General features: G+C 50.2%; 3 protein-coding genes across 15 annotated transcripts; all 3 read left to right on the plus strand.

Moving 5' to 3' along the window:
* The first annotated feature begins 12,453 nt into the window (after nt 1-12,453).
* On the plus strand, nt 12,454-78,211 carry RALGAPB (Ral GTPase activating protein non-catalytic subunit beta). Of its 8 annotated transcripts, none has more exons than XM_075166190.1 (30): nt 12,455-12,640; nt 19,032-19,244; nt 20,498-20,700; nt 24,880-25,043; nt 25,691-25,877; nt 29,054-29,185; nt 30,341-30,519; nt 33,766-33,914; nt 34,025-34,241; nt 41,193-41,394; nt 42,778-42,945; nt 44,051-44,165; nt 44,416-44,563; nt 47,231-47,295; nt 47,494-47,626; nt 49,037-49,170; nt 51,652-51,834; nt 53,911-54,062; nt 55,744-55,931; nt 57,380-57,486; nt 59,093-59,245; nt 59,879-60,088; nt 61,065-61,223; nt 64,083-64,248; nt 67,395-67,517; nt 68,247-68,383; nt 69,149-69,257; nt 71,500-71,578; nt 72,138-72,286; nt 74,028-78,211. In XM_075166190.1, the coding sequence occupies exons 2-30, from the start codon at nt 19,062-19,064 to the stop codon at nt 74,219-74,221; spliced, it is 4,488 nt and encodes a 1,495-aa protein (XP_075022291.1). In that variant the 5' UTR covers nt 12,455-12,640; nt 19,032-19,061; the 3' UTR covers nt 74,222-78,211. The 8 variants fall into 8 exon arrangements, with proteins under 8 accessions (XP_075022298.1, XP_075022291.1, XP_075022295.1 ...); XM_075166194.1 differs by having other exon boundaries at nt 49,049-49,170; XM_075166195.1 differs by having other exon boundaries at nt 29,054-29,143.
* A 25,112-nt stretch (nt 78,212-103,323) lies between these two features.
* Nucleotides 103,324-199,761, plus strand: CHD6 (chromodomain helicase DNA binding protein 6). Its single transcript, XM_075166199.1, has 40 exons — nt 103,324-103,435; nt 111,571-111,728; nt 135,629-135,684; nt 136,060-136,349; nt 149,601-150,100; nt 154,292-154,430; nt 155,015-155,164; nt 158,066-158,131; nt 159,366-159,424; nt 159,783-159,900; nt 161,332-161,418; nt 161,704-161,853; nt 162,150-162,271; nt 162,884-163,127; nt 163,577-163,753; nt 165,446-165,589; nt 166,378-166,633; nt 167,118-167,328; nt 167,822-168,017; nt 168,552-168,716; nt 169,119-169,298; nt 170,576-170,686; nt 174,102-174,304; nt 174,691-174,890; nt 178,247-178,406; nt 178,827-178,916; nt 179,911-180,014; nt 180,688-180,817; nt 181,098-181,158; nt 181,872-181,929; nt 182,625-182,844; nt 184,962-185,170; nt 186,331-187,893; nt 188,491-188,639; nt 188,926-189,132; nt 189,825-190,271; nt 190,954-191,145; nt 192,949-193,068; nt 194,111-194,215; nt 196,244-199,761. The coding sequence occupies exons 4-40, from the start codon at nt 136,308-136,310 to the stop codon at nt 197,132-197,134; spliced, it is 8,226 nt and encodes a 2,741-aa protein (XP_075022300.1). The 5' UTR covers nt 103,324-103,435; nt 111,571-111,728; nt 135,629-135,684; nt 136,060-136,307; the 3' UTR covers nt 197,135-199,761.
* Nucleotides 199,762-203,713: 3,952 nt separating this feature from the next.
* Nucleotides 203,714-230,169, plus strand: RBL1 (RB transcriptional corepressor like 1). 6 transcript variants are annotated; one of them, XM_075166200.1, is made up of 22 exons: nt 203,714-203,916; nt 204,203-204,336; nt 205,297-205,497; nt 206,967-207,031; nt 207,124-207,252; nt 207,372-207,532; nt 208,284-208,333; nt 210,113-210,299; nt 211,779-211,945; nt 214,960-215,072; nt 215,634-215,737; nt 216,297-216,434; nt 218,134-218,298; nt 218,471-218,606; nt 220,242-220,508; nt 221,458-221,636; nt 223,260-223,436; nt 224,911-224,982; nt 225,171-225,255; nt 226,906-227,072; nt 227,508-227,672; nt 227,928-230,169. In XM_075166200.1, exons 1-22 carry the CDS (start codon nt 203,779-203,781, stop codon nt 228,096-228,098), a joined length of 3,171 nt encoding a protein of 1,056 aa, XP_075022301.1. In that variant the 5' UTR covers nt 203,714-203,778; the 3' UTR covers nt 228,099-230,169. The 6 variants fall into 6 exon arrangements, with proteins under 6 accessions (XP_075022301.1, XP_075022302.1, XP_075022304.1 ...); XM_075166201.1 differs by lacking the exons at nt 225,171-225,255; nt 226,906-227,072; XM_075166203.1 differs by lacking the exons at nt 226,906-227,072; nt 227,928-230,169 and having other exon boundaries at nt 227,508-227,649.
* Nucleotides 230,170-236,102: the final 5,933 nt, after the last annotated feature.

Consider the following 236,102-nt stretch of genomic DNA (forward strand, 5'->3'; position numbering starts at 1 on the left):
TTTTTTTCCCCTCTGGAAAAGCTCTAAGTGGGACCATAACACTAAGATTACAATAAAGGATGGAAGAAAATCTTCACAAGACACCTGGGGTATTGTCTTGATGCAGAAGAGCAGGCTGAGGAAGTAGCCAAAATATCCAGATTAAAGCTATACATATATATGTGTATATATATAAATGAATGGTTATGGTTATAGGTGTGTGATATATGATATATATTAATGATATATTACTTAGATACATTATATATACGATATATAGTGATGTAATACGGATATAGCATTAACAGAATGCATGGTCCCGGAGACTGAGTAGTTTGGGCTGGAGCTTTGGACTGGAAATACGCTCAATGTGTGTAAGATAATTAGCGAGTTAAAACATGAATGATAGAAGACAGCCTGTAAGAAAATCCATGGTGCAGTGTAATAAAGAACTGATGAAATGCTTGTAAAACAGAGCTTTAGCTTATATTTGAGCTCCTGAAGCTCAGACATCAGTGTGCTGCTCAGTCACTTGCTTGTCTACAGGACACCTGCGTGACGAATCTAGTGTCTAATCAAGCTGGGCAGAAGCAGTCCTGTTCCTCACAGGGTTCGGAGCTGACTGAAGCAGGCAGTTATGGGCAGCGGTTGCTTTCTGGGCATGCAGGGTGGGATGATGCTCCCAGCATTTCTGCCCAGCTGGGTGCCAGGGTGGGCAGGGGGAGAGGCAGACCCTGGGAGGACACCTGGACACAGGTGTGATGATAAACTTCTCCCTGAGGCCCAAGGTCAAGATGACCCCCATCTCTGTCTGTTCGCTATCCAAATGCACGGAGGTTCATGCTGAGAGAAAATTTGAAAGGTTTTCCAAAAGCCAGCTGAAGCCTCCGCATTGCTGTTTACTACAGAACAGCTTCAGGCTATTCCCTGGATGAGATTTTTCTTTATGGGGAATGAGTCAGCCAGAAAATCTGTTTCAAACTGAAGTAGGTAGAAATCTTAAGACAAATTGCTCATAAGAAGAAATTGCTAGCACTAGATCATACTCACTCCTGTGTTGTAGACTAAACAAGAAATTAGTCATCTACCTGCTTATGTAACCATAAAGCGAAATGCCCTTGATATGAGAGGAATGGGACAGGGCAAACGCGATTCCGCTTTTTAAAAGAGATTTGGGGAACTACAGACCATTGAGTTTAGTGTCTCTATCAGGCAAACGTATGGAAGCTATACCAAAGAATGTAATTGATAGAAATATGGAAAAAATACAGTAAAATAGTGATGAGTCATGATGATTTTATAGAGGGGAAAGTGCTTCACTGGTGAAGCAGAGAGGCTGGAGGTGCCCAAGAAGTGAGGGCAAGGGTCCATCTGGGTCCCAAGAGACAGAGCAGAGCGCCTGGCTGGGGAGCGGCGAGGCCAGGGCTGAGCCCCATCCCCTCTTCCCGGCTGGGCTGCTGCTCCCTGGCAGCCGTGCTCACCGCCTGCTTCGCAGGGGCGATGGGTGGTAGCACCCGCGGTGCCCTGGCCGTGCTGCTGGGGCGAAGCACGAGGGGGCTGGGACAGAGCGCAAGGGGCGAGGCCCCCCTGCCTGCAGCTCTCAGTCTTCATCCCCACTGGATGGGGAGAAACCAGTGACTCCAGACCAAACGGTCTCAGATGAGATTTGAAAATGAGCCATGAATTTTGAAAGGAGCTTTTCAGAGAAAGAGTTGAAAACTGCATTTTTACTTCCCCATTCTCAGTTGAGTTTAAGTAATATCTTGTCCCAGTTACTGCTGCGTGCAATGTAAACCACAACAGGGCTTCTCAGAGAATGTAACTAGTAGACCAGAGTTAATAGCCCAATTAGTGGACGGATGGCATTCTCTAGCATGCAAAATTTAAACCAAGCCTTTTCTTTTTGTTCTTTGAATGCCAATGGCCTTTCTCTGACGTTGTCCATTCTTTGAGAGCTGTGGTTCGAAACGTGAATGAAGACTATTTGCTGAACGCTGCTGTCTTCTACCTGGTCAGACAGGCTTGGGTTTTGAAAGTACACCATAAAATCCTCATTGGCCAAAGGATAAGAAAACAGAGCTTGCAAGAGCTGGTACTCCAAAACAGTGATTACAAGCGATTTTAAGCTCAACTGACAGCTGTGGGCAAAGGGAACCCACACCTGATACCAACTCCAGTTTTCTGTTTCTAATCCCCTGGCCCAGCCCTCTTTTCTCCCAGCACATGTGGTCTTTTCCCGGAATCCCTTTGGGGTTATTGTCCCCACACACATACTCCTGGGAATTTGGCCTTTAGTTCTGACTTTCCATTTCTGTGGGCAGCATGCCTGTGTTTTGCACAGCACAAATGCCAAAGGCTGCCCCAGTAACAGCGGCTGGTCACCCCGCTGGCTTGGAGCCATGTGTGGGAGCCTCCTGGCCAGACACAGGCTTGGTCTCTCCTTTGCACGGCTGGGGTTGGGTGGCCGCCTCTCGGTCAGCCCACAGGCCTGGCCCCGCGCCCTGGCTGTGTGCGGGTTGTTTGCACCCCACGGGGCTGGGACTGCCCAGCAGACCTGTAAACCACGATCCCTGAGCTTGCCTTTTCTTCTTGTTTCATTTTCTTTCTGTTTGCATTTAAACTTTGATTATTAGGTTCACCTCTTATTGAACAATCTTTTCATGCATACACTTTTATATGTATTTACGTTCTGCAAATAAAAAAATATAAAAGTGCATCTGTATCTGTATGATATATTTATACATATTTGTACAGCTTTGCATATGTATTTGTATATGTAAATATCTCTCTATATAGCAGGTCCTGTAACTGCCATGATGGAGCCTGCATGGCTGTTGTCCTCTACCACCCGCCCCGGGCTTGCGCTTGCTGCCCCCGTGCAGGTGCTTGGTACAGCCCCCGGAAAAAAGGTGCTCCGGCTCTGTGAGGAATCGATTAAAATACCCTTTACTGGAGGGAACACGAGAAGGAAAAAGAGGATAGCAGAGACAGCCTTATGCCCCTGCCATTGTGGTCTTCAGGGTCTTAGAGGGTTTTCCCCGAAGAAAACAACATCATTTCTGCAGTTGAGCAAAAGGCTGTTTAATGAAAACACACCGCTTCACTTGAAGATAAAGACAAGAAGACAAGGACAGGCCGGTGGCATCATCACCAGGTGCCGAGCGGGAGCTGCCTAAAGCCTTCTCTGGTGCAATTAGCTGATGAAGCCCATCCTGCGGCCAGGGGGTACGTGCAGCCTGGCGCAGGTCTGCTCCTATGCAGGTCAGCTGTTAGGTGGATCACTGACTCCTTGATGTACAATGGTCTGCTGGTTAGGACCACTACACTCCACCCCCTGATCCACACTTGGCTGACCTTTCCTAAGGATACTGTAATTTGCAGTTTACATCAGTAGGCTTTTTGGCCACTAGAAAGATCCTTGTTACACAGTCATTACTACAATTAGCAATACAAGAGTAGCAACAAGTGAAAAAATTATTGGGTGTGAGAACAGGTGTAGAACAGCAGTGGCGCTGGAGGTAAACCCACAGAAGGTGTCCCACCATCGGGCAGCAGCAGCACCAGCTACTCGCCTTGCAGCGTGGATGAGGTCTTGATTCTGACGTAACACCTGTACTTCTACAACATCACGTTGTAGGCATCTACGTCAACAACAGAATGTTGCTGTTCTACAACATCACGTTGCTGTTCAGTTTCTATCAATGACTGTATGTTATTGTCTAAATTTCTTGTGGACTGCAGAGTGCTGTTAAGGAAACCACCTGCTCTTAGTCGAAGGTCGGCCCGTGTTAGAGGCCCCACGGAAGGACTGCACGACATACGCTGGGTCAAGTGTGATATGCACAATTACCAGCTGCTCTCACACTAACATTATCATGACACTCATGAACTGGAGGTGTACTACAAAAACCAGCGTGGTCTATAGGAACAACACAAAGTCAACCATCCCAGCTAGTGATAACTGTGACCTTATCTTATAAAGCTGTTGAGGTACCTGTGATGGAAGGGTTAACTGCTGAGCCTAGATTGCCAGATAAAAATCATGAGAAGGGACATGAGCAGCGTTATTAAAGTCAGCTAATCCAGTACAGAGAGAAATGAAGGGAGGCAAACCTCCCTCCTTAAAACGATACTCATTATCTCAGGAAGCACGGGAAGGTATAAAAGCGATAATTGAAGATTTTCTGCAAAAAGGGATTTTAATTCCTTGTGAGTATCCCTGTGATACTCCTATCTTGCCGGTTAAAAAACCTAAACTAGGCCTGGATGAAAAACCAGTTTATAGATTTGTCCAAGTTGGTAACTGTACCACATCCAGTAGTTCCTGATCTTTCAACAATTATAACCATGATGCCGGTTAATGCCAAGTGTTTTACAGCAATTGATTTCTGTGCAGCTTTTGTCATACTCTGGCGCATCTGGAATCTCTGTGTATTTTTGCCTTCACCTGGGAAGGGAAAGAGTTAACATGGACTAGATTCCAATGTACCTGGTGGCTGTGTTATAAAATGTGTGGTCCACACAAAAGAAATTTAGAGCTATCATTACAGAGGTTCAGCTGTGCCTAATGAACACTTGTGCTTGATTATCATCCTACGTCAAAGATTTTTTTCTATGCACAGACCAATCACCAATTACCCCCTTTCCCGCTTGGTGCAGCCTGAGATTATTGCCCTGCGCCCTTGCAAGCCATCGAGCTCTGCTCCTAGTCGCGTGCCCCACAACTCGGTGATGGTGCAAACTCTACCAAGCAGTCCTCTGTGGTCCAGCAGCCAAGGAGAAGCTTTGGAGTGGCTGGAGGGCAGGGGCATCCAGCACTTTGCATTTGCTGATACGCAGCACACAGTGAACGAAAGCCATCTGTGAAACCTGGGAGAGGCTCCACACAGCGGTTCTGCATGAGATAAAACAAAGAAATTATTTTACATACCGCATACGTTGAGGGACTTGGAATGCCTTACAGGTCAACCAACATCCCATGAGGAGGGAGACGCAACTGCCGGTCTTCATTGTAAATAAGACAAAGATGGATCTGAACTCCTCTTCCCCTAGAATCTCTAACGACGGGATAGATGGGGACTCCTGCTGCCTTCCTCTCCCACTTTATAACCAGCACTTCAGTCTCCCTGATAATCAGGCTCTAACTTGATTATTTGACTTGGTGAGGGGCGTCTGCTTGTTCTTCCAAGATGAAGTTCGTCGCTCCTGGCCTTTGTGCCGCAATTTCTGCAGGGTTTTCCCCACCAAGGGCCAGGAGACTGGGGATGGGCAGGCGGTTGGGAGAAGACACAGCCGGGACAGCTGACCCAAACTGACCAAAGGGATATTCCCTACTATATGACATCATGCTCAGCAATAAAAGCTGAAGGAAAAGAACAGGGGGAGCCCAACAGTTGTCTCTATTGGAGGCTGAAGAGAACTTAACAGGGGACAAGTGGCAAAAGCAACCTACGGTGATAGGTTTGGTGGCCTTCTGCAACAGGGTTACAGCATTGGTGGGTAAGGGAAGAGCAACCGTCGTCATCTACCTGAGCTTGTGCAAAGCATTTGACACTGTCCCTCACGACATCCTTGTCTCTAAATTGGAGAGACATGGATTTGATGGGTGGAACACTCAGTGGATAAGGAATTGGCTGGATGGTTGCACTCAAAGAGTTGCAGTCAACAGCTCTATGTCCAAGTGGAGACCAGTGACGAGTGACATTCCTCAGGCGTCGATATTGGGACCGGCATTGTTTAACATCTTTGTCGGCGACATGGACAGTGGGATCAAGCGCACCCTCAGCAAATTTGCCGACAACACCAAGCTGTGTGGTGTGGTCGACACGCTGGAGAGAAGGGATGCCATCCAGAGGGACCTTGACAGGCTTGAGAGGTGGGCCCGTGCAAACCTCATGAAGTTCAACAAGGCCAAATGCAAGGTCCTGCACATGGGTCGGGGCAATCCCAAGCACAAATACAGGCTGGGCGGAGAATGGATTGAGAGCAGCCCTGAGGAGAAGGACTTGGGGGTGTTGGTTGATGAGAAGCTCAACATGACCCAGCAATGTGTGCTTGCAGCCCAGAAAGCTAACCATATCCTCGGCTGCATCAAAAGAAGCGTGACCAGCAGGTCAAGGGAGGTGATTGTCCCCTTCTACTCCTCTCTGGTGATACCCCACCTGGAGTACTGCGTTCAGCTCTGGGGCCCCAACATAAGGAAGACATAGACCTGTTGGAGCAAGTCCAGAGGAGGACCATGAAGATGATCAGAGGGCTGGAGCACCTCTCCTATGGAGACAGGCTGAGAGAGTTGGGGTTGTTCAGCCTGGAGAAGAGAAGGCTCCGAGGAGACCTTATAGCAGCCTTCCAGTACCTGAAGGGGGCCTACAAGAAAGTTGGAGAGGGACTTTTTACAAGGGCATGTAGGGATAGGACAAGGGGTCATGGCTTTAAACTGAAAGAGGGTAGATTGAGATTAGATATAAGGAAGAAATTCTTCACTGAGGGTGATGAGGCACTGGAACAGGTTGCCCAGAGAAGTTGTGGGTGCCCCACTCCTGGAAGTGTTCAAGGCCAGGTTGGACGGGGCTTTGAGCAACCTGGTCTAGTGGAAGGTGCCCCTGCCTGTGGCAAGGGGTTTGGAACTAGATGATCTTTAAGGCCCCTTCCAACCCCAACCGTTCTAAGATTCTATGATGCTATGGTGACCAGCCCAGAGGCCTCATGTATCCTTGATATAGACTACCTCAGGGGAGGGTACTTCAAGGACCCAAAAGAGTACTGGTGGGCCTTTGGTGTAGCTGCCGTGGATACAGAGAAGATTAAACAGCTGTCTACCTTGCCTGGCCTCATGGAGGTTGCCTCCGTTGTGGGATTGCTGCAGGTTGAAGAACAGCAGGTGTCAGTTGCTACCATGATGGTGGACTGGTGGCAATATCGCACCAGCTGAGACTCCCTTGTTCCCATCCATGAGCTGATTCATCAATTGGAAAGCTAAGGAGTGATCAGTAAGATTTGCTCACCCTTTAATAGTCCCATATGGCCAGTGTGAAAGCCTGACCGAGGGTAGAGGCTAGCAGTGGACTATTGTGACCTGAACGAAGTCACGCCACCACCGAGTGTTGCCATTCCAGACGTGCTAGAGCTCCAGTATGAACTGGAGTCCAAGGCAGCCAGATGGTATGCTACAACTGATATTGCCAATGCATTTTTCTCAGTTGCTGTGGCAGCAGAGTGCAGGCCACAGTTTGCTTTCATGTGGAGGGGTGTCCAATACACCTGGAATCGACTGTCCCAGGGGTGGAAGCACAGTCCTACCATTTGTCATGGACTTATCCAGACTGCACTGGGACAGGGTGATGCCCCTGAACATCTGCAGTACATCGATAACATCATGGTTATGGATGCAGAAGAAGGGTTGAGACCACCTCTCCTCCAGATCTTGGGGAAGGGACTTCTGGTCTAAAACCACAGGAGTCCAACAGTGAATACACCAGCCAGGAGCAGAGGGTCCCTGACTCCGGCTGGGCGGGTGAAAGGGGCGACTGGATTTACTGCACCGTGGGGATTCAATGGCCCGGCACATCGCACCCATGGAGTACAGGGCTGTGGGGCGCACAGGTGCAGAGCGCACCCTAATGCCATCAGGGTACAGGGGGACATGCGTGGTTACGGCGTTCATCCTCCCAAGGACTCGTTACGCGTGCTGGTCCCTGCTTTCCAGGAAGCAGCTGCACGTCTGCTGGCTGATGGGAAGTAGTGAAAAAATCCCTTCTTTGCTTTGTTTGCATGCGCAGCTTTTGCTTCACCTATTAAACTGTCTTCATCTCAATCCATGAGTCTTCTCTCTTTCCTTCTATTTTCTCTCCATCCAAGGTCATCCCACCACAGCCTGTGACTCCCTAGCATCAGGGATGCTGAAGGAGGCATTTGCCAAATCGGCAGCACCAAGCCGGGTGCTGGCCCTGCCAGGGTGACGCTACCCCAGCAGCCACAGCCCCAGGTGGTGCTCACAGGCGCTGGCCGACGGTCCCGCACCGGGATCCAGGCGGGGCTGTGAGGAGTCGAGTGTGCTGCTCCGAGGCTTCAGGCTTGGCGGGGAGTGAACCTCCGTGCCACGAGTGCCCGGGCCCAGACTGATCAGACCCCAAAGGGACATTTTCCCCCAGCAGTACTAAAAGTCTGTGCTACTAAGAAATCATCACCTGCGATATATTCAGGAATCTGGTAATCCATGCTTGAGCAGTAAATGGTAGAGTTTTCTAGTTGTAACGGTTAGAAAACTTTCTTGAGGTGGTTCCCTCCCCCTACCCTGGCTCCCTGGAGTATTAATATTCACCAGTTTATTCTTGAGGTAACAACATGGATTTCTGTGAATTAGGGTTACCTTGGCCCTGGCATCTATAAGATCCATACCCAGCACTCATTCTGCCAGCCCCTGGGGTTACAGGCAGAGCAGAGGGGTGATGGCCCCCAGCCCCGGGGCTGCCCATTCCCTATTCTTGCTTCCAGTGGGAGGGGGACACGCACACACACCAGTCAGACCCATGCCCCAGCACCCCTCCTTTGCCCCTTCCCCTTTGCTTGTTTATACAAGCCCCACAGCTAAGGCATTGGTTTGCCACCCACCCGCTGCCTGTGCATCCCTGCCTGCACCCATGCCAGGAGTGTCTCCTCCCGAGGCACCGTCCTTTGCTGCTCTTCCACCTGGAACGCCCTTGGGTGCCTTCCCTTCCCCTCAGCCGGGCAGCTGCCACGCTGCTGCAGCGATAAGAGAACGACCCCCACCGCCTTCTGCAGCGCGGGGGCTAGCAGTGCCCTCAAAGCGAACAGGGCAGCCCCTCGCACCCTTTTTTTCATGCCGAGGGGAAAAGGTTCCCCAAGGGGGCTTACGAGCCACGTGGATATCCGCCTTGCTGTGCGGCGAGTTCCCCTACATCCCGGCAAGCCTCATCTGTATTTTTCCAAAGCCCTACTTTGTCACCCTGATCCCAGGGCGAGGGTCCCCACAGTCGCCGGGCAAGCGGCAGGTTTGGAGAGGTGGCTCCTGAGCACGGCAAGCGTTGAGGGTTTGAATGGACGCTGCCGGCCCTGAGGTCCCAGCCTTTCTCCCGGCATCTCTGTCAAATTTTGCAGCTCAATCTGTCCGAAAACAGGGGTGTGCTGGGCTGCCCTGGGGAACCCTTTGCTTTGTTAATCACTGATGGCTGGGCTGCTGCCGCACTCATCCTCCAAGCCCTCTGCCCACTCCTCAGCACCCAAGCCCCAGAGGCACTCATCCCACCACTCCCTCCTGTGGTGAATGGCTCGGGCCTCAGCAGCTCCGCTCGCGGGGGGCTCCGTGCACCCCCCGGCCCCGCTGCCCGCTGCCGTGGGGCCCCCCTGCACCGCTGCACCTGCACTTGCCTTCACGAGATGGAAACGGTCCCACGTCCGCTGCAAGCATGCCCGTAACCACCGCACACAATGGGACTCCGGCTGAGCCTTTCCTTTCCCTCCCCCTTCTTTTTGGAGACAAGGGAATATTTTGGTAGCGGTAGGATACACAGATAACTCCTTCTCACTGCTCCCCGGGGGGGTCAGCTGGGGCCAAAAACGGTGCGATCGTTGCCCACGTCTGCGTGTGGGGCCAGCCGGGCTCACCAGCGCTCTTTTCCCCACTGCCCTTTTTCCAGAAAGGCATTCCTGGCCAGGATCCTGCCACCAACACCAAATATAAAGTGCAGGAGCTGCTGCTCATTAGGGAAGAAAGGTGCAAGAAAGGTGCTCAGACTCTGTAAGGTATTGGTTAAAATACCTTTAAATTAAAAGACCTGGATATAACAGGAGAAAAAAAAAAAAAGTATAATCTTACGTCCCTTTGGATGCTGGGAACCCTGAGTCGTGCAGCATCGCATGGACCTCCAGCCAGGGCTTGGCACAGGGCGCAGGGGGGATGTTCACCGGCATCATGGTCTTTAGGGTTTTTCCCAAAGTAAACAACTCCGTTCGTCATTTCTGCAGTTGAGCAAAAGGCTGTTTAATGAAAACACGCTGCTTCACTTGAAGATAAAGACAAGGACGGGCCGGTAGCGTCACCACCAGGTCCCGAGTGGGAGCTGCCTACAGGCTTCTCCGGTGCCATTAGCTGGCGAAGCCCATCCTGCGGCCAGCGGGTACGTGCAGCCCGGCGCAGGCCTGAAGACCGAGCTCCCCCTGCGGCACGCACTGCCTGGCCAGGCCTGCACCCCTCGGGTCACTGACCCCTCGATGCCCAGCAGTCTGCCGTCAGGATCAATGCAGGCACCAGGGATGGGGATCTTCCAGCGTGCTCCAGGAGCAGACCCGCTGTGGCTTGGCTTTGGAGAGGGAACCCTGCGTGGAGAGGGAAGAAAGAGGCAGTGACCTTAACTTCTGTATACATAAATACAGGTAACATGACAATGGTAAGGTCCATGAACCCTGTGATAAGACAACGAGAATCCAAGCAGGGCAAACTGCGCTGAGCTGGGGAGGCAGTGCACAGGCAGCAGTAGGCAGCCGTCAGGCCATTCTCAGTGGTTTTGAAAACCACACATAGTGAGCACAGAGGAAAAGAGCAGAAAGGCGGCTCATCATGGGCTGCTGCAGATAAACTCCGAGTTCCCTTCCTCTGCCACTGTCAGGCTTAATGTAGGAGACTGGAAGAAATGTTTGCATCTCTGATACAGCAGGCAAGGGGCCGAGGGGACGATGGGCTCAGCAAGCAGACTGTGGCTTGGGGGTCGGGGTATCCTTGAGCCAGCTCTGCATGGTTTTACTTGTATCATGTCTCTGCATGCCTGGTTGTTGGCTCTCTGAGCCTCTGCTTGTACACCGAATTCCCTTTCCCCGAACAGCCTTCTCAGTCCCTGCTGCATGTACCACCCCAGCAGCCTCACTAACACCTCACCAGAACACTTCTTTTTTTTATTAGGCACCAGAGATTCAAGGTACTATGAAGGGTTGCGTCCCGCAAGGGTCCCCCTCTTCCCTCAGGGGCAGAACAAACAGGAAGAACAGATTTACAGTAAAAGCACCAAGCAAATCTTTACCGTAAAACTCTCGCCCCTTGCCATCAGCAGCCTCCTGTGTACAGGGCACGAAGAAGAACAGAGGTCTTGCTGCAGGGGTACAATTTGCACTGTGATACATGATGTTCCTTCAATGGATGGCAATAGAAGGGGTTAAAAATCTCTTTGCGGGCTGCTGTTTGTTTGGGCTGACATTTTCTGCTGCACTGAACAAGGAGCAGCACAGGTGAATGCTACAGAAGGGATCTGGAGACCTGGCCCCTGCAAAGCAGCTGGTAAGGGATCTGTAAGACTGGGCCAACCACCCCAGCAACGCACCCGCCCCAGCAGTGTGCAGAGAACAGAGAACATTGCAGGTGAGGTGAACGCAACGTGCCCCCCGTGGGGGATACGCAGCTAGCTGCACGGTGCCGCTCACCAGCCGCTGCAGGGAGTGACGCCAAGACGGCCACGCCGCTGCCCTCCGGCCCATTGCCAGGCACTGGCAGGGCCCTGTGCCCTCGCACCCTCCCTCAACGCGCTTGGTTGCCACCTCATGCAAAACGACGCCTGGCGCGGGCGCTGCTCCCTGCAGAGTGCCCCGTGCTGCCCTTTCTGCCGGCCGTGTTTGAACCCGGTAACTCGTAACGCTGTGACTTAGTACTTTCAGAGCCTGCAGAGAAATTTAATCAACACCAAGGGACAGGGGAGACAGCGAACGAGAGCAGGATGGGAATAAAGCAAGCTGGGAGGGGGAGACACGGCCCAGGCCCACAGAAAGGGGAGGCACAGCTGGGCCGCTCCTTGTTGCCTCCCCCAGTACGGCTGGCCTCGGCTGCAGCTGCTGGGGGTGTCAGCCAGCAGCCGTGCCCCAGGACGGGGCGAGGGCCAGCCCGGAGACCAGCAGACCACAGAGGCCCCCTCGGCCTCCATGGAGCCCTCAGCAGGGGCAGCTGGAAGAGGTGCCAGCTGCCGGGGTGGCAGGAGGGGCGCACTGCCCGCTCTCGGCCCCCGGCCCGTGAGGCCTCCGGCTCAGGCTCGTGGGGATGCAGCAGCCCCCAACGCCCCGGGGGCGGACGGGCCCTGCTGCTATGCCCAGGCTGCTGCCCCAGGCCCTGTGTGGGGTCACGGTGAGCCCTCTCGGGGCCCTGCCCTGAGCCCAGGGGGAGCGGCGCTCAGAGAAGAGGCCGGAGAAGGCGAAGGCCTCCTGGGCCGAGGACAGCGAGGAGCCGCGGGGCGGCCCAGGGTGCCGGGGGCTGCGGCCCACGAGCGGGGCTGGGCGGGGCGGGCGAGGCGCGCGCGGCCCCTTTAAGAGGAAGAGCGCGGAGGCGGCGACAGGCGCGGCCGCGGCCGACCCGCGCATGCGCGTAGCCCTCCCCCGCGACTTATTTGGCACCGCCGCCGGAGGAGGCCGCGTACCTGAGTGCAGAGCCATGCTGCAGGGCGGCCGCGCGCATGCGCAGGGCGCCGCGGGGCCCGGCCCCCCGCCCGCCGTGCGCTTTGTGGCGCTGCCGGAAGCGGCCGTGGAGAGCGGGGCCGAGCGAAGCGGGGCAGCGCGGAGCGGCGTCTCCCCTGTGTCGCCTCGGCCGCCGCGGGCACCATGGAGCCGGCGGCCTGAGGGCGGAGCGGCCGGCCCTGCCCCGACATGCCCGCCGGGCCCTTCGGCGCAGGTAAGGCGGCCCGGGCCCTCCCGCGGCGGCGCCGCCCGCGCCCGGCCCGCTCCTGCCGCCGGTGGGGCCTGTGGCGGCGGGGCGCCGCCCGGGAGCCTCCGCCGCGCTGACCTCTGCGCTGCCCGCCGCGGAGCTGGGCCTGCGGGCTCGGCGGGGCCGGGCCGGAGCGGGCGGGGGGCGCGCTTGCCCCCCGAGGTTCCCGCGGTAGCCTCGGGCAGCTGCTGGGGGCCCGGCCGGTGCCGCGGAGCTGCCGCAGGGCGGACGGGAGCGGGCCTCGGGGGATCCCCTCGCACCGGCCCGCGGCCCTGGGGCCCTTCTCGGCCTGTGCCCTGTCCCCGGCCCCGGGGACCGGTTTTGAGCCGCGTTTCGGGTCCCCGGAACGAGCGTGAGGTGCCACCCGCGGTCGGTGAGCTCCCTTCCCGCTGCGCGCCGGCTCCCGCGGGCAGGAGTGCGGTCGTGAGGGGGAGAAAAGTTTTTGTCGCTGTTTCCCTGCAGACTTTCTTACAAATAACCTGGTGGTGCCTTGTGTGCAGGCCTCCTGGGCTTTGCCGTGTTTCTGCTTTCCCTTGCTTGTTTTTCGTCTCATTTGATCTTCAGGGCCTGCAGGCAGTAGATCAGATTGCCTCTGGAAAGCGGTGAACAGCAGCAAAACCCCAGCAAGGCTTGCTCCCCGGGTTAAGGGGACTATCGGCTCCGGGAGATCCCTTCCTGGTTGTGAAGTTTGTAGAGTTGCACAAGGAACTGGACTGAGGAAGAAGTGCGAATGTAAAATAAACCATTGAGTAAAAATTGTCAGCCTGGGTCAAGGAAATGCGGTGGAGTTCATTATGTGGTTTTTGGCACAAGTGAGGGATGTGAAAGCTGCTTAAATTCTCAGATAATCTGCCTGGAAGATAATCTTCTCAACCCTGCTTTTAAAGATGAGAATGATAGTGAGAAGCAAAGTAGTACTGATGTTTGAGTAATGAAGCTTGAAAGCAAAGTAATAGCCAAAACATACAAAATTGACGGATGTTTTTACTTTCTTATGGCTCTGTTAATCTCCAGATGTTACAGTATGCAATTTTTAGGCAGCTTTTTTCTCCGTGGCAGGTGCCCTGCTTCCTGCTTTGGGAAGGCTGGTGTCCAGTGGTGCTCTTGGGAACCAGAATGGCAATGGAGTCTCTGAAGTCAGTGAGTAGGGAGCGCTGGGGAGAGCGAGACCCAAGCTGTGTGGCTTAAATGGCACCTTATGTTTGAGACCCAGCCCTCCCTGTGTCGGATTAATGTATTGACTTCTGGTACAGTTAGGTGATAAAATCAGATAAATTCTTCTTTCCTGGGCAAGGGGAGCTGTGATTCTCTCTTTTCTACTCAGTAGCACTGTGGCTGAGTGGCCTGGGAAAGGATGACATGAGTTCCTGTTTTTTCTGTGTCAGATCTCTTCCTGCCTTGAACCTAGACTTTTTTTCATTTAATGGTAATCCTGACATGCATCTCCATTTATTCTTTAACAAAATACTAACTTTCTGCTAATGTTTCTCTCAGGTGGGTCTTCTGTTTGGCTTTTTCCTTTTTTATTTTTTGCCTGCTATCTGCTCTGCCTGTTGTCCTTTACACATGGTGCGTGCCTAGGGCAGAGCCCTAAGGTGAGCTGCCTTGAGGGATCTGCACTTCTTCAGTCCTGATGGGCTTAATATGGGAGGTGCTGAGTTAGGCTTGGCAAGATGTAAGTTGCTCTCTCCAGCAGAAACTTGGAGGGCAGAGGGGCAGCAGCGTCAGCGTGGGGCAGGTGGGCACGTGGCAGCTGTTCATGCTCAGGACGTCGTAGGTCTCAGCTGGCTTGAAAAATTGCTCATAAACTTCTTTGGTACATGATCCAGGGAAGACGGCTTATAAGATGGCTTTTTGACAGTAATTGTTGCCTCTAGAGAGCAGATGTCAATACTATTGGTGTAGTAGGGGTCATGTTAGAGAGAGGGATTACTTGTTTTCTGTGAAATACTTACAAAGTGTATCTAATATCCCACAACTTCATGGTGTAGGCCCTTTCTGTAGATGCTTCTCTGGTTTAGGCTCTATTAGGTCTTCAGTCTTCCTTGGGCATCTCTCTGCTGATGATCTTTGCATCTACTATATTAATAACAATTGCCTCCGTTGAATTTTCAGCTCAGGCTCTGCTTTTTTGGTTCTGATAAAACCCAAGAAGCATTCATTTTTGGGATAGCTTGTCTTTGTGCTTGAAATCCTTTTGCATTGTAGGCAAACATTTCATTTTACATATGAAGCTGCTGAGCACGAAGGGCTAAATGTTCGTGTTTGCCCCCAACACTCCCCTCATTCAGCACATGCTTTCTGAGGAACTGCTTTGTATACCAGTATTGGTTCCCTGACCTCTCCCCTGCACACAGTCCAAAACCTCCACCGCTGCTTTAGGCTCTAAGCTCCTGCATATGCCTTCAAAGCAATTGCAGAATGTGGGACTATTTAGTTAGGTAATTCTCACTGTCTAACTTTACTGATCCAGGAGTTTAAATATGTTGGCTGCGGCTCTTCATATTAAGTCTTTGGGGACTGGAAATAGAACTTAAATATCTTTATTTTTGGAATTTTATGGGCTTATTAGTAAGTTCTTTCATGCTTATCAACTTCTACAGTGTTTATGAACTGAGGATCTTTGGTCTTAAATGCTGAAACATCCATTTTCAGTGGTTTATATGGTGATAGCTACTAAAATTCCTAAGCTGAAATGGATCTGGAGGGAATATATTGAAACCCAGATTATTTATTACACTAAGGAATATTAGAATTATGCTCAGTTTTTGTAGTAGATGGTAAATATTTTAACTTCACATTTTTCAATTGTTCTGCCAGTGTTAATGCTGACAATTTCTTTCCAGATCTGTCTGTCTGTGAGAATCTGGAGATGTTTTATTTAGTGCAGCCTTCAGGAACATAAACACGACCCCTTTCCAAACCGGAGAGTATGTAAAATTGCTTGGTAAACTTCAGGGTTTTATTTATTCTTCTTCCCACTCCTCCTCTTAATTAGGTTGCCTGTCATTCTGAGAGTCCTTAGTGATTTGAATCTCAATAAGACATACAATGGTGTGAAATATGGATATTCAGCTGCATGAAACTTAGGAGATGTTATTTGGGCCAGTGAGAGTGCTTTTTTGAAGCTGAAATGCAGGAGCATTGCAAAAACAGAAGTAAAAATCAGGGTATGCTGTTTGTGTGGTGTGACAGTTGCTTTTTTTTTTTCAATTTGCTGTTGCTGTTTAAGTAACTTGTGATAAATACAGCCTCTTCTGAGGGAGTGAATTCTGCTTCTATGAAGCATTAGGTGCCTTTTGTTTAAAGCAAGTTATAGAACTGTCAGTATGTTGAATCTGTCAAAACAGAACATCGTAACAGATACAATTGTGTGGGGAGACGTACCAGCCTTTTTTAACTTATGTCCAGTTATAAGAAGCTCCATAGTAGATGGGTTTAGCTTTACCCCAATCCTAACAGATGGCAGCAATTTCCAATTCAAATGGCAGTTGAAGTGGAGTCCTAAATGAAAAGTAACTTCTAGTCCTTGCAAATAAAAACTTCTTATTGCCAAATTTTAGGGGGTGAATAAATCAATATCCTAGGAAATCCCACCTCTGAAGGATTTTACATCTGAAGCAATTACCTGTTTCAGTGTTCCTTGTATATTGATAAGACTAACAGAAGATTTCTTTTATGGCAAGACCAAAGGACCTCTTGAATATTAATAAGATACAGATTTGATCATTAAATTTATGTATGAAGGTCAGGCAGCAGGCTGAGTGTATGTGGCATCAGAGGTTTTGGTTACCTCGTCCTGCTGCTAAACCTCTCTTAAACATGGCATATTATATTTATCCTGTATCTGTTACAAATGCTGCTCCTCTCAGAAGTGTGGAAAGGTCAACCAAAAGAGCTTTGCATCTTTGCTACAGCATGGCAGGGAGCTGCAGGAAGGCAGGTGGTTGTGTCCTCCCATTGCCTTGCCCTAGTGCAAGGAGGGTTTTCCAAAATGCAGAAGGATTTGGAATCCTTGTCCTCTCTGACTTTTGTCTTCTAGACAAGAAGGCTCCTACATAGGCACTGCCTACAATTTGCTTGTGCTGTGCAACACTTCCATGCTTCTGAGAACCCTGTTCGGTATAAGGGTGGCCACAGTAAGTGTGCTTGCAGTTATCAGCATGCTGATAAGTTCCTGCTGTGAGCTGGTAACTGCCAGTTCTTCAGCTGGAGTGTGGCGATGGAAAGTACATGCTGCTTTATCAGTTGAAATCAGTTTATTTAAACCAACACTCCTCAAATGGTGTTATGTGCTTCTGTAATGAACTCGAGTGTCAAATGGGAGGGATGGAGAATGCCTTCACACTTCCCTTGTGGTGAGCAGCAAAGCAGGGGGAAGGCGCACACTGCTCTGGGGGGGGAAATACAGCAGTAGGGAAACCTGTATAATAAGTTGAGCAGTGACTGAAGCCATCGCTAAGGATTGTGGGTCATGTTCATTTTGGGTTTTTTGTTTGGTGGGTTATTTGTTTCTTTTTTTTATTGTGACTTCTCTGTGTCCCAAGAGCTAGTGTCTTGGAATTGTTTTCCTCTAAGCCTAAGGGTTTTGACCGCAGTGGCATGCGTGTTCCCCCTGCCACGGCCCCCAGAGGAGAGAAAATGCCTGAAGGATGGAGAGGATATGCTTCCTGCAGGCTGTGGCTACTCTGATTAATTTGCTATCAGATGAGCACATGTGATTGCCGCCTCAAACCAGGAAGGACATAGTTTGGAAAACCAAGATCTTGCTGCCTCGCCTTCCCTCCTCTGTTGAAGGGAATCATCAGGCTTTTTACGTAGGTTTTGGATGTAAATAAACACTTGAAGTCAGCTAAATAGGCAGACCTGTTTAAGTGGTGGCTTGTCCTTAGGAAGGTGTATTTCCAGGCCTAGCTTCTTGTTTTGGTTTTGGGCCAAGGAATGTCTGAGGGAGGCATTCAAAACATTCCCTGTATAACTAACTGGCTTCCAGAATGTGCCAGCTAAGTGTAGTTGGCAAATGGTCCTCACGGTGCCGTTCGTGACAGCTTGAGCTGATCTAAGCTGTGGCTGTTGAACACTCCTTGCTTTTTCTCCTGTGCCAATCCTGTTTTCCTTGTTTCATTGTTCACGTGGTCAGCTGGCTCAGATAACTGATAAAGGACTGCTGGTGTTGGTAGAAGAGGAGGAAGGAGGGAGATAACGCAGTCCCAATTCTGATGGCTTAGGCTGCCGTGGTACCACCTGCTTAAGCAGCAGTTTTAAGGTTGCTGTGAGTGGGTACAAAAGCCTGCTCCTGCCAGAGGGATGCTCCTGCCACCCCTCCCGGCCACGTGTCCTCACTGCTCCTTTGTGTTGGCACAGATGTTCATCTCACCTGAGTTAGATCAGATCTTGATCCAGCTAAAAACTGCCTCAGCAGACAAAAGGCTTGTGCTGGCTTAGCTTTCCGAATGTTTTGATGTGTAGATCATCTGCGCATGGCAGATCTCCTTGAGCTGCCCAGTGCTGCCCGGTGAGGCTGGACGGCAGTCCCGTGACTAGCTGCTGGCCTTGTCACGCTGTGCCTCCCTGCTGCCTGGGGCTGCGTGCTCTGGCCAGGCTCCCAAGCTTGTTTCTGTACAGCAGGTAGGTGTTGTGTGTGTGCTGATGGTGCAGCACGATCCACTGCTCTCGGGGCAGAACGGCATACCCTGCCGTGCTTCTGGGCGAATGCTGGCTGAGAGTGACTGCGGAACATAGCTTAACTTTTGCTGCTTCTAATCGGCCTCTCTTGGTTGTGGTTTCAGAACAATGCCAAAAAAACCCTCAAAAACCCACCACTAAAAAAACCTAGTTAGTTCACTGTCAGCTTGGATCCCTGAGGTGGCGCAATCTGCAATAAGGGAAAATGCACAACTGCAGTTGTGCTGGGAGCGTTGTTGAAAGGAGAGCTCTCTGCTTCTCCTGTCTAGTTCTGAGCGTGCTATCTGGGAAACTTTCTAGTGTCTTTTCTATCCTGAATCTTTGGGACAAATCTAGATTAGGGGGTGACTGTGTGTGTGTATTGACTTTGCAAGGATTTGAAATGCATTAGGGCATAACTAATTAAGTGTAAGTGTCTCAAATGGGCTGCTAGTCCCTAACTGAAATTTACTGTAATCTTTTTTAAAAAAAACAAGCTCACAGCTATATTAAAAAAAACATATTAAGGTTGGGAAAAAAGCTGTTGAAATCTCTTCTAGATCTTCAAATGTATGATACAGATATGTGCATCTTGAATTTCCAAGGGTCTGTATCATGGCAAACAGCCTCAGTTTTGGTAACTCACGACAGACGTTTCTACTAATTACGTCTTTTTTTCTTCCTTGCCCTCCAGGTGTTATTTGGATTGTAGCATAGAGGCACTATGTACTCAGAGTGGAGATCCTTGCATCTTGTCATTCAAAATGATCAGGGTAATACCAGCGTACTTCACAGCTATCCTGAAAACGTGGGGAGAGAAGTGGCGAATGCAGTGGTGCGTCCTCTTGGGCAAGCTTTAATTACATCATCCATTGGAAGTGAGAGTTTACTAAAAACAGACAAAGAAGTAAGTGCATTTCCTTAGAGATCATAGTTTTCTTCATGCTAGAGTGGCAACTTAATGATTTTTCTGTAGCCTTTTATTTTTCTCTGTTTAATAGTCCAAGTTTTATGAAATGTGCTATATTTTTAGGTTAGTAATCTACATAAGACTTCTATTAACAGCTAGTTCATAGCAACAGTGTACTTCATGACCTAGTAGTAAGTGTTTATCTGAGCTACTGTACCAGGAAGTTCAGGCTGAAGCAAAAAAAAAACTCAAACAAAAAAAACCCAAAACACCACCAAGGAATTTAGCAGTTAACACATAAAGCCTTTCTAATTACCTTCATTGTTAAAGCAACAGTAAGTGACTTTTTTAAAAAGTCTTTATATACTACAAATATTTATTAGAATTTGAAAATCTTCCATTACATCAGTGTTGTGGTTTAACCTGGCAGCAGCCAAATACCACGCAGCCGCTCGCTCACCCCCCCTGCCGGGTGGGATGGGGGAGAGAATCAGAAGGGTAAAAGTGAGAAAAACTCGTGGGCTGAGATAAAGACAGTTTAATAGGGAAAGCAAAAGCCGCGCATGCAAGCAAAGCAAAACAAGGAATTCATTCACCACTTCCCATCGGCAGGCAGGTGTTCAGCCATCTCCAGGAAAGCAGGGCTCCATCACGCGTAACGGTGACTTGGGAAGACACACGCCATCACTCCGAATGCCCCCCCCTCCTTCTTCTTCACCCAGCCTTATATGCTGAGCGTGACGTCATATGGTATGGAATAGCCTATTGGCCAGCTGGGCCAGCCGCCCTGGCCACACTCCCTCCCAGCCCCCTGCACATCTGGCAGGGCATGGGAAGATGAAAAGTCCTTGACTAGCGTAAACAATTCCTAGCAACAACCAAAACATCAGCGTGTCATCAACATTATTCTCACACTACATCCAAAACACAGCACTATACCAGTTAATAGGAAGAAAATCAACTCCATCCCAGCCAAAACCAGGACAATCAGCTTGTGTGTGTTCTGAAGAGTTCTCTCTACAGGTGAGACTAAAGAGATTCAGGATTTAGAGTGATTGCCGTTCATTCATAATCTTCATGATGTCATGATATACAAATTTGTGACTTGGTGTTTTCATGTAGTATATGTTAAATAGTGTTGCCCATACCACATAACTCCTGTTATTTTGTTGAGTTAGAACCCATGAGCACTGACCATTGTTTACTTGCTACTATTTATTTTTAATAACTTTTGCTTTGTGTTTGGTTAGGTAAAATGGACCATGGAGGTGGTTTGTTATGGACTGACCCTCCCTCTGGATGGCGATACTGTGAAATACTGTGTCGATGTATATACAGATTGGATTATGGCTCTTGTATTACCTAAGGACTCCATTCCTTTACCAGTTATTAAGGAACCAAACCTTTATGTTCAAAGCATTCTCAAACATCTCCAAAATCTCTTTGTACCGAGGTGAGTGTTAGGGCTGGGACACTTAGGAGGCTCAGGAATTTGAAGCTGTAGTCAGCAGGTAACCTGTCAAAGAGGCCTGATGAGGCATGGAGGCTCTTGGTTAAAATAAGACTGCTGTCGTTGCAAAGTTAAGAGGAAGGTGTCCCTCCAAACCTGTTTTGTAATTTTCAGTAGCAAACTGAGTTGTTGCTGCTGTGTTTAGGTAATTAGAATTACAGATTGTTCATAGATTTGAATGTTTACTGTTCAAGAACCATCTCTATTAGGTGACTGGAGGGCAGGGTGGGGAAAGGTTAAATAGCATCACTGTATGACCACGTGCTTGGTATTGTGTAAAACTGAGATAACTAAGAGCACATCATGGCAATCCCATGCTTTGTTTACTCAAAACTTGACCACGTTTCTGATGTGCTGGAGGATCTTGCAGTAAGTGCCTGCTTTGTGCCTGTTAAATGGGCATAATTCTGCTGACAGTCTTTCGCGGGTAGTTTCGAAAGAATCCTGCGGAGGAGTGCTTGCTATCTGGTGTTAACACGAGACATCCTTGGATGATAATGTTGAGATACGCATATTTCTAGGTCTTAGACAAAGTTATGTTGTCAGAGTGCTCAAACATCATACTTGGTTTATGGTTTATGACAAGTTTACCTGCTGCTGTTGAACACACATGTTGGATAAGTCCGAGGAGATTATTTAATGGTGCCCTGTGAAAAAGTACTTAAATATCAGCTGAAAAGACTTCAGATCAATGTTTAGTATATGTCTAAGTACCAGATTATCTGCTTTTATCAGTATTAACAATGTATCACTGCAAGTAGCCTTCAAAGTGCTCTGCTGCTCTTGGATCACTTAACTTTACCTGAAGGCTTTGTTAATAAAGGGCTTTGAATAATAACTCATACAAATTCAGATGAGGAGTTCATTGCTATTTATTGATTGCTTCAGAGTCTACCACCTAACCTTAGTTGTCATTGCTCTTAACTTGTAGTGAGAAAGGCATTTTAATTCCCATTAAAGGATGGTCAGCACAAATCTGAGGAAAGCATGCTTCTGGATTAGACTTCTGCAGAAGGTTGTCTCTAAGCTTTAATACATGCAGAATAGTCTACTGTTTGGGAACCTTTATTCCCTTGGCCCAGCAGAGAATGAATTCTTCACTAGTCCATCACATAGTTCTTGCTGTGATCCCTTGACTGCTTTCATACCAGGGGTCCTGGTGGCAGGCAGTTCAGTAGTCCTGTTTCTTGCATACTGTTGGCACAAGCTGCCATTCCACCTTTCTGTCCCAGCTTCGTTGACAGAGCTTGATGCAGGGTGGTAGACTGCACGCGATGGCTGTCGAACATCCAGAGACAGGGAGGGCTGGAAAATCATTATTTTAAACACTTCTGCCCCTCCCTGCCCCCCTGCTGTATAATGATTCTATTGTTTTTCTTTCAAAAGCCTCTGAGATGTATCTGAAACACTGTTTTTCATGGCTCTTGCTGTCAACGCTTGATGTTCAAATCCCTACTCTGTTTGCAAGAAAAAGAAATTAAAGTTAGGTTTTGTCCTCCAGGGAGCTGTGTTCAGAATTCACTCCAGCAACAGGAAGACATTCTGTAATGGAAATTAAATGCAGAACTGAGTTGCGCACACCTTGCTGGAGTGAAAGCAAAGGCTCATATTCTTATGTGCCTGTGGAGAGGAAGAGGAGAATAGTTTCTGGTTTTAACCAATTGATGCAGGTTGCTGGTGCTGATGGGCTCCTGTAGGATACTTACCCAGGAGCTCTTGTAGCAACATGCATTGAACTGTTCTTGTGTTGAAAATACTAAGCCTTTATTATAAGCCGATGCCCTATGGAGGGTTGTGATTAAAATAGCTTCCTTCCTCATCCTGGTTTCCTGGAAACGATGTAGCTGTTGGTTTGGCTGCCTTAAAAGTGGTGGCCCAGAGTTGTGGTGAGGGTTTCAGACCCTGAGGAGGATGTATAGTTGAGGTGTGAAATGCAGCAGCCTTAAGTGAGCAGTTCAACTTAAATAGCATCTCAGGAACACATATACACCAAATACAGAGCAGGTGTGTATAAATCATTACTTGAATGCTCAGCCGAATCAAATGTTTACATGCACATGTAGTGTGGTGCTGAAAAATAAGAACTGTGAAAGATGGATGAGTCAGGTTGCCTTTCCTCTGTCTGCTGGACTGACTAGAGAGGGGGTGCTTGCATCCTTCCCTTCAGCACTGACGTTCTGTCCACCCCGATGATATTCAGGAAGCCTTGCAGATTACTTAAGCAGCAGTGGTAGTTACTGCTGTCGGATGAAGTTTCAGTGCCACAAACTCTGTTGGAAGCACAGAAAGAAAATGTGAGAACTCTCTCCCCCTACCCGCTCTCCCCAGGAGATTGAGATGTAGATAGCAGGGTCTTCTGTGCAACTAAAATGTCTGGAATTGCTTGAGAGACCATGGAACATGTGACTGTCCAAGTGTAATAGACACTTTTTTGTAATAACTTCTGCTTCTCATGAAATAATGAGAACAATTCTTGTTGCAAAGGAGTGTGGGAATGAAAAGGCCAGGTTCTGTAGAAATCTAGACATGAGTCTGCAAAATGCTGCAACCGAAGTTTGCCATTCAGTTGACTTTGTGGACAGAGGAACTGATAGATGGACAGGGGACTTTAGAATTGCCTTTACCAGATTAGCTCAGAAGTATCCCATTAGTCATCTTGCATATAGAGTCCCTACATGTAAGCCCCCTTCATATGGATTCCCCAAATCATTAGGGAAACAAGTCTTGAAACAGGCTTTGAAACTTCAAGCCTATCAAGATTAAGGATATCTTTTGATTAATTATCTGCTCTGTTGTTGCTCAGGGAAAAAATAGTGCTATAACCAAGGCAGGGCTTACTTGTCCCAAGCTTTGTTCTACAGAGACTATCTGTTAGGATCTAGCACTAGCATCAAGCAACTCGCTGAAGTCCTGAACTGCGACTTGTAGTCTGCAATTTTGCATTAGATACTATCTTGTCTCTTTTGTAATCTTGTTTTGAGTATTGTAATACAACATTTATTCTATCAAGATAAGAGTTGATAGTATTTTTAAAGCATGTCTGTCAATAAGTGATCTCAATGCAAGCTACTATTCTCTAAGAAAAGCAGATCTCTATCTAGTGGATCAGCATGTTCATAAGATGCTTACCATGCAACATGACTTGTGGGTTATACCACATTGAAAGTGTTTGGTAGGAATCTGGTAATGCTACTTAGTAGTCCTGTGGAAGGTAATATTTTTATGATTTTTTTTTGGTCATCCTTTCAGTAAGTGGTAGGAAGGATGAGGAAATGGCTTACAAGTTGAGATATAGCTTGCATATATTGCACGCTCTAATTTGTAATCTCCTCTTTCGCCCTTTAAACTTTTAGACTTCCTCAGCTTTATTTACCAGGGTCTTCAGATACTGTCCAGAACGTTTCATGTTACTGTTTTGTACCCGTTCTGCCTTGTCCAAACTAACTGATGGGAAGAGAGCATGCTGCTTTGTGCTGCTTCTGCAACACTTCATGTTGAGTGACTCAGCAGTGACAGTGTGGAACTGTTGTTACTATAAGGAAAACCTTGATAATATCAACTTGTTCCCTGTCTTCCTTACTTATCCCCTCTTCTTTTAGTCTGATTTTTCCGATTTAATGACCCTCTTCTAGATTTTTTTTTTTTTTTTCCCTAAATCCAAGGAATTGGTGGTAAGAGTTGGATCTACATCTGGAAACAAGCCGAGAACTAGGAAGAATTTAAATTAGTTTGCTAACAATATTTTCTCCTAATTTTGCCATTTTCCTTCTGAATTATGTATGTAACAATTAGTGATGTCTCAACTACATTCTCGTTGTTCGGTGTAAGATAAATTCCTTTGGGATAATGGGTTGTGCTTGCTCCAGTTAGTGTTCACTCTGTGGCAGTAAGTTCTGTGTCATGTAGAGAAGAATGTTACGGTACATCTTGTACTCATTAAGGCAGAGTTAGGATGCTTAGAGACAGAGTTAGAGTGCATAGAAGCATATTAGCTCATGTTCTTGGCTCTTGTTCAATAATACCGATGTTTTCTCTTGTCATTGCTCAAAGTTCAGATTATTATACGCATCACTCTATATAGTTCTTGTTTAGAGACTCAAGTCTTGTTTTCTTCTTTTGCAGGCCAGAACCAGGATCTAGTCAGATTAGATTGTGCTTGCAGGTTTTGAAAGCTGTCCAGAAACTGGCTCGCGAATCGACAATTATGGCAAGAGAAACCTGGGAGGTTTTGTTATTATTTCTCCTTCAGATCAATGACACTCTTCTAGCAGCTCCAACTGTGCAAGGTTTGTGTTCAACTTCCATTTAGTTCAATTACTGGAAAAACCTTTGGCTCTGCTTGACGTTGAGCTGCAGGGGGATGGGGGGAAACCTGTTAAAAGCTCTTAGTAGCCACCAAAGAGCAATAGCTCACTCCTAATTCTGCTATACTACTCTGAAATAAAGCATTGTCAGAAAAGCCTGAATGATTTGGAGCGGAGTTCTCCTAAATGTATTTTTGCAGAACAGTGACTCTGTACAGGAACAGTTCATGGTAAAGGGTTTCAGATAATACTGTTCCCTATTTGTTTCACTGAAACCTCTGTCTTGCTGTTCGGCCTGCCTACTGGAAAATAATATTGTCGGTTTATACCTATTTTTTAAAAAAAAGGCATCAATATAGATAGAGTGCAACAGAAGACAGCCTAAGATCAGTGAGTTTCCAGTGTCCCTTAGTGACACACGTATGTGGCTGGGCTTTGTATATTATGTTTGGTCTTGTAAAAAGGCTAATTGGCTGTAGGAAGCAACCAGGAATCACTCTTAAATGAAAAATGATGAAAAAAATGAACTTAAGAATCTTTATGCACTTAAACTGAAATCTCCTTTGGGAGATGCTTGAAGTTATTTAGATTGAATACTCACTAAAGGCATGCTTTGTTTCTGTTACAAGGTGGCATTGCTGAGAATCTGGCCGAAAAATTAATTGGTGTGCTGTTTGAGGTGTGGCTACTAGCTTGTACACGGTGCTTTCCAACACCACCATACTGGAAAACTGCTAAAGAGATGGTGGCCAACTGGCGACATCACCCTGCAGTAGTTGAGCAGTGGAGCAAGGTCATCTGTGCCCTTACTTCCAGGTAGGAGAAATCCCATGGAAATAAACACACGTGTGTGAGGATGATCATGTTTATACATGTTTTTCTCTGGAGTTGCTTCTTTGTGTAAAGCACAGCAATCCAAAAGTGGATGACCAAAACAAAGTGAGAGATCTTGCTAGTATCCTTGGCTTTTTCTGTTTGTGTGTACGTCTTCGTTCTGCAAGTGAAGATCTGAATTGGATTGCCTCTGTTATTGTGTAATCTCAGCATCTCTCTGATATTTAGCACTTTACAGTGTGTGTATATTAGTCTCCATCACTGTGACTCTTCATCATGTCCGTGAAGAATGAATCATGAGTATTAGTGTAGCATTATAGTCTGTATGTTTAATGGCAGTCACCACCAAAATTATTAGGTGGTGCTGCTGCATGTTGCTGTGTTTGAGGTGACTCTTGGACTGCCTCTCCTGCCCTGCGGAGCTGAAGCCGTGCTACAGCTGCCTGGTGCTTGTGCCCTGGCAGTAGGGATGCCGTGGGCCAGAGGCAGGCTGCAGGCTCTCCTCTGAGCAGCGGCACTCTCCTCCAGAGAGTACTGGAGGAGAGCTGTACCAAGCCTTGCTGGGCATGGGAGCAGTGAGGATCTGTGGGCTGCGGAAGAGGTTATGCCATAGCAGAAGGCCCTGACTGGTGAGGGGAGTCTCCGTACCCTTAATACTGGGATCTTTGTGGTATGAAGTCTTTGCGGGACAAATCTCAACCTCTTGGAGGAAAGAACTAGATTAATTGGTGAGGAGCGGAGGTCTGAGTCTCCTCCTCCCAACTCTCCTGAGACGTTGATAACCGTTTCTATGAAAGTTCAAAGATGTATTAAAGTTGCTGCACTGTGAAAAATTCAATAGTATGCTTTTCTGCAAGGGTTTATTTTAACTCTGAAAACTTTTGCTTTTGAACTACCTGTCAAAATTCCAAGTGTGGATAGATTTTTTTCCAGGTTATGCAGCTACTTGTTAAATCTGTGGGAAATAAAGCTGCAATACAAGTTCTGCGTATTTCCCATGCTATTTCTTTAGCTATTTTTAGCTCATTAGATGTGGCATTGCATAACAGAAAATATTTTATGATTCACTGATCTGAAAAGAACAGCTCTGTCTCAAAACACGCGTTGGTGTTCTGCGCCATGCACTATGCCCACACTTTAATCTTCTACTGTTGACTAACAGTCTTAGTTCTGTTAATGCATAGTAATCTACAGGTTTTCTGTAATGTTTTAGTCTGCTGTTCAGTAATGTTGGTTTACGCCTAATACATAGAAAGCTGAACTCCTCTGAGGCCAACTTTAAGTTCAGTGGTATTTTAAGCTGCACTTTTAATACTTCAATGAAGCTACAGCTTCAAACAGTTAAAGTGTTGTTTTAGTAAACAGTTTTCTGAAATGGGTTATTAGCTATAAGCTGAGAGTAAACGTCTCAACTTAAAATCATATGGAAAATTATATTTGGAAATCTGTACAAATATGCAGTGTTAATCTGTATCCATGGCTATGACTTCATAGCAGGATGAAATTAGGGTCTTACTTGTGTTGCCATACCAATAGATACTTCTTTTACCCATCTAGGGTGCTTTAAGTCTATGTTAACTGTCTTGGATGTGTGGGTTGCAATTTATTTCTCTTTTCAGTCATTCTTGAAAATGTCCCAATTTTTGGTTAAGATTTGGCCATGCTTCTTGAAAAAATGATTTCTTGCAGCTTGTAAGGGGAGAATTGTGAAGTAGTGCAGTCTGCTGCAGAACAGAGGTGTGGGGCTTGACTTTGCATGGGTTGTGCCCAGACTTTTCTGGGTTTGTCAGAGCTAGGTAATTCCTCAGCAAAAACCTACTATGGGGTGATGCCTCTGGAGCACTAAATGTAAATGGGTGCTGGGGCATCAGTGTGGCATGCTGGAAAGCAGTTGCTGCCTGGTGCAGGTGTGTGTATTTCTGGTTTGGACTTGGAGAAGGCCTCGTGTCCTAAAGCTCACTTGCTTTTCTATCCAAGCTAGTTACTGTGATAGCCTTGATTCCAAACACACTTTGAGTGTATTCTGCATTAGTTGGCTGCAGGTAGTGCCCAGTGCTGGGGGAAGTGGAAGATGAGAATTCTGCCTATTTAACTCTTGGTTTAGGACTCAGCCGTGGACTTTTGCTCTCCTCCCATTTCTCCTAGTTGTAATGACTTTATCTCTGTAAAACTGTATGTCTCTATAAGTGGGCAGTGATGAATGGGACATTACAAGCAACTCTTAGCTTAGAAATAAGGTGCGATAACTAAAGCAAGAAATGGTGCTAAAAGTGAGTTTAGCTTAGGGAAAGACAAAAACTGATTTCTGGGAATGCTAGGATATTGAGAAGGTGCAACTCAGATCTCTTCCATTCTTTTAGAAAACACCAATATTATATTGATCAGGGAAACTGATCTATAAGCTTGCAAAGCTGGGGATGAAGCAGGGGTCAAATCAGACAGCAGTGGCTCAGTGAAGCTTATTGGTGACTCGTCAGGTAGTTATAGCACTTCTAGAGAAAGATCTCCATTTATTTAAGCCATTATCCTCATGATGCTGCGTGGCTGTGAAGCCCTCTGTGGGTTTGCTCTTCACTGTTCTGCAACTCCCAGCTTCTGCAAAACATAGTGCATCTTTTCTGAAGAGCTTGCTACTCAGTGGAGTGCAAATCCTGTGCTGCTTGTCGGATGGCATCGAGTGTTGCTCAGTGTACTGCTGTAAATTGTAAGTCATCAGTAACTTGGAATTTAGACCTGTAACCTAATGTGACTTGCTGGTGTCATTGAACACTGTAGCTAAAGAGCCTTGAGGATAAGGGGTTAAATTCCTCCCTTTTCTTCCCCCCCCTCTGCCCCCTTCTTATGTAACATCTTGTCAGTTATGTGTGTGCCTGTGTTAATTGGTAACTCCTGGGGCTAAACAGATGGAAGAGCTGCTATGGGGTGTTACGCCTTAACAGCTCTTTGATTTGGTTGGACCTTTGGGCAGGCTCCAAGGCGTGTACCCTGCAAAGCTTTAAGATGGCTAAATGATTGTATAAAATAGGGATCTCTCGGAAAACTTGATGTGTTGTTGCTTAGGGGCTCACCTGTGGACTGATACTGTTGAGGCTGAAATGCACTGTTAAATTTTTGAGGAGTATTAACTGAATAACAGGTCTGTCTGACTTGCTTTCTAGATTGCTGCGTTTTACATACGGACCTTCATTTCCTCCATTTAAAATTCCCGATGAAGATGCTGGTCTGATTCCTCCTGAAATGGATAATGAGTGCGTTGCACAAACTTGGTTTCGCTTTTTACATATGCTGAGGTATTGTAATTACAGCTATCCGTTGTTCATATTCTTGCATCGTTTCTATAAATTTGCATGACAAGTGAAAAATTTCTCTGGAGATTGCTAAGATTAAGCACCTAAATAGAATAAAGTGAGAGAGACTTGTTGTACCAGTGCCCTGCAGCAGCCCAGGGCAAGGTTGTGAGTGCGTTGTTCAACTTTGAACTCTTCGACACTTTCAGAATGTAAACTGGTTCATTTAATGAAAAAGTTCTTAGCTATTTTGACGTTTTGGAGGATCTGAAAAACAAGACTTCAGTACAATTTTGTTTCTCTGAGATAGCAAACAGGAAAAGCAGAACAATAGCTCTGAGAGATTGTATACTGCTTCCATTTATTCTCCAGGGTGTTAAATTTAACTACAAAAGATTATTTTTAAAATGGGTGTATCTCTTTGTTTCTATGAAGAAAGCTATACAGTTAATTTTAACATCCATGTTACTTTTCCTTAAATACACAGCAGAACCAAGCGGCACGCTTGGTTTTAAAGATTATTGGGAATGGCATGGCATTAATGTTCTGAATGGCCAGAATAATAAACTTTTTGTATAAACATTATGTCCTAATTAAAGCTAGATAAATGTTAGACTGTTCAAAATCTACTACTTAACTAACTAAAAAAAAATCTGTTCTTTTTCTTCATTCTTCAGTGTCACAAGTACTGTACTCTTCAAATCTGGAATTGCTGTTACAGGATTTGTATCAGTCAGGAAAAATTGCTCAAACTTTTACAATCCACTCCCTTTCTTATCACTGGTTGCTGGCAATATTTAACTCATTGCTTGCCTTTTGAGAATAATTTTAACAATGTAAGGATCTCTTAAACTGAGTTCAAAAGACCTCATAAGTAATTAATATTACTGTAATGGTGGGATTATTTGATCAAGTATGTGCTCTGGTTCACTGCGTCTTAATAAAATTATTCAGTGTATTTGGGTAATGTTTGAAATGAAGACAACTAGGAAGTTAAAATTGACTTCCTGTGATGGAGTAACAGCTAAAAAGATATTGGATGTTGTTTTGTGGTTTTGCTATTTAAATGCCTTAAACTATTGCATCTTCAAGTATTTTTAAAATCCAAACAGCTGTTCTTAAACTGACTAAAATACATATTACTCTGTTTGTGTGCAGTAATCCTGTGGATTTGAGTAACCCAGCCATTATTAGCTCTACCCCCAAATTTCAGGAGCAGTTTCTGAATGTGAGTGGGATGACTCAAGAACTGAATCAGTACCCCTGCCTTAAACACCTGCCTCAAATATTCTTTCGTGCCATGCGTGGGATCAGCTGTTTAGTGGATGCATTCCTAGGTAATGCTTTTGTCTTACCTGCAGATAGCTGTCTTCTCCATAAATACAGCCATAACAACTTATCATTTGCAAGTATATGCTGGAATTGATAGGGAAGGGACCTGAGGTCGCCTTTAAATGACCATCTGTACACACAATAGTATTTGAATGCATGAAGTTGTAGATGGCCTTAGTTTCAAATGCAAAACAAATAAATAAATCTGAAGTCTAAAATAAAACCAGCCATCTCTTTCTCCAAACAAGGCTTCTTTCTCTTTTTGTCTAATCAACAATGCGAGTGTTATGCTCTTAGCATGTTGTGAGCACTGACCACTTTGTTTATAAACTTTGTGGTAACAGATGTGTGCAGTGCCTGTTTTTATAAGGTACTGAATTTTGATTGTCATCTTCAGATCTTTATACTACAAGTGCCAGTTCACTTAGTTTACGATTAGTGGGTGACTAGTACTGCTGAGAAGAAAAGCTGTGTTTCTTTGCGTGTCTGGTAACGGAGTAGCTCAAATTTGACTGAAAGGTAAAGTAGATGTAAGCACTGGCTGGTAAGTTTTAAGTAACACTATATAGCACCTGAAATCTAAGGCATTATTCTTAATATGCTTCAGGCTTATTAAAAATTCTTCAGAGATAATATGCTATTGTAAACTCTGAAGAGCTGCCTGTCTCCTATTGCTTTCTTTCTTAAATGTATGCAAACAAATGTTGTCATCTGCCAGAAGTGTGAGCTGATGTGAGACTGCAGAAGACTTGAGCAGATATGTAAACTGTGTTGAGAAAAAAAATTGGCTGTGGAATTAGACTGTCAGCTTTTACATGTTGTTTGTCTTTTGGAAAAACCTCAATGCTTTAGTCCTTTTGAACAAAACACCTCAAGATCCTCCTGCCTCTCTGAATTATAAGATCCTTTTAACTAGAAATACATTCTGTGTTTCTGTAAAAATATTGCAAGGAAAAGGTTTATCAGTACTGTATTCCCCACTGCAAACAAGTTTTTGTCACTATAGATTTAACTTTTTAAATGAAGCTATTTATACAAATGTGAAGTGATGTGAAAGAGCAAATGGTCATTTTTCTTAAGCTGTGATATTGAATCTTGAAACCTGTTGTGTCCACTGTTCTTCCAGATGTCTTGCCACCGATTTTAAGGAATTTTAATGATTGCTTTTTACTAATACCAGATTTAAAATATTTGTAGTCTGTCAAATAATATCATAGTTTGTTAAAGGAGGATTGTGTATAGGCAATATATGGCCTAAAATTACGAAAACAGCCACCTTGTTACTCTGTCAAACTCTATCTTCCTACCTATGATAATAGGATTTGGCAGTCTGCACTGAAACAATAATTTTAAAAAAAAAAAGTCAAACTGAGCATTGATAGAAGATGTTCCTCTGAATTGTCTTTTACTGGCTGTGTAAGCTGAATTAAAATTTTTTTGAAAAAGCTGTTAAATATAGTATGTACTGAGGAAAATACTATACCCAAGGTTTTTGTGAAAGTGTAATTAAATTTCCATGAATAAAACAGTTTGTAATGTAAGACTCGTGACGGGGGCATCTTGCAGCGGAGGCAGAGGAAGAAGCTGAGCAGCTGTTAGCTTTGCACAGTGCATGCATCTCTGCTGGGATAGCTGTTGTAGTGAGTTCCTCTTGGACCTTGAAAGTAGCCTGGGGTTCTTACCTGAGGCTTTTAACCCACTAATGGTGTGGCAGTCCTTTTGTGTTCTGCATCTGCCTGCCTGAGACTCCATTCCCACTGGGGCGACAGCGATCACATACACAACTCCTTGTCTGGATGCAGTGGTGGGGGTGTGTGACGGTATCTGGGGTTGAGGTCTTCCACACTGGCCAGCTGTGGAGCACTTCTGTGGGCCCCTGGCAGCCCAGACTCTCCTGTAAGCATGCCAGGAGCTTTGCTGTCTACATGAGCTTTTGATAGGATGTTGAATCGGAGACTTCAGACTTCTGAAGATCTCATGTAACAAGATGAAACACCTAGGGTGATGATAGCCCACCTGGAGTTCAGAGATGATGACTGCAGACTATGATGCACTCAGGCACAGGAAGAGCTCTTGATGAAATTAAATTCAAGCTGTAGGTGTGGATGTGAGAGTGCGCTCAGGTAGACTTTAGAGCTGCAGTGTGGACCCCTTCAGCTAAGGGAAGTGGGAGATCTCATTGCCTTCTACCCCAAGTGCCAAAGCATTCGGGGGTGCTTTTTATCTTGCCCTCCCTGATGTGTACTTACATCATGTGTGCGTTTGGCAAAATACTGTGTCCTCTCTTCCAAAAAAGTGTACCAAAACAGTACATTTCATAGTGCATACTCTGCCCTTTGCATGGGGTGTAACGCTAATGGTTTATCAGGAGTTAGTTGTTCTGTAATGTGTTATGAAAAGTACTTGTGTAATTAATTACTTAATTACCATGGTCAAAAAAAATCTGTGTCAAATCTTCAAGCACACTGCAATTCCATACTTAATTTTTCAAATGGGGTGTGAGGGTGGTGGTATTCATTAAAATGGGAAGAAGCGGTGTTTGTCACTTCAGGTTTTGCAGAGGGCTAGTGGCTTCTGATTCTGACTGGGAAGAGTAGCTGTATATACCACGAGTATTTCCCTGAAGCTGTATGAAGACTGGTCTAATGTCCTGCTGCTGCCAGAAAAATTATAGCTTGCTCTGCTTTCTTACCCCATCTCTTGTACTGCCTTACTATTTGACTGTTCAGCAACCTGGTTCAGCTCACAAAACCAGCAGAAAACTGCATGGTGTATAGGTTTCATCTTAATTTAGTGAGCTAAGTTGGCTTTCAAGGGTCAGACATCTTAGAGCTGTCTCAGAACAGGGTATGGGAGGTATGGTTGGGAAAGAAAGGCAAAGGTGAGATGCATCTGAATTTTTGCAGGAGTGAACTGTTAAATTGGCTTTGGCAAATGAACCTTGCCCCTTTCCCTCTTCCCGCTCTTAGAATTGGTCTTCCGGTGTGCCATTTTCCACGTTCTTAAGGTGTGGGGTTCTTTGATGTTTTTTAATCACTTGCTTATCTAATGCAAGCAGGGTTTTCTTTTGCTTGTGCATTTTTTTCTGCAAATAGTGAAGGGGGAAAGATGTTTTTCTTACTACTGCTGTTTTGGGGGGCAGGGGAGAAAGCTAATCTATTTACAGAAGGCCCAAATGCTTACTAACTGCGCTGCTGTGTAGGAGCCTATGGAATTCTTGCTGAAAGCTTGCTTTATTTCTTCATCTACAGGCATTTCACGACCCCGGTCAGATAGCGCACCACCCACGCCAGTAAATAGGCTGAGCATGCCCCAGAACACTGCTATCAACACCACTCCACCACATAACCGAAGGCATCGGGCAGTGACTGTGAATAAAGCAACGATGAAAACCAGCACTGTAAGATTTCATACTCTGTATTTAGGTAGCTGACCCTTTTGATAGTTTCCTCGGTTGGAGGAAGTGACTTCCTTGCTTCTAGGAGCTGATCTGTTCTTCTTGTCAAATAGGCAACTACTGCTCATACTTCAAAAGTGCAGCACCAACCCTCCTCTACTTCTCCACTCTCTAGCCCAAACCAGACAAGTTCTGAGCCACGGCCACTACCAGCTCCTCGCAGGCCAAAGGTTAACAGCATCTTGAACCTCTTTGGATCGTGGTTATTTGATGCAGCATTTGTTCACTGTAAACTTCATAATGGAATAAACAGAGACAGCAGCATGACTGGTAAATATTACTGAAAAATATACGTACACTTTTTTGCGTGTTTTATTGACATTTCCTACCTGCAAGATTAACATATGCATTATGGAAAAAAAAAAAAAATCTGAAGTGCTGTATTGTGGTTAACCCCTCCCAGCTGAGCCAGCACCTGTGATTAGCTGAGCAGGTGTTTGGGGGCTTTAAAATTTTTTAAAAATCACTTTTTGCTATTAAACACTCCCTTGCTCTAACAAGCATGGCAGTTCCAATTACGCTAGTGGGGAAAATTTTATTAAGTGACGGAAATAATGTGGTAAGAGTCCACTTCTTAATTTGAAATCTGCTTGAGTATCTCTCTGAGTCATAGCAACTTTTTATAGTGATTCTTGAACGTTTGAAAAATTGTCAAACATCACTCCAGATACTGCACAAAGTGGTACTTCTCCTTGTTTTTGGAGAGTGTTATGAAAACGGAAGTCCTTGAGATAGTAAGTGAAGTTGCTGCCTTTCAGTGGTGGTTGCTACATGTTTCTATATATGGCTTGATACCTTTGTTGTCTTCAGTCCTTAATTGGTAGATTTATTTTGTCTCCTATGTTTTGCTGAGCTTTAAAGGTTAGATGTTTTGAGACATGATAACAGAATTAGTTCTCTGCTCAGAGAGGCTTTTTAGCACTCTTCTTCCTTTTGGTGATAATATTCAGAAAATAATAAACTTTCTCATTCCTTGCATTTTTCCTGTTCTTCATGTAGTATTTTGCATGTCTGCTAAACTCTTCCAAGAGATCTCTCTATCAGCAGCTCACTGGCCTAAGTAAGAAAAATAGGAGGAAGAGGTTTGTTGCACAAGTTGGTTTTATAGTGGCACTTGACAGCAGCAGATAAACTGATGATCCTCCTTGTTTGTTATGTCACAAATCCCTGTGTGGAGGCGATGGGTTTAGGATTTGGGATCTGTTAAGGGTATTTTTAGGTATGCAGCACATGGTTTTTGAAAGCGTTCGGTCGCGGGTGGTAGGAGGTTGAAGTCCCTCTCTAAAAGGCCCGTGACACATTGCTAGAGAAATAGCCGAGCTTAGGAAGGAGTAAGGCATAATTTGAGGGTGTGTTCAGTTGCATATGCAGCTAATGTATTTCTGTATTTAATGCTTTTCAGATTGATTGGATCACTTTAATTTTGACATAACCTGTATCGTGAGCAATTTTAATGAAGTGCTTAACCTGAAAAGGGTGTCAGCTGAGATGCTGCTTATGCAACAGTGGCAGCTGTAAACAGAAGTGTTGTGATTCTAGCAGAAGTATGCAGTCATCCAAAATCAAAATGGTTGACTTCCTTGAAGGGGTTCCAGGGCCTTCTGTTCATATATGCAATGTCCTAAGTCGCCTAACAGCAATCAGAAGGTTGTCATATTGCTAGCCTTACAGAGGGACTTACTACCTTCCTGAAAATTAGAAACAACTATTTGGAAATTGCTTGATGCTGTTCTTCCTCCATGCTCTTCAGAGCTGTCCATAGTGAGACCAGTCTTTGCATGTCACGTGTTCTGCCATTTATTAGCAGCAGGGGATCTGAGAGAATTATGTTGGTGGAGACCCAGAAAACTGGTTGTGTTATGTCCTGCTTTTCTAGCGATTTGGAAGACAGAAATAACCTTACAGAATTTAGTCAAGTGTTTGCTGCCCTTCCAGGATGCCATGAGTGTTGTTACCACTCTGTAAAGTACTGGTCACAGCAATGCCACACCAGACTGTTGGACAGAGCGAACTGAAGATGGACCCATACTGCTGAAACTTTGTAGAGAACCACCAAAGCGGGATTGCCTGACTTATCCTTTTGCTCAGCCTCTGCTTTAGGTGGGAAAATGTAGCAAATGTAAAGGACTAGGCTCCTGCAGCTTCTGTTGACTTGAAGATCAGTGTCTTTTAAATCAGGTTTAAGTCCAAATTGAAAAGCTGCTGTTCTGGGAGTCGAATCTGTGAAGCCTGGTGCCTCCAGGTGAAGTCTTTTCCTCCTTGAACAGTGTAAGGCAGGGGGTGCTGTGCTGGACTGGTGAGGTGGGCCAGGAGGGTTGTGTACTGTGGTCCCCTTCCGTCACGCAAATGGGACCCATCAGTAATAATCAGATCTGCATGTTGTGCCCATCCACCTGCCTCTGCCCGTGCTACCCCATAGAGATGTGGCTTGAAGAAAGAGGGCAGCAGAGAAGGGACAGTTAGCTGCCACAATCACTACTTTAGGAAAGAGGACAAAAATAAATCTGCTTGTTATAAGACTTCTTTTTGGCTGCAGGTTGGCCAAAATACTTGTATTTATTATTGATACCTGTATATCATGGTCCATCTGCTATCCTCAGTAGGCTGGTACAGTAACGCTTCTGACACTAGCTTGAATATTCTTGCCACGTTTGACACTGCTGTTGATAATCTTTGCATTAGCTTCAGGAAGCACCATTGTTTTTATGGATGCTTTAAATATTTTATGATTAGGAAGTGTCTGCACTTAAAATCAGCTTTGCTATGTAGTATTGTCTTCCACTGGCCCACACGCACTATTTTTCTTTTAGGTCTGGGACTGCAGCTGTATAAGCTCTCAACAGCTTTAAACCCTTCTAATGTTCAGCTTGTTTCAATGCCAGTGCAGTTAAGAATTTCTTCTCTCGTAGCTCTCTGATATGATTTCTCTGTTTCATTGCTGGCTGGAGGACTGAGGACCATTTTGAAAAAGAAAGAGGTGAATTATCTTCATACAGGTTGCTCCTTGGTCCTGCAGAGTTCCCCTGCCCTGGGACACCTTTCTGGAACACTGCATTTTCTAGCGTGTGTTTCTTATTCCTCTCCTGTCATGTGACATATTCTCAATGAGAACGCATATGATATGATTTCTGAAGAGTTATTGTGGCTAAATGCGAGTGCCTAACAAGTAACCCTGCGGATGAGCTGCGGTCTCAAGTTCTAGTTCAGAATTTAGTTCAGTTCTTTTAAACGAACCCTGCTGATTCACACAGACTAGCACATTGTCCTTCTCCTGTGTTACAGCACAAGTCTTTTTGAGCTTTTGGAAGTAAAGAGCAGTTGATCAAGGCCAAATGTGAATGAGTACCTATCTACCCTTGCTTTTCTCCTTGTCCTGGAGCCTCACATATCTTACTTCGTGAATTCTTTAATTTCCAGAAAGGAAGTCAAGAAAAATGACTGTGATGGAAAAAATGTGCAGCTTCTTCTAGGTTCTGAACTGAAAAAATATCTGGATGGGTGGAGGGGTAACTGAGCTTGCTCTACTTGCCCCTTCTTGGAGGGGGAGTGCTGACTATATCATCTCCAGAGGTCCCCTCCAGCCTCAACTCTTCTTTGGTTCTGTGAATAAAACTGCTGCCCCACTGTTGTTCAGTTTTCTGTCATCTTCATTGGTAAACTTCTTGTACCAACCCTTGCACGATTCAGGATAACTATGTATTTCATGTTTGTGGTTGCTGTGGTTTTGTCTGTCTCTTTGCGAAGAGAGAGTATTTTTCCCTCCCACAAGATTAGCTGGAAGTCACCTGTATACGGCTGCGTACTGGTGGAGTTTATCACCTGGAAACAGTCTTCCTGTTTGCTCTTTGAGCCCCGTATTCAAGATAGTCTTGTGTCGTTTGGATTCTGAAGCAAAACAGCAATCTTGCCATCATTGGTGGAATGCTTTTGTGCCACGAGAGTCTTGTATCAGATTTTAGTTTCTGCACTCAGACCTTGATGGTGAAGCTTTATGGCTTTATAGCAGGCAGCTAATGAACATTACTCTGTATTATGGCGAGGGAGGAAAAACAATCTGTTCGAAAATGTATAGTTGGTTTGAAAGGAGCTGGATCCTGGTGGCATAGTCTTTAGAATTAGATGGCTGCATGGTATTTATTTAGCTGTTACTGTGGCATAAATAGCTCTCTATGGTTGGTACTTGAGAAAACTCCTTCATAAGAAATTCGCTGTGAAGCCTTTATGAAGTTAACCCTGAATATGACAGCTCTGGGGTGTGTGTACATGTGCCGAGTGTAATTTCGTTGGCAGAATGTGTTTCCGCTAGACAAGCTTGGCCATACGGTGCATGCTGCTGCTAGTTGTTGTCTTCAGCAACTTGTGAGAATTGGGCGAAACTCATGAATACCTTGTGCCAGCTTCTCAGTAACTGAATCTTCCAATCTGATGGGCTCATTCTTACTCCTTGTACCTAAAGAAGTCAGTCACAAGCCTGTAGCTGTGTGTTTTATAGCAGCTGACGGAGTCTTGCCTAGGAGGTTGTTGGTATCACGCAGGTGCTGTTGGCAGCGGGGGAGTCTTGGGGTATATTTTTACCCTCATCTCTTCTGGCCCTACTGTCATTAATATTAATGTCCCAAAGAATGTTTCTGGGGGTTTAGGAGCAAACTGTAAGAAGCCCTGATTAGGGACCTCCTGAGTGTTGCTGAGAGGCTTGGTCACAAGTCTTGATCTGACCCTGCACGTTCAAAGAAGCAGCTCGTACGAGGTGGTGGTGTTCTCTCCTGGTACCTGGCCACTTTCTTTCCTCTCTTCTTTCTCTGGAGATTGTTTTTGAGATGTTGATATTTCCGGTAGCGTTCTGCCTTTTATTTCTGCTTTGGAAGATTGTTGATTGAGCTGGTGGTCAGGGGAGGCATGCCTGGGTCTACTGCCTGCTGTTAAGGGTTGTTAGCAACTTGGGTTAGGGAAGACAGAGCTGTAAAACTGTCAGGAACTCATGGTTTTGAAGCAGGAGTATGGCTGTGAGGAGACTCTGCAGGTAAGTAACCTTCCCCCTACAAGACATACCCTGAGTCACAGAAGCCTTAGGACAGCCTGGTGTATACTCCCTATACAGTGCAACATAGGGAAATGTACTTGAGCTGGGAAGGGTTAATACATCCATTTAAAGAACTGATGTACATAGATATGAACAGCTCTAAATCTTATTAGTATTTTGTAACTTTTTGTTCATTGTTTTGCATGGTACTTTCAAAACCATAATTTTGGACCTGAATGCCAATTTCCTATGTGTTTAACGAGCTTGCTATATCATAAAGCTTTTAATCTATTTTTTGAAAAAGCTAAAAGCTTCTTAACTTATATTACGATTTCACCATCTTAAAAGTATTTTATAACTACTGCTGTCCTTTGATTTGTTTCCATTTTATTTCTATTATCTTGCAGCATCTTTTATCCAAATTCTTCTTTCTTATAAATCTTGTAAGTAGGAACCAGTAGCTTTTCCTTAATTGCGGTCATGCTTTTCTTTTTCCATAATCCCATATTTTATTTGTAAATTCATTCTCATTGTCTCTTGTAGCTTTTGCACTTTTACTTGAAAAAGATGAGTAATTTTTTGTGTGTGTTTTTGAATGGGGAGGATTGTTGGCAAAAGCAAATTAATCTGCCTGAATCAGTCCCATCCTTTCTGTACTTTAGTCTGTGATCATGTCATGAGTTCCAGGACTTTGCACTAACCATGTTTTTTTTACTTAAAGCTTATTTTACAGACCTAGTGTTTGATTTGTATGCATTGTGCATGTAGTGTTTTTTTCCAACTACAATATATTGCTGGATAGCTTATTTAGGACAAAAAAAATGGCTCATGGGAAGATGCATAAAGATTTGTGACTATTTGCCACTTATGTCATGAAAATTTGTAAGGTAACAGTACATTAAACCACAAATTTAAAGACAAAAAATTAAGAGTAGACACTTGTCATTAGGACGTTTCCTTAACAAACAAAACAAACAAAAAAAACCCTATCCGTAAATTAACAAGTGTTCCAACTGTCAAAGTGTTAGTGGGCCTTTGTTTGCAAGACTGAGTGTGAACCTGATGTTCCCCTAAGCTTGAGATAGAGGAGGTTCTCCGGTACTGATGGAACTGCATTGGCGTGATTCTGATAGCAGCACACATTATCTGTTGTTTGGTTTTGTAGCTTATAAGAGTTTTGAAAATCAATGTAGTCTTAGCTAAAAATAAGAAGGAATGTGGTCTTTCTGCCGTTAGTAATCCAAAAGTGAAGTTGTCTAAAGTAAAAAATGAAAAAAAGAAGGGAAGAAAAAAAAAAACACACAGAGAGCAATATATCTTTTTTGATTGCCATCCTGGAAGAAAAGGTGAAGCCAGCAAAGTGAGTAGCCTCCTGCATCGTACGCACATGATACTGATGTGTGAAAGGGGGACCAGAAACCTCTCTAGAAAGACATGAATTCAACTGGCTTGGACTGGCAGAGCCGTCCTGCAGGGAGGGAGCACAGAGCTCGGAGAACCGTGTCCCGTATAGGTAACGGCGGGCTCCCGGGAGGAGCGTGTGGAGCGTGTTGTGGGATGGGGAGTAGCCAGCCTCCCTGGTAGCTGCTGTCTGGAGGCTGTCTAACCTCAAATTTATTTAGCAATTTCAGTAGTCATGTGAGGAGGGAGGGACCAATTCAGGAAATTTCTCTTTCTGATATGGGTCCTTAACATTTTTGGACTATGTTTTTTAGTAAGTATGTTTATACAACAAAATTGGATCAAAGCAGCTTTGTGTTCAGGGCAGCATAAGAGGTTAGCTGGCCAGTTGAAAATTAAGCATTTGCCTGGAGGTCACAGTAATGGCACTGTCTAAGTGTTTGTTGGTATTTTAAGGCAGCAAGGCAAGGTGGTACACCATTTTTCTGAGAAGGGAGCTAGGTGAGGGAAGATCCTTGTCCTCCAGAGAGGGTAGGAAGCTAATATTGGATATAAGCATATTCTTCCCAGCAGAAAGTTGGGACAGGCTCTAGAACATGAAGATCAGTTGTTGTCATCCTTATAAAGAAAAAGTTAGTTACACCCACAAATACTTTCGAAACAGAGGCACTGACTCAAATACAGTGAACTAACAGCTTCATGATAACTTCTAAATTTGACTTGATCTTTGTGTCCAGGATCCCATGAGCCTATTATATATATTAACAAAAGCAATGAAACACTCTTTTCTCTCTTCCCAGCTATAGCAACTCAAGCTAGCGTGGAGTTCCGCCGGAAAGGATCGCAAATGTCCACGGACACAATGGCTTCCAACCCCATGTTTGATGCGGCTGACTTCCCAGACAACTATGAAGCGGGAAGGGCAGAGGCCTGCGGGACACTGTGTAGGATATTTTGTAGCAAGAAGACTGGGGAGGAAATTTTACCAGCTTACCTATCCCGGTACTAACCTACCTTCCAGTTGCTTTATTGGTGTAACGTTATGGTGCAACTTAATTCACAGTGAATAGCATTCAGTTACTGTCTGAATCCTGTCTTGCCAATTCAAAAAGCCTGGTTAGCCTTCAGATGCTGTAGGTGGGGATCCCCGAGTAGCGATTTCCTTTTGTCTTCTCACGATGCTGGTTTTCATTGGGTTTTTTTCAAGTTCCAGTTGAAGGGAAGTCCCTTGAAGTGCCTCCCAGCTGGAAGGAACATTGTCTTTTTGATACTTTCTTGCCTTTTGTATTCTTGTTTTTTTTAACTTGTCACTGAATATTGTTCCGATGGAAAAATAAGTGTGCAGACATGAGACTTCGTACACTTTAGACCGTGAAGGGTCTTACGTTGTCAAACACCACAACACTGAAAGGGAATGTGTTTGTGGGTTGTTTTTTTTTTTTCTTTAAATATAGAAATGCGCTAATATTCTATTACTTAAAACAGTGTGTTCTGATCTACCTCTGTTTACAATTTTGTTTCTAATAAAATAAGGCAGTCTTGCCTATCGTAGTGTACCTTTTTTCTGAATTTTTGTTAAAAAGTGAAATAGCAAAGGCTAGAGGCAGAGAATCAACTATAAATCATGACTCTCTCAAACTGTTCAGGTACGTTTGTCCCAGATGGCACCAAAACTTCCTGGAAGACTGAACTATTTTATTTCTTGCATATTGTAGTGTTTTGTGGATAGATAGTTTGTGTTTCTCTTACCCAGTCAGTGAGATTCTTTTAAAAAAATAAAATAAAGGGCATATAAGTATTCTCTAACAAGAAACTGTGAAAGTAACTAACTGCTTTAGGATGATGGCCAGCTAGGTTCCTGCCCCCCTGCTTTTTCATTTGAACTGGTTACGATGGATATGTTTGGTCTTATTTTCCAAATCGCTGATCAGCGTGTCCTATCTTGTTCCCCCCTGCCCCAAAAGATTTAGCAGTATTTTTCTTGTGCTGGGGAGTTAAAATCAAGGTCTTAACTCCCATCCTTACACGTGGGAGGAAGTAGTGAGAGAGCACATGATCCCAGCACTGTTAGTAAACATCTGGGCTGTATTTACACAGCTCCCAGTCCATGTATTACAACAAATCAGAGGCTTCAATAAAACTGTGCTGCCCTGGCTTTTCACATGAAATACATGTGATTTGTGAGGATTTTTTTAAGCTGGTTAGGTGCGTTTGCCTGTGCTAAAGTAACTTGGGGGAATGCTCATATAAAGGTTTCCTAGCTCTGATTTTGAAACTTAGCCTATCTTATATAGAAAAGATCAAATAGTGGCTGCACATTCTTGTTCATGTGGGATGCTGATGCTTTTTATGTGCAAATAATTCAATCTTATCTTTCTTTGTCAGATTTTACATGCTTTTAATTCAGGGTTTGCAGATAGCAGATTTCGTTTGCCACCCCGTTCTTGCCAGTGTTATTTTAAACTCCCCTCCTTTGTTCTGCTGTGACCTGAAAGGGATTGATGTCGTGGTTCCTTATTTCATTTCGGCTCTTGAAACTATTTTACCTGACAGGTAAATTGCTATTTCCATGTAAATATCATCAGAAATGTGGGGAGGTGTTTATCTTCTGGGGTTTCTGTCATTCCTGAGTAGTTTTCACTGAAGGAATTCTGTAATGTGGGCCCCATACTGTGTATATATTTGATAGTGATAATAGCAGCACTTCATAAGCTCTAATTTTTAATTTTATTCAATACAATTTTCTTTAAAGCAATAGTAGTGTTTATTTTAAATGAAATATGAGAGTTGTTACCTACATATTCACTGAGGGAAAGGAGTATCTGTAAGAACAGGGAAAAGGAGTGATTTAGTTCAAATATATTGAAAGCCTACTGATTTTTAAGTAAAATTTCACAGGATATTCTTTAGTGGCTGTTGCTGCATTGAATTCATTGAGAGAGTAATCTTACACAACATTAAATAGAAAAATTGATAGTTTAGACAGGCTGGTGAAATTGTAGTAGGTTCTTAAACCAGCAGATATAACCTCACTTGTCAGAGCTTTATGGATTTCTGGACATTTTGCTAAGTAATTTAAGGCACTTAATACTACTCTGTGCATGCCTTCAACATATGTTTTATGTCTTGGTACTGCATTTAATTTTGAAGTTATGCATAAAATATTATTTATCTTCTGGGCTTAAGTCTGAGCCACTGCTTCTTTTGGATAGGTCTTCTAAGTAGAAGAATTTGCTGGTGGCTACTGACAAAAGTTGATCTATTCGCTAAGCAGCTTGTGTTTCATGCAATGTGCGCATGAGCTTATTCTGTGGCTCTCCGATAATCCTGGGTGGGTTTGAGTTGTAGTAGGCCAGTAGAGGCTCATGACCGAAACATCCTGCTTTGAAGATGCAGTATATGAATAATACTTTCATCAACTTTTATATGGGGTACAGAATCCTTAGCAAGTGATGGTTCCTGCATGAATTCATTGTGTTATTGCTGCTATTTAAAAAAAAAAAAAAGAAGAAAATGAGCCTAGAAAGGAACAGCTACATTGTATACTGCAAATTATTTTTTAAGACCACTGGGGCTGTATATTTAATTCTAACTTAATTAAATTTGGCTCCAGATTCCTGTGAAAAGTTGATTAACTGTATGATGCTTTGATTTGCAGAGAACTCTCAAAGTTTAAAATCTATGTAAACCCCACAGAGCTAAGAAGAGCTTCAATTAACATCTTGCTGTCTCTGTTGCCTCTCCCTCATCACTTTGGAACCATAAAGTCTGAGGTAGTAACCTTACTACTTTGTTTTGCATACCATTTTTCTTTCCCTGGTTGTTTTGGAGTGGGATTTGGATGACTTGTGGGTTTTATTTGGTGTTCTATTTGGCACTGAAACTCTTATAGAAAGTGTGTAACAGTAAGACTGTATTAAAAGTTGTCAGTAGCAATGTGTGTTGTGGATATTGACTTTTGAAACCAATACCATGCTGGTGTGATCTCTAATTGATACTGAAATAAATGTATTTTTCCTTCAGGTTGTCCTGGAAGGGAAGTTCAGCAATGATGACAGCTCAACATATGATAAGCCAGTAACCTTCCTTTCCTTGAAGCTGAGGCTTGTGAATATACTTATAGGAGCTTTGCAAACGGAAACAGATCCCAACAACACTCAAATGATACTAGGTTATTTAAACTTTTTTATTCATTAATTGTGTTGTAGAAGTGTCTGTCTTAATCTGTCCTGGAATAATGTGGTTTATTAGTCATGTGTTGCTTTGCAAGAAAAAAGATGAAATTCCTGGCAGATTGTCATCTGTATAATCTCCCTCGTACTATGAAAACATCTTGAAAAGCCTCACATTTTGGTTAAAATAATCTCTCTCTTTTTACGAATGTGGAATAGTACCTGAAAAGTAGAGGTGGAAGTAAAAGCACATTCTACCAGGAAAAGTCAGTCATAATTAGGAATGGAAAAAGGAAAAAATGTTGTTTTAATATTGGGAAGGATTCTTGACTAATGGGTTACAGGGAACACTTTAGTTTTTGGCATGATTAAGCCTGGAAACACATTGAAATACTGGGTGACCGGTGGTCCAGCACTGGCAGAATACAGATGACGTTTGTTTAGCACTGTGTAAATCTTCAGACAAAAGCTTTGGAATAGAGTCTGGAGATGCATTGTAGTTTGGCAACAAACTGTTCTTTGAGGTAATGAGTGTATTAACATTATTCTGAATACTCAGAAGTAGAAGCTGAAAACTTGAATAGTGCATAATGTGTGCATAATAGCCAGTAAAAAATGTACTTGCCTCTTATTCTTCCCCCCCCGCCCTTATTTTTCTCTATTTAGAAGTGCCTTTTTCCACATCATGGTGTTCTTGTCCTTCAATAATTAGAATACCACTTTCCTTTTGTCTGTTTAAAAAGGAAACAGACTTGTACTGTGGTGGGAGGTGTCTGCCTTGTTCTGGAAGACAGACAGCCTACCTGATTAATAGGGGAGGGAAGGAAAATTGCATGAGCAGTGAAGTGAAGGGAAACAAATCCAGTCTGCAAAGACTATCGGAAAGTTTCCTTGCAGTGGTTGAGATAGTTCCTCCACTAGTGGAAGACTAGGGGAGAATGATTTGAAAGAATGATTTGCAACCACTGCTGGTGAAGGCACGAGGATATTTATGGTTTCAAAGCAATCCTCCAAGCGAAACCCACAGAGTATTGGTGCACAGGGGGTTGCACCACATCGGGAACCGCTGGGTGATGCTTTGTTAAATCCTACCTATGTGTTCCTGTACGCCTCCACTGCAAGTTGGTGTTTGCATCCAGCTGCGTAGATGCTCTGCCTTGAATGGTTTTTACCATTACTATTTCCATGATAGTCCATCTCCCCTGTATTCCTGTTGTTAAACTCCTGTTTCTGTATGTGAAGTTATTTCCTGCTGGTTTTGGTTGGAAAGGATTCATGAATCTCCAGTTTAGCCAGAGATTCTTACACGTGCCACCAGCTTCTCAACAAAATCAGTGTTTGCTTCCAGCTGCTCATTAAATTTTTGACAGTGAGTGCATTTCCCTTCATATAACAAGTAGTGTTTTCCTTAACACTCATTGCTGGGGGGGGGGGGGGGACAGAAAATTAAAATTGATGCCACTGAGTGTGTCAGTGTCAGCCTGTTACAGGTCTGTGTCCTTACTGCTTCGTTCCTCGTTGCCTGGGGGTGATGCTGCCAAGCAGATATAGGCTCTTCATGCCAGCTGACCTAAGGCACCCTGAATGCATCGGCAATTTTAATTTGTGTTGCACTTGGGTGTAGTTAATCTCTCCCAAGATGGAAGAGATAACTACCTGCTGGCTAGTTTGGATGCAGTAGGGTTGGCTTACCCCTGCACTTAGAGCTTCAGCTTTTTCAATACGGTGTTTTGGGCACTGATGGAAAACAAAGCACAGAAAGTGAGAGGCTGGGGATGACTTCCAGGTGGAGAGAATTTCAGTGTATCCCACCTCAGATTATGCACTGGCCTCCTGATTTAGGAAATTGGGTTTATATTTTAGCCAAATCGAAATGCAAGCAATTTTTAATTTGCTCTACAAACCTACAAATTATCAATGATGCAAATATTAGCCTTGATTTTTTTTTTTGTGGGGCGGGGGCAGAAATGTCTTTATGAAAATAAAAGTCCTTGTGTTATGGTGGTTTGGGGGTTCATTTCGCTCATCACAGATCATTATGAGAACAAGCATGGTCACTTGCACTGATGTCTTAAGGGTTGCTGAATAGAACAGACATTATTCACTTTCTCTTCCAGCAGGTTGCTGTCTGTACTGCTAGTTCATTAAGACTTGAAAACATGTTTTTGTTTGCCAGCTGCCTTTTGGCTCCTAACGGCCAAACCGGGGAAGGGAGCCTCTTTGTGCCAGGCAAGAACGTAGCCAAGGCCAGCACTGTATAACCCTTGAGGTGGCGCTGGACTACACACCTCATTTTAGCGCTCTCAGTTATCTAACAAATACTGTTATTTTATTCACAGAATCAGTAGATATCCTTAAATGTAACCTGAGTTTTTAAATGAGCACAATCTGATGGGAGACAAGGAATGATTTCAGCCCTTTTGTGAAACCAAAATCCTTCTAAACTGAGGAATTTGAAAAACCTATGTTCAAAGCATTTTTAAAACAGCTGAAAGCACTCTATCTCAGTTCTCATCTGCTTCGAACTGCTAAGTCTGAAGCAAATCCTGTGTTTCCTAAAACAGGATGGAGATCCTGTATGTTAGATCTTCAGTGCTTCTTTGTAAATTTGAGCAGTGAACATTCTACTGCCGTCTTTAGTTACCTTCTTATATCTGATTCTTCAGGTGCAATGTTAAATATTGTTCAAGATTCAGCGCTGTTAGAAGCCATTGGCTGTCAGATGGAAACGGTAAGTATTTTTTGTTTATGAAGTTACCACTTCAAAAAGAATGCATTACTCATTGTATCTGCTGTTGTAAGCTGCTCAGTTAGCATCTTGAGGTTTGATCATCTTTTTTTCTCCATTGTATCTGAGAGCATCCTCTGGTATAGGGAACTCTACTCAGAAAAATCTTCTCATCGCTCAAAACTGACTTTCAATTTGCAGAACGGTGGTGAAAATCACCTCTTCAAAAGCCACAGTCGTACCAACAGTGGCATTAGCACTGCAAGTGGGGGCAGTACGGAGCCCACAACACCAGATAGCGAGAGACCAGCACAAGCCCTTCTGAGGGATTATGGTAAGGATAGCTCTTTTGAAAAAGAACTCTGTTATATGCCAGGGTGATGTTTTTTGTGGTTGGGTTCCCCCCCCCCCCCCGCTCCTAATCCTGGCTAATACTTCAATGTGCATGGGTGTTTTGAACTCAGAGTGGATAGCCCTTTTGTTTATGGCCAGTTTGTGCTCATATGTGCTGTTTAGTTGGTGGTTGTTTAATCCTACTAAGGGACTCTGTGAACACTTAAAAAATAAGAATGTAAAAGCTTATGAAAAAGGAGGTGTTCGCAAACTGTTTTACTTCAGGATATGTTTTCGAGACACTTAGTTTTCATGAACAATAATGGGATAAATGTACACCAAGTGTAAATTAATTGCTTCATTCATTTTGGTAGCATTCCAAATGCTTACCTGACTTTTTGCATATTTGCATATTTAAAGAGCATTTGGGGGACTCCTGGTTTTATAGAGCAAGTAAACAGAATGCTTGTGATGTGTCATTTATTATAACAAGAGAATTTCTTAATTAACGTTTGTTTGCTATGTCTTGTACCATGCATTTTTGAATCTTTGTAATAAAATTTATGTTCTACTAAATCTGTGTGTGGTAAACTGGCCGAATGTCGAGATCCTGGAATTTAACTTGCTCCTTTGGTCGTCTTCAGTTTAACTGATGTCGACCCAGTAAATGTGAGAACAGATCACCTTTATTATATTGTAGCCTAGATTGACAACTCTGTTCTCGCCAACCAAAAACATTTTTTTCCTCTAGTTCTATAACTGAGGAGAGGAGGGAGATTAGCCAGAAAGACTTTAGTATATTCGAGGGATTAATACAAACATGTTGGTGCTTTCCCTACAGGATTTGTGTGTTTGAAATTATTAAAGTGCTAGTTTTCAGCACATCATTTGAATTGTGTGTTTAATTCGTATGGGTTTTCATTGACAAGTTCTTGTAAAAATATCCCTTTATAAGGTTAAAAAAAATCGTAAATATTTGACTTACTGAGTCTTTAAACCGTGACATAACTTAAAGATATTTTTGTGATATATTCATTTTATTGGAATTTTTTTTATGCACAAAAGGTAAGGGTTTATGAAATTTATGAAAAGAATTTGAAGCTGGAGGTTTCAAACAAGAGAGAACTGAAAACAAGATGGTCTGTTTTTACTGGGATTATCCAAACGTCTTTTTTAAAAAAAAAAATGAGATAAGTTAGTCTGAATGTATTTGTATAATGTCTGGTGGTGTATATAAGGGAGTTAGCCTGTGCAAAAGTGACCAACCCAATTTCTAGATTCTGGGTTGTGTATAATCTTATTTTATGTGTGTATTGTGGCTGCTTTGGCTTGTGCCTGTGCTTTGCTTATCGTCACTAATGCTTAGTTATTTTCCCTCCTTGTGGTATGTGGTATTGGGGTTATATCCTAGCTCTTAATACAGATACAGCTGCTGGACTACTGATACGCAGTATTCACTTGGTAACCCAAAGACTCAACTCACAGTGGAGGCAGGACATGAGTATCTCTCTGGCTGCACTGGAGCTTCTCTCTGGACTGGCAAAGGTGAGAGGTGAAGTTTTGTGTGCTCTGGCCTCTTCTCAAAGGGTGATTATAGTCCTGTTTAGGAGAAAGTCATGCCACCAAACAGATATCTGTGTCTGAGTTTGTCAGCAAATGTTCTGTTTGGACACAAGAAAAAACAGTACTCCTTTCGTACTTCATCTTCTCCTAGCATAAAGCTCTGTGGCTCAGATGATGTGTGCCCTGTAAACGCCTGCTGGCTGAAAGTGAAGCTCAGGGTGGCTTTTCAGATACACGTGGCTCTACTTGAGCTCATGTCGAGCTAGCTGGCTCTTGTTGAGCTAGCTGGATGGCTCCTAACCTTTCTCATGGATTCCCATGTGTGTCTGGTTTTGGCTTTTGTTTTGTTTTTTACACTTCAGGGGATGCATCTGCCATATTAGGTTGCACAGTTGAGGAAAAACTTGTCACTAAGCTTCCAGTGGCAGTGTAGGGGCTTGGGCCGTTAGTTTTCAACCCCACTGTGAACCATTTATCACAGCTTTGCTTGGCTGGGTGGCTGGTCTCTGTTCACTATGTAACCAGACTTAGAAACAAGAGGTTTTGTTGCTCTTAGTTGGCAGATTGCAAATATGCCAGGGTATTAAACAACTTATTGCCCTTTTTGTAAGTGTAGTACTTGCTTTTCCCCTTCCATCTCATCCTGGAAATAGTTTTCTGAGCTTAGAAAATGATAGTGTGTTTCTACTATGAAGGTGTCACCTTCTTCAGAGCTGTATCTGCACACAGTTCCTTGATTTAACAGCAAATAACTGAACTAAAGCTACTAGGTGGGGGGGGAGCTTTTTTGTTGAGAGGTAAAATGCCCTTTTCTGCTTGAGGGCTTTTGTCCCCAAGCTGGACTTCATGATGTTTGTTAAGCAGCGTATTTACAGCAGCCACGATGACATGGCGTGACAGTTCAGCATTTCCTGTCATATTCCCCTGGGAACTTGACAGATCTCTTTGAAATATGCATGTCTCAGGCATTTTTTAGAGCGTGGAGTCAGCAATGAGCCATGTTGGACTGGGTGCTTATTTTATTACTGCAGCAGCATGAGCTGAAGGATGCATTTGAAAGTGTTCTGCGATTAATTAATGTATGGTTACTGGGTCTTATAGAGCATCATATGGAACTAGGGGTTCCTGCAGCTTGTGTGGTTAAACCAGTTTTTTTTTTCCTTGGCTTGCAATGAGATGGGAATGTGAAAATATATTATCTTTCAAATGCCTACCCAGGTTAATATTAAATTTTGTAAACTTTGTGTAATTCTTATGCAACTGAAGTAATTCTTCCCCTGGGGTATCTTGGCTATCTTTCCACTTCGTAACAAAGAGGGTAGAAAGAGATCACCTCCTAATGCAGAAGTGCAGAGTGGAGAACCAGTTCTGCTTGTCCCTTTGGAGGTGACAATTCCCAAAGCCCTTCTCAGGTTAGAGGCTGCCCTGTGTCTGTTCAGCACCAGGTTATTAGTGGGACTTGGTAAATTCAAAAATCCTGTTTCCTGCAAGTGTGCTAGCTCACCAACCTGCTTTTGGTTGAGATAAACTCATCTTGAGGGGACTCTATTCGCTGTAGATCTTGCGCTTCTGAAGGAAATGCTGCCTTCATCCTAGGGCTCTGAATTCTTACCCCCCTGCTGTGTGGAGTTCAGCTGCCTGGCTCCGGTCTTGTCACCAGCAAGACCATCCACCTTCCTGCTTGGAAAAGGGTGCACCTTAAGGAGTAAAGCTTTATATGGCATGGTCAAATGCTACAGAGTAGAAAAATCCAGCTTTGACTGACTGTTCCAGTGCCAAGTCACAGGTTGGGAAGAAAAGAGAAATTCAGTTCTTTAGTTTTATAATGTAAATCTTCGTGCCTCAGTGTACTCAGCATACGTGCCTCTTCACTAACCCTCTGGTCTGGAGCCTTGCTCCCTGAAGCCCTCAGCTGGGAGAGAAGCTGCGAGGTTTTTGCAATGAGTTTTGGGAGAGGGGTTATGGGTCTGTTGCCAATCTGCTTGTCTGAGGGTGGTTTTCTTGTCCCTTTTTCACTGGTGAAAGTTACCGTGCTGACAAAATATGCCTAGTGGAAAGTTATGTGAGCAGAATGAAGCCCCGTGGAAGGGAGATTTGGGTTCTCAGAGGTACAAAATGGGTTGCTATAGCTGAAGGAGAGAGGTATTTGCTGAAAATAAGTTTCAAATGCTAATTTATTCAACTTGCAATTAGTTTCTTATCAAATCATATTGGTACCACTCTTGCTCTTGGAAACCAAGCCATGCAATCTGGTGGCATCTCAATGCAGCATTTCTTTCCTTTAAATTTCAATATCCATCACTGTTAAATATTTTTACCCACAGCTTTTAAGCTGTAATCATGAGAGCTCAACCGTTTGTTCTCATTTCTTAAAACTGCATTTAAAAATGCTTTTAAAAACTATTTCTTCTCCGAGAGATTTTTGTGGAGGAGTTCTCATCCTGTCCTGCCTCCTTTACCCAGGTGAAAGTGGTGGTTGATTCCTCTGATCGGAAGAGAGCTATTAGTTCAGTGTGCAGCTACATAGTGTACCAGTGCAGCCGCCCAGCCCCGCTCCACTCCCGCGACCTTCACTCCATGATAGTTGCAGCTTTCCAGTGCCTCTGTGTCTGGCTCACTGAGCACCCTGACATGCTGGATGAGAAGGTAAGAGTCGCTGGTGTATCTATTTTGAGCGCTCCAAATTGTAATGCCTTTCATGCTCGACCTGACTTTTCTTAGTTTTCAAAAGTATACTAGGAATTTCAAAACTAATTTTCGTGCAAAATAGTTTTGAATTTTAATTTCTGCTCTTTATTCACCAAGAATGTTTTTGGCTTTAAAATTACCTGTCATATTTCTAAGAATGTCTTGATCTTTCTTCTTGCTTTGTGAAACTAGAAAAAGAGAGAAGAAAAGAAAACCTGAAAAAAAGAGAAACTGAAAAGAGAAATATGGGAATTAATGGTGTATATATAGCATAGCTGCCTGCTACAGATAAACTTCACTAAAAGCCATGTCTCTTCTCATTGCTCACCTGACTAAAGCATCTTCTAGACTTAATGAAATTCCTTTGATTCTAATATTTTGATAATCATAGTTTGTTTCACCAAGAAACCAGTTTTCTAGAAACTGAGCAAGGCTCAATCCAAGATGGAATTTGCTTGGGAAGCCTGAGAAGAGCAGGAATTGAAAGATGCATGTTTCCAACAGTCTTCTGTCCTGCTGTTCAAAAAGAAAAGGGGAAAAAAAAAAAAAATCTGGGTGCATATTTTCATTGTTGGTCTCCTTGCAGAGACAGTTTGGTGGTCGTCCTATATTTTTATATGTAATGTATATTAATATGTATTATATAATATTTTAATGTATTATATAGAACATATATTTTATATAACTTTATATTTTGTTTATATATTCTATAGAATATATACAAATATGTATATTTAAAAAAATGAAAATTTAAAACCTACAAGCAGGACTTTAAATAAAGATGCTTTCTGCATGTGCTTTGGGATACTGGCATGGCAGTATGTGACTAGGAGAGGATGGTTTCCCTGATTTCCTGGCACAACATGGGTTTATTCAGTTGCATAATGCTTTATTTCCTTTCATTAGGTTCTTTTTTTATTTTAATTATCACTGCATATTGAGATAGTGTTACATACTGTGTATAGTATATACTGGACACTTAATAGCTCGTTTCTGAATCATGATAGTCAGATGGGAACCTTTCATTGCATTTGCAAGTATTAGAATTGCAATTTTCCAGGTGCCTCACCTTATATTTGCTTTGAATCTCACCTGCTATTTTACTAGCTAACTCTTTATACTCCTTCTGTAATTCTTCACAGCCAGTCTTTGCATCTCAGCGCTGATTAATTTTGCTTTGTCAGAAAACTTTAATCTTCCTCTTCACCTCTTTTTCTACATCCATTATGAATGTAAGGAAGGACACAGGCCAAGGCATAGAACCCTGCCTGGTCTCTGGTGGTAAAAACTGACCACTTACTTGCGTTCAGATTTTAGCCAGTTATTTATTCATGAGAACACTTTCCTTGTTATTCTATGCTCAAGCCATGAGATTCCAACCTTTGTTGTAGCAATCCAAATATTTTCAGCAAACGATTTTGTAATGAGCAACACTTGTGAGTCATACCTGCAGTTCTACTGAGTGTTGGCCTCTCCTATAATAGATTTGTTGAAGCTTTGCTGTGTACTTTTAGAATATTGTTGTTGTTCTCTTGATGAATTAGATACCATGATATATTTTACTTGTGAAAGCTGTTGGTAATTGAAAGATTTGGAAAAGGATTTCTTGCAATTTTCCGGATGAGATCATTCTTAATGTGCTTAGAACTTAATTAAAAGTTCTGCAGAGAGTCTCAGAAATGCATTTGTTATCTCTTTAAGTATGTTTACATTTTTCAATTGCACTCTTAGTAGTCCTCTTGGCAATTTTGTAGATATATAATGGAATATATTGTGTGTATACATTCATTCAGAGCACTTTTTACCATTAGAATACAAACATAAGTAGACATCTATAGGTGGAGAAAATATCATTCCTATATCAAATATGATCTTATGCCAAGACTGTCTGTTAGAATAATCTTTTGCCTTTATTTCTGTGCTCATATTACAGCAGCATTTTATTTTAATTGATGGTATATCACTGTTTCACTGAGGTCTTGGAGTCATTTAGCAGAGTGCTTCTGCTTTAAAGTGGCTCCTCTTCTGTTTTAGGATTGTTTAAAAGAGGTACTGGAGATTGTGGAGCTGGGCATTTCAGGAAGTAAATCCAAAAACAGTGAACAAGAGGTCAAGTACAAAGGAGATAAGGAGCCAAACCCCGCATCAATGAGAGTGAAGGATGCTGCTGAAGCTACACTAACGTGGTATGTAATTTGTCAGAGCATGTTTACTGTTTAGCATTGCCTTGTTTGAGAGTGTTTTTAATTGGGAGTTCCCAGCTGGTGAGATCTCTGTGATGTAGCAAGAGCATCTGAAAAGTCAGCCAGAAGCTCCCTCTGTTTTGCCCTTTGGGCAGGGTTGTCCTGTGCTCTACTTAGCTGTCTTCCCCCTCCCATTACAGGTGTTCCACAGAAAAAGAATCCCTGTGATTGCTGTCTTCCCCTCCTACCTGTTCTCCTCCTTGAGAGCAAAACCCAAGCCCTCCTGCAGCCCCTGGTATTCTGTTCTTGGCCAGTCCTCTCTGCAGACAGCAGTTCCCTCTATCTCCCACTTGACCTAGTGATCCTGTCTTTCCATTCCCCCTTCTCCTTCTCCTCAGCCTGACAAGATATGCCACCCCCACGCTGATTGGGAAACTGATAGACGCTGTCTCGTGTAACGCAGCAGGGAATGGCACGTGCAGCAGATGTAAGCTGGTGCAGGATGGGATGTCATTCTGCCCACAGCATTGGGCTTGCTTAATATGTTTGAGAGGTTCTGCTGGAAATGCAGTAACAGATAATATGTGGGTGGGGGAGGGGAAGCACAGAGAGGAAAATTGAGATTTGCGCCAGAGAAGTTGAAAAGCACTGTTTTACTGGATGAACAGCGTGATGGTAGACAGGACAGATTGAGGATGGTTAGGATAAATATGTTCTGCAAAAGGCAACAGCTGCTTTCTTTTTTGCTCTGCTTTGCGATAAAATTGTTATAAACTTTACTGTTAGTAAAAACAAATGTGTAATTTCCAAGGTACAAACAACTACTCATTGGAACTTGTGGACAAACCTTCATTGTTGCCTAAAAGTGTCTCTTTTCATTTAGAGAGATGAAACTATCTGTTCTCAGAGTAAAGTGGAAAAGTGTGTGGGGAGGACTTCAATAAACTTACTTTTGGTCTGGGTGGTGGTGTTAAGAGTTAAGTCATGAGTTAGATCATATGATCTTCAGTCTGACGCTGGACAACTCTCATTATTGGTTCCTGCCATAGAAATTTTCAATTTCTAATAGTATTAGGTAGATCCCGTACAACTTCAGATGATTTAAATCGGTACTTCTAGGAGCCTCCCAAGGCTGTGGCTCCAAGGAGGTTGGCACTGTTGGACCACACCTGGAGGCTTTCTCCCATCTGTGGTAGCCATGCTTGTGTGATCCTGGGTCGTTCCTAAAGGGTTTTAAGTTAATGTAATCTGTACTTGCAGAAAGCAAAGACAATCATAACTAGTGCATCTACCACATCTGCCTTGCTTGTTGATACAAGAGTGGACTAAAGTATGGATGATTATCTCCAATCGTCCATAATCTTCTTATAAGAATGAACATAAAAAAAGCTGTGGAAGGGTACAGATTTTCGTGCTTTAAAGCATATCTTAGTATCCTTATAACCTAGGTTATAAAGAAACTCATTCTGCAGGCAGAGTACCCTTCTTTGTATGTTTTCATGCATGTTTTTCTGAAGTTACTGGTTCTGTTTTAAAACAAGCTGATGGGAGAGGGAGGGCTTGCCCTGATACGGTAACTGCTATGTCAAGATACAAATGAAGAATATGAGTTGAGGTCTGTGCTTGGGTGGAACAGTTCGTTGTCTTAATCTGTCATAACTCTTAACTTTTTTCTCATTTGCAGTATTATGCAGTTACTTGGAGCATTTCCTTCTCCCAGTGGCCCTGCTTCTCCTTGCAGCTTGGTGAACGAAACCACATTAATTAAATATTCTCGCCTACCTACCATAAACAAGCATAGCTTCCGTTACTTCGTTTTGGATAATAGTGTCATCCTGGCGATGTTGGAGCAGCCTCTAGGGAATGAACAGAGTAAGTTCATATTTCCCATTCCCTTCTTCCTCTGGTTAAAACTCTCTGTATAGAGCTGCTAAACAAAGGTGCTTCATCAAGTCTCTCTCACATTTCAGGGGCTTACCTGTTCTGTGGGTGTGCGATTGAGCAGAGTGTTGTTCTGGGAGGATGAAGTGGTGGGAACAACTTTAATGCCACTGACAGTCAAACATGTAAAAGCCCATCCAAATTGTTCCTGCAGTTGTCTCTGTATCTTTCACCCAGTTAGATCAGATACTTGCAGCTGACTGCCATCTAAATTATTGCTGATGGAAAAAAGCAATATCATTACATTTTGAAAACATCCTTGTTCATAAAAGAATGAAAACATAAAGCGTATAGGAGGCTTGATAAGGATAAGTGCTCAACAAATAGTTGATGTGACAACTTTATGCTTGCACAGTTGCTTTTGCTTTTTGCTTGTTTTAGGTCTCCTGTTACTAAATGTTTCTGTGGGTGCTTTCAGCTCAAGTGATTTTGGTTGCTTAGGAGCTGTTATAACTTTCCTGTGTACCATCCTGTTCTATCAATGACACCTACTGTAAAGGAGATCTATCACAGGGCATTGGCTTTCGCAGCTGAATCTAACTCGTTTCAGCCTCATATGCTTTGACCAACAAGAATTTATATTAAAAAATATCTTGGTATTAAATTACATGATGCTTTGAACTGAGTAACTGATCCCCCTGTAAGTTCACATATCATGGCGTTACCTAACAGAATAGATGAAAATTCTCTTATATGCTACTTCAGTTTAAGACTAATGTATGTTAGATCTGCTGATCTGCCACAGATATATTTTCTCATCTATGGACAGGATGGAGTCTAGATACTAGTCTTGAAAACAGAGATTGCACAGACCTTCATGAACTGTTATCGTTCATGAAGTTGTTATTTTGAGTTGTGGTCCAGAGTGCCCCAACCTCATTGAGAATCACTAAATAGATCTTGCAGAAAGTGCTGATGCTGGGAGCTCTTGCTGCACGTCCACTCACAGTCTGTGTCTGAGCAAGCATGTTTCTGACTAGTATGGGTTAGAGCACGCTAGAATAGCTGAGCAATTCTCAATCCTTGCTTTGCCTCTGCTAAATGCATTACTGAGGAATCCTGTAAAGCTATTAGAATCTCAAATTAGATTATCTTTTCTTGCTATGCATAACTTCCTTACAAATCCCCTTTGAATTACGAGATTAATTGCAGTAATGCACAAGAACGTCAAATCACTTTTGAGGCAAATCACTGAAGTGGATGATTGTGGGGAGCTGGCTTGCTCCTCACCAGGAATTGTCTTCAGGGTTAGGGTGGAGTTAACCTTGAAAACAAAACATCTGTCATCATGCCTCTGTTTCTTTCTGGTTAAATTATGGCACAGTGAACTGTTTGCAATTTATGACGATGTATTATTCTTTAACCCATGTACTTTGCAGATGACTCTTTTCCCTCTGTCACGGTTTTGATCCGTGGGACATCTGGAAGATTTGCATGGGCCCAGCAACTCTGTCTTTTACCAAGAGGAGCTAAAGCAAATCAAAAGGTCTCTATCAAAGCCCATAAAGAAATCTTTAACTTAGAGATGTTCAGCAGAAATTCCACTAATGTGAGACAGCCCCACAGAGCTGGTGATTATACATTAAGGCTGAGCCACGGGGCCTTTAGCTGTAGGTAATGTGATACATCTCTGGTGACTCTTTACGACTTGTGATTAATGTTAAGTACAGGCTGTGAAAGTGCTGTTGCCTTCTAGACTTGTTTAAGGGGAAGGGACATTATCCTTTTGTTCTGAAAGCATCTTCTGAGGTGATGGGGCAATGGACAGTGTGTAAGTGAGTGTTGGTGCTGATTTTAGGATGTCAGGCACTTGGAGCAGAGGGAGCAAAGTCTGGAGGTGTAGAATGAGATGCTGCAAGAGAGAACAGCTGTTCAAACGACAAAGCCCAATGTTGCAAAGATGGCTGTAAATCTGCTGTGAAAAAAACTTGGCCAGATGAACTCTGGAACAGCTCTGGAGGGGAATAGTGGAGGAGAAATACCCCAATCTCATTTTACAGTAAAATCTATTGCAGTTGCTTGGTGGAGCACGTCCTTCTGTTACCAAAATTTCTGTCTGTTTGTGAACTTCTCCAAATCTTCACATGCCCCTCAGTAAAGTAAATAATAATAATAATGTAGCTGAAATAAGGGCCTGTCAGTCTCAGCTGTCATGTTCACATTTAGATGAATCTGGTCTCTGCAAAGCAGCCTTCGGGAAGACCCTCCGCCTGATGCATTTGGAGCTGTGCTGTCACTGAAGCTGGGCCATTTCGCTAAATATTGTCAGTCCAAGTGTGCTACCTCCCACACCAAAGGAGAAGTCATGTCCTGGCTGCTGACCACCTTATGAGTTTTAAGGGATCCTTTCCAACTTAAAGGCATTCTGAAACTTTAATGTTAATGTTTTGCCTTTTTGAAGTGTAATTGGTAGTAAATAAAATTATAAAGCAGCACTCAAGATATAATTAAAGGTCTTGCTTGCTTGGACCTTGTGCACCTGCAAAACTGCACCTAGATCTTTTGTTGCTTTCATTGGTAACTTCAAGTTTTGAATTAATATTAACAGTTTAGAACATAATGCAATTTTGATGTTGTTACTACATTACAATACATTATGCAAGCCCTTTTGATATTCTAGCAGTGCATTTCACCCCTGACGCACAGCATTGCTGCTGTTCTGTTCTAGGACTTCTCAGCTTGACTTGTGATCATCGTAGTCAGCAGGGTTAAAATGCAGGCTTCTCAAACAGTTGGTAGCTTTTGCTCAGTACAGTTAGAATGGGCTGAAAATAAGATGTTGCCGTGTAAGCTTGCCATTTTTATTGGGATTTGCAACTGCTTAGAGGTTAGATGGTAAGCAGGGTTCATAGGTTCCAGGAGTGCAGCCACCAAAACAGGCAGAACTGTGTCTCTTAAAATTTACAGCCACATTTTTAATATAAGTCTTTAGTTTAAAGTACTTACTGAATGTTTTTTAATGATACCTCTCACTAATGGATTAGTGTACTTCTGGTGGTGAGTGGGGAGGGAATGTTTTCCATCTATTATAATAAAGTATTGTCTAGCGTTACGATGCCTTGAATGTAAAAACTATCCCCCTTTTTTGTCAGACTTTTGTACCAGAACCTCGACCAGCTCCTAAAAATGATGTTGGATTGAAATACAGTGTGAAGCACCGCCCTTTTCCTGAAGAAGTGGACAAGATCCCATTTGTGAAAGCTGACTTGAGCATTCCTGACTTACATGAAATTGTGACTGAGGAAGTAAGTAACTCTTAGTCTCTGACTTAATTTTGTTCTTGGGCTTTTTGTCTATTCATGAATAATACACTAATGTCTTACTGTAAATAGTTTTACTCTTTAGCTTGACTAATTTCATATTAATGGAATAATAACCTCTGCAAACTAATGAAGTCTCTGCACTTCTCCAGGAAGATGACAATGCCTTGGATGCATCTTTTGGGAGGCACTGCTCAACATGTTTTATTACAGATCCTAATATCCTGATATTGTTAGGAAGCAGTGACTTGCATTTTGTTGCTTCTTCTGGGGAAATGGAAGGGGCTTTTCTGAGACCTCCAGGGAGAGGAGGGGGGTGCGTGTCTCAAATATTTTAAAATTTCTGAGTGCTAAATGTGTGTTAGTTTCTGTTCACTTAAAAGGGAGAAGCTGTAGCTGGTACTGGATACATAAATTTGCAACAGCTCTCCCATCCAAACAGGGTGTTCAGACATGCGCTTTGTAACATTGCAAGGTCTTGTTGATAGTGCTTTAGTAAACGTCCTGGTGGTGGAGTTGCAGCTGTGGCTGTATCTGTGACTTACAGCTTTCCTAAATGATGGAGCTGTTTTCTTAGTGGATCTTGGGGGAATTGGCATTTCACGCAATGTTTTTCAGCTTGAAGAGCGACATGAGAAGCTGAGGAATGGCATGGCCCAGCAGATTATTTTTGAGACTTCCATAGATCAGAAAAGTGAAGAGGAGTGGCGGAAGAAGAGCTTTCCCGATCCAGTCACGGAGTGTAAGCCCCCACCACCGGCACAGGAGTTCCAGACAGCACGCCTGTTCCTCTCTCACTTCGGGTTTCTCTCACTAGAGGCATTGAAGGTGACCTGATACTTCTTAGCATTGTGCAAATCCCTCAGTACCCATATGGTCTGGGTTGGCAAAATAAGAAAACTAAGTTTTATTAGTGGAACATCTTCTGTGTAATTTCAACTACCGTTAAGCTGTAGTCTAATTAAATAAAGTGATGGATACCATCTTCCAGGATTGAGAGCAGGGTTGTGAAAGGCCATGAATGTTGAACATGCTCTGAATAGGTGGCTGTATCTTTATTTTTGCAGTGGGTACATAAGCTATCACATTCATGTGTTCATACTTGAAATCATTCCCTCAGCTTGAATAAGGTTTTGGGGCAGTACTTTAAGAGTTTCTGAAATATAGACTGCCTTAGAAGTTCTTCTCCAGAGATGATTGTGCTGAAGTGGTTTAATCATATATAAACACTTGGGAATAATATAGGTTGTAGACCTTTCTTTTTAAAGTTAAAGTAACAACAGTTTATAGAGATGATCCATATTCTTGATTTGAAATTCTGCCTCTTATCTGTGGATTCACCCTTCTACTTGTTGCATTTCCTTCCAAAAAACTGTCAACAAAAGTAGACAATGGAGCTTTTGCAAAAACGATGTCTAAAAATGCTTAGTATTTTACATATTGGTTAATAAATATGAAACTACATATGTAACTGTGAATAGTTGTGGTATTTTGAAAGTATCTGCTGCTTTTGTTGTGGTAGCTAGCACTCTGTTTGAGCAAAATGTTATGTCCGTTTTGCTGGCAAAACACTGTTTTTATTTAATGAGGAGAGTAGAATGCAACAAACTGTAAAACTGTTATGCTTGCTGTTACTCTTACAGTAATAGGATTATACTTCATCAGAAATTTGCGTATGATTTTGCTCTTAGGAGAAAAGGGAAATTGTCTTTTTTATATTTTAATGGATTATTATTAAGCCATAAAGACCTTTTCAGTTAGGAAAGATGGGTTTTTTTAAGCTGTTGAACTTTGTATTGGATAGGAACCTGCTAACAGTCGTCTACCTCCTCACCTGATTGCACTTGACTCTGCTCTTCCCGGGTTTTTTGATGACCTTGGCTACTTGGATTTACTACCATGTCGTCCTTTTGATACTGTTTTCATTTTCTACATGAAGGCAGGCCAGAAAACAAGCCAGGAGGTAAGTGAAAGTGTAGAATACCAACCAGCCTATATTGTCTTGTTTCTAGTAATCCTCATTACTGCTAATGACTAGAGTGGAGTATCGGAACCGGAGGTTCTGGGCTTTGTGTTTATTTACAGTCTGAGCTATAACAAGTCACTCCATACTCTTTTCATCTGTAGGTTGAAGTACATTACCCACATTTAGGATTGTTGTAACAACTTTTAAAAATATATATATAATGTATTTAATATATATAATATATTTAATATATTATATAATATATTTAATATATATTAAAAATATTAATAGTATTTTCGTCATCTGTTCTGTCCTTATTCTCCTTATTTGTAGAGTTCAAGGTTTCATATCAGAAATTTCATATCTGCATTTCAGATTTGTTGGCTCAGCTTGCAGGGAAGGTTGCTGTTTGTTCCAGCAATGTGCAATGTCCAGGTAGTTTGGTTTGATTCTGATGTTAAACATATGTTAAAGGAATGAAAAACTTTCTGCAAGTAAGAAAGTATTATTGTTTTGTAAGTCTTTACATTAACCTAATTGCATTTGAATGTAAACAGTATAATCAGGTTAATTTGTGCAAATCTAAATCGTGACTTCTTTAGACTGGGACGTAGAAACTCACTAAGACGGCTTATGGGTTCATTAGAAAAGGTTGTTTCTGTAGTACCTTCTCCTCATTCCATTCATAATTCTCATAGTAAAGAGTAGAAGCGTAGCTTCCGTAATAAATTATTGTGCCATCTCCTCGTGTTACTGTGAATGTACGGTTGACAGAACACTGTAGCACCTTCTACTTCTGTGTGGAATACACTAATTCTTGCAACCAGGATCGTGCTGTTTGTGAGTTTTCAAGTTGAAGTTCAGAGTAGCCAGTACACAGTCTTTCTATCTCCAAAGTCAGCTATGAAACAAGATATACAAGGTTTGCCTTCCAGCTGAAATGTGCTCTTGCTGAGCTAGCAGAATGCTTTTTTCCCATCTGATGCTTATGTGCTTTTATGGATTTAGACAGATGAGATTTCTTAGTCCTGCAGGACTTGCTGGCCTTTGGAAACCCAATTAGCATGCATTTTGCCATGTAGATTTAAGAAAATTTTGTATTTGAGAGATTCTGGACATATTTAGACACAGTATAAAGATGCCACTCCTGCTTCAAGATTCCCGGACATCTTGCTGTGATTCCTAAGCCTTTCAGGTTGTGCAAAGTCGCAGTGGCAGTCAAGTTAATAACATACTTGTCTCTATGGACCTGAGCCGAGTGAGATACTGATACTGCTCTCATCTTTGAAAAGACCTGTGACTTATTTCTGTCCTGTTTTGTTTTCAATGTCAACAATCAGGAGAGGAGGAGATCAAAGCCAAGTCGTGACACGGTTTCTGTTTAGAGCGGGGCTGGCTGCCTGGCCCATCTCTGTGTGTGTGAGTTCGGGCCACTTCAGCTCAGGACCTCATTCCGTTCTGAGAGGTGACCCACTGTCCTTTCACAAGGAGTGGTGTCAGCTATGTTTTATCTGATCCTGCACAGCCCAGAATAGTGGCATCTAGCCTGCTGGTTATTGCATTAGGCACAAATATTTTTCTGTGGTGGTAGGCTTTTACAGCTGAGAAACGTCTCATGGCATTTATTTATACAGGGTAATGAAACTGCCCGCACACTTTTTACATCATTATACTTGACATCATTAAGTGTCCTTTGAAAATACCTGCTTGTCCTTGCTTTACTGTAAAGTCTTTTTTTGAATGGGCTCAGATATAAAACCATATAGTTGTATAAAGCCTGAGCTTGCCTATTTTCTGAAATTGTCTTCTAAATTGCACTTATCTTGATTCATTCTGAAGCACAGCTATGACTTCAATGTGCTCAGTAATGAGAATAATAGTAATATTTCAATGCAGTGTGTCTAGTCACTGAATATTGCATGAGGCATTAGGATGGGGTGCCAGGACCACGTGGATACGAGGAGCCTCCTGCCTGGAAGCTTTCTTCCAACTCCTGTCCCTGCAGTTTCTGCTCTGCTGGAGCCTGTGTCCCAGTGTGCTGCCCCTGCGCTAACCAAATCAAAGACCCTCCTGCCACAAAACAAGTTCTCACGTGGCCCAGAAAGGATGGATGTGTTGCACAGTGTTGTCTGTTCCACAAATCCCAACGATTCTGGTAGACAAATCATAAATCATCTGTGTCTCCCTGCGTGCTATTTGGTGAAGGTCTCAACTTTCACTTGCTCACAATGGGATAAAAACTGCCTTTGGATGTGGAAGCATCCCAGATCTTTAAGAAGTAGGATTAAGGTTTAAAGTGACCTGTACAGTGTGACATTTGATTAAAGTGCATGCTCAATCCTGCTGAAAATTGTTTTGCAAAATCTGTTTCATAAATTAATGTGCGGTGAGGCCTGCCTTCTAAATTACTGTATGTCATGTACAGGTGAGTAGTGATAAAATACCTTTCTCCTAAAATTTCACCTCAGTTTAGTAGTAAAAATTGTCCAGAAAATTCTCATCTTACATTTGGTGCTAATGCAGATTCTGTGTTGAACAGTTCTGTGGTTTATCCCTGATGAGTGGATAAATCCCAAAATTGCCATTTCTAGCAGTTTGATTAACTATTTTACAGGCTTTGGCAATGATGGCAGAAAGACAAGTTGATCAAACAGGACATTGCCAAACAGGATGGGAGGATGCTGGGCAGCAGGGAGTAGCGTCCGTGTAGAGAGCCTGGGGTTCCAGGCTTGCTGAATAGCTATATTTGGGCAAAACCATGTTGGTGACGCAAAATTTTAATTAAAAAAGTGGGGAGGAAGAGAGCTGCTTCCTGGAGTCTCCTGTACTTAACCATGGTGCTGCTGGTTGTTTCAGATCCTGAAGAACATGGAGTCTTCCAGAATTGTTCAGCCACACTTCCTGGAGTTCTTGCTGTCTCTTGGCTGGTCCGTTGATGTTGGGAAGCACCCTGGGTGGACTGGCCATGTCTCAACAAGCTGGTCAATCAATAGCTGCAGTGATGAAGAGGGACCTGAACAAGGTAAGACGTAGTAAATGGTGTAATATTAAATTAAAATGTTTAGGCTCCTTTGGGAGACAATTAATTTAAAATTTCTTGTTCCTGGATACCTATCTGAGCACTTGCATATTTTTTTTCAGATAGATGCCGATGTTTACTAGAAAGGAATGTGTAAATACTAGATCAAGCTTCAAGTCAAAATGAGCAAAACTAATGTCTGTATGTTGGTGGGAGGAAGTAGCCTCAGCAAGAAATACCTCTGTGCTATATTTTTAGCAGACTTAATGAGTCTTTAATATATTATCCAAAACCAGTATTCAGGTGAAATTGGATACAAATTGTGCTGCATATTGGCAAATAGGCTTGAAATACTGTGCGATTTTGTTGTGTTCTGTAAGTAGATTAAAATGAGATGTTGACTAATGAGTTAGCCTTGTAATCATGCTTGGTGGGAAGTAATGAAAACAAGCTGCTGTTTGTAGGTCACAGTGGTTGGAGCCCACCCACAGCTCTTCTGTCCTGCTTAATTTACTCCGCTTTTTTCCACTAGAGCGACTCCTCCTCTGGGCTTGTCATATACCACCCTCTCCCCTTTCTGTCAACCAAAATGATCCTCAGGGTAGTGAATTGCTATCCCGGGGTGGTGAACTGGAGGTTGGGTTAATTTCTGCCTTGAACAACTTAATCAGGTTACCTGGGATTCTGATGGTGTCTGGGGTGGTTTCAGTGTGGTTCATGGTAACTACTCCAAGGGCCAGCCCTTCTCCTGGTGGTCAGAGCCTCAGCCTTCTGCTGTGGGCCAAAGGCATTGAACGGGCTGGTCCAGCTTGTTCCATGTCCCTGGTCTGGCATTTGCATCAGGTGCAACACCATTACTGCTGCAGTTGCTCAAGCAGTGCTTTCCCTTCACTGTGCCTTAGAAAGGCTCTTCGCCTGTAACTGCGGCCAACTAAAGGCTTCTCTATTCGTCTGTAGAATAACAGTACAAATGATAGACGGCTGGAAATGTTGGGGAAAGGTTAAAAGAACAGAGGCATAGCTTCCTCTGAACAAGACGGGAGAGGTTACAAAATGGCCAGGTCTTGATTTAATTTTCCTTTGAGGACAGGGTCAGAGTGTGCTTCACTCAGAGGCAGAGCCCTCTCCCTTCCCTTTGTGGTCGGCTTTGAGTACGGCTGTGTGGAAGGCAGTGCCCTGAATTAGTGAGGTAACCTGTTTCAATGTGGGTTTTTTAAATTGGATTTTTTTCAGCCATTTAGATTAAATCACAGACCACCAAATAGCTGAATTAATTCAATAAATTGGGGGAAGAAGGAACAGAAAAAGTATTCAGGGATGGGAGGGAGGGAGGGCGGGCTACTTCTAATCTGGTTCTGTTGTTGGAAAAATCCAGGAGTGGAGTTGTACCTTTAGCAAGCAATGGCTAAAAAACTGAAATAGTGGATTTAAAGTAGACTTGGAAAAACTTGTGAAGATTGCTTGCTTTGTTTTCTCCTCCAATCTTTGCTGTCACTATTTGCTATATAATAAAGCTATATTTGCTATATAATAAAGCTATTTATTTTGTTAAATGTATTTTCTCTTTGTGGATGGCTCTGATGATTAAAAACCCATCCAGGAGTCTAGCATCCTGGTCTGTACCAGAACTAGTGTGGCCCGCAGGAGCAGGGAGGTGATCGTGCCCCTGTACGGGGCACTGGTGAGGCCGCACCTCGAATACTGCGTTCAGTTTTGGGCCCCTCACTACAAGAAGGACATGGAGGTGCTGGAGCGTGTCCAGAGAAGGGCAACGAAGCTGGTGAAGGGCCTGGAGCACAAGTCTGATGGGGAGCGGCTGAGGGAACTGGGGGTGTTTAGCCTGGAGAAGAGGAGGCTGAGGGGAGACCTCATCGCGCTCTACAACTACCTGAAGGGAGGTTGTAGCGAGGTGGGGGTTGGTCTCTTCTCCCAAGTAACAAGTGATAGAGAAGAATAAATGGCCTCAGGTTATGCCAGGGAAGGTTTAGATTGGACATTAGGAAAAATTTCTTCACCAAAAGGGTTGTCAAGCCTTGGAACAGGCTGCCCAGGGAAGTGGTGGAGTCACCATCCCTGGAGGTATTTAAAAGGCGTATAGATGTCGTGCTTAGGGACATGGTTCAGTAGTGGACTTGGCAGCGTTAAAGTAACAGTCAGACTTGGTGATCTTAAAGGTCTTTTCCAACCTAAATGATTCTATGATTCTAGAATACCTTCCAGTGAGACGTGATTAAAATAAATTTACAGGCATATGCTTTGATTTTGTTCCCTGCACACCCCCAGAAGCAAAGAAGTTCTTAAACAGTTGGGTTTGGGTTGCGGTGCTGCTCCCTGAGAGCTATGGTGGTGAAGCATGGCTCAGAGGCTCCTGTGTGCCTCTGGCCACCAGTCTGTCAGCATGCTGGATTTCACTGCTCCATTGGTTTTGCTGAGACAGCTATTCCAGGAACCCTTCTGTAAATTGGATCAGAGAAATAATTCAGCTTAAAGTCCTTGCTAGTCTTTCTGGAGGCAGTATGGGGAAGGAAAAAGGGTGTTGTAATTTACTTACAGCACGGCTCCACCACAGAATTGTTTTCTCTCTGTACTGTGAAGGCCTGATGTACTGGCCAACGCGATGAAGGAATAAATGGGGGCTGAGAAGGAGGAGCTTTCTTGCATTGGATTTGATTCAAGAGAGCCTTTTTCTAACTCTCCTTGGCAGAAGAAAAGACATAAAGGAGCGTCTGTAGAAACTGGCTTGAATTCCTGAGCAGTATCAGGCTGAAGTTATAAATGCTAGAATCCTTTGGAAATTTTATGACTAACTGAATGAGGGAATGGTTAGAAATAGCTACTAGATGAATTCTTGTGGCAGATGTGCTTACTAGACTGCTCAATCCAAGGGAAATAGGATATGCAGTACAATGGAAATATGTTCAAAATAAATCCTCTCCCAACCCAAAATGCTTTTTCCTTCAAGACAACAAAAAAGTTTATCTGAGAATTGTTGTTAGCCATGAGATTTGACTGTGGAATCTTCTCATTTTAAAATGAGATTTGTGTGATTTCTTATTGATTGCACCTTGTATTTGAAGGTCTTCTCCTGAGGCAATGTATAAAGAGGTTGAGCTTCCTTTTGACTAAACTTTCCTTTATGTCCATTTCAGATGATCTAATTATTTCAGAAGATGTTGGGGCAAGTATCTTCAATGGGCAGAAGAAGGTGCTGTATTATGCGGATGCCCTGACAGAAATAGCTTTTGTTGTCCCATCACCAGTGGAGTCCCTAAGTAAGATCACTTTGTACATGCTGTTTATAAAAACTAAAACATTTTTTTTGTTAGAGAGCTTTTTCAGGAGCAGAACCTAAATAAGCTAACTAGTAGTATGTCTAGCAAGATCCTTGTCAGAAAGCTACTGATGTTTAAATTATAACGTCCTAATCCTTAGACTCCTTCCAAAGGTGGTATCTTTTCTGCGCCCCTTTTTCTGAGTCTAAGCCTCAATATATGTCCAGGCTTGCACAGCAGTATTGCTGTTACCCTGGGTGCATTAGGTTGGATGTATGGTTCACTATCAATTGGTGATGTGTTTTTTTTTTTTCTGTCCTGTCTCGATGACATGCTCCTGCAGCGCATGGAGGAGCATGCGCACAACTGCTATGTAGGTGAGCAACAGCTCTCACAACATCTTTTGCACAGTAAAACCAGTGTGCAAAAGTTCCCTGGAATAAAAGGGCTGTGAAGAAATGATAGGCATAGGAAGGAGGAGAGTGTATTCTATAGGAAATGGATGGGACACTTCTAAATCCATAGGGAGTGTTTTAATGGAATAACTGGCAGTTGTCCACTGCTGAATCCTCTTCTTGCTTTTGAGTGCTATATTGACTTGACCGTAAATCTATATATGTTTAGTTTCAAGAACCTTACAATCTTTTTTAGTTTCAAAACCTTACGTATGATGACAGCTTAAGTTTTTTGGCAGAAGACAAAACCCGCCTTTCTTCTTCTGGCTTACAGCTGATTCACTGGAAAGCAATGTCTCTGACCAAGAAAGCGACTCCAACATGGATCTGCTGCCAGGAATATTGAAGCAGCAGTCTCTGACACTTGAACTCTTCCCCAATCATACAGACAATCTTAATCCCTCCCAGCGGGTAAGGCAAAACTTGCATTGAAAAATTGCATTCTTTTTTTTTTTCCTTTTTTTTCCAAGAAGCACACTGGCAATGCTACAGCATTTTTTGGTAGTATATGATTGGTTTCCTAGCATTTGGAGCTACTTGTCCCTAGTCATTAATCTTTAACATCTGCTTTGGTCCTGCCAGAATTTGTACCTGCAGTAGGAGATTGCAAGATTACATTAATGAAATGTAAAACTTAAACATGCTAAGTAGTAATACTCTGCATACTGAAATCTTGAAATGCAGTATTTACAAAGTAATTCAGACTTGAATCCATGCTTGGAAATTTAGGATGGATAGACATTAACACTTTTCATACCTATTTCATGCCCAGTATATGTCAGTTATGTCTGAAGTATCAGATGTGAAGTTGCTTTTGTATGGTGGGAAAGCAGAAAACCATGAACTGCTGTAACAGTTAGCAAAGGATTTACAACTGCTTATTTCTTGTATAGAATTCACTTCCAAATGTGTATTTAGTTACTGATTTAAGATCTTTGAGAACATTAAGAAAAACTTGAACCAGTTTAAGATTGAATTTATTGATTTGTTTTGAATATAAATATTGTGGAGACCCAGATTACTGTTTCTCAGTGGGTAGTTCCACTGTAGCTGCCCCATCTCAATAGTTGGCAGAGGTTTACCTGTCTGAGATCTGAAAGACTAAGGAGCAACTGTGGAAATGCTTGTGGACTCATGATGTTTGCAAATGCTACTCTTCCCTTGTGTTCAAAACAGCTCAGTCCTACTTCCAGATCCAAGAGGATGCCTCAGGGCCGGACCATTCCACCGATGGGACCTGAAACCAAAGTGTATGTGGTCTGGGTAGAACGTTATGATGACATAGGTGCGTAGAAGTTTGTGTTGTTCGCTAAAGTAACAACAGGGCAGAAACGAGAGGAAAAACTCTGTTCCATTCCTCTGTAAAATGCTAAATCCTTATTAATGTCTGTAACCCACACTTTTAAGATTCTAAAACAGTTCTTTGATATTTGAGTGGTGGTCTATGGGGTGTACATCAACCAGTGGCATGTAGGTCTGGAGATTATTTTAGCTCTGGCAGTACAAGTGAAATGCCATCAGGCACCTTCTTAAGCTTAACACACAAGGCAAGTGTGCACCCCTGGTTTTGAGTTCCCCTCAGCTGCTGTCTCTTCAGAGCGAATCTGTTGTTCTTCCTTTAAAAAAAATTACTTCTGACACCTGCTGCTTCTGTGCTGAAGCATCCGTCTTGGTTTGATGGTACCTTTGAAACTTTCTGTTGTGTTCTCGCTAGTGGGAGGGCTCATTTATTCTGTGCTCGGGGTGCCCGTTTCATGCTACGCAGTCCAGCTTCCTTTCTGCACCTTTGTTCAGGCAGGGTCCTGCTCCTCATGCAACTTAATGTTTCTTAGTTTGATGTTTCTTCTCTGACTCTGGGTACTGGCTGACCTGGGAGAGACCCAGCTTTGCTCATCCTGTTGCAGGCATGGCATGGACAATGGTGGGCAGCTGGCTACTAGGCTTGAGAAGTCCTTTGTCCCCAAGAGCTTTCTGTGAGCTGGTTCTAAGCCATGGCCTGGCTTTAGCCTAGCCCAGCAGAGTCTGAAACACTGGCCAGTAACTGATACTTTTTTCTATCTTTGATTTCTAATCCTGGTTCCCAGTCTGGCAGCAAGGGTGGACCTTAATCAAGCCCTTAGCTCCTCCCAGAGGAAAGCAACCGAGAGAATGTGAGTGATCAAGAGGAAGCTTCCTGTAAAGTGTTAGGTGTAAATTCTCAAGAAGACCACCTTGTCCACAGCACATCCCTCAGAGCTTTACTGGCATCAGGAGGCGGACAGCAAGTTCTGCAGCATCATTTCCTTATCGAGACATTGGCCCAGAGGGTGTTTCCTAGGCTCCAGGAGTCCCTCAGGCGCTTCAGTTCCCGAACTGGTGTCCCTGACCCACTTCTTTCTTGAGTGGCAGCTAAGGCCAGCTCACTGCAGAGGCAGCAACTGTGCTACACGTGCATGTTTCTGCTTGGTTGCTGCTTTCAGTAGCCATAGGAATCTCCCAAAGCTGTGGGCCTGAAGCTGAAGAAATGAGTTTCTGAGCCTCAGTAACGTGGCCGTTGGGTTTGGGAGGGGGTTGGGAGGGGCTCTTGAAAGTGGCTCCTAGCACAGAAGCTTTGCCTTATGCTCCTTGTGTTCTTGGCTTTTGCCTTATGCTTCTGGTACATCTTTGAATCTGGACAGCGGAAAAGCTGTCACTTTGTAGTCTAGGCTATCGCCTAGGCTAGTGCCAACTGCCTGCCCTCCCTCTTGCTCCACCTCATGGCCTTCCATGCTCTCCCTCTGCTAGCTCCAGCTTTTGTGTACTCTTAGCATCCCAGCTCTGATGGCAAAAGGTGTTTTCAGGCATTATACTCTTTCTGCTGGAAGAGGCGTCGTCACTGTCCTGCTGTCTGAACTGTACTTTTGCGAATGATTCACATCTCTCTGTTCCTGCCCCTAAACAAGGTAGTGGCAAGTGCCACATCCCCTTCCAGGGATCCGAGTTGTTACTTCCTCCTCCTGCACCTTCATTATCCAGTTACATGTCACCAAGCACATGGCAGCAGAGTTGTAGGTTATGGTGAGGATCTACAGAGCTTGGATGTTTGTTGGAGCAGGGCTCAAGGGAACTGTAAATGTGAGCGGTGGCATAGTTTGAAATTTCTGGCACTCTTCTTGAGGCTGATTACTTGTGGATCGGTGAAGATACTGTTGAATAATAATTTGAAGGCTCTTTGTGATTGAAGTACTTCACCTCCTTCCTGCTTTCACTGTTCCTCTAGAGATTTTGACCTTTGGGATTGGGAGAGTTGAGGGTATGGGACGTGTGTTACCTGATCTGTTGAGCGCAGGATGTCTGAGGTGTGTCCGTACGCTCCGTGAATGCTTAAGCTTAACAAAAAGACAGACTTTGCATCACTAGCAGTGCAAGGACATCCATAGTATAAATGTTTGAGGACTGCATGGTTTTGATTGATGATAAATAATCTTTCTTTGTTCAAAAAACAAAACAAAAAAAACACCAAAAACTTGGGGTAGATAAACTTTATTTAGTGCATCCTCTTCTTATAGAAAACTTCCCCCTCCCTGATCTGGTGTCTGAGACTAGCACTGGTGTGGAAACTACAGCCAATAGTAGCACTTCCCTAAGGTAAGACTGCTCTTATTTTCATTATTTTTCTTGATTCTTGTGGACAACAATTTAGGATGCACTTCAGAAGAAGTCATGACTGAGATTATTTGCATTCTTCAGCTTTCACAGGTAACCCTGAGAACTCTAGGCAGACACGTTAGAAAAGATAGATGAGTTTCCTCAGTGGATTTTTTTGTTGAAAAAATGAAAGAGCTTTTCATATCCCTGCAGTTTAAACAGAAATTAAGGAACAGAAAATGTGTAGTTTTTATCTTGAGTCTGTGATTAGCCTCCCTCCTGATTTACTCCCTTGTGAGGCAGTTAATGCTGCATACATGTTGTGAGGCTTAAAGCCCTGTCTGCAGGACTCTCAAATTCTGTGGTAACAGCAGATCATAAAACAGTACAGTTGATGTAACCCTTCTAAAGTCCTGAGGATGCACACAGGAGTCCTGCTGGTTTAGCCACAAGACATTTGTTAACATTCTTTTAACACTTAAAGTGGTCGCTTTTCATTTATAGATTAATTGAAACAGTGCTATAAAACTGATTTAACAGTTGTGGTTTTTCCCTTAAGATCTACCATTCCTGAGAAGGAAGTTCCTGTGATCTTCATCCATCCTTTAAACACCGGCTTATTCAGGATAAAACTACAAGGAGCAACTGGGAAATTCAATATGGTTATCCCATTGGTGGATGGAATGATAGTCAGTAGGAGAGCTCTTGGTAAGCTAAAGATTTTTAGGAACACTCATGTTTTGATTTTTTTTTTTAAAGTAATAATAATATATCATGGTCTGGAATCTTTCATTGGAAGAAGTATTGGGCATGGCAGAACAAAATAAAAACATGCTTTTTGCAGCAACAGTGGTAGCAGGAACAGTAGAGGGAGCAGGTGGTCAGCACTTAGCTGACAGCGCAGCAGGGCTCCACTGCAGTTGTGGTGGGAGAGAAGTGAAGGCTTGGAACTAATCGTGGTGGAAGGAAAAGGTAAATGCTTGTTATCTAGATAAGAGATCAGAAATGTAGCCCTAATGTTTAGCATTGAGAGCCAAGGTGCTGGTGCTAGTGGACTGCCAGAGGGTACTGCTGAATTGTTTGATGGTGCTGGCATGCTGTGTTTGTTCCTTCTGTTTTAGAAGCCAGACAGTGATTAAAAGCTGCAGCAATTGAGGATTTTCTAATGTGTTCAATAAAAATACTTAACCTACTGTGCAGGCATGTGTTAACAGGGGTCCGTGTGTGCTATCTGCCTTTTCCTGTGTTCCTGGATGGATTAATGGATCTGTCTTGGTACCGGTGCTACTGTAGCTTCAGTGACTGGAAATCTCACTCCAGTGAGAGCAATTCACAAGACAGAGTGAAATGAATAAACGAACGTTGGGATACTTGTACATAATCATAAAACTAATGTTGTAGGGGTCTGTTGGGGGTTACTTTCGGGTTCTGTTTTTTGCGTGCTTAATTCAGCGATGGCAAAATTGAAGCCAGACTGGGCCTTTAAATAACATTTGTGAATTCAGCTGATGACAATGGCTTGTACTGAAAAGGAATCAGGTGTGTTTTCCTAGAGTTGGACTGTTTTTTCAGCTGCATCAGGACTATTAATACAACGAAATTTGTCTCATCTCTAAGTTCAGCAGATGTGGTTTGTGTGCAGTCAGGAATCAACTCCTCTGTATAAGGAAGACACTTTCTGCCTGTAAGAAAGTACTTGTGAAACAGCAAAGGGATTAATGGACACTTCCTTCTTTAAAGGCATATGAATTTAATTTCAGAATAAAGTGGGATAAAGTCCACCACCAGCTTTGGCCAAAGGTTACTGCTTTGGTTCCCAACCATCTCCTCCCTGCCATATAAAGCAGTATGCCTTATAGAGAGGTAACAACAGTGGCAAAGCAGTGAGGGGAAGAGAAACCTGTTTCCAGCCACAACCCATCAAGTCTTTCCTCATCCCCTGTTCCAAGGGGAAGGCTCTGGAACTCCTACCAGTACCGATGGGTACTTTTTTCATCCTGAAGGCTTCCCTGGCATTACCGGAGCGACCTCAGGGCCCACCTGAGCTCTGCATGTCCTTGTGCAGCACGGCCAGGGGCTGTAGCACTACGATTCTTGTGTGAGCTGCCCTGGATTCTTTCCCCTCTTTGTCCTGAGCGTGCTGTTGCGGGCAGTTGCTTGGCACTGGCAAAGCAGAGGAATCTTCCTGCTCTTCCAGGCAGTTTAGGGTAGCACTGACTTAGTCCCTTTCTTACTCATTTTTCACACTAAAATGTCCTTACAGGCCTAGGGACCATAGCTATCTGTTATCAACTACTCATTGAGAAAAGTTCTTGACCTGGTGGTGCTGAGCATCTCCCCTGTGTTTCTAGATGGGACAGAACCCAAAATTGTCTTCAGCTGTGAAGCCAGCAAAGGGGTGCAGACTTGAATTTGTTTAAACTTGATTCAAATGTTGTTTCTTTTTCAGGTTTTTTAGTGAGGCAGACGGTAATAAATATTTGTCGGAGAAAGAGGCTGGAAAGTGATTCATACAACCCCCCACATGTCCGCCGAAAACAGAAAATAGCAGACATTGTCAATAAATACCGGAACAGGCAGCTGGAGCCAGAATTTTATACCTCGCTTTTCCAGGAGGTTGGGCTCAAGAACTGCAACCCCTAGGTCATTATCCTTCCAGGACAATTAGATCAGAGCTTGGTGGCTACAGTAATGAAAACAGTTAAATAACAACAAATTTCCTCAGCCCTCTGGAATTCAGGAAATCATATTCTAGCACAAGTCAGCAGATACCATGTGGGAGGAATGAGAAATGAATCCAAAACATTGCAGTTGGGATATTGACTTAATTCACCTACCCTCAAAAGATTACTTAATTCCAGTCTTCCTGGATGCTAACAACATAATCTCTTCACCCAATCATCTATTCCAGACTAATTAGGAACTGAAATTTCTCATTCTGTGAGAGGAAAACAATCAAAACAAAGCCATCTCTGCATGTAAGGATGGAAAACAAAATACAAACAAACCTGCCTTCAGACATCTCGCTACACCCACGTGTTAAAGGAGAAGGGAACAGGATCTCTCCTTTGAGAAGAGAGTCTGTTTCAGAGCGTTAACTATCCCTGCAAGAACTTACAAGACATTTTCAGCCCCCCTTCAGAGCTCAGCAGAAGGCCCTCCACTGCTTGTAACCAATTTGTGTACCAAAAGCAAGAGGAGGAAAATTGCTTGGAAACATCAGGTGATGAAATTCAGAGCCAAGATGCTGTATTTTACAGTACCCTCTGTGGTTGGGAGTAAGTCCATCTACATAGGAGATTTCTGTCATGCTGACAACAAATGACACCTGAAATTACCTGACTTTCCAATGTAAGTTGTTATTAGATAAGAGCTCTTGGTTATATAAAAACAAGGTTATGACTTTCAGATCTGTTGCAAAATGTCACATTTAATTTTAGTAGCTTGATTTTTTAAAATTTATTTTTAAACAACTACTTAATTTATTTTAAAGTGTCTGTATCACCTACTCACTGTTTCCATAAAAAGCGTAAACATCACTTGCTTTCCTTCCATTGGGTTGAAATTTGAGATTCTGGGGCTGCCTCCTGCCTGATATTTATAGCATAAACAGTTTTCGCAGCTTCTACAACACTTTTCAGAAGCTCCTGTTAAACAGACTAAAACAACTCGAAAAGAAAATTCAAGAATTCTTCTTTTTCCCCCATTAACTTGCCATTCCATGAAAGCCCCTTTGGAGTTGTAACTTAAAATGGTTTTGAATCTACTGTGCTTACTCATGCTCAGCAGCGGTGGTTCCCTTTCACCTAGGTCAGAAGTTTTCATCTTCAGACTGTGGATTTCACGTGTTCAGGATTTGAAGGATGTGCTGGGAAAAGGTGTTTACAACTACAAATTTAATATTGGGAATATAAAAGCTGCAGTGGGCACTGTCGGCCTTGGGAGCGCTTTCAGGCTCCCAGTGCAATCTTAAATTGTGTTGCAGTAATGAATCATCGCTGGCGCTCCCGGGTGGATGCAGTTTGTGATCACTGGCAGCAGCACATGTCCTCTCCCTTCCAGTAAGCAGTATGAGTGTGAGCAGGAATTTGGGGAGCTCCTCATGTTATTCCAAAAGTGTTTTTATTAGCTTTTTAATATGCGTTGCAGTAATACCTGTCAGCTATTTAATTTTGATATTTCAGAGTTACTTTTTGCAACAGTTCTGACCTGAAACAGTCTTAACTGTTTCATTACAACTTAACCTGCCAAGGACATACCCTGCTCCTGTCTTTTCATGTGGTTTTTCACAAAGAGTTAATGGAAACACAGGCCCCTAAAAATACATGTGAAAGGACTTTCAGGATGTCAACCGAAGGGGTTTTAGGTGACATGTGCTTGTTGCAGGGGACAAGCACACTAGCCTCTCAACTCAGGAGCTCTGGATTTTGATCCAGATGAATCACAAGTGGAAAAATGAAACCACATAAGTAGAAGTAAGCATGATGGCTGGCCCACGCTTGCGTGATGCCCAGATTGCAGATGGCAGGAGGAGCGTTTGGGTCTATTGGCACAGCTGTGAAGGGAAACTTGGACAGCTTTATTCCTCCGCCAGGCTCTTGCCACTATCAATTTAATGCACGGACACTAAATTTACCCACATTTTGTATGTACCTATTGGATCTAATTAATGGCCAAACACAGTTTAGCCCACTGATTTAAAAGGCATGACCAATGCATGTGTAACAAATAAACATACTGAGCAATCAAATGTCTGCACATCTTCAGTAACGTAAAACAAAACCCACATACCATAGCTAAGTGTATGTTATATGCAAAGTCATTGGTTTATATAGTAATGAGCTGCAAAAGATACTTCTTTCAGGCATTTGGGTACAGTCAGTAACGTAAAGACGTGTGCATTTGGGGAAACCGTGGATATTTTCTGCAAAGTCCAAGATAGCCAAACAGACTGCCTAAAATTTACTTTTTAAAAAGGCCTGTGCTTGGCTGGAGAATAGTCTTGGGTCTGTTTCCATGTTCATCTAAAACATGGGTATGGCACCCCCTGGAGCAGTAACAACTGTGAAAGCAATGCAACTTTTCAGAAGTCTTGAAAGAAGATAACTTTTGCACACACTGTTGCTGCCTACTCCCCCGACAGCGGGATCAGCATTTATAACGTGCTCAATTTGATTTGTAAAACCAGCCAGTTAACACGTTACACACTAGTGGAGTGACCTGGTGATAAGTCATTGGTTTTTTATATCTGGAAAGGTGAACCTTCAAGAAAGTCAGAGTTTAGTATAAAAATGTTGCGTTTACAGAAATGTGTTGCCATCCCACTTGGTTTGGATGCTGGTCGCAGCGCCTGGCAGACCTGTGCCGGCGGAAGGTGTCTGCAAGGAGTGTCCCTCCTTCCCCTGTGCGCAGAGAGGTCTTCGACTTCATAATATAATGTAAAACACCAATTTGGGAATGAAATCCTTGTCCTGTCGAAGTCAGTGGCCAAACTCCAATGGCTTCAGCTAGTCCCGGGTACAGCCTTGACCGTTTTTCCCCAAAAGGGTTAGAGCAAATGAGATTTATTTCAGTTGTGATTGGAAGAACATGTTAGTCGAGAATCCAGACTCTTTTTTTCATCACAAACTGCTGTACTGAGTTTTCAACTTGACAGCTTGTGTGGCGTGGGTTTGCATTCCTATTTGTTGGAGGCGACGAGTATTGACCACTTGCTTTATGCGTAGCGTGGTGTTAGCCTAGACTCCGCAGGTAACGTAGTGCTGCACAGGCTGAGTTGCGAATGTTGCATAATAACTAAACTGAGGCTTTCTCTTTTCATAAGACCTTTCTGTTTGGGTTCATAATTCTGCTTTAAATGGTGGCATCCTTTCAACGGTGCAGAAAGAGGGGGGACCATTGTCACCTTGTTAAACAGAGTGTTGAAATTACAGAATTTTTAGTACCTTAATAAAGACTCTCTTTCCAAGAAAAGCATTTTTCTTAAAGGTACTTTTAAAAAAGGCATTACAACCTTACAGCAAACAGGAGATGGGAAGGACGGTGCCTGTGGAAATTAGGGTGTCTATGTGGATAGCGACGTGTGCATGAGGCCATAGGGAAGAGCAGCCCCTCGCTGCTCCGCTGGCTATACGTGCTGGGTTCTCTGTAGGTGACTGTACTTCTTTCCTGTGAGGTTCTGCATGCCCAGAAAGACGAGAGAACTAAATTTTAATATAACAGACAAATTTGCTGTGATTTAATGATTGCGTCATTGAGTGATGTCTTTGAAGGCAAACACAGACCTTTTCCACATGGATTTTAGCAGGAGCAATTAGAAATGAGAATGCCAGATATCATGTGCTTCAAATCATATACGATTTGTATAAATTTCTGTATGTTGCCAAGACATGATCTTTTTGTTCTTACTGTATTTTTCTGTAAATATTCCTGGCGCTAAGTTGTAAAGCAAAGCAAAATGTAAATATGAAGATGTGAACTATGTTCCCTTGTCTCTAGTACTTTATCTCTTATTTGTTTAGGGAAGGCACACAAAGGCTTGTTTGTATTTATGCCAATTCTTTGTCCAGGAGAAACACATCAAATATTGAATGTAACACAATTAGTCCAATAAATTTTAAAGATTCTTATCTAGTAACTTTGCAGTTGTCAATTTTTAATATTTTCCAACGCCTTTGGCTGAAATTGTCAGCCAGTAGAGATGTTTCCCAGGGAAATAGCAGACGGATGTAGTAAAATTGCACACCCCCTGCTACACAGCAGCTATGGTAACAGTGCACCAGCTTATATTTAAGGAAATCACGTTGCATCTCGACGGCGTGGGGAATGAAAACATGGAAACACAGCTTTTAAAGGGAGACCCAATGCTCCTGCAATGCAAATGTTCTCCGGTTGCTCAATGCGCTGCTTCCTATCTCAGGCGTAGGTGCCCCGCTGTGCAGCCGGCTCTGCTGACGCCCTGCGAGCGGGACTGGGGAAGTTGCTGTGATAAAGCCGCGCGCTTAAAATACAGCGCAGAGTCCCCTGCGTGTTAGAGACGGCTCTTATTTCTGTGCAGATGGAGGATAAAGAATTTGACTCCTCAGTTGTTTGGATTAGGAGAAGAGCTGGGCAGCAGTGCCCGAGTCCTGTGTCCTGTGAAGGCGATGCACCCAGCGAGCTCTGGGGAATTGGGAAAGCTTCAGGAAGCCTGTGGTGGCGGGTAGGGTTCGTCAGTGCCCCTCCAGCGGCGGATCAGTGACCAACTACCCGCTGACCATCGCTAAGCTCCCCAGGGAGGTGACAAGCTCTCGCTGACTCTCACTGTGGCTTCCCTGGGTCAGGGCTGCGGTGTTCGGTCTGGCAGGACCCTGCCTGTGTGTCTCGGTGCTTTCCTGCTGAGGCACCAGGTGGTGATGGCCTGGTGGTCACCCTGCCTTGCCTGCGGCACTTCACCTTCACGGCAGCTCTTAACAGGAGACGCTGCCTCGCGACACGAGCCTTTCGTGAGCTGTCCGCACTTCGACTTACCTGAGGGCTGGAACAGAAACACTGAACTGACCATTCCAGAAACCTCAAACAGGGCAGCGTGAATGTTGGTTTTCCCACCAGCTCCCTCTATGATAACTTTAGCAGGTGCCCCCTGCCCAAGCTCCTTGCCACGTTGCTTCCAGGGAAGGTTAGGGCAGGTCCCACACTGATCTCTGAAGAATGACAGAAAAGACCGATAGGTAGTTAAACATCTTTCTCTGCAGTCCCAAGGCGTAGGGCCAGGAGCGGAGAGGGCTTTTGGGTTGGTTTTGGAGGCCTGATACTTTCTCCTTCCCTACAAAGGAAGCAAAAGGCACTGAGCAGACGGTCCATCCCTCGCCCAGGGGGCTGGGAAACCTTGGCTGTCCTTGCCACGCATCCTGCCCACTGCTGTGGGCTTCTCGCTCACTACAGACTTCTTCCCATTGCTTTCCCGATGGCTTTTCCCCAATTTTCACTTTGCAGAGCGCAGTTTCTGGCCATGCTTCAGCCACGCAGGGAGCTGCTCTTCAGCCGACATCTGCTCCTCCTCAAAAATCCTTTCCTTTGCTGTGGTTCTCATAACACAGGTTTTCAGCCCAAAGTGGACAAGCTCTTTGCTCCTGAATAAAAGAACTTGCGCTTGGCTGCGCTGAAGTGCAGGTAGTCTGGTGAGAGTTCACCCAACGGCCCAAATCCCTCCTGCCACGTGCTGCCACGGACTCAGCCTGCACCAGCGCTTGTCACCCCAAGCTACTGCCAGCCCCCCTCTTTTTTCCCCAGTTTTATTGATAAATCTGCTGATAGCCTTGGGCTGGGTGTTAGATGCATCTCCCCACACTGAGCTGTGCCAGTGAGCACGGGGACGCCCATGGCTTTGGAGCCTGACCCTGAGTTACAGCGGCCGCCGAACCCTCCTGCTGGGAGCTGCCGGCAGGTCTGCCCACACGCTGGCCCCGGCGCTGCTGGCGGGAGCGGGATCCCCCGGGTGCTCGGCCCCATCCTGCACGGCAGCCCTGCGGAATGGCGCGGGGTGCCCAGGGGGAGCTCCCAGCCGGAATTGGAGCTGGTCAGGGGGCTGAGGGCACCCTCCCAGCCCAGGGCCCTTTGGAGGAGGGGTGTTGGGGAGGGATCAGCCGCTGCTGAGCTGTTTCGGGAGGCTGGAAAGCTGATTTAAGGGCCTCAGGTTGACGGTGCCTTTTCATCAGCAGAGCCCTTGGAAATGGGAGGTGTTTTGTGTGCAGGGGGGCTGTGTGGGTGTGCGGTGGTGACCAGACTTCAGGTTCAAGCAAGCCCAGGAGCTCAAGGGCAACTCAAGTGGCTCCTCCGCTGCCCGGCTTCCTCGGGGCACAAGAGCCTGGCTGGGAGCAGCACCAAGCAGATCTTTGGATGGCCATTTTTTTATTAAAGCTCCTCCCGTGCACCAAAGGTATTTGATGCCGAGGCAGTAAACAGAGTCGTGAAACTGCTGTAGTGCACCAGGGCATCGTTTTGGAGGCACCACACAGGCGACTGCTGTAAAAACAGGAGTAACAAATCCAGGGATGGAGGCAGGAGTGGCCGCAGTGCGGAGCAGTCCAGGGACAATCAGTCTCACCCTCTGCCACAGCCAGAAATTAGAATTAATTTCCAATTCGCTGTTAATGGAGGGGATCTGCACCCTGCAGCCGTCCTGCACCCGTGCCCTGCCCAGCCTCGGCAAGCAGAGGGGCCCAGGAGCTTTGCCATGGGGGACGCAGAAGAGACGTCTCATCCCCAGCACCCTCCGCCATCCTCTTCGTCAGCTCAATTCCTATAAACTTGCCGAGCGGAAGCAGAAGAAACACAGCATGCTGACGCCCAATACACCCGTTTTTCTCGCCGCAGCATGGCTAATTCTGACCACAAATGGAGCCAAATTGCATTACAAATAATTTTCCAGGGTGAAATGTAGTTTAGTTACTGTTTTAAGCCGCAAAAATAATATTTGGCTGCTGGCAGTGAACATGCGTCTGTCAGGAGGAGGGGTAAGAGGCTGAAGGTGGAGCTGGGCTCAGCCATGGCTGCGGACATCCTACAGCGCACCCGCTTTGGTGGTGGGTGCTGACGGGGTGTCCTGCAGGCAGTGCAAGTGCCGTGGGTGTCCCTGGGCTGTGGGTGCCAATGGGGTGTCCCCAGCCCAGCCAGATGCTGATGGGTTGTCCCTGGGCCATGCTGCTGCTGCCAGAGCATCCCTGGACCATGCCGGTGCCACCGGAGTGCCCCTGGGCCGCATCAGTGCTGCTGGGATGTGCCTGGGCTGTGCCAGTGACACTGGGGTGTCCACAGGCCACATTGGCAGGGCATCCCAGGGCTCTGGGGCCACTGGGGCATCCCAGGGCTGTGGGTTGGGTCATCGCCATGACAACGGGCCCCATCACGGAGGAGGGCAGCATGTTGCCACGGCAACCAGGAGCACCCCGGGGGGCTCAGCTCCGGCTTTCGGCTGGGGTGACAGCATGGCTTTGCATGCTGCTTTGGGGGAAACCCCTCATCCCCAGAGCTGCTCCAGAAGCTGCGGGCAGCACCCCGGGGCATGGCGGCGGCCGAGGGGAGCTGGGGGGAGGCTCACCCGGGCGCATGTGAGGTTTAAACCTGCTTTCTGCTTCCTGCGAGAGCAGTGATATTTTCTGCTTTATTATATGCGCTGTGTCAAAAACACCTGCGCCGCACGCAGGGGCCCAGCTCTGCCTTTAACCCAGACGGGGGTGCGATGGGAAGGGGCGATGCACCACACCTCTGGGGCTCACGCCAGGTTTTCTTACAAGGGTTTTACTGGGAAAGGCGGAGGTGGGTCAGTCCGTCCCGGCGGCAGAGGGAAAGGCTCGCTGGGAGGCCCCCGGCGCCGTTGGGGTGGGAGGAGCCGCGGTGCATCAGCACCACCACCCGCGCTGCCTCGGGGGGAACAGGCTGCTTTTGGGTGGTAAAACCGCTCCCCCCTGCAGGGCAGAGCCCCAGCAGCAGCAGGGACCTCGCAGAGGGGCGGGGGTACGGGCCGGCCCATGGGTCTGACGGGGACCGGCCCGGGGGTCCTGTGCTCCCTCCCCGGCTTGGCCCCAGCCCCATACTGGGCTTTGACTCCTCGAGCACAGGCACCCGTGCCACCGTGCCCACCTCCAGCATCCCCAGCAGCATCCTCCCCCCTCATGCGGGGGCGTCCCACAGCCCCACCGCCCCGGCCCCCCACCTGCAGGCTGCGGCCAGCCCTGGGGGTGCTCCGCCAGCAGCAAGGCAGAGGGCCCAGGGCAGCCCCCCACGTACCCGGCGGGAGGGTGGTCCGTGCGACACCCCTGTCCAGCCACCCTCCTGCCCGGGCCCTGCAGCACTGCCGGCAGGGGCTGGGGGAGGCCGGGGGCCCGGAGCAGCCCCTCCGCGGCGCTCCAGCCCCCGCAGCCCGCCTGAGGCTTCCCCGAGCCGGCGCTGGCACACGTGGCCTTTCAGGCAGGGGCAAGGGCCGCGCCCCCCCACGCCCCCCCAGCAGCCCGTGATGGAAGCACCTTTGGTGACATTATTAAATGATTCAGTGCATTTTCTGCCTCTTAAAGGACTTAATATACGTGCCCGTGTGATTCATTATTATTATTATCTAATAAAAGATTATCTGACTCACTTTCATGTTTCTTCCAATTACAAATTGAAATTGTTCCCACTATGACCTTGCAGCTGCTAAATTTTCTAAAATTAGCCATAATGATGCATTTTACTAAGATAATTAATTAGCTAAACTGAGAAAATTGAGTAGAACTGCTTCACATGCTGCTAATTATCTTTTATTATGTCATCTTTACATGCAAATAAAGAAATATTGTGATTATTTTAAATACTGTTTTCATTAGCTAATATACTTGTTAGCATAGTGATGGCTCGATTCTTCCTCGGCAGCAAGAGCCCTTGGGGACTCTGCTGCTTATTGACTGCAGGACTCTTCCTTTCAAATCAAGAAAATATAGTTACGGTCCAAATTAGGTTTATTTTGTCGATTTATTTTAATGGCGGTGACGGCCAGCAGGCGGGAGGGTGTCAGAGATGGCAGAGCTGGGAGCACTGAGCTGGGGCTCCTGCTGAAGGTTGGGGGGCTCCTGGGCGGGGGGGGAGGGTGGGGCAGGGGTGCTGCCCCCCAAGACTCCTCTTCCCCAGGGGCTCTCCTTGCTCAGGATGTGCCCCGGGACCCCGAGCTCCGGTCTGGCCATCCTGGAGCGCCTGGAGCAGCTCCTGGCACCTTGCGGGAGTCTGGGAGCGGTTGGGTGGGCGCATGGCAGGCGCCGTGCACGGTGCTGTGCAGAAACCCGTCCTACCAGACACTGTCCACTGCTTCAGGACAGCAGCGTCCGTGCGGCAGGGAGCCTCGCGTCCCCCTGCTTCCATCAGAGGTTTCCTGCTCTGAGAGCGATCTGGTCCACAGGAGCCGGCATGGGATGCTGGGACCGCCACCCCCACCCCCTCCCGGTTGCTCCCCAGCACCCCTGTGCGGCATCTGCTGGGTTTTCTGCCCCCGGTTCTATTTTGCCCCATCCCCTCTGTCACTGGCGTCCGGCTGGGGTCCCCTCCCCGTGGGCCTGGGGCTGGGTCCTCCGGCCGATAGTTGGGAAAATGCCATCTGCCTTTGAGAAGCAGCTTTTGGCAAAGCCACCGCTCACCCTGGGGCTGGCAGAGTCCTGCCCGCGATGCTGCCTGCTGCCTGCTGCTGGCTGCCGGCCTTGCCTGCAGCAGGTCGGGCTGCGGCGCTGCAGGTTGTGCCGAGCCGGGTGTTGGCAGCGGGTAGGAGCCACTGCGTTTGGGGAGCCCGGGACGCACTTGCACGCCCGCCGACAGCTCCTGGAGCTCCTTTCCACCCCACCGCTGGCTTGCGGGCGGCAGCTGTTGGGGGGTTTGATGCTCCTGGCCTTGGCATTGGCACCTGGGTCCCTCCCCTGGCACAGGCAGGATGGGGCAGGGGATGCATTTCGCTCCCTCCAGCCTTTTGCTCGTAAGTAACAGCTATAATTTATACCAGCGGGGAATTTAGGGTGGGGGAAACAGCTCTCTGGGTAGGTGGCTTTTCACGGCCTTGTAACAACCCAGAGGGATGAACAGGATTTGAGGACTGGTCATAGGGATGCTTCCTTCTGGCTTACTGGTCCAAATGGGGTCCGTCCTGGAGACGCGGTGAAGGCAGCACTGCAGGGTGCCACGAGTGTCACCGGGCGGAGGGGGCCACAGCGCCCCGGCCCCCGGCCGCTGCAGGCACAGCCCAGGCTGTCGGCAGCTCTAACACCGCGCCTCGCTGGTGGGTCATGCACCAGCACTGAGTCATGGCCAGCGGCAGGGCTACGCGCAGAGAAAATAAACCCTGCCCAGGGGCAATAGACCTGCCCAGGGCCGCAAGGTTTAAGTGGCAAGGAGACTGTTCTGAAGGAGGAGCTGGTGGCGGTGCCAGCTGCGGGAAGGGGACGGGTTAAGCTTGGACAGGGCATTCAGGGCCCGGGGGGTGGCTGCACGGAGGAGCAGGGCTGGGGCGCAGCGGGGTTGGCCGCCAGGCACGGCCCCAAAATGGTTTTGGTTGGAGCTCCCAGGGAGCGCGGGCACAGCCCTGGGCTTGCCTGGCAGGACGGGGCGGCAGCGTGTGCCGGGGGAGCGGGGAGCTGCCCGGCCTCGGCCCGGCTGCCTGCTCGGTGCACAGGAACCTTGGGTTTCTGCCTGAAAGTGCAGGCAGGCAGGCAGGGCCTGCTGCCCATGTGGCCTGTGCCAAGCCCAGTGAGCCCTGTGATCCCGGGCAGAGCTACTCCAAAAGCTCCAGTCCGAACATTTGTCCCCTTGAGGACACTCCCACAGTGGCACGGGCTCCGTCCTGGGAGACTGCAGCCCGCCCCGACCCCATGGGTGACCTCGCGTTGGGCACGAGCTGGGACTAAGCATCTCCTGAGGCTCCGTCCAGCCCAAAGGACCTCATCACCCCATAAGCCTGAGCCCCTGAGGCCCTCAGAGCCCCATGCCATCGCGGCATGGCACCTGCCCTGGAGCCCCAGCATCTGCCTGGAGCCAGCGCCGGTGCCGGTGCTGTGGTCGGCGTGACAGTGGGAGGGGCTGGTGGGGACAGGGAGCCCCCGGCAGCCGCTCAACCCCCTGTCTGGGCATTCCTGGGGACAGATGCACCCAAGCAAGCGGGAGCAGATGTTGGCTGTGCCAGCCACCAGCCGCCCCCCTGGGAACACCCCTGCAGTGCAGCCGGCGAGTGCTGAGCCCGGTGGGCACAAGGGCACCACAGCCCCTGCTGCCGCCACTGCAGCCTCCGGCCTCTGCTGTCAGCCACAGCTACCTTCATTTCTATGCACAGCTTGAAAACTGTCTTGTTTGAAGCTCCCGTGTGCTTCAGGAGCACCGTTTTGGGCAGAGCCCCGTGTGAGCTCTATCTCCTGCCTCTCGCAGTGGGCAGACCCCTGCTCCTGCTGCCTGTGTCCACTGGCATTGCCTGGGACAGCCAAAATGATGTGTCTAGGTCCCTGTTCACCATGGTCATGGTTAATAAACCCCAGATAGCTCCACACCGAGGAAAGCTCCTTATTTTCTGGTGGTAGCAGCTGGGCAAGGAGAAGGAAGGTGACTGGGATGGGCACCGGGTATTTCTCCAGCTCCTGGCCCACCCCAGACCCAGAGTTTCCACGCTGGGGCTGAGCACGTCCGAGCGGGGTCAGCCCTGCCCTGTAGCCTCACATGTGTCCCTCCAGCTTCGCAGAGTCCCCCCAAGTCCTGGGTTGCCCATGTGGAGATGGACCCTGCCTGGTCCCACTGCCATGGGACACCTCCCTGGGACAGAGAGCAAAAAGAATGAGCTGGAATAGTGACAAGGGAGGTTTAACCAAAAAAACGCAGAAGGCTGAGCACCTTGCTGGGAGGGAGAAATCAGAGACAGGGAGCAGAATTTTCTCACCATGGTTTGAAAGTGGCCATCAGGAGTGCAGGACTACAGGTCCTGGTCAGGACGGGCTGGGTTTCATCCCTTGGCTTCGCTCTCCATGAGGGACATGGACGACGCAGCCCGCCCCGCAGAGCCCCTGCTCCATCCCTGCGTACTGATGGTGCTTATAGAATCATAGAACGACAGAATGGTTTGGGTTGGAAGGGACCTTTAAAGCTCATCCAGTCCAACCCCCCTGCAGTGAGCAGGGACATCTTCAACCAGATCAGGTCGCTCAGAGCCCCGTCCAACCTGACCTTGAACGATCCCAGGGATGGGGCATCCACAATCTCTCTGGGCAACCTGTGCCAGGGTTTCACCACTCTCATTGGAAAAAATGTCTTCCTTAGATCTAGTCTGAATCTCCCCTCTTTTAGTTTAAAACCATTCCCCCTCGTCCTGTCGCAACAGGCCCTGCTAAAAAGTTTGCTGCTGTCTTTCTTACAAGCCCCCTTTAAGTACTGAAAGGCCGCAATAAGGTCTCCCCGGAGCCCTCTCTTCTCCAGGCTGAACAACCCCAACTCTCTCAGCCTTTCCTCACAGCAGAGCTGTTCCACCCCCCTGATCATTTTGGTGGCCTCCTCTGGCCCCGCTCCAACAGGTCCCTGTCTGTCCTGTGCTGAGGACCCCCGAGCTGGACGCAGCACTGCAGGGGGGTCTCACCAGAGCAGAGCAGAGGGGCAGAATCCCCTCCCTCGACCTGCCGGCCATGCTGCTGGTGATGCAGCCCAGGGTACGGTTGGCTTCTGGGCTGCGAGCGCACGTTGCCAGCAGCCTTTTTCCTTTGGGAATACTAGAGTTTTTCTGCCTTAAATTTCACATCCACCATGGTGATAGCTGGTGCTGCTGTTTCTGAAACACCAACAATAATTACAGGCTGGTTTGCCCTGGGGATGGGATTAGTTATTTGGTCCAGAACCATCATGCACATCCATCCCCTGCGTGTTCCTGGCGAGGCTGGGGACACCGGGGACATGGGGACACCCTGGCGTGGCCGTTTGCAACCCACAGCCCCCTCTTTATTCTGCAGAAGCTTGTTGCAGCACAACTGTGCTGAACTGTGTCCTGGTGCCGGCACGAACCCCGGCACAGCAGCAGCTCCCTTTCCCAGGGAGTAATGTCACGTTGTTAGGAATTCACATCAGACCAGACCCGCCATCACTCCGAAAATAAGTTTCTCCATAATTTTGTGTAATTAAGTAGTAATTCACTTCCTAAGCAGTTGCTTAGCTGTTCAGATGCTAAGCAATATTGATGGCCGTTGATTGCCGTGAGAGGGGAGGCCGGAGTGGAGCGTTGCCGTGCTGCCACGCTCGGGGTTCTCCCGCGGTGGGGACGGCGGCGGGGGACCAGAGGGGACGTGGGGGGCGGCTGGCGCCAGGTTGCCCCAGGACCCTGGGAATGATAACTGGTGGGTGCTGGGTCTCCCGGGAAGCTGCTCTGTGCTGACACCCCCCTCGCCGCACGGCGGGCAGGGACGCCCCGACTGCCTCTGCAGACGGGGTTTGATGAAGCTGCACATCCCCCGCCCAGCTCTGCGACGGGCAGCCAGTGCCCAGGCCAAGGCCACGGCCACGGGCAGCATCCGCTGCCCACAGCGGGAAGGAAGGGGAGCCCCAGCCCCGCTGGCAGGCAGGCAGGGGAAGGACTCGCCGGGTTTTTATTTGACTTTAACTGTGACCTTTCAGCTGGAGCAAAACCTCCCCTGGAAACGTGGGGGGTCAGGCACAGGCTGGCAGCAGGATGGGCAGCGGGGCAGGCAGTCCGGGCAGCTCAGCACCGGGAGCTGTGCCACGCTGGGCACCACCGGCAGCACCACCATCCCATCCTCCTCCTCGCCAGCAGAATGCCTGGGATGGAGGAGTGAAATGGGGAGGCAAGATGAGAGGCCATGAGCTGCCTGTGCTGCCTGCACTGCCTGCGAGCAGCAGCCCCGGCTCCAGTCTCCCACAGCACGGGGCAGAGAGGAGCACCCTAATTACTGCCTCTAATTAAGAGAGTGAGCGACTCGGCGAGGGCTGTGCAGCCATTTCCGCCCCGTGCCACCCCCAGCCGGGCCAGCGAGGCCGTGGGACGCCCCGGCACGGCCCCGCCGCAGGATGAGGCCCCGCGCTGGCAGACACGCTGCTGCTGTGGGACACAGATTCGCTTTCACTAAGCATTTTTAGGATGTTTGGCTTCAAGATTTCCAGCTATGAACCCCACACTGCAGTTTTATGAATGTGGGGAGGCAGCATCGACCCGAGCGGTGTTTCGTGGCAGTAGGAATGAGGGCACCACGCCGGTGTCGGAGCAGAGGACATCTCAGAGGGGTTGGTCCAGGCTGAACCTTGGGCAGCCTAAAGGTCTCCCTGGGGGGCAGGGTGCAAGGACAGGTGCAGAAAGTCACCCCAGGCTTAGCAAAGCTGGGCTTGCTGCCCGATGCAGACATCTCTGCTCTCGATTCGGGTCTTTCTCTATGAGTATCTCCCCTCCAGGGAGACAGACATCATGGATGGCGATGAGACTGTCGTGCTGATGGCCCAGCCCGGCCCTTTTTGTTGCAAACCAAGGGCTTCCCGGAGCCCCGGAGCAGGAGAGCAGAGGTGCTGCCAGTTCAACCAGGCACCTCATCCTGCATGGAGCTCCTCGTGGCAGCTCAGATGGCAATAAAACTGCCATGGCACGTGGCCACCTCTGAGCTGCCATCGACCATGACCGCACAAGGATGGTGCACGCAGGGGACGGTGCTCATGGGGATGGTGCTGACACGGACGGTGCAGGGGGAGCAGTGGCTGCAAGCTGCTGAGATGCACCAGCATGACTGCTTTCATGGCAGCACGAGCCCCAGCCCGCAGCCCGACGCTGGCTATAAAAGCCATCAGTGTTGGGGGGGAGCAACAGCTGACAAGCTAATTTTGGCTCACCGGGTGCCACACGCCAGCCCCCTCCTGAACAGCTGCAGGAGCCAGGGTCACCCAGGATTGGGGGAACAGGGAACATGGGGTCACCTTTGGCAAGCAGTGGGACAGGGCGATGGCTGGGGACACTGCGGAGACACAGGGGAATGCGGCCACCTCCCTGCATGGTGTCGCACGGTGTTCTTCTTCGTCTGCTGCAACCTTGGGCTGAGGTTTGGATCCTCCTTCAGGGTCCCTCAGCCTGAAAGGGCACCAGGGGCCCCCCAAAGCACACTCACACCCCCAGACAGCTCCACCACCACCCCCCCACCCCCGCTCCCCTGGAGTTTGCCCTTGCTGGAGGTGGCTGCTCCTCATGCCCCTATTCCTTCCCACCTGCCAGACTGGTCCTGCTGGAAACCCACACTTTTGCCCCCAAAATATGTGTCTGAAGTTTTTCTTCTTTGCTTTTGCCTTACCCCGTCCCTGTTTTCCTCCTCCCCTGCAACTTATCTGCTTTGGGCCCTAATAAATCCTGCCCTCCCACCCTCCATCCTCTGGGACGGTGCTGCCAGTAACAGCACCACCTCACCGTCCCCCTGTGAGAAGTCCCCCCGACAGGGACAAAACAGGGGGAGTGAGGCCCTTCCTTCATGCCAGCACCAGGCTCAGTAATGAACCAGTGCTAACTGACACCCTCGTGGCTCTGGGTTTTGTTCTGCAGCGGCTGGTGCTTAACGAGCCCTCGGCATGGCCGTGCCCTCAGCGTGCCCGTGCCCGTCTGCTCCCAGCACAGAGCACAGGGATGCGGCTGGGTGGCTCGTTTTTCCAAGCCTCCCACTGTAGACCCCTGTCTGGCAGGGGGAGGGAGATGCTGCCAGCAGCCTTGGCCCCTTGACAGGCGTTGGGCAGGAGGTACGGCCCGGCCACTCCCTGACTCGGTTTCCCCACCAGTAACACACAGCTGATGCCCCACTGGGGCTGCACGGTGCCGGAGAGTCGTGGGGTGCCAGAGGGGTCTTGGGGTGCCGTTCCAGGGCGCTGCCTGCAGCGGGACCTGTGGGCATCGGTGACCGCAGGCGCCAAACTGGCCCCTCGCCCAGCAGTGGGACAGGCAGCTGCTTGAAAGGCAGCATTTAGGGAGACAAGGGGTGCACAGCGGCAGATTTACAGCTCAACACTCTGCCCACGTGGAGAACTGGAAATTCAGTGCCATTAATTTCCACTAAATAATTGTGCTGGTTCGCCAGGGTTTGTAACAAAATGATAAGGAATCAAATTGCTTTAATTCCCTAAGAATTGCTATGACGTCTCCAAAAGGAGTAAGTTATTTCTTTGTGTCAAGGAAAGTGAAAATGAGTTTTGCTTTCAGAGAGGAAACTTCCCCATCACACGGCATTCGGCTCCAGCACAGCATTACTGCCCTAAAATATGAGACCTTAAAACATTCCCGTATTATTTTCTTCCCTGTCCATCTTCAGCAGAGACCCCGGCTCAGAGGATCACGGGGTGACTCACAGGACCTCTGCAGGTCTCCAGCCCTGGCCTGAGCCTCTCTTGTCCCGGTGTCCGCCCGTTGTCCCTTGTCCCCCCACTGCACAGCAAAGAGCCCGGCTCTGGCTCCGCTCCTGCCGCCCTGGATGCTGTTAGTCCCCGGCGGCCAGGCCCCCCCACTGGCTCACACCCGGGTCGTGCTCCCTGGGACTACGGGGGAAAAAACTCCCCAGAAAGTTGTGGAAACAGCCTGGCCCAGGTTGTGCTCGGGGGAGCGGGCTCCTCTCCCTGCGGCCCAGCGTATCCCAGCGTTGCTTCTCTGCAAGGTGCTGCGACAAAAGGGAGGTGTTGGCAGCGGGGGGGGGCTCCCCGCGGTGGGAAGGCGCTGCCCGCGCCAGAGGGGCTGGCAGGGCTGGTTGGCACATCCCGCTCCTGCTGCCCGGCCCCGCTACGCACACAGCCGAGCTCGTCCCTCGCCCTCGGCTGCTCCAGATGAGCGGCTCCCGAAAGCTGGTCCGCTCAACCAGCGCCAGCCTGGGGCTGTCCAGCGCCTGCATGGGTGCTGGGCACACGGGGGAGCCAGCAAACGTGTCCCCAGCTGCTGCCTGCCCGGCAGCTGGGTTTGTCTCTGGCCAGATTCAGCCAACAATGGTACAGATGCAGCGGGAGGATATGAGTGCTCCTTGCATCTGTGTTGATGGCTGTTTAATGAGCTAATTTTCCTTCACACTATTGATTTCCCTGGGCTCTGCTGCGACATGGCTTGCCTCTGGGTAATGAAGACTCGGCCACTCTGAGCGGGGTCCTGCCTTAAATCCACAGGACATGCTGGTGTGGCGCGGGCAGGGAGCATCCCACTGCTTGGGGCTGCTCCGGGCAGGGCTGGGGGGCTCGTTTTTCCAAGCCGGTGTTGACGACAAAGCACGAAGCTCTGGGAGAGGGCTCACGCCCCAGGGAAGCATGTCCAGAGCTTGGATTTACACCAGATACTTAAAATGCCCAAGTATTGCCTTGCAGCTGGAATAACCCAACCTGGCTTTTCCCGGCTCCGATGCGGTGCTGGGAGTCTGCTGCAGACCGAGATGGATGCTCCTGTCACGCACACATATATGCAGATGCACACACAGACCGAGCCCTTTCCTGCACCATTACTGACTCTGCAGCCAGCACAAAGGGCCCTGGGGTGTCCCTTGCTGTGACGCCTGCGTCCCCAGGCAGCATCACCCCTGCCTGACAGCTGCCTCCAGCAGCGTTGGGGGCTGCTTCACAGAGCCAGATGATGTTCAGAGCCCAGCTTGGGTACTCGGTGCTCACCCTCCTTCTGCTTTCCTCTCTGGCCACCCTCACTCCACCTCCTGGCACCAGTGATGGAAGGAGAAGGGGTGCTGGCCTCGCCAGCCCCAGCGCTGCCCGTCCCCCGAGACCGTCCCGGCACCGGCTCTGGCGCACGGCTGGGTTTGCAGCCCCACATCCGCAGCTCGAAGGAGCCGCCGGTGACCCGGGAGGTGGCATTTCCAGCACAGCCCTTGGGCACAGAGGAGGACAGGGGGTCAGCCCGCTGCATGCCTGCCCAGGGAGGGATAAACAAAAGGAGCTGGAAGTCTTAATGCGTGATCAAGATTATGATTTAATTGGCATAACAAAGGCTTGGTGGGCTCAGCCACATGACTGGAATATTAATATGGAAGGATGCAGCTTGTTCCGGAAAGACAGGCAGGGGATTAAGGAGGAATATGTTGCTTTGTATATTAAGGCTGGATATATTCGGTTTGCAATTCGGGGAGAACCTGGCTGCCATCCTGCCGCAGTGGCTGCGCTGCACGCCGAGGGGCTTTTGGTGGGCGATTGTCAGGCTCACCCAAAGCCCGGGACATCGTGATGATGGAGAATGTCCCTACCTGAGTGGCCGGTGTAGAACCAGGACAGCAGGGACAGACTGTCCAGCAAACACTCCCAAGGCATTTAAAGTGATTTTTTCGGGAAGAGGCAAGTAGAAGATAAAGGCTCTGGCTTTGCTTCCAACCTCCAGGGCGTGGATGCAGAAGGCAGGGGGAAATAAGTGGGATGAATGCAGCCAAGACATGAAGGAGCTCCTTGTCTTGCGGAGGGGAAGAGCCAGAGCTTGGGACCGAGAAAAGGGACCTCCAGGGATGCCTGATCCAACACGCTGCTCTGAGCAGGGCCAGTTAGACCAGGGTTCTCAGGGCTTTGTTCAGGTACAGTTCAAATACGTTCACAAACGGAGAGCCCAAACCTCTATGAGCCCTGGGCCAGGGGCTAACCACCCTCACGGGGACAGTCTTGTCCTTATATCAAGTTCCGTGCTCCAGCCCTCTCCTAGCCCTCGTTATCGGCCATTTCTGTCGTCCGCATCTCACCAGCCTGCAAGGAGGCTGTGGGACACCATGCCAAAGGCCACGCCAAAGGCTATGGCAAGATGGAGAGCATCCCGTGCTCTCTTCAAACTACAAGCCTTGGACTAGGTGGCTGGGGAGCGGCCAGGAAGCAGGCGGGCAGGTTTGAATGTAAATGCATCAGCTTGGAATATAAAATCAAGAAGGCCAAAGGGAAAAGAAGAAGGATTCAGTGAGCAAGGCAATGAGAGCGCGTGGGGAGGAAGGGGATAGGCAAAGCCGGGGCTGATGCTGCAGGGTGGGAAGGGGGAAGCCCTTGATGGGGATACTGCGGTGCCAGGGGCATTCACTGCCTCACTGCATCAGCGTGGATCAGCCGGCGTGTGCAATTAGCATCAGTGAAAGGGCAACGGCTCTGCCGGGAACAGGGCTGGGAGAGACCGAGCAGTGCAGGCAGGCCAGGCCTGGCAGCCCTCTCTATGGATGCAGGCAGTGCTGGCAGCAGCAGAGCCCAAAGCAGGAGGGATGTAGCCAAAATCGGCGGGGCTGGGGCAGCAGAAGGGCAATGCTGTGCAGCTCCTTAAAAAGAAGAGAAAACCACAGAGTGCTCAGCGCAGCTTCGGTCCCCTGGGAAACACCAGGACAAGCAGAGAAGCAGCCCCAGGACCCCACAGGACAGCACACGGAGGAGCAGCCGCTGTCACCGCCTTCTCATGGGCAAACCGTGGCAAACGCAATCTGATTTTCTCCTTTGACAGGAGAACGGGAAACACAGTGTGTATATCTTGATGTTTGTAAGGCTTTTGACACAGGTTCATAAAAGAAGCTCAGAAGCAAGTTGCAGATCATATTCAGCCTAACCCTGCTATAAAATGAGTGCTGGTCCCAGTTCGGATAACCTCCTCCAGGCTGCAGCTGCCAGCAGGTGAGATAACAGGATACGGGACTGGAGGACCAAATAGAAAGATAGGAAGAGCGGGAATTATGTTGGAAGGCAGTTTCCTAACCCCAAACTCTCCCTCCACACCACCCTGACTGACAAATTAGATAAACAGGCTTGGGGAGCAGGACACCACGCAGCGCAGCCCAACGCCGGCAGCATCGCAGCACAACCAGGCCATCATATAAACAAGAAATGGAGAACAAGAAGCAAGTGAGTAATTTTGGGGGGAAGGACCTGACATTTTAATAAAACACAGCAGAGCAGGGGGCTAACAGCAAAAAAGGAGCAAATATGATGCCAGGATGCGTAATTGGGAGGGTTTCAGAGATGCTGGAGACGGCTCTGCCTTTCTCCACGGCACTGGGAAGCGGCAGCTGGAGAAGGCAGCTATGTCTGGACATTGCCCTTTGGGCCGGTTGGAGACAATCCAGGGAAGGATGTCAGAGACCTGGAAAACATGACTGGCAAGAAAAACCAGCAAGACGTGCGACTGCTTAATTGGTAGGAGAGAGCAGAGGGGGCTGTGGCAGCAGTCTGCAGGAATGTAAATTATTCCTGCAACAAGGAAAGGATTAATCTGCCCATTAATCTGCCGGATAACGCAAGGAGAAGCAGGCTTAAATTATCACAGGGAAATTCAAGGTAGGCACTGGGAAAAATCTTCCCAGTCATGAGGGGGAGGGGTTGGAGTCTCCATTGCCGAGGTTTCTGGGAGAGCCAGGTCCCAGGCAGCATGGCATTACCTGGCATTAGCACTAGCTGGTCCCAAAGGTTCCCTCGTTTCTAGGATTTTACCGTTTCTGGGTACAAGCGTATGGAAAACCCTTAAAGCACAGGCTTGGCTAGCTTCATGGCCCGCAAAGAAGGAAAGGTAGAACAACTGGGCAAGCCCTGAGAATAACCCCTAGAGACTCAAAGGGATGAAAGGGTCTGTAGGGACCACGGGGGCAACACCAGCATCATCCCACAGAGCTGCACAGGGAGGTGCTGGGGATCGGGTATGACACCAGCTTCCCCTGGGAACTGACAGTGAAGCCAGGGCTGGAGAAGTCACAGGAATGAACTTTTGGGGTAAAGCAAAGCAGGTGAAGCTCATGTGGGCAGCAGACCCCACATCATGCTGGATGCTCAACAGGAGCCTGGGGAAAGAGAGCCTAGCGAGGAAACCTGCCTGGAAGCAAAATCAATTGGAGTCAGAGAGCAGAAAATGTGCCAGGAGAGAAACAGTGTTTAACGAGCTGAGGGCTGTGTAATTTGAATTTGTGAAATTGTTTCTGTTGTCTCCATCCAGGGGTGGTCACGGCCAGTGGCTCTGCTTTGGTTGCACGCATAGGATGAGCAGAATTCATGCAAGAGGCGGGTGATGGATGTTCAGGACCTGGCTGATGATGAGCAGCATGTTAAGCACCTTTCACTCTTGTTAATTGGAGGAGTGATTAGAAGCACCTGTGAGCTGGCAGCTCTGAAGCAACAGGAGTCACAAAACTTGAGCAGAAAGTAAGTCCCAGGGATTTCACTGAGAACACTGGCAAACTGCTGTTGGCAAATCTTTCTCCTCCCAGCTAAAGCTGCTGCCCACGGGGTGGCCCTGGGGTTAGGTTTGACCAGATGAAGACGACAGCTCCTGCCACCATCGCTTGCCGTGGCAGTGCCGCGTGGGGTTCGCACAGCAAGGGTCGTGGGTGCTGATGCAGGTGTGGGACACAAGGATGCAGCACATCACAGCTGCCTGCTCAGTGCTTTTCTTCCCAGCCTGGGACTGCAGCCACAGAAGAGCAGCAGTGAAAGAAGATTAAGGCTAAGTTCTCCATAGTCATGAAGTTCCGTGTGTAACTCATGCCCCGTACATGTCTGTGGGATAAGGTGGGCTGTGATACTGTGTGGCGGGGACAGCCTTCTGCCTCGTTGTACACCCTCCCTCACGGCATGTGGGGCCCTGTGGGGAAGGAGGCTCCGAGGTCCTCACTGCGTGATCCATCACAAACCTACACCTGCACCATGGGCAGGGTGTAGTGTTGGACAGTCCCCAGGTTTACAGCAACAACAAAGCAGAGGGCTCACTGCAGGGCGAGGGCGAGCGACAGCCCCATGCACAACAGCCCAGCGCCAGGGAACTGCAATGGTGGGGGGGACTGGCCAGGAAAGTCCCAAGTCCTGGGAGCACCCCATCTCCTCTGCCATCAATCAACTGCGGCAGCAAAGCCCAGGAAACCACTTAATAATCCCAAATAATCCCACAGGAAAATTTACAACAGCAATCATGTAATTTATCTGATAGAAGCTCCTGAGGGCAGGGGAATTTCCTCAAATAACCACATCCAAGGAAACCTCCGTCCTTGAACGGGGCATTTCCAGACGAAGCCTGCCTTAGAGACTCCCTAGACCAAGGCTGAGGAAACACCAGTCCGTGGGATTCCTGGGGTCCCCTGCATAGGCTGGAGGTCAACTGCTCCTGCTGCAGCCTGGCAGCAGGGAGCGCGGGCAGGATAACCCTGCAGGCAGCAAGCAAAGCCAGGGCCGAGAGGCATCTGGGCTGGGGTGTCTCTGCATCCCACGCACGTTTTGGCCACTGCTTCAGCTGCCCACGGAGGAGCCCGCCACCTCCTTGCTGTCAGCTGCAGCAAAGGGTGCCTGAAGTACAGGAGTTTCAACAAGGGTCCTGGAGTCAGGGGGTCCTGCGGTGCCCTCAGGCCTGAGCAGAGGCATCCAAGCATCTCACCTGGGTTCAGAGCCGCTCTTCAGACCTTGCACTGGAAAGTCAGCCTGCTTTAACCCAACCTGCCACACCAGTCCTTAAGATGCTGAATTCTGCCTTGATGCTAACACTGGTTAATTACTCATGCATGCTTACAGGCTGCACAGGGTCTTTAAAAGTCTGTTCCTTCCCCCTCCAGCTGCCTGCAGGCTCTGTATTTCACAGGGGCATAGGTGTGCTTCAACAGCCGGGGAGGGAAGGACGTGTACTGCTGCATCAGAGTAACTCCCTCTCCTTCCTGCTGTGCCGGATCCGGCTGGGACCTGACCACGGCTGCAGCCGGCAGGAAGGGGGTTCCCTGCCCGCTTGCCCTGCACGCAGCTGGCAGCTTGCCGGGGCAGCTCCAGCCCCTTTCTGGTTTGCTGCCTCACCAGAGGCACTCAGCTGTTGAGCTCTGCTTCTCACCCGCTTTGCAGCATGGCAGGGGTGGGCTGACACCCCCATCCACAGCAGGACCTGGTGGCTGGACCTCCATGTCCCCCTTGCTCAGGTTGCTTGGGTGTCACTGCCCACCATCAAGTACTCCCAAGCAAAATCCTCCCAAAAGACCTTTGTAAACATAACCGATGCTTTTACTCCCAGTGTGACTCTACCGCCTCCATCTCCGCTTCTTGGCTCCTGTCTCTGACATGGCCCGCTCCCCAGCTGCTGAAAAGGACCAGTGGCTGCAGCCGATGGACTTGTCCACAGGGAGGGCCACCAGCACAAGCAGCAAGTACGCATCTGCTCTGGGGATGTAACAGCATCGGCAATGAGGGCTGGTCAATCTTCCTGCGGCCTGTCTGCAGAGCCCTGGTCAAGCCTCGCTGGGTGGTGGGTCCTGGGCAGTTCTCCCTGCGCCTTGCACTGGGCCATGGTCCCGTGTCACCCCCTGCCTCTGGTGCCAGAGCACAACTTTGGAGCACCCTTCCCACAGCTCCAGCCTTTGGATGCTCAGCGTTAGAGAATATCCCCTTCTAGGGCGTGAGATGGTTGATGCAGGCAGACACAGGTTTAGCCAAAGCATTTCCCAAAGCAATTGATCTTTGCTTCAGGCAGCACAAATCTTTGCAAAATCAAAATCACTTTTATGACATTCCTGAATCAGCTTAAGGGGGTTTGTTCTAGGGGAGAGACAGATACCTTAAGTTTTGCTCTAAAAGATGTGATTTTATATGACCTCTGGCAATTGCTCCTCAAACCCTGCTCCGAACCCCAGGCCAGAGACCAAGTGGGTCTCCAGCCCCCTCGAGATGGTTCTGCACGGTATCTGGTTCACAGACACAGGGCTCACGTACTGGAGTACATGTACAAACCCCATGGCTCGCTTTAAGCTTTCCATCAATGTCTGAACCGTTGGAGGTAGAAGAAGAGCAGAGGCTGAGCAGCCCAACAGCCCCGTCACATCAAACTCCAGACTGAAGTGACAGATTGGCAGTCTCTGGTCGCACTTGTGGCGTGTACGGGGAGAGGATGCTTGAGGATGCTCAAGCTGTCCTGACTGCCAGGTGCAGCACACCAGGGCTGGCCATGACCCCTCACTATGGCCAGGACATGGTCCGTTCACACCAATGACTCCAGTGCAATAACCCCGGTGGTTTTGCCCAGGTGTGTATCAGCATGAGCAATCTGTCTTGAAATTTGCTTCTAGAGAAAAAGGATGCAGTAAAACCAGAACTGTACACTGATGTGCATCTGACAGGGGTTTACGTATCTCAGAGTCTAAGGTCCAGACTTGGAAACAATCACCTTGTGCATCCACTATAAAAACTGCAGGACAGCTTCTGGTCATCTTCTAGACAAAGGTCTGCTTTGCTTTACGAATGGATCATCAAAGAGGGATGGGAGAACTGAGGCTCCTGGTCCTCAGTTCCTGCTGACCTCCATCCGGAGAGCCTGGATGGAGGTTGGACAGAGCAACTTGGTGGTGATGAAAGCCGAGCTTCCCCTCCAGCTTGGACCTGGTGCTGTGTGGCCAAGCCCTTGGCATGGGACGATGCACAGTAGAAAGGAGCGAAGAGATCCTTCACTCACCTTATGCTTGGACGAATGTCCACGACAGCCTGGGAAGACTAGTCTGTGCCTAAAAGCTCCAGAGCCCCAGCAAAGCCACAGATAACCATCAGAGACACACCAACCTCCCCAGAACCAGGCAAGTGAAGGACCCCTCTGAGATGTGCAAATGTACAGATGGCCACAACAAGCAAAGGGCTGCTACAGAAGCAGTTGAGACTAATTTACTGAGGTGGAGGAATCCTTGCGTCCCTGTACCCAAAAAAACCCCATGGCTAACAGCAGTTAATTGCTCCTTTAACGATTTCTTCAGACTGCTTGCAAAACCTGTGGAGTGGCTGCTCTGTTCCTGGGTGAGGGTTGCCACCACGGAGAAAAGTCTTTATCTCCCTGGGCTTGTGTTGCAGGATGGCACATCAGCTAGAGGGAAACCACACTCACTCTGCCTGCCCCTGCCCGTGAGATGGGCAGAAACCCCAGCACCCTGGGCTCAGCAGCACCCAGGCAGGCACATTTCTTGCAGGCAGCACCAGAGCATCCCTCTCTGCAAGAGGACAAGTTTAGCCTGGAAACACTTGGCACTTCTTCAGCCTCAGCAGACTCCTTCCTTCCCGCTGCCGAAGCGGTCCCTGCGGCAGCCAGTGCCTGTTCCTGTGGCGGCAACACGCCCAGCGCGGTGCGCATGGCTGCCCGAGGGCTGCACAAACCTGCGGTGTGCTGGCCCGGGCACACACACCGGCCCAGCGAACGCGCTGCGGCACGGAGTTGTGCCCAGGTAATCTGTACTGCCACTGAATATTAAGCAGGTATTGGAAATCACTGGAGCTCCTGTCCGGGAGAAGCAGCACAGTTGGTACTAGACTGCAGGCATGGCCCGCCACTGCGCTGCTGCTCAGCCCGGGCACTCCTGGGTGGGGAGGCTGCACCTTCTGCTGCAAAATCTGCATCTTGGATAAACGAGTGACATTTGCAAGAGTGGCATGCGATGTTGGAGGTCTCTGTCCCTGTGGCAAGCTCAGACCTCGCTGCTCTTCACACACAGGCGCAGAGCTGCACGCAGTGGCCTGCAGGTGGTCATGCGGCCGTGGGTGCTGGTGTGCAGCAGCTGCTAGAGCAAAGTCACTGCCCCAGTTGCACAGGGGACATGATTCAGGTCACAACCACCAACCTTGGGACACAGTCCAGGAGCCTGTGCCCCACTCCCTGCAGACCTCGGGAGTCCTCAGGACCTCTCTGTAAGCACTAGCACAACCTGGGTAGCACCAGGCCCCAAACGATGCTTCTTCTCCCACTTCAGGGACGCTGGCCAGGAGAAAGGCACAGGCACCGAAAGAGCCGATGTCCCGGCAGGAGCGTCGGCTGCAGATCAGCCTCTGCCTTTCCCACTGATGTTCTGTGAAAGCCAACGAAGCGTATTATTTCTTTAATTTTCTCATGGCTTTCTTTTGCATTTCTCTCTGTTGCCTAGCTGAGATGCTGTCAGTAACCACCTTCATTTGCATTTTGCTTTTCCTGATTCCAGTTAACCTTGGTTTCAAGCTAAGTACATAACAGTAACACGTTTCTCCTTCAGGGTGGGGCACACCTGTAAATCAGGGCCACGGTGGATGTTCATGCATGTGATGGAGAGCACAGTAGCCTCCACCCAGCACATCGTAGGTGACGATGCAGGTAATGATGGCCCCTCCATGCAGCCTGGTGCAGAGCTGGCCATGCTCTTCAGGAGGAAGCAGGTCCCCGGGGGCAGTGAGGTATGGGGCTGTCCTGAGCCCAGAGGAGTTTTCCCAGGGAGACTGTCACAATCCCCCTTTATAGAGGCCAAAACTTTACTATTATTGTTGTTGTTGTTGTTGTTGTTATTTCAAATCAGATCAGAAGGCGGTGATCCCAAAGACTGTGCACAACGATGGCTGCTGGCAGCAAGATTGTGCTCCAGGTGATGCCTGACCCCAGCTCTGTTCAGCTGAGCATCCTGCACCCAGGAGGATTTGGGAATAGCCGCGCTCAGGACTTAATCCTGCTCTCCAGAGAGGCTGAGGGGAATTCCAGTGCTGGTGTCAAAGGGTGCTGGGGCCACTCAACAATAAAACTCACGCTGGCCTTGTGAGGGGACCAGGTGGGAATGGTCCCAGTTTGGGTGCACCACTCAGTCTTGTTTGGGTGTTGCTAGCACAGTGAAATACCGACACTGGGACACTTCTATATATCACCTTGTTCAAAACACAGCAGTCCCACTCTGTAAATAATAAAACAGACATAGCCTGGATTAAGACTGGATTGGTAGATGAGTTTCCATTACAAAATCATACATTCTGTCTTCACTGTGTCCAGTTTTGGGGCCCACAAAATTGAGAAGGCAGAGAGCCATCAGCAACGGATGATCAGGATGGGCACAGGGCCCTTGAATACAGGTGGAGGAGCTGGGCCAGTTCTTTCTGGTGAAGGGATACCTAGGAGCTGATCTAATAGCAGTCTACAAGTACTGGAAGGGCAGTTACAAGGATGATGGAGTCAAATCCTTCTTGGCAGTGCCTGGTGATGCACTCAGGAGCAATAACCACAAAGTCAGTCCTGAAAGGTTCAGGTGGGATGTTAGGAAAACCCTTTCCTCGGGAGGATGGCGCAGCCTTGGCACAGGTCACCAGAAAGGTGGGGGAATCTCTGGCCATGGAAGGTGTTAAGGCTCAGGTAGGCAGAGCCATGGCTGATCTCATCTCGTGTTGGTCACCAATGTGGTGCTGGGAAGGGACCTCTGGAAATCTCTAACACAACCTCCTGCGGCCCCTTCCCACCAACACTTCTGCAAGTCTATAATGAAGGTGTTAAAGTATCTTCCCAAATGATATTTGCCAGATGAATTCTTATCCGGGAAGGGATTTATGTGTGTCTTGCTTTACCATTTCCTAACAACTGGCCCGCCTATTTTGCATGTACAGCAATGAGTCACTTAACCACCCTTAGGCGTTCTTTTGAGACCAACTGATCAAAAAGTGGTTAATCTGAAAATAAGCTGCTTTGGTTTTCTGATCATAAAGTGCCAACTAATTCCACCTTTACAGGCATTTTTCATACAGAGGCCAAGGTGCTGCTCTGGAGACAGAGGAAGGATGGTGTTGGTTGGCCAAAGGTTGACCAGTGCAGGATGAAAACGAAAAGATCAGGTACAGGCATGCCTGGTGGCTAGAGAACGAGTTGGCAGGACTAGGAAAAGGGGAAGGCACTGGAGAGGAATACTTCACATGTGTTGACCTTCTATAAGGAGAAAAAGAATCTGAACCTGGACAGGAGGGACAGGAGAGACAAAACATACATGCGAGATTTCAGCAGTGTCCACCAGTGCCAGCCATGGGCAAGGAGCCAGGCTGAGTGAGGAAAAAGAGCAAAGGGTGAAGATGTGCGTTGGAGAAGTGAGAAAGGATAAAGGGGAATGCTGCAGAGAAGTCAGTCCTGTCTCACTGGGAGGAGCACAGTGGTATACTGGTCTGTGCAGGGGACCTGGAGGAGGCATGGAACAGAGTGGGTGCAGCTCCACGATAGATCTGTGTCCCTTGTGTTTGTTGAAGATGCGTCCTCTGTGTTTGTGTCACTACACACGTGCAGTGACAGGTACCTCCAGAGCACACCAGCACTGCCCAGTGGTGCTGCCTGCTCTGTGCCCAGCAGCCCTCCAGGACCAGCAGAAGAGCTGCATAGCCAAGAGGACAGCATCTGGGGAAAGCCGGGAGGTGTAAAGGGAATGTGCCCGCCAGACAGCACAGGACATCAGCGCCAGCTGGTGCTGAACAAGCCAGGACTTCAGAGGGTGCAGTGCGGGGTTGTGACATGATCCTCCCAGGGCCCAGCAAGCAGGACAGCTGCACGACTGCACTGCACACCGTTAATCAGCCCTGAGTCTCAGCAGAGTTAATTAGCTCTAGCAGAGTTTCCTTTTGGTGCCGGAGCTAACTTGCTCAGAGCATCTCTGCATCAGCTGGGAGGATGGAGTGACTCCACACTGCCAGCCCTGGTCCCCTTCCCAGGCAGGCAAGCAGCTCTCGCCTTCTCAGGCAGAAAAGGCCAGCGCTGCTGGCCGCCAAGGCAAGGGTGCTGCTGGGCTGGCTGCCGGGGTGCTGAGCTGGAGTAGGGACCGTGGATGCTGCGTGAAGCCCCCAGGCGCTGTGTGACCAGGAACAGGCACCCCGAGGAGATGTGGTTGTGAGGAATTCCCACAGAAAACCCACCTCGGCAGGCTCGTCTCCTCCTTAGCCGGTGCCGGACCCGGGCCTTGCCGGGTTGCTCCCTGCCGAGGTTCGCCCCGGACAGGCGGCTTACACAGCCCATGTCCCCAGCCCGTCCCCAGTGGGTCTCCTGGAGCACCCCTCCGGGGAGCGGCATTCCCTCTCCGCAGGCCGGCGGCCTCCCGAAGCTGCCCCCACGCTTTCCCGGCTCTTTCTAAGCGGGGCCGCCCCCGGGCGCCTTCGCACCTCTCGAGGCCCCAGGCGGCCCTGGGCGCCAGCGCCTAAGCGGAGCGGGGCGCAGGGCCGGGGACACGCACAGCCCCTCCAGCCGGCCCCGCTCAGCCCCGCGCAGGGCGGCGGGGCGGGCGGCGACCGCTGCAGCCCCAGCTGGGCCGGGGCTCGGGGCGGGCCCGGCGGGCCGGGTCACATCCGGGGAACGAGCGGCGGGCGCGGACGTGGAGGGCGCGGGCGGGGCGGCGGCGGCGGCGGGGGGCGGGGGGCGGCGCGCGGGGGCGGCGGCGCGGCCAATCGCCGCCGCGCTCTCATCGGTGCAAACAGGAGCACAATGGAGCGAGCGGCGGGCGCGCTGCAGCCAAGCTTGGCGCGGGCGCCGCGCGGCTGACGGGCCGGCCTGCCAATGGGCGCCGGCGCGCGGCGGCGGGGAGCCAATGGGCGCGGGGCGGGGGCGTGCCCGGGCGAGGTTAGGGTGTCCTTGCAGGGTGCTGGGCTAAACTTCACCAAATAATAGCTGTTTGTATTTGGGCGGCCGAGGAGCCATTTTAGGTAAGTTCTGCCCCGAACTTTTGGGTTCGCCCGCCCGGCGCGGCGGGGGGCGGCGGCGGGGCGGGGGGCGGCGGCGGGGCCGCGCCGGGGCGGCGCTATGAATGAACTCGGCGGCGGCGGCGCGGGCCGCGGGGCGGGCGGGCGGCGGGGCCGGGGCGGCCGCCGGCCCTGTCATGGCTCCGGCCGCGGGGACGGGCCGGCCGCGGGGGAGGGGCGGCGGCGCCCCCGCGCGTTCCTCCTCGCGGCCCTCCCCCGCCCTCTGGGGCGCGGGGGGCCGCGGCCCCTCTCGCCGGCCCTACTTGCCGCTCGCCCCCGGCCCGCCGGGCGCGGGGGAGGCCGGGCCTAGCTTGCGCCGGGCCGGCAGCTCGGGGCCCGGCGCCCCCCGCAGCCGCCGCGGCCCCGGGGCGTGCGGGGGGCCGGGGGCGGAGGCGGGGCGGGCTCCCCCCGGCGCTGCGCGGAGGCTCCTCCCGGCTGGGAAGGGGGGAGCGAGGCCCCGGGCCCCGCACACAGCTGCGCGACCGCAGCGGCGGGTGGAATGCGGGGTGCCGGGAGCCTGCCCGCGGGGCGCAGCTTTCCGCCGTCATTCCGGCCGCAGTGCTCCAGAAAATCGATAATTAAGTCTTTAAACTTCGCGGGCGGGGGAGAAGCGGGTCCCTTTGCAGGCTGGAGGCCCCGGGGCACGGGTTTCCTGCTGCCCGGCCCCAGCCGAGCAAGGGCACCCGGGGCGATGAGAAGGAGGGATTCGGTTAAAGGGCCGTTCCCGCCGCTCCGGGCGACGGCTCGTCCCTGTCGTCGGCGGATCCGGCCCGCTGTGCGCGGAGCAGACGCGGATCTGTTGTGACATTGCAGCCATGTCACAACAGAGAGGCATCACAGTCACGTTGGAGTCGCGTCTCGTTTGCGCTGCAGTCATCTCGCCGTAGTCGCCCCGCGCAGCCTTGCGTCCGTTGTGTTTTGGTGGCTGCATTGTGGGATTCTCCCTGTTCCCACCAGTGACTTTTACTGGCGATTGAGGTGGATTTTAGTCTTGATCAATGAGGTTTGTAGGGTAAACGCTGTGAGAGAAACGCATGCAAACAGAATACGGAAAGATGAAGAGAAATCATCTAGTATTACTGCCTAGCGTGCACACCCGTCTTGGAGCAGCTAACGTTTTCTCTGTTTATTGATTTGCCTTCCTGACAACTACGCTAAACTTGCAGTGAAGTCAGGGACCGTGGAGGCCCGGCAGACTGCCTCAGCACACAGAGAGCTGGTTCTTCTTGCTCTGCTGCTGGCCATTGATGTGGTAGAGCTTTTCAGTAATTTTGCTGTGAAAAGTGCTTGGTTTATTTCTTCAGTGAGTTGGGATACTTTTAGCCAAAACCTCAGGCTTTTTCGTTGTTTACCTCCTGCTTGGGAAATGCAGCAAATGCTTATGGGGTTGGAGAATGAGGGGAGAGGGGTGGAGACGGTTCGCTGTGGTTGTGCGAAGTGTCCTGTAGGTCTGTGCAGGTCTCCAGCACCCCTCTGCAGTCACTGGCCTCCCTGGCAGAGGGCTCCTCGTGGGCAGACAGATGTGGTCGTAGTTGTTAGACCCCTTCACTTGCAGGGCTACAGATGTTTGGCAGCTGCTGCCGCCTGTATCTTTTTAACTGGTGTGGGGTCAGTTGGATTAGGGTGTTGCCAGAGGAGAGGGAACACTGAGCTCTGCGAGTATTTTCCCCTCCGTGAAGTGTTGCTGTTGCTTTTGGCCCTGTTCAGGTGATGGCACAGGAATAGGTGCCACCTTACCTCTCTTCGCCCTTTGCTTACCTCATTCACACGGGAGCTCTGCTGTGCTGCTTTGCAGAGAAATTGTTGTTTTGGTACAGCTGTTGAAGTATGAAGCAATAACAGCATATTTTTGCTCTCGGAGTAAATTCTTCCTGGAGTAAATAGGTTGTTTCTCTCGAGGCTTCTGGCCTCCAACTGGGTTGGTTTTGTTCAGGGCTGCCACTGAGTTCCTTTCCCACTTGTTTAGTGGAAAATTGATTCCTCTTCCACCACAAAGCTTAATGTTGTTGTCTGTTTGCTTTTGGAAAGCTAATTCTGCCCATCATCTCCAAATTGGTACAGCTGCCTAAACTTGCAGGTCCTTCAGGAGCATTGGACATACTGCTGAGTTTCCTTCGCTGCAAAGATGTGAAGTGCGCAGCAGTGGTGGGGTGAAGCTGATTGAATGTTGCCCCTTGGGTGCTTCAAGCTGTAAAGCATGATAACTAGTAGAGTTGTATCCTATCAAAATGTCTGCATGTACCTTGTGCAGCAGAACTAGAAGTATGTATTATTATTCTTCAAATAAAAGCCAAAGTCAACGAGAGGACTTGGGGAAAGACAGATTTTGGTTCGTTTTCACTTTCGTGAAGTTTGAGGCCCATTCCGCAGCCGTGGCTGTTTATTTCTGCCTATTGTCTTATTCCTCCAAGCAGAAACGTTGGTTGCCCTGTTGCTGAGAAGGCAGTTGTAGCCCCTTGCTGCGGGCTAGTATGGATGTGCTAAAAACTGGCATGTGTGAATCTGTGAAACTAAGGCAGCTCTTGTGCTGTTTCTCAATGCTTGCAGCGTGTGAATAATGTGTATCTCTTGCGGAAAGTCCTGTCAGGTCCTTCATTACCTTGTTCTGAGCGCTGCTGTCTGGTTTGGTAGCGTACGCCTTTTCAATGGCTTGAGTTTACCTCTTCTTCCATTGTCCTGTGTGTTGGTGTTAGGGGAGAGTGGCTCTGTCTAAGCTGCTGGTCTTCAAGCAGCTGGCCTTGGATATGCCAGTGTTAGCCCCAATGGTCAGTGCTGTCAGTATTTTCAGGGTTTGTTGATTTCTAGTAGCTTGGTGGAGGAGGCTCTCAAGGGAATGTCTCATTTTCCTGACTGCTTTTTACCATATTTCTTTAACAGGAAGCAAATCTCTGCCTTCCCCCCACCCCCCAGAAGTGTAATCTCAGTAATTTTTAAGATTTAGTCTTCCTTGAGAGATCTTTAATATTTTCTCAAGAGTTTCTCCAAAGACATAAACTTTTACAGGTGGATAATATAAAGTGTTTCGCTTTAATGGTTTGTGTTATTTCAAGAGGGGTTTGCACAAGCAAGTGAACTTGTTTTTGCGAGATGGCAGGACTGAGAGCTCGGCCGCCAGAGCAAGCCTTTGTTTTTTGCATGAAGCTGCGGTGTCCTGGCCTGTCTCAGGTTTTCAGAGATAAGAGTTAATATCATGCACATCAACGTGCAGGAGAAGCTTGCCCTTGTGAAGGAGGGGAGAGGGTTGATCAGCCTTGCGCTGCGAGTAAGCCCTTGGTGCAGGAATGTGGGCTCGGTGTGTTGGGTCTGGAAAGCAGGCATGCGTAGGGAGGCTTCTCTGAAATTGTCTTAAAGAGACACTGGCAAGCACGGTGGTTGCATGTCTTACTGGTCTTCAGGGGAGCCGAGAGGGCTTGTTTTCATTGCTCCTGTAAGTAACAGTGAAAGCATTTCTCCTCTCTCATCCCCAGTTTCCTGCTTGGGACAGTGGAGTCAACCTCTGGTGTTGGTGACTTTGCCTTAGTCTGTGAAAGCAGAGGCAGAGCTGTTGTTGGGGGCCAACAAGCTGCGTAAAGGGGAGAGAAGATGGTCATGGTGAATGGTCTATATGTAGTCGAGTAGCAATGTTTGCTGTGGGCAGAGTGTTGGTGACAGCACGCAGGGTTTGTATGGTGGGTTCTCAGCACCCTAAAAACCCATGAAAACAGAGTTACACTTCACCCTGGGAATGGTGGCAATGTCAGTGCCTGCATTGCCAGCATGGTGGTGGTGGGACCAAAGTCCTCTAAGAAGGTGCAGGGCCCCTGTGTAGCAGCGTGCTGCAAGCGCTGTGCTGGGCAGTGCCTGTCCCAGCCAGCTTCCAGTGATCCTCAGGCACGAGCCCCTGGTGGAAGTAGCAGAGCTGGGGAAAGCTGACCAAACTGTCAGCAAAAGGGGGAAAAGCATGGTGCTGTGGGTGTCAGCTTGTGACATGAGGAGGCTCTGATTTTGCTTTCTAATATCTCAGGCTGGTGCAATATGTTTTCCGTGTGATAGGACAATGCCTTCAACTTTCCCTTATATGGGAAAATCTGGTATGCAGCCTAGCAATCTGCCAATATGTGGCTATTAATTTTTAGCATTGTTATGTTGGATGTGTCCAGTCAGCCTAAGAAGTAGGAAATACCTGGGACGCTGTGGCCGGGCTTTAGTGCTTGAGGCAAGTCCCTGACAGATACCTGGGGAAAGGTGGCTGTGCTCTGGGGAATGCCTGAGCACACTCGACTCCTCGGGAAGTCAGCAAAAAGCTGGGAGAGTTTGGTGCCTGGGTGTAGGGCTTCTGCCCGACACTGCCCTTGGGCCCAGTGCTCAGAGAGGAGCTGGGGGCCTTGGTCGTGTTGCCACCGAGGAGGTCAGTGGAGCACTTGACCCGTCCTTTGTGCAAGGACCTTCCCCCTGCAGAGGAAATGCTGCCTTGAGGTTAAGGGGTGCACGCTGTTTCCGTACTGCAGCCTGTTGCCTCTAGGGGATTCCCAGCCTGTAGTGAGTATAAATCCTGCTCTAACAGGAGCAAAACACTCTTTTCAGTCCAGAAAAGAAAGTGAGAAGTGTGGGAACGGAGTCCCCGTCCCTCTTTGTTTTTTATGTGGGCGCTGGAAATGTGCTTGCAGAGTGCGGGTGTTATCATGACGATGAGATGTTGGCTTGGCCGTGGGGTGCACATCACATTTTCCAGCTCTGGTTTCCCTGTGAGGGATGCTGCTCAGTAGCAGTTTGATGGTGATATTAACACCTACCCTAGGAGGTACAGCATGTCTTCTGCAGTCCTGCCTTTGCTCTAACTTTATGCAGCCCTAATGTTGCACTAGTGTAGGTAGTGTTATCTGGTTGGTTGTTTTGGGGTGTGGATTTTTTGTTTTTGTTTTTTTAATTGTGTTTTAACTGGTGAGATTAAGTTTAGATCTCTTCTGGTGAAGCTTTCTGATCCTTGTCTGGCTCTTCCTGCCGTTTGGGCAGTTGTTACGGGAAGTCTGGGTTGAAATGCAGGTAACTCATTGCTTCCTTTTGGGGTGACTGTGCCGAAAGCAGGGGAAAGTTACGCTTGTCAGTGTCAATTTGCAGAGTATTTGTGTTTCCTAAATGTTTCCATAAAAGTGTGGGATCTATGGAGCCCTGCTTTGCATTAGAGTAAAAGGCAATATCTGGGGTCAGGCTGGTGGTTAACCCAGCCCTGTGAACTGGCTGCATGGCCCTGCTAACGTGCATGTTATTGCAAGGGAGGGACAGGTAGGCAGTGGAGGGCAAGGTTCTTTCGTTCAGCATCTTATGTGGTCCTAAAGCACGTGTTTAAATTGCAGCCTGGGAGCTCTTGCACAGGAACGTAGGTGGGAAGGGCGTGAGTGTGCTGTGAGGGACCCCAGGCCAAAAGCTTGTGCAAACGCCCCGTGGGGGAAGCGCAGCTGGATGTCCCTGTGGCTGATCTGCTGACAGTGTGCCTGGGGGGATAGGAACTGCAGTACTTACTGCCCTGAGGATTGCTAAAACTCTCTAGGATGTAAGACCACCACCCCTTCCCCCAGAAGGTATCTCATCTGCATTTCTTTGAAGGCAGAAGCAGACTTCAGCTAATTGAAGGACTTCAGCTACCAGGCCCTCCACGTTAGCAGCCACTGCTGAGAATTTTGGTCCCTCTGTATTGCACTAGAAATAGACATTTGTTATGTGGACGTTGTTGAGTTGCCTTCAAAAAACTTAAAGTTAAACCTCTCTTCATAGTCATGAAAGTAATTAGATAACTAAGTTGTTTTATGTGCTTTCTGGTTTTCGTTTTGTGCTTTAACTTATGCTCAATGGCTACCTTTGAAGGTGAATTCCAGCATTAGCAATGTGCTAGGGTGCTACCTGCAGGAACAAGGGTGATGCAAAGTTATGGGGGACTTTCACTTTTTTGATGTATAGGTAGGTGAAGTGTTGGTTCTTTAAGAAACATTATATATGTGCATCGAGGCAGAATTAAAGTTAGTCCTAGATACAAGAATAAACATTAGTGCTTTGCTAAAGATGTGGTGTGAAAGCTGCTATTTTTGTGTGAGCCGCTGCCTTGAGTTCTCTAGGTCTTGTGCAGAGAGCACCTTTAACCCTAAATGTTTCATCTGCTTTGGTTGAACTTAAAACATACTTAAGATAAAATGAAGCTTAAGTGTTAGGTGGCTGTTAATTGAGGATCAGAGAAGAGAGAGACATTCTCTCTTGATGACTTCTATATATGTGCATAGTGCATCCTTGCTGTACCCTGTGCTGGCTTAGCCTGGGGAGGAGAGCAGTGGGGTGTGGGAATGCACAGCGTATTGCTCGTATTGTTGCTTTAGGGCAAGCAAAGCCCTGTTTCTCAGTGATCTTTCTCAGTCCCCGTAGGGTGCCCCTCACCAGGGTATCTGAACTTTTCCCGGCATGCACTTCTGTGCATACATAAAGGCAGGTTTCTCTCCTCCACCACAGACAGCAGAGACTGTGCTCTGTTTGTTCGCTGTGTGGTGATGTTTTGGGAGGCTGACTGAAGCAAGACTTGCGCTTACTGTGAAGGTGCTGAGGTTTGTGGTTACTCTGATTTCTTCAGAGAAGTGGTTACGGATTTGTGGGCCAGTCACAGTGACTGCTCCACCTCCTTGCTCCGGAGGGTGAGAATTTCTGTCTGATAATAACATCACTGTTTTGGAGTTGGGCCACTCCCACATTGTGCTTTGAGAGTGAGGACCAGGGTCCTGAATCCGAAAGGCAAAGGAAGGAGTAGGTCACTATGGGCACAGGCTCTTTGAAGCTTTAGTAGTTGTAACTTCAAAGAGAGTGGCCTCTCCAGGAGCCCTGTAGTGAGATGTGACTCTGCAGGCTTGCAGGCCATGCGTGTTTGAATAGGTACAGCTGTGCCCATGTCTGACAGGGCATAGTGCACTGTGTGCAGAGATGCGATTATCTGCAGATGCTGCTCTCTGGTTTCTAGACAGGCTCTCTGCTGGCCACTCTGCTGAGTGGAGAGTGACATTAGGACTGAGGAGTCCTGGACAGTGCTCCCAAACCCTTTCCTGGATCCAGCTCTACCTCCTGCTCTTTCTGCCACCCTGAGCTGGGTGAGGGAGATGTCTGACACAAAGCAGAAGTGGATTTCTGGACCTTGTTGCATGTTAGTTCTTCCAGAGACGTCTGCTGAAGGAAGGGGTCAGAAAATGATTGGCTCATCCAGGTAAGGAGGGAGAGGAAGTGTGGAAACCATGTTGGCATGGACTTCTGACAGGGACTTGCAGTAAGAATGGGCTGGGACATGGGTCTGTGGGACCCATGCTCTGCTGTTGCGTCCAGAGTTTGCTTGCCTGGCCTTCATGTTGCTACATGTCAAAGGAGACTGATGTCTGTAGGCAAGCAGGGACAAGAGTCTCTTGGTGGTTTGGTGCAGCTGGTGCCACATGCTTGCCCGCTGACTAGCTGACCCCATGAAGATGGTGCTGGCTGGCCAGGAGGATCCTGGGCATGGTGGATGTCTTCTGTGTCTGTGCCCTGAATGAACGCAGCTTGACTCCAGCAGAGACCCATAGCAGCTCTGCCTGTGCGCTATTTGAAGGGGCTTGGTGTGCTGTGAGGTCCCAGCTCTGCTTAGAAAAAGGGACTCTGCAAAGATGGTGCTCTGCAGTCAGCGTTAGTGATTGCAGCCTGGGCGCGCTCTGACAGGAGGGGTGTGCTCCCTCCCTGTGCAAGTGTGGACCTCCAGCCTGGCAAGGCTTATGCTCTCTCCACTGCTCCCTAAACTGGCCTCTGACTGAAAGGCTTTATGAGCTGGGACAAGAAGGGGCTACCCCTCCATATGTGCTTTCGGTAGCATTTTACTTGCAGCGTGTCTGGGCAGGACTTTGGGTGCTCGCTGTTTAAAAAGGCTACGCAAGTGTATTAAAGAGTTGCCTGTAGCTGAGGAGGGAACCAAACCTGGCATTGCTGATCTCCAAGCATTTGCACATGAGGAATTGATGAATTTCTTTTTTGCACTTCTCTCTCCATGCTGGAGTGTTTCCTGGGATGATGTAAAAGACACAAAGCAAGGAAGCATTGAGATGATTGAGAGGAATATTTCCTTACAGATGGCATCTGAACTCTGGAGACTGTTCTTCAAAGTAGCTTCAGCTGAGATTGTGGAGAACTTGTATCCCGGAGAGTTAAATTCAAAATAAACTGGAAGCCCTTGGAGGTGAACGTCAGGGAGTTACAGGCCTTGCAGGGCAGAGCAGTTGAAGTGGAGGTAAGGATGTGAACCTGAGGGCTGTGGGGTAGCGGTGCCACTTGTGAAGGGTACTCTTGCTCTGTGTTGCATCAGGAGAGTTTGCTACATTTTGCTTTCTCTCCCTGTTCTTTAGATGCTTGGGAAACAGGTCTGATGCTTCAGCATGCAAGTTCTCGGGCCTGGAGAACAGCAGATTTCTGTCTGTTGCTATTTTGGGCCAAGGTTTGCTAGTTTCTCTTGGGATGTACAGGCAGAACAGATGCCATGAGCCGTGGGACCTCACCGCAGCATACAGTAAACTCTCAGGCTGTGGTTGTTTGGGATGTTGCCTTCCCGGGTGCTGAGGAACAGCTTGGCTCCCCCAGTGCCTGGCACTGCCACAGGCAGGAGTCTTGCCAGCCAACTTTTCTGCCCTCTCCTGGGGTTGGATTGCCTAGTTTTGCAGTGCTGACAGGGCAGATGCAGCCTTTGTGTGTGCAGGAGCTCCTCTCCAACAGGGCAGCATCAAGCAAGTGACCTCTGTAAGCTGGTGGTGGAGATGTCCTGTACTTGGGGAGTGAGCAGTGTAGTAAACCATCCTTTTGCTCCTGAAGGTCCCTTCTACTCCCCCTCCAACCTTCACTCAGTGTGAGAGAACACAGACCGAGCTGAGCTTCCTTTGTCACCTGGGTTTTGAGACCCCTAGGACCAGGATGGTGCTGCCTTGCCCGAAGGAGAGCTGCTAACTCGTCACACGCTAAGATGTAGCTTGGGATCAGCTTTCAGTGCCTGCGCTCAAGAGCTGTGGCGTGAGATGTGGCCATGGTGGGCAAAGCAAGGTTGGCCCTGAGCTTGCTTCATGCAGTGTACAGCCCTCCCCGCTCCGCCACCCATACATAGACATGGCATTTGGCCGAGCAGTGGTGTCCATCCTGCTTGTGAGGCCCTGGAAATCCTTAAAATGCTGGCTGTGCTCTTGTGGCCCAGCTGCTGGCCACGTTTCATTCGGCTCCTGGCTTGGATGTGTTTCTTAGGGCATGTTCCCATGGGCTATTCACTAGATGAAGCAGGGGCAGGTTGGCAGGAGGGCACAAAGCCTGGTTCACCCTTTTACTTTACTGTGCTTATAGTAATAGGGCAATAGAGAATAACTTAAAGCTGGTGGGTAACAGCAGCAAACGAGGGTGTGGGGACACCAGCTGGATGATTGGCAGGAGTAAAGGCTATCCACCGTGGAGGTCTACGGCAGGGAGTTTCAGCTGGAAAGGACTGACAAAAAGACCTGAAGGAATGATTGTCAGCAGGACTGGACTCTGCAGTGGGGTCTCCGTTGCCATTTGGATCTGCGGCCAGTGTGCTGTGCCATCCCAGCAGGAAATCTGCTCTGGGTGTTAGATGTGTTCTTCATATGTGTCTACAGCCAAGTCTTGAGGTGTGTTGCAAGTGCTTGTTCATCCTCTCAGTAGCCCTGCTGTGAAGGTTGATTTTTATCCCCATTCTACAGTTGGAAAATAGAGGCACAAAGGGCTCTGATTGCCTTTGAGGAGCTCTCTGCAGTGTGGCAAAGCTGTTTTCTGACAGCTTGAGTTTGCTGTGCAGGATATTAACAGCAAGAGGGGAAGATCCGTGCTTTCAGGAATGCCATCTCATTTTTTGGCCATCTGCCTTGGGATAGCTTGAGTTTGGTGCTCTTCGGTATGTAGCTCTCAAGCAGTAACCTTACAAAAGGTTCTTTGGATTGGCTAGCTGTCAAGGTCTACCGGTTGAGCTGGCTTTTGTACACCTTTCATACTAATAAAGGTTCTGTGGGCTAAATTATGTGTCTGGTGGCATCTTTACAGGGGTGGTGACCTTGAGGATGGACTTGGGCAGCTAAGTGAAGTTCTGAGTGCTTGTGCATGAGAAATAAAAGGCAGCAGGAAAATGTGCAGAGTGTGCAGGGCACTGGTTTCTGCTGAAATCTCTATATCCCTCCTGATAGCTGGACAGCAGCTGGGTGGTTTCCCCTGTTGCAAGAAGCCTCTGAAGCAGCTGGCAATAACGCCTGTGCTCCCACGGGGCCAGTAACTTGGAAAAGGGTTTTCTTATGCTACTGGGAAGCCTGGCTCCTCATGACCACTGGTCCAGGAAGCCAGTAGGAGCTGAGCCCACGATCCCATCTCTGCCCAGGGGTAACAGCCAGGCCCTTCCAAGAAGAGAGCCTGCTGCTAGCACAGAGAGTGTGTCCTCAGAGCTCCTTTGCCTGTTTCCATATAAAATGTAGCTAGGGTTGTCACTCTGGCCCAAGGCTTTGCACAGTCTCCTTGGCAGCCTTAGCACATACTCCCCTTGGTATGCGAGGCTCCCTGCCTTGTGGTGGGGCAGATCAGGTGTACAGTCCCAGGCTAAGGAAGAGGAGTTGCCCGCCAGGCATCTTTTTGATTGCTGGCAAGCTGGTCCTGCAGCTGTGTTTAACTGCCATTCTGAGGAGTGTGCTTCTGGCTCCCGGCAGGCAAGGAGAGAGGCTGCGAGCTGCCTGCCTCCTGCCCGCAGTGGGACACCAGAGGGGTAGGAGAGCTGTGTGGGAAGCTGTGCAAGTGTCAGTCTGCCATAGGCTTTATTGGCCTGCGCAATTTGGGACTCTCCTGCAGCACATGGATACAGATACTGCGTTTTCCCTTATTTTAAAATAGGAAATTAAGTGCTGGGAGTGTGATGGGAGAAGTGAGAAGGCTTTATGGCCATTGGCACAGTCTGTTCCCTGGACACCCCATTCGTGTCCATCCTTGTTGGCTTGCTGGTCAACATGCTGGGACTGGTGAATAAGTGGAAGGAAAACTTGGCACTGGTGATGGAGGAATGCCTTGTTAAGATTTGGCAGACAGGGCAGTTAATTTGGCCTGGGTCGAATGCCACACCGGAGTGTGTTTGTGTTTAATGGGGAGCAGAGGTCTGGAAAACGCCGCATCAGTGCGATGGGCTTTGCTGATGTGGCAGGAGCTTGAGCTGGTGATGCTCTTGACAGGGCATGCAAATCATGCTGGTGGGGTACTGCCCTGCAGGGAGCTGCTGCAGGTCCCCTGCATGCGCACAAGTGCTGCACGTGTTCACGCACACACCAGCACACCCTCACCCGTGAAATCCTGGCCCTTGGCACTGCTGAGGGTGGTCACGGGCCTGCCACCCGCGGGAGCCCAGCCTGTTGGGTGCCAGCTACAAGGCTGCGCAGGCTTGGCCTACCTCCCTTCTCTCTTCCTTGTCTGCATAGGTACTGAGCTGTAGATTTTTGTTTTATTTTTCCTATGGTTTTTGCCTTGCTGATGTTGAGGATTAAAATCCACTGCCTGGGGCTTATGAGCAACTGTTTGGAGTGAGACTCTTGGCCTGCTGATCGGAAGTCAACAGGCGTAGGCTTGAGAAACCTGTCTCGCTCCTGGCAGCTTCTGCACACCAGGGCAGCAGGGCGATGGTGTGGGAAAGGGGGTGCAGCTAACGCTGGGTGCATCCCCATGGTGGGGAAGGGGGTACAGCTAATGCTGGATGCATCCCTGCTCTGCAGACGGCCACCTCTCAACTCCCGGTACCGCTTGGGAGCAGTGTGTCCCCTCATTTTGAACTGTCCACGAAGGTGAGAGAAATACATTTTACGGTGAGCTCAGACCTGGTTTCCCTCTCCTTAGCAACAAGCTGGAGTGCCGTGTCTTCGTGCACACACTGGCTGGCCAGGCACGGCTTTGCGTTTCGTGATGTGCCTTTGCTGAACAAAACCGAAGGTGTTTCCAGCCATTCTGCAGGTTTCTCTCCCCTTGTGCTGTTGGTGCCTGCTTGCTGCTGTGCTCACTGGAGTCTGTGAGCCTTCAGTTCTCAGCCCTGTGGCACTGTGCAGCTTTGAAATAACTGCTGAAGGTCATTGTGGTTACAGTTTTGGGTAAGGAGCTGCATTTGGAAACTCTCCAAAAAGGATCTATTGCCATTTTTGCCACGTGAGCTTGTCATGAGAGTCATGAAGTGCAGCTGACTGAAGCTGCATTACCAGCGGCTGCATCCAGCCTGCATGTGCTCTCTCTTGCTTGAGTGCCAACAGAGCATCTTCTGTGCGCAGGCAGTGGCACTGTCTCAAGTGTCTTCCCGGGATCTTTGACGTGGCTGTTGCTTTAGGGCTGAGAGCTTGCCTGGGAGGGCTTGGGAGCAGAAGTGTTGGTGCTGAGCAGGCTTTTTGGAGGGTGAACGCTGTGCAGCGTTGCCGTATTCCTTGTCCCATGGAGCAAGTGGCAAGGAAGTTGTGGCTATTTCTTGCCTGCCTGTCAAAGTCTTGTTGCCTGTTCCCCTGTGGAGTGGTGGAGTTGGGTGTCCGGGGAAGGTGCTGCATGGCTTGGCTGGCAGGATTGCCCTGTGCATTAGGTGTCCTTATCAGCAGATCTCTCGGCTCCGCTGGCCCCACAGAGAACACAGTTAATTCCCCTGCCTTCTTTTTTTAAAGATTAAAATATTTTAAGAACATAAAATTGCTTGGAGCACAGCTGAGACTCCCCTGGGGCTGGCCATTGGGGCGATGCTCTGCCCAGCCTGCCCTGGATCTGTGCACCTGCCTGAGGGGTGTTTGCTCCCTGACTTTGGATTATTCGGACCTCTTTGTATCCTCCTTTCTTGCCTTGCTTCCTTTGTCCTGCTGTGCATCCTGCTCAGGGGAGTGGGGCCTGTGCCCCCTTCCCGTTGGGGCCACGGAGCAGTGAGCAAGTGTTAAGGCAGCTCTGAAACGAAGAGCATTTGGCTGCTCAGTGAAGCCTCTGCAGTTGGGATGCTGAAGGGGTCTTGCTTTCTGTAGCTGTGTGTGCAAAGCTGGGAGGCTGCCTCTCCATAGCCTCTGCTTTGGAAGGAAAAATGTATGCCGTAGCTACCTCGCAGCGAGCTCACAGGCTCCCCAGCCCCCTGCCTCGCTGCTGCTGCTTCTCTCTTACTAAACTACTGGGTTATTTTTAACTTGGAAAAATTACAACCCAAGATTTGCATTCTCTACCCCCAGCGGAGGGCTGGAGGCAGGATGTGGGGGAGGCACTGCGGAGGGCTGGGAATGCGGATCACCGCTCCGGCAGGCCTGTTTCCAGGGGCTCGTGCCCCCTGCAGCACTCTGCCTGCCGGGCTCCGCATGCTCGTCAAGCTGCGAGGCTGCGCAGAGGGGAGGTGGGGAGGCGGATTCTCCGCTCGACGCGGTTGGAGTTTCAGCCTGGATTCCCATGGCGAATACACGGAGCAGCTGCAGACACATAAACAAATCCTGCTGCAGCAGGCTGTGGGGAGAGAGCCGGGCTGTGGGCTGCCAGGGTGCTTGCGTGACAGCCTGCAGACGGGTGGCTTCTGACGGGGACTGGATACCTCCTTCAAAGAGTATCCCACAGAGAAGGTCTCGGGTGATTGAGCGTGTTGTGGAGGAGCAGTGGCTGGGTTGCTGTTTTGCCCGGCGGAGGAGGCTTTGGTGGGCCACGCAGCCCTCCCTAATTCAGCTTGCTGAGAGCTGGTTGGGAGGAGCCAGGGAGAGAAGTGTCACTCTTGCGCCGTATTTCTCTTTCTCCCTCCCCCAGTTCTGCCCCTTCAGTATTTTGCAGGCAGTTGTCTTGTCAGTGCTCGTCTCCCCTGCCTGGATCTCCGTGAGCGAGCAGGAGCACTTCTCTAAAGCCGGTGGCAGGGCGATGTCTCTGCAGAGCCCCTTCTCTGTGCAGCCCACAGGAATGTAGTTGTCGGAGTCCCTCTGGATTGCACCACAGATACTCAGGCTTTGAGCTCCGGTAGCTCTGCCGGCTGAGACGTGTCTGTGCAGCCCTGCCTGGAAACAGGAATTGATAAGGTAGCAAGAACCAAACAGCACCAGGGGACTGCAAATGTCTCTCATTCTGCTCTTTGGTGCTTGGAGAAAGGTGTTTGTTGAGCCAAGTGGATGAAGGGCAGTGCAAGCTCTGAATTCTGCTCTCGGTCTGTCCCAGCTGGACCTGTGGGTCCTCTCCTGCTGCTCACCTGTGGTGTGGATGCATCAGGTAGGGAGGGTGGCTGATGCCTGGGCCATTCTTGGTTGTCCTTGGGCTTGCGGTCTGCCTTGCCAACAGCAAAGCTGCTGAGGGTGGAGAGTGCTCTGGAGGCCCCTGTGATGGGCAGGTGCTGCTAGGCCCTGGGGACCTCTGCTCTAGCTTGCCTGGGAGAGCCTGCCAGAGCCCATCAGTCCTGGCCTGTCATCTGCTACTCCGTAGTGCTCTGTAGTGATTAGGACAGGAGTAGCAGGGCAATGCAGCAAACCTCTTGGCAAGCAATGGCCAGTACTTATTTCCCCCAGCTTCAGGCAGATGCAGGCACCCTTGCTCCTTTGGGAATGATTCGTGTTTGCTTGCCAAGGCTGGTCCCTTACCCCCAGCACATTGATCCGGCTTGGCCCGACATGCTTCTGGTCAGCGTGCTGATGCAAGAGGCTCACCGGGCTGTGGGATGGGGCACGCCATGAGATGCTGATGCTGTTCCTGTGCCTCTGACCAGGGCCAAATACCAAGACCCTGGGAGTTCCTGCTGGAGCAGCAGTATTAATGCCTCAGCTCTGCAAAGGACTGAAAAGTTTCACGTGATGCCTGACCCTGATACAAAAATGACGTGGCTCGGTGTCATCTCTGCATGGTAGGCAATGGCTACTGACTACTCTCCCCTTTTCTCAAGGCTGTAAGGTTTGTTGTCAGGCATGAGACACTGCTCCTCCATGTTTGAGGCAAGGACTGCTGCCATGATGACAGCAGGCAGTGGGGAGCAGAGCAGCTTTCAGGCTGCCAGGGCTGGAGCAGCACCTCTTCCCCCTCAAAGAGCTGCTTCTGCAGCTTGCGTGAGGCAGTGGGAATGTCCCCGCTGCCCCAAAATGGTGGGTACGCACAAGGACACCTGCTGACACTGGCATAGGGGTTGGTGGTGTGGGACAAAAGAAGGACCAGGATCCTTTACCTGTGAGACAGTCTTTTGAAAGCTCTTGGTTGCCCCATGGCCTGACGTCCTTTGTTGCTGCCTTGTGTTTGGAAGGGCTGAGAAGGGCCCTTGTGCTGTGGCTGTGGGAGCTGCCTGCAGCTCTGTGCCGCTGGAAGCACTGGCTCCTGTTCCAGAGAGACCTGAGTCTTCTCATCAGTCTGTACTTTGACCTCTGCCAGCCTTTCTCAGGGCAGGCTCGCCCATCTTCTGGTACCAGAGGAGCAAGGGTGTCCTGAGGCTCCCTGGCTCCACCCGGGCTAGCTGCAGTCCATGAGCCGGGCTTGGTGCTGGCCAGCAGAATTGGTTTGGATGCAGGTTTGGATGCAGCACCCCTGACTAATCTCTTTTCCTTCAAGCTGTGCCCAAACACTGAGGAGATGCAGCACTTCCTGAGGCGCTTCAGCAGAGCAGATCTGCTTGTCTGAAAATCAGTAACTTCATGGCATGGCTGTGCAATTCTTCTCTCTTCTTTATCTCTCTGCCTTTCTGCTTGTCCTTTGGGGCTGCATGCAAAGTGCTGTGCCTGTTTGGGAGCTGTATTTTCAAGGGATCCTTTCTGTGATTAAAACTATAGGAGGGGGAGAGAGAAAGGCCACGTGATGTTGAGGAGGTGAGGGAGGCTCACGCCCCTCATCTGGAAGGAAGCGTCACCGGAAGTCTGCTGACAGATGGAGGTCAGACACTTCTTGATTCCTCTATCTCAAAGGAGCTGCTTGCAGTGGGACCTTGTCCTTGGCACCTCCCCAGAGCCTGAGCCTGCTGTGCTGTGCCTGGTGCTGCTTCTGCGCCTGGGAAGGGGACCCTCGGGGTGCAGGGAGCACGGCTGGCAGATGGGGTCAGCCTGGAGAGGGTATATTTCCAGTGGGGCCAGTGCCAGCTAGGTTGGGGGATGAGTGAAAATGTGTGGAGCGGGGTATACTGTTCTAGAGTACTTCTCTGGTTTGTATATAAGCAGAGGGGCCTCCAGCCTGAAGTGTGGGGTTCCTATTCCCCTTGAATGTCTTTGATGAACCACAGAATGAGTTTATCTTCTGGTTTGCATGTAGGAAAAGCAGCTGGGAAAACTGCTAATCTCTAAATCCTGGCTTTTAGCTCCTGGAGAGGGTGGGCAGCTGAGGCATGGACCACAACTCGTGTTTTCAGAGTGATTTAAGGTAGTGTTGTGAGCCTGCAGTTGTCACTGCGTGCTCCCGGTTGGCAGTGTGCTGTTACCTTGGACCAAAAGTAGTTGCTGGAGAGACTTTTCGCCTCAGCCATGGTGCAAGGCAGACTATACTTCCCCTGGACCCAGCTTGCTTCGCTTCAAGAGCAGGTGTCAGGGGCTCTCACTTCTGGCCTGGGACCTGAGAATCCCAGAGACCTGCTGAGAAGCAAATGCAATCTTTTTGCTGGATTTTTATCACTTCATTGAGATGTGGCATGCATGTGCAGGGTGCTGAGTGGCTTGGTTGTGTCAGTGAACGTTTGCTACAGCTGTGGTCTGAAAATCAGAATGGAAATGTATCGTCTAGTGGCACACGTCAACTTACAAGTTCATGGTGCCTGTGGCTGCAACCCAAGGCTGCTGTCTGTTTTTGCTCTTTGCTGCGGCAGCTTTGGAGGGGCTTCGGTGCAGAATTCCTACGTAGTGAAAAGAAAGAGTGCAGAGTTTCTGAGTGTATTACCACTAGTGTTTCTGGCACATAGGTGGACATGCCTACATGCACTTGTGGGTGCCCCTTGTCCTTCAAGAGGTGGCTTGTGAGCACTGCTTGCTCTTTGAATCCCAGCTCCTGTTGTGCTTCATTCTTCCCTTGGAGAAAGCCACATGCCCCTTTTGTTCATCCTTCTGAAGAGGATGGACAGTCTCTAAGGACCTGACGGTTGGGTGTTGATTTTTGTTTTAACTGCATACATTTTTTCCTGGCTGCAGCTTATTTCTACAGATAAAATCTGTTCCTTTTGCCCTTTGAAGAAGGAAGCCACCTGCCTCTCACAGGCAGCTGAACATGGTGCTGTACTGCAGGGATGTGCTCTAATTTAAAGTAAAAAAATTCTCATCCGTGCTGCTGTGCTGAATAAGGAGCTTTCTTGGGCAAATGCCATCAGTTTCTGCAGATGCTGAGGCCTCTGCTTTGTCTGAGTTTGTAGCCCTTTTGACTGTTGGTGACAAGCCTGCGGACACGACCTGGGGGGAGCAGGCAGGGCTGTGCTCACGCCTGCTGAGCTGGCCTTGGGGGAGCTTCTGAGCTGCAGCTGCGGCAGGTACAGCTGTGCGATGAGGTGGGGGGCCTGGGTGCACCGGGGCGGTCAGAGGAGAGAGGGGAGGGCAGGGCTTGAAGATCTGCCAGGGGAACAGAGCCGGGAAGTGAAGCCAAAGCAAAAGCAGGACTGTGTTCAGAGCTGCTGACTCCCACCTTCCTCGCCACGCTGCAGATGTGATTTCCCTGCAGGAAATGAAAGTTGCTCTTTGGATAAAGGCACTTCTTTCTGGTGTGTCCGTGACTGAGGGGCTGTTGGAGCATCTGTTCCTGTTGGGACACAGAACACTTGAAGAGATAACGGTGAAAGTCTGCAATGGGCCAATGCCTGCACTCAGAGATTGTACTTTGTGTGTCTAAAGTCATCTGTGGGGCGCGTCCTTCTTGGTGCTTGTGTGGGTATCTTGGGAAGAGGGAAGGGCTGAGGCGAGGCTGGATGTGTCCCCAAGGGAAACACAGGGGCAGCCCCTGACTGTGCCACGTGCCTTACTGGTTTTGGGGACTGTTCCCAGTTTTTGTGAATCATAGAATCATATTAGGTTGGAAAAGACCCTGAAGATCGTTGAGTCCAACTATAAACCTAACACTGCCAAGTCCACCACTAAACCATGTCCCTAAACACCACATCTACATGTCTTCTAAATACCTCCAGGGGTGGTGACTCAACCACTTCCCTGGGCAGCCTGGGAATGAGAACCCTTTCTTGAGAACCCTTTCAGTGAATAAATTTTTCCTAATGTCCAATCTAAACCACCCCTGGCGCAACCTGAGGCCATTTGCTCTTCTCCTATCGCTTGTTACTTGGGAAGAGAGACTGACACCCACCTCGCTACAACCTCCTTTCAGGTAGTTGTAGAGCGCAATAAGGTCTCCCCTCAGCCTCCTTTTCTTCAGACTAAGCAACCCCAGTTCCCTCAGCCGCTCCTCATCAGACTTGTGCTCTAGACCCTTCACCAGCTTCGCTGCCCTTCTTTGGATGTGCTCCAGCACCTCGATACCCTTCTTGTAGTGAGGGGCCCAAAACTGAACCAAAGCTTCACCCTCCTCCACCATTCCACCAAAGTGCTTGTCCTGTTGGGACCCTGAGAACTGCCCCTTTTTGGCTGATCCTCACCTGTGTATGTGTTATATTACATGGAGGACAGCTTTTTGCCAGGTATCTTGGTGATCAATTAGCTTATATTATCCCAGCCTTTTTTGGGGGATGCACTGCAAAATCAACTGGAGTTTCAGATGTAAGAGCTCACCAGCAGAGTCTCCTAAAAGGCAAGTAGGACGTCAACTGAGAGCAACTTGTATGATGCAGGCTCATCCTGTTGCCTGCTCTTGGAATATGTCACCTGTGGGCATAGTCCTCTTCTGCTTGTTAACACATGCTGCGTTTTCAGCTTGTTGGCTGTGGAGACCATCAGACTGGTGGGCCAGTCTAATTACAGCTTGTTCCTGCAAGATAACGTTTTGATGTAATTCAATCTTAGGTGGTGTTGGTGCTCTCTGCGATGAAGGTCCTCTGCAGTTGGAATAATCCTTGTCTAGCTCTCACTGTTTTGCAGTGCAAATCTTTGCAGTGCCTCAGGCTGTGTTTTTTGTAAGGTTTCAACAAGAATGGATGTTGTTTTTGAGGAAGAGGTTACAGAAGAAGGCAAAATTTGATCTTTTTCCTGTCCTTGTAAAAATTTAGCCAGCCTCCACAAAGCACCAGCCTCTGAAAACAAACATTTGATTTTAAAAAAAGCTGTTTGTCACTGTGCTCTATTCCCTTTGCACCTGAATGAAGGAGGGCAGAAGCCTGTTACCACAACTGTCTTTGTGTTACCTTAAATGGAGAAATCGTCTTTCTCTCGGACCTTGTCCTCATTCTTCTGCTAAGCCTTAGACAAGGACCCCCAGGCATTGCACGTGTAAAAATTTCTCCCATTCCAAGTGTCTTGGCAGGTGCCTTCCAGCCCCACTCCAATGACAGCTCTCATCCTTCAATCCTATCCCTAGCCTTCATTTTCTTGGAAATGGGTAGACATGGCCCTGAAGCCATGTTGCAGACCAGAGACTTCTCCTAGCGCGGGTCTCCTGACCGTTTCCTTTCAGCAATCCTTTTCCAGCCCCACTCTGTCTGCAGCTCCTCTCAACCCTAACTCTCCCTTTTCAGGGGAAGCCGTAGAGAAGGCTGCTGAGCCATTTTCCAGACCAAAGGTTTCCCTAAGCCCCAGTCTCTTTGCAGGCCCCCACTTTGCTTTGGCAGCCCATTTCTAACCCGGTTCCCACTGAAACCCTAGGCTTTCGCTTTCTGTCAGCCTTAACCCTAGTTCTCACTTTCCATCTGAGCCTTAGACATGGAAACCCAGATGAAAGAGTTCTCCCAGCCCAGGCCTCTTGGCAGCCCCCACTTGGCTTTGGCAGTCCCTTTCCAGCCACAGTCCAACTGCAGCTCTAGGCTTTCTCTCTCTCTCAGCCCTAACCCTAAGCCTGGCTCTAGCTCTCTTTTTTCCCACAGAACAATAGAGAAGGCCCCACAGCCATTGCCCAGATGAAAGCTTTGACCCAGCCCAGCTCTCTTGGTAGCTCCTGCTTGGCTGTTGAAGCCCCAGTCCAGGCTCAGCTGTAAACTCTCTCTTTCAATCAGCCCCAACTCATTTTTTGTGAAGAACTGTAGGGAAGACCCCTAACCCATTGCTCACACCAAAGCTTTCTCCCAACCCAGGTCTCTTGGCAGCTGCCAGGTACTTTTGCAGCCCCTTTCCAGCACCACTGCAGCTGCAGCTCTGGACTTTATTTGTCTCAGCATTATCCCAACCCTAATCTTATGGCTGAACATTGGACACGGTCATCCTTGTGGAAGGTTTCTGCAAGCCCAGGTCTTTTAGCAACCCCCACTTTCTTCTAGTAAGCCCTTTCCAGCTCCTCTCAAACTGCAGCTTCTCTCAACCCTAACCTTAATTTTATGTCTGAACCCCAAACAAGGGCTGCCAGATGAGTCTTCTTCCAGGCCAGGTGTTTTGGCAGCTCCCACTTTGCTTTGGCCGTGCTTTTACAGCCCCATTCCCCCTGGCTGGCCTGTGTACCCGGAGGTCCCATTCCCCAGGCTTGCCGGTAACGCAGAGCAGAGTTGAGGTTAGCTGGGGTTCCTTTCCTGGTACCTTAAAATTTTATGTGCAAATTTCTGGAATTTTTTTTTTTAAAGTCAGAAAACTGCTATTTCAAAGTTGAGCAATCGGACAGGCATTGTGCAACATTAACTCACTTCCCTTTTTCCCCTTCCTTCTCATTCGCTCTCAAGGGATGGCACAGCAGCCGTGCCTTCTCCTGTCTGCAGGGCTGATGAAGGATGCGGATAATAGCACAGACGGGCTGCTCCTTCCCAGTTTTGGATCCAAGCTTTGGATTTGGATTCTGATGTTGCTGCTAGCACACAGCATTGGTGGGCAAAGCTTTTCCCGTGGAACAGCCACTTACAGAAGTTCAATTAATAGTGCTTGTGCAACCTTCATTGTAGCATTTTCAGTCTTTTGAGTTCTTCCATCAGAGTCCTTTAAATATCCTCTTGAGATGTGAGGTGGTGTGGTTGAAATGCAGCCAAGGCCCGTGAGCAACCCGGACCCCAGGCTCCTGGAGAGGGAGGGAGTGGTGCTGGTCTGTGGGGTGGGGAGTAGGTGCTCCTGTTGCTGCCCAGGCGTGGAAGCAGTAGCGCTCCGGAGCTGGCATCGCATACTGCCGTAAAGAACGTCTTTATGGGCACAACTAATTTTGCAGCCTGTAAAGTAGTTCTAGGGCTCTCACGTGGCTTTTAAAGGTGACTGGCAAAGATTTCATGGAAAAGGAGCCAACAGCAGGTTGCTGAGTGCCTGTGATGACGGGTACAAGCACTGAGGCCAGCTCTGACCCAGACTGCCCCCTCGGAGCATGGTCAGCGGTGCTGCGTGCCCCTCACACCGGGGCTGATGTGCAGCGGCCTCGGGGGAGCCGCGCTCTGCTGCTCTGGGAGGGCGGGTGGGAGATGCCAGGATTGTGCCTCTGGTGGAAAATCTGCATATTTCATATTTTTCTGGTGTGAAACTGCAGACTCTGAGTGTGGAAAATGGTTTCAAAAAGGCAAGTCTGAGGTTTAAACCCTCTTTGAAACCCTTTCCTTTTCTTGGAAAAAACGACCTTGAAAGAGCGAAACAAGCTGCGAGCTCTTCCTCCAGCCGGGCTGGGTGGCTAGCACTCTGCCTCCCCTGAGGTTGCTCTCCCCTAGCCCAGCAATGCTCCCAGAAAGCTGAAAATAGTTGATGCTTCCCATCCCTGAGGCAATTATTTGATCCTCTGCAGTTGATCTGAGCTATTCTTGGAGCTAACAGCTGGCCCCGGCAGGGTCCCGGGTTGAGGGCTGCGCACCCCCGGAACCCGGGCTGGGTTCTGGAAGGAGCACGCAGTAGCCTGGACTGCGAGCTGTTGCCCGGCAAGCTGCCCCCACCAGCAGTGCCCCGTTAGCAGCCCTTGGTGCTGGGCTTCCCATGGTGGGGCCCGCTCCTGCGTCGCGTGTTCCCACATGCGCAGGTTCGTCCGTGCTGCCTGAAGACCTGCAGTTCCCAAAATGAGCTGGATGCGTGAGCGAACTTCACGCAGAGCTCGCCGTCACCATCACACAAGGTGATGAGATGAGTATTAGAAATTATTTGTTCTTCAGCGGTAATATGAAACACTGTCAGTTTTGGAAGCAAGGTTACGGGCGCTGTCACATGGTATCAGATAGTATCTTTCTGGGAGCTTTGTGCACCCCTAGCCATTGCATCAGGATTTCCTTCCTGGTTGCTCTTAGCCTGAAGGCTAGGAGGTGTGTGTTGCAGCCAGCGTCTTCCCAGACAGACTGAAGCAGCAGAACAATGCTGCTTGCTGTGGTCACAGACTGCTAGCTATGCAGTATGTAAATGAAATTAATATTAGAGAATGTTGTTTGAGACTTTGTTGTCTCTAAAGTTTCAAAACCCGGCCAAAAGTATGCTTATACCATTAAATTGGGGGACTTCTTTGGGTCATGACTTTGAGACTGCTATGGGATATGTCTGAGGTTATCTGAGATCTATTTGGGGGTTAAAGGGGGACCCTGAAGAGCTGCTTGTTTTAATGCTGTTTACCAGTTGCAGGCAAGCTAGCATTGTAACTATTTTTGCAAACCACATACTAGGCATTCTTTGGTGTCCTGTGGCAGTTTGTCTTCTAGATTTCCTGCTTCCAGCACTGTGACTTGCAACATTTCTTACAGCCTTGCGGTCGCCGTGGTGTTGCAGGGTCTCTCTACGGGCCTCACAAGCCATTGCAATGGCTGTGCAGGAGACGCTGCAGGCGGGTGCCCGTGGGGACACTGGGGCACGCTCGGAGGGTTCTGCCAGAGATGCCTGTCACCCAGCCCTGCTGTTGGCTGGGGGACTTCTCAGATTGGGTGGTAACAGTGATATTTAGGACACGTTCAGCTCTTTGAGCGAATGTGGGCCTGAGAACAAAGTCTGTCGGGTCAGCCTGACCTTGCAGTAACTCCTCCAGCTAGGTCAGACTCGCAGAGGGGCTGTGAAATGTTCTCCTGGGCTGGCCCCTGCTCTGGGCCGGCAGCGTGGCTGGGGATGCGCTTCTGGAGGCTTAGTAAAAGAGCCGGGGATACTTTCTCGCTAGGGGATGCCTCAGCATGGTTGGAGAAAAAAGGCTGGAAGCTGTTCTTGGTGAGGCTGGCTGCTGGGGACTGGCTGGGGACTCCTCTGGGCCATGTGCTCTGAAGCCAGGTGTGGTGGCATGCTGGGCAGGGTCCCAGCGTCCTCTGTGCTGGACAGGCAGATCTGGAGAGCAGCTCTTCCTTGCCGACTGTCTGGCTTCTCTGAGCCTTCCCCAGCCTCCTGAATTTGCCCCATTTGCTTTGTCATGCCAGCTCTTGCAAGCATCGGATGTGCTGTGCAATTGCTGATCACCCCAAGCAGAGTTTTGTCTTGGATTTTCCTGGGGGTTGAGTGCAGAAAGGGTGAGTACCATATTATTTTCAGCTTCAGTCCTCTCTGACTTCAGATCGGCCTTCCTCAAAGCACAGCCCCAGGCATGCAGAGCAGCGGCAGAGAGCCGGGGTCCAGCCACGTGCGGCATTCCTCCTGGTTTTGCAGTGTGGGGCTGCCTGCCTGCTCTTTTTAGCCCCCTATACAAACTATAAATATAATATAAAATAATAGGAAGAGAGAAGCAAGATAGGTGCAGAAAGCCAAGCTTCCCCTTCCAGCACTGGCCCTCACGGGAGCTTGGGGGAGAACTGCAAGAGGAAGCTCTCAGAAGCACAGAGGAGCAGGGGCATGCTGTGTGACATATGGATGGCTCTGACAGGAGCTTTGATGTTGAACGGTGCCGTAGCTTGGCTGTTGGAAGATGTCTGGGGAGAGGGAACGCACACCCAGGTTGGAGTGTCAGCTAGGCAGCGAATTTCAAGGGAACGTGGTGATTTAAAACAGTGGAGGAAAGTGTGGGGAGAACTGTAGCCCACGTCAACTTGCCTCTTCGAGGTGGTTTGATCCTGTCAAGGTATTGTCTGAGCACCTACTGTTTCATTTCCGTGCTTTAGAGCTTTTTACCAGCCCGGAAGGATGTCTTGCCTGTGTAGCTGTAAAATCCTTGCCTGGCATGTGGGAGACTCTGTAGAGGGTGCCCTGAACACACTCAGCTCGCCATTGTATTTGCAGAAGTGCACTCTGCCATGGGGTGCTGGGAGGGACCTGTGAGGTGCCCAGAACAGTAATAGGAAGGTACTGCAGGCCACTGAGCAGAGTGGGACGCTGAGGAGCTGGTGTGGCTGACTCTCTTGAGCAAGCTAGTCCTACCAGCCGTGACTCCTGCTTGCCAAGATCCTGCGCCTGGGCTTTGCATTAGCACCTTTTCTGCTGTGCTCAGGGATGAATCTAACTACTCCTTGGGTGCTGTACACTTGGTACCTGCTCCCACCATGTACAGAAGCGTGTACCTGCTGCTCCAGAACATCTCCTGGCTCTGCTTCGTCCAGGTGCTTCTCACTCTCTCGGTGGCTCTCTGCAGGCCGGGTGCAGGAGTGCGTGTTTCCTAGTCTAATGGTGGTGTAGCAGTTGCATGTACAAATGGAGTCCTCAGTGCTCAGTTTATGTTGCCCAGCTCGTGCATCGGTCACTGATTGCACTTGAGGGTGAGTGCACAAGTGTGCATTTTGTTTGTTCAGAGCTATATTTTCAGCAGATGGTGTTGAGCAAGGAAGAAACCGGATGCTCTGATGTGGAGACGTGCTGTATGGTGGAAAGTTTGGAAAGGCGCTTTGGCTTTCGTGCCAGGACCCTCCTCTCCCTCTGACATGCAACAGGATGTAGGCAAAGGCAGTCTGTCTTTCTATCAGGTACGATCTTGAAAAGCATCCTCAGCGGCCGCCCATCTGTAATGGCTTTGTCCTAGGCAGTCCCTGGGGCTGCTCGGGCGTGTCCGTGATAGTGCTGAAAGGCAGTCCTAGCACACAGCCTCTCCCGAGTGCTGTGGTCTCAAAATGTTGTTTTCCTTTGTCTCTGCTAACATGAATGAGTTAACATGCTACATGGGTACTGGGCGGCACTCCACAGCCAAGGCTCTGCGCTTCGTAGGCTCCAGCTCAGATGCCCTGCAAGTGCTGTGGCTAATCCAGGCCAAGACGGACTAGCTCACCCACACCTTTGGGTATATCCCTGTTACCGCTGTAGAGCTTTATTCCTTTTCCTTCTTATGTTGACCTCCTCCCCCAAACTTGGCTAGCGTGTTTCTGAAACGCATGTTAGAAGTTCTCCTCTAGCCCTGGAGATCTGTCTCCTTACAGGTTGACTAGTCAGGGCCCCTGTGGCTTTTCCTTGCCTTTGCTCATTTTCAGTGCCCGTTTTTCTCCTCCAGCTGAAGATCATCTTGAGAAGATCTTCTCCCATTTCTGAGGGAAAACACAGGTGAACCACTCTGCGGGGATGTGCGCTGATGGAGTTGTGTGTACAAATGAGATAGATGATCGCTCCCTGCAATGAGCTATGGTTGCTTTCATAGAGCGCTTGTATGTATTTGTGCTTGCAAGACTGGTGTTCGGGGCTGCGTGGCGGGAGCACTGTGTGTGTCTGCAGGATTCTGGGAGCACGTGAGCTACATGTTAGTGAGCCTCAGCCTCTGAACTGGGAAAATCAATCCTCCAGCTGCAGAGGAGAGCTTGGCCACTCTTGTGGGAAGGCTAGTAGAAGGGGAAGAGCACATGGTCACTGCTTGGTCTTGGGTTGGTGTTGGCTCAGATGTGGAATTTCTGATGGTGTTTTTGGCTTGTGCACAGATGCTGCAACTCCTGGAGGAGCCCAGGCAGGAGCGACAGGAAATACTGGCATGATGTGGACTCGGCCTAGCGTAGGGATGTCTTGCGCTTTCAGAACAATAAAAATAAATCCAAGGGAGGAGCATAGTAACCTGATGTGCCCCAAATTGTGTAACTGAAAACATCATTGCTAGCAGCAGATGCTTTGTAGAGGCTGTGCCACAGCGAGTTGGTCTGCTCACGTAGAGGGACAAAACACAGCTTTCAGCACTGCTTTGCTTGTCTCTTGAAATGCAACAAGACAGCTCCTGAGTGCATGGTCAGCCTGCCAGTGCGGTATGCCATGTTGGTGTGCGCGCTGCTTGTGTGCAGCGCCCAGCGCTGGGGGTTTCAGAGGAGGTAGTACCACGACCTCATGAAGGAGGACTTGCCTTTGGCTGTGGCAGCCGAAAGCACTGGTGACCCCCTGGTGCTGGGGGTGCTGTGGGCTGGTAGCGCTGCTGTGGGACGTGCATCAATTATCTTGGGTTAAAAAGGCATAAAAACTTGAGCATGGAGAATAAAAACTCCCCACTTGTGACAGTGGCAATAAAGCTGAATCTAGCAGCCTGGAGTGCTTGCATGATGTGCTAGTGAGAACATGTTGATCTCCATATGAAAACCATAAGCTCATTTAGAAAATTGGGCTGTCTCATTTGAGATTAGAGTTTCTCTTTAATCTGCAAATACTTAATTAGCATGGAAATGGCTAGTTAAATGGGGTTCTCAATGTATATATCCGCATGCCAGTGTGGTGGTGCTCCCTAGCAGGTGGCGCATTTCCCTTCAGGATGCTGGAGAAGTTCCTGGCTCTGAGGCCAGTCGAGATGCTCTGGATGCAGCAGGCAAAAGCAGACCACAGCACCGTGCAGACATGAACGTGTCCCTTTCCTCCTCTCCAGCTTATCCCCAAAGACGTGATGGCAGTTCATGCTTGCTCCACAGAATTATGAACAATACGATGTGTTAAATGCCCCAGGTTCCCTGGTGTCTGGATTCACAACTGGCTGCAGTGACTCTGGTTCCAGGCCAGCACAGAGTTTAATGCAGCCTTTCTCAAACCAGGATGGCATATCATCCCGGGAGCTGCAGCAGGGCCCCGTAAGGATCTGGGGTGCTGCCATCCTCACGAGGCAGCCTCTCACTGTGGCTAGCTCTGTGTGCGGACAGGAAACCAAGCGCTCTTTCCTGACACCTGCAATGGCTTTGCTGGGCCTCTCCTTGTACTTGAATGACTTTGCACATGGTCAGAGTAGGTATTTCTGTTAAACTGTCTCCTCTGGGTCTAACTGGTATCCCAGCCTTGCTTTATCAAGACAGATGCACTGGCTTCAGCGCTTTGGAAATACACGGGGGTACAGTGGGGGTGATACTGTTGTGTGCCTGTCGCCAGCTGGAACAAGAGGATGGAGCGAAGAGAAGATTTGTTTGCTGGTGGTTTGGGACCGCTGCTGAGCATGGGACTGCCCTGACTTGGGGCTGGCCTGGCCCTGGCACTGCTCGCTGTGCCAAGCAGCTGGGCTCTGCCAGCAATGGGCCGTGGATAGAGCAGGTGATGCCCGTGTAGAGCTTGGCATGTTCAAGCTGCTGTATGTGGGGACAGACCTGTAGATATTTCCTCCTGGCTCTTTGGGAGGGAGCTGGGTGAGAGGAGGGTCTGCCCACTCCGTTCCTGCCTGTCCCTTGCTGGCTGTGGCCTGTGCCGAGTGCTTTGGGGGCACAGTCTGTCCTGGGCGGTGGCCTGCGGTGAGGACTCCTGGGCACTTTCCCTGCCAAGGGCCAGAGCGGCTCTGTTTGCGGCTGTGGGCAGCCCTTGCAGCCTAGAGGAGGGGGGAGGTGGCCCGTTAGCTGCCTCCTGCCGGTAACAGAGCGGGCGCTGTGCAAGACACCTCCGCGGGTTCGGCTGTGGTCTCCCACAGTTCACCCATGGGTGTGAATCTGAGTAGAAACTGTGACTGCTCTGCTTTGGTCACAGAGAAACCTTCTCCCGGGCTCTGCTCTCCCATGTCCTATCTTGAACCTGTGCCCTTGTCCCCTCTCGTCCCGGTACTCATTCAGACTGTGCCAGAGGGCTGGCCAAGAGCTCCTTCTCCATTGCTGTGTCCCAGTGCTGCCGGCTGTGGCTTGGCTAGCCCAGCGGGTGGGCTTCTGCCGTGCCTTTTGCAAACCTCTAAAGCCAGGGGTGGCCTGCAGCCTGCTGCACTCAGGGAACTGCGAAAGTCCTTCCCGGATACTAACTTTAACCTGGTAAAAGTTGTTTGTGAGCTGTGTGTGTGCAGGTGAGTCCTTGTGCGCTCCCTGGGAAAAATGGATATTAGGAATGGGCAGCCTACACCGCCCCACCTGGTCCAAAGGTGCCCTGGGAAGGAGAACGAAAGGCTGCAGGCAGAGGGCTGCTTTGGCAACAGGATCGCGGCTCTCCTTTCTGTTGGGGAGCCCAGGAGCATCCCTGCTCTGTACAGCCGCTCCCGGGAGCACTGGACCTGTGGCATACACCAGCTGCCTGCTCGCTGTCCTGGTGAAGAGCCTGTGTCTGGCTTCCTGCTGCTAGAGATGAGGCTCATGAAGCAAGGCATGGCTGGTCTAAAGCTCATTCCCTCGTGCAGCTTGCTTATAGCACTGGCTGCCCTTCCTGCCTGCAGGCATCGTCCTGCTGGCCCAGTGTCGTGTGCTCTAAATCCTACCCTAGCCCGAGTATTCGGTGCCTGTGAAGTAACAGGGAGGGTGGTGCCAAAACAGCAGCTGATGGGAGCAGAGGCCAGGGCTGTGGGACTGAGCCGCCAAGGCTGATGGCAGCGGGGTCCAGCAGCCCTTGCCTGGGCTCTGGAGAGGCAGCAGGGTTGGGCCGCTTGCTCGCTGCCGCACCAAGCTTCCTGGCATCTTTCGACCCTCTTGTTCAGCTGCTGGCAACTGCCTGCGTTACCGCCATACAGAAGGTGGTGAGAATGCTGGGACCTAGGCCACTAAATGTGTGTTATCCACAATGTATGATATTTGTTTTATTTTAACAAAAAAAAAGCCCTGAAAACCCAGATCTGAGTGATAGCAGCAAGCTCTTGTAGGCCATGTGATAAGAGGCTTCCAGCTGGGCTAGCCCGGTGCTGAGGAACTTGTAGCAAGGTATTTATGTTGGCTTTCGCTTGCCAGAAGTGGTGCTGAACTGCTGCCTTGCAGACAACATCTGAGCCTTTCTCCTTTCCTGACATCTCTTGGGCCTCAGTGAAACCACCTCTGTGCTCCACTGTGGGGCCCTGGCTCTGCTGGGGTGGGGGCAGAGGGCTACAGACACCCTCGTAATCTCTCCCTGGGCTGGCTTTGGCCCTGCCCTGGGCTCTGGAGGTGGCCAGAGCCACGCTGGTGAGATGCAGTGGCTCCTGGAGGGGTGCGGATGAAAGCTGCCAATGTCCTGCTCTCCTGCCGTGGGAGAAGGGGTGCTGCTGGATCCCGTCCTGGTGCTGTCCCCACGGCTGTGTCAGCAGGAGACTGCTGGAGACTGCACAGGCACCTTAGTGCTGTAACGCTGGGTGCCAGGGCTCAGCCTGCAGGCCTGGAAGTTGTTTGCATTGTGTGAGCTCTGTTCTGGGGCTAGCGTGCAAAAACCCTCGGTGTCTGCCAAGTGACAAGCAGGCCACTTAGTTAAGCGTCAGGGAGTGAGTCCTCGGGGTAAGGAGGTGATGGGGAGAGCTCCCTGAGCACAGAGGGGACCCCATGGCTTGTCAGGGCTCTGGGGAAGGGGCAGCTTGAGGGAGCTCACAGCCTTTTGATGATGGAAAGAAAACACAGAGCAGGAAGAGAGTGCTAGTGCCCGCAAGGGCTGGCGGGCCCAGGATCCGTCTTCGGGGTTTCTCCAGAAGAAAATCTGTGAGTGAAAGGCTGGGAAGCAGAGCCAGGGCAAGAGCATCTCCTGCCCTGGGAGCTGAGACGGACTGGATGGGCCCTGGAAGGACCTGCCGGGCGCAGGCTGGGGCTGACGGGTGAAGGCCAGCGCGCTCGTGTGCTGCTGGTGAGGAGGGCTAAGCTGAGCATCTTGGAATCTCCCGCAGCCCAGAGGCCTCTGTGAAGGCTGAACCAAACCCAGATCTCCAACACTTCTGGCTCTGAGCAAACCCTTGGGATGGGGCTGCTCTCTGCTGGAGCCCGGCAGGATTGTTCTGAGCTGCAGCAGCTGCTTGGTCTGAAGTTTCTGCCTGGTCCTTCCTGAAGAGCACCACTGCTGCAGCTACACGCATCTTCCAGCCTGGCTTAGCTCCTTGTCCTCCGGGCCCTTCTGGGACAGGTTTGGAGGAGTACAGGAGGGGCTGGCAGGCTTAGTCACGAGAAAGTAGTTCTGTGTCGTCCTGTCCACAGATGCCATCAAACTCCTCCCCACTCAGCTGGTGGCACGGGGTGCCTTGCCTTACTGCCACCAAGCTTGACTTATATGTGGGATGTGCTGGCCTGGCCAGTGCCATGTATCCGGGATCACAGTTAGAAGCCTTTGCCTTTTCTTGGTGTTGTGGGCATGAGCCATGGACCAGCATCGGCATGCAGAATTGGTCCCCTCTTGTGCTGGCCTGAGCGCTGCCCACCTGTAGGACCCGTTGGGCTCTCCCCTTTGGGAACAGAGACGCTGGGTCAAAGGAGAAATGGGTCTGGGTTTCGGTAAGGTCTGGGCCTAGCAGGGTGCTCCTGCTGGGGAGGGGAGACATGATGGGGGGGTGCTGGGGTGTCGCTGGGCCTTGCCTGCAGGCTGGCGGCGGTGCGAGCTGCGCCCTTGTGCCAGGCGAGTCCGACAGCTGCAGCGGCAAGGGAGGCTCTCGTGTCGCTGTGGCTCGTGGGGTTTGCATGGTACGGGAGGGAAACAAGAGGCAGGTGTTTGCGGGATTTGTGTCTAAAACACTTGTCAAATACTTCTGGCTCTTTGGTGCCTGTTGCTGGCACTGTGGGAGCAGACAACTGCTGAGGGTCGGCTCCCCAAAAAGCACCTACTGCCTGGAGCAGGGGGCTCTGGGCAAACCCTGACAGCTCTGTCAAGTGTACCGTGGCTGGGGCTGCTGTGGGGAGGGCACGGGGCTGTAACCTCACTGTGTCGGCTTGACTGTCACAGCTGGTGAGCGTGTTCATCCTGGGGAGCTGCAGCGATGCCCTGTCCACCCGGGATCAGTGCCTATGCTGACCCTGCGTGTGGCGGGGCTGCTCCTGGCCTTTCTACCGACACAGCACCGGCAGAAGGGAAGCAGTAAGCTCTGCTTTCTCCTGCGTCTGGCGATGTCCAACCTACACCCAAAACCCAGAGAAACGGGGCCTGGGCAGGTGCATGGCTGCTCACCAGCTGGCCGTGTCCTGAGGGTGCGTGGCAGCCCGTTGAGGGTGTGCTGGGTGGTGTTTCTCTGCGTTTGGGCGCAGCTGCTCAGGCAGCGCCTGCAGGGAGCTGTGGCCATCGGGGAGAGATCAGCTAAAAGGTGCCGCTGACCAAGCCGGACGACAGGCACTGGGTGCAGGGTGCTGAGCTGTGGTGCAGGGAGCCAGGGGGAACAGTCCCAGAGAGCTGTCGGGGTGCTGCATCGCCACAGGTCCCTCGTTAGTCCCCTCCTCTGGTGGGGGACAGTGTGGGGACCTGGTCGCACGGGCAGTTCTGCCTCTGGCCCTAAGGTGCTGCTAAGAGCTGGACTTGCAGCTGCAGCCCCTCCGGCCAGGCCTGGTGTTGGGGGGGTTGCTTGGGAATCACCCCTGCATGCAGCCCCCCCTCCTCCTGTGGGCTGCGAGGTGGGTGCCGCTCACGCAGCATCCTCCTGCGCTTGCAGGGACACAGGCCTGAGGAGGCAGCCGGCCTGCTGACCCTGCCCAGAGCTGCTCCGAGGGCTGCTGCGGCTCGCTGCGGAGATGGTGTCTGCGAGCATGGCTCTTCCCCCTTCTTGCTTGCCCTGTCCTCCTCCCCCTAGCAGCTCTTCCTTGGTAGTAGGGCTTGCGGCCCGCCTCAAGCTCCTGCATCCTCTCCACTTCTCTCACTGCTGTCATGGCTGCTTGGCAGAGGCTGGTTTGTTTACTGCTTCCCTCTGCTGCTGCAGGTTGGCAGCATCTGACATGTCTCTCAGGGTGCCTGGGGCGGGTCTGGGGCTCTGGGGAGGTGGATGCGTCTCCGCTAGCCCCAGGTGCGCCACTTCGTGCTGGGACTGGGACGCCGAGGTTGGTCTTGCCTGGCGGGGTTCAGGTAGCACTGAGCTGCGGGGAGATGTGTGGTCGGGCTCCTTGCTGTGCCTCAGCAGAGCAGATGTCCCCAAGCTTGTCCCTGAAAGTATTTCACTCCTGCAGCTTGTTGCTCTGAGCGGCACCGGGGTTGGCTCGGCCTCTTGGAGGGGTGATGTGGAAGGATGGAGTACCTCAGGTTCACCAGTCTCTTTATTGTGAAATTTTTTTTGTGTTGTGTCTTGCAGAAATAACATTCATCCCAGATTTGATGATAATGAAAATACAGAAAAAAGAAAAGCAGGTTTGTGACCCTCTCTCCTTCTCCCAACTCAGCTGCCAAGGCCTGGGGACCATGTCCTGTGTGTGAATTGTTGCAGTTGATGTGTGGTGGGAGGGGGGCCAGGGTGGGAGGGGCCTTGCACTTCCAGACAAGGCTGCAGCTCAGCACATGGAAATTTGACCTGAGCTACAGCCTGGAGTGGATGAGTCTGATGTGGGCAATTGAACAAGGTGGGGTTTATCTTCAGTGATGGAAATGCTCTTGATTTGGTTCTGTTCCCTGTGGAAGAGCAACCCTTCTTTTCCCTCAAAGTCCCTAGTATTGCTTCTTGTTTGAATCTCATATATTTACAAAACCACGTTTGCTGTGATTACTGCTAATAACATGATGCTCCAGGACTAACACCAGCAGGGAGGTTGGGGAAGATCACATCTGCGGGGCTGAGAGAGCTTGGCCAGGGAATCTTCCCTTGCTCAGAAATACTCCCATCCCTCCAAGCTGCCATTTCTGAATTGCTGCATCGGCTCATAACTACCTGCTGCTCCCGGAGGATATTTATGAGCCAGTGGTCTTTGTATTAACCGTGTGAAGAGGAAGAACCTGACCATTGGCGCTCTGATAAGGGGAAAGGACCTGTTACATCCATGGAGACTCGCTTTGCCTGCTGGGGTGAAATATGGCTGGAGGTATAAAACAAACCGGTCTACCCTGAGCTGATTTGTGTCTGTGCTGCTTTTAATGGGAAACCATTAAATTGAACACTGAGCTAAGGGATAAATCTGTTGGAGAGCACGAGCTGGTGCCATTTCTAGCCAGCTCTGAAGCAGCATCTTCGGGCTGCTCAGGGCAGCTGCAGATCGTGCCATCATGGCAGGTTAATGGGAAGGGGGAAGGGAGGGAAGGGTTTGGAAAAGGCAAGTGTGCTGTTATGAGCTTGCAGCAAACCAAACGCTGCAGATATAGGAAATTGTGTGTACAGAGCACTGACACTGTAGGAAGTAGTGAGTTTATCAGTGTGTCCTAAAGATGCTGTGAAGAAGGAGAGCCAGCCTCAAGGTGAGGAGGAGGGGAGCCCTGCAGGTCTTGCGTATCATCACTGCTGGATCACTCCTGCCGGGGCAGGGGGAAGGCCTGAAGGAGAGCAGAGTGCTTTGGGGCACGGGTGAGTGATCTCTATCCTCTGGTAGTGAAGCCCAGGTAAGAAATTCCCACCACTCCATTGGACTAATATAGCAGGTTTGGCTGCTCTGGAGATGGGGTTGCTGAAATGACATGGGTTTTAAGCATAGCAAAACTGTCCTCCCCCAGCATTTGGAGATTTTAGAGGGCTCAGCTGCCAGTGTTTTGTGTAACTGCCCCTGCAGATAAAGTCTGGGAGGGAGATAAAGGCTTGCCAGGGTGAGCAAGGAGGGGTAGGGCTTGAACTGCTCATTTCCTGGGCTCTCTGAACCAGCAGCAGTGTAGGACGATCCTTGCAGCATGTCACAGAGTGGGCTGCAGCGTTCTGGGGTCACCAGCTCTGCAAGGGCTGTGCTAGGGTGTCCCCAGAAGGGTCTGGGCAGCAGTGAGAAATGCTGCTGTGAGTTGAGTGTTTGGAAGAAAGCCTGGCCAAGCAGGGCTCCTGGGGGTACTCTGGGTTCCTGATCGATGTGGTGAAGGGGGTGGCCGCTCCCCGAGGTGGGTGGCTCCCTGCCATGCTCTGCAGAGCCTGCTGAGCGGCGTTGGAGGCAAAACGAGCAAGAGGTGCCATTCCACGTCCCCCTGGACACCGGAGCGCAGGAGCTCCCACACCTTGCAGAATCATAGGATGATTAAGGTTGGAAAAGACTTCTAAGATCATCGAGTCCAAAAGTCAACCCAACACCACCATGCCCACTAAACCATGTCCCTAAGTGCCTCATCTACACGTCTTTTAAATACCTCTAGGGATGGTGACTCCACCACTTCCCTGGGCAGCCTGTTCCAAGGCCTGACCACTCGTTCAGTAAAGAAATTTCTCCTAATGTCCAGTCTAAACCTCCCTTGGCAACTTGAGGCCATTTCCTCTCGTCCTATCGCTGTTACTTGGGAGAAGAGACCAACCCCCACCTCGCTACAACCTCCTTTCAGGTAGTTGTAGAGCGCGATGAGGTCTCCCCTCAGCCTCCTCTTCTCCAGGCTAAACACCCCCAGTTCCCTCAGCCGCTCCCCATCAGACTTGTGCTCCAGGCCCTTCACCAGCTCCGTTGCCCTCCTCTGGACACGCTCCAGCACCTCCATGTCCTTCTTGTAGTGAGGGGCCGAAAACTGAACACAGGATTTGAGGTGCGGCCTCACCAGTGCCCAGTACAGGGGCACGATCACCTCCCTGCTCCTGCTGGCCACACTAGTTCTGATACAGGCCAGGATGCCGTTGGCCTTCTTGGCCACCTGGGCACACTGCCGGCTCATGTTCAGCCGGCTGTCAACGAGCACCCCCAGGTCCTTCTCCTCTGGGCAGCTTTCCAGCCACTCTTCCCCAAGCCTGTAGCGTTGCCTGGGGTTGTTGTGGCCGAAGTGCAGGACCCGGCACTTGGCCTTGTTGAACCTCATACATTGGCCTCGGCCATCGATCCAGCCTGTCCAGGTCCCTCTGCAGAGCCTTCCTGCCCTCCAGCAGATCAACACTCCCGCCCAACTTGGTGTCATCTGCAAACTTACTGAGAGAGCACTCGATCCCCTCGTCCAGATCATTGATAAAGATATTGAACAGGACCGGCCCCAGTACTGAGCCCTGGGGAACACCGCTCGTGACCGGCCACCAACTGGATTTAACTCCCTTCACCACAACTCTCTGGGCTCGGCCGTCCAGCCCGTTTTTTACCCAGCGAAGAGTGTACCTGTCTAGGCCGTGAGCCGCCAGCTTCTCTAGGAGAATGCTGTGGGAGACAGTGTCAAAGGCTTTACTGAAGTCCAGGTAGACCACATCCACTGCCTTTCCCTCATCCACTAGTGGGTCACCTGGTCATAGAAGGAGATCAGGTTGGTCAGGCAGGACCTGCCTTCCATGAACCCGTGCTGGCTGTCCCACACATGCCTTGTGAGCACCCTCAAGAAGAACTGCTCCATGATCTTCCCCGGCACTGAGGTCAGGCTGACCGCCCTGTAGTTCCCCAGATCCTCCCTCCGGCCCTTCTTGTAGATGGGCGTCACATTGGCAAGCCTCCAGTCATCCGGGACCTCCCCAGTTAACCAGGACTGCTGGTAAATGATGGAGAGTGGCTTGGCAAGCACCTCCGCCAGCTCAGTACTGTCAGGTGGATCCCATCCGGCCCCATAGACTTGTGAACGTCCAGGTGGCATAGCAGGTCATTAACTGCTTCCTCTTGGATTATGGGGGGTTTATCCTGCTCGCCGTCCCTGTCTTCCAGCTCAGGCGGCTGAATACCCTGAGGATAACTGCTCTGACTATTAAAGACTGAGGCAATGAAGGCATTGAGTACCTCAGCCTTTTCCTCATCCTCGGAGGCAATGTTCCCCCCGGCATCCAATAAAGGGTGGAGATTCTCCTTGGCTCTCTTTTTGTCGTTAATATATTTTTAAAAACATTTTTTGTTGTCTATTACGACAGTGGCCAGATTGCATTCTAGCTGGGCTTTTGCCTTTCTAATTTCCTCTCTGCACGACCTAACGAGATCCCTGTGCTCTCCTTGTAAATGGACTCCTCGTGGCACCAAGGAAGGCTGTTGCCTTCAAAAGGCCATTAAGCAGTCTCTCTGGAGAAGATGAGATGCTTGTATGGTTCCAGGGCTCTCAAGGGCCACACATTTCTGTATGTGTCTCCCTGCCAGCCTCTCTACCTGCAGAAGCTCTGTCTTGGTCATCATGTAGGTGCAAGTTCAGGCCCATGGGTGCAAAGGCTGGCAAAATGCTGGCACCCTTCATATTGGTGAGGGATGGCAGGAGAGCTGTCAGCTTCCTTTGGAAATGGGTTATGGATGTGCTGTCTCCTTTCCCAAGTCCATGGCTGTCCTGAGGAAGTGCCTTGTCCTGCCCATGTCCACTGCCAGTGGATTACAAAGCATGGGCTGGAGAGCTGGGGTCTCGCAGCAGGCTGTCCTGGGAGGAGCTCCTCTCTGTGCCCCTTTGGTGCCCCCCGCAGCAGTGCCACCCTTTCTGCACGGATTGGGATGGCTTGGCATGCAGGGCACTGCCAACTGGTGCACCAGATGAGGGGCTGTTGTTAGCACAGGCAGGGTCTGTGCTTGCACGACTCTTCTTTCTTAGTAATGCATGAAAATCTGGTAGGTTTGTCACCAAGCTGTGACTAACTCATGAAACCTGTCACTTCCCTCGTGACTTATGAGGCTTCATGCCAGGGTGCCTTGTCTGCTGGCGGAGGTGGGACAGGGGTGCCTAGCTACCCCAGGGAGCAATGACAAGCGATGGGTTTTCTTTGAGGGCTTCAGCAGCACCATCGTTCCGTGGGCTGCCTCTCCCATCTGTGTCCTGCTCCTCGCTGAAGGACAGTGAAGGGTCTTCTACTCCTGCTTATTTCTGCCAAGCTCTGACTTGTTGAATAACCTAGAAGTATTGAACTGAAATAAATGCAGTTATCCCACAGTGCCTGTAAATCTCCTTATTCTGCAGCTATGGAAATGCTCCCATCCTGCACAGACTGTAAGAGCAGAGCAGCATTGCTTGCCTCTTGGAGAGGGAGGGGATGGGAAGCTCTGTGACCCCTTAGCTCCTGTGTACTCCTGGAGGGCTCTTCTGACTTTTCAGCCTGGGCTTGGAGGCAGTGGGAATGGCCTGATCCTCAGTGGTGCATGGCCAGCGGCGTGGGGAGGCAGTGGGGAACAGCCCGGGGCTGCAGGCACCACATGGCTCCTGTGCAGCCCTCGCAGCGGGGACACATCAGGGCGTGTGGGCCTCCAAGAGTATCTGTGGGAGCTCTGCTTGCCTTTGCTTCAAGCACTCACTGCATAAAATGAAGGTTTTTCCTGAATTTTATGGGTCTAAGTGAAACGTGAGCTTTGATGTCTCACCTGCTGCAAATGCTGCTGAGGGCTGTTACTAGAGCTCCCCAGGGCTGGAGCAGAGTCCCGACAGCAGTGGGAGCCTCTGCAGGGGAAAGGGGGCTCCCCAACCTGAGGGCACTTGTGGCTCTGTCAGGCTGTGTCCGTGGGCTCTTGGCCCGTCTTGGGCTTTTTTCGTCTGGTCAGGTGTGATGACCCTTGGTGCTGGGTGCAGGGAGGAGTTTTGCTCTGCTGAGCAGCATGTGGGCACCTGCTCTGGTAAGGATGAAGGCAGGGGGAGCGGTGAGCTGCCAGGGTGCCCTGCTCCTCCACCCACAGCCAGGAGCACTGGTCCTGGTCCTCCCCCATGGTCCTGAGGGCTCCTCGTCCTGCTGCTGCTCGTGGCAGGCTGCACAGGCCCTCCTCTTTCCATGCTCTTGCCATGCCTTCCTTTGCATCCTGCCAGAGAGGACTAAGCGGGGAGGACAGCCTGGCCAGCGCAGGGCAGCAGTGTTGCCCTCTGCCCCTGCTGTGCCCTGCGCCAGGGCGGTAGGGCCATGCGTGCCCACTGCCAGGGCTGGCTTGGTCACAGGATGGAGCTTCCCGGCTGTAGCTGTTGAGGGCTGCGTCTTGGTGGAATGTGTTGGGAACGGAGCCAGGCCCCACCTCCGTCGTGCACATCCCATGGCGACTGCAGAGCCTGCTCAGAGACATGACGGAGGGTGGCACTTGTGTATTTTTAGCTTCTGCTGCATTGCATTAAGAGCTGGAAATGAGGGGTGTGGACACCCAGCGACCAGAATACAACAGCCCATGCTGTGCACGCCACCGGTGGGGATTGCAGCTGCCAGAGAGGGTGGCTCAACAGTCTGCTAAAACGCTGCGTATGGAAGAAGCTGCCTTTTCCACTCCTGTCATGGGGCTCTGCAACCGGCTGCGCAGATAGACTGGGCGGGTGGCTGCCAGCGTGACCATCTCGGGGAGGCAGAGCTGTGTGATGGTGCCCATCTCCGGCTGCTGGCGTGGTGGCAGCCTGACTGGTGGCTTTGGTCAGTGCTGTGGGGGGAAGCCGAGCAGCTGGGGTGCGGGGCAGCCCCTGGATGTTGGCCTCTATCTAAAGAGCATGGAAACCTTTGATGACCCCTGCAGTCAGGGTCCCCGTGGACACTCCACATATAGGACATATCTCTGTGGGGTTTGAGCCGTGCCCTAGATCAAAATGCAGGGCTTCTGCGGAGGCGTTCTGCTTCTCCTGGGGGCTGCAGGAAGGCCTGGCCCAGCCTGCAGTGAACGGGGTTTGAATGGTGCTGACACTTGTGTGCAAGATGGCACGTGGTATGGCCGCTGCTGCTGGCTCTGGTCACGCTGCCCAGCAAGAGTGTGTTGTGTGGATGTCGTGTGAGCCTGGTAGCCAGGGGAGCTGGCTTTGCTCTTGGCAATGACCATGAGAAGGGCTCAGCTGTGGCCTTCTTGCAGGATGGAGCTGCTGTTCAGACCCTGAGGCTGTGGCAGAGCTTTGCCCTGCTGGGGACGCTGTGCTCTTGGGGAGGGAAAGCCTGCAGGATGGGCAGTGAGGTGGACGTCAGGCTGTTACTTCTTTCTCCTTCCCACCCCCAAACTTGTGCGGTACTGGAGGGTTTGGGTACGGATCAGGAGTGATGCTGGCTGGCGAGGAGGCTCCGACACCCAGCAGTGCCAATGCAGCATCCGCTTCATCCCCATCACACCTCCCAGCAGTGCTGGCCTGCGATTTCTGCCACTTGGGTCCGGGGGAGCCTCTCTTTGCTCCCACCTTTCTGGGTATTGCATGGCAAATGCGTAAGCTGTATAATCGGTGCCACCTTTACGGGGCAGAAGATGATGCTGGGCAGCCCAGGTATGGGGTGGGAGCCCAGGAGCGCCAGAGGCAGGGAAGGTGATGTGGTCTCACAGGCCATGGAGGGAGCAGTGCTCTGGGTGTGTGATTGTGCCCTCCTGGCTGGGCACAAGGTGCAGGATCTTCTGCCCCATCCAGCCAAGCCTGACCCCTTCTGCTATACCTCTCCCAGGTGCTTTGGCCTCAAGTTTTCTCTTGTCTTTACCCAGAGCTGCCTGCTGTTCTCCATTCTCACTTGCTCCTCAGGACTCTCATCCTGTAACGTCCTAGTGTCATCCTGGCCCCCTGTCCTAGGTGCTCTTTTCCCCTTCATTCCTCCTCTCCACCGTTCCCTTTGCAGGTACCTGGCGCAGGCAGGGCGAGGGCGAGGGTTTTGGACCTGGCTCAGACCGCAGGCAGTCCTGCTGGCCCCGGGCTGGTGCATGCCCTGGGCAGTCGTGGGGAAAATGCTGCTGAATTTCACTGCTCCTAAGCTCCCTGCACACGTGCCAAGCGGATTTTTTAAACTGTTCCTTCAGGTCCCTGTGAACCCAGCTCCGCTCTTTGCTGGAGGGCGGGGAGAGAATCAGGGGTGCTGCGTGACCCTCGTGGGCCGGGGCGGCTGGTGCATCTTGCAGGCTCAGCAGTTTGGGAGAGGGGAGGGAGCCCTTCGAGGACCAGGGGCAGAAGCCGCTTTGCCTCCCATCTCCTGGTGGTGTTTTCCCCTAAGTCCTGAATAAAAACTGGGAAGTCGAGTCAAATTGGGACTATAAATGAAATGAAGCGATTTTAAGTTAAGGAAACACACCAGTAAGGCCCACCTTAACCTTGGCTTTGCCCTCTAGTGGGGTCATGCAATTATAAGTGCTCTCTGTTAGCCTTCACGACTCTCTGGGGAGATTTTAAACATTTTTTTTTCCCCTGACCTTCTCTTTGACAGTAGTTAGACGCATGGGACAAGACTTCGTGCTCCAGCTGCTGCTGAGGAACTTGCTTTCCTGTATGAAATGTAATTTATAGAAGATTCCTCTGGGAATAAAAAAATGTACAAACATTACATAAAAGCGTATTCTGAAAATGTGAAATTGTTACAGTCATCACCAAAAAAATGCCAGTTGAGAGACAGTGCAAAGGCACAGCTCTAAGGATAAAAAACATACTAAGCGTATGGAGGCTGCTTGGATATGGTACCAGAGATTCAGAGATGTGCATCACCTACCAAAACCTGGAAGTCGTCATCTTTACTTTCCCCCACTTCCAAAATATCCCAGAAACAACAAACCTATGTGGTTAGACAGGCATGTAAGAAGACATGTAGAAGAGGCTGTTCAATGTAAAATGATGTTTTTCTTCAGTTAAAAAAAGTTGTAGTAAGAAAAAGGACACATATTCTGGGAATTTAAAAGTAAACCTGTAGCAAGGCACAACTAAAAAGATCTTTAGGAACCACTTGCTAAAGACACGAAGTCTAATAATAATTTTTTTTCCAAATATCTCAGGACTAAAAAGCCTTTAAGAGGAGTCACAGGGTAAATAAGCGATTGAGGTGGCAAGTGAGTGCTCATGGAAACAGGGTGTTGGCAGAACAGCTCGATCAGGAAGGCTCCCAACCCAGAACCATCCCCAATGCCAGACGTGCTGGAGAGTTGCCCCTGAATTAAAGGGTTTGATAAAGACGTTTTTTGAGCAAAGTCACACAAGCCACCAGGCTTTGATGGTATTTACTGTAGAATTGTAAAGGAGCCTGATGAGATGTTGGGAGTCGCTAATACATAATTTTAGGGGCTGTCACCTATCAGGGCCATGTCCATGGAAGGGGATGTGTAGCAGATGTGAAATTAGAGGCCATAGGTTTACTTGGGTATTGGGTAGATCATTAGGAACTATGGTAAACGCTTCATCCATGAAAATACTACACTGGTGAATAGTCAGCATGGCTTTTGTAAAACAAAGTCAGTCTTTGCAATCTGCCGGGGATTTCAAAGATAGCCAGATCGTGGGGGTGAGATTGGTCTGAGCTGGTACAGTGCTCATGGGCTTCCAAACAACTCTTGAGAAAAATTCTCACCAAATGCTTTTAAAGAAGTTAAGTGTTGTCCTGATAAGAGGTCTTTCTATGAATTAGTGACTGATTAAAGAATAGGAAGCAAAGTACAGGAAAAATGTCTCTGCTTTTACAGCGCGGAGCAGGGGAAAAGGCGCCAGCTGATTCCTGCAATCATCTGAGATGCTGAAATGGAAATGGAGTCCGAAGAGTTGAAGAAAAGTCTTAAGATGTGCCAAGTAATGCATATGGGGGAACCAGCCATGCGTGTATCTTCACTTGGGGCTGTGCCCGCTCCTGGAGGAGACTGTAAAACGCTGGCAGAGAGTTTGGCATCTGCCTGCAGGTTGTCCCAGAGGTGCGTTCAGCGGTTCAGAAAGGGAGAAGGACCAGAGGAGAAACCCTCCTGCTGCTGTGTGGTACCTCTCTGATACTGTGTGCTTTTCTACTGCCACCCCAAAGCTGATGGGTTAGAAAAGGTGCAGAGAAGGATAAGGCAGATGGTCTGAGAGCTGGCCCAGCCCGCCTGCGAGGAGAGGGTGACTTGTCACCTGTACCTTAGCTGGGCTGAGAGAGCTCTGCAGGGGAAGGATGTGATGGAGAACGGCAAAACAGTGACTGGGACAGAGCGGGTGACAAGGAAATCCTCCTTTGTACTCTCACACCTTAAGAACTAGAAGCCATTTAGGAGAGCAGCACGATTTAAACAGAATTAGTGGGTTTTTCCCATACCTTATCAGTTTGTAGTACTGAATGCCACTGGGTGCTTTGGCATCCATGGTTACAGGTGGGTTCATGCAGCTGTTAACTGCCATGGTCTGGATGCAGCCCTGCCACTGGAGCTCCCGAGCCGCAGTCAGCCTGGGCAGACGGGGGGCAGAGCCCGCTGCCTGCCCTGCCCCACTCCTGCCCCCCTCGGGGTTAGAGCACTGGCCTAGAGCAGCCCTTGGCTTGGGGAGCCCACCCTGCCCGCCTGCTGCAGCAAGCGTCCTGGGGCTACGATTTGCCAGGTTTAGGCTCCTGAAGCTCGATGTGTTTCTCCCCTGTGAAGGGAGCCTGAACACAGTAATGTGTCACGGCTGGCTGTTGCTGCAGACACGGTGGCCGGTAGCCTGGGCAAAGCCGTGGCAGCCTGATGGCTCATGGAGACATGTGTCTCAGGCCATTCAGCCTGGAGGTTGCTGCTGCAGCAGAGCTCCCTGCAGTGCTGTCATCGGTGTGACACGGGCCCTTCAGCTCCTCACCGTTTGGAAGCAGGGATGGTGGTTCCCTGCGGCACAGGGGCAGCAGCTGATGCTCCGGCACCGGCTGCACGGGGACAGTGTGCTCCTGCCTGCCGCAGAGGACTGGCTGGGCTGCCGCAGGCAAGCTGCGAGTGTTCTTTGAAGCCACGCAGGAGCACAGATAACGCTGGCACTGCTTTCTCAGGCTTTTCCTGTTGACAAGAAGCCAGGATAAACTGAACCTCATCAAGGGGAAGTAGGAAAAGCCCATTCCCTGGCTCGCAGCAGTGTGCCGAGCTCTGACTGCAGATTTGTACTCGGCAGCACAGTCCTATGTGCATGGCAGGAGCTTGCCATGGACTTGTAGGAGCATGGCATGGATCGTTTTCCCCTCTAGACAAACCGAGCAGCCTTGGGTGCAGAAGGGTTTCTGGGGCTGGCAGTACCTTGCTCGCAGTCAGTGTGGAGGAGCCTGGTTTCCCTGCCCCTCCGTGCTTCTGCTGCCAGTGCAAGCCCTGGCCATGAGCTGCGTGGTCCTAGAGGCTGGTATTTGGTGGCCCTTTCATGGCAGGGCCAGAAGCTTCTGGCTGCTCCAGCTGGAGGCAAGTGCTGCTAACTGGTACCAACACTGCTTCCCGGATGCAGCGGGCTGTCACGTCTGATGCCCACAGGGCATCCCATGGCAAAGTGCTGGCGCTGCTGGACCTGGGGGCCTGCAGCGCTGCCTGGGAGGTGTGCTGGGGTGGACATATCTCTGCTCCCACCATGATGGGCTTGCCTAGAGGCTGGAGGTGATGCAGGAGGAGCAGAAGGATTGCTTGCATTTTCACAAACCTTCTGACAGCTCGTGCTTGTTTCTATAAAGCATTCAATTTTCTATTGCAGCAGGGCTTGTGGCAGGTAATCACCGAAATGCCCTTTCCTATTTGCCTAAGCAGCACAACGCAAGCACGAGGCAGACCCCACAAGTAGGTCACGTTTTGAGGCCTGCTCTCCTGACAGCTTTATCAGCCTCTCTCATGCGGTGCGGCCTGAGGCTCCTGCCAGGCAGTGGACGTGCCAGTGGTGATCAGGACCTGCCTGGGCTCCATAGGTTGAAGCTGTAGATGCAGACAGCAGATGGGGTAGGGGGGAGCTTTGGACCACTTGGCTGGCGTGCGATGGTGGAAATCATGAACCAGTTTTGGCACTCCCTACTCCACGCTGGTTTGCTGTGAGTTACTGATGCATGCAACGAGAGGGACCCATGTTCCCATGCCTGGCCATCGTGGCTCAGCTGCCCCAGGCACAGGCTGTCAGGGACAGAGTGGCTCCAGGTGCTCAGCACCGCTCCCAGCACCACTCGCAGTCCTGGTCCAGTCCTGTGGGTGAGCTGGGGAACCCCTCTCTGGCAGGGCAGGTGACATCGCCCGCTCTTGGACGGCAGCAGAATTGCGGTATCCAGACCTGTTGCTTGTTGGGTGGTCCGCCTGGAAGCGGGCAGCCCCTTGTGAGATGCAGGGCTGCAAGCTGTGCCTGGGAAGGAGTAGTTCACCCTCCTGCTGTGCAAGGATGCTGAAGATTTGCTTTCCGTCTGGTATCTGCATTTGGCTGCTGTTCAGCACAGAAACAAAAGGAGATCCAGGCTCTTGGGGGTCTGTGAGCTTTGTAGCTAATCCAGTAAATTGTTCCAGCTGATCCCCAGCTTGCAAGATCTGAGGATTGCAAAGACTAGGGCTGATCCTGTTGCTCAGCCTGTGGGCTCAGAGGCAGCATCTATAGTGCTGATTTACTCCCGGCTCAGAATAGGTTTCCCTTAATCTCTTGGGTGCACTTTGATGGCTTTCCATGTGATGGGACGGCTGCTCTCCCCCGTCCCAGGTCACTGGAGCAGACCAGCAGCAGGGGCCAGGGCAGAGCGCTGGAGGTGGCCGTGTGCGGGCAGAGATGCTGGTGCAGCCTGCCCAGCTGATGCCAGATGTGCCAGCAGCCCCACTCATGGGTGGCTGCAGGGGCATCAGGGGTCTTTTCCCCTTTGCAGCCCGTTTCATTTAATGCTTCCATCTAATCTACATCAGAAATCCAAGTGTACAAAGTGCCCTACGCCCTAGACCACCCTGAATGGGTTCCAGTTCTCAGCCTGTAGGATGTAAATATTTATATTCTCTCCCGCAGCGCTGGGGTATCTGAAGAGCTGGATGGCGCTGGGGGTCTTGGGGGCCAGGGCATTGCTGCTGGAGGCACTGGCACCACAGGAGCAGGGAAGTGGCTTGTGAAGGAACCATTACCCCTGACCTGGGGCAGCTGTGGGCACAGAGTGCAGGGGTGAGCACTGCCACCGTCCCCACAGGCATGCTGCTGCCTGGTGCCTCCCGGGCCACTCACCAGCCCCACAGCTTCCCTCCGAGGCGGTGCCACCTCCAGGCTGGTGGGACGGGCCTGGCAGGGGCTCAGCCCCACGCCTTGTCTCATGGGACAGCCACAAAACACCTGTCTGCAGGACCAGCTTTCCAGCCCTGGTCACGCTGCTGGGCTTGGTCTGGTGCTGACCTGCCAGCCCCGTGGCAGTGAGCCAGGCCAGGGATGGCTGCAGCTTCCCTCTGGTCACAGCCAAGCCGTGCATTAAAAGGAGGAGTTAATCAGGCGATTGTGGGTGAGAAGTTTGCCATGTCCTGCGAAGGCTGTGGGGTTTGCTCTCCCGCTGCGGGGCTGGAGGAGCAGCTCAGCCTGCCCGTGCTGCCGGGGCAGCGGGCAGAGACCTGCCTGGGCGCCCAGCAGCAGCGGGCTCTCAGCAGTACCACGAGGGATGGGTGCTGACCATGGCCCCAGCCACTCTCCAGTGGCCCCCTGATCACAGTCAGAGAGGAGAGGCGCAGTGGGCTGGCTGAGTGAGCAGGCAGGGCCAGGCGCTGCCCGTGCTGGGGTGCTGGGGATGGGAACTAACTGGCAAGAGTAGCCGAAGTGGAGCCCGACATGTTACTTTCTCCATCCTTGCTGCACGCAGCTATGCTTCTGCCCGGCCCTTTGTGCATCCCTTGCTCTGTCCCCCTCTGGTAGCTGCTGCAAGGGATGTTTCTGGTCCCCATTACGAATTGTCACCTGCAGCTCCCTTCCTCAGGCTGTCCCCTGACAGCCCCGCCGGCCCGGGCTGCTCTCGAGGAGCTGGGGTCGCCGCTCATGAGCCTGGGCTCCTTATCGCAGACACTGCTGCTGCTGCTCAAGCAGAGCTGGGCCTTTTCGTGCTGTTGCCACAGCGGAGCGTGCCAGGGAGGCAGCTGAACTCCTTTCAGTGTTCATGCTGGAAGGTTCGCGGGAAGTGAAGGAAGAGCCAGAGCAGAAAGAGCAGCTCCCCTCTCCTGGGCTGGAGGGAGCCCTGGCGCCCAGCAGCTCCCGGGAAAGGTGCTGGTCCAAGCCCCCTCTTCTGCCCAAAGCTCTGCCCCGAACAGACCTGGGGGCCTGCTTCTTGTTGCTGGAGGCTGCAAGGCAACCTTAATTCCCTCTCCCTGCTCTGCTGGGACAATCCGTGGCTCTGGGCAGTGGACAGGAGATGACCTGGGCGTGTGGGTCGCTCTGGGTCTCAGTGGAGTGCGGTGTGGAGTATGCGATCAAAGGCAGGACTGTGCTTGGGGGGCACAGCAGAGGGGCCAGCCACCTCCATTCTGGACCTACGTGGGCTGGTGGGGAACCGAAAGGCCTCTCTGACCTGTCAGACTCTGTCGGGTAGGGAAGGGCTGTGTCTGCGTGTGGTGGCCATTAGCCATAGTTCCCCATATGTCGAGGGACATTGCTCGCACTGCACCCAGGGGCTATTTCTATATGTGGCATTTGCTTCACACGCCGCCTTTCTGTTCTCTCTGCAGCCGCCAAGCTTAAAAGTGCTGAGCCGCTCCCCAATGTCGGATGCCTGGGAGTGCAAGGCGCAGGACCCCTTTGCCAGCAGCGAGGAGCAGGACGAGGTGCCCCAGCAGGTGACGGTGACGGCCACGGACACGGGCGGCCAGTGCCAGTGCCCAGTGGAGGAGCCTGACGGGGCTCCCCAGAAGCGGACGAGCACCCAGAACGGGATGCAGGACAGTGGGGGCGGGGGCACGGGAGTGAAGAAGAAACGGAAGAAAAAGGATCTGGGAGAGCAGGAAGGGGGAGAAAAAGCAGCTGTGGAGGTGAAACCAAAGAGGAGGAGAGAGCCTAAAGAACCAAAAGAGCCTAAAAAGGCTAAGGAGCCCAAGAAGCCGAAGGAGCCCAAGCAGAGAGAGGTGGCCAAGAAGCCCCGGAAACCTCGGGAACCCAAAGCCCCCAAGGAACCTAAAGACAAGAAGAGCTGCTCTGAGCCTGCCCCCAGAGCAAGACCCAAGAAGAGCAGGTGGGTGGTGGTGTGACCTTGTTTCTGTGCCTGGTGTGGACGGAGCTGTGGGCTTGCAGGAGCTTCGGCCGAGAGAGCCACGCTGGGCCACCACGTTGCAGGGTGCGCGGGCTCCTCGTGCTGAAGGCTGAACCTGCCCGTCAGGGGGTCAGGATGAGCCCTCCAGCCGTGCAGAGACAGGACAGGCGGGTGCCCTTTTGGGGATGAGGCCCTGTGAGACCCCAGATCCAGAAGAGGACCAAAGAGTCTTGGCCTCTCCTTGGCCTGGCCTTTGTGCCTGGGGGGCAGAAGGCCCTTAGGGAGGTGTCTCACCAGGACAGCAAGGTGCTGTGTGGCAGAGGGCCTGTCGTACCTTTTTTGGGGCCCGGGCAGAGGGTATGTGAGTGAGACCTGACCCTGGCCTGTCTGTGCAAGCGAGTGTCCCCGCATACCCGGGGGCCGGCAGCCTGCCTTCCCTCAGCTCAGGTTTGGGAGGATGGTGGAGGGCATAGCGTCTCCTCTCGCTCTCCTGGGCGGCAGGACTTCTCCCTTGCAGCTGCGGAGCTGTGCTGGCAGCCAAGGCCGGCAGCGGGGGGAGGCCTGAGGACTCCCTTGTACTGCCCAGCCCAATGCCACCGCCTCCGGTAATTCCTCATCCTTTTAATTAATAGGCTGATTGGTCAGAAGCTCTGATTTCTTACCTCTGATTTCTTTTTAATTGGGAATATGTGAGAGCAGGTCTCAACAGCACCAGCATCATTTGGTTTGCTGTCGTGGACTGGCGAGAATAAGTGTTTTTGGAGAGTCCTGTACAAAGCAAGCCTATCGATTGGAGCTGGGCCCTCCTTGTATACTGTAAATAATCCATAGGATGAATATATTTCTACTGTAAACAGGATTAGTACAGGAGCCAGCTGGAAATTTTTCAGCAAAACCTTTGTTTGTTAGGAAACACCAGTTTGGTAGAGCTTCTCGAGGGCACTTTCTGGAAATGGTCACCAGAATGGGCTTCCCAGGGTCTGTGGAATCTGCCCGCCTCCCTCCCGCCGTGCCTGCCCACAGGACACGTGTGCAGGGCAGGGACCGAGCCCCGGGTCTTCCAGAGCCCTGCTCCTTCGGCGCTCACTGGCAGCCGGATCCTGGAGAGGCATGGGCTGGCGGTCAACAGAAGAAGGTGTGGGGCAGCAAAGCTCCCACGCCAGGCTCGTGGGGAGCTCAGCAGGACGAGAGCTGGGCGCCGTGTCCCCGGCGGGTCCCTGAGCTGTGCAGCACTGTCACTTCTGATCTTCCTCGAGCCTGGGGCTCTGCATATGAGGAAGCCAAGCCCCCATGTCATCATGGGCCGGTGAGCCGGAGATGGACAGATCAAGTGGACAGTGCCGGGAGAGTGAGGGAAGGGCTCCTCAAGGCCCCGGGGAGGGCTGCAGTGGAGGGGCTGGAGGTGGAGAGGGAGGAAGAGGGGCTGCAGGCAAGGAAGGGGAGGATGAAGCCCATGTAAAGGCAGCACTGGGCACCGAGGAGGATCCTGGGATGAAGGATGCAGCCAGCAGCTTTTCCTAATGACACCTCTGCTCCACCAGTAAGAAACTGCCATATGGGCAGTTCACAGAGGTCTACCCCTGCGGTGGGACCTTTGGGATCAGACCAAAGCAGGGGAAACCTGGGGAAGAGCAGGCTGTGGAGGCTTGGGCTCCTGGAGGCACTCATGGCTCTTGTCCAGGAGCTTGTTGCCACCCTGGCAGGTCCCTTGGCTGCCAGCAGTGCCTTCACAGGGCGCTAAAAGCAGCCCATGACAGTGTGACCTGCCGTGGGTAGCTGGTGGGCAGGTCACTCTGCTAGACATGGGGATTGTGGTGGGGTAGCCCCAGCTGCAGAGCTGGAGACCCTGGTCCCTCCTGCAAAGGCACGGCAGGGTCTGGGAGTAGCAGGAGGGGGGCTGAAGGGGGATCCACTTGCTGTGCCAGGGGCCAGCGTGCGGAGTCCTGGTGAAGAGGTCACTTCATGCAAAAAAGACCAATTAATATAACTCCGTAACACATCATGCAGCCAGAAGAAACCATGCGTGGGAGTCTGGGAGCGCCACAAAGCTCTATGCTTTCCTGATGCCCTGTCCCAGTGGAGCCTGAGCACGTGGTGCTTCCTCCCACTCACCCGCACCTTCCAGGAGGACCTAGGCCCAGCCTATGGGTCCTCCTTGCAGCTTCCCCCCCTCCGCAGCCCCTCTTCAAGCCTCTTCTCAGACTGTTGTCTCAGCCTCTGGGTCAGCCACCAGCAAACCCACCCATGGGAGGAACAGCCGCTGGTGGAGGCATCCGTGGGTGTCAAGGTGGAAGCTCTGCAGGGAACAGGGCTGTGTGTCCCCCTGTGCCCACTGCCCGGGACGGAGATGGGGGGCTGGGCTGGGGGGCCCTGGCAGCGTGGGGAGGGAGAGGTGTGCGGCAGGCAGGGTAAGCACTCAGTACGGTGAAATGATTGCTGCGAGTCCTCTAAGTGGCAGATAATGGTGGCATAATTTCTTCTAAATTATTTCTAATCATAGCCAACTACTGGTTCATGAATGAAGCAGTTGTTAATTGTGACTTACAAATCAATATCTTGGGAGTTATTGCTCGGGTGGAAGCCGTGCTCGCAGTGCATTTTCAGGGCCTCTAATTGAAGTACGGGTGCACGGCCATGACATTTTTGGCTTGAACAGCAGATTTTTAACTGCTTGGTTTTTGCCTGTCCCAGACAAGCAGTGATTTTTCTTGTGACACAGGGGTAAAACGTTGACACAGCTTTGAAACTAACTGTTCCTCTGCCGCTGTGCAGGTCTGGGATGTGGAGGGGATGGGTGGCAGGGCTGTGAGTGAGGAAGGGGATGTTGCTCAGCCCAGAGACAGGCGCCAGCTCTTTGAAATCTTTCCCTTAACGGTGTTCCTTGCAGAGGGTAAGGATGGGTGGGCACGTTGAGAGAGGTTGTTTCTTACCCTTCTGCTTCCTGGGAACATTCCCGGGCAGGTTGTGGTGGGTGCTCAGTGCCACGGGGGGTCAGGTGTCCCCGACTCCAAGAGCGTGCCACGGGGCTGGGCTGCGTCTTCGGACATTTTATGTTTGCAGGAAGGTGGTGGGATTCACCGGGAGCAGGGCCCAAATCCCCTCCGCGACTTGAGCACGGAGGACAGTTGCCTGGTGGGACAGAGCCTCCCAGCGGGCCCTTGGAGGCAGCAGTGGCTGCTGTGGTGGGCCATTGCATCGGTGGGAGTCTGGGACCTGCATCCTCCCGTGTTCATGGCAGTCACGGGACTTAACTCCCTCCGACTGAGGGCACAGGCCAGCGTCTGCTCAGCTGCCGTCTCAGGAGGGGACTTGGTGCTGTGGCTCAGGGAAGACAAACCCTGAGCTGGAGCAGTTTCTGCCTCAACACTGGTGTAAAGGTTTACCGGGATCTGGCAGGGCTCTGTGGCACATGCAGGAGGTGGCCGGCAGATGGCCGGTGCTTCTCAGACTGGGCTAGAAGGTTTGTCTCTGGGGTGCCAGGACACAGGTTATCTCTGGAGCTGCTGAACTGCATCCCTGACTTTTGTTGGCACAGGATGTGTTTGTGAGTGCTCTGCTCAGAGCATGCACCTCGTTGCCCTGGCCTGCTGGGGTTGGCGGTGAGGAGATCCTCCTTGCGCCTGCGCTGGATGTAGGTCCCTGTCTCCGTCTCCCAGCTGGGGCAGAGGCTGCTGCACTCTGGTGCAGGACCTGCCTTCACTGTGGAGACTTCATGGTCCGAGGAAGGGGTCACTGTCCTGGGAAAGGAGAGGCTGGCCTCGTTCCTCCCCACTCATCAGCACTCTTGAGCCACTATCTAGAGTGTCCTGACCTCACACATCCGGGCTCCCCATGCCGAAAGAGCAGTGAGGGCTGGCCATGAGCTGAACCCCATCTCCTACAGCCCCTGTGGGGCTGTTTCCCTGGCTGGTGGGAGCCCCCGGCCCCTTTCTGCCCCACACCAGGCCAGGACAGGTGGACACTTTCATCCCAATGTACTGGAATTGGATGGAGAAACACTTGATGGTGATTAATGAGCATCACCGACTGGGGATCCCCGATGCTGGGGGAGGCCCCAGGAGCCTTGAGCTGCCTCTGGGTGATCCAGTGGGAGCAGAGCCCTGTGTGGGTGCGCTTGCTGGCTCTCCCCCAGGATCCCTAGGACAAGATCTAACTGTTAGTCTGTTTTGGCAGCAAGGACACCCCTTTGGAGAAGAAGAAGAAAGGGAAGAGGAAAAATGAGATACCAGTGGACAGTTTGGATTTGGATCAGGATCTCCTGAGCCCATCCGTGCAGAGCCCAGAGGAGTCTGCGGAGTCGGCCGACAGCCAGGTATGTCCAAAGCTCTGGGGCTGGCTACCAGTGGGGGAAATCCCAGCTGCCTCTGAGTGGGAGAAGAGCTGGGCCCTGGAGCGCAGCGATCAGAGAGCACTTTCAGCAGTGTGGCTGGTAGACCCCGACCCTGAAGGGGAGCCACCTGGGTTGGGGTTTACCAGCCACACTGCTTAAAGTCAGCTGGTGGCCCTGGGTTGGGTGCACGCTGCTGCCCTGGGTGCTGCACATCCCTCAGCCTTGAGTTTCCCTCTCCTCCCTGGCTCCTGGCAGCTCCCCTTTCCTAGCACAGCATGGGGAGGCAGGTCGGCCCCGCAGGGCTGAGGAGCTGCGCGTGTCTCTGCAGGGCTCCTCTGCTTCAGGTCTCAGGGGCTGATGGGGCTGTGTGGGTCAGGCGTTGATGGAGACCTTGGCACCGCAGTGATGGGTTTACCTCCAAGGGTTGCCTGTTCTTCCCACCACCTTCATCCCATGGGGCAGGGGGTGTTCTGGAGATCAGGCAGCCCTGGAGCTTTCTCTCCTCCGCTCAAGCAAGGAGGAGGTACTTGGCCTGCCCATGACTACCTTTTTCATCCGATACACAGAAGCGCCGCTCAGGACGGCAAGTGAAGAGGAGGAAGTACAACGAGGACCTGGATTTCAAGGTGGTGGATGATGACGGCGAGACAATAGCCGTGCTGGGAGCTGGGCGAACCTCTGCGCTCTCTGCCTCTACTCTGGCATGGCAGGCAGAGGTAGGGCTGGATGTGGGACTGGGGTGACAGGGCGTCCCAAGGGTGTCAGTGCCGAGGTTCAAGGAAGTGAGGGATCACAGCACAAGGATGGGGTGAGAATGTGCCTGTCTGGGAGGGTGCAGGCTGGCTTTGCAGGGACTGTGAGTGCACACAGGGACGGGCAAGAGGCATGCAGGTCCAAGTGTCCCCCTCCTGATGGAGACTAAGGCCTCTGGAACATGTCATGTAGCTGGACATGTCCCTGGAGGTATGACCCACCATTGCCCATGCCCACCCTTGCCTCCTGTCTCTGTAGCTCCTGTCCATGAGGTTAGTCTATTATTTTAGCTCTGCCAGCCGAGGGCTTTGTAGGTGCCAGGTCATCGTTTTCTGCCCACATTGCTGCTCGCCATCAGTGCCTGGGAGTTTAGAGATGCCTCGCCTGACACCTGCCAGCCAAGCTGATCGGCTGGGCAGTGTGGTAGGGATCTGGGCAGCGTGGCAGGGACCAGCTGGGGTCACTGCAGTTTGGGCCTCACTGCTCCGCCTCCTCTGCCCACTGGTTTAGCGCTGGCTCCTGATGGGTGCTGGCAGCTCCTTCCTGCTGGTCTGTGTGGTGGATCCTGCAGCTCATCCCCTCTCTCTGGTCGCTAATGAAGCTGCCAGATATTAATAATGGTCACTAATTATTTTCATAGTGTTCCCGTGTTCCTCCCTAGTCCCCTCTTCGCAAGGCTTTGGTGCGGATATTAGTCAGCTCTGTTGTTAAGCCAGTAAATAAGACCTGGCCTGATGCTCCCTGCCTCGTCCGGAGGGCCGCTGCTCACCCATCACGGGAGGTGCTGCCGGTGCTGCTTCAGCTGCTGCCCGGGGCTGTGTCCCAGCTGGGCTCCTGGCAGCGATCTCTCCAAGTGAGATTTTCAAAACAGCAGGTGGAAATGGGTTGCCTTTGGCATGTGTCCATGCTGCCACCCTGCTCTCCTCTTAGTCCTGGACTTCCACCTCAATTTGTCCTGCTCCAGATGAATTACTAAGGCTGGTGTCTGACGGCTGCAAGGCTGTCTGCTGGGTGGCTGCTCTGGGCTCCTGCCAGCAGGCTTGGCCAGGCCTGGCCGTGGCTGCTTCCAGGGTCGGGACTGACCCAGCAGGGCAAGATGGGAGTGCTGAGGCCTCAGGACTGCTTTCCCCATGGCCTGGACTTGCAGCTTTCCCCCCTCGATCCTGGCCACATTCCTCAGCAGCTCCCTGGGGCAGTGCAGGGCTCCTCTGGCAGCCCGCGGACTGCCAGCGATGAGCCACAGACCTCTGTAAGCTGGCTGGGCTGCGGGTCTGTGTGGGAGCTCCCAGCCACGGGGTGCTGGAGGCAGCTGCGATGGCAGCACTGTGCCCCTGGCCGTGTTCACACAAACCCTTTGTGGACAGGGTCAAGCTGGAGCCCAGCAGCGCCAGGGTGGATGCCTGGGCATGGGGAAACGGGCACTGCACAGTGGCTGCAGCGGGAGCATCTCTGTGTGCTCCCCTTGGCCATGTTACCCTGGCATGGGGCAGAGCTCCCCAAATAGGGCAGAAATCCCCCTCCGGGCCGCAGAACTGCAGCTGAGGGGCCCAGACAGAGCTGCTGTTGCCCTGCTCACTGTGTTGCAGTGCTGGGTCCAGCATCCAGCCTCACACCGCAGCAGGGCTGCCGAGGCAGCCCGTCAGCTGAGGGCTGGGGCATGGAGGGATTGCTGCAGCCCTGGGCACCCCCTTGGCTCTCCCAGACCCTTTTGGGTGAGTGGTGTGGGATGTGTGTCCCGCCTCAGCCTGCCCCGTGCCTTTCTTGGAGGGGTCTTTCTAGTCTGCAAAGGGACATCTCAGGGCTGCTTCGCCTTGGACCAGACTCTGCCTCTGTCTGAAGGAGATGAACAGAGTCCTCCTCCTTTCTGCTCTGCACTTTGCTCTTCCTCCTGCTGCTGTACGATCTCCCATCCAAGGCAGAACTGATATTTCTAATGCTCAAGCAAACTCCACATTTTTGCTGTCTGTCCTCTCCCCTTAATCTTTCCGTGCCTCTCCTGCTACAGCACAGACAGGCACAAGCCCAGCTCTCTTGTCCCTTGGTGTTCGGTGGGGCTGGTCCTGTCACAGCACGCAGCCAGGAGAACCTCGACCTCCCCACTTGTCCTGTGCCTGCTGTCTCGGAGCTGGAAGCAGGACAATGTTAGGGCCACCTCCAGCAAAGCTCGTGTGCTCCGCGTAAGGGAATGGGGAGGAGCCCGTGGGTGGCCAGCAGAAGATCTCTGCGGCCTCATGGGGTGATTTCCTCATGGCAGAGTCAAAGCCTGCGGAGAGAAGGAGGCGGCACTTTGAGCCTGCTGGGAAGAGCTGCATGGACAGCGGTGGGACTGAGGTGCTGTTGCCCGTGTCCTGTGGCTGAGGGCAGCAGCAATGGAGGATGCCTGTGGCAGGGCCCAACAGCCCTGCGCTCTGCTCTGCTGGGGCCCTTGGGGCCATCCAGCACTATAGGGTTGTATAAATGCCAAGGCAAGTCAGAGATCTGGCATGGAGAGTAGCTGGGAGCAGGAGACGTGCATGTTGGCGTATTTCCTTCCTTGAGTCTTGGGCAGAAGCACCCAAGCTCCCTCCTCTTTGCTGGGAGACTTGCCGCTCTGTCTGGCTGGTCTAGCTGGAAGGACCTGCACAGCTAAACACGACAGTGCAGTGGCCTTGCTGGGGAGCACAGGCAGAGGGCAAGTGTAGCTGGGCTGGCAGCACCTGCACCCTCACATCCAGCAAGGGTTCCCCAAGCGCAGCTCTTCCAGCTCCCGCTGTGCCGGCTCTGCTGCCCGGCTGGTGGGCTGGGAGAGGAGCAAGCTGGGAGGCTGCCAGAGGCCAAGCCACGTGATGAGCCAGGAAAACAGTGCTCTGCTCTGCTGTCCCCAGGAGCCTCCCGAGGATGATGCCAATATCATTGAGAAGATCCTTGCCTCCAGGATGGTGCAGAAGGAGGTGAGTGTCAAAGATGTCAGTGGGGCTGGAGGTCCCACTGAGGAGAAACGGGACCTGGCTGCTTTGTGCAGCAGAGACATGAGACATAGCAGCAGTTAGAATCATTAAAGTTGGAAAAGACCTCTAAGATCATCGAGTCCAACCCTCAACCCAACACCACCATGCCCACTAAACCATGTCCCTAAGCACCTCATCTACACGTCTTTTAAATACCTCCAGGGATGGTGACTCCACCACTTCCCTGGGCAGCCTGTTCCAAGGCCTGACCACTCGTTCAGTAAAGAAATTTCTCCTAATGTCCAATCTAAACCTCCCTTGGCGCAACTTGAGGCCATTTCCTCTCGTCCTATCGCTGTTACTTGGGAGAAGAGACCAACCCCCACCTCGCTCCAACCTCCTTTCAGGTAGTTGTAGAGCGCGATGAGGTCTCCCCTCAGCCTCCTCTTCTCCAGACTAAACAACCCCAGTTCCCTCAGCCGCTCCCCATCAGACTTGTGCTCCAGGCCCTTCACCAGCTTCGTTGCCCTCCTCTGGACACGCTCCAGCACCTCCATGTCCTTCTTGTGGTGAGGGGCCCAAAACTGAACACAGGATTCGAGGTGCGGCCTCACCAGTGCGGAGTACAGGGGCACGATCACCTCCCTGCTCCTGCTGGCCACACCAGTTCTGATACAGGCCAGGATGCCGTTGGCCTTCTTGGCCACCTGGGCACACTGCCGGCTCATGTTCAGCCGGCTGTCGACCAGCACCCCCAGGTCCTTTTCCTCCGGGCAGCTTTCCAGCCACTCTTCCCCAAGCCTGTAGCGTTGCCTGGGGTTGTTGTGGCTGAAGTGCAGGACCCGGCACTTGCCTTGTTGAAAGTTGGCGCTGCCATGCCATTCCTTGCACTCGCTCTTCACAGGGTGCTGCTGGGGTATGTCCGGACTGGCACCTTTCTGGGTTGGGGATCGATGTGGTGCCTCTCCTGCCCTGGGCACCAGAAAGCCTCTGGAAAAGAGTCAGGCCTAGGCTGATGCCCAGGAGGTGTTGAGTCCCCCATGCTGAAGGGTGGTCTCACACCACGTTCCCTAGGGACACTGAGCCTCCGAGGCAGGATGGCCGAGTGCCTGGGGCTCAGCCTGCCTGGAGCCTGTGGCTGGGCAGGGGACGCCTGTCTGCACCCAGGCCACAGAGGATGCCCCCCAGTTTATGCACAGGCTCTGACTGTCGCTAACTCTCCTTCCCTTGGTTTCAGGCTCATCCTGGAGGCCTGGCGTTTGAGATGGAGGAGTTCTACGTCAAGTACAGGAACTTGTACGTGCGGTGTTGTGGTGCTCTGTGCCGTGGCAGTGGGCCCTGTGCATGCAGGAGCGAGGGCTGTGCGCTCCCGCCTCCATCCCATCCCCAGCTGCAGCTCGCGCATCCCTGTCTCGCTGCCCCTGTCCTCCTGAGCCAGCCCCGGCGGTGGGAGGCAGGAAGGCCGCTGCAGGCACAGTGCTCAGTCTTGGCCTGGACCTGGGCCATGGCTTCCTCCAGTTTGGGGTTTCACGTGGCGAGGCAGAGGCTGGGTGTCCTCTGGGTGGCTGGGAGATCCCTGCTGGTCTGCATGGCGGGTGGGATGGGCCCACAGGCCTCCTTGGTCACGTTTTGTTCATTTCTTTTTCCTCTGCAGCTCCTACCTCCACTGTAAGTGGGCGACTCTGGAGGAGCTGGAGAAGGACCCCAGGATCTCCCAGAAGATAAAGCGCTTCCGGAACAAGCAGGCTCAGATGAAGCATATTTTTACAGAGGTGAGAACTGAGCGCGGCAAGCAGCTGTGCCCGACCCCGGCACAGCTGAGCAGGCCAAGAGCTGAGCGCTGCCTCTGGCACCTCCCTGCCCAGGCGAGGGCCAAAATTCAGGGCTGGGAGTGGGCAGGCAGGGCTCACTGTGCAGCTGTGCGTGCCCTGCCTGAGCTCTGCCATTGCTCAGCGATCCCGGGGTGCTGCCCAGAGCCCTGCCTGTGTCCCTTTGCTGACACCGTGGCAATGCCCAGGCAGCAGCATGGCACCTCGAGCTGAACCAGGGCACAGCACAAGAGGATGAGTGGGTGGGGATACTGGAGCCAAGGGGCCATGACAATGCCCTAAACACCCATGGTGTCACTGGCAGAGGTACGGGCAGGGTGACAAATGTCACTTGCCAGGCACTGCCAACCCTGGAAGCGTTGCTCAATGGGAGGGAGGGCAGCGTGCAGTGCTGGAGGTGCTTTCATGGTGGAGCAGAGATGCTATGGGAGAGAGGGAGCTATAAATACTTGGGCTTAGGGCAGCTCCTGCCTGCTCTGCTCTATGAGCAGATTAATCTTGTTTAATATGAAAGGTGTTCTATAATTTGTCTTGCTGCTCCGGAAGTAGTTGGATCTCCTCAAACTGCCCCTTACAAGTGTAAATCAGGCCAGTAGGCTATGAAAATTTCTCCATGGATGTGGTTGGAAAGCTGGGGGGGTGTGGCAAATTTCTCACTCCCAAGTGTTTGTGGTCTTTCCCAGAACACAAAGAAAAAACATGTGTTGGAATACGCTGTACCACTAACAATTTAGCAAGGAGCAAACGTTCTTTCCTATCACTAACTGGGGCATGGGGGGCTGTGAACATAGAAGCCATTTTTTTCTCCTTGCCAAGCCCTAGATAATGTGTCTCTCCGAGGACCACTGCTAGTCTAAAGCCCACTCCTTCCCAGCTGTTCCTGGCAGGAGGATGAGCCCTTGCCTCGTGAGCGGTTGCTGCTGGTGACTGCTGAGCTGAAGGTGGGGAGAGAGAGAGGCAGAGACAGAGAACAAGGGGTCATCCCTTGCAGAGGAGTGGAGTTCATCGGGTGCTATGTGTGGCTCTGTGCTGTGGCACTCACAGCTCTGGATGCTGCACGTAAGCTGGAGCATACAGCTCAGGATTTTGTACCTTGGGGCCAGATGGGCTGGAGAGGACGTTCCTGCCTCCCAGCAAGGGCACCATGGAGCCTGCGGCCGCTCTAAAGCAAGAGCTTTGCCTTCTGCAGGGCTCCTGCGTCCTCCCTGCCCAGAGACAGATGTCGCATACCTGCGTCCAGGGCGCTTGGTGTGCTGTGCACAGCTAGCAGCATCCTGGGGACAGATGTCCCGCAGCTGTTTACTTGTGCCCACCATCTGTTTAACCCTGGAATCACCTTGAACTTACTTCTCTTTTTACTCTTTGCTGTCGCAGCCTGATGAGGATTTGTTCAACCCGGACTATGTGGAGGTAGATCGAATTCTGGAGGTGGCTCACACGAAGGACCCTGACACCGGGGAGGTGAGTGGCTGCATCGCTTGCTTGCCCCGCGGAGGGAGGGAGGGAGGCTTGGCAGGAGGCCCGGACCCACGACATGTGTCGTGTGTCATCTCTGAGCGCCCTGAGGCCTTCCCAGCCTTGCGCAGCCTGACCCCTGTCCCTGTGGACCCCTTGGCGCAGGGGTAAATGGAGGGAGGGCTGCTGACCCTCGCTGTGATGCGCTCTCAGTCGCAGTCTGTGCCCGCACGCTGGGCTGAGCGGCCGTGAGCCCTGTGCCGTCTCTGAGCCTGTCTCTCTGCGCTGCAGGAGGTGACTCACTACCTGGTGAAGTGGTGCTCCCTGCCCTACGAGGAGAGCACGTGGGAGCTGGAGGAGGATGTCGACCCAGGGAAGATTAAAGAGTTTGAAGCCCTCCAAATCCCTCCAGAAATCAAGCACATGGTAACGTACCCAGAGGTAACGTACCCGGCTGGCAGCTCACTGCCCTGGGCAGGCAGGGACTGTCTGTGTCTTGCCAAGTGCTGACCTTCTTGTCCCTGCTGCTGCAGTGCAAGCCCCGAATCCTCCTCTCTGGATGGGTTAGTTAGCAGTATCCGAGGGTGGGATCTGGAGGCCAAGACCTTGCTGTGAATCAGCTGTCAATGACTGTTCTGAAGTGTTGTCCTGATGCGCAGCCCCAGAAGCAGGGTCTGGCCTCGCTGAGCGTTAACCTCTTCCTCTCCGTGGACCTTGCTCCTGCTCTCGCCTTCTAGGAGCGCCCGGCATCTGAGTCCTGGCAGAAACTGGAGAAGTCCCGGGAGTATAAGAACAGCAACCAGCTGCGGGAGTATCAGCTGGAGGGAATGAACTGGCTGCTCTTTAACTGGTATAACAGGTGAGGAGGGGCTGGAGCCCTGCGCTCCCACGAGGAGTCCTGCTGGCAGTGGGGCCCCGGTGTGTGCTGTCACGGGAGCGGCAGAGCTGAGGGAACAGAGCTGACAAACAGGGGCCTGCCAGAGCAGCCACTGAGACCTTCCAGTGCTGCCAGAACAACTGTGTTTGTTTTAGTTTTGCAGCTGAGTCTTTAGGAATGTTTCTCCCTGGTAAATGCTGATGGGTCTTGGACATAGGGCTTAGCTATGGGTCTAAGATACACCTGATTTTTGGTATTGGCCAGGTTACTGGTGACCCATTCCTGTGGCAGGAGTGCAGGAATGTGCATGTTCTCAGCTGCAGCAGGCCATCAGATGCATCTTTCACTGGCCAGTGTGCACCCAAAGGACAGCATCTTTCACACTAACTTTGAGTCCATCATCTTGCAAGGAATTGGATGGTCTGGCTTACCCAGACCAGTCTGGGCCACTGTACCAATGTCCCCTCACCCTCCACACTGCAGGGTCAGAGAGGTGTGGGTGGAGGTGATGTGCCTGACATCCCACCGAGGAGTTGGCGACGTGCTGTTTCCTACCCGAGAGCTACATTCACCTGCCCCTGTCCATCTCTGCAGGAAGAACTGCATCCTGGCTGACGAGATGGGACTGGGGAAGACAATCCAGTCAATCACCTTCCTCTCAGAAATATTCCTGATGGGCATCCATGGCCCCTTCCTCATCATCGCACCTCTCTCCACCATCACCAACTGGGAGAGGGAGTTCCGCACCTGGACGGAGATGAATGCCATTGTGTACCACGGCAGCCAGATCAGCCGGCAGATGATCCAGCAGTACGAGATGGTGTACAGGGACGCGCAGGTGATTGACGCACATAACACTCCCAGGATGCGTCCCCCAGCCCTGGCTTGCTTTACTTGGGAAGCACTGAGCTGCATGTGGAGCTTGTGGTTTATCTGGAGAGGGAAAGGTGATCTTTTAAGACCCCTTTGCTGGCATGGGCTCAGGGTGCAGTGTGTATGAGTGAAGAACAGGCCCAACTCATGCAGAAAAGGGAAAATGCAGCAGAGCCCCAGCCGCAGCTCTTGTCTGGGCCTTTATGTCTACCCTGAAGCAGAGTCTGGTTTGGAGAGTTGCAGCCTGCGGCCAGCGAGGAGGCTTGCAGGAACCCGCCTGCTGCTTGAGAGAGATGAATCTGGGGAAATCCCAGCTAAGACCCAGATGCTAACACTGATATGTTGACAAGATGTCTGACAGTGTCCTGCTGCCCTGCAGGAGTCAAGCGCTGCGTATGGTTTATGTCTCCCTAGGGTAACCCTCTCCCTGGGATCTTCAAGTTCCAGGTGGTTATCACCACCTTTGAGATGATCCTTGCGGACTGCCCGGAGCTGAAGAAGATCCAGTGGCGCTGTGTGGTCATTGACGAGGCACATCGCCTGAAGAACAGGAACTGCAAGCTCCTGGAGGGGCTGAAGCTCATGGCCCTGGTGAGCATGTCCTGCCCAGTTCACGTGAGAGCAGGGTGGGCCAGAGATGGCCATGCCTAGCAGTCAGATGCCACAGCCAGCTGCTCAGGCCCAGTGCCAGGGCTGAGAGCTCCCTGTCAGAGGGAAAACCATCCAGGACCCATCAGGTTGCGTAAGCAGTGCCAGTGACAGGGGGCCCTTTAACGGATGGGGCACTGGTGCCCTGCAGCCATCACAAACTCCTTTTTGCTAAAGCGGAATATTAACCGACAGCAGGCCAAGTCCCCCCATCCCTTCCCGTCTGTGTGCATTCCCTGGCAGAGCAATGCCTGGCCTTGCAGCACAGCTTAGGCTGCTGCAGCACACACAGGCAGTTGCTGACCAGCCATGCACAGCATCCTCTGGCTGTGGTGTGCTTTGTACCCTGCAGTGAGCAGGGCTGCAGTATTCAAGCTGGTTTCTTACTTCTCTGCAAACATGGGACCAGTCCGTGCCAGGGATGGGGGTGCAGGACTGCGCGTGGTGAAAAAGGGATCAATGAGCTGCTCTGAGAAATGAATTTGGGTGTCCAGCTCCTTTCCAGCCCTGGCAAAAGCAGTGCTGCTGTTTGCTGGACCGAGGGCCATCAGGCCTATTGGATCTCTCAGCCCTACCCAGCTTCCATCACACTCACCTGTAGCTGGGCCAGGGCTCCAAAAATTATTAGTCTTATGTCTCCATTTCCCAAAGACCCTGCTGTTTCCCCATGACCCTGTCTTGTACAGGGTTGTGAGCAGCCTGGGGCAAAGCGGGATTGCTGCTGGTCCGCCTTCGTAACCATCTCCTTCCTTTGTACAAGTCCTGTGGGAGCCTCCCACCTTCCAATTGCCCTTCTTTCATATCTGGTGACTCTTGGGGACGTTCCCTGCATTAGGTTGGGCAGGAGGATTAGCCTGAGCAGTGAGCAAGGGCCCAAGTCTCTGACACTGCTGGGACAGAACGGCTGGTGCGCCCTGGGAGGCAGCACCCGGTAGTGCCTGAAGCCAGAGCCTGTAGTGTCAGCACATGGAAGGGAGCGCGTTCTCCTTGAGGGGTCATCCGCTCCTCACAGCCCAGGTCTTGGGGGTTTGTCTGGACCCCGTCCCCTTTTATTGCAGATGTACCTACATGGTGAACCTCCAATAAAAGCTCCTCCTTGTTCCCAGTGCCCACTTGACACAGTCATACGTGTGCCTGCTGATTTTGGAGCACCCTGCTCACGCTGGCCCTAGCAGCAGGTCCCTGATGCCTCTCGGTATCACATGGCTCTGGGCCATGTTCCCTCTTGTTCTACCCGAGCCCTGGAGAGGGACGTCCTGCCCCCCGGCGCACGGAGGCTGGGGCTCTGTCAGCCTCCCTGACTGGTGCCAGCACAGCTCTGCCTGAGGGTCTTGTACCAGGGCAGGGCTGAAGCCTGGGGGCAGTGGGGGATTCACGGTTTTGGCTGTTGTTGCTGCACAGAGCTGGACTGGGGCACGTCCAGGGGAGCGTCCTGGGAGCCACAAGACAGTGTTGCGTGGCAGTGGCTGGGTCAGGGCTGGCACCATGGCCAGGGGAGCCTTTTAGGGAGTGTGTGTGCCCCCAGGCCACCCAGAGTGCTCCTGAGGCTGGGAGACAAGGAGCATTGCGCTCTTGGGACCCCTTGGACCCAGCCGGTAGGTCTGAGCCCTCAACCTGTTTTCTGTGTGTACCCAGGAGCACAAGGTGCTGCTGACAGGGACCCCCCTGCAGAATTCGGTGGAGGAGCTCTTCAGCCTCCTGAATTTCCTGGAGCCACAGCAGTTCCCCTCAGAGACAGCCTTCCTGGAGGAGTTTGGAGACCTGAAGACAGAGGAGCAGGTACCTAGAAGAGTGATGCTGGTGGCTATTAGCGTAGGCCACTGGGACACATGGTCACCAAGCCAGGCACGCACTCAGACGTGTGCTTCATGGAAGTGAACAGTACTCCTCATGCCAGCAGAAGCAAAGTTGTGACAGAGCTCCCAAAACTGCTTTGGAGAGAGGAGACCAGCCTGTGCCAAGGCAGTGGTCTGCTCCCCGCCTAGTTCCCTACTGCCCCTTGCATGCCTGGGCAGCACAGCTCACCCGCCTTTCCCACCTGCTCTGTCCCTGAGACCAACGGGAGTGTAGGGGGAGTGAGAAGATCAGTAAGTCCATGTGTCAGTCGCCCTTGTCATGTTCCCCTGGGGAGCCATCCTCCAAAGTTCCCCTTGGGCGTGGGTCACGGAAAGCAGCTCAGTCCCCTGGGCTGTCTCACTGCTATTTGAATGTCTGGCTTAAGTGGAGATTGCACAAAGATCGTCATTCTGAGGGAGCAGGCACAGGTACATGGAGCAACCATCATCTCAGCTGCTGCCAAAACTCTCAGCTCTCCTCCCACAGCAGACATATTTATCCAAGACTGCCAGCAGCAGAAGTGTGTGGAGTTCATGGCTGGTCACTCACATGCCTGCTCCAAGGAAGCCAGACCCTGAAGTTGTCCTGGCTGTCAGCAGAGCAGCTGCTTCAGGGTCATTTGTAGTGGGTTTCCAGCCTGGGGAGGCTCTAGCGTTGCAGGCCCCTCCGCTGTCGTCACCGTGTGCTTGCCCTGCAGGGAGGGCAGTGAATCTCTGCGCTTGCTCTGGCAGGTGAAGAAGCTGCAGTCTATCCTGAAGCCCATGATGCTGCGACGGCTGAAGGATGATGTAGAGAAGAATCTGGCACCCAAGCAGGAGACCATCATTGAGGTGGAGCTGACCAATATCCAGAAGAAATACTACCGGGCCATCCTGGAGAAGAACTTCTCCTTCCTCTCCAAGGGTGCCAACCAGCACAATATGCCCAACCTCATCAACACTATGATGGAGTTGCGGAAGTGCTGCAATCACCCATATCTCATCAACGGTGAGGGCTGTGCAGAGGAAGTGGGGGGGGGGGGGGCGGATATCACTGCAGCATTTACTGGTCACTACCTGTAGAGCTCACCCAGCCTGGGAGCCAGCTCAGGCCCTCATGCCATCTGCCACTGGTGTGGTTGTGCACCCAGGCCCAGCACAGGATGCAGTGATCTGCCTCGTTGCCCTCACGGGCAGCCCAGCTCCCCACGAGCACTGCTTGCTGGTGGATGCCTCAGGGCCTTGCAAGGGTCACTATGTTTGGGGGCGTTTTGGCATGGGTTGTTCTGCCAAGAGCTGGTGCAAGCCCTGAAGAAGGAGTAGAGTCACAGGAGTGGAGAGGCTTCTGAAGGTCTCTAGCCAACCTCCCTAGATCTGATCGACTGCATGGGTTCTGTTCCTCGCATGGTGGCTTGCTGTTGTCCTGGACGGGAGGCTGGGGGCGGCTGCACTGCCAGCCTCGCCAAGAGCTCACGTCCCTTCTCACCTGGCAGGCGCAGAGGAGAAGATCCTGGAAGACTTCCGTAAAACACACAGCCCGGAGGCGCCCGACTTCCAGCTGCAGGCGATGATCCAGGCGGCCGGGAAGCTGGTGCTCATTGATAAGCTGCTTCCTAAGCTGATCGCTGGTGGGCACAAGGTGCTCATCTTCTCCCAGATGGTGCGCTGTCTCGACATCCTGGAGGACTATCTCATTCAGAGGCGGTAAGTACAGGCGTCAGCATTCACCATAGCTCCTCCACATCACCTCCATCCTGCACTGTAGATACAGAGTGGAAACAGCCCAGGATGGGGATTTGGCCACTCTGTGCCCATGTACCAAAGGTTCCAAGTTACAGGCTACTGCTGGTGGGTGCAGAGACCCCAAAGCTGGGCAGCTCTGACCTGTCCATTCTGTGTTGCCCAGGGCTAGTCTCAGGAGTGACCAAACGGAAATAGGCCTTCCGTTGGTCCTGGTTCCCATGAGCCCCATATCCATGCACCGTGCGTGATAAGAGGAACGACTTTTGGGAACAACCACAGTGCACACACACTGATGGGGCCTGAGCCTCCACCTGTGCACAGGTTCTGCCAGTAAGTCCCGGCTGCCTGCGTGCCCACACACAGCCCAGGGGAAGGAGCAAGAAGGGGTTTGTAAGACACAGCCAGTTCAGGCCCTGCTGTGACCCTGCTCTCGGCTCTTCCCCTCTCGGCGCAGGTACACCTATGAGCGCATTGATGGGCGGGTGCGGGGGAACCTGCGCCAAGCTGCCATCGACCGCTTCTGCAAGCCTGACTCGGATCGCTTCGTCTTTCTCCTGTGCACACGGGCGGGCGGGCTGGGCATCAACCTGACCGCTGCCGACACCTGCATCATCTTTGATTCAGACTGGAACCCACAGAACGACCTCCAGGTAACGGGCCTGGCCGGGACAGGTCCTGCAGCACGGCTCCTGTCACTCATGCCAGCCGGAGGGAAGGGCGGCAGCACCCGGCTGTACGGGGCATGGGATGCTGTGCTGGGAGAGCCGGCAGGGGGGCGCTCCGAGGGGACGTGTCATGGGGGAGATCACGGTGTGGCTCTAAAAGCACAGCTGGGCCACAGACCAGGCAACACTTTGTCCATACGTGGTGTTGGAGGGGGTGAAGTGCTGAGTGCCCCGCCTCTGCAGAGAGCCAAGGCTCCAGCCTGAGCCCCTTGTCCTTGCCCGGGGGTGCAGGGGTCTCTGATTCCTGCTCCACAACCACGCAGGCCTGGCGCTAACCAGCACCCGCTGGCAGAGCCCTGCCAGGTCAGCCACTGGCACTGGATGAGGTGCTGTGGTGGGCGGGAGCTGACTGTGGCTCAGGTGGGTGAGTGGTGCGTGCTGGTGCAGGGTGCCACCAGCCACACGGTCCCCATCCTGCTGGGCTCACTGTGTTTGACACTGTGCCCTCTGCACTCCCAGGCTCAAGCTCGCTGCCACCGGATCGGGCAGAGCAAGGCGGTGAAAGTCTATCGCCTCATCACCAGGAACTCCTACGAGCGGGAGATGTTCGACAAGGCCAGCCTGAAGCTGGGCCTGGATAAGGCTGTGCTGCAGGACATCAACCGCAAGGGCAGCACCAACGGGGTAGGTTGGCTGTCAGAGTGGGGCTAGGCGGCAGGCGCTGCGGGAGAGCTCCTCCTTCCCCTGCAGGTCACTGCCACGTTGGAGCAGAGACCTGGGCAGGCTTCTGGGGAGGGAGAGGCCAGTCCCACACACTCGCATTGCTGCTGTTTGGCCTGGCAGGCTGTCCCTGCACTGCCACGGGGTTGGGGGACACGTGGTGCTGTGTCTGGGTGACATGGACTGAAATTCCTGACAGTCCCTTAGGCGGCGTTTTGAAGTGACCTCTTTGCTGTAGCAGTGGAAGATCTGGGTTGGCTTGGGGCATCTCTGCCCTCCCTCCTGGGGCAGAGGGAAGAGCCTTCTCCTGCTGTGCAGTGCCCAGGGCAGCTGGCCAGGTTGGTGATGCCCCCGTGTTTTGGGCAGGTTCAGCAGCTCTCAAAGATGGAGGTGGAGGACCTGCTGCGGAAGGGTGCCTACGGCGCTCTCATGGACGAGGAGGATGAAGGATCAAAGTTCTGCGAGGAAGACATTGATCAGATCCTCCAGCGCAGGACACAGACCATCACGATCCAGTCTGAGGGGAAGGGTTCCACCTTTGCCAAGGTGTGCTGTGCTCCATCGAGAGGGAAGGGGGACTCCCCCTGGGATGGTGGAGGACACGCTGGGAGCGCGCAGGGCAGTAGTGGTGGGCTGACCTCTTACCTGGGTGTTGAGACATGTCGGCACGGAGGCCAAGCTCTCCTGCGTGTCCCGCTGTGCCCAGGAGTGAGACCTCGCTGGGCCATGGCAGCAGGGTGGTCTCCTGTCTCACTGGTGGTCAGCTGAGCATTGAGAAGGGGGCCACCAGCCTGGGCAGGTGATGTGAGGCTGCCCAGGAAGGTTCAGCTTGCCAGCTTCCACTTTCCCTTTGAAGCCAGCTCAGGCTGGTGAGAAGGCAGAGCAGGGGCTGGCCTCCAGGTGCCGGGCAGTGCCAGGGTGTGCTCTGTCACCGGGCGGGTGGTGTGGATGGATGCAGAGCTGCTCTTGTGTCCCAGCCAGGGCACTGCAAGGTGGAGTGCATGCTCTTCTGACAGCTGAGGACTCCTTGCCGTGGCAGCGGGCCATGCCCAGAGCTAGACCCTCTGCCCAGGGCTGTTGTGGGCAGGTCAGGCTGCCTGACCTTGGGGAGGATGGTTGAGTTCAAAGCCTGGGTGAGATCCAGTCCTGAGCTGGACTGATCTTCTACTCATGGGCTGAGTTTATTTGATCCGGAGTCTGTCACCTCCCCTGCCCTTCTGGACACCGGTGCTGCCTTGCTGTGGTGCTTTGCTGAGCAGAAATGCAGGTGAAGACCTGGGCTGTCGGTGGTGCGGAAGGAGTTGTGGTACCTTCAGCACAGCCCTCCCACAGCGCAGCCCATCTCTATCTCCAGCCTCACTCTTCTGCTGCCGTGGGACCTGGCTCTGCAGGGAAACCCCCAGGGTGGTGGTGGGAACTGGCTGCTGGCCTGCACGATGCCCGAAGCTGGGTGCTGCTGTGCCACGGGAAGCTGTGCACCGTGGGGCCCTGACATCTCCACAGGAAAGAGCCTGAGGAGCCAGCTCTGTGCCACGCTCGTGGCTGGTGTCTGCTGGGGGCACCAAGGGCCATCCCTCCCTCCTCCTCTTGCAGGTGGCGCAGCCCAGGCTCCATTTCCAACAGGTCAGGCAGGACTGCCGAAGAGAGGGGTTCAGCTCCCTTAAGCAAAAAAAGAGCCCTCTGGCATGTGTCAACATGGGGTGTAACACCCCATGGTAGTGAGACTGCGCGCTGCAGACAGATGTGTTGGGGATCTCTATATGGTGGACTGCACGTCTGGATGGTGGGTTGCACCCTCTTCACTCCTCTTCTTTCACTCTCAGGCCAGCTTCGTAGCATCAGGAAACAGAACTGACATTTCCTTAGATGACCCCAACTTCTGGCAAAAGTGGGCCAAGATAGCAGAGCTCGATACAGACGCCAAGAATGAAAAGGTAGGACCCGGCTCGTGGCCCGTGTGCCCCACAACTGATCTGGCACGGCGTGGTGTGGTCTCCAGGCAGGAGCTGTGTGCTTCCGCTGGGCTCATGAAGGGATATACGGGTTAGGCATCAGGAATTACTGCAAGCGAAGACTGACCCATGAGTGCTGGGTAAAGCCCCAGTTACTTTAGCCACGTGTTGGGCTGTGTCTACCTGCTATTTCAGGGTGCTCAGTCTGTGCTCCCAGCTACTCCAAGCCCGGTTAAGGGGCGACAGTTGGGGCTGGCAGCGTGTGAGGGGAGAAGAGGATGAAACAGCCAGCGCGATGGCATGCCTGTGAACCCAGCAGACGGGTGTGACTGCCTGTGCGTGAGCTGGAGCTGTGCCAGGGTTCCCCACAGCACAGGCAGGCGTGAGTGCCTCCCGCTGCCAGCCAGGTTGGGTGCTGGCAGCCGGGGCGGTGCGGGCTGGGGCTCTGGCGTGGAGCAGTACCAGAATGGTCCCATGCTGCCCTCCAGGTGCCAGCTCTGATCTCCCGGCTCCCTGGCTGTCTCACCAAGCCCACAGACCTTCGTTAGCTCGAGGCACACCAGGGCCAAGCTGCCATGTGCCCCGGCAGGGCACAAAGGGGCCCAAGTGCCAGCCCTTGCCGTGGCTGGAGATTGGTGGGGTGAGCAAGGCTCTTAACTTGTGTAACTGTTCCCCAGCCCAAACCCAAGTCCACGTGAGCCCTGGCACCCTGGGCAGAGGGGAGCATTTGGCCTGGCAGCTCTGGAGGAGGCCTGGCGAGCTGACGTGAGTTTGTATACTCCAGCCCTTCAAGCCCTGGAGCTCTCAGTGCTGGGCACATTCGTTTCACCACAGCCCCCCGGCTCCCACCAGCCCAGGTCTCAACGGCTAAGGGGGTGGTGTTTGTCATGGTGAAGCTCAGCAGGGAGCCCCGGCTCTCCCGGCAGCAGGCAGAGAGGAAGCCATGCTGCGTGCGACTGCGCCCACTGGTCTGGGCTCCCTCTCTTCTTCCCGGGTGGCCCTCCAGCCCTTTGCAGGGCCGCAGCACCCGTGGACCTGTTCAGGGAGCCTTCAACCCAGCAGCCAGTCCAGCCATTTGGTGACCTAGGAAAAAAGTGGACTTGCAATTAGTTGAAGCTGGTGGAGGGCAGGTAATATCAGAGCGGGCAGGTAACATCAGAGCAGGCAGGTCCCTGGAATCGGTCATGCGTCACATGGTGCTGTTTAATGCCAAGGTAATAACAGTAATAACGTTAATAACCATGCTTCTCTGTTGTGATTTATTCATAAAGTTTAATGTGTGGGTTCCAGCAGCAGCACGGGAGGGTTTTGAGGAGCTGTAGTGGCATGACAGTGCTGAGACACTGCTGGTCAAGAGGTTTGTGTCAGGCACACTGGCACCCTCAGGTCGCAGCCATTCACCGGCTTCATGGGTATGAGGGCACCCCTGGAACTGGGGACCCTCGCTGAGGAAGCACTGGGCTGTGGTGCTGTAGTGGGAGCAGAGTACGGGCTGGGCTGGAGCAGGCGGTGGGTGCGAGTTGGAAGGCAGCACCTCTTTGCAGAAAAAATGTCTCTTTCTGGTGAACGCGCCAATACTGTGAGAGCTGTGAGGTGCCATGCTGCTTCCCCACCGCGTTTGCGCTCACAAACGAAGGCAGGTTGCAGGGAGGTTGAATATCGTGCTGTGGCAGTGGGTTTGTCAGAGCATCGCTGTGTGGATGCTTGGTCTGATTTGGATCTCAGAGCTCTGTTGTAGGTTAGAGCAGGCTGGGGAAGGAGCTGCAAGGTCTCAGTGCTTCAGGGGATGGACACAGCCCTGCATGGTGTCTGCAAATGCTCCCTCTTGCTCAACTTCTCATCTTCTCTGAGCAGAAGGGTGCAAGCGAGGCCATCTGGGCCGGCTGGGTTTGGCCCTGACAGTGCAAGGGATGTTGCAAGAGGAGCTCCGGCTTGGGCTCTGCTACTTTCCCCTGCTCTTACAGTGTCAAATACTCCCTCGTGCTGCCTGTTGGATATTTTCTATATCCAACTGAATACTAGCCACGTTCACCCGAGCCTGGGGGCTTGTTCAAAGACGGTATGGATCAGGCTCAATATCCAGGTGTTGCTTTAGAAACAAATCTCTCTAAAAGCTGAACGTGAAGAGGGATGAAGAGAGCTGTCCAGGTCTTCTGGCCTTATGGAGCAAATGGGGACAGGTTTGGATTGTGCCCCTCCTTCCTCCGTCAGCGGTTGCAGCCCTGCTGTCCTGCCTTCAGGGATGGGAACAAGGAGTGAAGCCAAGTGGATCTGGCAGGCCCGTCACCGTGTCCGGGTGAGGGGGTCGCGGACTGTAAATGGATGCTCCTGGAGTCTCGCCTCCTACGCTCACTGGCAAATTGGCTCCTTCCCAGCAGTGGTCGTGGGCAAACACAGCAGCTGGAGCTCCGGCGAGCCGGTGCTTGGCTTCTCCTGGCCTGGTAGCAGAGCTGCCAGACGTTCCCCACGCGCCTCTGGGGAGCATCTCCCGGGGGCAGCATCCTTGTTCTCGGCCCCTGCCTGCTCTGCCCGTGAAAGGAACTCTCTAGCTGAGCGCTGAGGTGGAGCTGGGAGGGCTGGAGGCTCTGCCTGTTGGGAGGCAGGAGGGGACAGATGGGGTCCCATCTCTCTGCTGGCCCTGCTGAGCTCGTGGGCTCGGCTGCAACCCGGGCCTCTCCTCTCGGCTCCTCCATCGAGCGCAGGGCGCTGCAGCCGGCTTCAGTGCGGCCCTGGGGCCTGCCGAAATTCCAGCTAAGGCAGCAACGCTGTAGAGGTGGTGTTAGACAGCAGCAAGAGGGAGGCCCCGCAGCTCTGCAGAGCTCACTGCTCTAGCAGGGAGAATGGGAGAGGGAGCGTGTGTGTGTCCCATGTGCTTGAAATCCAGGCAGATTTAGATGACATGGATTCATTCGCCAGGCTAGGGATAAGGAGAGGAGGCAGGTACATGCTGTTTAATTTCATATTGCTCCCTCCTGCACCTTCTTGGAAGCTGCTTTTCCTCTTCCAGCCCACCTATCCCCCCGACACAGAAATTACACCGCCTCCAGCACAGCGCTCGGCGCAGGCAGTGCTGGGAGGGCCAGGAGTATGATTCAGAGCTGAATCAGCTGCTGGGTGTCAGCAGTTTGAACCCAGAGGGCCTGATTTTCAGCCTGCCATCGTTCAGGCTGAATTTTGTGCTGGCCAGGAATAGTCTCGTGTGTGCGGGCAGAGCCGCACACAGGTAATTTGGAGCAGGTATCCCAGTGGGAAGGTGATGGCTAGCCACGGGGCTGGTAAGCCAGGAACCAGAGGCGTGGGCAGAGGAGGGTGGCAGATGGAGAAGAGGACGTACTATGCCCTGGTGGAAGGCAGGTGTTTCTGCCCATGAGCGCAATCTCCTCTCTGTCCCTTGTAGGAGAGCCTGGTCATCGACAGGCCCCGGGTGCGGAAGCAAACCAAACACTACAACTCCTTCGAAGAGGATGAGCTGATGGAGTTCTCCGAGCTGGACAGTGACTCGGATGAGCGACCCACACGCTCGCGGCGCTTCAACGAGAAGACACGGCGGTACCTGCGGGCTGAGTGCTTCCGCGTGGAGAAGAACCTGCTCATATTCGGGTGAGTCTCGCCCCCTCCCAGAGAGCATAGCCACAGCCTCCAGCTGCCCAAGTGCGCATGGGCCACTGGCTGCCCCAGCCACTTTCTGTCCATCCTGCTTGCAGTGTCCCCTCCTTCCAGCAGTGACCTCCCTAGTGGGACCTGGGCTCTAAGTGAACATTTGGGATGGAAGGAGAGTTAGGGGGACAAAGCACGAGCTGGCAGTCGGTGCTTCCAGAGTCTGCTCCTGCCACTGCCCTGTTCAGTCCTGGGCAAACCTCTCCCTGTCTCTGCTCCCGTAATGTGGGGGCAGAACAGCCCTATCCAGGCCGTGCCCCTGAGCGAGCTCCTGGAGAGAGGTGCATTGCACAAGAGTGTTTACTCTGTCTGTGTTCCTGCTGTTCCAGCTGGGGACGCTGGAAAGATATCCTGACCCACGGGCGGTTCAAGTGGCACCTGAATGAGAAGGACATGGAGATGATTTGTCGGGCCTTGCTGGTCTATTGCGTCAAACACTACAAGGGGGATGAGAAGATTAAGAGTTTTATCTGGGATCTCATCACGCCAACAAAGGACGGCCAGAACCAGGCTCTGCAGAATCACTCAGGTATTGCGTGTTCTCTCTGCCATTGCACCTGTACCCGTCGCCGCTACCCGTGCCAGCCTACGGGACTGAGGCTGCAGAAGTCAAAGCAGAGCTGATTGAAACAGCCAGCAAGCAGTTGTGCTTGAGCACCCCGACTCTCTCTGCACAGAGAAAGTGGCTGCCATGGGCCTGACCTCCACACTGACCCTCAGAGCCAGCGGCAGGGGCTGGCTGGGTGGGGGAGGCTGTTTCCTGGCTCCCAGTGCCATGGCTGGTGCAGAGAGAGCCTTGTGGGGGGAGCAGAGATGCCATCCTACTCTTAAGTGGGTGCTGTTAAGTTTTCTCTGGCCTGTGAATACTGTCAGGGTTCCCCCGCACAGGGAGACACTGGGCAGTGAGCTTGCGGGGCACTGGTGGCCGTATGAACGCATTGGGTGTGGTAGGTGTGAGGGTGCTTATTCCACTCAGCGTAGACGTGCCTGGCTGTTCCTCAGGGCATTGCAGGACGCGGCGTGGATCGTTGTGCAGGGACCCGACCTGTGGCTGTTGGCAGCCCCGGCCCTAACGCCAACCGCTGAGACCGCCAGGCACGGCACTCACGGTGGCGCCGGGGAAGCTGGTCTGCAGTCTGTGCAGCCATCTCACCCCAGGTCGCCAGCTTGTGTCTCCTCTCATCGTGGTTCTTGTCCCAGACATACTGGTCTGCAGTGCTTGCCCTGATGGGTGGAGGTGCAGCGTTGGTTTGTCCCGAGACCTCTGCAGTGCAGAATCCTACCCAGGTCATGCTGCCTTCTCTCACTCCATACAGCAGGACCTTTTATCTCAGGTTTGGCTGTGCCCTCCCTGTTCAGAGGACTCGTACGCTTATTTTCCAGTGTGTGTGAGGTCCACATATCACACCGCGTGTCCAGTTCGTAATTGTATCTGCATTCTGTTGGGTGGGGGTTGCCAGTGTATCCTCAACTTCAGACGGGCCACCCAGAGCCTTCCCCAGCCCTGCTCTCCTGCTGTCTCTGACTCTGCCTGGGCAGCGGGGCGCTGCAGATTCACCCCCCTCCCTGCAGTGCAGCGTCTGCTCTCTGTAGGCGTCCCTTGGGGCTGGAGCAGCACAGCAAATAGAGCCTGGCGTGCAAACAGCGTCGTGCAGCCACAGTGGCTTTTGTTTTTAATGATATGAAGAGAGAGCTGGCGCTGGCTCCTTGGATCAGCCTGGAGGGTTGTGGCCTGGGACACGCGGTCACTGCCTGTTCCGTGTCAGAGGACTCTGCGCTGACCTAGCAGCACAGCGCCTGCGTCCTGCGGCTTTCAGGACAGGTGAGTTGGGCTGGGAGGACTGAGGGAGGCCATGGTGCTCCCTGGGGGTGGTCAGAGCCCCACGGCTCTGTGCTGCGTGTTGTGCACTTGTGATCTGTGCACAAGGTGAGTAGCGAGGAGGCTGGGACTCTCCAACCTGCTTTTGGCATCAGGGAGCCAGGCTAAAACCTGGGGCTCCTGTTTCGAGGTGGTGGAGCACGGGGAAGGCTGTTCTGGAGTGGTGCTGTTGCTGAGCCCCGAGAGTGTGCTGCGTGTTACTTGGTGCTTAAAACCCGACATCACCGTTTCCTTCTGTCTGGAAATGTCCGACTGGCTTTACTGGCTAGTGTGAGATCCGAGCACGTGGCCTTCAGTGGCTTCCTTAAGTCACTCCAATCACCTCCTACAATGTGAGCCACTCTGGCAGTGCTGCCTCCTGCCCTTGCCACACAGCCCTGCCCAGAGCGGCGCTGGCACTGGACTCGAGGGCCCTGTGGGGAGCAAAGCAAGAGTAAGAAACAAATTGGCTGATATGAAGGGGCTTGATTTAGATAATGCCAAGTAACAAACAAGCCACAGTTTCCGTGCAGGGTCAGGAATGCTTTAGAGCCAGAGCAGCACTAAAATTGGATATTTAGGAGAGGAAAGCAATCAGGATCTTCTCCATCAGCTCTTCAGAATGGCTTTTCCTGCCTGTGAAGCCTCCATGTGGTCTTGGCCAGAGGAACAACGAAACCATCTAGCCTAACCTCAGGAGCTGGAGGAGAGCAGAACCCCCTCCAGTGCAGAGCAGCCACGTGGCGAGCGCTGCGGTGACTCGCCAAGGAGCCTGAAGCACCACTGATGTTTGCAGAGAGCTGACCAGGCAAGACATGCTCTGGGCCTCCCCGGTGTGCAGAAAGCAACAGCAATCTCCAGCCCTTGCTAGTGCATCCTGGGGCTGTTCCTTCTCAATCCCGGATCCGCGTGGCTACGAGGGGTGAGCACAGCACACGGGCAGCCCAGCTCAGAGCTCTGCTCTGATCCAGCCCTGTCCTGCCTTCCATCCTGGAAGAGGCCAAGCTGCTGAGGAAGCAGCGTTTGCCCAGAGTTCGTCAGGCCAATTCGGTGCTGGGGACAGGAGCTCTGTTGCCCGCTGCAGGCCTCCAGCAGCCACCTGGGCTGGAGCCCTTGTCCTGTCGTGGAGCTGCAGACTTTATGCAGGTGTTGAGGACATGGTGACGCTCTCTCTTCTTCCCTGGTGTCACAAGACCAGACGGATGGGACAGGACTGCTGAGGCACTTCTTTCCCCTTCGCACACATAGGCAGGAGAGGACATCTGCAGGATCCTGCCTCAGAAGTGGCTGCCCAGGGAGGCAGCTCATCCCTCTCGGAAGACTCCAAACAATAGTGACCCCACCAGGAGCTGTTTCCATGTTCTGCTGTGAACTCGCATCTTATTTCAAGGTTGAAAACGTGTTTAATTTTCAGCTCCAGCCACTGGATCTTATTTTATCTTTGTCAGCCAGATGGGACTGCGTTCCTTTTCCCTTCGTTATCTTTGCCAAGTGTAAATGCCCCCTGCAGTGATCTGGTTCCCATGGAACCCTCCTCCTGATGCACAGAATAGGAAACAACCCTTACAGATCAGATCATCAGCATTGTCTCCTGGTCTTTGATCATTTGGGAGCCTCTTGTTTGAACTCTTGTCCCAAATCACTATGTTGTCCCTGCTGGCTCTAGTGTGCAAGTGAGGCTCTAAGAGCCATGCCCAGGACCAAGGTCCCCTCCGTGCTTCTATGTCATATTTTTATACATCAAGGGGCCATGTTATTCTCTGGGCTCAGCATTGCACTGAGAACTCACAGCAATTCAGTTTCTGTGGTGATTCCCAAGTTTTTCTTGGAAACTTTTCTCCCGTGCTCTGCGTTTACCCCGTGCACATCCCCCATCCTGGCTCGCCGACCTGCAGCCAGGAGCTTTGCACGGCCTCCTCCAGCTCCCGGGCTCTGCTGCCCCGCCTGGGCACTGCAGCGCCAGAGGTGCCTCGCGATGGTGCCTGGCCTGGCCCACGGTGCTCACTGGCTGCCACTTGCTGTTACAGGCTTGTCAGCACCAGTGCCCAGAGGCAGGAAGGGGAAGAAGACGAAGAACCAGATGCTGCTTCCCGAGATAAAGAACGCGGACTGGCTCGCCACCTGCAACCCTGAGGTCGTCCTGCATGACGACAGCTACAAGAAGCACCTCAAACAGCACTGCAACAAGTGAGTGCGGGAGCCCGCGCTGGCTCGTGGAGACCGTGGGCTGAGGGCCTTTAGCGTGGGGAGGGTGGGAGGGAGCTGCAAAGGGCTCACAGCCCATGCAGGATCACCATGCTCTGGCTGCTGGACCGCTCTCGGATGCTCTTCTAGCTAACGGGAGCCGTGTCCCTCCAGCCGCAGGGCCCCAGCAGGTCGCAGGGCTGGGCACTGTGGCGTGACACCACATGGCCGGTGCCCATCCTGCTTTGAGAAAGTGGGTCCTCCCCCGTGGGAAAACACGGTGTTGAGCAGGTTTCGCTGGCCTTGCTGACCCTCGGAGTGTCTCCCTGCAAATGCTCTGGCCAGGGCCGTTGGCCCAGGCCCTAGGCTGGCATCTGAGCACCTGTGTGCTAGTGTGCGTTCCTCTTTGCTGCCCCGGGACAGGGTTCTGCTGCGGGTGCGAATGCTCTACTACCTGAAGGCTGAAGTGCTGGGGGAGGCTGCGGACAAAGCCTTCGAGGGGACCCCCGCCAGGTAGGGACCGTTCGGTGACCCCCTGCGATGCTTCTCGGAGAGGCGGTGGCGGCGCTCGAGCACAGCCACAGACATGCAGCCCGGCCGCGTCTGGGCTCACCGCGGCTCCGGGCGAGTCAGATCCTGTGGTCAAATCCCCAGGTCTTGCGTAGGCAAAACTGCTTCCTTAGTCGGCAGCTCTGCCTGAGGAGGGACCGTGGCTGTGGCAGCCCTGCTGAGGCAGCTCTCAGGCTGCAGCGCCAGCCCTGGGGGTGGTGAGGACAGTCAGAGACACCCTGCAGCCTGCAGGAAAACGTGCTGCCTGACAAATTGGCCTTTAATCCAAAGTGGGAGCCCACAGAGAATGTGCCTGGTTCCCAGGGCCAGGCCTCGGGGCAGAGCGTGCCCCATCGCTGCAGTCCCTTCCCAGCCCTGAGGACAAGGGGGCTGACAGGCCCTTAATGCCACTGAGCCTGCAGCCTGCCAGCTCCTGACCTTCCTGCAAAGACTCAGCTCTCGATGCTTCAGAGAGAAGTGTGATAGCTGAGCTTAGTTTCCTAGAGCAGGGGTTGCTGCCTTCCCCAGCACAGCTCCATCAGCACGAGTCTGTGTGGAGGGGACATTGCAGCCCACCCCACCAGACGTGCTATTCTTTTGAGGCTGGTAGGTTTGAAGTGGTTTCCCCCAAGAGATGCTGTTCAGATCAGATAGGATCTCCAGTCCTCTGGTGTTGCTTGCTTGGGAGGGGAGAGGGGCTGTGCAGCCTCCCCATCTCTGGAGAAAGAGGACAGGGAAGGCAGTGGGTTGTGGTGGAGCCAAGGCTCCAGCTCTCTGACCCCTGGGAGATGTGCATGCCAGGCCGTGGCGGGGCCCCAGGCCAGCCTTGCATTCTTTAGCTACCCCCAAGCTAGCGCGTGATGGCTCCTGTCTCCCCCTGCCCCTGCCCAGCAGTACCCAGTGGACTCCAGTGTCTGGTGAGACTGGGAGAGGGGCATTCATACCTTGTCTGCCACAGGGAGCTGGACGTGCTGCTGCCAGACATTGACTACGTGGAGATCCCAGTGGACTGGTGGAACGCCGAAGCCGATAAATCCCTGCTCATTGGCGTCTTCAAGCACGGTGTGTACCCAGCTTGTCTGGTGGGTGCCGGTGCGTGAGAGGGACCCAAGTGGAGCACCTAGCCAGAGCTCCAGTACCTGGAGGAGATGTCACATCAGTGCAAGGAGGCAGAGCCGCGGCCATGCACCGTAGCCACAGAGGGCCAAGGCAGCTCTCCCTAGGTGCTGGCAGCTGCGGTGCTGCCAGGTTGTTCGGGTGGTGGGGCAGGCGCACTGCGGTGCCCAGGGTGGCCGTGCCCGGTCTCGTGGCAGACTTCTCTGGTTTGCCAGGAGCAGCGTGCAGTTGCCACGTGAGGGCGAGGAGGAAGGCACAGAGCCTCTCCTGGCCTTGTCATGAAGTCCCCCTGCGGCTTCCAGGAGCCACGGGTCTGTTTGCTCCTGGCTGCACCCTGCCGCAGGTGCTGTGCACAGCTCTACGGGTGCTGCGCTGCCTAGTGGGATGGAGAGGCTGACCTTTCTCTTTGCCTGCTGCCCAGGGGCTGCAGAGCAATTAGCAGCTTTTGGGAAAATGTTCTGAATTTCTGGGGGTGAGAATTGCCCTCACAGCAGTGTAGACAGAGAGTGAGAGCCGGGTGGGGGGCTGTGTCCCGCAGAGCAGGAGGTTCACCTGAACCAGGCTCAGGCCTGGCTTTGTGCTGTCTTTCTCCTTTTTGATGGCCCGTGGCGGTTGGCAGGTTACGAGAGGTACAATGCCATGCGGGCGGACCCAGCGCTGTGCTTTCTGGAGAAGGTGGGCATGCCGGACGAGAAGCTTCTCTCTGCGGAGCAGGGCGTCAGCGATGGGGCCCAGGATGCTGCCGAAAGGTGGGCAGGGGATGGAGCCAAGCTCTCTGGGGCTGTCTGGCTCACTCCTGGGGGCCATGTTAGCAGTGGGGCAGTGCTGTGGGGTGTGCAGGGAGGAGGAAGGAAGCAGACCATGTGTCTGAGCACAGCAGGCAGGGCGGAAGGCAGGGAGGAGCTGGCTCCCCAGTATGAGGCGGAGGGATGGCATGAGCACCAGTTCTCTGCTCCCTCCTGCCAACAACTGGCACAGCCAACGGGGCCGTGCTACTGTTACCAGGGACGAATTCACTCTCTTACCCAGGGGCAGCATGGAAAAGGAAGAGAGCGGTGGAGAAAAGCTGGAGGCGCTGCCAAAGCAGGAGGTGAGTGGGATTCACAGTGATCAACGCATGTCTGCTGCTGCCAAGCCTGCCCTCCTGCCCTGCGCTGCAGGCTTGGCTCCGTCAGTTCTGCTGCGGGGCACGGGGGAACCAGCGCTGCCGGTGACCTTGCTTTGTGCTGGCTTTGCCGTGCTGTGCATGGGCTCTGCCCCACGCTGTCTGCGTCGTCTCTGCTCACTGGAGCACAGCGTCTGCTGTTGCCTCTGTGTGTTTCCTGCGGACCTGGGCAGCATCTGCCTCGTGGGGAGCTGAGGGGGCTTGAGGGCTGGGGATGGCCAGTGGTGCTGGCTCTCGCACTTGGCTTCAGGAGCCACGTGGGGTCCTGGCAAAGGAGTTGGGGGCGTCCCAGAAGAAATGGTCCTGGGGGAGAGGAGGAGCAGTGAACGAGGCAGCACGGGGGGCTGCAGGGTTTGTTTGAGCAGCAGAGGCTGTCGCACTGCTACTGTCCTGGGCAGTGGCCCTACAGCCTGTGTCACTGCGGTGGACCTCGCCTCCAGGCCCAAAGTGGACAGCACTGCCCCTCTGAGCTGTCGCCTCCCCTGTCCGTGCTGCTCTGATCCTGTGTACTGCGGGCAGCCCGAGGGCACAGGACACGCGGCCGTGCCACCCCGTACCCTGCCAGGGCTGGGTGGGCTGCGGGTACGGGGGCTTGTGCATGGGGCTGGAGAGCCCTCTCTGATGGTTTCCTTCTGCAGGACATCGTGGCTGCTGGGGTGGGCGAAGCCAGTGAGAAGCGGGACGAGCCAGCGGCAGGTGAGGCTGTATCTCCCGCAGCATGGCGCGTGGCTTCCCAGGGGCTGGCACGGCACAGCCGGAGCCGGAGCGCTGAGGCAGGCGCTGCTGGGTGGGAGGGACACGCTGCTGGCTTGGGGGGACGCGCTGCTCTGTGTTAGTGGGTGAGGTAGCTTAAACTGGGCAGGCTCCTGTCAGGGGCCCTACCATGCAGAGTCTCGTGTGACCCAGGGATGGGCCCTGTGGCAGGGCAGCCAGGGTCCCGAAAAAGAGTGTTTCCATCCAAAGGCAGCCAGGGGTGACTAGAAGCCATTAGCCTGCCCTTGTCCATGCAGTTGCCTGCATGAGATGAGTGTGCAGGTCTCTGCGGTGGGCAGTGCTGGCGCATGCCATGGGCTGGCTGGCCCTGCTGCTGAGCAGGGAGCTGCAGTCCTCTCCCATGTATGGCCTGGCCCGGAGCCGTCATTCCTACCCCAGTCTCTGCCTCTGGGCTCTCTCTGAAGGAAGCTCAGACATGGTGAGGCTGTGAGCCAGCAGCTTTTGGGGTGTGGAGGCCCAGGGATGGTCACCACAGCCCCCGACTCATGACTGTGATCCCTGGTGTCCCCCGTGGGAGGGGGAAGGCAGGAGGGAGCTCTCGGAGTCAGCCGGAGGCACGCGGGGACCTGTGTCTTTGAGTGTGCATTAAATACTAATGTCCTTGCTGATGTTTGAAGCCCAGGATGGCTCCGACTCAGACAGATCCTGCTGGCCTGTCTCATCTGCCCTCACAGCCAGACTGCGGAGGCTTGTCACCGTCTACCAGCGCTGCAACCGCAAAGAGCTGCCTCCCCGTGCCGAGATGCTGGTGCCCGGTAACCATGGATACTGGCTGCAGGACGAGATGTTCAGGAGAGCCTCTGAGATGGACTCGGTGAACAAAGAAATGCAGAAAAGGTAGTGCAGCAGAGGGTCCTTTCCAAAGCTGATTTAGGCCAGTTGAAATCCTTGCCCCCCTGGACTTACCCCGGTAGGTGTCACCACGGCTGTCCGTGCAGCCGGCTGCCCGCATGACGGATCCTTGCTGAGCAGGGAGCGCTGCTCCCAGCTGTGAGGGAGCCTTGCGGCTCCGGCAGCCAGCCCGGCCGGGGAGCGGCCTCCACTGTAGTTTGCGGGTAGCAGCTGGTGGCACAGTGAAAGGAAGCGATGGGACAGCTCTTCAGGGTCAAATCCAGCGTCTGCTGGGCCAGGGATCCCCCCAGCCCCAGCAGAGCAGGTGCTGCTGAGCAGTGTTGTGCACTTGGGACACACCGTGGCTGAGGGGTGTCAGATGAGCGCTGTCACAGCCCACGTGCGTAGCCTTTCTGACCCTCGTGGCTCTCAGACCGCTGCATTAGCCTCCTGCTCGTGGCCTCAGGACCCCAACGGCGGCATATCCTGGCTGCAGTGTGCTCCCATTTCATTTGTGTCTCAGCAAGTGGAAGGATGCTGGGACCATCCTGGCACCCTGAGTGGCTCTCTGCAGAAACGGGGGAGGATGTGCGGCAGGGTGATGCTGCCTCCATCGCTGCCAGATCCCAGTGCGCAGCCCTGGGGCTTCCTGAACTGCAGGGGCTCTCTGGGGTCAACAGTCCTCGATGGCTTTGTCTGCTGTGAACCTGTCCCCGTTGCAGGAACCCACGTAACTGCTTGATATCTGTGCTGCCCTGTGCTCTCTGTTCACGGTTTCCTCGTGTGGAAGCTGCTCCAGCCCACTGATCTTCCCTCTCCCCTTCCTCTGGACCTCTTCCATTTGTACCGTCCCCTCTTCAAGGTGGGGGCGTCAGTGGTTGTGCTGTGGACACCACAGCAGCCTGGTATTTCCTGCTCTTTAATTCTGTGGGCTTTGTTTTTTTGGGTCTCCTTACAGGAGCGTCCTAGGCAGTTTCCCGCCAGCCTTTAATTTGAGGCCTTTCAACAAACTCCCCGTTGGGCTCCTTGATTTGGATCATTGATTTTTTTATTAACTTTCTTCTTGTTGTTCTCCTTTTTGGAATGAAATATCACTGCAGGGGGCTCACGGCCCCTGGGAGCAGAAGTTGAAATGCTGGTCCGGGTGTATTTTGGTCAACTGGGGAGTGCTGTGGATGCTGTCACCCTGTCTGCTCTCCGTTGACGTGTCCCAGCTGCTTGCTGGTGCTGGCTCAGAGCTGCAATTCAGAGGAGCTGAGATTTGACTTTAAGCTTTCTTCGGCCCACAGCACTCACCTTTCTCTGCTGTGACCTGCTCCTGCGCTTGCCCTGCAGTTTGCACCCTGGTCTGTTCTCTGTGGCCCGTTTCTCTGCGCTTCGTTTGCCCGGGGCTGTATTTGCCCAGGACGCTCTTCACCATCTCTGTCCTAGATCGTTCCTTTGAGTGATCCCCACAAGGTGAAAGCTCAGAGGGTCCAAGCCAGAGTGAAAGTTGTGCTTGTAACGGTGCTGTAACTGAAACCCCCCATCACCACGGCTGCTTTCCCTCAGTGGGGAGGGGGTGACGCTCACCCCTGGCACCCAGGAGTCCGCAGGAGTCAGCAGGGTGGATGGTGTTTGTTACTGCGACCCTTACGGCAACGAACCCCAGCCCAGTTTCCCTCTGGAAGAGGCTGGATGAGAGCTGTGTCTGCAGGACCTTCCTTTCTAATTCCTGGTATACAGAGAGTTGACCTTTCCGTGGAGGTGACGAGACAACTCGATGTGGCAGGGAGCAAGTAGGTGAGATAGGTTTGTGCCTCCACAGAAGCTGCTGGAGCCTGCGCCCCGTCGGCAGCGCAGCCAGGAGCTGCACTTAGTGTTTTTTCAAACAGCCGAGAGTGTTTTTTCAACAGTGAGCCGAGAGCCAGAGGGCCCGTGGCCTTCGTTCTTCCTCACTATGCACCATAAGGCAGAGGATCTCAGGTTGTGGTGATCTCCCCAGTGTGCTCCTCCTGGCAGCTCCCCCAAAACTGGTGGGCAGTAACTAGATAGTTCTCTTTGAGCCTCTCTGCCTGGAGCCGTGCCCATGCTGGGACCAGAATGTGTCTCAGTGGTGTTCCTGTCTCCTCCCTGCCCCACAGGTGGACCAGGAGGGAGCAGGCAGATTTCTACCGCACTGTCTCCTCCTTTGGGGTTATCTATGACCAGGAGAAAAAGATCTTTGACTGGGCCCAGTTCCGAGCCATCTCTCGACTGGAGAAGAAGACAGATGAGAGCCTGGAGAAGTACTTTTACAGCTTTGTGGCCATGTGCAAGAATGTCTGTGGTCTCCCACTGTGGAAAGAGGATGGTGAGTGGAAATTGCATGGCCTATGGGGCGGGTAACAGTAGGTCCATGTAGCCGTAGGTCAGAAATGGTCCCACTGCTCTCGTGGAGCAGGAGAGCAAGGGAGGAATTTCAGGGACAGTTGGAGGCAGCGAGACGCCAAGCAGGCTGTGGGCTTGCAGAAGCCACCTGCATTTCTGGCTGCCTTGTCACCACCGTGTACCACCTCCCGAGCGCAATGGGGAGCCCTGTGGGGCTCCAGCCCCTGCTCTCACAGGTCTCATGGAGCTCTCCCATGAAATCACAATCAGTTTTATCCAAGACAGCAACCTCCAGATGTGAGGGAGGAGGAGGAGAGAAGCAGCAGATCACATCTCCTCCACACTGGAGCTGGGGGTTGTTCAGGCAATCTGTATTGCTGCTTTCTTTCTGAGCAGCTCTCTGCTGGTGCTGGACAGAGTCTGCACAGTGCCCGTGCTGTGGCGTAGCTGACTGGAGAGCTCTGCTACAGGGTAAGGGGAGTCTGAACCCACCGCAGCGGGCTTGGGAAGCCTGGCCAACACACAGGGCATCCATCTTCTGAGTGCCCTACAGAGCACCAGTGCATTGGCACTGTGCAGGACGTGGCAGATGAAAAGCTGCTTGGGGGCTACTTAAACACAAAGCGATTTGCTTCTAACAGCAACAGAAAGGATTTCATCTCAGACTTGTCAGGAGGTCTGGTCTCAGGCGCAGTTCCTTGGATGTGTGAGTTGATGCCTTAGGTAGATGTTCCTCATCGAAAGAGCTGCACAAGTTCAGAGACTCCCTTCCCTGAGAACCTGCTGAAGGGCTACCAGGGGCTCAGACCCCAGGGAGCTGCTCTGCTGGCAGGTCCAGGCAGCTCCAGCACTGCTGGCGCTGATGGAGCAGAGCTCAGACGAGATCTGAAATCCTCTGCAGCTGAGTGCCGCTCTTGGTCCAGCTGCTCAAATCGAGGGAGTTTACTCCCCTGTGTGCATTTGGTGGCAAATGAATGGAAGGTGGTGAGACTGGGAAGAGAAGCCTCAGGGGTGGCTACAAGCACTTCCCCCACCTCACCTGCAGTCTGAGCGAGAGTTAAAGCTCTCCTTGCTCATCACTGCTTCTGAGTAACTCTCATCAGTCTGTGTAACGGGGCCTTGGATTTTCTATCCCCGCTGTAGGTTCCCCAGACCCTGACATCTACGTGGAGCCCATCACGGAGGAACGGGCTGCCAGAACCCTCTACCGTATCGAGCTTCTGCGAAAGGTGCGCGAGCAGGTGCTCAAGTGTCCGCAGCTCCACGAGCGGCTCAAGCTGTGCCGGCCGAGCCTCTACCTGCCGGTGTGGTGGGAGTGTGGCAAACATGATCGGGACCTGCTGATCGGCACCGCCAAGCATGGCCTGAATCGCACTGACTACTACATCATGAATGACCCCCAGCTGTCTTTTTTAGATGCGTACAGGAACTATGCCCAGCATAAAAGAACGGGGCTCCCAGGCTCAGAAACCCTGTGCTGCCTTTACCAGACTAACTCCAAACTCTACAGTTCCCCTCTGTACAGCCAGGTGGACCGGACTTGCGAGTCCCTGGAGAATGAAGCTGAGAGTCAGATCAAGCTAGACACCGTAGACAACGCTATGTCCCAGGCTGGGGGCAGCCCACCGGATGCAAACTGTGAGACATTCATGTCTAAAGTCCGGGACATCATTTCCAGTAACTATGATGAGAGCTCTCTGCCGGACTCGCTGGTGTGCATGATGTTCGATGAGAAGGCCTGCAACAGTGAGCAAAGCTCCCTTGCCCGAGACAGCCCAAGTTGCACAGATGTTGGAAGCAGCGTTGCTAAACTCTCTGAGGGCAAGCTAGAGGGGGATGAGGATCCGTCCAGCTGCGATGCAGATGCCATGAGAGAGACTCCCTTCCTAGAAGGTTTTTCGGGCTGTGACCGAATGGACAGTCAGAACGAGGAAGCTGAACCTTCACCTTCTACCCCTGAAAGCAACCCTTCACGGAGCGTTCCAGCAGAGCTCTGCGAAGCCTCGCAGCAGAAGGGAGACCTCACCAGCCCCGCGCCAGTGCTGCCTGAGCATGGTGCCATGGAAGGGGTCATAAGTGTGGGGCTCTACAGTCCCGGTCTGCATAACTATGAAATAAAGGTTCCTCCTGAGCAGAGGTTCATCAATCTGCTGCAGCAGAAAGGAATGGAGGCAAAGTCAGGGCCAAGTCAGAGCCACAGCGAGGAAGATGAGGAGGAAGAAGAGGAGGATGATAACTCAGAGGCGGCAGCAGATGTTGTGGAAAGCTTGAGTGGTCCCAGGACCAGGGCCAGCTGTGACCCTGAGGCTAATGAACTGGGGGGCGAGGAGCAGAGCTCTGGCCTCCCCACACCCGAGGACACTTGCCCAGAAGACGTGAATGGCGAGAGAGAGTCCCTGGGGCTGGGGACACCCGAAGGGCTGGGGGACCCTGGGCCAGAGGGCAGGGGGGATCGTGGCCTGGATGAGGAGAGCGCCCTGCCGCACTCACCGGGCCAGGCTCGGAGCCAGGCTTTCAGCCTGCCTGCACCTCTACTGGGGGCCCCCGGGGCAGGGCTCCCCCGCCCTGGGGGGGAGGCCTGGGGCCGAGGGGCTGAGAGGCAGGCAGGCTGCAGAGAGGCCCTGCACCCCGAGCCCCAGGGGGTGAAGCAAGAAGAGTGTGAGAACAGAGATGAGGGGGAGAAAGCCAGCAGCAGCCAGAGTCAAGGTACGGTCCTGATTGCTCCCTCTGGTTGACAGTCACCTCCAGCTGGGGTGGGAGGGACCTGCTGTCCTCCCTGCAGAGCCGAAGTCTTGGGGCTGCCGAGCCCCTGGAGCGGCCTCCCTTCTGCCGGAGCTGGGGTCCCTCTAGCTGATGTGATTGCGGAACAAAGGGCTGCGTTTGCCAGCAGGGCTGGCCAGACCCCCCCCACCCTGAGCCCCAGCAGCCCTTCTGCCATGAGCATGCCATGGAATGCAGGACGCCCTTCCCTTCCTGGCACAGGGCACTGCCTGGCAAGCGGCTCCTTCTGGAAAGGCATGTGCCCTCCTCCTTGCCCACCCGGCGTATGGAGATGGTCGAGGATGGGGGCCACTGCAATACAAGCTCCCCAGACTCAGCCCAGGGGAGTGCTGGTCCTTCCTGAGCAGCGTGGGCCGCCTGCTGTGACCCAGGGCTGCTGCCTTTCTTGGTGGCTGGTTGGGGAATGGGACCCTTGTGGAGCCAGCTGGGCGCTGGGGTGGGAAGGTGTGAGACCTTGCTCCCACCTCGAGAGGGGGAGAGAGGCAGGGCGGTGATGGACTCTGTTCTCTGTCGCTTTCTCAGATGGTCCGGAGAAGTACTTGGAGGAAGAGAGCAAGAGTTCTACTTCTGTCCTGCCCGGGGAGATCGATGACCTTCAGGATGCCCGGGCACCGACCATCGCCCAGCTGCTGCAGGAGAAGACACTTTACTCCTTCTCTGAGTGGCCTAAGGTGAGTTTAAAATTAACACTGTTTGTATTGCAAGTGTTACTGCGTAGTCCTGACCAGCAATGGCTCACACGGCCCCAGCTCTGCCTCCTGGTCCCCGCACACAGCTCCCCAGGGATGTTCTAACTGGGGTGCTCTTCCCAAGCACCCGTGCCATGGACACGCCTGCCCCAAAGCAGTTCCCCGCCGAGCTGAGGTCACCAGGGCTGGGTTTGTCTTTAGTCCTGAGATGACATACACGAGTGAGTCATTTGAGTCCCAGCCTGCCACCGTCCAATTCTGTTTGCAGGACCGTGTGATCATCAACCGCATTGACAACATCTGCCATGCCATCCTGAAGGGCAAGTGGCCTTCCTCCAGCCAGCAGTTTGAGACACAAAGCCTGCTGACGGCTCCAGCGGTAGCCAGCAATGCCGGCAGCAGGAACAGCTTTGCCGAGTCAGAACCCCCTGATCCCAGCTTCAATAACGGGGTGTTACTCTCACAGGTACAAAAGGTGAGGGGGGCCCTCGGCCAGGGACAGGCTTGGGACTCTGGGGTGAAGCATCGCCCAGAAGTGCTCAGGAGTTTCCCGAGCGGGGCCTGGGTTTTCACTGCCTCTTGGTGCCACTTGTGGTGTATAACATACGGCTTAAGCCACTTGGTCCCCTCCACCGAGGGCTCCTGGTGAGCTCCCCCGTGCTCTCTGCCCCCACCAGCCCTGCTCCCCTCCTGGGAAGGCGGCTGTTCTGCGGCAGCTCCGCAGCTCCGGCGGCTGTAGAGGTGCTTCCAGAGTCAGCGCTGGAGCACCTGGCGTGGTCAGGGGGGAAAGAGGACACTGCCCCAAAGGGAGGGGTGCAGGAGAGGGCACTGCCCCGTCGTCACCAGCTCTCTATCGTCTCCTCTCACTGTTGGACACAGCGCAGAGACAGAAGCTGCTGGCCTGGGACGCCAGCCCGGCTGCCCAGCAGCTGGCAGAGCACCCAGGGTTACAGCACCTTGGGAGATCAAAGCATGTGTGAGGGTGCTCCTGCACCATCCCCACACGGGGAAAGAGAGGTGTGATGTGCCCAGGGAAAGGGCATCCTTCAGGGCTCCTGCAGAGAGGCAGAAGAGCCTGACCATTAGCTCAGTGTTGGTTTGAAGAGCTGTGGTCCTTGGGCAGTGCGCGCGCAGCTGTAACCCTCTCCATGGCTTTGATACACACAGGAAGGTTTCCTGACCCCTGCCTTTGCAAAGGACGAGCGGAAGCACAGGAGGTCCTATGAATTTGAGATGGAGAGAGAGGCCAAACAGAGGAGCTTGGAGCAGCTAGCAGCAACCCATGTTCATCCACCCATTGTGCTGAACGGCTGGCGCGATGCAGCGGTGGATTTGTCCAGAGCCTCTGATGCGTCCCCAGGGAACTCCTCTCCTTTCCCCCTGAACACAAACATGCCCAAGCTGGGGACCGTGAACACCCTCCAGGGCTCCCTGGGCATGGACTTGTCTGGCATCCTCCAGGCAGGGTTAATCCATCCTGTCACGGGACAAATTGTAAATGGCAGCCTACGAAGAGACGATGCTGCCATGAGGAGGAGACGGGGCAGGAGAAAAAATGTAGAAGGGATGGACCTCATCTTCTTGAAGGAGAGGCCTCTTCCAACCAGGCTGCAGGTGGGTTGATGCTCCCCCCTTTCGCATGGCCCCGATGGAATCAGCACAATTTGTCTCATGGTCCAGCTCTCCCCTACAAGCTCTGCTGCCCATGACAATGCGGGACCTCCTCCAGGACAGCTTGGCTTGTGCTGGAGCAGGCAGGAGCGGATACTACTCCAGGGAGAAAGGGAAGTTTTCCCTGTGGCTTGCAGCACTCTGCCTGGAGTGTTTGAGTCCTGCTAAGCATTATCAAAAGCAGCTGTCCCACCTCAGGGTGTGTCTAGGGTTAGAGAACGTGAGGAAAGGTCCTTGACTGCATTGGAGCTGTGGCCAAGAGCCTTTCTCCTTCTACCCTGGGATCCACTCAAAGAAGTCCGGGGCTCGGGGAGCAAGACCAGTCCGTCTAGACCACTTTTAGGAGTGATCTGGGGGGAAGTTGGTCCTCCTGGTCATTAGGGTGTTTCCAGATGAGTTCAAAAGCATCTCCCAGCTCTTTCTGCCCTCCATGCCACCAGCGCTGGGGACTGAATGGAAGTGTAATGTGGTGGTGGGTGGTGATTTAAGGAACAGGCACTGGGAATGTGTGGATTAGTCTGTATGGTGGGAGCAGATGACCTGCTTTGGGAGCTCTGCTTATCTGGATGCGCACGCATCACCACGTGCTGCTGATGGGCTCTCCCTGCTCCTCCCTCCACATCAGGATGTTCAGGAAGACCAGCCGCAGCCCCCCCAGAACAGTCCCCTCCCCGATGGACCGGCTGCTGCTACCTCAACTCCACAGCCCGTCCCAGCTGCAGGCAGCCAAGCCGAGAAGGCTGTCCCGAATAAGAGTCTGCTCGACTGGCTCCGACAGCAGTCCGACTACACACTCGACGTTCCCGGCTTTGGCACAGTAAGGGTGGCCTTCAGTGGCACGTGTGTGTGTCTGTCTGTCTGCCTGTGTGCTGCCCTTTGTGTGAGGTTTTCTGCGGTTGCTCTTGAGCTCAGGGCTTCCATGAAGTGTCTCAAAATGCAGCCTTTTTCCCTGCATTTGTGGTGTTCATCAGGGCTGTTTGGGAGGTTCATCACACGTTTGGGAGGCGGGCATAGTTCCCTGTACTGCAGTGAAAGGCACTTGCTGAGCTGCAGCCTCCTGCCCCAGGGTCCATTCTCCAGCTCCAGTGCATCTGTCTGCCCAGTGCAGAATTAGTCCAATGTCTTCGAGAAGCGCCAGGGATGGGGAGAGAAATGGGAAAAGCGATTTGGGATGCTCAGGTCTGTCTGTGTTGCTCCTTTTCACCTGGGGTCATTTTAGGCAGTGCTGTTGTATTAAATAAGGTTCCCAGACAAGAGGAAACCTGCTCGCTTTAAAAGCTTGACCGAAGCAGCCGTGTTGCAGGCTGTAAAGGCTGCGGAGGTGTGGCCGCAGGCACCATCCGAAAGCAGAGTGGCAGAGGGTGGGGTGCAAAGTCTGTCTGGTTCTTCTTGCCGTCTCATAAGCATCCACCTTTTGGTTTCACAAGTTGGTTTGCTCCAGGTTTCAGCTTATTTAGCCTATTAGGCCCTGTGGCAGGCAGAGCACAGGCTGTAAAACAGAGTAGGAAGAAATGTGGTGGTAATACATAAAAGACGGTGCATCTTGGTCCTGGAGGATTGTGTGCCCGAGGCAAGGATTCCCTGGAGCTTGGAGTACAGGCAAGCTGTTAAGTGTTCCGGAGCTCGTTATAGATGAGAGATGAGGAGCCCGGCGTTTGCTCGGGCAGGATGGCCCTTGCTTTTCAAAGTCCAGAGATACGTGCAGCTCTGTGCCCCAGGCCAGACTCCCAGGAGCACTGCAAGAAGCAGTCAGATGGTGGAGCAGGTGTGGAGACGCCTTCCCACCCCTTTCCATCGCCCTTGCCTTCCATGGGGGCTTACGGTAGCTCACCCAGTCTGGCCATGCTGCCGGTGAACCTCTTGCTCCCAGCAAGCCCCCAGTGCCCTGGGCCAGCCCTGCAGGATCTCCCCTGTCAGGGCGAGTGTCCTCTCTCCAGGTAGGATGGCTTGAAAGCTGCTTTGGGGTACTGCAGCAGCTCAGCTTGTTGAAGGACAGACCAAGCTCAGGGTCATTTCTTTGACCCTCAGGAATCGGAGCCTGCAGTCGTTCATTATAATGCTACATCCCTGCAGGCACGTTGACGCCGGGACTTGGTGCCTGCAGTGGGTGTGCAACAACTCAGCTGTAACTGTAGGTTGCGGTCCTGAAGGGCTCTGATCCCAAAGAAACATGGTGCAGCGGCTCTGCGGTGGGAACAGCTGAAATAGGAGCGAAACAAAGCACAGATGAGCTGGCGAGAAGCGGGTAGCTCTATCAGACTGACACGAGATAGCACACACGGACCTGTTCTCTCTTTCTTTCCTGGTTGTAGTTAGTGCCCCGTTTACAGGTGTACATACATGAATTGGCAGCAGGTTACTGTTTTAGGGTTGGAGGGGAATTAGAAAGGGCTGGAGCAGTCTAAGTGGGATACACTGAAAACCCCTTTATCAATGGTGCTCGTTTGAGAGCTGGCCCTGTGGCAGAGACCAGTTTGTGCTGCTCGCACTGCTCCTGCCCAAGTCTGCAGGGACCCTCTGTGCCTCGGGAGCTCATCTGTGCCGCTCTCCTGCAGCGCGTGTAGCCGTCCAACTCATTAAGCCATCTAGTCTCATTGACATTGTCTTGTTTGCACTCCAGAATTTTTCAGACAAGCCCAAGCAGAGGAGGCAACGCTGCAAGGACCCCAGCAAATTGGACGTTAACTCACTCACGGGAGAGGAGCGGGTGCCTGTGGTACATAAGGGTACCGGACGGCGGGTAAGCGAAGGCCTGTTCTCTGCTCTGCCCTTGGGTGTCTTGAAATGCTTAGCAGGCCCCGAGCTCACCTGCGGGGAGATTTAATCCAGAGAAGCCTATGGATGGGACCAAAGTCTGGAACACGTCGCTGATCTACACTATCCTGTGACACGTGTGTGCCCGTGGGGACACAGACCTGCGCAATAAGTGACTTTCTGTTTCAAGTAAGGAAGGTCTGAGTGTTCACCCTTGCCAGGTTATACAGACCCCACAATGGCAAAGGGATTCAGCCTTTGGCTTTAAAGGCTCCATCACAACAGCCCTGGCTGGTGCTTCCCGTTCCGGATTTCAGTGTTCCCTGTGAATTCACTGCAATATGCCACAAATTGTAATACTGCCATACAAATATCTTTATTTTGTTCCTCCTTACGAGGTGCGGGCAGAGCATACCAATACCTATCCAAGTGCTGGGCATGCGGGAAGTGGAGGGTTTGAAGAGCTTTTTCGTGCTTACTGAGCGCGTTGCATGGATTTACTTGTCTGCAGTTTAATCTCCAGTGCACTGATGTTCACCTCTCTGAATGAGAAGGGATACTTTCCACCCAAATTCAGTTCTTAAACACATCCAGGACTGCACTAGGTCAGAAGGTGATGTGACATTAAACACGTCTAAAACCAAAAGAGTGAAGCAGAAAGAGGCTGTTTCAGCCACATCTGTGTTTCCCTCTGTTACACCCACGATGGCCATTGGAGACCTGGGTGAATTGGTGGGTTTACCTGGTTCTGAGCGTGGCTTTTATAGAAGCTCTATCCCCATCGCTTGTTCATGGGGAGGGCGATGGGACAGGCCACAAAGGCTGAACTTGCCTTTTCTCCCTGAACTGCGTGTCTGGAGGCAGCAGGCGCATACCGAGTCCTGCAAAGATGTGTAGCAAGGGAGGAGTCTCTGCCCCAGCCAAACGCAGCCCAAAGCAAGGAGCTAGGGGAAGTGTAATCGTATTTCTTGTATTATTTTACATAACTCTTTCTGCAATAGAGGTCATCCTTCTGCTGTGTTTTGTAGTTAGGGGGAGCCACAGCACCAGCATTGAAGGAATTGCCAAGGTGGCTTGATGCAAACTTGGAGTATGCTGTTGCAGCTGACTGGGCTGACATTGTTAAGCTTTCAGTAAGTTAGAGCTTTTGGAGAAATCTGTATCATATCATCTTTTCTTTTCCCTCCCCATCCCCACAACCTTTCTCCAGTGAGGATCCGGGAGCTGCGAGGCAGGACCTCAGCTGCGCGCGCGGGAGGGGATAGCTGCAGGGCCGGCAGCACCGGGAGCGCTCACACGGCAGAGAGGGAGGTTGGGCGCGTGCCACAGCTCAGTGGCGCGGGCAGGGGAAGGAGAGAAGGGGGTCAGTGCCCCGGGAACAGGGCTCAGCAGCTCAGGGCGACTGTCTAGAAAGCCTCGGGATGCTTAGAAATGGCAGGGGCAAGAGAAACGCCCTAGGAGCAGTAATCCACTTGGGTGCAGGACGGCAGGGAGTGCCAAAACACATTCTTGCGGGTCAAATTTTCAAAAATTGCCCTCAGCCGAGGCTTTTCATCAGCTCCTGCAAACTCTGCCTGTGCAGCCCTGGGCCTGCGAAAGGCCCCACGGGTCACCAGGCTGAAGGCTCGGACACCGGCAGGGAGCGGGGCAGGACGGAGCCTTGCCTCGCTGCATTCGGTCACCCTGATTGTCACACCAGTGCCTGCCCCGCTGCGTGGCAGAGCCTGCGGAGCAGGAGCGCTCGCCCCTCCAGCACGCGGGCGCTGCCAGATCGCCCTCCCCCGCCCTGCGGGCTGGCCTTACCCAGGCTTCTCCCTACGGTCCCTCTCACCTGCTCCCTGTTTTTGTGGCTGCGGTGGTTTGCGTGACGCCCTTGCAGGGGGCTGGAGGGGGGATTCAATTGGCTTAGAGGTTTGTACTGCTCTCAAATTTGCTTTTGATTAGCGCTGGAGGTTTGGCATGGTCTGTCCCGTTCCCCAGGAAATAGCTCCCCGTCCAGGCTGGCGTCAGCGCCCTGTCGGGGCGGCAGCTCTTCCTTACCGTCGTTTGCAGGGGACGGTCTCTTTGCCGGTAGGAATAGCTGTGTGCCTGGCCACCGCCCCGGGCACCCGCTCACGCACCCTGGTTTGGTGGCTGCATGCCCGTTAGCATTCGCACCCCCGAGCCCCGTCAGCACTTTGCTTTTGGCAAGTGCGCGTCCTGCGTGCGGAGGGACGTCTGGCTGCTCCGGGCGCTTGGGCAGGCGGGAGCGTGGGGTCGGCTGCCCCGCAGAGCCCGGGCGTGGACATGGGCCTATGCAGGTTTTCCCACATGCCAGTGGGAGCAGAGCAGAAGGTTCTCCCTCTTTGGGCAGTAGCTGTGCTGTGCGGACTGCCAGGGTCATTTGATTCAAGCGTCTGCACTGCAGGTGTCAATGGGAAGTACTTTTCCTACCTAAATCTATTATTGGAAACGGTTCAAAGAGCGGCGATACTGAAACTCAAGGGAACCACAAAGGGAAATGTTTAAATGTCTGTGATGAGGATGCTGAAAAATGGAGTTTTAAACTGCGCTATGGATTTCCCCGCGCTGCTCTGTGTAACTGGACAGCCTTGCCCGGTTGTGGCCGCTGGGTTTTGGTCCCATATCTGAATACTCAGAAGAGCCTTCCTGGCCTCTCAGCGAAGCTCTAACCAGGAGCTCCTCAGACAGCATGTCCACTCTCTGTGTGTCATCCCATGCAGCTTTGCTGTCCTGCAGAGCATTGAAAATTTGGCCCGTCACATCTAAAAGACATGATTTTTCACCTGTTGCTGAAGCCACGATTAAAGCTGGGAAGGGAGCCAAGTCGGTGTCTGACCCAGAGCTGCCCGGTGCTTCTCGTGTTGTAAACAGCTAATGCTGAGGGCTTGGGTGAAACTGCGGGGTGAAAATGTGCTTCCTCCTTTCCTCCCTGTGCGCTTTGACGCTGCGGTATCATGCCAGGGCAGAGCGAGGGTGTTTCGCATTTGGCAGCATCCCTTGGGGAAAAGTTGTGCGTACCTCTCAAATTCCATATCATGTAGGCAAATATTTCTGTGCTGACACCATCTGGGATGCAGATACGAGCACAGAAGAGCCAGATTTCCTTTGATGCAGTAATAACTATCAGGTGTTTTCTGTTGTGTGTGTTTCCTTTTCAGGGCTACTTACCGGAAAGCAAATTCAATCGCATCCTAACCGAGCCTGTGCTCCGAGACACGGGGCCGCGCCGGAGGGGGAGAAGGCCCCGAAGCGAACTGCTTAAAGGCCCCGGTGTTGTAGCAGATTCTTCTTCTGGAATGGGACCATTGTTCATGAATGGACTGATTGCTGGGATGGATCTAGTAGGACTTCAGAACATGAGAAACATGCAAGGGATCCCTCTGACCGGGCTGGTTGGGTTTCCTGCTGGATTTGCAGCAGTGCCCGCCGGCGAGGATGTGAAAAGCACCCTGAGTATGTTGCCCATGATGCTGCCGGGCATGGCTACCGTACCACAGATGTTTGGCGTTGGAGGACTTCTCAACCCCCCCATGACAACTACTTGTACTGCGACTGCTCCGACTTCGTTAACAAGCACAACGAAAAGTGGTACAGCCAACGCAGAGAAAGCTACTGAGGATAAACAGAGTAGCCAGGATGTGAAAAAAGAAACTCTCTCGGAAGATAAGCCTGGTCCTAGTTCGTTTTCTAATCAGACAGAATCCGCAATAACTACCAGTAGTCCTGTAGCTTTTAACCCGTTTCTTATCCCAGGGATGTCTCCTGGACTGATCTATCCCTCAATGTTTCTTTCCCCTGGCATCGGCATGGCGCTGCCCGGCATACAGCAAACCAGACACTCGGAGGCAGCAAACCTGGAAAGCCAGAAGCGGAAGAGAAAGAAAGCAAAAGGGGAATCGGCAAACCCAGAGCCAGAAACTGTCTCGCTGCCGGAAAAAGAAGCTGCAAACAGTCAAAACTGTACAGAGCAGACACCGCCTTTGTCGGCAGAGAAAGAGCAGGACGGACCAGCAGAGGAGGAGCGCGAAGTGGCTCGTGATACCAATTAGAACTTTTGTTTCATTGAAAAAAAAACACAAAAAGATTGTGGCTTGTGAGTTTCTTATCCCATAAACTCTTTGTTACTTACCCTCCCGCCCCGCTCCACCTTCATAAACCTGTGTTTCCATGAGTAATATTATCTACCTAATTCCCTGTCAGAAAAAACTCTGGTGACATACTACATGTTAATAGTTGCAGGGTCTTGCCACTTTATTAGATAAACAGTGTTGTCTAGCTAGTATGGGAGGCACCGAATTCTCGTTCTGTTTTTCCAGTCGTTCATCCCAGCCGACGATAGCAAATCCAGTACTCGGTCACCCCCCCAAATTGCTCACTCCTTTGAGAAGAAAAAGCAGCAAAAAAACAAGAGCAAAAGAAAAGTCTTTGCCTCTTGGTCTACACGCAGACAAGGGTATTTCTGTCTACAGCGACACTGAACGAAAAAGCCTGTATTTGGGGGTAAAAAGCACAGCTATAGTAAGTGCTAATGTGTATTTTTGATTTAAAGTATTTCCCTATTTTATCATGGTTACTAGAATAGTAGTATAGACAGAAGTATATAACTAATGATTGAAAATGCATATATTCATTTCTTTGAAAGGAAAAAGCATAACTGGTAGTGATATAATTTCTTTATCACCCCCACCTCAAAGGTTTGGAGACAAACTGCAGTGAGTGAAAATATGACATAGACATTTTTTTGTATTTTTTAAAACCAAAGTTTGGTTTTACACTAAGTGGAGTTTAGTTGCCCTTTCCTCAGTAGTTACAAGAACTTTTCAGCTTGAGCTGGAAAGGTTTTGCACATCTTGCATGATTTTTTGGGATTACTGTACCTGTAGCTACCAGTTTCTTCATCATTCTGCTAGTCTTCAGTTCTCCTCTATGGCGTTAGTTCTCATCTATGGCATTAGAAGTGCTGTAAAGATATTTTTTCCAGCTGTGAACAGGCCACACTGATTTTAATGCTCTTATACGAACACTGAGGCTTTTTGAGTTTTTGTATTTTCCACTTCTTACCCCAGAAGCAATGTCCTTTCAGCAAACAGGGGAAAGGCTGTAGGCCAGCTCTCCTGTTTGGGGAGTCCCCTGAGAAGGACCGCTGAGACTTTCAAAGCTTGAGTTTCTTCTTTTCTAGCGTTAGACTGTGAAGAGATGACCTTGGCTTCTGTCCATTCCGTTTGCTGTTGAACAGTATTTCCGAGTCCCACCCCCATTGGCAAATGATTTCGCCGTCTGCATTTTAAATGGACAGGTTTTAATGCCGTCAGCTCCCCGCAGCTCTGGGTACTGAGACACCTCCACAGGCAACTCTTCTTCTCTCTCCTTCCCCTCACTCCTAGTTTGATTTTTCTTTCACTTGGGCTTGTTCTTATTTGCAGCTCATGGTTTGAGACTTGAAATAAACCCGTGGTGGTGCAGCAGTGAGACAAAAGGCAGGCTGGTGAGGGAGTTGGGAGCGTGCTAGTAATCGGTTTCACATTTGGTTGTCACAATTTACTGTATTTTTTACTTATTTTCTGTTACAGTTTTGCTAATTTATCAGATGGTCCAAATGTTTTGACATAACTATTTCAGTTTGCATTATTTATTTATGATGCTTTTTGTCATTGTCTTTTATACATTTGGGATTATAAATTATGTACATGTTAAAATTAGCATCTCAAAGAAGTCTGTTACCCATGGTCTAAAAAGCATTTGGTTTATATTTTCACGGAATTTATCCCCAGTTTACTGGATTGGATGATTTTTTTTTTTTTAAGTATGTAACCAATCATAATGCAACCCCGCCCCCGATAATTAAATGTGTTCTATTTAATAACATCCTTGTAGCATAGATACTGTATCACTATCGACAGGTTTCTTAGAAATGCTGCTATCTCTATTTAACTAACATTTTGTTCAGTTTTGCCTCCAGTGGAAGCAGAAAGGGTTTTTTCAGCTGTTAAATCCAAAATCAATATAATTTATTTATGTAAAAAAAAAAATCACAATTGATATATTTTTGAACCTTTTAAGTACTAACTTTCTTTTTATTCAGTAGAAGAACATGTACTTGCCCTAAATCCTTAAAATACAAATGCTATAAAACTTCATGTATCTTCAAAGCCTTACTGTGAATGGATACAGAAATCTCTTCAGAGTCCATTTCTTGTTATGGGATGGTTTTTCCAAGGTTACACGCATAAGGAACAGGGTTTAAAGTGAAATTTATTTAATTAGCCAGCATGCTCTATACCTTGTTCTTCCTTATCAGACATGTATGCTGCGTCTCTGGGTGTTTAGGCTTCTCTTTGACTGCTACTTTGTGACCCTTTTGCAACCCGATATACTCTGTGGATTATTTAGACTGTAAGGCGTAAGTGGCTTCTTATTTTCCATCATATCCAAAACAAATGCCAAATTTTCACCGGTTTTCATGGCTACTCACACAAACATACATTCTTCACCAAATGTGCTAACAAAATAAACTGTCTGTGCTCTTGAACATGGATAAAAAGAAAAAGATTTAAAAGTCAGATTTTTATTTTTTTAATTTAGTGACTAGATGATGCTTATCTTTCAGACTTGGCAGAGCCTTGCTACAGATGTATATAATTTTTTTCAGCAAATATATGTGAATGTTTAATTCACCTGACTCAGTGATAAACGTTACTTGCCTTTTTCTCAGCACGGATCTGTTGAGAAGCTGTCAAACCCAGCGGACTTTTCCCTTCTTTAGGGTTGCTCTTCATGCACCGTGAGATGTGTGTTACTCTGGGAGGGGCTGCTCGCAGCTGGCTCACCAGCTTTTCCTGCCACGGAAGGAGGCTGCTGGGCTGAGCCCCCCCGCTGTGGCCAGCAGCTCTTTCACCCAGCGCCGCGTGGGTTAACTCGCCGTGCCGTGTAGGTTCACTTGCCGTCCCGCATGGGTTGCAAGATCACTGGAGCAGGCCAAGCCCCACGGCCAGTTTAAGCACGCGACAGGGCGCAGGGACTCTCTGCTGACCTGTTTCGTCCGGAGGACGGGTAGAACCAGTCGTGAGATCCCCCCGTACCGGTTATAGTCCTCTGCCCTTACGCGGCACTTCCCGGCAGAAGAGGGGTTCAGTTCCTCTGACCGAGATATTAAGCGCCTCCATCTAAGCCTTGTAATATGCTAATAGCTGCCAAAAAAATGCTTGTCATGAATCTCAATGTAAGGATTTCATGCTTTAGAAAAGTAGGTATTAATTCACTTTTTCAGATGAATAAACAGATGCACAGGGAAAGCTAAATAATTTCTTTAAGGTCCAGGAAAAAAGGCACAGAGTAAACCAAGAGTTTTTGCTTGCTCCCCCTGCCCTTGCGTAAACACCTTGTCCTGGCATTTTGTTGCTGTGTTTATTTGGGGGGAGAAACAGGAAAGCACTGGGCAGAAGAGGCATCAGATATTGCTTGGACAGGAGCAGAGGAGGCAAAACGACGGTGTGAACTCTGAATTTCCATTCCTGAGTCTCCCTTTAAATTCTGGCTCCGCACACTGCAGCCTTCCACCCTGTCGTCATTAATGCAGAATATTTGCTTGAAGGATCTGCAGAAACCAGGCAGCCAGGTACATGGAGAAGCATTCGTGCGGGCATTTACGCTGTAAAGTCGGTGGCGGCCACGGTGTGCTCTGTCTCGTCAGATGAGGTGTGTTATCCACCTTCTGATAAGGAGTGAGGGGAGGTGGTTGGGGAGGAGGGGGCACGGGCGGGCACAGCTCTCTCTTTGGGCTTTGTTTTGCAGGATGCAGGTGCCCTTTCCTGGCGCGTGAGAGAGGAAAACACCCTGCAGCTGCTCATGTCTGCACTCCTGTCCCTGCCTGATTTTTATCTGATAGGACACAGAATAGAAAAGTATCATTGCACATTTAGACAGGATCTTTCGTTCTCTGTATGGTCACGAAAAGGTTGTTGGCGATTTCCCTCGGCGCTGAACTACGGCTGGGTGAGCGTTACCTGCCCTAAGGGCAGAGATTGCAGCTCTGGTGTCTTGACAAAGTTACAAGCAAGGATTTCGGGTCCGAAATCTTGTCTGGCAGTGAGCAGAGGGCAATTCCTCTAATGAGATTTGGTTTGTATCGAATAAAACTTGAGCTTTTCAGTGCATTTGTATTTTCCACCTCTTCAGGAGCCACTTCAGCTCCAGGGCTATGGAGCACGGGCCGAGTCACAAGAGACCACTAATTCTCATCGCTTTTTACAACTTCAAAGCAATATCGAGCGCTTCACCGAACAGGTGAAAGCACCGTTCGTGGTCCCCAAGTGCTTCGCCCCATGCGTGCCAGCGCACAGCCGCCCACAGTCGCCAGCCAGCCGGGACGGCAGGGTGCTCGGCCACGGGCGCCGGGCAGGCAGGCAGCGCTGCCAGGCGAGGAGCTGGCTCAGCTCTGGAAAATCAGTGGTGAGAGAAATCCAGCTTCTCTCTCGTTTCTCTTCCCAGCTGTCTGCGTCACGTGCCCTTTACAGCTTGTGAAGCTGGCCTGGGAGCATCACCCTCCTGCTGCGGCTTTTGGGGCCTTTGGGTTTCACGGTGCACCCGGCTCGAGGCCATCGGTGCGGTGCCGAGGCAGCACTAATTCCTGGAGAATCCAGATTTCACCTCAAAAAGCATAAAACAATGCAAGATCTCCAGCCCAGTAGAAAATCAGTCCCACTCCCCTGTCTGGCCTCGTTAGCCCTCCAGTGTGATTTTAACTAGAGGAACGGCTCTGTTCGGCGCTGTTACCTGGCTCCCGTTTGCCAGTGGTCCGGATGGGGATGTGACGTTACTGGTTTAGCCTGGAATTCAATCCCAGTCTCGCTGAAAGCATCGGTTCATGCAAGACCAGCACCAGCCCTCGGGGGGGTTTCAAGGAATAGCAGCGACGACGAGCGACCGAGGGGAGCAGGAGTGGTAGCAGATGCTCTGCAGCACCTCTGCTCATCTCTCTTGGCTCCTGCCAAGCATTTGCCTGTTACATTTTTCAGCTGGATATGTTGTAGCAAAAGGAGACATTTTACAGGAATAGCCTGTACCGTTTAGAAAGGCAAAATAAATTTTTAAAGGAAAACCCCCACAGTGACTGACTACTTTTTTTTCCTTTCAGAAAAAGGGCAGAGATTTCTAATAGAGGAACAGATGCACAAAAAGCAAAGATTGGGTCCCTCTAAGGAAGGCACATCTTTGCTCCCGAAGGAATAAATATGACTGTAGGACTCTGACCGTGTAGCCTAATTATCGGGAATTAAATGCATTTCCTGGCTTTTCACGGCAGTCAGTTTTCCTTCCTCTTACAGCAAATCTTTTTACAAACACATTTAGGTGTTGGATTAAAGCTGGCTTTTAGGGAAAGTAACATTTTGGAAAGCACTGAGCTGATTCTCAGTGAGGGACCAGCTCCACCAGCCCGTGGTTTCCCACTAAACAATCCCTGGGCTTTGCAAAAGAACATTTTACAAGAAATTAAACCCAGCACGTGTAGGACCATGATTTAGGGCAGGTCAGAAGCTGCTGCGTGAGCGGGGGACACCGGGGCTGTGTTCGTACAGCTGCTCGTGAACTGCCCAGAGCATCACATTGTTCAAGGTACCGACGAGCGGGGTGGGGGTTTCATCCCCCAGCTGGAAGCCGGGCTTGCTCTGGGCTTGCTCTGCATTCTCTGTCCCACAACCCTGCAGGCAGAACACTGTAGCCGACTCAAAATGAACCGTAAGGTGGTGGTTAAAGTATCCTCCAGTATTACGTGGTTTGAAACCATATCCTCTACCTCTGTACCAGCGCTGCAGGCTCTGGGCCACGCGAACCCCTTCTGGGGGTACAGGAGCTGCCCCTGCCCGCGGGGACGGCCCGCGCCTGCACTGGGCGCTCCCGGGAGCGCTCCAGCCACCAGCGCTGCGTTCAGAGCAGCAGGCCTGCCTAATCCAATGAAATCGGCCACCTTGTAACGCCTCCGATGTCCGCCGGGAACTCCACCGAAGTGGGCCTGTGCCACGGGTGACGGGTGAGCGCGACTCTGACCGCAACACCCCGCGGAGCCAGCCGAGCGTTCGGATGCACGCCGCGCTTCATACGCGGGATCGTCCCACCAAGGCCGCAATTGCCAAAGCCTTTCCCTCCCCGCGGGGGTGGGGGCGAAGGGGATCCCACGTGCAACTGACCCACGGCCAGAGGCAGCCGAGAAGGTGCTGCATCCACGCGTGTTACACGGGGCTGCGGGATGGTGGGGGAGGAAGAGCCGCTCCCGCCGTGGACCGGACTCGCCGAGGGTGCGCGTGGGGAGGCGGCCGCTCACATCCGCAAGCACCGTGCGCCGCACCTCCGTGCCCCGCCTACAGACGCGTGTGCCAGCATGTGCCTGCGTGCGGCCACCCCACGCGTGCGGGCGTGCGCACACGCGTGTGTGTGCGTGCAAACCCCCGCGGGGCGCGTGCAGCCCGGCACTCCCCGTGTATTCACGGGCACTGACCCCGTGTGCGCAGCGCCGAGCGCGCACCCCGCGCGTGTAACCCCGCGGCGCCGCACACCCGCGCCCACGCCTGGAGGCACCGTGTGCCACGGCCCGCCCCGCCCCCCGCGGCCCCGCCCCCGCCGCGCGCGGCGGAAGGTGCCGCTCCCTTCCGGCGGAGGCGTTTTGGCGCGCGGAGCGCAGGGCCGGGCCGGGCCCGCCATGTCCCGCCCGGAGCCGCCGCCCGCCGAGCCCGGCGCCGCCATCGAGCGGCTCTGCCAGGAGCTGAACCTGGACGCGGCCAGCGCCGCCGAGGCGCTGCGCGACTTCACGGCGCTGCGGGGCACCTACAGCCTGGAGGTGAGGGGGCCGGGCCGGGCGGGGCGGCGGCCGCTCGGCCTCTCAGGGGCGGCGGGGCCGGGCGGGGCGGGGCGGGGCGAGCTGGCGCCGCGGGAGGTGCCCGGGGGCGCCGGGGCGAGGGGCGGCCTCCGCCCGCAGCTGGCGCTGCCCGCGTGTGCGTGCGGGTGTGTCGATAGGTACGGGGCGGTGCCGCGTGCAGCGGGTGCGCGGAGCGGCGGCCCCCGGCTCCCGCCGCGGCCGGGCCCCCGCCGCCCCCCGCAGCTCGCGGCTTCCCGTGCCCCGGCAGGGCGAGGCGCTGCACTGGCTGGCCTGCGCCCTCTACGTCGCCTGCCGCAAGAGCCTGGTGCCCACCGTGGGGAGCGGCCTGATGGAGGGGAACGGCGTGTCGCTGACCAGGATCCTGCGCTCCGCCAGGCTCAGGTGAACTTTCCCGGGTTGCTAATTGCCGTGGCTAATTGCCGGCTGCTCCGGCACGGTGCCTGCTAATTCGCTGCTCTGCTAAAGCTACTAATTCAGGTACCCGCTCCTTTTCTCACGGCTCCAAGCACTGCAAAATGCATGTCCCGAGGTAAAAGTATGAAAGCAATAAATCCTCTTTTGTTAAAAATGGAAATGAGATGTAAATACGTAATTTTCAGCTTCAAGCCTTTAAAAAACCACCCGTGTCAGACCAACAATTGTTCCACCCACGCCAGTTATTTCTTTTTGTAGTTAACTGAAACACAAAGAGGAGCTCTGAATGTTCTGTTAGCAATCCAGATGAGACTCGGGATTTAGGCCAGATCGCTGGCTGTAGTGTTGATGGCTACGTCTGCGGCGTTCTGGGAACATAGAACTGTGCGATGGCATAAATGCTGACGCTCCGCGGGGGCTTTCTGGCAGGCAGCTCCGCTTGCTCTGACCCGAGGTGGCAGAACTCCGAATGTTTCTCGTTCCGCTTAAGGACCTGTTCTCAGCTGCACTGCCGGAGGGGGGTTTGTCAATGTAGAAAGTTAATGGGTGTTTGTGTAGGTAACTTCGACAGGCGTAGACTCTTGTTTGTGGTTTTGTTGCCTCTCCTGCCTCCCCCTCGACACACGCAGAGCTGTACGTGCTCTTTCCTTTCTACCCCTCCCCTGGCTGACACAGCTACGCTGGCAGCCTTTAAATAAAATTAGTGTTTCTATGCCTGTGCCTTAAAGAGTGTCAAGGAGAAAAACCAAAGTGACAAAAGGCGAAAAGCTTACTATATATACAGTTGGGGAATAAATGGTAAACCTATACATTAACCAAATTAGTCGTTAAGGAGTAAATGCGTTGCATTTTAGCTTTTTAAAAAATTCAGAATAAAGGAAGTTAGTTATGCACAAACTGAAGCAGACTTTTCTTTTTTCTTTTAAGTTTAATTCAGTTTTTTAGCAAAATGAAGAAGTGGATGGACATGTCAAATCTACCACAGGAATTCAGAGAGCGAGTGGAGAGGCTGGAGAGAAATTTTGAAGTGTCAACTGTGATTTTCAAAAAGTTTGAACCAATATTTTTGGATATATTTCAAAACCCTTACGAAGAAACGTCTAAATCACAGCGAAGCAGGAAACAGAGGTATTTTTGAGATTTCGTGTGACTTTTCCCTGGAAAGGGCTATACCTAATAGAGATCTGTGAAAATTAAGATCATTATTTGTGCTTTAAAAACTTATGTAAAGTTCCGAAGCGATCGGGCCCCTTTGTGGCCTTGATTCTGAAGTGCAGTGAATACAGAAACATCCCTAATCTCGATGGGGTACGGCTCCTATCAGCAGAGCTTTGCATCCGGTGGCTGTTTACGCAGTTCGCTGTAACGTGCGGAAACTGGCCCGTAGGGAGAATGTGTGTGGTGGGGAGAGGAACAGTGAGATGGATTAACTTGAGACACAGTGAGACCGACACTTAAAACGTTTAGCAGAAATAACTTAAGTAGCACAGGGATATTTTGTCTTGGCGAAGTACGGGCCGAGGTAGTTGGTATCGTGACAGAGTCCCTCCGTACAAAGCGGCATTGCATCCACAGGGACCTCCGCGCTACTGGGTTTTGAACGTGATTGCCAGATGAGCGGTAACATGCAAATGAAAGAAAGTTACAGCTGATGCACTCGTTTTTATGACAAACTTAGTAACTGGTGGTGTCGTCTTCCAGACGCACACAGAACTTCTGCCTTAATTAAAGAGCTTGTCCCTATTCCCTGCCGACTGTGTGGCTGCCTCTGTGACAGCTTTATAGTGGGAGTGTAACCTTCATGATCAGGGAGCTGAGTGGGTCTGTGCAAGGTGTTTCTGCCAGCTCACGTGCGTCCTCTACATGTGAGGGGGGGCAATTGTTCTGGTAAAACGCTCCAGCATAGCTCCGTGTCTACAGGTAGAAGGGACGCTTCTGCTGCTATAGCTCTTCACGTGTGACAGGTAGCTTTGTGGGCATTGCTGCGTATCGGGAGAAATTTTGTCGGTATGCTCTGCTGATGTTCCTTCATTGGAGCAGCGTTCGTTACTGTAACCACAGCTTCGGCTTCTCTGTGGGCTGTCTTGAATAATGTCTTCCCTGGTCTTCCATCCATCCGTGGTTTTGGATGATCTCTACTCCAAACACGATTCAGCAGATGAGCTGTAATACAAGCTGTAGTTGCATATTTTGAAGGAATGATGCTTTATTAAAATATTTAGGAAAAACTGTCACAGGAATTTAGGTACCCTTGGCATCTCACCACCTGCAGCTGCGGGAGGATTCTGTTAGAGAGGAGGCACCAGCACAACAGCGTGGCCAGGGTCGCAGGCCAAAGGCAGCCGTTCGCTCAGAAGAGGGGGAGAAGGTCAGGGATGCTGTGCAAAGCGCTCCGCGGAGCGAGGTAGGAGGCTGTTGGTCGGTGAAAGCTGAAATAAGGACATGTAGCTTAGATTGTGCCTTAGTGTGAAATTAAGATGGACAACGGCTCTGACTGTTATTTTGAGCAAGGAAGCGGGATGAAATTCTTACCGTAAAACAAGCTTCAGCTTCCTGGAACTGAAGGCTGACTTCTCCCCTCTTTTCCTCATTGATAGACGGGTGCCATGCGGTGTTAAAGATCTCTTCAACTTCTGCTGGACTCTCTTTGTGTACACTAAGGGTAGGCTTGCCTTTTTTAGCTGCGTGGTTTGTATACGTTCTGAGTTATGAACTTCTTTTGTGTTGCTTGACGTGATGTGCTGTCTCTTAAAGGTAATTTCCGTATGATTGGAGATGATTTAGTAAATTCCTATCATTTGCTTCTGTGCTGCTTGGACCTGATTTTTGCCAATGCCCTTTTGTGTCCAAATAGAAGAGATTTGCTAAATCCATCGTTTAAAGGTATGGTGGGGACAGATTATTTAAAATCAAATATGCTTTGTTCTCTTGTTTCTTTTCAAATGAAGTTGAAGGCTGGTTGTCTTTCCCCCACCCCCACCCCCCCTTCTCCTTGTTCTCAGGCTTACCAGCGGACTTCCATGCAACAGAGATCAAAGCCTCTGAAGATCCTCCTTGCATCATTGCCACACTATGTGAGCTGCACGACGGGCTTTTAGTAGAAGCAAAAGGAATAAAGGAACACTACTTTAAACCATATATTTCAAAACTATTTGATAGGAAGGTACATCTTACTAGTTTTAAGAATGTATGGCAGTGCTCATATGAATGATCTTGAGACCATTTAAATCCTGCAGGTTCTGCCGGAAAGTGTACTAAAAGGCAAATGAACTTGGGTCTGATTGTCTTTGTACATATTTTATCAGGAGCAGAATTTACTCTCGCTTTTAATGATGTGTGCTGTAAGGTCCCCTGTGTTTTGGCTTTTTATGTCAGTGGAGAATCTTTGCTTTCCTTTCTTGGCAGTTTGAAACTGAATCGTGGATGATAATGTTTTCTTCAGGCAAAAAAGTAATCTCATTGTGAAATTATTTTCTGGAATAACTGTCAGGATAGCATGGGTCCTACTGCTTGTCTTGGAGTTGAACAAAATGCTTTGGAAAGAAGAGGTTGAGGTTGCAGGTGTACAAATTGTTCTGTCTGGTTTTGATCCTGGAAATTTTTTCCAAGCCCTATGGAAGTTTCCGTGTAGTCGTTCATCAGGTCGGTCCCTAACCCGCCAATGGAACAGATGTTAAATAACAGTACTGTTTCTGAGGAGTGAGTTTATCTAGAGCTTGGATAGAACTGGGCTTTGTCCTCATCTGTTTGTCTTGCTAATGGCATTGTAGTCCTTTGGTCTAGGCAAAAAAAAAAGTCCAGTTATGCTCCTAAATCTCATTTCCTTTTTGGCTAAAACCATCATGCCCTCACACTGTTAGAGTTGGAACAGCTTTGATTTTATTATGTAAGATATTTCTGCTTTTTATTCTTAGATCTTAAAAGGAGAATGTCTGTTGGATCTTTGCAATTTTACAGAAAACAAGTAAGTTACAGCTTATGTTCTTAATCACGGGGTTTGGTTTCTTTTCTAAAATACAAGCCTTTGAATGCTACATCTCAGGTTTTCCTGTTCCTTTTTCTTACCATAACTAATGGGTTTTAATTATTTGACAATCAAAGCTGCTATCTGGCTAAAACGCTTTCTGGATCTGAGATGTGTCAAATGTCAGGGGCTCAGATGCCGACTTTCTTCCTTAATGTCAGGTTTTATGGTGCTTGCCGTTATTTTCTGGCAGCTGTAACATTTGAGTAATCTAATGCAAATCAAAACCTTGACTCTGAAGTTCATGGATGTGTTTCTATACACACCTCAGATGTTATACCCGAGTAGGGAAGTCTTTAGATTCATTTATCAGTCTCCAATTGATTGTATAAATCTGTGAATGCAACAGAAGTACTCAAAAGAAAAAGAAGCAACAATTGCAAAACCACAAGAAAGAGATAAGGTGTTTCTGTCGAAGGCAAGTACAGTTGTTTCAGAAACTTCTTAACTGACTTCTGAAAGCTAATTTAAATGTAAAATATGAACAGCAGCTGCTTTGTTCTGGATCCCTTAAAGGGTTTTTTTGCCTTTTCCAGAAATACCTAATAATTTGTTTTTGCAAGGTGAGTTTTTAACATGTTGGTTTGCTTTGAGAACTTTGAGCAAAGACTCAGTTGTTTTAACAATGTAGAGAACACTCACATTTAAATATAAAACGGTGTTGCTGTGATCCATTTGAAGCAGTGAACTTCTCTTAGTATTTCTACTTAAAAATTAGTAGTATTACTTTAATAATACTGTCATGTGGAATGATACAGCAGTCCCTGTTCTTTTGTAAGTAGCTTAACATCTAAAGGAAACATGAAGCCTCTCTGTTTCTTTGTCCAAACTTTGCATAGACCTTTACTTTTTCTAAAAGACATGGGGAAGGTGAACCTGTGATACAGTCAAGTTTCCTGTGGGATCACAGAATCCCTTGCATCATGAATACATTGTTATGTTCCATTAATATACATGCTAAGTGGCAGCTTGAATTGCTAAGACACCTTGTAGGCAAAAGATATTTCATATAGCATTCATGTATCATGAGAAACACGCAGGCAGGATTTATTGATGCAAGCTCTTTCTGATTTTTATCCAAAAGTTTCATTCTGCTTCCCAGGTATAAGTTTAAAGCTTTGCAACCTTTGTGAGATTAAACGTTCCTGTTTTACAGTTGGGTTAGCTGGAATAAAGAAAATGAAAGATTTGTTTGGTAGCGTATGTCAGTAGTGATTTTAGAAATTGAATACAGGCGGCTAGCTCTTAAATTTCTCTTCCTCTGAACCATTATGAAAATTACAGGCTACAAAGTGGCAAAAGTAGAAATCAAATGTAGCTAGTTTAATGCAACTACCGTCCACGTGCTCCGTGTATACAAAGATTCAACCTCTGATCAGCTGAGTATTCCAAACTGTTCTATTTACAACCGGGATGGAAGCAAAGTTGTCTTCTCCTCTTCGTACTGAGAGCCAAACGGTGGTGGTGACTTAAGAGGAAGAGTGGTCCCTGCAGCGGATCGTGGAGGGAACAGGGGAGGTTTTAAGCACAAGGAAGGCAGGGACGACCGCAGGCAGATTGCTCGGGGGGTGAAGTTGTGTTTACAAGCGGCACTGCTGCTGAAAGCATTAAACGCTTTGAACGCATGTTGGTTTCGGTTTTGTACTTTAGTTCCACTGGCACCTTTTTTGTTTCTTTAGCAGTTTAACCTTTGATATAAACCCTGGGCTTCTCTTTCAGCAAAGCACTGAATAAAGAGTATGAAGAGTACGTTCTGACAGTGGGTGACTTTGACGAGAGAGTTTTCCTAGGAGCTGATGCTGAAGAAGAAATTGGCACTCCTCGAAAATTTCCTGCAGATGTGCCGGTAGGGAAAACGGCAGCAAGAGCTCATGTGGAGTGTCATCTTCAGCAGCATTTTGAAAAGGTGATTCGTTTAACATATTGATCTCACTTGAAGTACTCCTTCAAGTTTTTCCATCCTTGTACGCTATTTGAATCACTGAAGTGACTTTGAACTTCTTGAACTTCCTCCTGAGGGGAAGATGATGAATGCCATTTGCAGGCTTCAGTGGATGTTGTCTTGCTAAGGAGAAATGGTGATGTCTTCTTTCCTGTGGAATTTTGTAAATGACTATTCCTTAAACAGGATGAGAGCACTTTCACGTGTGTAGTCTGTTTTTGTCCAAGAAAAATCAATAAGTAGTTAAGACCTAAATATACAGGTTTTGCTTAAACTTCATTTATACCTAATAGGAATACCATTAAACCTTTATGCTGGATTGATGTATTTGTTTTCCCGATATTTCCTTTTTTAGGACAGAAAGAGTCAATTTGTGTACTATACTATGGAAAATAACATTGAAGACAAAACCCACCGAAGTCTAACTCTTCATTACAAAAAGTAGCCTAGAAATGGAGTTAATGTTTCACTGTGTTTAAAAATGTAAAATGTATTTAATGAAGTTGGCATATGGGAAAACACTTGACTGATTACTTTTTAAACTTGGATAAGGGGAAAAAATGGTGCTGGCTGTGTGAAAGAACCACGTGCTGTTTGATTTACATGTCAATTAAAAAATAAGAATACTTATTACAAGATGCTAGTGCCGGTGTAAGTGGATCATGCGGCTTAGCTTTTTCTCCCAAATATAAGTGTATTTCATATTAAGGCAGATTAAAGACAGGGGTTTGGAATGAGTGTATCAATTCTGAACTTCAGTTTCTGTAGTATAATAGTGACTTCATTGCTATTTATGCATACTGACTGCAGGCTTAACCTTTCCTTATTATTTGCCTTGTATCTTCAAAATGTGTCTATTCTACTAATTCAAAACCAAATACTTTATTGCATCACTTCCAGAAAGCAGGATACTAACAGATAAGTGCAGTCGACACAGCTCCATCTGCTCAGTGCTGTGTCATCTGCTGTGTGTGTGTTCTTTGGATAAGGGGAGGCTCTCAGTCCACCAGGACAGATTTCCCGAAGAAAATTTTCCTGTGACCCTCTCCTAGGCAGCTCTGCCACGTACTCCTTATGTCACCCAGCTAACGCAGTCAGGGACCATGAATGGAAGCATATGCTTTCTCTTTCTTGCCCTGTATTTTTCAATGTTCAAGTGAGCTTAAAAATTTACAGGCTTTAAGATTTAAAGTCTCGTTTTCCTATATTTTATTTTAAAAAAATCTTTGAGTTAATTTTAGTCTGCCTGAAGATTTGTTATGTTTTGTATTTATGGAGTCCTGGGAAAACTTTAACTAATTTTTAGTCAGGTTTGGTGGCAGCCTTCAGGTAGCGTACTAGTGGTGTCATTTTAATCTTTGGAGTGATTTTGCAGGAGATGCTAATTTGAAAGGTTTTTGAAACAGTTCTGTTGACTTATTTGATTTATTCTTTGTCTGACAGAAAAGGTCGTTTGCACCTTCAACTCCACTGACTGGAAGAAGATACCTACGAGAAAAGGAAGCTGTCATCACTCCTGTGGCTTCAGCAACACAAAGCGTGAGCCGGTTGCAGAACATTGTGGCTGGATTGAAAAATGCACCAAGTGAACAACTTATAACTATTTTTGAGTAAGTATGTCCACTGCAGGTGCTCTCATACAAACAGAAACTCGTCTTTTCATGCTTGTGACTGCTTTCTTCCTCAAACTTTACTTTTTTTGTTTGGTGCAGAATATTTTTGGCTGTGTTTCTGTATTATTTCTAGTTGAAAGATCTTCTGTTTTCTAGATGATCTCATCTTCTGGAGAAGAATAGCTGAACATACCCCCCTCCAACTTGTCACCACCATTGTATTAATGTAGCTTCAGTTTTTGCTAATGTTAATTTAGCTGTTTTTCTGCTTGAAAGCCAAATACTTTTTTGTTCGGCTGGATTTTTAAATTTTTAACAAGCATGGCTCAATTAAAAAATATGGTAACTATATTGGCAGAGGTTTGGGGGGAGAAGGGATATGTTAGAGTGAACAAGCGATAATCTTTGCCTCGAAGAGTTGGGAAGATAAGACTAAAAGCAGCCTAAAGGCTCCTCATTTCTACTTCATACTACGTCAGGATATCTTAATCTAACTTTATAGCATATATAAGCGCCGAGCAGTGACCCTAATTATTGTTGATGTTGATCTCTTGTATAGCAGCAGCCGTGTTTTCCACTTCTCTAGTTGTTCTGGTGGCCGTTCCCTGAGCGTGCTTCAGCGCATCCGTTTCCTCCCTGAGCCGTGATGTCTGTCCTAGGGCAGGCGTCCCGGCAGGAATTAGAGCATTCCTAGTCAAGAGCCTCTCGCTCAGCCCTGATGGCTGCTGTGTGATACTGGGAAATCATAGTGAGTGAGTAGTGAACACAAGCCCAGTCTTTCACGATCACCATTTCTAGGACAGCGTCCCAGTTATATAAATCAACCTATATTTTAGGCTCCTGGATGCGTGACTGCGTGCTGGCTGTAGTGAAATGCACATGGAGATGGTGGTGCATAAGCAGATGAGCGTAAACAAAACAGTTTATCAGTAAAAGGTAGATCAGTGTTGCTTCAGAGCTCATAAAAAGCAATAATTTAATAGTAAATACCTGTAAAGCTGTTGGGTGTTTGCCTAACATCCGTGCAAATTAAGGCCTTGCTGGAGACGGTGTAAGGTCTCCAGATATTTTTTTATTAATCAGAACAGACGTTTAGTATTAGCACTTAATATTTGAAGTGCCAAAGTAATGTTTTTTAAAGCAGCCTTCATAAACAGGTGAAAAATATTACTTTTAGTTCTCATCTTTGGAGTTACATATATTTTGAAAGTTTTCCTAGCACTTGTTCTTGAAAGTGTACAAATTCTCAGCAAGATGCATTTCTATTTTAATGTTTCTTTGATTGTTTTTTTTTAAGGACTGTTTGATACTATTTATATTACACAATTAAAACATAAACGTGTCTGCAATCGCTAATGAAAAATGTGTTTGTTCAAGTAATAAACCAGTCTGTCAAGAGGGATGTAAATATTAGAATGGGGAAAAGAATTGAGTAAACCTCTGACAAGAAATGTGTTGAGTACTTTGCTCATCATGGATATGAGTTCAGCAAGCACTAGGATATGTACTGATTAGGAGAAACGGAAAGAACTGTGTTTTGGACTACGTGTGATATTCTATGCTTTTGAATATTTTCTCTGTCAAATTAAAATTCCTTGGAAACATAACTTTGAAGTTAATTAGAAGGCTTTGTTCAATGAAACCTTAGTTTATTTCAATGCTAGCTTTTCAAAATAGTTTAGTGTCTTAATTTGACACTAGTCACAAGCCACTGTCCTCTAACACAGAATTGCTGGGAAATCTGGAAGCATTCAGAAAGAGCATCTCCAGACGGAGATTCTCTGGTTCCTTTTTATGATAGTGACTGTGCGGAGTTCATCAGTTCCTCTTTGCCTTGCTAGTAAATAAGGTATTTTTGGAAAGATGCTGACTCTTCACTTCAAAAGCTTTCTGTACTCCCTCAAACCCTGCCTGGTTTGTGTGGTCTCGTGGATGCGTATGGTTTTTTGGTTGCCTGTTGTAGCATCCTTCCTACTACCCTGCTCCTAGCAGATACATTTTTCTCCTGAGTGTGCTACTGTAGCTCTTGCTTTCTCCTGCGTTTGTTCCAAAATCTATGTATCCTCTCTTAACTCTGTTAGGAAAGGGAAAAAGGAAACAATATTTCTGTATGTTTTATTATTTTGGGTCGGGGCAACCCCCGGTATCAACACAGGCTGGGGGATGAAGGGATTGAGAGCAAGAGAAAGACTTGGGGGTACTGGTGGACGAAAAGCTGGGCATGAGCCAGCAATGTGCGCTCGCAGCCCAGAAGCCAACCGTGTCCTGGGCTGCATCACCAGCAGCGTGGCCGGCAGGTCGAGGGAGGGGATTCTGCCCCTCTGCTCTGGTGAGACCCCCCCTGCAGTGCTGCGTCCAGCTCTGGAGCCCTCAGCACAAGAAAGACATGGACCTGTTGGAGCGGGTCCAGAGGAGGCCACGGCAATGCTCGGGGATGGAACACCTCTGCTATGAAGAAAGGCCGAGGAGTTGGGGTTGTTCAGCCTGGAGCGGGGAAGGCTCCGGGGAGACCTTATAAGCCCCCTTTAAGTACTGATAGGCGGCAGTAAGAAAGATGGAGACAAACTTTCTAGCAGGGCCTGTTGCGACAGGACAAGGGGGAATGGTTTTAAACTAAAAGAGGGTAGATTCAGGCTAGATATAAGGAAGACATTTTTTACAATGAGGGTGGTGAAACACTGGCACAGGTGCCCAGAGAGGTGGTAGATGCCCCATCCCTGGGATCGTTCAAGGTCAGGTTGGACGGGGCTCTGAGCAACCTGCTCAGATGTCCCTGCCTACGGCATGGGGGTTGGACTAGAGGACCTTTAAAGGTCCTTTCCAACTCAAACTGTTCTATGATTCTATGTTTTCCTCTGTTCTCTATGGTAATACAGGTTATTGCCGGTATTATAACTAGCTTCTCTTCTTTCTGTTTGGGTGGTATTTTTTTGTTTGTTTGTTTTTTGAGGACTTTTGAAACTGGATATTTATTTATACAAACAAGGCTTTCTCTTTGCATTCTGCTTCAGGTCTTGTGCACGCAGCCCTATGGAAAGCATTATGACCAGAGTGAAAGAAATAGGTGAGACGTTCTGTCGCAGCTACACTCAGTCAACAGATGAACAGCCAGGATCTCATATAGGTATGGACGTGAAATGCATGGGATGTTTCAAAATATTAAACCAGGGCAAATGAAATGCATACATATGCTGTTGTGTAAGTATTTAATACCGTGGAGCTGCTTTTAACTCAGAACATATCCAAACAGAAAACTGTTGCTGTCAAACAGAACGCTGTAAAGAGTAAAACTTTATTACAGAGTGAAACTAAGGTTGCAGTTCAAAATGGGATAACCAAGAGAGCATTGAAACTATAGCAGCTCTTAACAAAAATTGTAAACTTGCATTGTTAGATTTAAAATTTAGAGGAAACGGAATACAAATAGGAAAATTATTACTGCAACTGTCTGCAAAATTATATCACTAGAAATATGAAAATACATAATCCTTTAAAACATTTCTAGAATTTCATGCTGTTCTTGTGACTTGTGGATTTCTGAACCTACTTTTTTGATTTGCAAAGTCTATACATACACACACATATGCACTATTTCCTTTGAGGAGGAGAAGTACTGCTCAATTTAGTCTTAAGACCATTTGTGCAAACGGCGTTGGGCTTCATCTCTGTTGGTTTTAAATTTCAGATTTTGCTGTAAACAGATTAAAACTGGCAGAGATCTTGTACTATAAAATCTTGGAGACTATAATGCTGCAAGAAACACGAAGGCTACATGGGAAGGATCTGACTGTAAGTAAAGAACTAGCAAAAGAGGAGAACACTTTTTGTAATCCTCTCTAGGGGGTTATCTTCAGACAGTTCCAGAACAGAGCAGTCTGCAGCAAAGCAGTCTGTGTATATTGTTAATATTAAAAAAGGGGAAATATATGGAAAGTGCTTAAATGAGGTTTTTACTGCTATTAAAAATGGTATAATTTTGGCATAACTAACCATCTTACTTTGTGTTGCCGTCTAGAATCATGACTTTATGGACAGAGAACTTTCCTCTTCTTTACCCAATTAACAAACTCGATACTTCATATTAGACAGCAATGCATTTGCTCTGCTTTGTGATTCACAGTAAGGCCAATTCATTTGGCCATAGTATGAAAAATGTGATGGTTTTGGTGCTGTTAGTTTACTTCTAGTCTTTACCATTCTAAACTTCCCTGTAAGGAGGAGACTGTGGAAGGTAGAAAAAAGCAGCAGCTCTTCTCTCCAGCAATAAGCTGTATAGTATTAGTGCCAAAAAATTCAAACTTCCATTTCCCAAACCTCCCATCATTGACATTTTCTGTAATCTCTTCAGGCTCTCTTGGAACAAGATGTCTTTCACCGCTCTCTCATGGCATGCTGCTTGGAGATTGTGCTTTTTGCATATAGCTCACCTCGTACCTTTCCCTGGATCATTGAAGTTCTTGACCTCAGGCCATTCTATTTCTATAAGGTAAATAAATACTGTCTTAGGACTGGATCTGTATTAGAAATAGCACGTTACTGGATTGACAGTCTTAGAGGATGATGCTCTTCCTTCCTAGGTAATCAAGTAGGAGAAGGACTGATGTTAACTTGTAATATGCCTATTCTAAATTCTGGCTGTCCTTAAATATATTACCTGGAATGTGTAATGCCGGAATTGAAGCTGAAATTTAAAGCAAGAAAACCATTTTGTAAATGGTACTTAACTGTAATGTGCTGTTGATCAACTTTTAGTTCTTAATACATGTCCACTTTTCGTAGACTAAAGCATTCAAGCATATATTTTGATGATACTCATATTTATTGACTGCAAGCTATAGTTCTGCTTATTAGTAATAGCAATAATATTCTTTGTTGTCTTTGGCTACTACTTATCACAGGCTTGCTTTGTTAATCTTTTTTTTTTCTGTTCTGTTTTATATAACAGAACATAAAATCTCTTTTCCTGGGTATTCTCTATTTTTGCTCTTTTTTTAACCTCCTTCCCCCCTGCCTCCAATGTCATTTCTGTTCTTTGTCTTGTTTGATCCTTTTATCATCTAGCCGTATGCCTCCTATTTTTACTAGATACCTAACAGCTTTCTGCGGTTAGTCCTGAATAAATCAGAAGTAGTTCTGTTTAGACGATAACAACCAAAAAAATCGAACCCTTTGGGAAAGCTGTTTTATATTCTGTTCTCCCTTCTTCATTCTTTAATCCTCAGATGTAGGGCAGTAGTGAAACTGAAACAGATCTGACAATATTGCTGTGGCTGTTGGCAGCCTACATCAATACCAGATGCACTGGTGCCGATCCAACTTTGTGGAACAGATTTATGTTTGATTTGAATTTTCTTTGCTATTCAGAGTACATTCTTGCGGCACTCTCACTTGAAAAAAATTGCCATTACAAAGACTTCACACAGGAGCACCAATATTTATTATTCCACTTGTGCCATTTGTAACTTTGTTCTTTGGGTGCTTAGTTTCTGTAGTATAAATAAGTAAACACATCATTAAGTCCTCCAGGGCAGTATTATGGCACTTCCATCTCTGGAGCTTTAGAAAAACAGGCTGAATGTTCCTCTGTCAGAAAAAACATAAATAAAGTGGATCTTGCGTTGGAGCATAGGGGTGGAGTATGATATTTCAAGGGCCCTTTCAATTCTTTTCAACGCCGATTTGTGTATGTTGAGGGTTCTAAGCCTTTTCTTAAATGAAACTTTAAAGCAGTGGTTTTCAACCCTTTTTGTTATGGGCCACTTGTTTGAAAGGAAGGAAGGCTTAAACGCTGGGGTTCTCGCGTACCCAGCCTCGGCGGATATACCTGCCTCTGTCTGCCTCGGCGCGCTGCGTCTGCCGATGAGCGCTGCCTGTGCTTAGTGCTTGCGTTCTCTACATGCTTAGCGATGGCGAGAGGGGGCCTTAAAAACACCCCTGGGAGTGGGTTGTGCTGCACTGATGGGACATCTGCTGTCCATTTCCAACCCCTGGATTGCCTTTGGGAAAGGGGGTTAAAAAAAGAGGGATCAGCAGAGGATTGGGGAAGATTAAGATGTGAGGAGGAGTCTGGAGCATTCTACGTTGAAGAGAAGTTTCAAAAAGGATCCTGAAACGAATAATGATTTGATAATGTTAAGCATGAGCAATATGACTTTGCTTTTGTGCATGTGTTTTGTCACCATTAGGTAATTGAAGTACTGATTCGGTCTGAGGAAGGACTTTCCAGAGACATGGTGAAGCACCTCAACAGCATTGAGGAACAAATTCTCGAGAGTCTCGCCTGGACTCGGGACTCGGCACTCTGGAGTGCCCTCGAGGCCTCAGAAAACAAGGTCCCAACCTGTGAAGAAGTATGTTACCTGTTTGCCTTTTATTAGGAAATTCACGTTCTTTTTCTTACTGTTGTTTTTTACAGAAAACCATTCAAATGAGACAATTGCTGCAGAAAAGCTTCTATTAATAGATTGGCACAAAGAAGGGAAATCTATTTGTTATCTTACACTGACATTTCTTATTTCTCAGGTAATATTTCCCAGTAATTTCGAAGCAAGCAATGGAGGAAGTGGGCTTGGGCATTTGCCTATGATGCCAATATCTCCTATAATTCATCCTCGAGTAAAAGAGGTTCGGACAGATCTTGGTGGGAGTTTAAGACGGGGTATGTTCAAGGTTTCTGATATGATTTGAATGTGTGAATTTGGGGAGAGGGGGTTTAGATTTCTTTATAATTACAAAAAGCAATCTTGAATCTGAATTAAGCATCAGAATTGTGAAGCCTCTTATTTGATCAAGGGAAAGTCTAGATGCATCCGGTCAAACCATTGCTGTGTCTTGCTGGCAGCAGACGTTGGTGATAATGCTTCACTTCTGAACTGGAGCAGGTTTTGCCGCTGTTTTGGTGCAAGGGTTACCTTTACTCTCGGGTGGGTTGTCATCTGATGGCTTGTTGTTCTTTTCTGTTCAGATTTTTCCAGGTTTTTTGTTCTCAGTGAGTTTGGCTGGATTTTAGGTGACTCTCTTTAAATGGAATGACAGAGCTGCATTTATTCCTCCTTCCTACAGAACTTTTTTTTGCAGGAGGAGAGGACAATACTTTGCAGTATTCTTTCCTCTGAAGAACTGCCTTGCTCTTTGCAGATTCCTAGGTATCACACAGAGCTGCCTCCTGACAGTGAGAGCGAAGAGGCAGCGGCAGCACTGCTGTTGCTTTTTTGTACTTCTCTAGTTAGGAATTGGTGCTTTCATTGTATCCCGAACAATAGTCCATAGGTTCTTGCTGGTGCAGTATGGACTGATTCGTGTTGTGATGTTGTCTCCTTTTGTGTTTGTCTGGCAAATTGCATTACAAGACTGGGTTTTGTTTTTTAAATACTCATTAGGAATGAGATGTATAAGCAGTTGCTGTAGATGTTATGGTTAGGTGTTTGATGGAAGGGAAAGCAACTTGGAGATGGTGTCTTATATATGGAAAGGGCTGTGTGGGACTTTATCTTGTATATGAGAATCTGGTACCAAACACTCCTCCTAACTTCAAATGGCAAATGGTGGGGACTGGAAATGTTTATTTGCCCCTGGTACCAAGAGAACTACCCTGGCACAGTTAGAAGTAAGGTCTCCAATCGGTCTTATCTGGCCAGTTATCCAGAAGGTTTCTGCTTCGTGGGAAATAGGAACCTGCTGTCACTTGTGTCCTCACAGTTGGCTAGCAGACTTCAGCAGAAACGCAAAAAGCCAGAGGAACAGAAGCCTGTAAATTGGTATTGTGTACTTCCGTCTTACTGCTGGAGCAAATGTTTGAAAGCAACAGAAGAGCCTGAGAGGAACTGGGTGGGGGTGGAGGCTTCTGACTGGGGTTAGTTTAGAGAGAGTTAAAAAGCCAGAACATACAGAAGACTGCATATCCAGGGAATGTGGTCCGTGTTCCTGTAGAGGAATGTGTTCAGAGGAATAGCACTTGCAAATATTACTGATCTGCCAAGCAGACTGGAGCATCTGTAATCCTGCGAGTTCCTCGGTCTCTGCAAATTAGCTTGGTCACTCTTGTCTTCCTTGTGGTACCTGATTGTGAAACTGAGCTGTCTGGGATGACTGCAAAATAAAAGGAGATAGTTAGACTATAGGTCTTGTTCGTATCGCCTAGGAACAGTGAGCTGTGAGATTAGTTCTTAACTAGAAGTGATTTCTTGTACTTTGGTTTTGTAGTTTGAAGGTTAGCCTTTTCCCCTCCTGTGAAGCATTCCTATTAACTGCTCCTCTTAAGGCTTTTTTTTTTTCTTTCTCCTTTGCGTACTAGACGTGCAGCCATTGTCCCCAATCTCTGTTCATGAGCGCTACAGTTCTCCTACAGCTGGAAGTGCTAAGAGAAGGCTCTTTGGAGATGACAGCCCCAAAGAAATGCGGATGGAAAAAATTTTAACCGAAGGGACTAAGTTGACAATTGCTCCAGCGTCAAGCATTGCTGCTGAAAATGTGTCGGTTTCTCCTGGCCCAACAGTACTGACCATGACAACAGCTACAGCACCGGGAAAAACGGGACAGAAGGTTACTATCCCACTGCACGGTACGAATTCTTCCCGTTTTTTTTTTTCTACTAGGTGTTTTGCTTGCTCTTAAGATCTGCTTAGACCAACCATGCTTCTTGAACACGTATTGCTTTTTCTTTTTTAAAAGAACATGTACCACTGTGTTTAAAAAAAAAAAAAAGCAGCTTAAGTTTATACTGACATCTCCTTCTGTGGAGACGTCTGATATCTGACAAGCATCCTGACAATTCCTCCTTGCAAACAAAGTTGTGGAGTTCTTGCTTCTTCCAGTTACACCTCACCACAGATGAAGCGATGCTTTGGTTCTCAGCTCCAATAATGATTTACTACTCTTTGTCTTAACGTTGGTCTATTATAATCTTAAAAGGCTCTGGAATTTCTGGGTAAGGCCTACATGTTAAGGTCGGCAAAATAGTGGGGGATTTTTGTTTCGTTGAAGTTGGGTGATGCCTGAATATTTCTGAAAATGATACATGAGAAATTAGTTTTATAGCCTTTTTTAATTTAAAAACTGGGTCTATAGATAAAGATGAAAAGAAAAAAATCTCCACTTTCCATGTTTAAGGAGACTTTCAGCAAGAGAATTTGACTACTGAGGAAACTAATGAGGACTGTATGTGATGTGCTGGTTTGTAGAATAATACAGAAAAGGAAAGAGAATGCCCACCTCTGCCAAAAGAGTGGAGCACTGACTACAGAAATTATGATTTCTTGTGAACTTTGTACTTTCAGATAGTTTTATAAATGATCATTCACATTCATGTTCTTCCTTTAAGCATTACCAGAAATGTAATTTTTAATCATTTCTGAAGACTCTGAGGGACAAAGAGTCTTTTTAGCATCCAGTACAGAAGGTTGAGATGTCTTTAGTATGAAATGTTTGTGAATGAATTTATGACTTGCAGTTTAACTCTGCAGCATGAGGAGAGCAAACAGTTTATTTCTGGATGTGTATATCCTCTCCAGGTATTGCAAATGAAATGGGTGGGATCACATTGATACCCATTTCGATGAATCTAGGTCAGCCATGTAAAATGGAGGCCCAGGCTCCCTGCCACCCCCAGGTGAATCAAGCACAAGAAGCGCATCTGTCATCAGCAAGCAAACCAAGGAAAACGGGGTCCTTGGCACTGTTTTACAGAAAGGTAACGTCTTTATTGGGAAGTCATGCTTTAGTTCTGTTCGTGGCTATGCTGAAACTTGCCTCCTTGTGCAGCTTTCGTTACCTTTCAGTCTTCACCTTTCCTTTGGCATGAGCAGTTCTTATATACCTGGGAGGAGAACAGAAAAGATGTTGTCGAGTGTTCCAGGGAATCCAATTTTCCCCCTTTCCCTCCCCATGAGATGGTTTTTTCTTTTAATTAGCAGCTTCTATAAATAACTACCCAAGAAATATCGGTAGTTTTTACTTCTCTTGTCTATTTTTACTGCCTCCCACATTTGCAAGGGTTAGACATACCAGAAAAGAGATTATTCTCCTATGTCTTGCTCATTCAAAACTGCACTGTTTCGCATCCTGCATCTGGAGATTCTCATTTGCAATTTTCTGAGGTCTACGCAGTAGTGCTGATCTTGCTAGTATGGGGCCTCAGAAAGCAGTGGTGAATAACACACTATCTAAAAGTTTCTAGAAAGAAGGAACTTCTTGAAATAATGATCGATTTAAGGGGTAAGTTAAGAACTGCTTCAGAGAAACTTCAGATTACTTGTTTCTAGTTGCTTTTATTTCCAATGTAGAGTGCGTAAGGGGTCTTTGGAGGAGGCACGGGTGACTTGCCTAAATGCCTGCAAAGAATATATGCCTAAATTAATCTCTCAAAAATATTAGAGAAGTTATTTTCAGAGGTTTTCGCCTTTTAGGGTACCTCTATTGTAAACCTAGAGAATTCTACAATGAACAATCTTTAAAGTAAATCTTAATACAGAAACTAATTCGTGGAAACACTTGTAAGCCACATCCTGTGTCTGAACTATTGGTTCTTTAATTTTGATAGTGACAGTCTGGTCTCTTTCTGAGAACAGATTAAGAATTGATTAGCCAGCTGCCAGGCGTGAACTCACGCTGCATTTTGGAAGCTTTACTCTCAGTTGGTGAATACTTCAGCTGTAGCAGTGTATTTGACAAACCATGTGGTAGGCAACATATTCCTCTTAGTTACGAAGGAGACCTAAAATCTTTACTTAAATGTGTCTTTAAATTTTGACCTTCTATTTACAGTGATCATCATATTCAAAATGGTAGTTTTTCCCTACTTGCCTTTCTTGTTCCTGTTCAGTAGAGCAAGTGAAAATGAAATGAACTCTTCCTGCTTTCCAACATAAAGAGTGTGCCTAGTTACTATCCATGAAGCGAGAACTTCTGAAATAAATGGAAGAAGGCTAATGTTGCACTTGATAGTTATTTCAGGTTTTGAGACAGATTTTTGGTAATCAAAAAGAAAAAAAAAAATCCATCATCTTGCTAACCTAAGATTATATTTAATCAAAGTTCTTTGTGTTTGTTGGAAGTGTTCCATTATAGTGAGTGAGTGATATGGTATAGAAGCCATAGTCATAATGTTTCTAAGTGGATTTCCTATAAGCATTAGAGATCCAACATCTGAACAAAGTTGACAACTTAGTCTTTGAAGACATCGTCTGGGCAGAGGGGGGAAATTTTGCAGAAACGAACCATTCAAATATAGAACAGCTCTACTTCGAGGACTTTCATTTTTGCAGACTAAGTTAAGCTTATTTGGCTTGACTCTGTGTGTGTCTCTTTCTTCCAGGTTTATCACCTGGCAAGCGTGCGCTTGCGTGATCTGTGCTTAAAATTGGATGTTTCCAATGACTTGCGCAGGAAGATATGGACATGCTTCGAATTCACATTGGTTCATTGTGCTGATCTAATGAAGGACAGGCATTTGGACCAGCTCCTCCTCTGTGCCTTTTATATCATGGCAAAGGTAACGAGTAGTTTTAAGAAATTCAGGGAAATTTATGTCAATTGAAAATGTAAATTGTGTTCACAGTTTACGATTTGATTGCTTTATTCATGTCATATTACTGGAGGGAGGGGAAGAGTGCTTCCAAGAACTGGATGAAGTCCCAGTATATTTTTTGCCTGTTTTGCATAATCTTGAAAGTTCCTATCAACCAGTCAGTTGGTTAAGAGAGGAATTTCTTCTCTTCTTGAGCGCGTTCACAATGAGCAGTGGTCAGCATAGAGAAAAGCAGTGTGTGGTCTCCTTGCCCCATATTTGTGTTTTCTATCCTGTTCCTCATCTTCATGATCTATGTAATCTGAACTAAAAATGCCATTACAGTTACAGAATTATGCGGGTGCGAAAATCTGCAGGAGCTCACAACCTTATGTATGGATGGAAAGTTTTATTCCACAAAAATCCTCTTAGCTTTTAAAGATGTAGGTTGACGAATTGAGCTGGTTGCTTGTTACTTGTACTTCTTCATTTCTTATTCCATTTGCCAGCATTGATTTAAGGTGTTACTAAATTGGATTATGAAACTGGAATATTGGTTTGACTCAAACTTGAGCTGATGGTTACTGTGGCCATCAAGGCTGATTCAGACACAAATTCAGGAAAGTGAAACTAAGCCCAGGCTCTTCTAAAACATTGCGGATGATTACCTTTTCTTCTTGAGGAAGACAAATGAAGAGGAGCACTATCTGTGGAGGGAAACTGATGTTCAAATTGTGACTACCTGTGCTTTTAATAACTGAAGCGTAGCTTAGGCTCATTTGACATCGATACTGATAGCTGTAGAAAAGCAAAACCATTGAATAGTCAGTGCTCTGCATTTTATCGTGTAGTTTGTCAGGTTTTTTTTAAATACGGTTTTCTGAGTGCTGTCTCCAGTGCAGTGTGAGACCTGACAATTTAGACAGAGACCTTTATACATTCTCTTCTGACTCCTACTACAAATATTGTTGCTCATCTGCTATTAAAATTACAGATGCACAGCTGAAAAACGAAGTCCTTTAACAAATGAGCTACTTTGAAGTACAAAAGAAAGCTGAAATTGCATGTGTGTATATGCCTGCCTAGTGTTTTGTTCAGGATTTCCTCACTTTCTGTGTAGAAAAGTTAAGGGGTCCAGTTTTCAAATTTACAAATACATTTTTGACTTAATAATATTTCCCTTCTTTAATTTTTAGTGTCATTAGAAGAAAAGTCGGAAAAGGAATGATTCCTAAGCATCATAAGCAACAAAGGGCTTTAGTAGCTAAGAAACAAGGAATGCTTGAACAAGAAAAATGTTTTTTTCCTATTTTCATCACCAGAATTAAGTTTTAACATTATGTATTCATAGTAATACTCAGGAAAAAGCTATATAGCGGGAAGCTGATTGAATAGACTGGACCTGAGCAGCCCGACCTTGCTGCTTGCACTTGGTCTTCAATTGTCTTTTCTTTTCCAGGTAACCAAAGAGGAAAGAACTTTTCAGGACATAATGAAAAGTTACAGAAACCAGCCACAAGCAAACAGCCATGTGAGTAAACAGTATTGCCTTTCCTTTTTATAAACCTCCGATAGAGATGCTTCTCAAATATTTGTGCTGATAAGGGAGAAGTCAAATCCTCTTCAGTGTTACATTCATTCTTACTCAGATGGATTTCATCTAGTCTTCTGACTTCCTTGTTTTCCTTGACAAGAGTGTTTTTCCCCGGTGTCCTGTAGGTTTATAGGAGTGTCTTGTTGAGAAATATTTCTGCCGATGTCCTATTGGACAAAAATGCAAACCAAGATGTGGAGATGACAGAAGGTAGGTACAGCAAAGTAATCTGCTGTTTTTAAAAATGTACTTGTGGGCTTTTAAAGAACTGAACTGTCAAGTAATAAGGAGAAGTGAAGCAAGTTTTACAGTTTTAAATGTATTAAAGGAAAATAAATGTATTGTTGAAAAAGAAGCCATCTTGTCAGTAGCCCTCCTGTGTGTTAGGTACGGAAAATACGCGTCCTAGCTGGAAAAAATGTTTAATTTTGTTTCCTTAAATTTGGTTGCTCGAGATTGAAGTGTTTCCTTAGTGTGTCAGTGTTGTTCTTGGCCAGCAACTCTGGTTAACAAAGAAAGATGAACGGTACCTGGAATATTATGACAGGTTTTTTTCTTAATATTACCTATCCTGAAGGCTTAAATGGGAGAACTTGTTTCAGATAATAAAAATGGTGACTCTAAGACCACCATTTTCTTATATTCAGGTTTCTTCTAAATAGTTGATATTTTCTTTGCCCTGGGTTAGAGGAGAAAAGGGATTAGAGTAGTATTTGAGAAAATCATGGAAATTGTGCCATGCCTGTTTTTAGTGATGTGTCAGGAAACTGAGAGATCACGAGCCCATGTCTGAAGCCATGAGCAGAGCAGACCTGCAGCCAGGATGCGCGCAGAAGTTTAGAAGACTGTTCCGTCTGGTAAATTCCCACAGTGGGTGGGATTCAACTGCTTGAACAAGTATTAGAGCCATTTTTTAAATGCCTTTCGAGGATTCCACTGGGGTCCAGGAAAGTGCTGGTCTACTGTAGGTTCAGCATCCTGCCTAGCAGCTCCACAATTCTTGGATGTCCTAGGGCATCTGAAGTGGCGCTGGCTCCGGCGCTTTGTCAAACAAATGTACTTGGTTACAAAGTTCTTCAGTTGCTTTTCCTGCCAGACTTTTTCTTCAGTTAATAGACTCATGTCGTCTTAACTCCAGCTCTTTTGACACCAGCTTACAGGAACATGTGCTTGTGTTGTGACACAAGGCAGGCACACTTACGGTATCAGCTGAAGCCTTTGACGTTTGTCTCGTATGCACTGATTGCAAGAGGTTTTATTCTGTGTTGCCCTGTTTTGCTTGGCAGTAAACAGTTCAGAGGATGAAACATAGAAGGCCGTATTCAGAAGCAGTCTGGCTTAATTAGGGGAGAGAGAACATTAACAGAAACACACTTGCTGTGTGGCTGCAGCTTTTTCCACTGAACAGCCATTTTGTAACATGCCGAGCATATGGCTTCCTCGCAGCAGACGTGAGTTGAGTACGAAGCTATTCTTTGCCAGCTGATCACTAGAAACTTTCACAGAAGCTAAAAGCTGGGAGTTCTAAGAGCAACCACTCCCCAAAATAAGCATGGGAAAAGCGGTCAATTGTGCTACAGTTTTTTGCTACAGCTGTTTCCAAGTTTGGAACAAAGATTTATGTCGGCCTTTTTAGCCATAATCCACTAGCCTGCTAGCAGCGATTTGTAGCTCCTCCTAATGTTCATAACCACTTACAGCACACCCGGCTCCAGTCGGAAGCACGCTTCTTTTGTTCATCACATTAACTGGTCAGTTTATGGACGAGTTCTTGTCAGTTGGATATTGTAAGTTTGAACCTGAAGCGCCCAGTTTGCTGATCCTATGTTTCTGAAATCTGAAGCTCTCTCTTATTGTTAGACTCGTTTGTGAAAACTGGCAGTTCCTCAGGACGATCCGGAGCAGAGAACTCCAGTGAGTCGGGAACAGAGGAGAGAGGAGATCTTATTAAATTTTACAATGCAGTCTATGTAGGAAGAGTAAAGTCATTTGCACTGAAGTACGATATCACAAACCAGGATCATGTAGTAAGTAAAGTATTTTGGAATTTTGCTCTCTTTAATAATCAGACACAGAGTCTTTTTTCTGACAGTTAAGCATCTGTCAATAATGTTGTTCTATTATTCACCTGGTGTGGTTACAGAAATCAATTAGTTGTAGGTAATGGTATGAGGACTTGCTTTAACAGCCTTTCAAGAGGACAAACGCAGATGCAGTTCAGTTTACAACTCCGGTTTCAGCTTCTTTATATCGATGCTCAAATGCCTGTGGAGCATCTGTATAACACATCTGGAAAGTAAATTTGTTCTGTTGTTTGGTGGATATTCAATCTGTTGTTTAACTGTTATGGGATAAAATCTTCTAAAGAAGACCTGGAAGTGTATTAATCATTCCTTCTGTGAAGTTACTGGTCTTAAATGTCTTCTGATTCAGCTCCTATCCAAATTTGTGCCCTCTTGCAGATGGAAGCCCCTCCCTTGTCTCCATTCCCCAACATTAAGCAACAGCCGGTGTCTCCTCGACGGATCTCTCAACAGCATTCTGTTTATGTTTCGCCTCACAAGAATGGTGCCTGCTTGACACCTCAAACTGCACTACTCTATAAATTCAATGGGAGCCCTTCCAAGGTAGAAGGCAAAAAGGTTGAAAGGGGTCAATTTGATAGAGGGTTAGTTAATGTCCTAATTAGTATATGTTCTAATGCAGTGAGGTTTCATTGAACTAGTCTCAGTTTGCGGTGAAGGCTAGAATTCTTTATGTAGAATCCATCACTTGCTCAGCAAAGAGGTTCAGAATAACTTTTTGTTCTCAGATAATTGAAAACCAGAGCAAGTTTGAAATGGAGTCGTAGTAACTCATGATTCTTTTTATCTTGATTGCAGAGTTTGAAGGACATCAACAATATGATAAAACAAGGTGAACACAGGAGTAAGAAACGAGCAATAGCAATTGATAGTGACACTGAATCCCCTACGAAGCGACTCTGCCAGGAAAACGATGACGTTTTACTTAAACGTCTCCAAGATGTTGTCAGTGAAAGAGCAAATCATTAAAACTGCCGGTTTTCTGTGGGATCTAAAAGCTATGGAGTTGGATTCAACTGTTGCGCTATTTATTTCTTGCTTTTGTATACAGACAACTGCCAAGGTTCTTGAACATTGAACTTTTACCTGACTTCCACAGGATGCAGAAAGCAAGGGTTAAGTAGTAAACACCAAAGAACGAGAGGTGGTGATGATCTTCATTCCCAAAGGCCATGCTGTGCTCTAAGTTACTCTTTGAGCTGCTTTAGCAAAAGAGTGATCTGTAAAAAGCCATGTTGGATGTTCTCCAGGCTAATTTAGAGCATCGTGAGTTCTGAGTGTAACTCAGCTTCTAGTAATACTGGTTTTATTTTTGGAGTAAGAATGATAAGGAAATGAGTGAAGTCAGTTAAGTTTCCTCAAGCTTTTGGTATTTGGGGAAGAAACTTTAAAAGTGCCTTATTTTAAAAGAATGTGGAATTTTATGCATTATTTTACTGTGGAGTGAGTGGCGTGGAGAACAAATTGGTCATTAGTCTCAGGAAGAGCTGAGCAGTTTTGAACTGTATGATTTGTGCTGTGCTCCATCTCCTGTCAGAACTTCAGTAAAAGCGTACGTTGTGACGTGGATCAGACAGCTTTTGCGATAACAAAGGCAATCATCAAAAAGCACAAATGGCAGTGTCTAAAATTGGACACTGACATCTGATAAAACACTGAGATACGGCTCAGTGAGTCTGAATCACCGTTCTCTCGAGCCAGCGAACGCTGCCACGGAAGCTGCTCCTTTTCCTCTTGTGTAGTATCTACACTGAACGTAAGCCCATCAGATAAGGCATGTTTGTATATGTGGGGGTTTATAGCTAGTAAAGGCTTGGATTCATTGGACATGTGTAAATTCCAGCATCCGATTTTTGTAACTAAGTTTTTAACGCTGAGGAATTTAGTAGGGTGTATTTTCAAAATGGAGAAAAGTCAAGGTTTATTCATTACTGTAAATCAGTAGCTTGATCTTATTTCATAATTGCATTTAAGATTAGAGCCATAGAGAAGCTTCTCAGCACTGTATTTTTCTGTTCATGTGTATATTGAACTGAAAAAAAAATTGAATGGTTACATAGGACTTGTTTAAGGAGCTCTGTTCACTTCATTGTTCGGTTTGTTTAGCATATGCTGCAAGATCTGCTGTCCTACAGTTCAGGGAAGAACACTGCAATGATTTCAAGCAGTCTTGGCTAATGAATCTGGCCAGCAATGATGGAGGAAAAATGTATTTAAAAGTGTACATGTATAGCGAGTAGAAAGTTTACAAACTCCGTAATTTGTTTTTGAATTATTAACTAATTAAGTATTTGATTTTTTTACTTTCCAAAAAAGGTGCTTATTTCTGAAAGGTCTGACTGTAGAGAGCTGCGGTATGAGGGAATGGCCACACAGTGGACTAGGTTTCATGCAGATTCTTCTGTTCAGTTCCTTTAATTTTATTCAATTTTTAATATTTGTCTTCAGATCTTGAGATAAGTACAAGAGAAACAACCTTTCTCTTGATCTGCTCATCAGTGCTGTTACAACTATAACCGTTCAATGTATATATATACTCCAGTCACTAAAAGCCTCCTGTGTTGGGGGGGGAACGGGGAATCTTCATTTAGCTTTGGGCAGAGTCTGCTTTATCTGCGTGGAGGATTGCAGCCTTTCTGGATGGGAAACGTACCATCGGGCTTAACAGCGCAAGTCTTTCAGCCGTGTTGTATCACAAGAGTTCAGTTGATTTGGTTTTAATTCAATGTCACGTGCAGATCTCACCTATCTGCTTACCACACTGTTACTGTATTCTCTGAAACTGTAGAAAACTAATGGTGCTAAAATCCTTCTTAGTCGTCATTAGGTGTAGTGTTTTTTCATTAGAAAAATGAATGTACTACAACTGGATGCAGTTCAGATTTTTTTCACCTTTTTAGGTGATGATAGAAAAAATATTTTTGGACTTGTTGAACAGCTAAAACAATAGCTTATATGAAGATTTTGTAACGGTTTCAAAGTGCCTTCATGTGTAAATATGTATTTTATAATAAACAATTAAAAAGTATTTTAACCTGTGTTACTGTATTTCCTGTGGTCTTTCTATGGTAATTCACTCAACAATGCCTTCTGTCTGCATTTTCTGTAATGTCAAAGACCTTAATCATTTTTATGCTCCCTTAAATTTCTTTGGAATTTTTTCAGTTTAAATTCATCATCTTTCATGTGATCTGTCTGAAGTTTCCTCCTGAGGTTTCTGTAGTGTTTGCACTTCAGTCAGATGCAGTTTCCGAGAGGAGGAGACGAGTAATACTTCACGTGAAGTAACCGAAACGCACTGAAAAGGAGAAGATCCTGCAGCGGTAGGTGCCGTGCCCGCAGAGGGAGGTGTGGGCCCAGCTGTTGGGCTCCTGGTTCCTGGCCTCCCAGCGCTGCAGCCGAGAGCCGGGGCCTGCTGGTCCTGCCTGCCTTCCTCCCAGGTGTGCAAGTGTCTTCCCAGCCTGCTGGGGCCAGGCTCAGATTCGTACCAGTGCTTCGCGCTAGTGGTGTCGCTACAGGAAAGCATAGAGCTGGCGTGCGCCCGAGCTCTTTAAATGGCTCTTCTTGTGCATCTGCGCTAGGAAAAAAAAGAGTAGGGCAATTTGTGCAGATTCAGTTGTAATGACTTTTTCGACACCGGAGCTTTCGTTTTAAAAGACTTAAACTGTAGTTACCAACCCAAAGGGATGTTGGGGGGGCACAGCTGTGGAAATGTGGCTGGCTTTTCTCTTTGTAGAGTTGCTTTTGCAGAAAAGACTGCCAGCGAGGGGAAGGCATCACGGGCAGCGTGAAGTGGGAAATGAGGTCACTGCACCCAAGTCTTGCGAACCGCGTCCTATCGGCTAGGACAGTGGTTTTCCCTGGCCAGACAGATTTTCACTAATTCTCCAACTGAAAATACCGCCTCCTCAACACTGCTTGAAGTGGATTCAGAGCTTCTATGTTTACTGCAGGTCAGCTTTCCAGAGAGTCAAAAGGTTATGAACACCACTGGGGATAATACCATAAATTTACATATGAGAGGTATGTTAATATTAGCTTGCCACATCCCAAGTGTTGTACTAAGATGTGGCCTCAAGAAAATTTGTGGTTAGAGTCCAATTAAGCAGTGTGGGGAATTGAAACTGATTTTCTATTTAGTTTCCTGTTAGGAAATACTCTTATGTTCCTGTCCTGTGACTCACGGAGAGGTCTTTTGTTGTTTTGTATCTGAGGAGCAGTAAGAACTGAAACTGGGGATACAAAAGGAGGGAGGTGCTGTGAAGGAACTGCACGTTCTTGTGCTGGGATCGCCAATGAAAGAAGCTGCAACGTGTCTAAATCTGTCTCAAGGCCAAAGAAACTGAGTTTACTGTAATCTCCAAAGTTTACAGTAAGCGCATAACTCATCACCCGAGTAGCAGTTCTTGAAAAACAGGTGTCAGATGAACGTGATGCCAAACTCATAAAACTTTTCAACTTCCTCAAGTCACCAGAAGCGTGTTAGACGGCAGGTGAGTCAGAGGTGGATGACGCTCGCGGTTCCCAGCCTGCCTGAGCTAGAAAGCTGGGCAGAGCGGGTGGGCGTGGGGCTCACACGATGCCTTGTCTTGAAGGTTAATGCCTCTGAGTAACAGGGAACCTTTGGTTTAAGGGAGCCCGGTTTACCCTGCACGTGCACTCCAGGGCAGTGCTCCCCAAATCAGGTGTTGCCTCTCAGCTCAGGCACAGTGAAATTACGCTGCAGTAGCTTTACTGCAAGCATCCTCTCTGCCTTCTCTTACATGTCATCCATCGTGGTTCCCAGTAACAGAAAAACAGCTTTGCAAGAGTTTAGTCACAAGAATTTCAGCTAGTTAACGTGTAAATACGGGGCTTAAGCAGATGAGGTTGTGGAAGGAACTGGGGCCAAGTCACGGATGGCTTTGCTGTGAACTTTCCAGTTCCTCGGCAGTGATAGCTTCTGGCAGCGAGCTTGTAGCACTGCCTCACGGAGTCCTGCAGAACCGGGAAAGTGCTACTGGCAACTTGTAAAGTGAAAAAAATAAAATGAGACCCTACACAGGAATAATCCCTCTTCATCCTGACTTCTAACATGTGCCTTGCTTTTTCTTCGTCATCACAGGGGGTCCTGCTGGATGCATTTTGGGCTTCTGCTCCAAGCTGCACACCTGGAGCAATGCCAGGGTTTCCTGTGCGTGCAGCAGCTGGAGGGGCTGGGAGGGCGTTCAGGCTGTCTCTGTTGCAGGCAAACAAGTGCAAAGCTAAACACTTTTTCCACCCTTCCCCTTTTTCACGTGCTTTGTTTGGTTGCGAGGGACTTTGTGCTGCTCAGAACAACATCCTGCCTAGCGTAGTATTTTCTTTTCTTTTTCTTCCTGCTAGTGAGGGTGAAACTGATAACCCTCCACCCTGTTGCTATGCCACGTGTCCGTCTGGTGGTGTAATATCAGCAGTTTTTGCATTGATCCAAGAAGCATCTCCTGCCGTTTCAGGGTATTCCTCCCTTGCTGTTTTTAGGCCACGAATGCAATGAGATCACTCTTAAATTTTTTAATGTGGGGTTTTTTTTTTTTTTTGGATGAGTACTCCAGATGTATTGAGCCTATGGATAGGATGCATCTCCTTCCACCCCATCCCCTCCCCCTCGTTAGGTATGATCTGGGTATTGAGCTATATAGGGCAGTTTTTGACATTGGTAGAGTTACAGAATTACTCCTTACAAGGACAAGCACCAGTGACATTTGGGTGTCACTCATGTAGGAGAGGGGAGGCTATTTTATAAGGTCATGTTCCTTAATGGATCTGGCCTGTTCTTGTCTCCTAAGGTTCCTTCCAAGAAGAGGAGTGTTTCCTCTAAATGGGTGGGGCTAGCTCTCTGCTAGACAGGGTTTTTTGGATGGTGAGGGCACAGTGCTAATGGAAATCTCAGAAAGAACCAGAGGGGAGAGAGACTCTCAGCCAAATGAAAAACAGGCAGCGAGCTTTAAGTGCACTTTCCTAACAAGAGCTGAGAAGTGAGAAAGCAGAATATTTGCTTACAAAAGCAAATTACTGTAGCATGCCAGTAGAACACATAAGCTCTGCTCCATATGGAGACCTCAAGAAAAACCTGGAAAGGGCTTTTTGTTATTAAGGTGATGATTTTTTTTCTTTTTTTTTCCTTTTCTACATGTCTGAACTGTGGTGGGGAAGTTGTGACAAGAACACAGCAATTTCCAGAAACATGTTGTAGTGGGTTGACCTTGGCTGGCTGCCAGGTGCCCACCCAGCCACGCTCTCACTCACCCTCCTCAGCAGGACAGGGGGAGAAAATAAGATGAAGCAGCTCATGGGTTGAGATAAGGACAGGGAGATCACTCACTGATTACCATCATGGACAAAAAACTGGGATTGGGGAAGATTAATTTAATTTATTGCCAATTAAAAATAGAGTAGGATAATGAGACACAAAACCAAAACTAAAACCACCTTCCCCTCCTCCCGCTTCTTCCTCGGCTCAACTTCATGCTTGACTTTTCTACCTCCTTTCTCCGCAAGTGGTGCAGGGGGCTGGGGGCTGGGGTCAGTTTGTAATGCTTCATCTCTGCTGCTCCTTCCTCCTCAGGCTCTGTCCCTGCTCCAGCGTGGGGCCCCCCCCATGGGCTTCAGGAGCCTGCTCCTGTGGGGTCTTTCCATGGGCTGCAGCTTCCTTAAGGGCATCTCCACCTGCTCCAGTGTGGGCTCCTCCATGGGCTGCAGGTGGATATCTGCTCCACCGTGGTCCTCTGTGGGCTGCAGGGGGACAACCTGTTTCACCACAGTCTTCTGCAGGGGCTGCAAGGGAATCTCTGCTCTGGCACCTGGAGCACCTCCTCCCCTCTCTTCTCTGACCTTGGTGCCTGCAGGGCTGTTTCACACGTTTTCTCACTCCCCTCTCTCCCCCAGCTGCAGCTCTGCCGCAGTGGGTTCGTCTTGGAGCCAGCTGGAGCTGGCTCTGCCTGACACGGGGGCAGCTTCTGGTGTCTTCTCACAGAGGCCACCCCTGCAGCCCCCCTGCTACCAAAACCTTGCCATGTAAACCCAACACGTGTGTGCATGCTGCTGAGGGATAACGTGTAACCTTCCCGCCGGGGAGCCCGTGCAGCACTGCAGTAAGCGCAGCTTGTGCTGGGCATCGCAGAACTGCTGAAGCATGGAGGGACCTCAGAGGTGTATGGGGGTTTGGATCTCCTGGGACGTCCCTGTTGGCGCTGGTGACAGCAGCGGAGCAGCAGGCTGTCCGCAAGGAGGAGGTGCCCAGCACAACCGCAGTCCATGGGGCTGCTGGGAGCAGCGAGCAGGTGAGTGGGCTCCCCCCAAAAGCTGTGCTGCTGCAAATATCCAGTCCGTTGGGGGCACCGAGGTGTGAGCTTCACGTGTGGCGGGTGCATCTCTGAGTCAGGGATGGATCGAGGCAAGGGGGATTTTGCCAGCCGTGCTCTGTGGGGTCCGTATTTGGGAGCCAAAGTCTCAGGCCCCTTCTGGGGCCTTTGTGGCACGCAGAGGCCTTTTGCAGCAGAGCTGGTTTTATGGATGTTGGTCATTACTTGTGGACATGGTATCTGGAAACCAGCACGTGTGTCTGTCTGCGACGGCCGTGGTGTCTGGTCGTCATGGCTGTGAGCAACCGAGGGTCTGGCATCTCGGGTGCATCTGGTTTCATTGCCTGTGATGTTGTGGGAACGAGATCTTGAAAAAGTTGGATTTGGGTGTCTTCAAGCAGCATTGTTCGAGGGCAATAGCGTTGTGGCATCATGTCTTTTGGGAGCACCTTTGTGGGGGCTGATGTTTGTGACCGAGCTGAGATTTGAGATGATGAACGGGCCTTGCGGGTGACGTGCGGAGAACAGACTCCACAAGCTAGAAGGTTATAAAGTAGGTATGTTTATTCAGCGCTGGGCAGCACGGGGGGTCGCCCCACCACAATCGTGCGCGCCAGGGTACTTAACTTACAGGGGTTATATGCAATCAATGTATACATATTCATTACATTCCTTAGAAAAGGTGGTCTTATGGTAATGAGTTCCTGGAAGTCATTTACATAGTCCAAGCGTGCGCAGTAAAATTAGGGTTAGGGTCTTTTCCTTCTCCGGTGGTTGTCCATAGTCTTCTTCACTGTGTCCGTTAGTTGAACTCTGGGTTTCCTTTGTCTATACATGGTCACTTAATTAACTCATCAGTTCCTCGACTCTTGGAATGTAACGGGGTATCAAGTTATCTTGTCCTTTGACACTTATCCCTTCACAGTTGTTCATTGTTAGTGATTTACTTAGGACACTGTCTCATCACAGGTGTTACATAGGAGGCCTAAGGAGCCAGCTCAAGGTCTATCCTCTCTTATCAAGTGGGAGGATGCACTACAGTAAGGTCTCAGTCAGGAATTGTTAGTTTAGTAATTCAAGGATCCTGTCATCTACACAGCCTTTGTAACTTCTGCTTACAATATTTATTATGCTTGTAACAGCATCTTGTCTATCCGAGTTGCTAGCTGCAAAAGATTGCACCAGCAAGCCAGACAATGGCTCCGCTATTAACCCTTGAGTGTTAGTTCCCTCTGCCAGCGGGCGCTGGTTTCCAAGCGTTTCCGTCTGAACGCCCCGCAGTAACCTGCCGTGTGGGCAGCACCGCTCCTCCCGCTCCACAGCTCTGCCTGTGCCACGGCCCCGCTGGCATCATCTACGCCTCTGTGCGAAAAACGGCTTGTTGCAGAAAGCAGCCTGCTACGTCGGATGCGAGGGAGACGGCCCCTGCAGCGACAGCTCGCCGCGGGCCGCGTCACGGTGTCAGCGTTGCTGATCTGTGGGCGCGCCGGTGCCCCGGGGTGCCAGGGAACGGGCACGGGAAGGGTCGGGGCAGCGTGACGAGGAGGCGTCCCGGGCAGCGCCTGCGACAGGCAGGCCTGGCGTGCTGCCCCGGGGTGCTGGCTGCAGGCGTCCCGGGGGATCCCGCTGTACTTTGCTTTCCAAATTCCTC

The sequence above is a fragment of the Calonectris borealis genome, chromosome 17 (assembly GCF_964195595.1).
Source record: "Calonectris borealis chromosome 17, bCalBor7.hap1.2, whole genome shotgun sequence".
Classification (NCBI taxonomy): domain Eukaryota; kingdom Metazoa; phylum Chordata; class Aves; order Procellariiformes; family Procellariidae; genus Calonectris; species Calonectris borealis.

Coding starts and splice junctions, on each gene's coding strand:
- RBL1 (XM_075166200.1), top strand. CDS start 203,779: ATGTCCCGCCCGGAGCCGCCGCCCGCCGAGCCCGGCGCCGCCATCGAG. Junction 227,073..227,507: donor TCACAAACCAGGATCATGTA/GTAAGTAAAGTA, acceptor GCCCTCTTGCAG/ATGGAAGCCCCTCCCTTGTC. Junction 227,673..227,927: donor TCAATGGGAGCCCTTCCAAG/GTAGAAGGCAAA, acceptor TCTTGATTGCAG/AGTTTGAAGGACATCAACAA.
- CHD6 (XM_075166199.1), top strand. CDS start 136,308: ATGGAGACTCGCTTTGCCTGCTGGGGTGAAATATGGCTGGAG. Junction 174,305..174,690: donor AAGAACCTGCTCATATTCGG/GTGAGTCTCGCC, acceptor CTGCTGTTCCAG/CTGGGGACGCTGGAAAGATA. Junction 188,640..188,925: donor CCTTCTCTGAGTGGCCTAAG/GTGAGTTTAAAA, acceptor TTCTGTTTGCAG/GACCGTGTGATCATCAACCG.
- RALGAPB (XM_075166190.1), top strand. CDS start 19,062: ATGTACTCAGAGTGGAGATCCTTGCATCTTGTCATTCAAAATGATCAG. Junction 29,186..30,340: donor CGCTTTTTACATATGCTGAG/GTATTGTAATTA, acceptor GTTTGTGTGCAG/TAATCCTGTGGATTTGAGTA. Junction 59,246..59,878: donor ATGAAATTGTGACTGAGGAA/GTAAGTAACTCT, acceptor AATGTTTTTCAG/CTTGAAGAGCGACATGAGAA.